This window comes from Paroedura picta, chromosome 6 (genome assembly GCF_049243985.1).
Source record: "Paroedura picta isolate Pp20150507F chromosome 6, Ppicta_v3.0, whole genome shotgun sequence".
In the NCBI taxonomy this organism is placed as follows: domain Eukaryota; kingdom Metazoa; phylum Chordata; class Lepidosauria; order Squamata; family Gekkonidae; genus Paroedura; species Paroedura picta.
The window spans coordinates 118,464,936-118,753,293 of record NC_135374.1 but is presented as its reverse complement, the minus strand read 5'-3'; the positions used below and the strand labels follow the sequence as shown (position 1 = coordinate 118,753,293).

General features: G+C 46.7%; 1 protein-coding gene and 1 long non-coding RNA gene across 2 annotated transcripts; one reads left to right on the top strand and one right to left on the bottom strand.

Annotated features, from left to right (window-relative positions):
• Positions 1-1,984: 1,984 nt before the first annotated feature.
• On the bottom strand, positions 1,985-10,745 carry LOC143840797 (uncharacterized). Its single transcript, XR_013232423.1, has 3 exons — positions 10,717-10,745; positions 10,141-10,210; positions 1,985-2,072 (listed from the first exon to the last, which is right to left on the bottom strand). It is a non-coding gene; the product is annotated as an uncharacterized LOC143840797 (long non-coding RNA).
• A 99,203-nt stretch (positions 10,746-109,948) lies between these two features.
• Positions 109,949-281,841, top strand: LOC143840834 (uncharacterized). The gene is made up of 4 exons (XM_077344306.1): positions 109,949-110,052; positions 281,267-281,353; positions 281,473-281,592; positions 281,726-281,841. Exons 2-4 carry the CDS (start codon positions 281,287-281,289, stop codon positions 281,839-281,841), a joined length of 303 nt encoding a protein of 100 aa, XP_077200421.1. The 5' UTR covers positions 109,949-110,052; positions 281,267-281,286.
• Positions 281,842-288,358: the final 6,517 nt, after the last annotated feature.

Here is a 288,358-nt window from a genome sequence, read left to right as displayed (position 1 = left end):
CTTGGAACCCTATTGTTTGAAGACGCAAGCTGGGACTGGGCTCTGGACTGTTTTCCAGCAGACCCGTAAATAGAATTTTACTTAAACTGAAAAATATTGTGTGGCTTATGGGTCTGAGTGAAAAAGACATTTTCAAGGCAATTTTGCATAGACTTGAAGATATCAAAATGCAAACTTTATGTTCCGCCCCATGGAATACCTGTTCCTCCCAATTCTGGGGCATTTCATCCCACTATGAACTCCTACCTGCTTATCTTTATCAGTTGGACTCTCATTTGGATAGGAGAGCCTTCCTTCTTGCCAGAGTCCACTCCTTTCCCTCAAGCGTGTCCTGGGGAAGATCCTTTCGGATTCCTGCCTTCAAAAGACTCTGTCTACATGTTTGTAAAGTCCCAGACACAGAACCACATATTGTTTTGGAGTGTCATTAAACTTGCCAGGGAAGCTGATGCCCTTGGAAGCATGTTCCAAATAAATTACTTATATTTTTGAGTGTGGGAGCGTAGTCTTGCCTAACCCATTTTGTTTCTTTGGATTGTGTTTGTGCATGCCAATAAAGGTTTTCTGAGTCTGAGTCTGCCACTTCTTGGGAGGGGGAGTAGGAGGTCAATGAGGCATGGCCAACTGACCATTTGTGGTGCTCATCAAGCTTAAAAAATTATTTCAGGGCCTCCCTCACTGTCAAAAGTTTGAAAAAGGCTGATGTAGGGTTTTCAAGGCATGAAAGGAAACAGAGGTGGTTTGCCAGAGCCTTCATTTGTGTAGAAACATGGAACTTCCTTGGTTATCCCCCATCCCAAAACTGACCAAGGGCCAATACCTCTTAGCTTCCGAGGTCTGAGATGAGCAGGCTGGCCTGGGCTATCCAGGTTAGGGTGTGGTTGACTCATCCAAAAATGAAGAATCTTTGGCTATCGCCCACTGCTTCCACTTCCGGCCACACTAAAGTTTTCTACCTGAATCAGGAAGTAAAAGCAAAACCAAAAGCTAAGAAAATACATCTAACAGTGGGCAGAGGTCTTCCTTCCCACTTCCCCACTGCAGTATTTTTTGAATCCATATTATATTATTTGCTCACTAATATCCTGCTACCTCAAGCAAGCCTGATCTTGTCAAATCTCAGAAGCTAAGAACGGTTGATGCTGGATAGCATTTGGATGGGAGACCTCCAAAGAAGACTAGGGTTCTGATGCAGGGGCAGGCAATGGCAAGCCACTTCCAAACATCTCTTGCCTGACTGCCAGATGATCTTAGGATCTCCTGGATATACTGCATATGTCATAGAAAAAGTGCATAAATAAATGCTCAGTAATATACTGTCAATTATTTTAATACCATAATAACAAACGGTCGTTTTTGTCCATTGGTTGGCAGCAGACACGACTTATCAGAAAATACAACTAGGAGTTTCAAAATTGACTCCCAGCATTCAGATGATCATGGGAATGGCAGTGCCAAAGATGGCTCCAATGAGAAACCCACATGACCACACTATTCGCAATGTGAGTAAAAGTAAATAGAGCTAGGCATTTGAAAATTGGCCATCCACTTCAGGATGATCATGGGAGTTGTAGTTCCAACAAAAGATGTACTCATCAGCCTGAATCGGGTTTTCCCAAGGAACTGTCATCCTTGTTATTTGCAATGGGAGTGAAGTTATTCTGCCAGTGGCAGGCATACCACTTCTGGAAATAAAGCTAGCATTTGAAAATGGACAAGAACATTCAGAACTGGAAAGCCGGTCAGAAAGAGCGGCATGTCACTGAACTTGATCGATGGTTCAAAAGCCTTCTGTGTTTACTCGCATAACATTGAGGCGTAATTTTTGATGTATTTGCAAAGATGTCCCTCTGCAAATATTAACTTATACTGCAGCAGCTTAAGTTAAATCCCATACCTGGATTGTGGATTTGGATTTCAACCAATAATTCTGTAAAGGTTACCACTCTACATCTTACTTTGAGCCTCTGCATCTTAAAGGAAGGGCGACTCTTGAGAATGACTGTCGTTGCTTCTCCACCATAATGTGTATTGCAAAGAGCGATTCAATTCCAGCGTATGTTAGAAGAGCACTAGAAGTACATCAGAGCAGACTAATCAGGTCCGTCAGGAGGAAAGAAAGAGAATAGGCACTTGTCAATCTCAGATGCCCTATACCAGAGGTAGGCAAACTGTGACCCTCCAGATGTCCATGGACTACAGTTCCAATGAGCCCCTGCCAATGCTGGAAGGGGCTCATGGGAATTGTAGTCCATGGACATCTGGAGGGCCACAGTTTGCCTACCCCTGCCCTATACTTTGAAACTGTAATGAGACACACTAATGGCCACCATAGAAAACAAAAGCATCACGGATCACATAAGGCAGGGGTAGTCAAACTGCGGCCCTCCAGATGTCCATGGACTACAATTCCCAGAAGCCCCTGCCAGCATTCGCTGGCAGGGGCTTCTGGGAATTGTAGTCCATGGACATCTGGAGGGCCGCAGTTTGACTACCCCTGACATAAGGCATGTCTCAAAAAATAGGGGTCCCGAACATGGTACCCATACACACCTGACTGACAGTCACAGCCCTGTTAGAACTGTTTTCTCAGAGCTCTCTCAGCCCCACCTTCCTCGCAGGATGTCTGTTGTGGGTAGAGGAAGGGAAAGTGATTATAGCCTACTCTGAGAATCCTTCGGGTGGTGAAAAGCGAAGGATAAAAAACAACTCTTCATGTTTTCTGGCACCTGCTGAGTCTTTTTTAGAGAGTGGGCACAATGGCAAGATGGGACCTTTGCCCAGCTAGTCTTCTAATTGGTCACTGGAGGCTTGACTGGCTGTGCAGATTTTGTAAAAGGTTGCTTGGGCAGCAGAAGACAAGGGCGTGTGACTGAAGGGACGCTGCAGCAGCCGCTGTCGTGGCATCTCCACCCCTTGTGGCAGCCATTTTGTGGCGGTGCCCAGAATGCTGTGTCCGAATTCTAAAGAATTCCAGACATGAAAGGCTTGGCTGAGAACATTTCCCCACTTGGGATAGATGATACCGAGAGGTATTGAAACCCTTGATGCCCCAGGGAGGAAAAGCAAATTTACATGATTCCCCTGACTACTGACGTATGAAGATGACAGTTTGCTGGAAGATGAATGAAATGTGATAAGCTTCTCTCAGAAAACTTTCTAGCTATGACAGTGGTGGCTTCTTTCCCCCATAAAACTGTTATCAGAGAACTGGGAGGTGAACTTGTCATTTCTCCAACCTCAGTCTTCACAACTTGTGAATTTTTGAGTGACAAAACCCAGCAGTCAGGGCCTCCCGGAACTCAAATATAATGAGAGCAAATGTTTAAGAGGGGGGGGGGGAATACCCTCCTTTACACTTTAATATGTAGATTATTTGCCCATTCTCACATATGTCTAGTAGACAATTTAGTTGTTTTGTAATCGTACTTCTCTTCCATTCCAAATTGCTCTTTAAGGTTTTACCTTCGAAATATCAACAACTGGCAATAAATATGTGAGTGTTAGTTAAGAGACTGACATTCACTCCTGTGGGTAATTTGATCCTGAATGGGATTGTCAGTTTTTTTGAGTAGTTTACTGAACTCAATAAGCCCATCTGTTGAGTGGAAATTTAACTTGCCTTTCTCATCAGTGGCACATTCTTTGGCTGTGCCTCTCGTCTCGCTGTTATTTAGGAATTCATCAGTGTTACTCAAACCAGGATGTAGCCAGTGAGTTTCTTTTGTGTCATAAGATAGGGCAGCAACCATCAAACATGTATGCCCCCCAGCCAAAGTGACTTTCTATCATCTGTTTTGCTCTCCTTCTCTCTCTTTTTTTGGCCTTTAAAAAAATACTCCATCCTTGATGTGAAAATGTCTTTTGTGGCTCCCTGGGCAATGGAAGACGTGGCGAGAGGACCAGCAGAGATCCACTGTTGCAGCAGGTGGGTGGTGGCTGAGAAGGTTTCTGGTTGCTGGCTTGAGGTGAGAGCGGTGTTAAGGACAGCTAGAGGTGGCCCATCCTTTCCACTCTTAACCACTGCAGAAAACTGGAACTCCAAGAGGCATGCAGTCTGCTTCGGTAACATGCAGGTAAAAGGACAAAGTTGCTGAGCCACTTCAGCGTGTCTTCTGCTGAAAAATGGCACCAGGATGACTTCCACCCCCTAGATTTTGCTTATATTAAGTACTCCCAAGTAGCTAGACAAGAAGAAATCACCCTGGTAGTATGGTCCTGTTGATCCAACCCACTCTTCCTAAAACAGCCATTGATGGGCCTGGAAGGATTGGGAAGGGAAGGGGCCCTGGGAGGGCATGTACACAGCTATGCTTCCCAACCATATTCTGCCTGATTGCACAAGGGGGTTCTCAATGGGGGGAAAAAAGGTGGGAAAGGCTGGTTTGTACAATTGCACAGATCACGACACACCCAATTCTCTTCAGGGTTGCTGGCTCAAACCATCAGTACCCCCATGCAATCTAGATGGGACCATCAGAACATCAGAGAAGCCATGTTGGATCAGGCTAATGGTCCACCCAGGCTAACACTTTACGGCGCCTGTACTCCAGAAGCCCTCCCACAGCACCACAAGTACCCAAAATACATCATTCCCTCATACAGAGTATTCTACCTTGTGGCTAAGTGCTACTGATGGGCCTCTGCTCCATATGTTTATCCAGTCCCCTCTTAAAGCTTTCTATGCTTGTAGCCACCACCACTTCCAAATTCTATGTGCTAATTACTCTGAAATGACCCACCCACTGGTGCAATCTCCTGGGGGTCTAATGGCCTTAAACCCACCTCTGAGTAGCACCATGTCCAGCTCTACAACATGTGTGCAATGATTTCATCATGTACTGCTGTTTCTGAAACTTTGTTGTATGGAATTTCTCCTTCCTAGCCTCCCTTTCTCCCCAACCATCAGCACAGCCTCCAATTAAAGAATGGAATGACATTTTTAAAATCCCTAATTTATATTATTCTCGTCTGAGAGGAAAAGGTAATTCATCAGCCATAGAAGGGATATAAAGCTCTGACATTTTATCCGCCCTTTGTATGAATATTTAAAATGGAGAACAAGGAACATTTGGAGGGCTAGAGGAAAAAGATCAGGAAAGAGACAAAAACAAGAGAAACTGAGAGATAAGCTTATTTAATGAAAGGCCAACAAAGAAGTTCAGGATATTTTTTTTTTCAAAATACACATGTCCCTTTTTGTAAACACATGTTTGGGGTAGAAAACTATTTTCATCCATAATTTAATATCTATTCAGCAAATGGCCCTCCTCTCCAAGAGCTTTCCATGGGACTCAACTTCAACATGAACACATGAACGGCATGAACACAAATCTGATCATTTGCCCATTGAAGTCAGAATTGTGTACTCAGACTGGTAGTGGTTCTCCAGGGAGAGGTCTCGAGTATACATGGTAGTCTGTTTTGTAGTGGTTCTCCAGGGAGAGGTCTTTCACATCACTGTCCACCTGATACTTTTACCTGGAGATCCTGGGGAATGAACCCAGGACCTTTTGCATGCCAAGCAGATATTTTACCAGTGAGCCATAGCTTCTCCCCACGTAAAGCTGCCTTATACTGAATCAGGCCATTGGTCCATCAAGATATCTCCAGGGACTCAGGTAGAGGTCATTTGCATCACCTTTCATTCTACCTGATCCTTTTAGCTGGAGATGCGAAGGACTGGACCTGGGACCTTCTGCATACAAGAAGAAGTTGGTTTTTATACTCCACTTTTCACTACACAAAGGAGTCTCAAAGTGGCTTACAATTGCCTGCCCTTCCTCTCCCCACAACAGAAACCCTGTGAGGTAGGTGGGGCCGAATAAGCTCTTTGACAGGACTGCTCAGTCAGAACAGCACTATCAGGACTCTGGCTAGCCCAAGGTCACTCAGCTGGCTGCATGTAAAGAAGCAGGGAATCAAGTCTGGCTTGCCACTCTTAACCACAATGCAAATTCTATAGGGATTTTCTGGAGCTTATCTGGGCTAGGATGTTCCCTTCATGTTTGGCCCTGCAAGTACCACTATCATCCTGAATCCAGTAGCCAGTTTTATTGTTTGTTTGTTTGTCTGTCTGTCTGTCTATGTATGTATGTATGTATGTATGTATGTATGTATGTATGTATGTATGTATGTATGTATTTATTTATTTATTTATTTATTTATTTATTATTTATATACCGGTCTCCCCGGAGGCTCAGGACGATTTACATAGGAACAAAGAACGATACATAAAACAGTCTATAAACAAGTGAATAACTTACAATAATAATACTTTTAGTTGTAACCATATAACAATATAACAGTATAAACAATATAAACAATACAACAGTGCAACAATGCAAACAGGTCCAGAGCATTGGTGGAATTCTGAGGGGGGCAGGGGGGGAGCAGGGGCCCTTCAATCGTTGTTGAGTGCGTCTGGTCTCAACCAAATGCCTGGCGGAAGAGCTTTTTGCAGGCCCTGCGGAACTGTTTAAGCTCCGTCAGGGCCCTGATCTCCCCTGGGAGCTCGTTCCACCAGGTGGGGGCCAGGACAGAGAATGCTCTGGCCCTGGTCGAGACCAGGTGGACTTCTTTAGGGCCATGAATCCTTAACTGGTTGGTGGCAGTGGAGCACAGAGCTCTTTTGGGGGCATAGGCGGGGAGGCGATCCCTCAAATGCACTGGGCCCTGACTGCGTATGGCCTTGAAGGTAATTACCAGAACCTTTCGTCTGATCCGGAATTCAACTGGCAGCCACTGCAGTTGGTGAAGAATGGGCCAGATGTGAGACCTCCACTGCATTTTGAACCAGCTGTAGTTTCTGGGTCAAGGCTAAGGGCAGGCCTGCGTAGAACGAGTTACAAAAGTCCATTCTAGAGGTGACTGTCGCATGGATCACTGCTGGCTTCAATCTCTGCTGAGCCTTCCCCACCCCAAAGAACTTTGGCTCCTATTGCATGCAAACAGCATCTTGTCATCCCTTAAAGAGTCTGGTTTCATTTAAGTTTGCCACTAAAACTCCCATGAACCTTCTGAAGTAGGATTATCGCATGAACCTACCCTACTGTCCTCCAGTAGAGAAGCTCAGGGTGGCCTAAGCGCTTAATCCAAGCTCCATCATCTCAGGCTCTCTCATCCAGCCTCCCCCCCCCCAACAAATACAGAAAAGTCTAGAGGATTAATAGATGATGGTTTTTGTACCCCACTCTTCACTAACCAAGTGAATCTCAAAGTGGCTTACCTTCCTCTTGTAATGCCAGGCACCCTGAGAGAGCTGCTTTGTGAGAACAGCTCTGGCAGGAGAACCAATCAGTGCCCCCCAGGCCAGCAAGCCAGAGCAGAACAACAATACCTGAAGTTGGCAACCTACTAAAACAAGTACAACAGCTACCAAACTAGGAGAATGGACAACTCTAACAACAGTGCCCACCCCCTGAATACAACACTGAAATAAAGAATTGTAAAACTGAACACTGAAAAAAAACTGTAAAAATCAACTTTTAAAAGGAACGCAACCCCAAACAATGCTGCCCCTCAGATAAAGAAATACTAGGAGAAAGAAACAGTGAATCCTAAAGCAGCCCCAAAACCCACCCCACTCACAGAAACCAAAAGAATAGCTTGGAAGAAGTGAATAAGAAGAGGAAAAAGAAAAGTTCAGACTCCCTCAGTCAAACTATTGATGTCTTCTCCAGCAACGATCCTCCAATGTTCAGCATGCCAGCCATCCAGCAGCACACTCTCTGGGAGTCAGACTAAGAATCTACTAAGCCAGACAGAGCAGCACAGGCCAGAAAGCCAGCAACAGAAGGCAGGTAAGCCTTATATACTTTTCTGGCCAAACACAGAAGATTTTCAAAAAGGAAAAACCTTTTATGCTTGGCCAGGAAATGCTTATTCCCAAAACATGCTTTCCTGTAGGCTAACTTCCTCAGCATTGAAATGATTGGCTGGCCTCCCATAGCCTCAGCAGGCTTTTAAAAAGAATTTATTTCAATTCCCATATATACTCGAGTATAAGCCGAGGGGGACTTTTTCAGTGTAAAAAATGTGCTGAAAAACTTGGCTTATACTCGAGTATATATGGTAGTCGGTTTTGTATTTTTTTTATCCCACCCTTCATTTAAAGAGCTCAGAGAAATGAAGCATATTTTCTATTCCCTCATTTTATTCTGACAACTACCCTGTGAGGTAGGTTGGATTGAGCATGTGTGACTGGCCTACCAGGTCTGGTGGTGACTGTTAGCCAGGATGACTAAAGGGAATCTCCACATTCAGAATTTCAACCTCTGGATCCCATTGTCACGAGGCAACATCAGAGAAAGGCCTCGGTCTCTATGCTCTGTTGTAAGATAGGATGCTAGACTAGGTGGACCAATAGTCTGATCCAGCAGGGCTTTTCTTACAGTATTATGTGTGAGAATCGATGGATGCTCTCAATAATCAGACTTCATTTAGGTAAAGAAAGTATTGAGACATGGATAAGATCATCATGGGGTCCTTTTGAAGCTCTGCGCATGCGCATTTGTGTTGCCGGCGTGCCGGCGGCCACACCTGCCTCTTCCCCTCCCTCTTGTAGTGAGAAGCGGCTCACAAAGTTGCTGCTTTGCTCGTGGCCTGGCGAGCTTCTCGCTGCGGGGGGGAGGCAGGCGCGGCTGCCGGCAGCCCGGTACCGTGGCCTTCGTGGTCCGATACCAGGCCGCAGACCCCCGCTCTAGAGGAACTAATTGGCCACCATGTGAAACAGGATGCTGGACTAGATGGACCACTAGCTTGCTTCAGCAGGGCTTTTCTTATGTTCTTATGGTAGGACTTTCGCTGGTGGAGCCCTCCTTTCCTATCTCCTTCTTCTCCTCTACAACCCCCAAATGCCCCCCCACCCCCGCTGCTGCTGCTGCTGCTTTTCTAACAGACTGAAATGTTTACCTGTGTGTTTTCCTCCCTCCTTTGAAACCCCGGCCAGTTTGGTATAGTGGTTAGGAGTGCGGACTTCTAATCTAGCATGCCGGGTTCAATTCTGCACTCCTCCACATGCAGCCAGCTGGGTGACCTTGGGCTCGCCACGGCACTGATAAAACTGTTCTGATCCAGCAGTGATATCAGGGCTCTCTCAGCCTCACCCACCCCACAGGGTGTCTGTTGTGGGGAGAGGAAGGGAAAGGCGAATGTAAGCCGCTTTGAGCCTCCTTCGGGTAGAGAAAAGGGGCATATAAGAACCAACTCTTCTTCTTCTTTTCTGAGTCTAAATGGACTTTTGGTGTTGGCAATGGATGTAAAGTCGGTGGTTTAACAGACCATCAGTGGCTGCATTCAAGTTTCCTTTCTCTCCCCCTCCTTTTTGTTCTGCCGTTTGGCAAATGCTGCCACCCTCCCACATGTTAGCATTTCAAACTAATAATATAACACCAGAGTGGCAATACTTGAAAAGCTTGTTTCAGGCCAGCTGTAACTCCGCATTGAAGAGAGGAAGTCCCACCGGTGAAATGCTGAGTGTGTTTTGCTGCTCTGTGAAAGAGTAATTGGCAAGAAGGAAGCCCGGCATCTTGGAAGGGCTGCTAAACACCACTCGGTAGCATTTTGGTGTTTGTCAGCGGTGATGGATCTTCATCAGTATAATAAATGGAAGAGGATGGGCGAGCCGAAATAAAAGCATTTGCCTGTCGCCAATCAAGGATCATCCAACAGTTTAGACATAGGGTGGCCAGCTCCAGGTTGGAAAATTGTGAGGGATTTTGAGGGTGGAGCCTGACGAGGTTGGGGTTTGTGGAAGGGAGGGGTAGTTGTAAAAATTGTATTTGGGGTTGGATTTATGATTTAAACAAGTATCCTTGTTCAGGATAAGAACAAATGTGTGTGATGGCTTCAGACCTCGCAGAATCCGAGGCTGAGTAAGTGGGGAAGTCTTGTTTTGAGACAAGGTGTTGTGGTTAAGAGCAATGATTTCTATTCTGGAGAAGCGGGTTTGAGTCCCCACTCATCCAAGTGCAGCCTACTGGGTGACCTTGGGCTAGTCACAGTCCTGTTAGAGCTGTTCTCACAGAGCAGTAGCATCAGGGCTCATGGGAATTGTAGTCCACGGACATCTGGAGGGCCACAGTTTGACTACCCCTGCCTTAGAGCAACTGTTAAAAACGTTTAGGTGCTTATACTCACGGTTAACAAACACGAAGAACATTTCCTGCATGGCTGACAAGCTTTTCTCATTTCTTCTCCATTGATAAAACTGAAATAATAAACATAGATTCCATATCATGCACTCTTACTGAGGTAGTCTTTGCTCATTTAACACTTCTTTTTATTACAGTAACTTACTGGGACCCTGACTCTGTCACAAACACACAAATACACGTAAGCAGAGAAATCGACGGACGGACGGACTGACTCTGACACTAACTTACAAAACAGAACAGAACTTTTCAAGTGTGTCCCACTCCTCTCTCCTCTGCTTCGGTTTGCAAAACATCCAACAAAGGTATAATATCCTGCCATCTACCTACTGAAGTAGCCATTTTCTTACAGGTCAGTTGTAATCCCAGGAGACTTCCAACTACCACTTAGAAGAACTCTAAGGAGTCAATTGCTTTATTACAATGACTAGATTCAAAGCCCTCCCGTGGCCGCCCAGCAGACATTGCCCTTGGGTGTGGCGTTTCTGGGCCCCGTGGGAAGGCCTGCTTCCCCCCTCCCCCTGGCGGTGGCACGGCCTTCCCTTCAGGCCTAGAAGCACACCCTGTCTGTCCTGGTGAGGGGCTCTTCGAGGCCCCAGGTGTGCTTCTAGGCCCGAGGGGAAGTCTTTACTCACGGTGTCCAGTCGCTTCCTGGTGAGGGCCTCGAAGCCTTTCTGGCCTGTGCTGGTGAGGGTCTAGATTGTGCCCTCACCCAATTGGCTAGAACTGCTGTCTGTCCTGGTGAGGGGCCAATCGGAAGGTGTGACCAGCCCCACCCAATCTCCGCCCTTACCCCTTAGTGAAATATGAAGGTGGAAAGATGTTAATGTGGTTTGAAGAATGTTTCACAACTCTAACATATTGTGTGGTTAGACTGCTCTTAATATAAATCATTTGTATTTTCCCAACACTGTGTAGTTGCTTTTTGCTTTTGTGAATGACCACCTGAAGGCAGGCAACCCCAATTTATGTAGGATCCAATGGAATACCTTTGGAGTATCAAGTGAGCACATAGTTTGATGTAACCTAAAAAGTGTTACTGACTGACACCTGAACATGCAGGTGGGCTTTCTCGTTAAGCCAGCATGGTGTTGTGGTTAAGAGCAATGATTTCTATTCTGGAGAAGCGGGTTTGAGTCCCCACTCATCCACGTGCAACCTAGTCACAGTCCTGTTAGAGCTGTTCTTACAGAGCAGTAGCATCAGGGCTCTCTCAGCCCCACCTACCTCATAGGGTGTCTGTTTCGGGGAGAGGAAGGGAAAGGTATAGTGAAAAATAGTACTGTAGTAAAAAAAAAAACATAGACCTTCTCTTAATCAAATATGACAATCTAGAAATTAAGCCCGCTGTAGCTAAAATACAGCGGATGCTAGTAGATTTGGAGGAATAAGGAAGGAAAGGAAGAAGAGGGAAAGAGGGATGGGAGTGAGAAAGGAGGGGAAGTGGTGGGTGAAGGGATGGGTAGAAGGGAGAAAGGAAGGAGGGCGGGGGAATCCGTGGGGGGGAGGGGTGGCAAGTTTTGAGGAAATTGGGGGGAATACGGCGACGGCTGGGTCAGCGGCTGGGGGAGCGTGGCAGCGACTTCTAGGGGTGGGTGGGTTGCTGGGAGGGGGGAAAGCGGCACAGCGTGGCAGTGGTTCAAGGGGGCAAGTTGAGGGGGGAAGAGCAGGGAAGGTGGGGAGTGGGTGTGGGGGGGGTGCGGCGGGGGCACCTGACCTTGTCCGTCGCTGTGGTGGAAGCATCCTAGCTGGCTGGGCAGGAGGCTGGCGATGGCGGGCAGCTGGCCACGGTAGTGGCAGCCAGGGCCGCCATTGTGGCCTGGGGGTAAGGCTGGTTGGGAGTCTCGGGAAGGCCCCCGCCCTTGCAAGGCTCCTGCCTCTGATATCCCCCTCCCCAGGCAAGGTCCCTGCTTCACCGCCAGAAAAGGAGCAGGGCCGCCGCGTTGGCGGCGAACCATCTGTGCGAGCAGTCCAGGGCAAGCCAAGTGGTCAATGGCGCATTGCGCACGCCTCCCCATTGGCCACTTGGCCCCCGAGTGGTACTTGGAGGGGCCAATTTGGAGCCGCTTTGCGGCCAGCTGGGTGACCTGGGACTATTCACTATTCTCTCAGAAGTCTCTCAGCCCCACAAACTGCCTATTGGGGGGAGAAGTAGGAAATGTGATTATAAGCCATTTTGAGATTCCTTAAAGGTATCCCCTGTGCCAGCACCGGGTCATGTCTGACACTTGGGGTGACGCCCTCTAGGGTTTTCATGGCAGACTCAATATGGGATGGCCTTGAGATTCCTTAAGGTAGAGAAAAGTGGGATATAAAATGACTGTTCTTGATAGTGCAGGATGAGTTTCTTTTTTAAAAAAAAGTGCTTTCCACTGAACCAGACTCTGTGATGGTTCTGCCCCGCATTTTGAAAATCACTTTTAAAAAAAAGGCACGGGAGAGTTGCTCTTTGAGAAACATGCGGCAGAAGCTCCCACAGAATACTGAAAACAAGTTGGCATCCTTCTTCGGATCCTGGCCATCAATTTTTGACTGAGTTGAGGTTGTGGTTGGGAAATCAAAGACTATTCCTTCCCCTGAGTTTGTCGAGATACATCTGCGGAAGAGGACCTTTCGAGCCGCGATCACTGACATGAAGGACAACTCAAAGAGAATCGGGTATGCGGCCGACCTGTTTCCCCAGAGACTGGTGCAGTTACAGGTGACAGTTTTGTCATAACAGTTGCTGGAACATTTAACTCAGGTCTTGGCAGGTAAAAAATGCCTTTCAGTTCACCTTTCTGCTTTTAAAAGGAATTTATCTTGAAATATCCTCTCTCCTTTTCTGCCCCCCCCCCCTGTTCTTTTCCAAGTGAAAAGCAGGCGGGTGATAGCCTATTGTTACTTTCCCTTCAATTACTTGACCGGTCTCAGATAATCAGGAGCTCTTTTGAGAAACTTCCCTGCTTTTCCCGGAGTGGCTTGATGCTATCTCTAGCGTATTTTGCTAGCCCCCGTGAAAGGAGCTGCTAGCGAAGAAAACCGTGTGCCAGGAGTGTAAGCGATGGAACATTAAAATTGCCAGGTAAAAGGGACGGAGAAGACTGCGGGATAAGATTTATCATTCCTGCTGTGAAGCAGATGACACGGGCTCTACAAGAATGAAGCCGACAGGGGAAGAGTCAAATTTCATTAGGCTGTCTGCTGGAAGGAGGAAGGCTACAAGGCTGAGGCTGAGGGGGGCAAATAGCTGATTGAAAAGAAATGTGATTTTTTCCTCATTTGTGGCAGACGTCAATAGCAGATAGGAAAGCTTTAAAGAACCGTTTGGCTCTTGATTTCTCTCTCTGTCCAGATAATGGACCACCTTCAGCCCTTTGTGGTGGTGACAGCGATTCTGACTACAGGGAACAGTTTTCAGGATTTAAGCTCCCACAACTTGTGGTCCACCAAGCCAAGGGCATCCTATCAGTTGCATAAAAGTGTAAGGAGAGCCCCACTAGATTTCATGACTAGTCCATCTTGTCCAATATCCTGTATCAATTCAGGGCTAACCCAGAAACACAGGACAGGGCGTAGAAAGGCCGAGGTCTTTCCCTGCCTCCTAGTATTGGATTTAAAGGCTTACTCTCCATGAAGATGAAGGTTCCTTTTACTCACTGTAGACGGTAGCCATTGGTAGACATCTCCATAAAGGTAAAGGTATCCTCTGTGCAAGCACCGAGTCATGTCTGACCCTTGGGGTGATGCACTCTAGCGCTTTCATGGCAGACTCAATACGGGGTGGTTTGCCAGTGCCTTCCCCAGTCATGACCATTTACCCCCCAGCAAGCTGGGTACTCATTTTACCGACCTCGGAAGGATGGAAGGCTGAGTCAACCTTGAGCTGGCTGCTGGGATTGAACTCCCAGACTCATGGGCAGAGCTTTCAGACGGCTGCCTTACCACTCTGCTCCATAAACCTCCCTAAATCCATTTTCAAAGCTTGTTGTATGTTTTTTGCCATCATTACCTACCAGTGAATTCCACAATTCAGTTACCCACTTTTTTTCTGACCTGTCCCTGTTGCTTGGCATTTGTTGGACACCTCCACTCCCATCCCATTCTTCCGACATGCTCCTCCCCTGACCCAGAACATCTTCATCACTCTCCTCTGCACTTTCCCCATTTTGTCCTCATCCTTTTTGAAGTGTGGCTTCCATAATTGCCCACAGCACTCTAGGCACAGTCTGACACAGTGTGGTATGTAGCGGGACTATGACATCTTGTGATTTTGATGTGATGCCTCTGTTGATACAGCCCAGGGCAGCATATACAATACAATGCATATACCATAGACATTCCACTTATAGAACACCTTTAGTGACAGTCCCTATGTGGTCTTTCTTGCTGTAGTATATGAATACAACACAGGAATAGGGACGAGACACTACTGAGCACAAGGGTATCACGAGGGACAGAACTGCTCAAAATTGCCTATTTAGAGCGGCAAAAACCCTGAAGTGAAAAAGGGACAATTGTAATTGTTCTGGAAGGTAGATTTTCAACATAAGAAAATCCAGGTGCATTTGGTCTGCATATGCGTGAGAATACCACACCAAAATTTTAACTTAAAGTTGAAGGCATAATATCATTCAGCTGACTAAAACTCTGAGGGTCATTCCAAAATAGAGAGAAATTTGAAGAAAGGAACTAGAAGAAGAAGAGTTGGTTCTTGTATGCCGCTTTTCTCTACCCGAAGGAGTCTCAAAGCGGCTTACAGTCGCCTTCCCTTTCCTCTCCCCACAACAGACACCCTGTGAGGGAGGTGAGGCTGACAGAGTCCTGACATTACAGCTCGGTCAGAGCAGCTTTATCAGCCCCGTGGCGAGCCCAAGGTCACCCAGCTGGCTGCATGTGGGGGAGTGCAGATTTAAACCCAGCTAGCCAGATTAGAAGTCCGTACGTCCAACCACTGCACCAAACTGCAATTAACTATAGGGCAGCTAACATGGAGATCAGAACTTGGTTAGAGATGTTGTTGAGTTGATTGTGACCCGTGATCATAGAGCTATTTGGCATAAATTCAGCCTGGAGAAAAGGAGGTTGAGAGGGGACATGATAGCCCTCTTTAAGTATTTGAAAGGTTGTCACTTGGAGGAGGACAGGATGCTGTTTCTGCTGGCTGCAGAGGAAAGGACGCGCAGTAATGGGTTTAAACTTCAAGTACAACGATATAGGCTAGATATCAGGAAAACATTTTTTCACAGTCAGAGTAGTTCAACAGTGGAATAGGCTGCCTAAGGAGGTGGTGAGCTCCCCCTCACTGGCAGTCTTCAAGCAAAGGTTGGATACACACTTTTCTTGGATGCTTTAGGACAGTGGTCCCCAACCTGCGGGCTGCGGCCCGGTTCCGGGCCGTGAATGCCATGGCGCCGGGCAGCGGCTCCCTCTCCCCGCTCCCCCGCAGTAAAAAACTTCCCAGGCCGCAAGCTTGCGGCCCGGGAAGCTTCTTACTGCGGGAGGGTGGGGAGAGGGAATCAGGGCCAGGCCGCACATCGCGCATGCGCGGCCCGTGCGGGTGCAGCCCAATGCGCGGGCATGGCCTGCGGGCGTGGCCTGCACGGGCGCGGCCCGATGCCCTGCTGGTCCCCAGCCTCAGAAAGGTTGGGGACCACTGCTTTAGGATGTTTTGGGCTGATCCTGTGTTGAGCAGGGGGTTGGACTAGATGACCTGTATGGCCCCTTCCAACTCTATGATTCTATGATTCTATGAAATGAAATCTTTTCAAGATGCTGCCCAGAAAGTCCAGCATGACAGCTGTTGAGTTCAGAAGAGAAACATCACAAAATTTAAGGGATTTGTCAAAAGGAAATAGAAAGGGATGGTAAAAGACCAGAAAATCCCTTTGGGGTGCTTATTATATTTAAGCCTACAATAAAGATAAGCTGTCAGATAGCAGATACACCACAGATTGGAAGAGATCCCACCAAATCTAACGGAATAATGAACAATATCCATTGACAGATTGTCTGTATTGTTGGCAAATGATTTTTACCATCCTTCTTAAATGTTCTGTGAGAAAGGCACGCTACAATAGAAGTAAATAAATAAACTATAAGAATCAAGGAGGCCGTAGGAGCCAAGATGCCTGGCTCCAAAGAGGCAAACCAAAAGAGGGTTGTAGTGTGGTGGTTTGGGTGGGCAGAGTTAGGATCTGTGGAACCCAGGATCAAATCCCCACTTTGCCATATAAGCTCAGCCCTCAGGCTAGTCACATGATTTCAATCTCACCTTCTGCACAGGGTTGTTGTAAGGATCAAATGTAGGCAAGGAGAACATTATATACCATTTTAGGTGCCCGGTAAGGAGAATGATACAAATGAAGTTAATAAATAAACCTAAGTTCATGGCAAGTGAAATGGCGTTATGAGAAGCATATTGCTAAACAAACAAATTATATAATTTAATTTATCAGAAGTGGGAAACTGGCCAGGGAGGCAGTGGGCCACTGGATTTATTTATTTTATTTATTATTCATTCATTCTTTTATTAAATTTCTATGCCGGCCCGCATGACAAACTGGCCCAGGGTGATTAACAACATAATAACAGTAAAATCAGAGTCCAGTAGCACCTTTAAGACCAACAAAGATTTATTCAGGGCGTGAGCTTTAGAGTGCTTGTTAAGCAGCTTTAAGACTCCTTCAGGTAGTGAATAGCAATGTATAAGAACCAACTCTCTTTCTTCTTCAAACCACCCTATTGAAAAAAGAGGTATTTTTTAGATCCCAATTTTCACTGCCCCCAGCTTACAAACACAAACAAATAGCTCTATCAGGGCTGTGAGGAGCCTGTCACTCAGCTGGCTTCATGTGGAGGAACAGGGAATCAACCCCAGCTCACCAGATTAGAAGTCACCACTCTTAACCACTACACCATGTGATACATTTAACATAGCGCAAACTATCAGTACGGGGGAGGCTTTAGGATGTTTCTACTTGTGCGAAGGCTCTAGCACACATAGAACTCTTCCACTGGATCCATCCAATGATGGTTTGGGTGATCCACCACTGTTCTAGTTCCAGTCTTGTCCATCAAGAATTGTCCATTAGCCAGTCTGCTTGTATCTTTTCAGTATTTAAGATGGATCAAGTCAGTCTCCAAGGAGCGTGTGCCCAGAGCGGCCGCAAGCCTTTTTCTCTCTGTTCTGAAAATCTAAACAGAAAATAAAAAGCATAATAATTCAATTTTACTATCAAGCCAAATGTCACTGATTTATTAATGTCTATTTCTCAGGTGCGTATCGCAGTTTGCCATTCCATTTTAAGTGGCTTGCCAGGCAGCTTAAAAAAATAAGAATAAAAAAGAAAACTCTGTGAATTATGAATTCGGAGCTGCCAAGATGTTTGAGGGGATGTCATCTTGCATCGATGGGCCATTTGCATTTAAAAGAATCTTCCAAGATTATGAAGAGCTCAGCTTGAGGCGCTTCACTCCTACCCAGAGCTTGCCCTTTTCAAACACACACTTGGTCCCCCTTTTAATTAATTATAGGTATTGTGCTGCTGTTCTTAATGTTTATGGATTTACAGCAACCCTGTCCAAATGAAGCAGATGTTTCGGAAGTGGTGGCCACTGATAGAGTTCTGCAGCCTGATCATTAAAAACCCTTGGTTTAAAAAAAAGGGGGGGGGGAGGCTTATAAATTATTTTCGGATTTCCATGAGGTACTTGATGCAGGGAGTTCCATTTGCCAAAGATTTCTCGTTTTAGGGAGGGGAACCTATCAATGATTCATTGTATAATAATCAAACCTTCCCGTGTTAGTTCTATTTAATTTTTCCTGTGGACATGCCCTTTTCAGAAATGTGGAGTACGTCTTATTGGGGTACTTGGGTAGGAAAGCAGGTTTGGCCCAGTCTAAGGAGTGTGAAGAGCCTCTTGTGGCGCAGAGTGGTAAGGCAGCCGTCTGAAAGCTTTGCCCATGAGGCTGGGAGTTCAATCCCAGCAGTCGGCTCAAGGTTGACTCAGCCTTCCATCCTTCCGAGGTCGGTAAAATGAGTACCCAGCTTGCTGGGGGGTAAATGGTAATGACTGGGGAAGGCACTGGCAAACCACCCCACATTGAGTCTGCCATGAAAACGCTAGAGGGCATCACCCCAAGGGTCAGACATGACTCGGTGCTTGCACAGGGGATACCTTTACCTTTACCTTTAAGGAGTGTGATATTTCATGCAGTCAATAAATCTTACATATATTCAGGTCGATTCAGATCACTTGCAGTCGAATGAAGACAGTGAAGGCTCATCTAAAGAGAACCATCCCTATCTCAAGTGGCCGCCTGAATCTGGCATCATGCATGTGAAAGCATGTGGACATTGTTGAGAGAGGGAGCCAGACTGCATCTCTCAGGTTAAGACCAAAAGGAGATTCAAGGAGATAACACCAAAGCACACATTTTTTTCAGTAGGGATGCCAACCTCTAGGTGGGACCTGGGGATCCCCTGGAATTATAGCTCATCTGTAGGCAAAGCAGATTTCCTGGAGAAAACTGAAGCTTTGGAAGGTGGCCTCTATGCCATTGTACTCCACTAAGGCCTTGTCCTCTCCATGCTCCATCCCCAAATCTCCAGAAGTTTTCCAACCTAGGTCTGGTAACCCTATCCTCCTCCCCCCCCCCCGCTGATAGCCGGGGGGGGGGGGAGGATGGACGCTGGCAAACCTAATGCTGAGACACATTCAGCAACCCAAAGCCATTTTCCATATGCCCATCTGTGGGAGAGTAGGTTTTATGTTTCTGAAATCTTCAGGGAGACAAACTTTTAGATGCCATCAGTATGTCAACCTGTTGCCTCTGCTGTTTAAACAGAGTCGTAATTTTCAGTCAGATTTGATGGATATTGTGACTTTTTCAAAAGAGCCTTTAATGCCTCTCTCCATGGGGAGACTAAGGACTGTTTACTTTGAAAGTGAATGTTAGTGCCACCGAAAGCGCAAAGGAGCATGCTGACAACACGCAGCGCCACCACCACTGGTGAGAGGCCACTAGCGAAGAGCATGACAGCAGCGCCAGGTGGCCCACACCTCCAAACAGCTGCCGCCACCAAAGAGGAGGTCATGCTGGTGACAAGGAGGCCACGCTAGCCAGTGGCAGAAGGCGGCAATCCTGCGGCTGTGCCAGGAAGGTGGAGGCCGCCACAGTGAGCCCGCGGCAGTACGGAGGCCCCTGCGCCAGAGAATGCTGCCCGGGCCTGCACTGCCTGACCCCGGTAAGTCCACCCGCTACAGGGCCCCGCCACGCATTAAACCTGCCACCTGGGGAGATGGCCATGGCCAACTGGCCGTGAGCCCTCTCTGAGTCTCCCCAGCCCTGCCTCCCCCCTGCCTCCCGCTAGCACCTGCTGCATTTCTGCATGCAGTGGGCTTTCCAACTAGTTGATTCAATAATGCAGAAGATGTTAAAGGCTAACTGGCAGATGAGAGAAGAAGCCTTTCTTTTGGGACTGATGAACAAACAGTTGGATAATAGTCATGGAAATTTCTTTTTAAAGATGACAATAGACTCCTATATGCTCAGAACTAGAAAAAAAAGTTTAAAGCCAGACTCCTATATGTTCAGAACTAGAAAAAAAGTTGAGCATACAGTATAAGACTGCTTGTAGAAGATGCTCAAATTTACAGAGATGGCTAAACACACTTCTCTAATAAGAGAAAAAACAATAAATGTATTGCTAAGTGGAAACACCTTATTGACTTTCTGCATTTGAGGGAAAAATGAACTGATAAATTGTAGTTCTGAAGATTAAGAAGTAAACTCTTATAGCGAAATTTTAAAAAATGAGCATCAATTTTGTAGTAAATATTGAGTAAGTAATGAGCCTCTTGTGGCGCAGGGTGGAAAGGCAGCCAACATGCTGTCTGAAGCTCTGACCATGAGGCTGGGAGTTCGATCCCAGCAGCTGGCTCAAGGTTGACTCAGCCTTCCATCCTCCCGAGGTCGGTAAAATGAGTACCCAGCTTGCTGGGGGGTAAACGGTATTGACTGGGGAAGGCACTTGCAAACCACCCCGTATTGAGTCTGCCATGAAAACGCTGGAGGGCGCCACCCCAAGGGTCAGACATGACCCAGTGCTTGCACAGACATGACCCAATGCTTTACCTTTTCCTTTATAAAGTAAGTAAATGTATTTGGTATTACTTTTGTTTAATTTGTATGCATGTATTTGTTTTGGTTGCTGAGAAACTTGAAAGATATACTGTTTGTTTTTATGCTTTCCCTACTTTTAAAAATCTCTCTTTTTTGTTTTGTTTGTTTTCGTCTTTATCTTTCATGAACTTATCTAGCTGCATAAAATTTTCTAATAAAAATAAAGCACTACTCTGTACCGAATCACATAATTGGTAGAAGAGAAGAACTTGGATTTTTTTGTACCTACCTGAAGGACTGAGACGGCCCTTGAATAAATGATATAACATAATCAGTAGCTCAATTGTATCATAGACTACTATGATACAAAAGGGAAATCAGATATGCAATAAATAATTCTAGGCCACTGGCATTTATTATTGATGCAAATTATTACTTATTGAGCATATTATGGAGGAATGTATAACTGGTTATTACTTATCTTTATCTTTTATCTACTATCTATTTAACTTCAGTCTATGTAATTATTGTTACTCATTTCTGTGCAGACACTAACTTTTATGTGTCATTAGAGGTTTTAAATGTGAATATACATGGTTTCCTTTGTCTGTATTGTGACTGGATTTGGCCAAAGATTGCAATAAATATTTCTGAGTTTGACTTTGACTGTTTGAAGGAGTCTCAAAATGGCATATAACCACCTACTCTTGCTCTCCTCATAACATACACCCGATGAGGTTGGTGAGGCTGAAAGAGCGAGAGAACTATGACTGGCCCAAGGTCAACCAGCTGACTGCACATGGAGGAGTTGGGTAATCGAACCAATTTCTCCAGATTAAAGGATTTTGCTCTTAACCAGTATACCAAGCTGACACGGTGAGATTAGCATTGGCTATCCAGGGTTTCAGTAGAGGTCTACACTTGATCTTGGCCAAAAGGCCGAGAAGCAATAATACAGGTCTTTCACATCACTTATTACTTGATCCTTTTTGCTGGAGTTGCTAGGGACTGGCCCCACTGCAAGCTACATGTAATCATTGGTAATGAGTGTATCATCTATATATGTGCAACAGAGAGGCCTTACACAAACACACTTTGTGTGTGCATAGACACATAAATGTGTGGTGGAGTCAGCATATTTGTTCCCCTTCTTCCTGTATATCTGTTGAAATCAATGCACATGAGATCTAAAAAACAACACTAAGTACTCAGATATCAGTTGTTGAAAATCAAGGGATATATGCATACATAAGTAAACCAGCCAGTTTTGTTTCTTTAATTCATGGTTTGTAGAATTTATAAGAAAGTTGGAGCTTTCCCTTGGTTTCTTATGACTTTTTTTAAAAAGTTTCAATAGGGTACTTGGAAATGAAAAAGAAAATATATGCATCACAGAACATAGAACAATGCTTTTTTCATTCACTTTCTGATTGTTTCATTTTTTTTCTTGGTTGAGAAACAATTGTGCGGGGACCATGAGACATTGTGAAGCTATTATCCATCTGGTATGCTCAGAATATGGAATTCAGAGAAGCTGCTATTCTACAACTTCCAAGAATGCTGGAGACACAAAATAGTTCAATTGCATGGTATGTCAATTTTTGAAAGCATTTTTAGCAATCCAAAATATTGTAGATATATGGGAACCTCTGATTCACATTCCTAGAGACCTTTGTAACCCAGGCAAATGCAACCACAGATGAAGTAGGATTGATTCAATTAAAATATCCATAGCCTTCCTTTCAGAGCCTCTTGTGGCGCAGAGTGGTAAGGCAGCTGTCTGAAAGCTTTGCCCGTGAGGCTGGGAGTTCGATCCCAGCAGCCGGCTCAAGGTTGACTCAGCCTTCCATCCTTCCGAGGTCGGTAAAATGAGTACCCAGACATGACCCAGTGCTTGCACAGGGGATACCTTTACCTTTACCTTTTTAGCCATCCTTTCCTACCATCCAAAGCAGCTTACAGTGATCTGACCAGCCAGCAGCAGTACATTAAAAAGTAAATCAATTATCTTACCCTCCATATACATGTTACACATAAGTTATCTCCCTAGAATACACCTTAAAAGGTTATAAAGAACTCACCTGAAAAGCCTTACAGTCTCTTCCCAGAGCCTACTATGGAAGTCCTCCCCACATCTTTCCAAAGAGCCAGAATCACCACCAAAAATGAACAGGCCTGCACAGTAGCCAACATAACAACTCAAAGAAGTGATCAGCTAGGAGGACGTTCTGAGATAATCAGATGAGGCACACAAGAAGGTTGGTCAGGCCTATGCCTAGCCATCCAGGAGCTTTTGAGCAGGCTGGAGAGGGGGGGAAACATGATTACTGTGATGCCACTTCTTTGTGTTCACCATACACTTCTTCCTCAGTGTCACTGAGATGCTCTGGTAGTCCCTCTATCTCTATGGTGAAAACATAGAGACTAAGGAAATTCCTAGAATGTCATGAATGTTGTTTTATCATTTCTCGCCCTTTCTCCTGCTGCTCCATTGTTCTGGCATGTGTCTTGGAGGACAGGAGCATGGGAAGGCATCTAGTAATCCTACACCCATTCTCACAGTGTATTAAATGTATTAAGAGCATTGTAAGTAAAATTCAAGACATCTTTGGGATGTAGTACTAACCATCATTTACACCATCAAAACTGCTTTTACCTTCTTAATAGCTATTTTTTAAATGTAGACTGCTAATCTTTATATTAATGTTTATATCTTTATATTAATGTTTGACAGTGTTTTGTGACTGAATTGCCTGATGATTGTTTTTAATTATTTTAATTTTTAAAGAAAAATTACATGGTAAACCAATATCAATAAATGACAAGCTGGATAATTAAAACTAATTTCTAGAGCTAAATCTATATACAGTTACTGGGTGTAAATGCTATTTAAGCAAACTTTCCCCCTTCTAATTCAAAACTCTTTCAGGTTTTACATGTTGCAATTTAATTTTAATTCCCATTGTTTATACCCCACCTTTCTCACCAATGGGAGCCCAAAGCATACATGACAGGTATTAGGGGAGCACACAAAATGACAGCATTAGGGCCAGGTTAGACTTGTGTGAATGCATTATTTCTGTGAATTGCTCCTGCCATGTATGTTTCCACAATTTCTATGGTTGCAAAATTTACTACCAAAGTACTCTGGCTCAGTGGTAGATTGTCTGATGTAAAATAGAGAAGGGCAGAAACAGCAAAAATGCAGTTCAGCTCATGCTTTATTCAGTTCACAAATTTATAAACCATTACAAAATTCTAAGGGCTAAACAAACCAGTCCAGTTCATGAGCTTTTTGATGCACTAGAACACCCACCCCAGCATGCTTGAGATACTAAACTCAGAGGTGATCTCCAACAACTCACATCTACCTGCCCTCCGTGTTTGGTGTCTGAGTTATGCCCCCCCAAAGAAAGTTAACCCATCCTCCATTGTTTCCAATAGAGGGGGGGACAGCAAAAAAAAAAATCAAAAGCAATACAAGCCCAGAAGAATAGATTTAATATTCCAGATAATCTCTGCAGTAGAAATTGAAGGGGGGCATTTTTGCTAGCCTAGTGCAATATATGAGTGCTCAGCAGAACCCAGTGCTACTGCGGCAATGTAAGCAACAGGAGAACTAATGTCAAGCCCAAAAATCTCTGTGGCTGCAATGTGCAGTAGAGCCAGTGTCACAGGTATTGCAAGCTTAAAAGAACTGCTTTGATGTTGCCTAGAGGATGCTGATTTGTGGATCTTTGGGAGGAATGGGAATTGGTGTTTGCCTGAGTTCCTACCCTTGAAGTGCAGATTGAAATCCACACCTGCAAGAAACAATCACATGGCTTTGATGCTCTGGGCCGGGGTTGTCAGAACAGGGTATTGGTTCTGTATTGCAAAATGTTTTCAGATTCGAGAATCGTTCTGTGTTCTTCAGTGTTGTTACTCTTTCTATCAATAAAAACTCTTTTGTTTAAGTCATGAAGTCACACTTATTGGAAATGTACGTAGTATTGTGACACCTTGCTTTGAGATTTGGTAAATGTTTTGATTGAACAGAGAGAGTCTGTCTCGAAATAAATCCATTCACAAACTAGCACATCCCTGCCTGGACCACAGCTATATGGGACAGGGGCTTTCCTAAAGAGGAATATTCCAAGAGAATTAGCAAATGAATGACTGAATATGCTCGCTGTAGCCAATCCTCTCTTTTTCTAGGAATACCATATAAGAAAAGGTGATCCCACTGGATATTATGCTATGGGTCTTTCAAACAAGCTGAGACCAAATCTACAAGAGCATTATTACAGTATATATTCCAAACCACCGTGTTTATATATACTAATCTGTTTATTTTTTCCCCAGCAGGCTTGTTTCCCACCCCCTCCCCACAAGCCCCAAACCATTGGTGATCTTGTTAATCAGTGCCTTCCTGATGATTTCTAATTATTAATTATAAACAGCTACATGCAATTGACTCCCCTTGTTCCCCTCAGATAATTATGAATGCACTGGATCTCACCATGCGGATTCTGTAAATGTGTCGGAACAGACTTGAAGTCCCATTCTGGGTGGAAAATTTCTCTCTCTTTTTAGTGGTAGCAAGAATACTGGGGGGGGGGGGGGGAGAAATCAGTGCATGGGATTCTGATTAAAACGTTTAAATCATTTCTGCTCCACCACCCACAGTAACTAGTTCCCAACTGGAGTGGCTGCCTTGGTTATGTTCCCAGCAGGTTATTAACAATTAATTAGCAATCCTTCTTGAGCACTATTCGTACTGCAGTCGTATACTAATTGCACAGCCATGGAACGAGGGGATGCTTTCCAAACAAACAGCAAGACGTATCAGCAAGGCACTATACATTTTTGGTGCATCATTTTGTAGTGGGTTTTTTGTTTGTTTGTTACTCCCGCCTGTTTGCAGAAATATAAACTATTTCTGGCTTTGCATTATGACACTTGCAGGGCAGCTTTCAGAGGACACATTTCTCATGAAGCTATAAGACTAGAGACAGGGGGCTGGAGGGTAAGGAAACATGGGAAGGGCTGTGGAGCAGAGGAAAAGCCTCTACTTGGCACACAGAAGGTCCCAGATGTTGGCAAGGTTTAAATATGCGAAGGCGGAGCAAAACACTGGCTGCTTAAAGAATAAATAGTTTTATCGAGAAAAGGGACAGCTGTGTGCATGAGAGAGGAGAGAGATAGTTTGGTGTAACTGACTAACTATTGTTTCCGGATGCAGTCAGGGAGGAGTAGGAGGTCTCCAATGGAACCAGTCAGGACACAGGAGGAGATTACAGTCTATGGAAAACACCACAAGTTCCTAATTTAAATATGCCAACTACACATCTCCTCCAGCGCCCTCCAGATCATGCATATTCCAACCCCAGGTTCAATCCCTGGCATCTCCAGTTTAAAAGACCAGGTAGTAGGTGATGTGAAGGAACTCTGCCTGAGACCCTGCACAAGCACTGCCAGTCTGAGTAGACAATATTGACTTTGATAGACCAAGGGTCCAATTCAGTCTAAGGCGGCTTCATATGACGAAGAACCAGGATGGTATAGTGGTTGGAGCGCCAGACTGGGGTTTGGAAGAACCAAGCTCAAACAGGCGGGGGAACACGGCCACATGGGCCCTCTCAACCCAACACAGACTCAAGGATGAAACAGAGGAGGAGAGAATGGTGACCCCCTTCTCACAAGGAACTTCCGGTCAACACTCAACCAGAAGGGAAGATAAGGAAGGAAAGGAAGTTGAGAGAGAGAGAGAGAGAGAGAGAGAGAGAGAGAGAGAGAGAGAGAGATTCTAAGCAAAGGTGTTGAATTTTATCCATAATTAGACTTCTCATTGAAAGAGGAAGAAAGGGAAGATTCAGCAAATGTTTGTGCCACTGAAAGCTCCATGCACTCCATCCCAAATAGATATGATTTTGAAGAGCTGATTGATTGCAGTTGGGGTGGGGGAGTCACTTGTTTATGATGGCAAATGACTCTCCATCTTTCATCCTCCTGCCACAGACACCTTACAACCCACAGCTGGCAAGGATTAGAGATGATTTGAAACCATCCAGCGCGAAGCTGCCTTTTGAAGCAATAGGTCATTATATCTATTTTCGAGATACTTCAGAGTTATAAGATAAATGAAGGAAATGGTCCTTGTGGGTAATGAGTGCTTGTCTTTGAATGAAATTCCCATCTTCTTTGCTGGGCGGGGGAGGGGGCTGTTTATGTCATCTCCTCAAGCCCTGCTATAATGCAAAACCCATGGAAAGGAATGAATGTGAAATTAGGAGGGTTCAAGTAGGCTATGGTTTGGCTGCCTCATCAAGTTAAGGAGATCAGAATAGAAGTGGATCCATGGCAGGTCAGACCAAAGGCCTATCAAATACAGCATTCTGTCCTCATTGTGGTTAACAAACTGCATGTAGGAAGCCTGAAGCTGCATCTTCCACCCATGTTCCCCAGCAACAGATACAGTGAATCATGCAGCCTTTAGTAATGGAGGTGTCAATATCCATCAGAATGAGTACCCGTGGATAACCCCCGTCCTCCACGAATTTGTCCATTCCCCTGATACTAGGCATTCTTAATGGTGAGAACAGCCTTTCTCAATTTTTTTTTTTAGTATTGAGAAACCCCTGGAGTATTCTTCAGGCTTTGAGGAACCCCTGAAGTTGTGTGAGTGTGCAGAATATGATTGGGAAGCATAGTTGAGGACATGCCCAATCCTTAACTTTAAAGGGTTTCTAATTGGGAAAAGGACCCCATAAACATTGGTCAAAATATCCTACAGTCTTGTTAATATATTCAATAAATGTTCCAATTCCCCATAATTTGTCCTCGAGGGGTCCATTCTGGATAACCGCCCTTTTAAAGCCTTCCGTGCTGGCAGCCATCCCCACATCCTAAGGCAGAGAGTTCCAAAATTTAACTATGTTGTGGACCTCATGACCACAGGATGTGCAGATGACCATCGACTTTGAAGGCTTTAACGGTGAAGTCCTGGGAATGATGGCGTGACCCCTTTGGTCTTCCCCCGTAAAGTGTTTTTTCCTGTAAACTTCAGTTTTCTGTCCCTACAGAGAAATAACTTTGTCATTTTGTTTCAGGCTGAGTTAGATATCAGCAGAAGCCTTGGAAGCCTCCCAAGACCTTCATAGAATCATAGAATCATAGAGTTGGAAGGGGCCATTCAGGCCATCTAGTCCAATCCCCTGCTCTACGCAGGATCAGCCCTAAGCATCCTAAACTAGCATCCAAGAAAAGTGTGTATCCAACCTTTGCTTGAAGACTGCCAGTGAGGGGGAGCTCACCACCTCCTTAGGCAGCCTATTCCACTGCTGAACTACTCTGACTGTGAAATTTTTTTCCTGATATCTAGCCTATATCGTTGTACTTGAAGTTTAAACCCATTACTACGTGTCCTTTCCTCTGCAGCCAACGGAAACAGCATCCTGCCTTCCTTTGTGCAGAATGAGATACTGCAGGTGCCTGAAATGGGGGATGAGACTAGAATGACACGATACCTCGAACTAACTGAACAATAGTCATTATTAATTGGCTGATTAGGTTATGACTTCATTTGGGGTGTGTTATTCTGACTGGATAAGAATCCTGTGCAAAGGAGCATTGGGGGCATTTGATCGGGGACCAGAAACTCGATGCCACCTGACAATTGGCTTATATTAACTGTAGCTATTAAAACGATATCTAGGAAGATTTCTCTGGTCTGAATGTAGACCATGTGGATCCCTATCCTGCAGCAGATGTAAATGAACACAGGGTCCCTAATGACTGAGATAACAGGAATACTGTTTGAGGCTGTGGCTCAGAGGCAGAGCATCTTCTTGCCATGTAAAAGAGCCCAGGTTCTATCCCTGGCACCTCCAGTTAAAGGATCTGGCAATAGGTGATGTGAAAGACCTCTGCCTGGACATCGGAGAGCCCCTCAACAGATAATTCTGACTTAGATGGACGGGGGAGTGGGGGTGTTTATGTCATCTCCTCAAGCCCTGCTCAAATGCAAAACCCATGAAAAGGAATGAATTTGAAATTAGGAGGGTTCAAGTAGGCTGATCCACTCTAAGGCGGCCTCATGTATATTGTTGAGGCCATGGGAAATTTCAGCATCTTGTAACAAGCATAAATATGCCATTATATTTACTGCTCTACACTGGAAGTCTAGAGCAGTGGTCCCCAACCTTTTTATCACCGGGGACCACTTAACGCCGGGGACCACTCACTGGGGACCACACAACGCCTTTTACTGAGGCCCGGTGGGGGGGGTAGTTTACTCCTCTACTCTCAACCACTGCCCTAGCGCTTTCTGATCGCTATGGTAATGTTTAAACATCCCTTCAAAATAAGATACAGACACGCCACTACAATGAAGTATGTTGTAAATGGCTGGGGGGGATGAAGTAAAGGGCCGAGGTGGGGGGGGGGAGAAGGCGTCCTTCGGGGCCCACCTCCAATTAGTCGAAGGACCACATGTGGTCCGCAGCCCACAGGTTGGGGATCGCTAGTCTAGAGATATCAGAAAGCTATGGGAAACACTTTCTCCTGTAGTCTGAAGGGCTACAACACAGCCCAGGTTGACTAGGTTCCTCACTCACTCTGTATAGCATCAGATGGTACCCAACAAGTGATTATGTCGATTCTGGGAAAGAAACAAGGAAACAGTTGGCATTTCTGACTAGGGCTGGCAAGCCACAGGATCCAGTCCTGTTCAACCACCTGTCATCCTGTCTCTAACTTCGAAAACATTCAAAATGGGAAAGAGAAACTCTGGATTGTCACATAAGGAGTCACAAAGGATGGAAAGGATGGGATTTGTGAGAAATTCTAGGATTTAATTAAAAGATTTGTTTTTTCCCTCAACTGCCATTCTATTAAAAATGATTGACTCGCAGGTTCTATGAATTACACGATAAATATGTTAAAACATGAGACAAATATTAAAACGGATCCTCTAAAGCAGCAAGTCAACATAAATGTGAGTGAATCGACATTACCGCTCTCCCACAAGCCAGAATAGAGCTCAAATGCAGGCCAAAGTCAAATGCAATTTCGTCCTAGCATCTGACTCATCTTTATACAGACCTCGCAAAGTAGAGCATGCCGTGATTTTAGGAGGGACCATAGCACAGAGGCCCATGAGGGTAGAAGATCTGTCTGCTTCAGCATTGCGGTCTTTGGAGTTGAACACTCAGGTTGTTTCAGCACCTTCCAGTTGAGCCTTGTGCACCGCATCATCCGAAATGGCCGCTCCGGGCCGCCACCAGCCAGCACCTCACCATGGGGGGGGGGGAGGGTGCGCAGTCCTAGGGAGGCCTAGGAATTTCTCTTTCCCCCATCCTCGACCATTTGCCAGGAGGGATCTGGCAATCTTAGCAACTGATCTCTGTAATTCCAGGGGATTCCCAGATCCCACTTGGAGGCTGGCATCTCTAAATGCAACTGAACAAATCCTGCAACATCAGAGTACTCGGAGTAAACTGTGATTTTTATAAAGAATCAATGAAAAGGGCTAATGCATTGATTCCATTTTCTGCAATGAGCCCAGGTAATGTGGCCAGTTTGAATGAGGACAATTTCAAAAGCATCTCTAAGTCCGTAAGAGGCAAGTTCTAACCCAGGGGGACTCCTGGATCAGTCCTTGCTCCTGGCTGGGCAGGTCTGGGCTGAGTCAAGCATCCCTTACCAGTTTAAGTGGATATCACTTCTGAGGCTCTCTTGAGGACAGAGAGAAGGCTGCTCTGACCCTTTTATATAACTGCCAGGACTGTGTACTGCCATGTGCTCTGCTTGGAGATGTGTTTGATACAGATCAGAAGCTTTGCAATTCTGTTGTCTGTCTCCTGAAAGGGATCAGGCATAGGTACCATAGCAACCTATTTGCGCTTTGTTTCACAAGCTGTCAAAATGTTTCCCTGTCTAATTCAAGGTGTGGGTTATTTCCTTTAAAATCATTTCATTTAAAAGGATTGCGGAATGCTTCTTTCATGAACCTCCCTGACATTTGAGATCTGTTTGTGAATTGTTGCTTCTGGATAACATTTAAAAAAAAAGAAGGTTAAGTGTAGTTTAATCTTGGACCAGAACCTTCTCTGTGGTGGTACCAAAGGAAAGCCCACCAGTTTTATTACACTGTTACCCTGCGTTTCTCCAAGCCAGGCATACAGTTTAGCAAACACAATCCCCCCCCCCTTCCCACTTTATCCTCACAACAGCTTCTGGGAGAAAAGATTGCTTGAAAGAAAGCAGCTAGCCCAAAGTCATCCCACACACTCCATGTCAGAGGAGGGATTTGAACTCAGGTCTTCCAAATTGTAGTCTGTTAGTCTGCCATTCAAATCACTGGATCACTTAGATGTATGTTCTTACTTGTTACATTTTCAATTAAGTTCAAAATTGTTATTTAATTCAGTTCACTTTTGCGGATTGTGTGCTTGCCTTGACATTAATTTTGTTTATGTAGGTATCACCTTGAATATTTTAGTACAGAAAGGAGATTGGCCAGTTTAATAAATAACTAAATTCTTAGTGCTGTGCTTCTGACATTCAAAAGTTTAGCATGTATTTCTGGAGAACAAGGTTGTTTTGTCTGGAAATTGGTCACTTGAATGCTAAGAAAATAGTTAATTTAAAAAGTGCTTTAGAATGAGAGATACAAATATCACTCAAATGTAGTCATATGCATTTGGAAATTTGCATAGAAATACAGGTCTGGGAATCAGTTATAATTCCAGGAAGTTTTCAGGCCTAAGGAGCAGATGGACCAGGCAGAAATATTTTAAATGACTGGAAAGTCCAGATATGGAACTCCCAGTGCAAATCTAGATTGACTTAAAGGTATCACCAGAAGTCATGGCAAGTCCTACTTTGACACTATCTGGATTGATCCTTGGGGTCATAAGCTCTCTCATCCCTATTCTCTAGTGTGTGGCTCAAAGTTTCCAGTTGATTTCAAGTCTAGGAGTACATTAGGAATGGGCATTAACTGCATTTTTGTGGTTCAGGTCATGGTTTATGTCTGAACCATGAACTGATATACAAGCTAATATAGATTTGTGAGCCATTTAAATTTCAAATCCTTGCTTTCTGCTCCCTGTGGTAGGAGTGGTAGGAGCAGATCAGGGCTTAAATGGCTGGAATCTGGAAGCCATTTAACTCTCTGGTTTTGCTCCCCATAATTTTGAAGTGCAAAAGAGCAAAAACAGAGGGTTAAATATTATTATTATTATTATTATTATTATTATTATTATTATTATTATTATTATTATTATTATTATTATTATTATTATTATTATTATTTCGATTTATTTCCCGCTACTCCCAAATGGCTCGCGGCGGGTTACAATGTCTTAAAAAACCCATTAAAACTCCCATTAAAAGACTTTAAAATGTCACAACATGGCAGCACAATAATAAGATCCCCTTCCTACCCCCATTCCTAAAAAAAGGGGGGGTGGAGGAGGAGGAGGTCAATGATGTTCAAGAAGCCCGGGGGAGAGCAGTCGATGTACCCTGGCAGCCCCAGCCTCAACCATAGACCTGGCGGAAGAGCTCCGTCTTGCAGGCCCTGCGGAACGTTAAAGGGTCCCGCAGGGCCCGCAGCTCACCCGGGAGCTCATTCCACCAGGTGGGGGCCAGGACCGAAATATGGTGATAAAGTGCCTTCCAGAGGTTGTTTTGCCCCATCCTTTCTACTTGCTGGGAAAAGCTTTAGGCAGCAGAAAGGGGGTTGAAATGTACCTGGGAGGCATTTAACTCCAAGATTTTTGCTGTCTTGGAACCATTTAAGCCCTCTGGATCTGCTTGCCACAACTTCAAGGGGAGAAGGAGCAGAAACCCAAGGTTAATGGAGCCATTTAGACAACTGTTTTCTGCTCTTCATGAACTAGCATGACCTGCATCAAGGTTTGCAGAAGTTCGTGTAGGTTCTCATGTTCATGAACATGGGCTCACAAACCACGAATGTGCCCATGTTTGTCATGTGCTTTAGTTTGTGAGCTTTGTGCCCATCCCTACAGCACATTAACACATTGTTAATCAAAGCAATTCAGAAATTCTTGCCTAGATCAAGGAACAGGCTATCAAAAGGCCCATGGGACACAAGGGAGCCTGTCTTTCTCTGAGAAACTGAGAAGCACCTCCTTTGTTGCAGAAATTACCAGAAACTTCTTTAAAAAGTGCCTATTTTCTGAAATGAAAGGTGCCTCCATTGCAGACAAACAGAAAGTCATGCTGTCTTGTAAAAGAAGAAGTGGCTTAACAGTTTGTGGGAAATAACAGCCTTCCAAAGGGAGCCAATTCCTTCCTGAGCAGAAGGAAAATCTACATATTACAGGAAGTTTAAAGGTGTAGTACATGGGAGCATGCAACAGTGTGGGCATGAGGCCTGGATAAATGACAGTGCATTTCTAAGCAGAGTTCCCCGCTTTTAAATCCATTGAAGCTGGTGGGCTTAGAAGAGAAGAACTCCCTTTAGGAGTTCACTGCTAGGCTGTGAAGAGGCATTTGGCTTATTAGCTGTTTTATGTCTCTGACGTTTGCTTGGTGAGGTTCCGCTAAATCATTTCCCATTTTAATGGGTCCACAGTTGCTAAGAGGAAGGAAGGCATAATAGAATCTGAAAGTGATGTAAACCTTATGAATGTATAATCCGGTGCTCTTAAATTAAATATAAGAGATAGAAGGTCTTGTGGGCCTAGATGTGAGAGAAGGTAGTGTATTTTTATTTAATATTTGCATTTAAGCATGGCAGTCTTCAACATCTAACTCGGCTCCCCGGTGAATAGATCTGTTAAATTTTGTTTTGATGAGCACCAGGATGCCTGCCAACCCACAAGTATACAACATATTTTTAATATTAATTAGAACGAAAAGCAAAACTTTGAATAGCAATCTCTCATCTTGGGGAAAATCATTGGAAGGCATTTCCATTTTTAGAAGGCTACCTTAGAAAGAGCGATACCCTTTTAAAGCCCATTATATTTAATAGGGTGCACATCTGTTTAGGATGGTCCTGTATATTTTAGAAAGAATCATATAGATGTTAAATTGACAGAGCACATTTCATTTTATATAGATGACTGTGGGATTTTTTGGGTGGTGGGACTTTAATGGAGCCTCTGAGGGATGAACATTCCACATTGGGAGATTTAAATGGGTAGCTGTGTTGGTCTGAAGTAGCGCAACAAAATCAGAGTCCAGTAGCATCTTGAAGAAGAAGAGAAGAAGAAGAGTTGGTTCTTATATACCGCTTTCCCCTACCCGAAGGAGCTCAAAGCGGCTTACAGTCGCCTTCCCTTTCCTCTCCCCACAACAGACCAACAAAGATTCCACATTAGGTCAAAGAAAAGCTTGTGGAGAAAATTCTGTGAAATACTCTTTATTAAGGTCAACCAAAATGAATCAAAACAATGTGGAACCTTGGGGTTCTCCGGATCTTCTCTTCAGGCTAGATGCTAAAAAATGGAAAAGAGGAAAAAATAGCTTTAGGTAGAGCTGCCGGGACCTTTCTGGCCACTGGCAAAGGTGGGGGGATAGGGTTGCCAGCTCCATGCTGGGATACTGTTGGAGATTTGTGGTTAGAGATTGGGGAGGACATGAACCTTTGTGGAGTACAATGCCATAAAGTCCACCTCCTAAGCATCCATTTTCTCCAAGGAAACAAGTCCACATAGTCTGGGGATGAGCTGTAATTCCAGGGAATCCCCAGGCCTCTCCTGAATGTTGGCATCCCTAGATTCAAGAGAGGTAAAATAAATATCTCTGTCATGCACCACAACTCCTTGGCAACTTCTTTGCTGGGTTTTATATGCGACACAAGCCAGTTCAGTGTAGGGGTTAGGAGTGCGGACTTCTAATCTGGCATGCCGGGTTCGATTCTGTGCTCCCCCACATGCAGCCAGCTGGGTGACCTTGGGCTTGCCATGGCACTGATAAAGCTGTTCTGATTGAGCAGGAATATCAGGGCTCTCTGAGCCTCACCCACCCCACAGGGTGTCTGTTGTGGGGAGAGGAAAGGGAAGGCGACTGTAAGCCACTTTGAGACTCCTTCAGGTATAGAAAAGCGACATATAAGAACCAACTCTTCTTCTTCTTTTTTTTCTTCTTCTTCTTCAAATGAGCACCATTTTATGACAGGGGCTTTGATGTGAGCAGAATACTTTGCTATGGATATATTACAGGTCATTTATTTAATTCATTTGTACTCTATCTTTCTCCTCAATGGCAGCTTACCTCATTCTCCTCTCCTCCATTTTCTCCTCACAACAACTCTGTAAGATCAACCTGAGAGACTATGACTGGCCCAAGGATACCTCATGGCATGAGTAAAGATTCAAATCCCAAGGGTTGTGTTTTTTTTTAAATGAAACTTGAAGGGACTTAATGATAGGCTGCCTGACACCCTGATGAAGGCAGAGATCCCCCACTGCCAGGTTCTACCCCAAGCCACTGGCCAGCTGTTTTTTTGGGTTTTTTTAAGCAGTCTAGTAGTCCTGCATGGCAGGGATATAATGTTATAACCTACGGCTTTTAAAATTACATTTGGGACAGGCGATCAAGGGCACAGAAGAAGGAGAGGAAGAAGAGTTGGTTCTTATATGCCGCTTTTCCCTACCCGAAGGAGGCTCAAAGCGGCTTACAGTCGCCTTCCCATTCCTCTCCTCACAACAGACATCCTGTGGGGTGAGTGAAGCTGAGAGAGCCCTGATATCACTGCTCGGTCTGAACAGCTTTATCAGTGCCGTGGCAAGCCCAAGGTCACCCAGCTGGTTGCATGTGCAGAATCAAACCTGGCATGCCAGATTAGAAGCACACCTAACCACTACACCAAACTGGTGGGGTTAAGGATCACAATGAAAACAAAGCTGGTGCCATTTTGCAAAATATCCCTTTTTGGAAAAGGGGAAGGGAGCAAAACATGATGGGAGGCTGCTTCCATCAGACTCAGTACAGAAAGCATGTCATGAATTTTGGCCTGGGAAATAGGGGGAGGAAAGGCCACAAGTGGAGAGTCAACACACAGCACCTAAAGGAAATCCAATGCAAGGCTAAAAGAAGAAATCTCTCCATGTGCAGAAATGGTCTGAGTCCATCCGGATCAGCCTGATACAGTTAACAAACAGTGAGGGGAAGTGGCAGAGATTGGTGGGGAAAGGCACGTTTGTCTTTTGGAGAGGCCATCCAAATATCCCATCAAAGATTTGGGATTCTAGTTTGCAACTGGGGGTGGGGGCAGGGTGTGAATCGATCCGTGGGCATCTGTACATCCCTACTCTTCAGTCCCATCATCATCATGCAGCACTATTTCCCTAAGGCTATTTCAAATGTCATTCATCACCATTTCCAATTTGCCGTCTTTTGTTGCTGACCAGCATTTCATTCTCTATGCCGACCAACCACGTGCGCCAACGTTGGTGCATCTCTCAAAGGACTCTGAATGGGACCGTTGAATGCCTGACTTGACAGTTGTTATTATCCCCCTCTGACATTTGCACTGTCTTCTCATGAACACGAAACAGCTTAGGATGAAAAATCATGTTCCACCAATATTTTCCCGGCTTCTGACAAGCAAACCTAATAGATTGCGTTAGTCGCCTGTTCTTTGTAATATTGATTGACATGAATGATTGGCAATCATTCAAAAAAAATCTTTTTAATCTAGCAAATATGTGAAACTCTTAAATAGTGTTTATTCAGGAGAGATACTCTAAGTAATGAGTATTCCTAATGCTTAAATTCACACCATGAGTATCTAAGTGCTCCGCTTTCAATACTAATGTGACACAGTACATGATAGGTAAAGTGGATAGTGAAATCAATTTTAAGCATTTATTTCTGGAACTGTAGCAAGTCTGCAACATGGGGATTTTTAACTATCAGAGCTGGTCCATCAGAAGTCACTGAGTACATGGAAATTGGCCAATGATGGGCTTGGAGGGGGCAGGAAGGGGAAGGCCCCTGGGCATTTAAATATTTGGTGATCAAGGCTCCCCTCACTTCTGGGAGGTGTGGCCAGCTGACATCACTTCCTGGTACCTCAAAGCCAAAAGGCTTGGCTAGAGAATATGAGATCCTAGGAAAGTCGACTGCCCAGAGCCTCAGATTCCCCCTTAAAAATCTCCAAGTCTTTCCCAAGCTACAGGCAACACCCCTAAGAGTGCAGGGAATTTGCAAAGGTTCTCTCCAGGTCTGATTCACTACCAGATGGTCAGACAGCAATTCATGGGAGGTGACATGAGCATGACGGGCATTGGCATCACCATGCAACTTGGTGCTCTCCTCACCAGATCCAAGACAGACAAAGGAAGAGGTTCCTGTCCCCTCCTCCTGAATGTCAGCAGCCTGGGATGAGCTTTAGAGCAGGGGTAGTCAACCTGTGGTCCTCCAGATGTTCATGGACTACAATTCCCATGAATTCGCTGGCTGGGGCTCATGGGAATTGTAGTCCATGCACATCTGGAAGACCAAAGGTTGACTACCCCTGCATTAGAGTACTTTGGCAGCCCACCATGAAGCTGGTTGGCTCCCAAGAGGAGGATACTTGGGTCAGCATATGTACTGAGCAGACCCTGGCCCTCTCTTTTGCTCTTCTTACCACTGGAACGGATCTCTTCTCCTTAGACAGGTAGCTATGGAAACCACTCTCAAAACAGAGGGCAACTTAAGAGTCATAGCTCAGAATCAGAAGGCACAGAGGTGGATAAGCAAGGAGGGCAGAACACTAGAGATGGATGGGCCTGAATAGCATTATTAGGAAACTCTTTGCTATTCAGTGCTTTGAGTTAATTTGCAATACATTCTGTCTTTTCCCATTGTGCGTGCTCTGAGAATTTATGTCTTCATTTCATTCATTGTTTGCGGCTCTGTCCTCTCCACTCATCAGGCGTCGTGCACTGACATGGTGCCTTCCTTGATACATTTCATTCACCATCTGCGGAGTATAGATTATTGTGCTTCAATAAGCCATTTAATTCGTTTGGTTTCTTACTGGTTCCGCGTGGCCGGCTGGGGGAAAAGAAGACCCGGATTTAAACATCTGACAGACAATGGGGAACTATAGAATTCAGGAAGAGGGTTCGTGAGATGTGACTGGTTAGGGGCTTTATTTTTTTTGGGGGGGAGGAGTCTTCCATGACTGTCACAGCCTCTTAAAATCTGGGAGCACCAAGTTTATTCAAAGCTATAAACCTTTCCTTCTATGCAAATGGTGCATAGTAATCAAGGAGCCTAGGTAAGGAGGGGAGGAACTAGAACTCTCATTGGACGATGAAGAAGAAGAGTTAGTTTTTGTACTCCACTTTTCACTGTCTGAAGGAGACTCAAAGCGGCTTGCGATCACCTTTCCTTCCTCTCCCCACAACAGAAACCCTGTGAGGGAGGTGAGTCTGAGAGAGCTCTGAAAGGACAGCACTATCAGGACTGTGATGAGCCCATGGCCGCTCAGCTGGGTACATGTGGAGGAATGGGGAATGAAACCTGGCTTGTCAGATTAGAAGCTGCCGCTCTTAACCCCTACAAACTCTGGCAGGGGGTCATGGGAATTGTAGTCCATGGACATCTGGAGGACTACAGGTTGACTATCCCTGCCCTACACCATGCTGGCTATGTGAGAATCGGCATGTGTGAAATACTGTGAACTGCACTGCATGTGGAAAGTACCAAAATAGGCAAGTTCATTCACACTGCTCACCAACAGCTGAACATGACTGACCAGATTTTGGTCTCTGCTTGTGACAGTGAGTAGAACGTGAGCCAGACTGGTAGGTGGCTGAGCATCCCTAAGGCCCATTATGCACGGCCACCGAAACAGCGATTTCGGGTCACATGGAAAACGCGGAGGGGGAAGACACGAAGCACACCGGTTATGCGCGGGACGGGGCGCGACAGCGGCAAAACCCAGAGTAACCGATTATGCACATGGCGATCCCGGTGCCGCTTCTGGTTGTGCCCCGGACACCCGGAAGCTGCGTTTTCTTCCGCGTTTCGCTAACATGGCTTTTTTGGTGGCATGCACCGAAGCTGTGGCCAGTTGCAGCCGGCACCGTGCGTTACCGGTGATTTTAGTCGCCGCCATTCCACACCAAATGTGCGTTATTCCCCCCGTGCATAATGGGTCTAAAAGATAATGGGCCATCAACCACAGCAGAATTTATTGAGAAATGAATTTTGAGTTCAGTGACGCCTTGGAGACCAAGGGAATTTTATTCTGGACCTGGCAAATATTATGGGAGAATAATATGGGAGAGTGATATGAAGAGTCTTGGAAGCAAGGGACACCAATGTTGTTTGAGACAAGTTAATTGATTCTGGTTTTAATTCAGGTTGGGTTTGGACTGTTGTACACCACTGGACCAAGAGGGGTGGCCCTAAAGAGCAAAGAAGCAGATAAACCAATAAAAGCTTTCATATACGTGCACACTGCTTTTAAATCAGAAGCCGTAGGCATTACAGATAAGGAGTGGGTTCTAGGCTGCTCTTTTCTCTCACAGGGCACTCTGCCATAGAACTTCCACGTAAGTTAGGAATGATGGGCCCTTAATATTATGAGGATACCCCTAATAATAAAACAGCTGGCTCCAAACACTTACCAGAAAGCCAAATAAAAGCCCAGCTAAGCCAGTCCAACGAGGAGGATACTAGCCTTGGGTAACACAGACAGGATCTGTGGAACCCCTGGAATTACAGCTCATCTCCAAGCAACAGAGATGAGTCCCCACAGAGAAAATGGCTACTTTGGAGGATGGACTCTGGGGCATCGTCACCAGCCTGCCATCCAAATCACCCCAAGGTGGGGGGTCACCCCCTCACCCCTTGACAAGTGCCCCAGGGGCCTTGGCCTACCTGATGGGTTCTGGAGCAATGTGACAGCAGCGGGTCCAGGAAGCAGCTGGGCTTCTCCAAGGGCTCCCCAAAGGAGACGGAGAAACGGCTGTCTCAGCAATGCCTGAAATCAGCCCAGCGTCCTGCAACCTGTCCCCAGGGCAGCTGCCCGTGTCCTACCTGGGAGGGCGCTGCCACTGCAGCCGCCTTAAGACAGTGGCTGCCACTCCAGGGTACAGATGCGCCTGCTTCAGGCAGTGGCAGGTTGCCCGGTGAGAGCGGAGCAGCCGCATTGCTCTCTCTCGTGGCATGGGTTTTCCTACCAGCATGAAAAAGGCACTCCAGTTTGGTCAGCGGTGGCTGGGCAGATCAATTGGATTGCCTTCTTCATGTTGGTGAGACGCACCACTACCAAGGTTTTAAGCAGTGAGTTATCAGTCCCACAAACTGGGCTTATTAGAGGGAAAAATATGTCTGCCTGCCTGCCTGCCTGCCTGCCTGCCTGTCTGTCTGTCTGTCAGTACATTTCTAGACTGCCCCTATCAGCACAGCCATCTTGGGGCGGTTTACAACACTGTTAAAAAAATACAGTAACAGTTAAAAGCATTAAATCAATTAAATTAGATTGACAATTCATCTGTCAAATAATTGTTGATATCCGCAATTGGTTTTTATGGTTGGGGCAGGCAGTGAGCTGTTGGGTTGCAAGGCAGAGGCCCCATGGGGGGTCATATTCAGATAGGTGGCCCCTTAGAGGTGCAGGGCTAAGACTGCTGCATATGGCCTTGAGTATAAGAACCAAAACCTTGATGCGAACTCAGAACTCCTCTTGGAGCCAATGCAGCTGCTGCAGTACTGATCTAATATATAGTGTTCTAAGAAGGACCCATGCGGCAGCATTTTGGACCAGTTGTTATTTCCAGGTTAGGATCAAGGGCAGGATCAAGCGAGTTATAATACTCTAGTGTCCAGGAGAGTGTTGCATGGATTACTGCGGTCAGATGTTCTGGGGCCAGAGAGGAGATTGGCCTGGCAAGGATGGGAAAAGACCTGCCTTGCTAATTTTATGACTTGGGCCGCCTTTGACAAGGGGGCATCAAAGATCACACCCAAATTACAGGCCGTATTTTAAAACTGTAACTCTTTCTAAACTGAGAAATTACTATTAATAGTAGTAGGGTAGTAGTAGTATAAAGGAATATAATGGGGAAAAAGTGACATCACTGGCATGGCCTGTTGACACCCCTTCTGGGGTTACTCAAAGGCAGAGTCTGCACTTACTTTCTTTATTCCATTGTCAATCCTGTTGAATTCAGATCGCTTTGAACTCGATTCTTCCTCTCCCCCCCCCCTCCCCATTGAAACAGGAAAGTCTTCTGCACGTGGTTAGGGAGGCTCAGAATGTGTGTGTGGGGGGGGAGCCAAGCCTCTTTCTTTCTTTTCTTGAAGGGGGGGGGAAAGGAGCCAAGCAGGGAGCCGCTTTCTTTTCTTAGAGGGGAGGGGGAGAGGATCAAAAAAGGCAGAGGAGGGAGGAAAAATCCAGGACCGACAGAAATTGAGAGAAATTAGGGGCTTCTCCTTTAAGGCAAGCGTGTCACATGACCTGGTGTAGCCTATCAGAGGTTCTCTACCACGGAGCTTTCTTTCCCAAGCTGGATATTCAGGCTTAAAAGCAGTCTGAGATATCGCACAATAAAGGTAGGGTCACTCCGGATCAATCCTTCTTGCTGCAGAAGGAAAATTAAAATCGCCCAAAATCCAAACGGAAATCGCATTCTGTGTAGAAGGCAGGGACTGAATCGATCTGGGGTTGGAATAAAAGCTCCGTGCAGTTTACACCAAAGCCTGAAGAATATTTCAGGGGTTACTCAATGGTCAAAAGGTTGGAAAAGGCTACAATAGAGGCACACAGAGACCATGTCATTAGTTAGTGAAACAGGCCACTATTCATAGAATCATAGAATCATAGAGTTGGAAGGGGCCATATAGGCCATCTAGTCCAACCCCCTGCTCAATGCAGGATCAGCCCTAAGCATCTTAAAGCATCCAAGAAAAGTGTGTATCCAACCTTTGCTTGAAGACTGCCAGTGAGGGGGAGCTCACCACCTCCTTAGGCAGCCTATTCCACTGCTGAACTACTATGACTATGAAATTTTTTTTCCTGATATCTAGCCTATATCGTTGTACTTGAAACCCATTACTGTGTGTCCTCTCCTCTGCAGCCAACAGAAACAGCATCCTGCCCTCCTCCAAGTGACAACCTTTCAAATACTTAAAGAGGGCTATCATGTCCCCTCTCAACCTCCTTTTCTCCAGGCTGAATATTCCCAAGTCCCTCAACCTATCTTCATAGGGCTTGGTCCCTTGGCCCCAGATCATCTTCGTCGCTCTCCTCTGTACCCTTTCAATTTTATCTACGTCCTTCTTGAAGTGAGGCCTCCAGAACTGCACATAGTACTCCAAGTGTGGTCTGACCAGTGCCGTATACAATGGGACTATGACATCTTGTGATTTTGATGTGATGCCTCTGTTGATACAGCCCAAAATGGCATTTGCCTTTTTTACCGCTGCATCACACTGCCTGCTCATGTTTAGTTTACAATCCACAAGTACCCCAAGGTCTCGTTCACACACAGTGTTACCTAGAAGCGTATCCCCCATCCAGTAGGCATGCTTTTCATTTTTCTGACCCAGATGCAGAACTTTACACATCTTTATTAAATTGCATCTTGTTCTCATTTGCCCATTTTTCCATTGTGTTCAGATTTCGTTGAACTCTGTCTCTATCTTCCGGAGTATTTGCCAGTCCTCCCAATTTAGTGTCATCTGCAAACTTGATGAGTAGTCCCTCCACCCCCTCATCTAGATCATTAATAAATATGTTAAAAAGTACCGGGCCGAGCACCGAGCCCTGAGGTACCCCGTTACTCACCTCTCTCCAGTCTGATGAAACACCATTGACAACAACTCTTTGAGTGCGGTTCTCTAACCAATTCCCTATCCACCTAACTATCTGAAAATCCAGATTGCAGTCCTTCAATTTATCCATCAGAAAATTATTCTATTCTTACATACATGCAACATTTCTCGTAATGGTGGACATTTGACTTGTATAATGAGAATGCAGGTTTTTAGTATCAGTTTTAGGACTGATCCCATGTGACCTAGTGGTGGTGGAGGTGAGTCTTGCAGATGTCAGCAAATCACAGCAAATTTATGTTGACACCGTAGGGTTTTCAAGGTAAGAGACATTCAGAGGTCATTTGCCATAGCCTGAGTCTACATAGCTACCTGGACTTCCTAAGTGGTCTCCCATCTAAGAACTAACCAAGGCTGACCCTGCTTAGCTTCTGAGAGCTGCCTAGATCAAGCTAGCCTGGGCCACCCCGGTCAATTACAACTTAAGAAACACACTAAGATTACTCTTGAAGTAGCCTTTTGAAATCAAATCAACAAAGCCAATATTTCTCACATAAAGAAGATAAATAACCTAGAAGCTGATCATTGCCCAGGCTTTCCAATGAATGTTTTCATGACCTCTCAAAATAGCATCATTTGTTACCATTAAGCAGCCAGCTGAAAAGTTGAGATGGCAGCTTGCATTTTACAGTTCCCAGTGAATGTTTTAGAACGCCGAGTCCACACTCCTTTCCAACTTCACTGACAATTAGTAGGTTAAAGAAGCTCTAACCTTTTCTGGAAACCTAATTTATTAAATAGTGTGACAACAGAGCCCGTTTCATGTGGAATGAAAATGCATTGGAAGGCTTTCGTTGGTTTCTGCTATCCAGCGAATTATGCAAAAGAGCCATTTGGTTTCCACAGGGAGAAAGATGCTATCTTGACATGGCATTTGTCATTGTTTCTAAGAATGACCTTGGGGTACCAATATCACATACAGGCTCAGAGGTGAGGGAAGAAGGCAGGGTGTAAGGAAGGGAGAGGTGCCAGGACAATAATTGAGTTCAGGTGTGTTGCAAAAGGAATTAGATGAAACAAAGGCATGTTCAGCTATCAAGCTTTGTGGAGCACTTTCTTGAAAAGCAAACATTAGGGATCCATCATTAGATGAGGCTTCCCAGTTGCCAGAGCTTTGAGATTGGTTAGATGCCCAAAAGCTCCAGTGACCAACCAAAGGTTTTCAGTTCCAGACCTATTGGACAAAACACTTTCAATGCGTTTGTAATGCTTCCTTCCATGATTCTAACTCATTGGGGCAGGCTGTGCTTCCCTCTCCCCAACTTCTACACCAGGGCAACACACTGGGAAAGGCTATGCTCCCCCCCCCCCAATTTCTACATGAGGGCAACTCACTGGGGCAGAATGTGCTTCCTCCCCCAACTTCTACACCAGGGCAACTCACTGGGGCAGGCTGTCCTTAGCCCCACCACCTTTTATGGCTGAGCTACTCACTGGGTCCAGCTCTTCTGCTGCTTTTGCTGCTGCTTCTCCTCTCCCTCCAAGACTGAGCTACTGTGGGCAGGCTCAGCTCCCTCCCAGGATGTTCTGAGGGTGGCAAGAAGTTGGGGGCCCTCCTAGGGCTCCCTCCCGATAGGGGATCAGCTACAGGGGTGGGCCATTCCTGGCTAAGGGCTAATCAGGCAGCGAGTGAACTGTCATTTCTGAAAATATATGGCTTACTGATGTGCAGAAAGGTTGGGAAAATTGCCTGGCAGAGTAGAATTTGGGGGAGGAAACCAGCTTCCTCTGATTTCTGAGCTGCCTGAATCAAGTTTATTCCCACATCAGTCCCTTTTTAACTGTGTAGTGATTCTTCTTCTCTCCATAAAAGATTTATCCCGCCTTCATTTGACTTGACTTGACAGTCACACCACTACACAAAACACACTGTCAAATAACAATCCTGGTTCTCCCAACTGTGTACAACTCTCAAATTTCAGACTATTCGTTAAGAACATTTTCTCTGACTAAAATTATCCTCAGAGTAGATGTCATATAACTTTGACACACACAGAGGTTATCTAGACAGAGGTTCTGTCAGACCCTCAACCAGACTAATCTTCTTCCAGCACAGTGCTCTAATATCAATTCCCTCACAACTGTTGCTGGCCAATCAGAGCAGTTGCAGCAGCCTGTCACTCAAGTTCCCTGTTTCAGTGAGGAATTGGAAGATCTATTCCATGTGCTCCAGAATGTGCCCTTGGGATCCTGCCCTTCCAGGTCATGGAGTAGCTAGTCACCAGACCATGACTCAGTCCACAAGCCCATCAGAATCTGCTTCTGTCCAGCAGGAACAGCTGGGCTCGCTGCCTGTGCTCTACCTCCTGAGCCAGATCATGGTGGATGTAATCTTTTGCCAGATCATGGTTCTGCCCTCAGTTAAGCCAGGCTAGATATATCCAAGGTGTTGCTTCCAAGGCAGATGAAGCTGCAGTCCTCTTGAGCTGTTTAAGCCTAGGGTTGAGAGGAGAAGCTTGCTGGATCAATTTTCTGCAAGATGTAAGTCTGTGCTGTTCCAGCTCATAAGAAATGTATCAGACCAGTAATCCATCTAGTCCAGCATCACTCAGTGGCCAAACATTTCCTCTGGATGACCAATAACAGGATATAGCGGTCAAGGCCCTCATAAGAACATAAGAAGACCCCTATTGGATCAGACTGGTAGTCCATCGTGTCCAGCATCCTGTCTCACACAGTGGCCAACCAATTCCTCTGGACAACCAACAACAAGCACAGTGACTGAGGTATTCATAAGAACATATGAAAAACCCTGCTAGATCAGACCAGTGATCCATGTAGCCCAGCATTCTGTCTCACACAGTGACCAAGCAGTTCCTTTGGACAGCCAACAAGAGGGCATAGAAGTCTTCATAAGAATATAAGGAGAGCTCTGCTCGATCAGAATAGTAGCGTATATAATCCGATATGTTCCTCTGGAGGGCTGATCCAGAAGGGCTCTTCTTATGTTCTTATGAAGGCCTTGACCTCTATACCCTGTTATTGGTAATCCAGAGGAACTGTTTGGTCACTGTGTAATGCTGGACTAGATGGATTCCTGGTCTGATCCATTTCTTATGAGCTGGAACAGCACTGACTTAGACCTGCTGATGCTCTATGTAAGCCTGAAGGAACTACCACTCAAGGAGACATGATTGGCCGTGGTTGCATAATACAGAACATATCGACTTTAACCTGAAATACGTGTGCATTTCATTGCTCCAGGAGGGAAAACATTTTGTTTTCTACCTATCCTAGAGGAAGACTACAACACCCCTGAGCATTGTCCAATTTGGATGGAAAATCATGCATGTATAGTGAAGGGGAGGGGTCATCCAATGAAACTAATGGGAAAGAATAGAATTATGAAAATGCAACAACAATTATGATGAAAGAAACAACAATGAAACAAAACAACCCAATGACAACCCTGTCTGTTTTGGAATCAATAACAAAAATGAAAAACAACAACAATACAGCTTTTCTCAATACCACCCAGGCACCAGGGCATGCCAGGAGAAACCTGAGAACACAGGGAAAGGATTTATGTTATTTGATCAAGAGACCAGGTTTTTGGTAAAGCAATGGATATGCGCATTTGGGACCTTATGGCTCTAACTGCCAAAGCAGATAAACAGCAGCCACAGCTTTACTCACATTCTTGAAGTTAGCACATTTTATTTTCTCCTGGGCTCCTACTGAAGATGTTTCATATCATAATAGCTTTAGGCTAACAGCAGACTGCTGGGTATCTGCTTTAGACTCAAGTTGTGTTGTTAGGGGGAGTGAGATTTCTTTTTCTGAAATTCACTTTCGTTTTACATGTAGCCATTGATTCTTCTTACCCTCTTTTTTCTTCCTTGAAACGAGAGGCCTTCACTTCCATTCGCCTTAGATACTCTGAAATCAATGCACCCTTTTCTAACTCCAGTCCTTCCAGTTACATGATGTGCTACAAGGAGGAGAGGAAGGTTCAGGTATTGCTCACCTCTGAGCATCTGTAGAGTGAAATTCTGAAATTGCACAGAATGTCTCTTCGTGCTCTTACTCTCTTCAATGTTCTTTTGATCAAAATGGGATTAGAAATTGACTCCAAATGCTGACAAAGAGCAAAAGAGATGGAGTGTTAGATTTTAGAGAGAAGCTGGGTAAAGAGGAATTCAAGGAATTTCCCCGAATTCAGGTGTGGTGTGGGCCAAAATACATATAATGTGTGATACAAGGCAAATCACAGGTACCTAACTGTACCTTTTTGTTGCTTTCTGCAACTCCAAATACTGGAGGGGCGGGGGGGGGGGAAGACTTCCGAATTCAATCCTGTCCTGCTTTTGTCAGTGGAAATAGCCTGATCCTTCTTCTTCAGGGTCCCTGTATCCACAGGTGGCATCCATGAGAAGGGAGAAGCAAAGAAAGAAATCTGATTTTTAATCAATTAATCCAGAATTGATTTGGGAATCTCCAAATCCCTGAATCCTGTTATTGGCATAGGGGATTTGGGTTTTGGCAGTTTAGGTTTACTCAAATCAATTTGGTTCATGAGGCCATTAAAGTCAATGGGAAATGAAGCCTTTTCATCTATCCTGTGGTCTTTGGTGGGTTGAAGTAGAGGCAACAGATTTGCAGTATCACGATGGGAGCCTCTCCTTAAAAGAACCCAAGTTTCAAAAAGATTGGAACAGAGGGTCCAGTTCTATGGGCATCCAAAGAGGGTGCCCTGAGGCTGCTCCATTGTTTCCTACAATGGGAAAAAATCACAACTCCTCCTCCTCCTTCTCATCCTTCTCATCCTTGTCCTCCTCCTCCTCCTCCTCCTCCTCCTCCTCTAGTGGCCTAGAAGCAGGCTCCTGATGGTCTTCTCAGCTTGCACACGGGACAGAAATCAGAAGCCATCCTAATCCAGAGCACAGAGAACGAATCCAGTGTTCTGAACTTTCCACAGTGTAGCCATTTCTTCTCAGCCTGTGCCTTTCTGTGATGCGCTGTGCTGGAGCACATCGATAAGCAAACAGACTGGCAAAACTGAGATCGTTTAAACGTTCTTAAGTGAGTGGTTGGATGATTTTTTCAAGAGAAATCGCAACATCGTGAGAAAGACCAAATGTTCTTTCCTCCCATGTCGCAGATCTGTTGAAGGAATTTGACAAATGTGCCTTGTCTTTATTTCATCAGGACTTTCATCCCCTGTTGCCCTTTTGCTGCCTGTGGTAACAGGGCTAGGCGAAGGGTTGGATGGCTGGGGAAATCCCAGCAGGAGAGATCAATGGTGCACTGACCGTTTGCAGTCAGCGGGATGTCTTAAAGGAGATGACATACTCGTGGCCGCTAGAGCTTCCCTGAGGGAGCTGTAAGCTCTTGTACAGAAACAGCTGTGATTATGGAGCAATAGCCTCCACCCTGATAGCACCGGCTCCCGGGTTTACAAAGTTAACAGAACTAAGATGGAGAGATCAGAGAAGGAACAGGGAGCATTTTGATCCATGAATAATGAAACGGAGAGTCTGCAACTTAAATTGAGGGTCTCCACAAAATGTCTATCACAATGTGGCTTTTGCAGAAGGTGGAGCCAGCCACAAAATGGCTGCCCCGGCTTATTTGCAGTTGGGTCCTGCACAGCCAATCGGAAGCTTTTCTGGAAGTAATCCCTGTCTGGCCTTACTCTCTTTCTAAAAATACTTGGCAGGGCCCATAAAAGGTGTTGGTGGTGTATAAAGCCAAGGTCCAGGCCAGGGCTATTGCAGTGGTGAGACTGTTGTGCAACGGTTGTCAGGTCAGGTGGTGGTGTCTTTTGTAAATGATAATCTCTTTCTGAATGTTTCAACTGATCGGACTTCCATTGGAGCCAAGGAATAGTTTTGTGACAAAAATACACAGGGAGCTCTTCCACCAGGCATTTGGTCAAGAGAAGTGAACTAGCCACCAACCATCACGCAGAAACCCCCATAAAATGCACGGAACCACAGTGCAGACAGACCAAACTGTTGTTGATGCCATTGAGTACTGTTGCTATTTTACACTGTTTGATACAAGTTTTTCACTGTTAAATACGTTTTTTAAATATTTGAATGTTCATTGTACTGTACTGCGTAAGAGAGTTACAATGTAAACTGAGATGAAAGGGAGTGAATGAATGAATGAATGAATGAATTGCCCATTCACAACTGGATCTCGCTCACCTCCAGAGGATGAAGATGGTCCATCAAAATGCTCACGCCTCAGTTGGAAATGCTCAAGTCGAGAGAGATGGCAAACAAAAGAAGAAAAGAGCTCTGCTAATTCGGGTCAGAAATTGGTTCCAGCGTCCTGTCTCACACAGTTCCTCTGGAGGTCCAACAGCAGGGCACAGAGGCTGACATTTCTCCTGATATTGCCTCCTGGCTCTGAGATTCAGAGATTACAACCTCGGAATATAGTCAACATATCTAGTAGTTATCACTATTACTAACCAGAGGATCTGGTCCCTGAAGATCTCTGGGTCCCCACCTGAAGGTTGGCTACTTAGCTTCCAGCACATGGAGGAGGAGTAGAGGATCAGACCCAGCCCTTGAGATTAGAGTTTGCTACTCTTTAACCACTTCTTCATGCTAGATCTCAAGTCTGAGCAGGGAACTGAGAATTGAGTTGGTTTGTTTAAATCAAGTCCTACATTGGATATTATGAAGTTAGCAATGTATTCAGCTTGGGCTGTTATAACTGGGACACAGTGAACATCAACCACATGATTTGAAGCCTACAGATTTATTCATCATTTCTCAGTGCGGGCTCTGCTATGCACATTACACATGATGCATTTCCCTTAGCTAGCGTTTATTTCCTGTTCATATGCAAGAGCAAATTTGCGATCCTCAACTGTCCCTGGTGAGCACCCCGGCTTTAAAGGGATGTTAATGAGCCGTCTCCTGAATCTGTACATTAGATTTCTTAAGCAAATTGATTAATTCGAGGCATTTCCCTTCGTTCGCAGTATGAGCCAGATAGATGCAATGGTGACTGACAATTTTCCCCTGGAAAGAATGGAGTAGATAGTTACTGTATCTAAATGAATAATTGCGGCATGTATTCACTTAGTCAATATTTATTAGAATTTCTATCCTGTCAGTCAAATGTAAAATTAGGAATGTTTGAAAGCGTGACTTCTCTACACTTTTCTCCCCTGAGATTATCTAGTAGGGCTGTTCTATGCCACAGATGTTCAGCAGGTGGCCACAGGAAATTGAACTTGATTTCTGTCCAACAGCAGCCCATCAAAACAAATGTAAAGATCTGCATTTAGGTAGGAAAAACCAAACACACCAATACAAGATGGGGGAGACTTGTCTTGGCAGTAGCATGTGCATAGTAGACCACACATTGAACATGAGTCAGCAGTGTGACTCAGTGGCTAAAAAGGCAAATGGGATTTTGGGCTGTATCAAACGGAGTATCGTGTCCAGATCACGGGAGTTGATGGTGCCACTTTGCTCTGTTCTGATTCGCCATCACTTGGAGTCCGTCCTGTGTTCAGTTTTGGGCGCCACAGTTGAAGAGGGATGTAGACAAACTGGAGCGTGTCCAGAGGAGGGCAACAAAGATGGTGAGGGGTTTGGAGACCAAGACCTATGAAGAAAGGTTGGGGGAGCTTGGCCTGTTTAGCCTAGAGAGGAGACGACTGAGATGCAATTTGATAACCATCTTCAAGTATTTAAAAGGCTGCCATATAGAGGGCGGAGCAGAGTTGTTCTCTCTTGCCCCAGAGGGACAGGCCAGAATGAATGGGATGAAATTAATTCAAAAGAAATTCCATCTAAACATCTGGAAGAAGTTCCTGACAGTTAGAGTGGTTTCTCAGTGGAACAGGCTTCCTTGTGAGGTGGTGGGTTCTCCATCTTTGGAAATTTTAAAACAGAGGCTGGAGAGCCATCTGACGGAGAGGCTGTTTCTGTGAAGGTTCAACGGGGTGGCAGGTGACAGTGGATGAGCAATAGAGTTGTGAGTGTCCTGCATAGTGCAGGGGGTTGGACTAGATGATCCAGGAGGTCCCTTCCAACTCTATTATTCTATGATTCTATGATTCTATAAGCTACAGAGAACAAAAGGACTTGAAGCTTGCCTAGCGGTATCCTAACTATTTGCAAGCTTCTAAATTATCCAAATAGAGCCTCTTGTGGCGCAGAGTGGTAAGGCAGCTGTCTGAAAGCTTTGCCCATGAGGCTGGGAGTTCAATCCCAGCAGCCGGCTCAAGGTTGACTCAGCCTTCCATCCTTCCGAGGTCGGTAAAATGAGTATCCAGCTTGCTGGGGGGTAAACGGTAATGACTGGGGAAGGCACTGGCAAACCACCCCGTATTGAGTCTGCCATGAAAACGCTGGAGGGCGTCACCCCAAGGGTCAGACATGACTCAGTGCTTGCACAGGGGATACCTTTACCTTTACCTAAATTATCCAAAGGATGCTTTATCACAGGTAGGCTGTTTTCTTCATTCAGTGTTATTTCAAGCTATGCTCCAGTTGTCTGGGAACTGGTAGTGCAGGCCTGTGACAGAGTGAAAGAGGACAAGGAGAGGGAATTCATGGGGTTTTGTAAAGATTCACTGACTTTATACAATGGTCTTTCACGTTTGACCCCTGTAAACATCAGTGAGAGCAAAGTTTTAAGGTTGTCAACTCCAGGCTGGAAAATACCTGGAGACTTAAGTACTAGGGGGCAAATCAGGGAAAGGCAGAGTTTGGGATGAAGCTGGATTCTGCTTTCCCCAGACTCTCTTAAGCTGCCTGGGGAACTGTGGTCTGGAGAAGGGGTGGGCATGGACAGGCTGACTTCCTAACATGCATCACAAATTTTGGCTGGTTAATGGTTCACAAAGCAATGTTCATGAACTGAGGGGCTGCCATGAAATTTCATGAACTTTGATGCAGTTTCTGGAGTTTTGCAATGGTCCATGAAAAACATAACTCCCTGCCATTCTGAGTTGCTCCCTGCCACTCAATGATTTGATTTAAATGGACCCCTGCTTTCTGTTCCCCATGTGGGGAGCAGAAAGGAGGGATTTAAAACTCTGGCATTTCAGCTGCAGCAACCTGAAGCACCCACTGGGTGAAGAAAAGGGATGCCAGCCTCCAGGTGCGGGTACAGGACCTCATCTCCTGACCATTGGCATCAGTTCCCATGGAGAAGATTAGTGCCTTGGAAGATGAAATCTGTGGCATTGTAGCCCACTGAAACCCCTGTCCTCTCTGGGTCCCATGCCCAAATATCCAGGAATTTCCCAACCTGATTCTGGCAGCCTTACCCCCCCACCCCCATGTTCTAATTTCCCCTCTCTCATCCTGCTCTAATGTTCTAATTTCCCCTCTCTCATCCTGCTCATAACCCCAGCTGGAAAATGACCGGTATAATCTTCAAATTTGCAATGGGCAGTGGAAGACCCTAATTGCTGCTGAGTGGGGTTCCTACGTCGAAGAGCACTGTTGACCCACACAGTTGAGAAGGAATGCTCCCCTGTTGGGGACTGGGGGGGGGGACCTGGCAACCCTAGGGGGCAGAACTGGGGAAAGCTTTTCAGGCTGCGGTGAGGGGGAGAGGTGAGAAAAATCACACTCCATGGAACCGTCTCACTTGGATCCGAGCCAACGTTTTTTAAGTGTTCCAAAGCACGCAATTTGTGAGTTCCATTCTGCGGAACAGCTGGGCTGGATTCACTCAGCGTTCATCAGACAGATCTTCTTTCCCCACCGAAGTTTGCGCCATGTGCAAAGCGGCACAAGGGACCAATGCCGAGAGTAGTTGAGAAGTTTTAACACGCTGCCACTTTTGACATGGTTGTTTGCTTCTCGGCTGAGCTGGGAATTAAATACCAGTTGTTTATTTGTGTGGGGATGTTGCTAGTAAAGATGTTAGTTCCTTGATTCTCAGCCGGGCCTAGGAGAGGAAATTGATAAATACAGCTCTTCTGCTATTCACAATGTTCCAAGAGGCTTGTTCGTTTCTGCCTAACGGAGAGATTCATAGAAAAATGTCACTATGATGGAACATCTTTTTTTAGCAGACCTCGTGGGAAGCTTTCTGCAAAGTGGAGCATCCAGATTTTGGGTGGAACCAACAGCCTAAGGAGGGGTCAGATGCAGCTGAGAAATTTCTCCACTCAGACAAGAAGAGGTAAGCTCTGTTTTTATACTCTGCTCTTCACTACCCAAAGGGACCCAAAGTGATTTACAAATACTATCCCCTTCCTCTCCCCACAACAGACACCCTATGAGGTAGGTGGGGCTGACAGAACTCTAAGAGAACTGCAGGTGGAGATGTGGGAAATCAAACCCAGTTCTCCAGATAAGAGTCTTCCACTTTTAACCACACACTCTCTCTCAAAGCACTGTTAGCATCCCCTATAATTCCTCACAGTTCACAGATATGATCAGCCATGCTGGTCTGAAGCAACAGAAGAAAGTTTGAGTTCAGTGGCTCCTTTAAGACCAACAAAACTGAATTCGGGGATAAGCTTTTATGTGCATGCAAACTTGTGTCTGAACAGTTAAAGGTATGACAGAGTACCTCATTTACCCATTTGTGTTGGAAAACGATCAGAAAGATATTTGGAAGAGGCCTACCTTGTAGAGCTGGTTGTTGTGAACTGCAAGGTCCTGGCCATGTGCTCAGCAGAGACACCTTGTGGTGATAGATCAGGAATTGCAGTTGTAGCCAAAAGGGATGCCCAGACTTGTTCCTCCTGACTCACCTGAGTCTTTTGGTTCAAATGGGAACACCCATTTCCTCTTGCACAATGAAAGAGCAGGGCTTTGTTCCCAGTCAGTCTGTCTTTGTCTTAGTCTGAGGAAGGCAGTCGCAGAGTCTGGCTGTCTGTGTGTCCTCCTCCATTTTTTTTAGAAGCATATAAGAACTGTTTTCCCCCCCATAACTTGTTTAAGTTTATGGAGTCCTGACTGGCAAGGCTGGCCAATCAGTGAGCATAATATATATGAGCAACTAAACTTTATTGTTCTTAAGCCTCCCTGTTCCTGCGCCTTATTCAAGCTAAAGCATATCCTGCTCTCTCTCTGGGTGTGCAACAAAAGTGGAGCCTTAAGCAGTGAGTAGGGCCACTGCAACTTCTTTTACTCTTTGGCGACTTCTCCAGTGCTTTCAGATGGGTTTGCAACATCTGGACAAGTGCAAAAGGCTTATTGGGACTAAAGCCAGATTCTCAACATTTTTGGCCTTAACCAACCTGGTGTGGGTTTAATTTAATTCCCCCAAACAATGTGATTCATTAGATCAGCAGCAGCAGGGCCCATGGGATTCTTAAATCCAAAAACGAGGCATTGAACTAGACTGATCAATTTGTCTCTTACACTCTTCTTGAGGGCATCCTGTCCACCAGGAACAACACTTGTGGAGACCAGTGGGCTGCAGAGGGAGGGGGAAAGCAGAGATAGAATCATAGAATAACAGAGTTGGAAGGGACCTCCTGGGTCATCTAGTCCAACCCCCTACACTATGCAGGACACTCACATCCCAATCGCTCATCTACTGTATCCTGCCACCCCTTTGTTCTGTTCCACTGAAAAAAGTGCCTTATATAAACGGAAAATTTAGTCTGGATCTATCCCTGTGCCTCCAGGTATCTAATGAGATGCTCCTTTCTTCTCATAGAACAATCTCTATTTTTTTTTCTTTATTAACGGTGGGGTCCTTAACGTAGTGCCAATGGGTGCTCCATGGTGCCTGCCCACACATTTCCTGGCAACCCATCAAACCCCCCAATATTTTTAGCAAGTATGCAGATGGTGCTTTTGCCCAGGAGGGCCATTGAAAATCTAATTGATTGAGCAGGGCTTTTTTAATTAAAATATTTCTTTGGAAGCAAGGTGCCTGTTGTGGGGACAGGAAAGGAAGAAGATTGTAAACCCTTTGAGACTCCATAAGTTAGAGAAAAAGCTAGCTAAAAAAACACCACTCTTCTTGCCAAGGCTGAGACCATTCCTGTCAGTGTCCACTGGGCAGGAAGTGTCTGTTCTGCCTCGGCTAGCTGTGTTTCAGACTACAGTAATGATGTCTGTGCTGCTCTGTAAGCTGCAGGTGCCACAGAGCAGAGAGGCAATCTCCCTCTTGGTGTCTTTTTTTAAAAAATTGTTGCACCTGAACCAAAAGAAAAAAAGAAAGAAAAATCTTTTCCCTAAAAAAAGACAAGAGGCAAATGTAAATGAATAGACAAGAAAGAAAAGTTTTTAAAGAATTCACACACGCTCCTAAATCCCCCTCTGCAGGCAATAAAACTTTATGGCTCTGTGGAACAGGCAGCTGAGGTAACATCACATCCAGTTCAATTATATATGAGTCTTTTTGATAGATTATTTTGGTCTCCTGCAATAATGAGAAGTGTTATCTCGGGGAGAAAAAAAAACACTCCAACAAACACACACCTGTTTTATGCAAAAACAAAAACAAAAACAAAAAAACAGGTTAAATCCCTGGCATCTCTGTAAAGCAAACTTGGAGAATCATAGGTGGCCACAGCCCCTGGCCCCAAGTAAGTACGACTGGGCTTAAACAGGGACTGGGCTTAACCAGGGACAGGATATTTTCTGTCCTGACCCAGTGGAATGAGCTCCGGGAGCACATCCAGGCCCTGCCAGAGTTGGCACGATTCTGCAGGGTCTGTAAGATAGAGCTCTTCCACCAGGTATTTGGCTAAGGCTATTTGGCTAAGGCCAAAATTAACATCTACCAATCTATGACCCCACCCATTCCATGTGTCCATACATCTATTTATGTATCCCTGGACCAACCTGACCTATTTGGAATAACATCAATAGCTTCTGTGGATAAACTGTTGCTGTTAATTTTGAATGCTGGAAGGGAAGGGAGTGTCTGAAGGGTGGGCGCTACTCAAACAAGAGCTATTGCATGCTCAATCCATGACTATCCCAGAAATACGAAAACACTGCAGGAGCTCTAAAAAGCCTATTTGGATGAACAGAGAATTTCAAGAGGAACTAAGAAAGAAAAGGGAAATGTTCAGGAAATGGAGGGAAGGACAGAGCTCTAAAGAAGAGTACCTACAAGTAACTAGGCACTGTGGATCAATCATCAGAAAGGCCAAAGCTGAGAGTGAGCTAAGATTGGCCAGGGAAGCCCATTGTAACAAGAAAAGATTTTTCAGTTATATGAGGAGCAAACGTAAAGTAAAGGAGGCAATAGGCCCACTGATGGGTGCAGATGTACAAACTCTGAGGATGCCGAGAAAGTCTCAGTGCCTATTTTACATCTGTTTTTCCCCACAGGTCAAAGGGTTTAAGCATATCTAGAGTTGGCAGTAGCCAAGGGATAGCATCTGGGTGGCAAGCTGACATGGACAGAGAGGTTGTCGAGAGGCATTCAGCTGCACTGGATGAGTTTAAATCCTCTGGGCCGGATGAAATGCACCCGAGAGTACTCAAAGAACTTTTCGGAGAACTTGCAGAACCCTTGTCCATCATCTTTGGGACCTCTTTAAGGACTGGAGATGTCCCGGAGTACTGCAAGAGAGCAAACGTTATTCCGATCTTCAAAAAAGGGAGGAAGGATGACCCAGGAAACTACAGACCAGTGAGTCTGACCTCTGTTGTGGGGAAGATAATGGAGCAGATATTAAAGGGAGCGATCTGCAAACATCTGGAGGACAATTTGGTGATCCAGGGAAGTGAGCATGGATTTGTCTCCAACAGGTCCTGTTAGACCAACCTAGTTTCCTTTTTTGACCAAGTAACAGGTTTGCTGAATCGTAGAAATTCGGTTGATTTCATTTACTTGGATTTTAGTAAAGCTGTTGATAAGGTTCCTCATGATGTTCTGATAGATAAATTGAAGGACTGCAATCTGGATTTTCAGATAGTTAGGTGGATAGGGAATTAGTTAGAGAACCGCACTCAAAGAGTTATTGTCAATGGTGTTTCATCAGACTGAAGGGAGGTGATTAGCGGGGTACCTTAGGGCTTGGTGCTCGGCCCGGTACTTTTAAACATATCTATTAATGATCTAGATGAGAGGCTGGAGGGACTACTCATCTGCAGATGACACCAAATTGGGAAGGCAAATACTCCAGAAGATAGAGACAGAGTTCAACGAGATCTGAACACAATGGAAAAATGGGCAAATGAGAACAAGATGCAATTTAATAAAGATAAGTGTAAAGTTCTGCATCTGGGTCAGAAAAATGAAAAGCTTGCCTACTGGATGGGGAATACGCTTCTAGGTAACACTGTGTGTGAACGAGACCTTGGGGTACTTGTGGATTGTAAACTAAACATGAGCAGGCAGTGTGATGCAGCGGTAAAAAAGGCAAATGCCATTTTGGGCTGTATCAATAGGGGCATCACATCAAAATCGCAAGATGTCATAGTCCCCTTGTATATGGCAATGGTCAGACCACACCTGGAGTACTGTGTGCAGTTCTGGAGGCCTCACTTCAAGAAGGACATGGATAAAATTGAAAGGGTATAGAGGAGAGCGACGAGGATGATCTGGGGCCAAGGGACCAAGCCCTATGAAGATAGGTTGAGGTACTTGGGAATGTTCAGCCTGGAGAAAAGGAGGTTGAGACGGGACATGATAGCCCTCTTTAAGTATTTGAAAGGTTTTCACTTAGAGGAGGGCAGGATGCTGTTTCTGCTGGCTGCAGAGGAGAGGACACGCAGTAATGGGTTTAAACTTCAAGTACAACGATATAGGCTAGATATCAGGAAAAAGTTTTTCACAGTCAGAGTAGTTCAGCAGTGGAATAGGCTGCCTAAGGAGGTGGTGAGCTCCCCCTTACTGGCAGTCTTCAAGCAAAGGTTGGATGCACACTTTTCTTGGATGCTTTAGGATGCTTTGGGCTGATCCTGCGTTGAGCAGGGGGTTGGACTAGATGGCCTGTATGGCCTCTATGATTCTATGATTCTATGAAATTGATTCCGATCAATTTATCGCATATAGCCAGTGGCTTTGGCAAGTCTTACAATAAGCAACTTGATAACTATATAGACTACATAGATGAAAATCATATAGAATAACAATACCTGAGTAAATCAAAGTAAAATATGTTCCAGAAATCTGTCCCTGCAAAGCGCCTTTCACTTGGGCCCTCACCAGCAACAGCCAGAGCTCTGCCCAGAAGCCAAATAGACCACCATAAGTAGGCAGTCAGTCCGGCTGCTGGACTCACCGCTGGGGAGGGGCCAGGGATGGCTTCTGCGGGGCTTTCTGAGCAGGCCTGCCGCTTTGCAGATGCAGCTGGGCTGCTGGGAGACCCCCCGGGGAAGCCGCGACGTTGGCTGGGAGGGGGCTGGGCGGGGAAGTCTTCCCCTGAGGCCTCCGAGCAGGCCGAACGCATCTCATACGAGGTGGGCCTGCTCGGAGGTTGGGATGGGGCTGGGCTGGGAGGGCTTCCCTAGCCATACCGGCGGCAGGGGCGGGGGGGGGCCCTTCAAAGCCCATCCTTACGGATGGGCTTCGAATCTAGTAAAACAATAAAACAATCCGTATCCATTGTTGTTCCTCTATATATTTGTGAAACAGCCTAGGGGGTGGGATGTGTCTGGCTGTCCAAGTTAGAATAGGGCCAATCAGGGTGCAGCCAGCTTTGCCCTGATTGGCCCTGCCCCTGCAGCTCCCGCCCTCCGTCCCTGGACTCCAGCCTCTTTGCTCTCAGACTCCACAGTGTGGAGCCTCTTTGCTCTCAGACTCCTCCAGAAGCACATAAGGGGAGAGGGCCCTGGGCAAAGGGTCATGGTGGAGGCCTTGCTAACGAGGGCCTCTTGGCCTGCTAAGCAGGGCCTGCTGACTAGGGCCTCCTGGCCTGCTGACTGCTTGCTAAGGAGCTGCCCAGCCCCCGCCTGCCCCACTTGATCTGGCTGCGAGCTGTGGTCCAAGGCCATCTTAAGCTGCCGGGCCAGGGGCCAGGGGAGGGGACCCTTTCAAGGCCCATTCTTAGGAATGGGCTTTGAATCTAGGAAATTAAAAAAACAGGGGTGTGGCACTCATACTCACATTGCAAACCTGTGCTGGGTTTTGGAAAAATCACGGGAATATCAGAAAGATGTCTATATCTGCTTTATTGACTACAAGAAAGTTTTTGATTGTGGGGATCACAACAAATTGTGGGGAGCCCTGCAAAATTTGGGGGTGCCAGTACATTTGATCAAACTGATACAGTCACTCTACACAAAACAAGAAACCACTGTACGTACACCATTTGGTGACACTGACTTGTTTCAAGTGTGCTTAAACTGTATTCTTTGACCCCTGAGGACGCCTTGACTAAATCTTTGTTGGTCTTAAAGTTGCTATTGGACTCTAGTTTTGTTGTTCCCCCTTTCTGTTTAACTGGTATATGCTGAGATCATTATGAGAGAGATTGAACTCAAAGAATCAAACACTGGAATTAAGATGGGAGGAAGGAATATAAATAATCTTTGGCATGCTCCTATCAGAAACTTAGGAAGGCCTAGAACAGCTCATTACAAAAGTCAATGAAGTAAGAAAGAAAGGTGGCCTTTTCTTAAAAACTAAATAGGCAAAAATAATGACCACTGCAAAAAAACAACAAAAACAATCTTGTCACAATAACAATTGATGGTGAAGAGATTGAATGTGTTCAAGAATTCCTTTTTCTTGGGTCACAGAGGGATGTGAGTGGCGATTGCGGTATGGAAATAAAATGTCAAATTGCTCTGGTTCACTCAGCAATGATGATCTTGAACCAAAGATGGAAAAGCAAGGACATTAGCCTGACTACACAATGTAGATCTACTATATTTCAAATAAACACACATGGCTGTGAAAGTTGGGCAAAGAAAAACTCGGAAAAGAGAAGACTCAACGTGTTTGAACTCCGGTGTTGGAGAAGGCTTCTGCAGGCTTCATGGACAGCAAATGTCACAAACAAGGAACTACTACAGAGCATGAAGCCAGATCCCATCACTGGTGGGCAAATCACACAACGCTGTCTCACTTACTTTGGTCCTATCATGCGATCCAACTCAATGGAGAAAGCAATGATGCTAGGACTGATCAGTGGAAAAAAGAAACCAGGACAACAAAGAACACGGTGGTTAGACATGATCTAAATGGACGCTGGCCTGAACATTGTACGGCTGAAGGAAGTAGTGCAGGACTGGAGATTGTGGTGACAGCTGAACCATGGGCTCGTCAAGAGTCAGAGTCAACTGAATGGATGACAACAACAACAACAACAACAACAGATGCCTAGGTATGAATTATAGCAGTAGGGGGTAAATTGGCTAGTGGGGGATTCCCTGTTCTGTCCTCTTGCTTGGTACCACTATCTCTACTGCGGCCTTGAAAGGTGATTGTGTCTTTCCAGCTCAGCCTTTCTCAACTATTTTACCATTGAGAAACCCCTGAAACATTCTTCAGGCTTCAAGAAATCTCAGAAATGGTGCGATCATGTAGAATATGTTTGGGAAGCATAGCTGTGTATGTACCCACTGCCTCCCCTTCCTGCCCCCTCCACTGGCTATTTAGAGAGGGGTTGGATGGGTCGACATGACTACATATGGTCATATCACCCAATAAATATTTAACCATTTAAAAATAATTAATTTACTCCCACCCATTCAAGAAACTCTTCCAGGGCCGTCAAGAAACCCCAGGGTTTCACAAATCTGTGGTTGAAAAAGCCTGCTAACTGGAGGATGGCATCCTGGAATGTTTATGCCCAATTGTACTGGTGGGGGTGCAGAGAGATTTTAAGGTTATGGCAGAGAAACGGACAGCAGAAGTATAGTCTTAGCAAAGCTTCCAGCTAGCTAGCATCATTGTTCCTTTCAATAAAGAGATTTTCCTGCACAAGGAGTTTTCTTAGTGAAGGCAATTGGCTGAAACCTCACAGTCCCCACGGCTGTCCCTGTTTAGCTTCCAATATCTGACAGGATTGGGCTTGCCTGGACAATCCAGGTTGGAATGAAGAGTATAAAATAACCCTTCTCCAAGAGTCAGTTATCAGGTCTAGCTTTCAAGCTTGGGTGGATTTTGAGGGCATAATAAAGTACTATTATTCCATCTCTCCAGCACTTTTGTCTGTATGTGATTAAAGGCTGGCCGTTAACTGCGGAAGACAGCTACTTTATTCTCCTGTGATTATTGTTGCCAAGAGGATTGGTTAGCATTGTTGAAATACACAATCAAAAGCTCTACTGGGAGCAAAGCCAGTCTTAAATACTTAATGCAGGGCATAACCTATGAGGTGAGACTGAAGCAAATGAGTATGTTTAATGTAGAGAAGAGCGACTGAGGAACGAAGGATGATAGAAGAAGCTGCCCTGATAACATGTTTTACATTTTCCCTTTGAGGATTCTTAGTTAATCATCAGCGACATTGTGAGATTGAAATGGCAATGGGGCTGGCCTTCATCTAGTCTGGACACTAAGATAGATATCTGTTCTTTGGTATGTTAAGAAGTCTCAGATAACTAGTCTGTTTTCTGTCGTAATTGAGAGGAGTTAACCATCTAAACGCACACGCACAATTAATGCATCAGCCTTCCCTTTATAAGACCACCGTACTGATATTATGTCAATAAAATCAGAGTCCAGTAGCACCTTTAAGACCAATAAAGCACTCGAAAGCTCACGCCTTGAATAAATCTTTGTTGGTCTTAAAGGTGCTCCTGGACTCTGATTTTATTGTGCTACTTCAGACCAACACGGCGACCCATTTGAATCTGATACTATGTCAGTTTGCTCTGTATTAAGGATGAGCAGAAACTGTTGGCTCTGTTCCAGAAAGATTGGAAAGAATGAAGTTGGAGATCAAAATTCCATTCCAGGTTCTAGTTTTGCTAGAATACCATGATTTTTCCTTGGGGGAAGAAGAAAAAGTAGTAATGTGTCATGAACCCCCCTGCTTCATGCCATCTTGGTCCCTGCCGACCCTGCATATTCTCACACTTCCATGCCTTCTCCGGCCGGTGCTGGCCAAGGCCATAAAGCAATAAACCTGTCTTCTGAGAACTTCACTCCCTTCCTTTCCCAGCGGGTGAGGAGCTCCAGCAAATGTATCAATCTTACTGTAAGTGTCCTTGCGGAGACAGCAAAGTCTCAACAATGTGCCAACCTCCCAATAAGGCTCCTGGCCATCTGGCAGCCTGGGAACAAGATCCCTTTTGTCACCCCTCTCTGCTCTCCCGCCGAAACCCTCTGGGTCCCCCCTCCCCTATTTGGTGAGCCCTATAACTACCCCACTTGTCCCCTATGTACTTTGTTATTATCAAGATCTTTGCTTAGGAAGATCTTGGCCTGCCTTAGCTTTCTGTGGACTTTGCCTAATAAAGCTCTGCTTGGAATTTGCAACCGACTGTTGGATTCTTGATGCGCTTTAACTTGGGACTCCACAAGCTGGGCTCAGCCTGATTCCTGACAAATTGATAATAACCACTTTCTCCCTGTTAATCCATCCATTGGGGTGCCTCGCTACCCATGGCCGCGGCAGCCCCGGAGGACTCAGGGTTAGACATCGTGGAGCAGTCCCTGGACGGGGGCTGCCAGCGCCTGATCATCCACGTCCCCATCGAGGAGCGGGCCGAGGATGGCGCGACCACGGTGACTTTAGACACCCCCCCGGATGCCGGAGACCACCGGACCCCACCATGCCCGAGCCCTGCGAAGGATACTGCGAGTGCAACGGGGAAGTCGCCCCACCCCTCTATCCCGGACGAGGACGAGGGGGCCCCCGAGGACCCGGGAGACGTGGACAGGTTGGTCGAGATGGGCCGTCAGGTGGGAGTCGATTTCACCCGAGACGGACGCCAACACCTCGTCCCAGCCGAAGAACTCGAGGGCCTGATGCTACGCGTGGGGCACCAGCACCGAGAAATCGAAGCCCTTCGCCGGGCCGAGACCGAGGCCCTTCGCCAAGCCGAGACCTATCGCGAACTCTGGAACGCCCACCTCGCCTCTGAGAAGGGGAAGAAGGGCCGATCCTCCTTGCCAGCCTCCCTACCCGGCGATTCTGCTGCCCCGGCCACTCGAGTTGCTATTCGCCCCCCTGTGGGCCCCGTTGCCAGGCCCAAGCATCATAGCACCCCTTCGCTCGGGTACGGGACTCTCGAATCCCTGGGGGGGCCGCGGCCACGGGCCTCCTCTCCACGTTTGCCACCCCCCCAGCGACTGGCCTTTTCACGTCCGGGCGCCACGGCCACCTGGCTGGAGGAGGACGATGCAGACACCGAACCCGAACCCCGGCCGGGGCCCGACCGGATCACGGTCTTTAGCGAGCTGCCCCCGCGCCACGAACCCCGCCGCCCGAGGGGGAGCACCTCACCATCACGTTCCCGGTCGGGGGCCCTGGACCCCGGTACGTTTCTATCGGGCCCATGGGGGGAACCCCCGACGTGGACCCCCACTCCCCCAGAGATGCCCCCGGCGCCCCGGGGAGACCACCGAGCGTGGGAGTGGGAGCGCCCCGCGGCCCCGAGGAGGGGGCCCTATGCCCCCCTCACCATGGACACCCGGCACCCCCCTCTCCAACCCCAACCGCCGGCCGCTCCGCCGCCATCCCCAGCTCGACAGCCCCTCCCCCGGCGGCCGGACGACGGTGCCGCCCGCGGGGAGCGCCACGACCACCTGGGCGGCCGGAAATTCAAGGTGAAGTTTGATGGTTCTTCGGAGAGGCTCACCTATTTTTTGATTATGGTGGATGGTTTCTTGGCGGAGTGGGGGGACTCTTTTCGGGACGAAGCGGACCTGGTCCGCACCCTGGGCTGCAACCTGGAAGGCAAGGCCATGGAGTGGTGGATCACTCAGTACGAGAGGGGGACGGAGGCAGCTACCTCCTTAGAATCCTTCAGAGCCGCCCTCCGGGACGCCTTCAGGGACCCTTTCCGTGAGCAAAAAGCGAGAAAAGCGTTGGCCGAACTTAAACAGCGGGGGAGACCGCTGATGGAATATGTCATCGATTTCCGCGCAATCGCGGCCAGGATCACCACCATGAACGACACCCAGATCATCACCGCCTTCGTAGACGGCCTGGATTGCCCCGTGGCCGACGGGGTCTTCAACCGGGGACCCCCCGAGGACGGGGACCTCCAGCAGTGGATCGACGCCGCCGGGGTGATAGAGGCCAACCTGGCCGATTACAGAGCCTACCACCGCCGCCAGGAGGCTGCCTGCCTGCTGCGAACGTCCCGGGCAGACAAGACCCCCGTGGCCCCCAGGCCAATCGCCGCCCAGCCGGCCACTGCACCAGCCCCCGATCGGGAGAGGCGCAAACAACTAGGACTCTGCCATGAATGTGGGGGTAAAGGGCATTTCGCCTCGGTCTGCCCGACCCGGTTGGCAAAAGCTAAGCCCTCCCCCCAACAGGACAGGAACAAGCCTCGCCCCACCACCGACCGCCAGCGCCCGTCTGACAAGCCGGCCAGTAAGCAAGGGGGGCCCAGGGCGCTCCTCGCCCCGGCCACCTCCTCGTCAAACTCTCCTCTCAGACCAGCCCCGAGTCCTCCCAATCGGACAGCTCGGGAAACGAGGACGGTCTGTCCTGCCGGGCGCCCCTCGGCGGACCCTCCCAGTCGGCACACCGGAGCCCCCAAGACGAGTCCTACCCCCCATCCTCCTCCCGGCGGTACTGATCAATGAGGAGGCCGACACCCGGGTTGAGGTCCAAGTGTGCGTGGAATCCAGATGTTCCACCTCCCTGGTGACTCCTGGAATCGCGCAAGCCCTGGGCGCGCGGTTGGAAGAGATGGCCAAGCTATTCGTCATGCGACAAGTAGACGGGGCCCCGGTGGGCGGGGGGGCCATCCGCCACGCCACCAACGCCCTCGCCCTGAACCTGGGTCCCCACTGAGAGCGCCTCTCGCTCACCTTCGCCCCTGTCGCGGGCTTCTCCATCCTACTCGGCATGGACTGGATGGACCTTCATCGCCCTGAAATCGACTGGGACAAGAAGCGCCTCGTATTCTCCCATCCCAACTGCAGGCTGCATTTTTGGTACCGAGACCAGCCGGAGGCGCCGCCGGTGGCCGTCGCGGGGACGGTAGTTCCGTGGTCCGAAAGCCCCTCCATACTCAACCCCTGGCTGAGGGCGATGGGCCTCTACCACGAAACGGACGAAGGGATCCCCGCCTGCTACCGGGACCTGGCTGAAGCCTTCTCGGAGGAAGAGTGCAACCAGCTCCCTCCCCACCGCCCAACCGACTGCGCCATCAAACTGGTCCCCGGCGCAAAGCTCCCAAAGGCGAAACTCTACAACATGAGCCCGTCTGAGCTCCGAGAGCTACGCACCTTTGTGGACAAGAACCTGGTCCGCGGCTTCATCCGCCCAGCCACCTCGTCCATGGCGGCCCCCGTCCTATTCGCCAAAAAAAAGGACGGCTCCCTCAGACTCTGCACCGACTACCGGGCAATTAACGCCGTTTCCCGAGTCAACGCCCACCCCCTCCCCCTCATCAAGGACTTGCTTAGTCGCCTGGGGGAGGGACGCATTTTCACCAAACTGGACTTACGAGACGCATATTTCCGGGTCCGCATCGCCAAGGGAGACGAATGGAAGACGGCGTTCAACACCCCGCTCGGACAATTTGAATACCTTGCCATGCCGTTCGGCTTAAGCGGCTCTCCGGGCGTGTTCATGAATGTAATTAATGAGGTGTTGCATGACCTTTTGTACCGGGGGGTGGTGGTTTACCTTGACGACGTGCTGATTTATTCCAAAAGGGAGGAGGAGCACACGGCTCTGGTGCGGGAGGTTCTACGCCGCCTCGCCGACCACAAGCTGTACGCCAAACTTCCGAAATGTGAGTTCCACAAACCCCAGGTCGATTTCTTGGGTTACCGGGTTTCCGAGGAGGGAATTGGGATGGACCCAGCCAAGGTCCAGGCGGTCCTTGATTGGGAGGTCCCTCGAACCTGCCGCCAACTCCAATCCTTCCTCGGGTTCGCCAACTTCTATCGAGACTTCCTCCCTGGTTTTTCTAAGGTGACCCTGCCCCTCACCGACCTCCTAAAGACCAAGGGGAAGGGAGCCAGAGACGGCCGCCCGGGGGCTCCCTTACCGGGGACCCTGGACTGTACACAAGCCTTTGAACACCTCAAGCGGTTGTTCACCTCCGAGCCCATCCTAGCCCACCCAGAGATCGACAAGCCCTTCGTGGTGCAAGTCGACGCCTCGGACGAGGCCATCGGGGGGGGTCCTCCTACAAAGGGGGGAGGAGGGACACCTACGGCCCTGCGCTTACCTTTCCCGGAAATTCTCCCCGACCGAGCGGAACTGGCAAATCTGGGAGAAAGAGGCGGTGGTGGTAAAAGCCGCCCTCTCCACATGGCGCCACTTCCTAGAGGGGTCCAACATTCCCTTTGAGGTCTGGACCGATCATAAAAACTGAGGAAACCTGAGGAAACCGCGCACGCTAAATGCTAAGCAAATCCGATGGGCGGACTTTTTCTCCAGATTCGACTTCACCCTGGTTCACATCCCAGGGTGCAAAAATTTCATGGCAGACGCCCTATCCCGCATGCACCCGGGCGAGCACCGCCCCCCCAGGGTGGACACTGTTTTCACCCCAAAGCAACTGGGCCTCCTGGTCCAAACCCGCAGCCAGGTAAAGGCGGCGGGCCAATGAGTCCAAGACTCCCCGCCGGCGCCCCCGGGGTCCCCGCCCCTGGTGCCCCTGTCGGAATTCCGATCGGCCCTAGGGCCAGACCCGCAGCTGGCTGACCTCCGCTCGCAGCTCCGCGCCCACGAGGGGGTCTGGTACAGGGGGGACCGCTTGTATGTCCCCGCCTCTCTCCGTAAACTGATTCTCGAACTGTGCCACGACAGCAAGGCAGTTGGGCACTTTAGGTTCCTGAAGACATGGGGATTGCTGCGGCGCCAGTTTTGGTGGCCGGGGGCCCGCCGCGACGTGGGGAAGTACATCGTGGGCTGCCCAGTCTGCCTCTCGCACAAAAGGGGGGTGGGAAAGCCCCAGGGCCTGTTGAAACCCCTGGAAATCCCGGACCGCCCCTGGGAGATTATCTCCATGGATTTTATCACGGACTTGCCCCTCAGCCAGGGGAAGATGGTGATTTGGGTAGTGGTGGACCAATTCTCGAAGCAGGCCCACTTCGTGCCCTGCCCGGGCCTGCCCACCGCGCAGCGCCTGGCCGAACTGTTCGTTGCCCACGTGGTACGCCTCCACGGGTTCCCCCGCAAAATAAACAGCGACCGGGGGGCACAGTTCGTTGCCAAATTCTGGGGGGCCCTGATGACCCTGGCGGGGGTGTCCCGGGGGCTCAGCTCAGCGTATCACCCCGCCACGAACGGGCAGACGGAGCGAGTAAACCAAGTACTCGAACAGTACCTCCGCTGATTCCTGAACTACCACCAGGACGACTGGGTTTCCCTCTTGCCCCTGGCGGAGTACGCTTACAACAACGCACCGCACTCCAGCATGGGGAAGTCCCCCTTTGAAGTGGTGCATGGCTACGCCTCACCCCCCTTCCCCACACTCGCGAAACCGCCGGGGGATGCCTCCGCGACCCCACCTGGGGTGGACGAGTGGGCGGCCCGGGTACGTGAAGCTTGGGGGGAGGTGACCGAGTCCCTCGGGAAGGCGAAAGCGGACTTCAAACGGTGGGCTGACCGGAAGTGCCAGAGCCCCCCCCCCATACGCGGTAGGGGATGAGGTGTATATTTCCACAAAGCACCTCAAGAACAGGCGACCGTGTAAGAAACTGAGTTACCAATTCGTGGGTCCCTTCAAAGTGGTACAGGTGCTGAACGAAGTCACCATACGGGTGGAGCTTCCCAAAGCGTACTGTAAGGTCCACCCTGTTTTCCATGTAAGCCTGGTCAAAAAAGCCCCCCCGCCGGATGACTGGCACCCACAGTCACGTCCTCCCCCCCCCCCGTCATGGTGGGGGAGGACACCCACTACGAGCTGGCCGACGTGGTCGACTCCCGCTTTTTCCGCAAGCAATTGCAATACTTGGTCTCCAGGAAAGGCTTCCCTGACTCTGATAACGAATGGGTGGACGCGGAGGACGTGGCCACCCCCCTTCTCCTTCGCAAGTTCCATGCCCGCTTCCCCGACAAGCCGGGCCTGGCCCCCGTCGCCGCGGGTGCTTGAGCGGAGGGGAGGGCCTTAAGGGGAGGCGAGTGTCATGAACCCCCCTGCTTCATGCCATCTTGGTCCCTGCTGACCCTGCATATTCTCACACTTCCATGCCTTCTTCGGCCGGTGCTGGCCAAGGCCATAAAGCAATAAACCTGTCTTCTGAGAACTTCACTCCCTTCCTTTCCCAGCGGGTGAGGAGCTCCAGCAAATGTATCAATCTTACTGTAAGTGTCCTTGCGGAGACAGCAAAGTCTCAACAATGTGCCAACCTCCCGATAAGGCTCCTGGCCATCTGGCAGCCTGGGAACAAGATCCCTTTTGTCACCCCTCTCCGCTCTCCTGCCGAAACCCTCTGGGTCCCCCTCCCCTATTTGGTGAGCCCTATAACTACCCCACCTGTCCCCTATGTACTTTGTTATTATCAAGATCTTTGCTTAGGAAGATCTTGGCCTGCCTTAGCTTTCTGTGGACTTTGCCTAATAAAGCTCTGCTTGGAATTTGCAACCGACTGTTGGATTCTTGATGCGCTTTAACTTGGGACTCCACAGGCTGGGCTCAGCCTGATTCCTGACATAATGGAGCTGATTTGTTATACCCCACTTTCACTGCCCAAAGGAGTCTCAAAGTGGCTTACACTCACCTTCCCTTCCACTCCTCATAACAGATACTCTGTGAGGTGAGACGGAGAGAGCTCTATGAGAACTGTGACTGGCCTGAACTGGCTGTATGTGGAGGAGGAGTGGGGACTCAAAGCTGGTTCTCCAGATTATAGGCCGTCCTCTTAACCACTAAACTAAGCTTGCTTTTCAAGCCATTTCTTTTTTTCCCCTTTACCCACTCAAGGTAAATTTCGTGCATCTCAGGACTGGACTCCCAGCTGATCTTCTGGAATTACTGCCTTTCACTAAGGATGAAAACACAAATTGAGAAAGGATAAGATACATTGTTAAATAATTACAATCCCCTACATGGACACATGGCACATCTAATTCTCCTCTTAAATTATATAAAAAATGTCACCTGCACTCAGCAACAGGTTTGGGACCAAACCATTCAGACTGAATTGTTTGCTTGCTTGCTTGGTCAGTTTATATACACCCCTCCAAGCAAGCTACCTCAGGGAAGTGCACAACATTCTTCTTCATAACAATAATATAAATTTAAGACAATTACTAACATTTAAAAAACTCTTTTAATTTTTTTTAAAAAGCATCTTCCTCTAACAGCAACTTCAATTATTACTAGGAGCAAAGCCCGTTATGTCCCGGAATACAACGGGCGCTAGAGCTTGGCAGTGGGAAGAGGAAGGGGAGGAGCTGTCCAGTCTGTAAGGGCATGGGGTTGTCATGTGTGTTGTGTGGGAGGTTGTGGTGGCATGGTGGCAAATGAGGGCGTGGGTATGGAGATATGGATGTCAAGAACCTGTGGTGTGGAATGTTCGTTGAATATGGGAGAGGACTGACCTTTGGGAATTGTGGCATAGTGGTTACAGATGAGCTTTCCGGAGCCATGTCTTCAGGTATGTGAAGGGGAAATCAGACTGGAGACTTTTCTTAAGGGAAGATTACATGGCAACCAATTTCCCCCAGTTCTGTGCCATTTTTCTTCTTGTGGGAATTAGGCCACAGACACGGAAATGCCCTCTGCCCTAATACACATGGGGTAGTCACAGTACACAGGTGTCCACCCTGCTCCTTCTGTTTCCACTTTTTTTTACTGTTGATAAAATGTGATGTGTCCACATGTTTCTTTCATGGTTGCCCCTTAGAAGAAAAACTGGATTTTTATACCCTGCTATTTACTTACTACCCAAAGGAGTCTCAAAGCAGTTTACAAACACCTTTTCCCATAATCTCCCCACAACAGACAACCTGTGAGGGGTGTGGGGCTGTGAGAGGTATGAGAGAACTGGGAATGGGCCACAGTCATCCAGCAGGCCTACGGTTTCTCAAAACACTTTGCAGTCACCTTCCCTTCCTCTTCTTATAGCGGACTCCTCATGAGTAAGGTGGCCAGATTTTAACATTGGTAAAGCAGGACACCATTGACTGGGAAGGTTCTTGATTAAAATTTTGGTCTATATGGAGCAACAAAAATTTTCATAGAACACACAGAATGCAAAAATAGTATTGTAATATATATTTTTTACTTGCAACATAAGTACAATTTGCCAGGTGCCCCCAGGTGTCCCTCCAAAAGTGGGACAATCTGGTCACCTTACTCACAAGGGAGGTGAGGTAGAGAGCCTCAGTCGGGGCAACCCTAAGAGGAGATCTCCCTGTGCACAGCAGTCTTGACCTTAGTCTGGTTTATGCACACCTAGTCAGCGTGGAATTCCAGAACATGAACCTACAGTAATCAGGCAACCTTACCTCCTCTCTGCAATTTTTTCTTGATCTGAAATAGGTCAGGGAGTGCTAGGTGGCTGGTTAGGTGGCTGTGGGGGCATTACACACTTTTGAGGCCCCACTTCCAGACATCAAGGAATGTGTTCAGACCAGGGACAGCCAACCTCCAGGTGGGACCTGGAGATCTCCTGGAATTGCTGCTCATCTCCAGACTATAAAGATCAGTTCCACATACATAAATGGCTGCTTTGGAGAGGTGACTGTGTAGCATTGTATCCCACTGAGGTTTAGGGATGCCAACCTCCAGGAGTGGTCTGAAAACCCCCTGAATGTACAGCTCATTTCCAGGTAGTTAGGTTGAAGGGAAAGATCTCTGCCCTCACATGCATCCCTTCAAAAGTAACACTATCTACTTTCCACTTGAAATTCTGGCCATTTCTGCCTTTGAGTTCACAGGCACTTCCTGGCAAATACTTTTTTTTATTTACCAGGCCAAACTTGAAAAAGTCATTTTGGTTCCCATGTCTCTCCAGTCATTTACTTGTTCATTATCTACCATTTCAGGCTGTAAATATTCGTTATTTATATCTTTCTGCACTTCCCAGACTCGCAGGACCGATGCTGGTCTGTCTGTCTGTCTGTCTGCACCCCAAAATACAAACAGTTGCTGGTAAGGGCAGGCCAAAGCCCAAAGCCCAGGAGGGACACATTGCAATCTGCGAGCCTCTATCATGATCTCTAATTTCGCTGCTCATCTCTAGATTATAATGATCAGCTCTGCAGGCAAAAATGGCTAATTTGGAGGTCAGACTCTGAGGCATTGTACAATTTTGAAGTCCCACCTCCAGGAATATTTCCAACCCAGGAGTTGCCAACCTCCAGGTGTGGCCGGGAGAGCTCCTGGAATTGCAGCTCATTTTGCAGCTCATAAAGATCAGCTCCCCAGGCAGAAAGGGCTGTTTTGGAGTTTGGACAAGGTTGTTGTGGAGAAGAAACATGTATGGCCTCCCAGGCATGTTGCTGTTGAGTTGAAACACTTGAGGCCTACTGTACAGGGTTGTTTTACAGGTGAAACAGGAGACAAAAGATCCTCCTCAACAGCATCCATTTTTTTCTGCCCAACAACCCTGTGCAGTAGGCCTCAAATCTGCAGAGTGTCACAAAGAAGAAATACACATGGCTTGGCTGCTTCTTCCCTCCAGCAGCAAGGCTGGCAAGAACATTATTTTAAGTATAAGAAGGGGCTTTTCTGTGGCCCTCAGCCTTTTGGGAAGTCAGTATCTTTATTTTCCTTATTCACAAGGGGTCCCTGACAAATGGGCAAGATTGAGACGATAGAGAATTGTTACCAGAAGAATTGCACATATGTCCATGACACATGTGTGCAGTTGGGAATTGCTTTGTGAGAGATTGTTAAAATAGCAAATGGATCATTTGCCAATGTTTACAAGGTAATTGAACCCTTTAGAACTCAAGGCAGACAACAGATAGTTACAGTACCGTAACAAGCAGTCTTAATTTGTAAGAAAATAAAAAGAAATAGACAAACATATCAGGCACACTAACAGTCAATCGGATAGGACTTCAAAGAGGGGAAATGGTTGCAGTAGGTATATTTACAAGGCCTGGAGAGCAGAGAGGTAGAGAGGTGACACAGCCAGCCAGGAGTGTGAAGGGTGATCTGAATGTATCCCAGATCAGGAGCACATTTTTATATCTTTTGGGGGTCGTGCTTGGCTTATGATGGGGGCTTGATTGGGGCATGGTAGAGACATGATGGAATTTTCCATGGGTGAGAAGTTGGGAAGTGACCTGGCTGGGTCTGGAGATGGGTGCTGATGAGCTCAAAATGAGCTCAAAAAAAGGGAACCATCATGATTTAATAAGTCTAGCTAGGGAGTGGGGGAGAGATTTCTCCTGGCAGATTGGCTTAAGTTTGAGTCAGAGATATGACGCAAAGGAACTTGCCTAGAAGCCTTTAGGCAAAGTTGACTCTGTGGGCTACTTGATCAGCAATACAATGGGGTGGGTGGGGGAGAGAGGAAGACAGGACCTGTCTCATGCTGCAGCTGTCATGCTGAACCTGTTGCTAAGAATAACTTGGAGAGAAGATGGATTCTGGCCCAGTTGGGTCTTGGCAGACTATGAACATAGTGTCTGGCTTTTCTTAAGCCTAGACGGTCGAGGGGTGCCACTGGTTGTTGGGGACAGTATGCCAGTCTATTGAGTGGGGTCCAGCCATACATATGTTTTTGTACTGCTCCTACTACAACAATGTTTGCTCACAATAGATTATGCCATTTTTAGCAAGATCCCCAGGAAGATCAGTACAGCTCTATATTCCTCCCCTACTCTCTGACATCTTTTTTTCAGAAATAGTGTGTAGCATTGCAAAAATGTTGAATCAGGGCACTCAGTGCATGTAAGCAGATAGTCAAGTCCTAAACAAGGTTGAATGATAAGGACACTGTTCAATTAATTTGCTGATCTGAGCATTGTAAGTGGCAAGGTTTTCAGCTGCTTTGCTCTCAAAACTCAAACAGAATACTTCAAAAACCTCCAAACCCTCTCTGGCTCAAGAGGCCATTACCTCTTTCCCTTCCTCTGCTCCTCCTCCTCTCTTCTCCTTCAAAGGGTTCCCAGGGCCCTGATTGTTCATTGCTGCCATTCCCTTCAAGCCACCAGGAAACAAAAGGAATTGGCAGAAATGAAAAAAGGAGAGAGACTTGGCTTTGCCCATCACATCTTCCTTGCCACTTCTCCTATTTTCCAAAATGTACTCTGTGAGGGACGGAGGTATCAAGCAGCTGGGAAGAGCTGCTTTAGGATGCTTTAGGATGCTTATGGCTGATCCTGCGTTGAGCAGGGGGTTGGACTAGATGGCCTGTATGGCCCCTTCCAACTCTATGATTCTATGATTCTATGATTCTAAGACATCTTCTTCTTTAAGGTTCAGATGCACCATTATGGCAACAGATGTTCCAGATCCCACAGAAATAGTAGAAGTCATGGAACTCTGGATTGCATGCCCAATATTTTACTGGTGTAGCATGCATACTACTGTACACAATAATGTGCCAATTAAAATCTGATTCCCCATATCTAATTAGGAATGTTTTATTTGTCTCTTACTTGAGTAATTAAGTCTGTGACAACACGACTTCACTCAAATTCATTAGGGCATCACAAGTTAATTCCCATTCTATTGCAACAAAAGTTCAGTACTGTCATTTATCACCTGCTACCTTTTTAAAGAATTAATCATCAAGTAATGATTGTTTCATTTTTAAGTCCATTAGAAATGATTAATGAATCCATATTCAGTCCTAGTTCTTCCCTCAAAGTCATGTAGGAACAGCAATTCACAAACTGCTAGCACCTCCAGACTGGTACTTTTTGTTTGCCTACACCAGCATTTCCAAACTTCTGATAGCTGAGGGGCTTTTTCCTACATTAAAATTGGACGCTTGCTTCACCTTGTCCCCCAGAGGTGCATTCTCCTTTTTCTGCACGAGTCAGTGTTCTGGTCAGGCACTGTTTCACGTGGTGGCCAACAGTGGGGGAAAACAGAAATCCAGATCAATGACTCTTACAGAGCTGGGCAATGCAGAGGACTCCTTTGAGGAAAAAGCAGTCAGCAACCTGACCCAGAGCCACAGCCAGTGGCAGAAACATTGAAGGAGGAGGCGGTCTCTGAGGGGCCAGACATAGACGTGCAGCCAAGCACCAGTACGATGGCCCCTCAGCCTTGAAGTGGCTACCGCTGGCTAGTTCACCTCCCCTGTCACCATAACCTTGGGAACAGCGCAGGAGGAAGAGGAGAAGGAAGCTGCACGACAGCAGGTGGAATGCCAGACTGGCAACACAGCTCGAGCCCCACATCAGCAATGAAGATGAGTTTTGGCAGGAGCAGGCCTGAGGTGCCTGGCAGATGCTTAGTGTGAGGTTAAAAGCAGCAAACAAGGGAGTAGATGTATGGAAGCAATATGTTTGATAGTTGTGGACTTTGCAGCCTGAATTTTGGACTAGTTTCCTTGTCTCTGACCCTGGCCTATGCTGGGGAAGTCAACCTGTGGTCCTCCAGATATTCATGGAGTACAATTCCCATGAACATCTGGAGGACCAAAGGTTGACTACCCCTGCACTGCTTTTAGATCCCTCTTGGACTTGAAGCTGTGAGTGTTGTCTAACTGGTATGTGAATGCTGGATGGAGAACCCACCACCTCCTGAGGAAGTCTGTTCCACTGAGAAACTGCTCTAGCTGTCAGGAATTTCTTCTGGATGTTTAGATGGAATTTCTTTTGAATTAATTTCATCCCATTCATTCTGGTCCGTCCCTCTGGGGCAAGAGAGAGCAATTCTGCTCCATCCTCCATATGGCACCCTTTTAAATACTTGGAGATGGTTATCGGATCCCCTCTCAGTCGTCTCCTCTCCAGGCTAAACAGACCAAGCTTCCCCAACCTTTCTTCATTCGGTTGATGTCATTTACTTGGATTTTAGTAAAGCTTTTGACAAGGTTCCCCATGATGTTCTGATGGATAAATTGAAGGACTGCAATCTGGATTTTCAGATAGTCAGGTGGATAGGGAATTGGTTAGAGAACCGCACTCAAAGAGTTGTTGTCAATGGTGTTTCATCAGACTGGAGAGAGGTGAGTAGCGGGGTACCTCAGGGCTCGGTGCTCGGCCCGGTATTTTTTAACATATTTATTAATGATCTAGATGAGGGGGTGGAGGGACTACTCATCAAGTTTGCAGATGACACCAAATTGGGAGGACTGGCAAATACTCCGGAAGATAGAGACAGAGTTCAACGAGATCTGAACACAATGGAAAAAAGGGCAAATGAGAACAAGATGCAATTTAATAATGATAAGTTTAAAGTTCTGCATCTGGGTCAGAAAAATGAAAAGCATGCCTACTGGATGGGGGATACGCTTCTAGGTAACACTGTGTGTGAACGAGACCTTGGGGTACTTGTGGATTGTAAACTAAACATGAGCAGGCAGTGTGATGCAGCGGTAAAAAAGGCAAATGCCATTTTGGGCTGTATCAACAGAGGCATCACATCAAAATCACAAGATGTCATAGTCCCATTGTATACGGCACTGGTCAGACCACACTTGGAGTACTGTGTGCAGTTCTGGAGGCCTCACTTCAAGAAGGACATAGATAAAATTGAAAGGGTACAGAGGAGAGCGACGAAGATGATCTGGGGCCAAGGGACCAAGCCCTATGAAGATAGGTTGGGGGACTTGGGAATGTTTAGCCTGAAGAAAAGGAGGTTGAGAGGGGACATGATAGCCCTCTTTAACTATTTGAAAGGTTGTCACTTGGAGGAGGGCAGGATGCTGTTTCTGTTGGCTGCAGAGGAGAGGACACGCAGTAATGGGTTTAAACTTCAAGTACAACGATATAGGCTAGATATCAGGAAAAAGTTTTTCACAGTCAGAGTAGTTCAGCAGTGGAATAGGCTGCCTAAGGAGGTGGTGAGCTCCCCCTCACTGGCAGTCTTCAAGCAAAGGTTGGATACACACTTTTCTTGGATGCTTTAGGATGCTTAGGGCTAATCCTGCGTTGAGCAGGGGGTTGGACTAGATGGCCTGTATGGCCCCTTCCAACTCTATGATTCTATGATTCTATTATTCTATATGTCTTGGTCTCCAAACCCCTCACCATCTTTGTTGCTCTCCTCTGGACATGCTCCAGTTTGTCAACATCCCTCTCCAACTGGGGTGCCCAATACTGAACACAGTTCTCCAATGGAGGCCGAACCACAGCAGAGTAAAGCGGTACCATCACCTCCCGTGATCTAGACATAATACTCCATTTGATACAGCCCAAAATCCCATTTGCCTTTTTAGCCACTGAGTCACACTGCTGACTCATGTTCAATGTATGGTCTACTAAGACTCCTAGATCCTTCTCGCACATGCTACTGCCAAGACAAGTCTCCCCCATCCTCTATTGGTGTCTATGGTTTTTCTTACCTAAATGCAGAACTTTACATTTGTCCCTATTGAACTTCATTTTATTCAGTTTAGCCCACTTCTCTAGCCTATCAAGATCCTCCATCCTGTATTCAGTTGCTGTCTTCAGTTGTGTTTGCTACCCCTCCCAGTTCCAATCAATATTTATTTACGGTCATTCAGACCAAAATTCAAATACATACAATTAAAAACTAAGACAATTTAAAAAGAGAAAAAACAGTATTGGTATTATAATTTTTTAAAAAAGATCTGGCGATATAAAAACTTTAAGATCCCCTCTTTTAACGTAAGACTGTTGGTAGGGAAGGCAGATAACAGCTGAACCTTGTGGACAGCTGGGCACTTTTACCCCATATTCCCAATGGCGCCTTGGGGAGTCTGCCATGTTCTCCTGCAGCCCCCCAGGTTCCTCGCCATTGGGTGTCCTCACCAGGGAGATGTACCACCTGGGGTGCTGCTGGAGGCGTATACCACATTGGCCCACTCCAGGCCCTCTGGCCTTGTAAACCTTTTGTCTTCCCCAGCCGGGGTCAGCAGTTCACAGCCTGCTACCTTCTGGAGGCCTCTGTGTGGTGGCATCAGGTGCCCCTGACCTGCATTTCATCATCAATGTGGGCTCCTCCCCCTGCCCCTTTCCACCTGCTGTGACATAAAATATAACCTTAACACCATAAACTTAAAAAACAAAATTTCTAACAACGGTAAATGTACAAAAACATACGGTGGGTGGGGGGGAGGGAAACGTCTTTCTGCCATCGGGAGAGGGACAGGCTCTGAGCACGTGGCTCCTTTTATAGCCGCATGCCTGCTCCCTCCCTCCGGTGGGTGTCACGGCAGAACGCCAGTGCCTGCTGCGTCTTCCTCCCGCTGCATCAATAGCGGCCAGCCGCCTTTTGCTGTTGCTTGTGAAATGGGCGACCTATCATTTCATTTTTAAAGAACTGATGCTATTTTAATTTAGAGGCTATGACTTTTATGACTGCTGATTTCCCATGCTTATATTTGTTCTGCATATTTTGACTTTGCTGTTCTAAGACTGTTTTAATAATTGCTGACAGATTAGCCTAGAGCATCAGATGATACAAATATACTTTTCATCTTTAAAAAAAAAAGAAACCTTTTCAGATTCCTGTGACAACTATTTTGTACTGATTACAAATCCCATTACCCATTTCCAAAGGCCAGTGTCTCAAGGACTTCTTTATGGGTCTCACTTTTCCCAAGGCATCTCCCCTCTCCACTAAGGTGAGTAGCGGGGTACCTCAGGGTTCGGTGCTCGGCCCGGTACTTTTTAACATATTTATTAATGATCTAGATGAGGGGGTGGAGGGACTACTCATCAGGTTTGCAGATGACACCAAATTGGGAGGACTGGCAAATACTCCGGAAGATAGAGACAGAGTTCAACGAGATCTGAACACAATGGAAAAATGGGCAAATGAGAACAAGATGCAATTTAATAAAGATAAGTGTAAAGTTCTGCATCTGGGTCAGAAAAATGAAAAGCATGCCTACTGGATGGGGGATACGCTTCTAGGTAGCACTGTGTGTGAACGAGACCTTGGGGTACTTGTGGATTGTAAACTAAACATGAGCAGGCAGTGTGATGCAGCGGTAAAAAAGGCAAATGCCATTTTGGGCTGTATCAACAGAGGCATCACATCAAAATCACAAGATGTCATAGTCCCATTGTATACGGCACTGGTCAGACCACACCTGGAGTACTGTGTGCAGTTCTGGAGGCCTCACTTCAAGAAGGACATCGATAAAATTGAAAGGGTACAGAGGAGAGCGACGAAGATGATCTGGGGCCAAGGGACCAAGCCCTATGAAGATAGGTTGAGGGACTTGGGAATGTTCAGCCTGGAGAAAAGGAGGTTGAGAGGGGACATGATAGCCCTCTTTAAGTATTTGAAAGGTTGTCACTTGGAGGAGGGCAGGATGCTGTTTCTGCTGGCTGCAGAGGAAAGGACACGCAGTAATGGGTTTAAACTTCAAGTACAACGATATAGGCTAGATATCAGGAAAAAGTTTTTCTCAGTCAGAGTCGTTCAGCAGTGGAATAGGCTGCCTAAGGAGGTGGTGAGTGCCCCCTCACTGGAAGTCTTCAAGCAAAGGTTGGATACACACTTTTCTTGGATGCTTTAGGATGCTTAGGGCTAATCCTGCGTTGAGCAGGGGGTTGGACTAGATGGCCTGTATGGCCCCTTCCAACTCTATGATTCTATGATTCTATGATTCTATGATTCTATGATTCCACACCCCAGCATGCCTAGGAGTTTCACCATTTAACACAACCCCCACCGTCTTGTGGCATCTGTCTCTTTCCCGTCTGATAAGGGAGTACCATCATGAGGCAACCTCTCCTCCTCCTTTCTTCCTCTGTATTGTTTCTTTGGCATTGTTGAAAAGTTTCTTGGGATTTCTAGCTGCCTTCTGCAATCTATAACAGAAACAGAAGATTTAGTCTGGTGTGCCATTTCTCCTTGCTCAGCTTGTTGCACTGCCGGTCTCTCTGATTTGTGTAGGGGGCCTTTAACCATCCGGAAATATTGATCCCTCATTAGTTCATAGAAACAGCCTAAAAAGTTTTATTGTGTTGATTATTTTTTTCTCGGAGTCTGTCTCAGATCTGATGTAATCCATATCCTCATAGCCAATTTAGGACGTTATCTCTGGGCACCAAATTAAGATACTTAAATGGATAGCATTGAGTGTAGATTCAGAAAGTAAGAATTGAGGCCACAGCCTGGAAAAGGTCTACCATTTCCCCTTAAGGGCAAATAACTCATAGGCTGCCAGTTATGGGATGATTTCTGCTGCTTGTATTGTTTTCATAATGGGTATTTTAATGGAAGTTTAATATAGCTGATATTTATTACGTCAATAATTCTCTGGAAGCTGCCCCACCTTCGCTGCTGACATTTTAAATAAATATGTACATGAATAAAGTCTTTATAGTTGGAAAAGGAAACATCTGGTATACAAAGAAGAGAAGAGCCCCACAGGAGGCAGCAAGAAGGCAAGGAGAAAAGTTGGTTTTTACACACAGCTTTTCACTACCTGAAGGAGCCTCAAAGTGGCTTACAATCTGCTTCCTACCCTTCCTCTCCCCACAACAGACTCCCTGTGAGGGAGGTGAGGCTGAGAGAACTGGGACTGGCCCAAGGTCACCCTGGTGGCTGCATGTGGAAGAAGTGTGGAGAATCAAACCTGGTTCTCCAGATAAGAGGCTGCTGCTCCTAACCGCCACACCATGCTGGCTTTCTTAGGAGAATGAGGATAACACATTCTCTCTCCTGTTCAGTGTCATTCCTTGGCAGTCTGCACTTACTTTCTTTATTCCATTGTCAATCCTGTTGAATTCAGATCACTTTGAACTTGGGTCTTCCTCTCTCCCCCCCCTCCCCATTGAAACAGGAAAGTCTTCTGCACGTGGTTATGGTAGTTCAGAAGGGGGGGGGGAGCCAAGCCTCTTTCTTTCTTTTCTTGGGAATGGGGGAGAGAGGAGCCAAGCAGGGAGCCTTTTTCTTTCCTTGGAGGGGTGGGGGAGAAGATCGAAAAAGGCAGAGGAGGGAGAAAAATCCAGGACCGACAGAAGTTGAGAGAAATTAGTGGCTTCTCCTTTAAGGCAAGTTTGTCACATGACCAGGTGTGGCCTATCAGAGGTTCTCTACCACGGAGCATGGTTTCCCAATCCGGATATTGAGCATTAAAAGAACTCTAAGATATCGCACAATAAAGGTAGGGTCAATCCGGATCAATCCTTCTTGCTGCAGAAGGAAAATTTAAATGGCCCAAAATCCAAACAGAAATCGCATTCTGTGTAGAGGGCAGGGACTGAATCGATCTGGGGTTGGAATAAAAGCTCCGTGCAGTTTACACCCTTGTCTTTCTCCAGATTGCTACTCTTAGGGCAATTTCCTCCTTTCTCAGAAGTATCTGACTCAGTCTTAACCTTTGTCTCAGCTGGAAATGTAGGTAGAAACCTGTCTTTGTCTCTTCTTTCCTATCAAGTATATTAGTTCCTATATAAACCTTTATCTACTCTTCCATCAGGTTATGCACCATCAACATCTATTTCATCTTCTTGACCTTACCTAGGTGTTGAGACCATGCAGGCAGGGAGGCCTTATTTTGCTCCCAGAACTCCCTTATGGAAGTGCTTTCTCAGCTACTCCCCATGTTTGGTTGGTCACCTGTTTCCCAGCAATTGGTCCCACATGGCTCTGCCTCAGATGGTGCCATTGTTGAGACCATTCTCTGATCCAGCCTCTGTGAGTTTCTGTTGATTACTCCCGATAAGCAGGCTTCATTGAATGAAAATCTCTTTATTGAAAGAATAGTGGACTGGTCATCATGGGGCTCTTGCTAAAACTAAAGATCCTACCTCTACAGCCCCCTTATTTACCCTTCACATAATGGTTTTGGTGCAAAAGCATTTTCCTGACCAAGTGTCCAGGACAGATGCAGGCATCAGCAAAGCCCCAAAGAAAGTGAGAAAGATCGCCATTCCCACAGCTTCAAACAAGGGACTTCTCCAGAAAACCCCAGACTGGCTATTTATTTTCACACCTATGTTAATCAATCAACACTGGATCAAATGGTCATACAGCGTCAAAGACCACAGTGATATTCAGATAGGACAGGAATCAACCTGCGGCAAGGCAGGTCAAAGCAATACAAGCAATAAAAGGCAAGAGTATAAAATATGGCTATGACATAAGAACCATCCATGGCAAGGCAGGTCAAACATTACATGGCCAAAACACAATATATGGGTCCATTCCGCACAACTTCAATGTTGCCAAAGGCTTGCAAATTGTAAACACTACTAGTTTGCAGTTTCGCATGACATCACACACAATATGGTTTTGACAGCCTCTGGGACCACCAGTGTGCCACAGTGACCCAGACTGGCATGATCCTGTCAGATCTCAGAAGCTAAGCAGGGTTGGCCCTGGTTTGTACTTGGGTGGGAAAGGTGCTACACAGAATCAGGCAATGCCAAACCAACTTTGTTGTCCTCTTACCTTGAAAACCCTATATGGTTGCTATATGTTGGTGGCAACCTGACAGCACTTTGCCCACACTAACACCTAAACTATGGTGTGTCCCCCCCCTCTTGTCTACATCATACAATTAGACAAAAATAGAAACCTGGAAATCTCCAGATGGCACTGGGGAATCCTCCAAGCAACTGCCAGAAAAGCAGCACTCTTTGCAACTTGCTAAGAGTTATGCAGGTCTGCTCACAGGTGATTAGAAGGTAGCCGCCAATCATAAGCTCTGCTGGTCAGCAGAAGCCAGGAACGGTGACGGACAATCCTACCAACAGCTTGGGCACACAAAACTCTGAAAAGGAAGTGAAGATTTAGAAAGGGGGCAAGGAGTTGTGCTAATTATAGCAGAGCCTGGCAACCTGCTGCCCTCTTTAAAACCATCCAATGTGTGTGCCTTCTGGGCATAAAGAGGTTTGCAGTTCCCATTAATCAGCCATCCCAGCTTCTGTGCTATTTAGGCCTTGAGGTGGTCCAGAATGCTCTGTTTTTTTCCAGGATCTTCATAGCAACTTTTAAATACTTTGCAAGTGTACCCGTGTAGCTCATAGCCCTTGTATAGGATTTCCAGTACCATGCTGAGAAAAATCCCTCTTACTTCCTCTTTACCCAATTTCTCCTTGAAAGCCAACAATCCTCTTATTCCCCTATTTTAATGAATTTTGAATTTGTTTTTTGTTGGAATTAAAATTTTGCAAACCTGTGTCCTGAAAGTTTCAGAGTTTACTAAAGGAAGGTATGAATATTGAAACATAATTTTTTTTTGAAATGTGAGAACTGGATTGTTGCAGAAGATGTATGTGGAAACATCAAGCATTGCAGCGAGACTACTGAAATATGAGCTCATCTATTGCAAGAAATTCCTTTTGTGGGTTGGGTTGGGGTGGGAGGTGTATGTGTAAAAATTCTTATCTTGAGGTGCTTTATCAGCTTCATTTTCTCACTTGCATCACTTAAGGTAATTCTAAGAATGTAGTATATGCCAATGGTCCCCAACCTGTGGTCTGCGGCCCGGTGCCGGGCCGCGAAGGCCTTGGCGCCGGGCTGCGGCTTCTTCCCTCCCCCGCCCGAAGCGAGAAGCTCTCCAGGCTGCGAGCAAATCGGCCGTCGAAGCGGCTGATTAGCTTGCGGCCCGGCAAGCTTCTTGTTTTGGGCGGGGGAGGGAAGAGAAGCTTGCCGAGCCGCAAGCTAATCGGCTGCTTTGGCGGCCGATTTGCTGGCGGCCCGGAGGGGCTGGGAGGTGAAGCCGCGGCTGCCGGCATGGCGGCGGCGCAAATGCCGGGCGCAAACGCGCGTGCGAAGCAGTCCGCGCATGCTCGTTTGCGCTGGGGCTGCCGCACGTGCGCGGGCCCCCGGGCCGCCCTCTCCCCACTCTCCGGAGCAGCGGTCCGTGGCAGCTGAAAGGTTGCGGACCACTGGTCTACGCAATAATTTGTGCTTGTAAAAAAGTATATATAGGAACCAGTACACACTCTATTAAGATTGTATTTTAGAGCAGGGGTAGTCAACCTGTGGTCTTCCAAATGTCCGTGGAATACAATTCCCATGAGCAAATGCTCATAGTCCATGGACATCTGGAGGACCACAGGTTGACTACCCCTGTTTTAGCGCACAAGTCTAGAATAAAAAGTAACGTCAGAGAGGTGCCAGTGGTGGACCATTTCTTAACCATTTTTTTCATGCTGAGAACAGGAATTTCCCTGCAAACTTCCTTATCTTCCTGCCAAAGCACTTCTTAGTAGTGATTGATATAAAACAGGTTGCATTCATTTCTATACAAAGAGGAAAGAAAGAATAATCCCTTTTTGAAAGGAGAACAGAGGGAAAGTGGAATCATGGATTTCAAATGAAAAATTTCAAATGAAAAAAATGAATTTGGGGAAAAGCAGCTCAGTTTACCAAACCAACCTTAGTTTCCAGGCTTGATGATCATCATAGCAGGGAAAGGAGAAGACTGCATCCTAACAAAGAACTGTCAATAGTTCTGGGAAATGTTCTAGGAATCCCCCATAATCTTTAAGGTAAACACTATAGAGATTAGGTGGGGATTCCTTGAGTTTTGCCTGTCAATTCCAACTTTGGTCATGAATTATACCCCCTCTGATTTTCTCCTTCCATGATGATCAGTATCAGTGGACAAGTGAGTGGGCAAATGGCAAAGCTACCTTTGCCCATCAATGGGAAGTTTGCTATTCCATATCTATGGGATTTCAGCACATTTGCTTTATTTTATTTAACTCCACCACCTACTCTAAGGGCTGCAGACAGGAGCTGTGCAGGCTACTCAGTGGCAGGGGTATGAGCTTTTGTGAGTCACTATTCACTTCTTCATGAGCCTCTTGTGGCGCAGAATGGTAAGGCAGCAGACATGCAGTCTGAAAACTCTGCCCATGGGGCTGGGAGTTCAATCCCAGCAGCCGGCTCAAGGTTGACTCAGCCTTCCATCCTTCCGAGGTCGGTAAAATGAGTACCCAGCTTGCTGGGGGGGGGGGTAAACGGTAATGACTGGGGAAGGCACTGGCAAACCACCCCGTATTGAGTCTGCCAGGAAAACACTAGAGGGCGTCACCCCAAGGGTCAGACAAGACCCGGTGCTTGCACAGGAGATACCTTTACCTTTAACTTACTCACTTCTTCAGATACAGCTGGAATGTGAACCCATCTGTTCTTCTAACTTGGAGAGTCCAGTGATTTCACATACCAAATTACTATAGCAGGCAACTGACAATAGCAGCTATGATTGGATTAGGTGTAGTATGCAGAGGCTGACCTGAAGAAAGCAGTATTGGTAATGAGACAGGAAACCTAAGTCTCAATTAAGTCCAGGTGGATGCATTGTCTTGAGCTTCATTATCAGTTGTAATGCACAATTTGAGGTTGCATTGTTTTTTATTTGAACCCTTGCTCAGAATTGCTGTCTAAATAGGCATGTGTACACTTTAGTATACCCTTTTAAAAAGAAGAATAAAAGTTGTTTTTATATGCCTCTTTTCTCTGCCAGGAGTCTCAAAGCGGCTTCCAATCACCTTCCTTTCCCTCTCCCCACAACAGACAGCCTGTGACCTAGGTGGAACTGAGAGAGCCCTGAGATTACTGCTCAGTCAGAAAAAACTTTTTAAGTGCTGTGATGAGCCCAGAGTCACCCAGCTGGCTGCATGTGGGGAAGTGCAGAATCAAACCCGGCTTGCCAGATTAGAAGCCGCAGTTCTAATCCAGGCTGCTGGACTAATCTCTGTAATCATTCCTCACTCAATTCAGGCACACTGAGGATAAGCAAGGAGGGGAGAGGGTGATGCCCCATCTGAGAGCGCATAAGAACATTTGCTAGTCCCAACAGTGGCTGGGCAGAGACCCAAGCGGCAGCTGCAATCACAGACCAGAGCCTTGTAAAAATGCTAAAGCCCTTTAGTAGGAACAAAACTGGCAGAGTGGTGTTTAAGGAAATGATTACAGTTATTGGAAATTGGCTTTGGTCTGATCTCTCTTTTTGTATTCGAGGCCATTGGCTCTACCTGGAAGGCACTTCATAAACCATCTCATTGTAGGTAAAAAGTTAAATGCTTTCTAAAGTGCCTTCCAGATATGCTAAGGAATTATGCTTTGATTCAGATTCTAGGTCACTGTAACGTTAAATCCTAGATAACTCTGGTAGATTGGTCCAAGTGGCTGCCAGGAGTTTAGGATTGCTTAGCAAATTTTCTTTTATTTATTAGAAGGTTGAACTGCTAAGTGCTGAACCAGTGACCTCACGCCATGTCAGGGACTCCAGAGCTGGTCTTGGGGACGGTCCTCAAGATGACTCTGAAGGAGTGGCATTATTGTATTGGTCCAGACCTCTAAGCCAGCCATATGCGGTAGATATGAGGTAGATATATAAAACCCTATTCTTTGCACAGGTTTTTGATGAACAAGAGTTCCCCTGTGACGTCATGTTTTTGCTGCAGCAAAAATTAAAATCATATAAAGCAGGGGTAGTCAAACTGGGGTCCTCCAGATGTCCATGGACTACAATTCCCATGAGTCCCTGCCAGCGAACTCCAGTGAATTGTAGACCATGAACATCTGGAAGACCACAGGTTGACTACCCCTGCTCTATAGGGCTTCCAAGTCCTTCCTGGCAAAATTTAGGGGATGGGAGGCTTATGAGAAAAGAACCTCACTGATGGTATCACACAGGACAGGATGTCCTTAAACCAGGGATGTCCAAGCCATGCTCCGATCTGGACAAAATGGTAAAACCATCTTCTCGCTGGATAGGTTGTTGCCCAAATACTAGAAGATTACCAGGATGTTGCTGGCATGATGATGTCACTTCCTGTGTGATTCTGTTGATGAGGCCTAGGCTGTCTTCTTTCCTCTGATAAAGGTGGGGGCTAGGGCCTAGCAGGGTCGGACAACCTTAGCCCTCTCGTCTTTAGCATCTGTGGCAAATTTCCTCTGGTCTTAGTTCAGCATACATAGAGCTGAAGAGGGTCCACTGAAATCCATGCAATAGATTATGGCTGTTTTAGATGAATGCTCAACTGGGCCAAAATTCCTGTTTTCCTTGAGCTGCACTGGATCCACCAAGCTTTGCATTTAATCAGACAAGACTCACCCATTACAATGGAACTTCTTCAGGTGTTTGTCTATCTGCTGAGTTATGAATGATTTTTACATTTGCAGCAGGGCAATTTTCTTACGAAAGGAATTTTTATCTTTGCTCAGTGAGCTGCGAATCAGCGAAATTGTGCTTTGCTTTTGCAATGCCGTGTGGGCATCCGAAAACGGCGTTCCTCCCAAGGACCATGAGCCTTGATATTCTAAGAAATTGCCTGCACATTTAGCTTAAATTAGCTGTCGTTATTATTTGCAAAATAATGAGACGGAGCACAGACCGTGCCGTTAGAAACAGAGTTTGCATCGGGATCATATTTTATCCTCTGTTTACTGCTAAATGTGCATTTCACCTAAAGAGAAGGGAGCGGAAAGAAAAAGAAGAGAAGGAATATGATAAAGGAATCAGGAGCGACGTTACTTTGTCATATCTTGCAAAAGTGCGAGGCTGGTAAGTGTAAGCAACACTCTCTGGAATGTAACCTCTTTTATGTAAAGTTTAATCACGCACAGCTTGCAAGCAGACCTGATTTTGCTAAGGGAACAACAGTTATTTGCTGTCTAAGCTTGCGCCAAATCACTTGATAACAGACCTAGCATGTCGCGTTGTCAGTTCTTCTGTTTCTACCGCGTATAGATCTCGGATAAAAAAATGCAGGCAGGAACTGGAGGCAGCATTCAATAGAAAGCAAACCACAGGGGTAATTTCCAGCCCCTATCTTCTCCAGGCAGGAGCTTCAGGTAATCACAAAGATGGAGCTCAGACTTTGGCTGCCCTGTTAATGGAGAAATGAGCCGAACAAGGAAGGACATGTACCCAGTGAGGGTCCGGGAGCACCACTTAAAGAGTCTTCCTACCCCCACAAAACACAGGCTTTTATATCTGTGACATGAGAGCTGGCATTAAATCAGAGGTAGTCAAACTGATGTCCATGGACTACTATTCTCATGAGCCCCTGCCAGCGTTTGCTGGCAGGGGCTCGTGGGAATTGTAGTCCATGGACATCTGGAGGGCCGCAGTTTGACTACCCCTGCATGGAGAGCTCACAATAAGAATACTGAAAATATCTGTTTAGAAATGTTTGTGCTTGCGGCTGGTAGGTTCACATACCTCCATTCGTGGCCACAGCTCTGGCCACTGGTCATCGGCCACAGGATAGATTTTTGTCAAGATCATGGCCATTGTTACCATCTTAAGCCTTCCAGGAGGGTAGCTGAGCCTCTCCTAGTGAAGCCAATTTTGAATTAGGACATTTCTGAACATTTGGGTGGGGGATAGAGGGGATAGAACATTTGAGATGGGGACGGAACATTTGGGTGTGAAGATAAAATGGAAGAGAGGGCCAAGTAGGATTCTGCACTCCTTAACAAGCCAGCTGGGTGACCTTGCGCCATCACAGTTCTCTCAGAGCTTTCCAGCCTCACCTACCTCACAAGGCATCTGTTGTGGGGAGAGGAAGGGAAGGTGACTGTAAGCCGCTTTGAGACACACAAGGCCTTGGGTCAGTTACAATCCTCAGAGCTCTGTCATCCCCACCTATCTCACAGAGTGTCTTTTGGAGGGGGGGGGGGCAGAGGAAGATAAGTGCTTTGAGAGTCCTTCAGGCAGTGAAAAGCAGGATGTAAAAATGAACTCTTCTTCTTCTACATATGAAGTACAAATGAAGAGCCAGTTTGGTGTAGCGGTTAGGAGTGCGGACTTCTAATCTGGCATGCCAGGTTCGATTCTGCGCTCCCCCACATGCAGCCAGCTGGGTGATCTTGGGCTCACCACAGCGCTGATAAAACTGTTGTGACCGAGCAGGAATATCAGGGCTCTCTCAGCCTCACCTACCCCACAGGGTGTCTGTTGTGGGGAGAGGAAAGGGAAGGCGACTGTAAGCTGCTTTGAGCCTCCTTCGGGTAGGGAAAAGTGGCATATAAGAACCAACTCTTCTTCTTCTTCTTCTTCTTCTTCTTCTTCTTCTTCTTCTTCTTCTTCTTCTTCTTCTTCTTCTTCTTCTTCTTCTTCTAAATTACTAATAATCATAACTTGCAATTCAGGGAGATCTCCAGGCTGCCCCTTGTGGCTGACAATCCTAGCCTCTCCTGAGCCCAGGCATATCATTTTCCTACACACAGTTGTGAAGCCCCAATCCCCTTCTGCTGAGACATTTGTGGACGTTCCTTGAGCATCCCCTGGAAATGGCATCACATCATCCCCAGCCTCTACCCTTCCCTGGCAACGTCCTTGGATTCCGACAATGGGCCAAGGAAGAACTGGCAACCTTGCCTGGATGACTGAAGCCTGCCTTCCATTTGGAGGGCCACAACTGGGGCTGGCCCCTGCAAGAGATTTCCAAGGATTTCACCCACTAGAAGAGTATATCAGCAAAGGAGAGCATGTTTGAATTTCATCTTTTCTCCCACTGGATCTCGATGATTAATGTGAATCCAGTGAATACGACGGAAGTCAATAATGTTGATGAAACAGATCCAGCACTTTGTGAAACCACCCAGGGTTGCCCCTTCCCCGCTTCTTTTTTAAGTCTTCCGTGGAACTTGGCCTGGATAGCCCAGGGAAGCCTGATGCCATCAGATCTTAGGAGCGTTAAAGGGTCAGCCCTGGCTAGCACTTGAAAGGGACACCTCCAAGAAATGCCAGGCTTGTGACATGATGGGCAAGCAATGGCAAACCACCTCCAAATCTCTTGCCTGAAGGGTTGCCAAATCCAGGCTGGGAAACTCTCCAAATTCTTGGGATGGAGCTTGGGAAAGACAGAAATCTCAGTGGGATACAATGCCATAAAGTCCACCTTCCAAAACAGCCATATACTCCATATACGTCTGGAGAGGAAGTGTAATTCAGGGGGGTTCCCAGGTTCCAACTGGAGGTTGGCACCCCAACTTGCCTGGCTGCCAGTCAGCCGAAGGCCTTCCTGGTTGTATTACTACACACATGCCATACAATAAATAATCTTTAGTGAAAACTTGGACTTGTCTTAGTCCAAACCAGCCTTTTTCAACTTCTTTACTGTTGAGAAATATTCTTCAGGTTTCGAGAAACCCCAGAAGAGTGTGATCCTGCTGAATATGGTTGAACATAGCTGTGTACATGTCCACCCTGGGCCCTTTCCCTTCCCTTCCCCCCACCCCAGGCCCATCATTAGCTTTGGGGGAGGGGAGGATTTGACATGCCCATATATGGTCTTATCACCTGATAAAAATTTATGGGGAGAGGAATGGGAAGGCGACTGTAAGCCGCTTTGAGCCTCCTTCGGGTAGGGAAAAGCGGCATATAAGAACCGATTCTTCTTCTTCTTCTTCTTCTTCTTCTTCTTCTTCTTCTTCTTCTTCTTCTTCTTCTGTCATATTAAAAAAAATAGATACAAAAATAATTAGTTCCCACCCACTCAGAAAACCCTTCCAGGGCTGTCAAAAAAACTGCAGGGTTTTACAAAACCTTGGTGGAGAAAGCCTTGCCTAAACTTCCCTTTGAGTTGCCCCAATTAAATAACCTTCACAAAAAGGATCTTTGTTTGGCTGACTGATATTTTTACAGGCATCTTTTTTTTTCCTTGTGAAGGAGCAGAAAGCGTGAGAACAGATGAGCAGGCAGCCACTAAATAAATCACAGTCATTCCTCATTCCTGGCTTTCAAAAAAGAGATACAAAGGAGACCGACAGGAAAGATACAAGGACTCTCTACGTACCACTAATAACATGGAAAACGCTGACAGTCACTTTTCAGTTCGGAGATGAAAAGCAGATGATCTGTTATCTGCCCTAGATGAATATCCATTTTTAAAGCCTTCACTTGCAAGATATTTGCTAAAATTAGGTGATGGTTGGCATTGCTCTACCCACGTGACAGTCATTTCTTTTGCTATCCAGTCTTCCTGGGGAAGAAATCCTTGTTCTAGGCAGCCCCGGAATGAAATATGAAATATTTACCTATAAATTTTTTCCCATTACTCTTGACACAGCGGCATGATGGGAAAAAACTTAACTACCATAAACAGTTGGCAAGGTATAAAAATGATCTGGGAGGGGAATGTCTCTGCAGGAAACCACTTAACACCAAATGGATGAACAACACTCTCTCCTGCACTCAGATTCCTAAGGAACAATCCATACTCATATGAGCGAAAATTTGCTTTGATTTGAGAGAGTCATTGCCTGGATCCTCTTAGCGAGAGGCAACGAGAGACAAAATTGGGTACAGTTTAAGTTTGCTGTTTTCGTTCCTGTCCCCCCCCCCCCACACACACACACAAATTACCTTCAATGGTCTGAAGTTGCACCATATAGTTGAAATATCATTGGGTTGATTGCTCTAAATCAGTCTCCAGACGTTCAGATTTTTGCAGACACTGTTTATTTAGGGTTAAGTTGACATTGCTTGGAGGAGGTTGCGTCAGAGAGGAGGAATAAAAAGGGTGTTTGTGCTCACTCATGTAGCAGCTGGAGGAGAACCAGGATTCACACTCCTTGCTAGAGCGTTCTCATACCAACTTCCTTTGGCCACCCTTATTTATGAAGACAGTAACAGGTTTCAGATACTGTACACAGCAAAGGGAGGTGTCTTATGGAGTAGGAATCCCGAGCCAGCTTGATGTAGGGGTTAAGAACGGTGGCTTCTAATCTGGTGAGCCAGGTTTGATTCCCCACTCCCCCACATGCAGCCAGCTGGGTGACCTTGGGCTTGTCATGGCGCTGATAAAGCTGGTCAGGAAAGCAGTGATATCAGGGCTCTCTCAGCCTCACCTACCTCACAGGGTGTCTGTTGTGGGGAGAGGAAAGGGAAGATGATGGCAAACCGCTTTGAGACTGTGAGAAAACTGTCGCAGGTGGAGATGGTATCAGAGGAGCCATTGTGGTGTACTGGTTAGGAGTCATGGGCTCTAATGAAGTCCCCCCCCCCACTCCTCCGCCACATGGAGCTCTCTGGGTGATCTTGGACCCGTACCAGTTCTTCCAGAACTCTCTCAGCCTCACCGACTTCACAAAGTTCCAGTTGGGGGAGGGGCGGAGAGAAAGAAAAGGCAATTGTAAACCACTTTGAAGCCAGCTGGGTGATCTTAGGCTGGTTTCAGTTCTCTCAGAGCTCTCTCAGCCTCACCTTCCTCACAAGGTGTCTGTTGTGGAGAAAGGGAAAGAAGGCCATTGGAAGCCAATATGCGAAACCTTTGGCCAGTCCCAGTTCTCTCAGAGCTCTCTCGGCCTTATCTACTTCACAGGGTGTCTGTTGTGGGGAGAGAGGGAAGGTGATTGTATGCCACATTGAGACACCTGAGGTTAGAGAAAAGCAGAGTATAAAAAAAAAAAAAACTTATATCCACTATGTTCCATGACTTTTTCTTAGAATCGCCTAAAATTAGGGGGAAAGGAGAGGCAGCTTTTTTTTTTTCTTCCAAAATATGGCTACTTCCCTATTGTTGTTGTGGGAGGAAACATGACATGGTAGTGCTTCTCATGATGATACTTATCATGAATGCTTTAGGTTGATCCTGCATTGGCCAGATGCCCTGGATGGCCCCTTCCACCTCTATGATTCCATATGATTTGTTGGATTTTGTGGCTGTACTGTTCTCTACGTTCAGAGTTCGATTCTGTAAGTTCTCTGACAAACTCTTCTACACAGAAAAATTACTCTAGGACCCAAAAGCCAATTACAGAAAGGTAAAGCTATCTAATCCACACTTAATCTGCAGCAAACACAATGCTAATTTCAAACTGGCAATTATTCTTAATTATTCTGAACTGTCTTGGGAGAACAGGGGGGGGGGGATTGTTGAGGTTCCTTTGCCTAGTCCTTTGCCTTCTCCTTGGGTCTGTTGTCATTCTGCACTTATCTTTGCCCCCTATCAAGGAGACAGAGGTTCTGCAAGGCTGCTACAGCAATTGTTGACCGGATTGGCTTGTTTCCCTGCCTTCCAAATAAAGAGGAGATCGGCTCTGCGGGGTGCCTGCCCTTTCCTGCTTCTTCGCCTTCTCCACTTTTCTTTTCTTTTTTCTAATGGGCTGGCAGCAGCAAAAACGACAGCAGCTAATAAAGTTGAGTGGCAAAGCTCAAAGTCGCATGGGGCAGAGTTGCAGACTTCACAGCAGTCCTCTGTGGCTCTTGCTTTGCCCTTTCAAAAGCTGAGGAACTGCAGAGAGAGAGAGAGAGAGAGAGAGAGAGAGAGAGAGAGAGAGAGAGAGAGAGCATGCAACTTTCTACCTCATACTCAGTCTACAATCACTCAGGCCATTTATGTCTCTGACTCCTTGAAAGGATGCCCCATGTTAGGAAAGAAGTTTAAAGGACATCAGAGCTCTCGCAGGTCCCACAGGTCCATTCCACTAACCATGGTGCCCTCCCCAGATACAAGAGCCTCTTCCATTATCTGGAGGACCCACCCCTATTTAAGCAGCACAACACTGTGTGAGAGGAACAAGCAGACAGTCAAATCCAGGGGTAGTCAAACTGCGGCCCTCCAGATGCATTCGCTGGCAGGGGCTTCTGGGAATTGTAGTCCATGGACATCTGGAGGGGCGCAGTTTGACTACCCCTGGTCAAATCACTGTGGTGTGGTGAGAGTGTCCAACTAGGATCAAGGAGCTCCAAGTTCTGGTGATCACGGTGCCAGGATACTTTACTGGGTGACTTGCAGTCTTCCCTCTAAGTTGAGCATGTGAGCAGCCATTCTTTAAGAAGAGTTGGGTTTTATACCCTGCTGGTCACTGCCTGAAGGAGTCTCAAAGTGTCTTCCAATCGCCTTCCCTTCCTCTCCCCACAACAGACACCCTAGTGGGGCTGAGAGAGCTCTGAGAGAAACTGTCCTGCGAGAACAGCTCTCTAACAGGACTGTGACTTGCCCTAGGTCACCCAGCTAGCTGCATGTGGAGGAGCTGCAGATTAGAAGCTGCCACTGCTCTTAAACATGACACCAATGTGCAAACTCTTTATTTTGTTTCCCTCAAGACCCTCCAGATTTTTTTTTTTTTGGCCTAACCTGTAGATTCCAAATGCACTTCAAGTGCAGGGAAACAAAATCCCATTTAGGGCTTTAAAGATGAGCACGCATTTTCTTCACTTCCAGAAAAATCATGCATGCGCATCACTTCTAGAGCATGAGTCACGCATCTCGTCTTGACAGATGTGTCCCTGGCAGCTGTCAAGTACCTGCTGCACCGGCTTGCTCTTGTGCTTGCTAACTTTCCTGAGTTATTGTCTTTCTTTTCCCAGGCCACCATCTGGTAGATGCTAAAATTACTTGTCCTTAAGATTATGTTACCACTTCCAATGGAAACAGCCCTGTTGCTAACGGCTTGGATAAAAGCTAAACTGCAAATGAATCGTGACAGAGCAGTCCAAGTTGTACTTGGGCATTTGCTGTAATAAGCAGGCAAGTCTATGACTTCAGACAGAGGATGGCAATATAGTGTCCTCGGCAAGTCAGTAAAATCTGAGCAGTTGCATATTCCCCACTTCTGTTCTATTCACCTTTATGGCTCCAAGCCAACAGCAACAAAAGCAAACCGTATACATCTAAATATTGTTTGTGAATACGCTTTGCAATTCCCCATCTGGGATGGGGGATTACCAGCCACCAATCCCTATTTCCCACCCTCAAGATATCAACACTCTGGGAATTTCCCCTAGTCTCTATGGAAAAGAACACTGAGATTAGACCAGGCAGCCTAGAGCATCATCCAGAAGTGAGAGCTGCCCCTGCCGGTGAGTTCCCTCCCTAGGGGCCTGCAGCCTGCAAATTTTCCAGGTCCTGGAGGGAGAAGCTATCTGCAGAGTTCTTCCACCCCACCCACCCACCCCCAATCTAGCACCCGTTGTATTCCTGAATGCAACGGGCTTTGTCCCTAGTGAGAAAATAAATTGTGGAATTCATTACCAATTGCTTTAGTAATGGCTAGGAGCATAGATGGCTTTCAAGGGGAATTAGTCATAGTGAGTAAAATCTATATAGACACCCTTTACTATGGATGGACACAAACCAGGTCACAAGATAAAATTCAAGGTGAATTTGGCCTGGTCGATGCCTCTCAAATTGATGTTCAGGAGAGGTGCCTCCCCAAAACTTTCCCCAGGCTTTTATCCAGATCAGGGAGGGGTGGGCCATTTAAACATAGCAGCTGAACAGGGAGGTCTGCCCGTAAGCTAATAAGTTTAAATGGCTGTGAGCCATTTAAACCATTCATTTCACCCCCCCCCCTCCAAACAGGGAATAGCAAAACAGACGTTTAAACCTAAAAGCTGGTGAGCAGACCCACCAAGTTGTTAAGTTTAAATGGCTGACAGACATTTCAGGAGTCCACTTTGCTTCCCCCTGCTTCTAAGAAGGGAGAAGGGAAATGAACTTGCCCTCATTGACTGGTTCATTACTTTTCTTTCAATTCAGGGTTTTTTTTGTTTGGGAACATCCCCAGTCTGTGCAGTCTCCAGTAACAGACTGAAACAGAAAAATTTAGAGACCAATTCTAGGAGGGAACATCAAAGGGAGACTTTGGTCTTCATTCTATATTTGTTGGCCCTGCAGGGCAAGCAGTTGACCATTGGGTGAAACAGAATGCAGGACGAGATGGACCGCTAATGTGTTCCTGCAGAACTCTTCTACTGTTCTTATTCTTACCTGGTCAAACTCAAATCATCAGCAGTAAGTGGCCACTGGCAAATTATTTGGGACCTCTAACATTTCCTGCTATTTGCTGACTTTCTGGCATTGTAGAAACAGGGTGATTAAAAAAAAAAAAGAACCAGGTAGATTCAAGTCCAGTAGCACTTTAGAAATCAATTTGACTCTGGAAAGCTCATGCCCCAAACACATGCCTGCAGCGCCACAAGCTAAGTTTAGCTATTGTCTGACCTTATACTCTATCAAGAGATTCCTTAATAAGTTGAAGTTGGTCCTTAAATATAAAAACCGTCCCTTGAAAAAGCTTTAAGGCGAAAAGCGTCGGGACTTGTGTGAAATAAGAATTAAAGAATTACTGAAGAGAGACGACTCTATATAAGTCCAATTTGGATATTTGATTGCCATATTGGTTTCCCAGTGTGTCTGTATTTTTCTATATTTGTTTCTTCACTGGGACCCGCCCCTCCCAGTTCATTATTTTTATTTCCAATTTTGGAGGGATATCTGGGGGCACCTGGTAAATAGTACTTATGTTGAAATTAAATATATATATATATATTACAATACTATTTTTGGATTTGATGCATTCTATGTAACCTTTTGTTGCTCCATATAGACCAAATTTTAAATCAAGAACCCCCCTCCCCCCGTCAATGGTGTTCCACTTTACCAATGTTAAAATCTGGTCACCTTATATTACATGGCTGAAGGGTTCGGTAGGTCATCACTTGTGCTAGCCTACAATGGAGGGACTTCATTGAAATAAAGTTTTTCTTTTCCTAGAGGAGGTTTACAGAAATTAATATTTAATATCACTGGAGGGCTGATAACTAAGGTCATTTTCTGCATATCATATTAGGATGCGACCAGAAAGACCACAGTTCAGATCCATACTTTGACTTGAAGTGAACCTTGAATGGGTGGTCCCAACAAGTTACTACCCATCATCTAGTGAAGCAAAGAAGGAAAACAAAACACTTGGTGCTTGTACAGAAAGATCCTTTAATATTTATGAAACCCCATTTCGTGTCAAGCGGGTATCCCTTCAGATTCAAAGTAGAATATTACTTTCCCTGCTGTAAGAATTGCATTACACTGGTTTTAATATTACATAAAGGATTCTACTTAGAATCTGAAATGGTATCCCCCTGAAGAAGCTTGGTGAATAAAGATTAAGAAGCTTGCAGAATGATGAAGAAAGTAGCATTCTGCTAAAAATCTGAAGTTTGACACAAAATGCATTGGGGTTTTAAAAATAGGGAATTGTTTCCCCTATTTTCTTCACTGGACTTGGTGCAGCCCTTTCATTAGCTTTCATCCAAAGCTGAGAACTTTGACAAAAGCATGATTCCCATGAATTTTACTTGATTCCTTGTCCATATGCAAATTCCACCTCTTCTCTGAGTTGCCTAAGTGTTGCAATATTGACATTTTCTTCAGGCACCTTGTGAAGAAGAGCTGGAAGAAGGGGCAGTTGAACATTCCTAATCTTAATCTAGCTCAGAATGGTTTACAAAGAAGAGTAGCATAACTGCTCTATCCATAGATTCAAGTGGGTAGCTGTCCTTATTCAGGGTGTGAGCTTTCGAGTGCAAGCACTCTTCCGCAGACTATTATGACAGTGCGAATATATTAGCAAAAGGTCTGTCATCAAAAACCAGGACATAGGTTTTTTATCTCCCTATGCATGCTAACCTTGTTTTACTCGTCTATCCACATTCCTCACAATTTATTTTAATTGGGACTATGTGACTGTTAGTAATATATAATGTAACTAGAAATTAAGCCCGCAGTAGAAAAAATACAGCGGGTGCTAGGTCATTGGGAGGAAGAATAAAGGAAAGGAAGGTATAAGAGGAAAGGAGGGATGGGAGGGAGGGAGGGAGGGAGGGAGGGAGAAAGGAGGGCAAGGGGTGGGTGAAGGGATGGATAGAAGGGAGAAAGAAAGGAAGAGAGAAAGGCGACTTGAGGTGGAGGAGGGGGTAGCCGTGGGAAGCGTGCGTTGGGGGGGGTGGCTGGGCATGTGGGGGCTGGGGGGAAGCGGTGGCGGTTAGCAGAGGCAACTTGGGGGGGGGGCCGCGGTGGAAGAGCTTACCCGGCGTGTAGGATGCTTCCTGGCCGGGGCTCGTCTGGCTCGTCGCGGGGCTGGATCGCGCTGGCCTCATGGGCGGCAAAGGGATAGGGCCGGCGCATCAGTGACGCGGCAGGGCTGTCCCTTTGCTGGGGACGAAGGCTTCCGGGGCCAGGCCAGAGCCAGGTGGGTGTGGCGGCTCGGGAGGGGCGCGAGGGCCTCCCCTGGGTGCCGCCTCCACCAGCTGCTTGGCCGACCATGCCGCCCATGGCGGTCAGCTGGCTGTGGGAGCGGCGGGTTGGCTGGTAATGGCGGCATGGGGGGAAGGCAGCTCGGGAGGCGCTGTGCGCCTCCTGAGTCGTCAGCATGGGGGCAAGGGATGGCCAGTGGCCACCTCCAGGCCAGGTTCCGGCTTCGGCGGCAGGAAAGGAGCAGGGCCACCGTGTCTTTGACGTGGTGGCACTACTCCTTTCCTGGCGGAGAAGCATCTTCTGGCAGCTCCCTCACCATCCAGTGGACGATGGGGCAAGTGGGCAAGCAGCCAAGCAGGTGCTGCGCTGTGCACGGCTCCTGCTTGGCCGCTTGGCCGCAGAGTGAGTGACACTCGGAAGGGCCAATTGGGATCTGCTTTGCGGCTCCCAAATGGGCCCTCCGAGTTTTTATCACGGACTCACCCCACCCCTTTCTCCGCCCACACTGGCCTTACAGCTTTATTTCTACTGCTCTACAGGAGCAGTTTACAGATTTTGAATTCCACTCTCTGGTCCCAGGACAAGATAGCTGCCTGCTCAGCTCCAACTTGTAGGAATGTTTCACACTTGTATGGTGACAGATGGGGCCAGCAGCAAATGGTGGGGTGGGAGCCATTGATCACTGACATAGACAGTTTTATTTTTCCTATGTTTTTGTGAACTACAACTGAATTCAAGGGGACTGATTGGCTGTTTTAGCAAAGAATTATCATATGGCTGTATTTGAATGTTGTGACACAGTTTACTAATTTAACAGGATTAACTTTTGCTTATATATCCCACTGTCATGAGTGTCGAGAGCCAGTTTGGTGTAGTGGTTAGGAGTGCGGACTTCTAATCTGGCATGCCAGGTTCGATTCTGCACTCTCCCACATGCAGCCAGCTGGGTGACCTTGGGCTCGCCATGGCACTGATAAAACTGTCCTGACCGGGCAGTGATATCAGCACTCTCTCAGCCTCACCCACCTCACAGGGTGTCTGTTGTGGGGAGAGGAAAGGGAAGGCGACTGTAAGCCGCTTTGAGCCTCCATCTGGTAGGGAAAAGCGGCATATAAGAACCAACTCTTCTTCTTCTTCTTCTTCTTTCATAGTCTGAGTAAGTGTGCTTGCACTTGAAAGCTCACATCTTGAATAAATCTTTGTTGGTCTTAAAGGTGCCACTGGACTCTGATTTGTTGTGCTGCTCTATCCGTGTCACTCTGGGCTCTTTGGGCAAAAAGAAAGGGTACCTGGATAGCTCAGGCTATACTAGTTATCAGATATCAGAAGCAGGATCAACCCTGGTTAGTAACTGGATGGGAGGAATTCCAGGGTCACTATGAAGAAGCAAGCAAGAGCAAATCACCTGTTTGTCTCTTGCTTGGAAAACTTTACAGGATTGCCAGAGTCACTATGGAGAGGTGCAAAGCAGGAACAGTAGCTGGGAAGCATCAGAGGCCTGTCAATATCAGACAGCTCTGATAATCAATCACAATCAATATGACATAATTCCCAGGATTCTGACACCCTCCAGAGAAACTTTTGTGATTTTTTGGACTGGATCCTGAGTCCCTCCAGAGAAATTAGTGCTGTAGAACAGAGCTGTTTGAAAATATGGTTACCTTTATGGATGAGGCACTGATCCAAACTCACAGCACTTTGAGGTTTAAAAAAGAGTAATCTTTACTGGAAAGATTATTTACAAATATATATTCAGAGTACAGAAACTTAAAGAATAGTTAAAAAATAGCACATTGCAAGCCTCTATGGCTAGGCTGTATGTCCCATGCATCAACAGATGGAGAGAGTGGAGCCTTAATGGTGGCTGCTTGCTTCAGCAAATCACATGGAGCTTCTCTTCCTGAAGAAGCAGGGAGTGGATGGGAGCCCAGCTTAAACAAAAGAATCCCAGAGCATGTGTTCAGAGTTTTTCTACTGCAATCTCACCAGTGACCACTTGAGGCCACTAGTGAACACACAGGTGCAGTTTAGCTGCTTAACAACAGCCCTTCAGGGCTGACTTCACCAAATTACTTTCTGATTGCAATTCCAACAGAAGCCGAGGATCACTATGTAGAAGCAAACCACCTCTGTTTGTCTCTTACTGTGAAAACTTTACAGGATCGCTATGAGATAAGGCACTAAGGAAATCCACAGTCTCTATGCAGAGGCGGGCAAGATCGCTAGAATGACAAGGAAATCCAGAGGCAGGCCATGGCCACCCACCTCTGTTCCTCTCTTGCCTCGAAAACCCTGTGGGGTCTTCATAAGTCACCAGTGACTCAGCAGCAATGAAATAACTATGAATTAACAATGATCTACCTTGCAGTTCCATGCAGAGTTACTCCAGTCAGTTCAATGCAATTGCTGGGCTTAGGCTTACTCTTCACAGACTCACAGTTAAACTCCTCACTTCCCCAGCGCTCCTACTGAGTGACTTCAGCTTCAAGAAAGCAAAATATTGCTGGCAAAAAGGATCTAAAACAGATACACACCACTGGTGACTCACCGAGTCAAACGCAGCCCATCAGGGGATCAATAATCCTGTTTTAGTTGCTTGCGGGGGACAACCAAAGTTCAGGAGGAGAGTAGTCAAGCCCCTGGCAGGCCGCAACAAGGAGCTGGAGAGGTCAGGTTTAATTATTGTAGAGGGCATTTTTCTGGCTAGACCCCTGTCTGGAGTATTTAGACTAGTTTGATGCTTGCAAGTGAAAGACCCAGTGGGGGACAAGGATGAGTTAGACTCTTCTAAAACGTTAATTGTTAGGAAGAAATGCACCTCCTTTCTTCCCCGTGATCCTTGACCAATACTGCTAGAATGGGCAGCTGAGCTTCAAATGATTAGTAGGTGGTACTGGCAGTGAAAAGGAATATGTTGTCATCTTTCTTTTTTGCCAAAGGCAAGGAATCCTTTCGGAAGCCTTGAACAATGGTAGGCAGATCCAAAGAATAGCAATTGCTGTCCTGAGTAGAAAGCCTGCAGCATTTCAGGGTGCCAATGTGTTTGATCAAACAGATGCAGTTGCTCTAGATCAGGGGTAGTCAAACTGCGGCCCTCCAGATGTCCATGGACTACAATTCCCAGGAGCCCCTGCCAGCAAATGCTGGCAGGGGCTCGTGGGAATTGTAGTCCATGGACATCTGGAGGGCCGCAGTTTGACTACCCCTGCTCTAGATAAACCAAGAAGCCACTGTACGCACACCATTTGGCGACACTGACTCGTTCAGAATAGAGAAAGGAGTGGCCAAAGTTGCATTCTTTCCCCTTCCTGCTTCACTTGTATGCTGAGAACATTATGACAAAGAGTGGGATCAGAGAATCAAACATTGAAATTAAAATTGGAGGAAAGAATATAAATAATCTCCTGTATGCTGATGACACCACCCTCCTGTCAGAAACTAAGGAAGGCGTAGAACAGCTGATTACAAAGGTCAATGAAGTAAACAAGAAATTTGGCCTTTTCATAAACACTAAAAAGGCCACTGCAAAAAGCAGTCATGTCACAAGGGCAATTGATGGTGAAGAGATCGAATGCATTCCAGAATTCATTTTTCTTGGATCACAAATTGATCAGAGTGGTGACTGCAGTATGGAAATTAAGCATCAAATTACTCTGGGCCACTCAGTAATAATGAGGTTGAACCAAACATAGAAAAGCAAAGACATAAGCCTGATTACCAAGTCTTGATTAGTTCGATCTATCATATTTCCAATAGCCATTTATGGCTGTGAAAGTTGGATGATAGGAAAAAATGGACAAGAGGAGAATCGATTTGTTTGTACTCTGGTATTTCAGAAGGCTTCTGCGGATTCCATGGACAGCAAAAGTCACAAACAAGGAAATACTATAGCACATAAAGCCAAATATATCACAGGTAGGCAAAATCATGAATCTCTGGCACACTTATTTTGGCCATGTGATCCAACTCAATGGAGAGGGCAATAATTGTAGGAAGAAAGTGGTAAGAAGAAGAGGAAGAAGAAGAGTTGGATCTTATATGCCACTGTTCTCTACCTGAAAGAGTTTCAAAGCAGCTTACAATCAGCATCCCTTTCCTCTCCCCACAACAGACATCCTGTGAGGTAGGTAAGACTGAGAGAGCCTCAATATTACTGCTCAGTCAGAACAATTTTATCAGTTCTGTGGCCAGCCCAAGTTCACCCAGCTGGCTGCATGTGGGGGAGTGGGGAACTGAACCATGCTTATAAAGAGCATCATCATCCTGAGGTGGTGAAATCTAACTGTTCCTGGGTTGGAACCCAATTTTCAACCCCTACCCAGCAGGCCACAGCCATGATTTGGGACTCCCAGAACTCAGTATTTCTTTATTCTGTTTCCTCTTTGGACCTGCAACAACAAGAGGAATTCAGTGAGGCACAAGAAGCATGGAGGATGGTTCTATCAGTGGCCACCAGTCATGGTGACTAAAGGGAGAGGCAATAAAACTTAGAATGCCAGTGCCAAGGGGGCAACACCAGGGGAAGCCTCGGCCTCTCTGCCCTGTTGTTGGACCTAACGAAGAACTGGTTGGCCACTGTATGAGATAGGATGCTAGACTAGATGGGTCAGAGGTCTGATCCAGAAGGACCTTTCTGATTTTCTAAATATATGGCTCCTAGCTTGTATTTGGGTCAGAAGTTGTGGAGGTTTGAAGGGAAAATGGTTCAGAAAATAACCCCAGTGTCCTTGCCCAGGACAAAACTCTTAGATTTCTCTAGAGATATCTTCCTCCTTGGGATGGGGTTGATTTCTTACTTTCGTTAAACATGGCATCATTAAGCATTGCTCATGGCAAAAGATGGTTGCTTATTTCCCTTCTTTTGGGCTTCTGCTATCTTGGCAATTTTGTTCAGCAGCCAATACTTGGAGGGCAATCTTGCAGAATCATTCTAACCACAAATATAACAGATGCCTCATCAAATTAACTTCAATTGCTTCTCTCTGACCTCTGTCAAGGGAGTTGGGCTCAAATTTGACTCAGTGCGAACGATGGCAGACGCTGCTGTTTGATAACAGTGACCTTCTGCTCCCGAGGGGGCTGCCCAAGAACAAGAGAATGGGAGTTTGGCACATAGTGAATGTGATTAATGCCAAAATAACTCAGGAAGCATTGCTTCAGCCTCACTGTGAGGAGACACCCTAGGACGGGGAAGAAAAGAAAGCTGCTTTTCCTTCGGTGAACAATTAAAGGAGCTATTAGGGAGGGATGATTAAACTCCCTCTTCTCATTCTGGGCTGGCATTGTTTGGTGGCTTCATTGCTTCCTACATTTCCTTCCACCTGCCTTCCGTGTCAACTTGGGAGAATTTCACAAATTAATAGTGGAATGGGAGCATGCCAGGGAAAGGGGGAGGGGCACCAGTCCAGGAAGGGGGGGGGGGAAACTCAATACAGATGTTCGGATCTGCAATTTGAGTCCCAGTACATTTTTGAGGGAAACATGTTCATCGAGTTAAAAATGCTTGTGATAGGACATTCTTTTTTTTTAATGAAGATGCTTAAATCCGCAGATTCAGTCCCAGTACATTTTGACGGAAACACTGCTTTGAACAAGTTAAAATGCCTTGTGACAATTTTTTTAATGTTACTCATATCTGCAGATTGAGTCCCAGTGCATTTTTGAGGCAAACATTCTCGTTGTCAGGAGTAAAACTTCTTATGATAGGGGATGCTTAAAAGCTTTCAAGCCTTCCATCCTTCCGAGGTCGGTAAAATGAGTACCCAGCTTGCTGGGGGGTAAACGGTAATGACTGGGGAAGGCACTGGCAAACCACCCCGTATTGAGTCTGCCAAGAAAACAATAGAGTGCATCACCCCAAGGGTCAGACATGACTTGGCGCTTGCACAGGGGATACCTTTACCTTTATATTAAAGCACATTGGGGTCAGGAGTTGCCTGCTATGGTGGACAAACCTCTGGTCCTGGGCATTAGAGCAACAGGAGGTAAAAGAAGGGAGGGGTAACTGGCATTGCACAGTGCTATGATGTCACCTCCTAGTATGTAACTGGAGGTTACATCATGTTGTCACATGATTCTGCTTTCTGCAGTCCCCACTCATACAATAAAGGTAAAGGTAAAGGTATCCCCTGTGCAAGCACCGGGTCATGTCTGACCCTTGGGGTGACGCCCTCTAGCGTTTTCATGGCAGACTCAATACGGGGTGGTTTGCCAGTGCCTTCCCCAGTCATGACCGTTTACCCCCCAGCAAGCTGGGTACTCATTTTACCGACCTCGGAAGGATGGAAGGCTGAGTCAACCTTGAGCCGGCTGCTGGGATTGAACTCCCAGCCTCATGGGCAGAGCTTTCAGACTGCATGTCTGCTGCCTTACCACTCTGCGCCACAAGAGGCTCTTACTCATACATCTGGGCTAAAATTGGGGATGTACAACTTGTTCAGTGTATCTTCAGCAATCAAACTGAGCACCACAAATATACATAAAAATATTTTCTGAATGCTCTTGTTTTATTTGTGCAAGTAGACATCAAACATTAGCTCAGTGCAAGGGGGGGGGACATTCATTTTTCTATTAGGGTTGAAATGTTTTAAATTTAAAACAGGTGAAGTAGCAAGTCTAACTCCAAAGCTGAGCATGTTTTTTTGGGGCATTTTGTTATAAAGCAGAGTTTCCCAGTCATAGAGGCATTATACTGAATGGAGAAAATATATCTCCCAAGAAATATATTGCAACAATAAGGTAAACTTACATTTATTCAAGTCGATCCAGTTTACATTCAGGTTACAATCAAAGGAAGAGGAAGAAGCCTAACCTGAAGAATACTTACCCTATCACAAATGGCCATCTTAATGTGTGTGAGAGTATGAGGGCATTATCTCTACAGGAGAGGTCTGCAGAGACATGTGTCTTCACTGAAGGCCATGCAGAGAAAATGAGAGGACAAATGAAAACAAATACAGAGGGGTCCCAGGTTAAGAAAAAGAAGCATCCTAGTCAAGGACATAACATCTATATACAGAGAGAGCCCCTCCACCCCCAATGCCCTGGCATGCTGGGTCACTCCGTCCAGCATGTTTTACTGTGTCTGTACAATACTGCTCTGTCAATAGATGTTGGAATACAATCAGCAAGCAATTTGGAACAGGCCTACCTTGTAGGACTGTTTGTTGTAATCTACAAGGTCTGCTCATATGTTCAGCAGAGACACCTGGTGGCTGCAGAAGGAGAACTGCAGCTGATATCAAAAGGCATGTCTGGACTTGTTCTTCCTGACTCCACCCGAGTCTTTTGTTTCAGATGGAGCCTGATGGATTCCTGAATGCTCTGCGGGATCCGATGCCCTCTGGTGACTCATTGGCAGCCTTGGTGGCAGATTGGCAGTCCCACCTTATGGCCGCCATTGACAAGGTCATTGCTTGGCACCCTCTCCCCCCCCCCTTGCCTCCTGCGGGCTCTATGGTATACCCAGGAGCACCATGAGAGGGAGAGGGAAGTGAGACGGCTAGAGCCAGTGTGGCGGAAAACTCATGACAAAGTGGCAAGAATATCATACTGTACTCTTATGAACATATATGAGATGTTGGTGAAGGAGGCGTAATGTACGTTTTATGCCGCTGAAATTACGTCCGCAAGCTCTCTCCCAGCACAATTATTTACGTTAGTTCAGACCCATACCACTCTCGTGGATTTGAGCTGCGAGGCATTTGCGAACTTTTTGGCAGATCAAGTCTTGTCACTCCTCCGCTTCATTGTTAACCGCAACAAGCTAGCAGAGTCCGGGTGTGGCGGTTAATAAATCCAAACCTAAATAAATAAAAATGCCCATTTCCTCCCGAACAGGAAAAGAGGCACTGTGTTCCCATTCATTTCCTTCTTTCATTGCCCATCTCGCTGTGTGGTTGCTGTGAAGTGGGTGAGGCTGAGGGAGCTCTGTCAGGACTACTCAGTCAGAACAGAACTATCAGGGCTGTGACTGGCTGAGACACCTTCCCTCTCACCTGAAAAACACGCAGCCCAATTGAAGGATTCATTTAATTGCTCCCCCCTCTGCCCCCCCTGCCCCCCCTCAGAATTCCACCAATGCTCTGGACCTGTTTGCATTGTTGCACTGTTGTATTGTTTATATTGTTTATACAGTTATATTGTTATGTGGTTACAACTTTCAGTATTATTATTGTAAGGTATTCACTTTTTATAGACTGTTCTATGTATTGTTCTTTGTTCCTATGTAAACAGCCCTGAGCCTTCGGGGAAGGCAGCATATTAATTAATTAATTAATTTAAAAAACTTTGCTTTTTGTACAGCTTTCTCATTGACTCCAAAAACCTTCCCTTCCCCCACAAACTAAGTGTTGGGATAGCCTAAAACAAGTAACAGTAATGATGTTGGTGATTCCTGGACCCCAGGAGGCACGCCTGGCCTCGACCAGGGCCAGGGCCCTTTTGGTCCTGGCCCCAGCCTGGTGGAATGAGCTCCCGGGAGAGCTGCGGGCCCTGCGGGATATACCAACTTTCTGCAGGGCCTGCAAGACGGAGCTCTTCCGCCAGGCCGTTGGTTGAGACTGGCGCCTCCTTTAGAAGATCGGGCCCCCTTTCCCCTCCCTTCTCAGGGATGTATTGGAGTGTTCCCTGGTCTCCTTCCTGGGGATGCCGCTGCTATCATGTACTGGGTTAGATGATGCTTGTAGTAGGATGTTTTTATGTATTGCCTTGCAGGGTGGGAGCCCTGGGCTCAATAAATACGCTCACATATATTGGCATGAAAAGGCCACAACTTTATTCACCGCCACCCCAGCGAGGGTTGGCATGGCAGAGGATTAGGGGCCGGAGCAGTCAGCCGACTGCCTCTTTTTCCTGGCAATGGCTTCACCCTTCCCGCTCGTTCCCGTCCGGGAACGCGGGTTCCCCAGCCATTGCCCCCACTATCCGGGAAGTGTGCCACCCTGGACGCCGGAGGAGGCGCAAACCTCTTCAGCGTCCGTCCAGGGCCACTTGGCTCTGTGAAAATCTGTGCCAAGCCCAGCCGGGCTTGGCACCCGCTCACATCCTGCCACCCCATTAGAGGGGTCCCTTTCCTGGGGAGTGGGCCACGCAGGGCGCACTTCCCCCAAAACCGGCTCTGTCCTCTGCCACCCTGCGACCAGAATGATGAAAGCCTCCATCGTTCCCGCCAACCCTCTCACCTTTTAACCAAACTCCCAACGTTGCCCTCAAATCCCCCAGCCAGACATCCATGCCCTGGCTTGACAAGTTGATGCCATCCGCCCTATAAAGGGCCGCCTGGCAACATACCAAGGCCTGGTGCTCAACCACTAGCCCTCCAAGCCCCATAACATAACGTGCAATAACTTTGTTAACTTTTCTAACTGTTAAATTAACACGTTTTGGTACCCTGGCCTGCCTCCACATTCGCCGCTCCACCAGGTTGGACCATATCAGCACAGTTTGGGGTAACTGGTGAGCCAGGAGGGACAGGTCCTGCTTCATCCAGTTGGCCACTCTACACCCAGGTGGATAACCACAGCATCCGGGGAGCCCCATTGCCACACAGCATCGGCAATCGTGTCCACCAGCTCTCTCCAACGCATGCCACGTCGCCCCACATCGCCCCAACCATTGTAGCCGGACTTGATCTCGTAGGCCCAGATGCCTCCCCCAGCCGGATCCAGCCGCATATCGTTCTCCCCAGAACACGTAGCTGTGCCCACACACCAGCACCGAACGTGGCGTAAAGGTGGATCCTGAAACAAGTCAAATGTTAGGCACCATACTAGGCCGCACGTACCCTTTGTACGCCCCAGACTTCCACCGACCCAACCACATGATCCCCTGAGGCAAAACCCCATCACAGAAAGCCTGAGTCGCTGCCCCGATCCGGAAAGAATGTGTGCCATAATGCCGGGGATCCAGTCCCGCTCCATGCAGGCACAGCCTCAATATTGCGCCAAACTGGTATCTGGAGAGACTGGTGCCATTCTGGTGCATGAACAGGCAACCTGGCACCCTGGGCCTGATCTCCAAGTGCTTCTACAGTGCTTCCACAGGGCATATAACACTATCCGTGGCCCGGGTTAAGTGCACTAATTGGCGCTTGCCCTTTTGATCCGTTTTTGTTCTGGGCACCCAAATCTTGAGATTATCCCCCTCCAAGGATATATCCCCCATGTCCAGCGGCTACTATATCGCTATATCGCTGATATCGCGAAGCGGCTACTACCTCCGATGCCCTGAACGCCCCTGCATAAGCCAATGTGAAGGCGGCCCTTGCCATGACCCCTTCGTAACTGTTGTGGCACGCCTTCAAAGTCTGCCCTACAATGGCCTTTAGTGCCTCCCTGGTGATAGGATGCCTAGCGTCCTTGCTCCTGTTTGCCATCCTGCCCCAACCTGTGACAGCTTTCCGTGCCAGAAATGAGGTGCCCGGGTCCCAGCCCCCCGCAGCTTGCTCCAGAATGCAAGTCCTGCCAAATGCAGCCGCATAGTTCTGACTGAGTACCCGGCCGTACGCATGCCAGCCAGGTATCTCAGGACTAAGTCCTCTTCCATGGGCCAGGAATCCCGGCGACCGGCTCCCCTGGCGAACTCCAAGTGGCTCCGTGCTGCTCCCTCATATGTTCTCTGCGTGGCAGGTGCCAATGAAGCCAATGCCTCTCGGACGATCAATCGTCTCCAAGCCGCCACAGGCCCTCCGGGAACCTCTCCGGCGCGAGGCGTGCCTGAAGAGCCAAATGACGAAACCTGTCTCCCTGGTCCCTGGAAAGCGCATCAGCTATCTCATTCTGTGCGCCTGCCACGTGCTTGGCCCTGAAGGAAATATTATTCTGCAAGCATGTGAGGCCCATGAACTTTACCAGCCTCATCACCCTTTCCAATTTGGAGGTTTGCCTGTTCACGATAGCAACGACCGCGTGGTTGTCGCACCAAAAGAGCACCTTTCGGTTGGCAAATTTATCCCTCCAGATGACCAAGGCCACTACTATGGGAAACAGTTCTAGGAATGTTAAGTCCCTCCGGAATTCTTCTCCCCAGTCATCAGGCCAACGCCGGGCGGACCATTGGTTGTCATAGAAAACCCCGAATCCTGTGCCTCCAGCTGCATCTGACTGAACCTGCAATTCACCCCCCACCTCCAGGGTGGACTGTCACAGGGAGACCCCATTGTACTGTTCCAGAAACGATCTCCAGACCCTGAGGTCCTCCTTGATGCCCGTAGTGATGCTAATACGGTGATGAGGCCCCCTTGCCCCGGCCATGGCCCTGGCCAGCCTGGCGCAGAAGGCCCTGCCCGGTACCACCACTTTACAGGTGAAATTTAAGTGCCTGTGGATGACTTGCAAGTCCCTCAATGTGCACTTAGGTCTCCCCAGGACCCCATCTATGAGGCCCCTGAGAGTAACCAGTTTCTCCACCAGGAGCCTGGAAACCCCGCGCACTGTCCAGGGAAATCCCCAAAAATGTGATCTGATTAGCGGGGCCTTCGGTTTTGGCAGGGGACCCCCAACTCCTCGGCCAATTGCTGAAAGGCCCGCAGCCTGTTCCCGCATTCTGCGGAGCCTTTTGCGCCCGACACCAAGAAATCTCCAGGTAGTGTGTGATTTGCGTAAAATGCAGCCTGTCCCTTATGGCCTACTCTAAAAATGCGCTGAAGTGCTCGAATGCTGCACATGCCACCGAGCACCCCATGGGCATGGCCTTGTCCACAAACCAGTGGCCCTGAAACGTGAAACCCAGCAGGCAGAAGTCTCCTGGGAAAACCGGCAAGAGACGAAATGCCGACTGGATGTCACATTTTGCCATGAGGGCACCCCGCCCGCATGAGCGCACGATCCGCACTGCCTGATCAAAAGAGGTATACCTGACTGTGCAGAGCCCAGGATCAATGCCGTCATTCACCGAACCTCCTTTCGGGTAGGACAGGTGGTGAATAAGGCGGAATTCCCATGGCGCTTTTTTTGGGTACCACCCCCAATGGGGAGACCCTCAAATTCGCCAGCGGCGGGGCCGTGAACTACCCGCCCGGCAGCGCATTCCCTCTGGATCTTATCCTGTACCACATCTGGCATGTCCCTGGCTGATTTGAGGTTCCGGCTGACCGTGGCCACCCTGTCCCCGGAATAAGGGATCCTGAAACCTACCTCAAACCCTGCCAGCAAGTACTCCGTCGCCTCCTTGTCCAGGTACCTCTCCAGCAAGGGCCGCAAGGCTGCCAGTTTCACAGGCGTTGGCGCCATGCCCAGGCTGGGCTCTGGGGAACCCTCAGGCGGATTTGCTGGCGGAAGGACCATTGGCCCCCGATCCTCCTTCCTTCCGTCCCGAGGATCGGGCCCCATGAAAGGGCTGCTGTGCCTCATTAGCTCTCTGACAGCTAGACCCCGGGTGGCCACCTCCGCACCCTTCGCAGGTGTGACTGAACCTGCACTGCTTCCTCTTGCAGGGACACCTATTGTAGTCCCAGCAGGGAAGAGACACCTCTCGCCTCCCCCCACCCCTACGTTCCTTCTCCCGCTGAGCCTTAACACTGGGGCCCACCTTCACCAACCAGGTATCATGGTGCTTCGTGTCCCAGAGAGCCAAGGCATTGTGGGAAGCGAGCTCCCTGAAACACTTATCGTATTCCAGGGCCGCCTCCTCCCCCGCCAACTTCCTGGCCTCCAGGACATGGCCCAGGTACCTGTTAAGGTGCCAACCCCTCTCGGGGTAGGCAGCCGTGATCAGGGCTGCATATTCAGTGAAGCCTCTCAGCCAGTTGCTGAAGGATCGCTCTCCCTTGAACGGCTCCATCCTCTTTCTGTCCTGTTTCCTGCCCGTATCCCCTTTTTTGTTGCCCGTTCGCACAAACGCAAACAAGTCAACGTAATACCCTTCAAGAGCCCTCTCTTGGAGCCTCTTGGGTAAGTGGATGCCTGGAGGGGACTCAGCATCTGTATAGCTGCCCGGAGGAGCCTTTTCCACACCTTCCCATTCCACGGATGCCAGCAAGGCACTGGCGGCCTCCCTACGTCTCCTTAACCATGAAGGAAGGCCAGGCACGAAGGCCGCCTCTAGCCAATACTTCCCTTCCTCGTGAATGTCATCACCATCATCCTTGGACAAAGTCTCACCCGAGGATGACTTGCTGAGTCGGGAGCCCCTTCGTCTCAGGCCGGAACCCCTCTTGTGCCTCCGGTGCCTGTCTCTCTTTGCTCCCTGTATTCCTCCACATCTGCTTGGGAGCTGCTGGAGCTGGCTCGGCTTTGCGACCGTGATCTGGAGGTTGAAGATCGGCTCCCTGCTGCACCTGCCCGAGACATTTCAGCCACAGTCCGAGAGTAACCTCTCCAAAAAAGCACAGAGTCAGAATCGGAGGCATCTCTGGCCTGTGATGGGTCCACTCCCCCTGAGCCACGGCCTCTGCCTCACCTGCTGGCCCGGACCCCTTTTCGGCCAGAGCCTGGGATGACCTGCTTCTTTTTTGGTGGGGGGGTGATCCCTTCCCTTTCTGAAGACGAGGCCTTCCCGAGCCCCAAGCCCCTGGAATCAGGAGCCCTCCGCTGCCGCCCCTGCCGCCTGATGGTGGCCAGGCGGGGCTCGTCCAGCGTTGGGGTGCCCTCCGAGCTGGAGCTCCTGAGCTGCTGGGCCCTCGTCCTGCCGCCGCTGGCCCTGCGGGTGCCCCCTGCCTTGCTGCGCCTGTCCCGTTGACTGTGTGCCATGTCCCCTCCTGCCACCAGAGTCCTCGATGGGGCCCACTCCCTTGCGCACCTGCAGGGTACTGGGTTCACCCCCCCGGGTGCCTGAGGACCCGCTCCGGCCCCTCCAAGCCGGCACCGCCCCAGCCCAGGTCTCGCGAGCCCACAGGGCGCTCGCCCGTTGCCCCACCCGCCTGCCGTGGCCGATGCAGCCAACCCCGGCTGCTCCCCCACTCCTTGCCTCCCGCAGCTCTCCGCCCTTTTCGGCCCCATCCTGCCGCTGTTCTCGTGAGTTGGGGGGAGTAATTTAAGCCTGGGTGCTCTCCGACTGGGCTGTGCCCGGTCGCCCTCAGCCTTGCCACGTGCGCCGCCTAACGGAGGGGAACCCCCCCCCGGAGTCTCACGGAGCCGGCAGACCCCGATGCCCTGGTAAGCGTCTGCTAAGCTCCGGCCTCCGCCTCGGCTCCTGCCGCCGCTCCGCCGCTTTTTTTTTTTCTTAATTGAGCGGAGCTCCGCGGGACGCGTCTGATCCCGTTCGCGACCCAGCCGAAGAGGGCCAGAACAGCACGAGGCACTCTCCTGCGCCTGCGCTGACCCTCCTCAGCCTATCACAGCGCACCACGCCGCCTTTGGCAGCACGTGCGCTCGCTCCCTCTCCCTCCTGAGCGTTTTTTCCCGCCCGCCCCACCCGCCGCGACCATGGCGGCCTCGGCTTAAGCCGAGCCGCTAATTATGGGTTTTATGGATTTTTATGTGTTGTTACCTGCCACGAGCCTGAGGGGAATGGTGGGCTATAAATCGAAATAGCAATAGCTATAGTAATAGAAATAGCAATAACAATAATGTTTGAATTGGGAGGAGTTCTAAATCTCAAGTCCTTCTATGATAACTTAGACCAGGGGTAGTCAAACTGCGGCCCTCCAGATGTCCATGGACTACAATTAGCTGGCAGGGGCTCCTGGGAATTGTAGTCCATGGACATCTGGAGGACCAGTTTGACTACCCCTAACTTAGATAATAGGTCCTCAACCTATCTGAGCCTCAGACACCTCTGACAGGGCAGGATGGGCTGCCACAAGGGGAGGAGCCAGCTGCAGCTTAAGCTTCAGTAAAACAGTCCGTATCGTTATGTGGCTGCCAAAGTTCCATTTCTTAAACAAAATCTGCACAGCCTATTGAATCCAATAGTCAACTGAAAGCCTTGCTGGGCAAAAACCCGGTCACTTCCTTAAAAAAACCTTAGTGGGCACCAGAAAAGACATTGACGGTTGCCATGGCACCCTCATTCATCACAGAAACCATGCAAGACATATTGGGGGTTCATGGATTAGAGAGAGGATGATGTTCTGTACAAATTTGGTACCATAATCTTTAAAACCCGGTTGAATTGTGGATCAGGTTTAAGGTGATTTGTGGTCTTTGGTCCAGCATACTGGAGGGACTGCTGCTCTGCCTATCCCCCCTGCAAAACACTCCCCTCTACCAACACCAAATGACTGGTAGTACCTAGCCCCAAGGAAGCCCCAAGAATTGTGCTAGCTCCATCAGGGTCCGGATCTCCTCTGGGAGCTCATTCCACCAAGTGGAAGCCTGGACTGAAAACATCCTGGCCATTTGGCTTCAACCAGGGCCAGGATGTTTTCAGTCCAGGCTTCCACTTGGTGGAATGAAAGGAGATCTGGGCCCTGATGGAGCTAGCACAATTCTGCAGTGCCTGCAAGACAGAGCTCATCCACCAAGCTTTTGGTTCGGATATGCGGTCCTATAACATCTGATGGGTCCCTCCATGAACCACCCCCCCCCCACGCACACACACAACATCTTAGACTGGAATTAGATCCATAAAATGGATTGTAGTATAATCAACCCTATGACTGATGCTGAAGCTAACTATAGGTTTTAATGGTATACATTGTTTTAAATTGTTGCTAACTTTTAATTTGTAGTGTTGTGTTATTTAAGGTGAGCTGGGTTCACTGGAAGGATGGCATATAAAGGTAAAGGTAAAGGTATCCCCTGTGCAAGCACCAGATCATGTCTAACCCTTGCGGGTGACGCCCTCTAGCGTTTTCATGGCAGACTCAGTACGGGGTGGTTTGCCAGTGCCTTCCCCAGTCATTACCGTTTATCCCCCAGCAAGCTGGGTACTCCTTTTACCGACCTCGGAAGGAGGGAAGGCTGAGTCAACCTTGAGCCGCCTGCTGGGATCGAACTCCCAGCCTCATGGTCAGAGCTTCAGATAGCATGTCGCTGCCTTACTACTCTGAGCCACAAGAGGCTCATTGGGTGGCAAATAGATAAAATAAATAAAAACAGTGCTGACACACAGATGGAAAATATTGGTCCTGAAAACCTGGGACCTAGAACCACGAAGCAAAACAAAACCCAAAATATGATGGATTTGAATGTCCTGCTTGAAAACCAGCAATCACAGTAAAGATACCCCCCCCCCCCACGGACATCCCAGATCCAAGATTATAATGAAAAATTTATCCACGCACATCCGTAGCTTTAGTGCACTGCAAAGGCTCTCTTGCTCTCTCTCTGTCTCTCTCAAAAAAGGACTTCACAATTTTAAAAAAGAGAAGATTACAGATAATATTTGCAAAAGAGGAAGCAAAAATCAAAGTGAGACGAAGAGAGTTTGTTCATCATTAGTCAGAACAGCCACCAAATTACTTCAGTGCTGGGAATTCAGTAAAAGTAGGGGATTTTTTTAGCAATAGTTTGTGGAAATCTCCAAGACGTCTCTGAATGACTGCAGAGAATTATGATAATGCATTCAGACCAGCTTTTCAAGGCTGATTTTTTTTTTAATGGAACAACCAGCCCAGTGTTTCAAATTACTCAGGTGACATTTAAAGGTGCCCATCCCTTCTCCGTGCATCTCAATGTTGTCGCCAGTTATCGGTATATCCTCTGGCACTGAAAATTAGCATTTTGCCCAATATAATGAATCATTTCTGAAAAGTAATTACTTTATTGCTATAAAAAGTGATACGCAGCATGCAGCATTTGCATCTGTGAGGACATAAAAGCACAAAGGCACCCTTAGAGAACCATCAAAACTCCACTCGAGAATTAACCTTGACGATCACCCTGAATGGAAGCCAGGGACAATTTTGGCCAACTCTCCCCTAACATGGGGGGATAACTCATGTCCCTCGGACCCCTTCATGCCCCTTGATAATGGAGAGATGGTATTTAAGGCAGCCCTCTTTTCATTGGCCAAACTTAGCCACACTCCCACGAGAGAGAGCCAGACTGGCCCCTGCTTATAGCTACTACACCAAGCTGGCTCTCCTCTGAGGCGTCTAAGAATAAAGGGTGTTCACCCAATCCAGTCAGTTATTGGCCTGAGTGAGTAGGGATAGTCTTTCTTTGGTGCTGAACCTAGGGTTGCTAACCTCCAGCCAGTGCCTGGAGATCTCCTGCTCTTACAATCGATCTCCAAACAACCCAGTTCTGTTCTCCTAGCTGTGTCACAGGGCAAGTGGGCACTTGAGACACAGCTTAGTGTAGTGGTTAAGAGGAGTGGCCAGGTCTGGAGAACCAGGTTTGATTCCTGTTGGAATTGCAGTCAGCAAGTAATTTGATGAAGTCAGCTCTGTGGTGCTAAAGCTGTTTTGCTGCTAGGTTGTACCCATGTGCTCTCTAGTGGTTTGGTGTAGTGGTTTGGTGTATTGGTTAGGAGTGTGGACTTCTAATCTGGCATGCCAGGTTCGATTCTGCGCTCCCCCACATGCAGCCAGCTGAGTGACCTTGGGCTCGCCACGGCACTGATAAAACTGTTCTGACCGGGCAGTGATATCAGGGCTCTCACAGCCTTACCCATCCCATAGGGTGTCTGTCGTGGGGAGAGGAATGGGAAGGTGACTGTAAGCCGCCTTGAGCCTCCTTTGGGTAGGGAAAAGCGGCATATAAGAACTAACTCTTCTTCTTCTAGTGACACTGGATGGTCACAGCTGGGATTGCGGTGAAAAAATATCAAGAACATGGCTGGGATTCCATTTGTTTAAGCGGGGCCACCATGTACTTTCTCCTTCTTCAGGAAGAGAAAGGTCTTCTGCTAGTGAGGAGGAAGCAGTTCTCCATTAAGCTCTTAGATCTCTCCATCTGCTGATGTGTGGGCATGTAGTCCTGATTGCAAAACCAGCCACAGGAGATTGCAATGTGTTTTCTTTGTAACTACTGTCTAAGCTTCGGTGCACTGCTTCAGTAAGGAGGCTGAAGCAGATGAAAATGAAATATATCCATTTATGATCTTTCCAGTAAAGATTATTCCTTTTAAACCTCAAAGTGCTGTGAGTCTGGATCTGTATCTCATCCACAAGAAGGTAACCATTAACTTCAAATGCAGCTCTATTTTTTCTGTAGGACCAAGTCTAGTCCCAAAGTCCCAACAATTCCCCATTCCTTGTCCACATGCAGCCAACAGGGTGACCTTGGGCTAGTTACATTGTCCCAGAACTCAATCCATCTTATCTACCTCATAGGGTGTCTGTTGTGGGGAGAAGAAGGCAAAGTGATTATAAGCTGCATTTGGCTGAGAACAGCCTCACCCCTAGCTAGGGATGCCATCTCTGAATTTGCAAATTCCTGGATATTTGGTGGTAGAGTCTGGGGAGGAAAGAATGCAGGGATTGAGCATGGTTATGATGCTCTACAGAGGAACTGCCATAGTTTCCAGGGGAACTGATCCCTGAAGTCTGGCCATATAAGGCCTTTATGGAGGTTTCTAACCCTGCCCCAGCTGTTTCCACTTCTGAAATGCAGAAGAGTTTTCACTTTCCCAACTCTCAATGGCTTTAAATAGTTTGGAACAGTGTAATGTGTAGTCACTGGAGAAGGAAATGGCAAACCACTCCAGTATCTTTGTCATGAAAACCCAATGGACAAGTTCAAAAGGCAAAATGATATGAGATAGTGACAGATTTTATTTTCCTGGGCTCCAAGATCACTGTAGATGGGGACTGCAGCAAAGAAATTAAAAGACGCTTGCTCCTGGGGAGGAAAGCTATGGCAAATCTAGACAGCATCCTAAAAAGCAGAGACATCACCCTGCCGACAAAAGTGCGTTTAGTCATGGCTATGGTATTCCCAGTTGAAATGTAGGGCTGCGAAAGTTGGACCATAAGGAAGGCTGAGCGTCAAAGAATTGAGGTTTTTGAACTCTGGTGCTGGAGAAGACTCTTGTGAGTCCCTTGGACTGCAAGGTGAACAAACCGGTCAGTCCTAGAGGAGATCAGCCCTGACTGCTCTTTAGAAGGCCAGATCCTGAAGATGAAACTCAAATACTTTGGCCACCTCATGAGAAGGAAGGACTCCCTGGAGAAGAGCCTAATGCTGGGAACGATCGAGGGCAAAAGAAGAAGGGGACGACAGAGAATGAGGTGGCTGGATGGAGTCACTGAAGCAATAGGTGCAAACTTAAATGGACTCAGACAACTGGCAGCCCAACCGGCAAGGCCAGCTCATAGGGAACCAAAAGTAAAAGGATTCAGATGTCTTTATACTAACGCCCGAAGCATGGGCAATAAAAAGGAAGAGCTGGAACTTCTCATGCTGATGGAAAGGTATGATCTAGTAGGCATCACAGAAACTTGGTGGAATGATTCTCATGACTGGAATGTAATGGTGGATGGATATGAACTGTTCAGAAAAAACAGAATAGATCGAAGAGGTGGAGGAGTGGCACTGTATGTGAGGAAAGGGCTTACCTGTCAGGAAATTCTAGTGGAGGAGAGCATATCTACAGTGGAAAGCATCTGGATGAAAATAAGCGAGGGGAAAACAAACAGTGTGGTGGTTTGTGTCTGCTACCGACCGCCTGACCAACGAGAGGATGTGGATGCTGCACTTTGTGAGCAGCTTGAGAAAATATCCAAGCGGCAGGACCTTGTCATCATAGGTGACATCAATTTCCCAGATGTGTGCTGGGAAACAAACTCTGCGAAGCGTCCTTAGTCATGCAACTTTCTGACCTGCCTGGCTGACAATTTCATTTATCAAATGGTAGATGAACCCACAAGAGGTTCAGCCATACTGGACTTAATACTGACCAACAGGCAAGAGTTGGTGGATGAGGTGAAGGAGGTGGGGACCCTAGGGGGAAGTGACCATGTCCTCATAGAATTCCTTTTGAGATGGGGAGCCAAGGAAGCTTGTAGCCAGACGCGGATGTTGGATTTTCGTAGGGCAAACTTTAATAAACTCAGAGACATGATAAGTGTCATACCATGGACGAGAATGCTGGAAGGGAAGGGAGCATGTGAAGGGTGGGCGCTACTCAAACAGGAGCTATTGCATGCTCAATCAATGACTATCCCAGAAAGACGAAAACACTGCAGGAGCTCTAAGAAGCCTATTTGGATGAACAGAGAACTTCAAGAGGAACTAAGAAAGAAAATGAAAATGTTCAGGAAATGGAGGGAAGGACAGAGCTCTAAAGAAGAGTACCTACAGGTTACTAGGCATTGTAGATCAATCATCAGAAAGGCCAAAGCTGAGAGTGAGCTAAGATTAGCCAGGGAAGCCCATTGTAACAAGAAAAGATTTTTCAGTTATGTGAGGAGCAAATGTAAAGTAAAGGAGGCAATAGGCCCACTGTTGGGTGCGGATGGACAAACTCTAACGGAAGATGCAGAGAAAGCAGAAAGGCTTAGTGCCTATTTTACATCTGTTTTTTCCCACAGGTCAAAGTGTTTAGGCACATCTAGAGATGGCCATAGCCAAAGGACAGTGTCTGGGTGGCAGGTTAACATGGATAGAGAGGTTGTCGAGAGGCATTTAGCTGTACTGGATGAGTTCAAATCCCCTGGTCCGGATGAAATGCACCCGAGAGTACTCAAAGAACTTTCCAGAGAACTTGCACAGCCCTTGTCCATCATCTTCGGAACCTCTTTAAGGACTGGAGATGTCCCGGAGGACTGGAAGGGAGCAAATGTTATTCCGATCTTCAAAAAAGGGAGGAAGGATGACCCGGGAAACTACAGACCAGTGAGTCTGACCTCTGTTGTGGGGAAGATAATGGAGCAGATATTAAAGGGAGCGATCTGCAAACATCTGGAGGACAATTTGGTGATCCAAGGAAGTCAGCATGGATTTGTCTCCAACAGGTCCTGCCAGACCAACCTGGTTTCCTTTTTTGACCAAGTAACAGGTTTGCTGGATCGGGGAAATTCAGTTGATGTCATTTACTTGGATTTTAGTAAAGCTTTTGACAAGGTTTCCCATGATGTTCTGATGGATAAATTGAAGGACTGCAATCTGGATTTTCAGATAGTCAGGTGGATAGGGAATTGGTTAGAGAACCGCACTCAAAGAGTTGTTGTCAATGGTGTTTCATCAGACTGGAGAGAGGTGGGTAGCGGGGTACCTCAGGGCTCAGTGCTTGGCCCGGTACTTTTTAACATATTTATTAATGATCTAGATGAGGGGGTGGAGGGACTACTCATCAAGTTTGCAGATGACACCAAATTGGGAGGACTGGCAAATACTCCGGAAGATAGAGACAGAGTTCAACGAGATCTGAACACAATGGAAAAATGGGCAAATGAGAACAAGATGCAATTTAATAAAGATAAGTGTAAAGTTCTGCATCTGGGTCAGAAAAATGAAAAGCATGCCTACTGGATGGGGGATATGCTTCTAGGTAACACTGTGTGTGAACGAGACCTTGGGGTACTTGTGGATTGTAAACTAAACATGAGCAGGCAGTGTGATGCAGCGGTAAAAAAGGCAAATGCCGTTTTGGGCTGTATCAACAGAGGCATCACATCAAAATCACAAGATGTCATAGTCCCATTGTATACGGCACTGGTCAGACCACACTTGGAGTACTGTGTGCAGTTCTGGAGGCCTCACTTCAAGAAGGACGTAGATAAAATTGAAAGGGTACAGAGGAGAGCGACGAAGATGATCTGGGGCCAAGGGACCAAGCCCTATGAAGATAGGTTGAGGGACTTGGGAATGTTCAGCTTGGAGAAAAGGAGGTTGAGAGGGGACATGATAGCCCTCTTTAAGTATTTGAAAGGTTGTCACTTGGAGGAGGGCAGGATGCTGTTTCTGTTGGCTGCAGAGGAGAGGACACGCAGTAATGGGTTTAAACTTCAAGTACAACGATATAGGCTAGATATCAGGAAAAAGTTTTTCACAGTCAGAGTAGTTCAGCAGTGGAATAGGCTGCCTAAGGAGGTGGTGAGCTCCCCCTCACTGGCAGTCTTCAAGCAAAGGTTGGATACACACTTTTCTTGGATGCTTTAGGATGCTTAGGGCTGATCCTGCGTTGAGCAGGGGGTTGGACTAGATGGCCTGTATGGCCCCTTCCAACTCTATGATTCTATGATATTCTATGATATCTATGATATTCTATGACTCCAGGGAATGTTAGAGGACAGGAAGGCCTGGAGGATCATTGTCCATGGGGTCGCGATGGGTCGGATATGACTTCGCACCTAACAACAATGTGTAGTTAAGTCTCTCTGAGACATTTAAACCCTTGTCTTCTCAGAAGAAGGAGCCTCTTGTGGCGCAGAGTGGTAAGGCAGCCGTCTGAAAGCTTTGCCCATAAGGCTGGGAGTTCATTCCCAGCAGCCGGCTCAAGGTTGACTCAGCCTTCCATCCTTCCGAGGTCGGTAAAATGAGTACCCAGCTTGCTGGGGGGTAAACGGTAATGACTGGGGAAGGCACTGGCAAACCACCCCGTATTGAGTCTGCCATGAAAACGCTGGAGGGCGTCACCCCAAGGGTCAGACATGACTCGGTGCTTGCACAGGGAATACCTTTACCTTTACCTTTACCTTCTCAGAAGAAGTTCACTACACCATTGTGGGATCCTTTGGTCTACTTCTTGCCCTGACCTAAGTGCCCCAAGCTTGACTGATCTTGTCAGATGTTGGAAGGGAAGCTAGGCCAGCTCTGGTTAGTACTGGGCTGGGAGACCAACAAGGATGTCCATGCTTGTTTTGCAGAGGTAGACTCTGAAGGTCTCTTGCAAGGGTAGTCATGAGAATTGTAGTCCATGGACATCTGGAGGGCCGCAGTTTGACTACCCCTGGTCTCTTGCCTTGAACCCTATGGTGTCACCATACATTGGCTGCAACTTATGGGCACTTTCGGCCATCAATGAGTTACCCCATCCAAATCTCCTCCTACATCAACTCTGGACACAAGCTAGCTGAACTCTTCTAACAATCAGGCCAGAAAACTGATGTAGTATAATTAGAAAAGTGGTGAAATAACTTTTGGGATCCTTTTGGGGAAACTCCTCTCCCTGCTGGTACATACTACCAACCTTGCAGGACAGATGGAAGATAGTTGATAATTGTTAATAAACAATTGTTAATTTTAGTACTTGTTTTGTTTTATTGATTGTTTTACCTACCTATCTACTGTTGTGAAACCCATAATAATAATAACAACAACAACAACAACAGCAACCACCACCACCACCACCACCCAGAAGAAGTCCATGGACAGGAGAAAACATTTTGGAACAAACAGGATAAACCCTTTTTTGTTCTTGATTAAATGAATTCTTGATGATATCTGTTCATTAAGGGCGCTGCGAAAAGTATGGATGAAATTGCATCATAACAGCTGGGTAGCCTGGAGTGGAAGATTTTCAAGTGCAGCTTCGTTGTGAGTGGTTAGTTAGCAAGGTATTATTGTTGCATAAACAAGGTACACTTATTTTGACAATGAATATTAAGCAGTAGCTGATACTTTAACAAGTTATTTCTTAAGGGAATTCCAGAGTGGCTACAATAATTTATTATCGCCTTCTTCTGTCTCCACCCCACTGCTCAGATGATGAATGCATTTTTTGTATCAGGTACATTAGGTTAGTCAAAGGATCAATTTATACATTGGTAAATTGGTCGACTATTAGTATGTCAGCTGTTTACTGCATTTTCTTTGACAATGTGCAATATAGATGCCATTTAAAATGTATACATCTAAATCAAACTGCCCTGACCTGAATAGCTCAGGCTAACTTGATCTCATCAGATCACAGGAGAAAAATAGCAGTGAGGATTTTTAATACTTGGGTGGGAGACCACTAAGCAGGCAAGGGTTGCTACAAAGAGGCAAGCAATGGCAAACACCTCAGTTCGTCTTTTGCCTTGCAAGCCCTATGGGCCATCTCCCTGGGAGGATGTCAAGCGCTGAGTGGTGCTTTAGCCATGAAACATGCTCCTTTTCCAAGGCCTTACCACAAACATGTTACGTGGAACAGATATAGAAAATGCATGTCTTGCCTTTCTACCCTCACAAGGGCCACCAGTGTGGCTAGCAAACTTAAAGGTACATACTAACAACATATTTTAAAACCATGTTAATTACCACTTTCAGCATGTATGCGAAGGCATAAAAACCCTTGCCCACACAGGAAGGGAGGTATGCAGTTTCATAAATAAATAAATCAACTACCATTATAACACTGGCCAAGTATAAAGATCCAGCACCATGTTTCCATGGGGGAAGGAGTTCTGTGCACTGCAATGTCGTTGTGGTTGTGGTTCCAAAGGAAGAGATAAACTAAACCCAATGGGGCCTGTACACAAAACACTTCATTTCTCTGGCAATTTATAACACTGACTGAAATACGTTTTGCAGGACAGAAGTACAGTGTTTTCTCCTCCATGATGGTGGTGGGGTGTGCCAACGTCACAGACAATTCAGGGAGACCCTGAAGGGTTTTCTAAACAAGAGACATTCGGAGGTGGTTTGCCTTCACCTGCCTCTTCAGAATGACCCTGGTCTTCCTTGGTGGTTTCCCATCCACTTACTAACCAGGGCTGACCCTGCTTAGCATCTGAGATCTGACAAGATTGGGCTAGCCTAGGCCATCCAGGTTAGGACGGTGATCCATATAGCTCACTTTCTTAGTCAATCTATACCCTTAAAAAACAATAAGCTTCAGAATAGTCAAGAATTCACCAAGAAAAGACATCCAGATCTTCATGTTCATATTCAGCTGACCCATTCTTCTTTCTTCAATTGGATACAGGCATCTTTTCCTCCCTCTTCTCACAGCTATGCTTCCTAACCATGTAGCATGATTGTGCCAATTCTGGGGTTTCTTGAAGCCTGAAGAATGTTTCAGGGGCTTCTCAATGGTTAAAAGGTTGAGAACAACTGACCTAGGGCCTCAGGCACAGGACTTTCGTACCACCTACTGCTTGGTCCTTCCAAATGTAGATGCTGGGGATTGAACTTGGGGCTTTCTGCATTCCAAGCAGATGCTCTAAGATCATAAGAAGTGACCAAAAGTCTATCTTGTCCGACCTCCTCTCTCTAGCCAGTTCCTCTGGATGGCTGACAACAGGGCACGGAGGTTGAGGCCTTTCCTGATAGAATCGTAGAATCATAGAGTTGGAAGGGGCCACACAGGCCATCTAGTCCAACCCCCTGCTCAACGCAGGATCAGCCCACAGCATCCTAAAGCATCCTAAAGATGTTTGTTGCCTCCTAGCTGTCATGTAGTCCCTGGCTCCTTTCCATTTTGTGTTCTGCTTGACCGAAGTCCCAGAATTCTCTGTGGAGAATTCTTAGTCCTCGCCCGCCCCCTCCCCCATATGTCCCCATGCTAAAGAGCCAGATGGCCTACCAGACCATTATTTTGTACGTAGAGGTGATCTGTGTTTCCCTTTGACAATATGACCTGTTCTTTGTAAACTAATAATGTATCGTTGGGCAAGAATTTCTCTCTCTAATGTGTAGTTTGAATCCCAAAGTTTTTGTCTAAAGCATTGCAGGGCTCTTCTGTGATGCTGTGTCTCTGTAAGTTCTTTCCTTAAATAAACTACTGAAACTTTTTGCATACAGTTCAGAGTTTGCCAATTTTGGGGAACTTTACTATAATACATGACATTGGATCCAGAATTCAGAGGTTTAGTTCCTCGGAATGTGGAGGTTCCCCTCAGTCACCATGGCTAATCACCATTGATAGATTTCTTCTCCATGAACCAATTGCATCCCCTTTTCAAGCTGTTTATCCCTGTGGCCAACGCTACCTTCTCTGGCAGTGAATTCCACATTTTAATTGCTCTCTGTGTAAAGTAATATTATTATTATTATTATTTATTTATTTATTTATTAGATTTATTTCCCGCCACTCCCTATAGGCTCGTGGCAGGTCACAATAGTCCTATCCCCATTAAAATACCCATTAAAAGACTTTAAAAACAATCCCAACATGGCGGAAGCTCTCATTATTCCCACCCCTGCTATCAGAGCGGCAGGGAGGGTGGGGAGGAGATCTAGGTCCGGGGGGGGGGGGAATGCTGGCACTCATTTGCTGACCCCGGCCTCAACCATAGGCCTGGCGGAAGAGCTGCGTCTTGCAGGCCTTGCGGAAAGCTGGTGAATCCCGCAGGGCCCGCAGCTCACCCGGGAGCTCAGTATTGCCATTGAGTGCTGGAGAAGCTGTTGCTTCTCCATTCCTGTCCCAAAAATCCATTTTGTTTCATTGGGTTAATTCCAGGTGAGTGTCATGAGATTGCAAAATACCAGGCAAGCAACTGTACATATATCTATGTTCAATTTTTTTTAAAAAAATCTCGCATTGCTTAACCATACCAATAATTGATGCTAACTGGAAAAAACACACCCTAAGGGAACCTCTCAGATGTTTACAGGTTTAGCTCTGAAAGCTGTAATTTCTTTCGCTGTAATTTTGAGAAACCAGTATTTTATTCTCATCCCATGCTGGCAAGTTTCATTAATGGAATGCGTTGAGGAAGTGGATTAAGTCTGAAATGTATGACCTGCCTCATATCTCACCATCGGAGCTCTGGGTTTATGTGTTTCTTTGATTAGGTGCTCTTCCCGAAGAATGAATAACTTCTGATTCTAATTTCTGGCAATTAAATGCACATTTCCTAGGATGGATTATAGGCTTCACTCCGTCTAAGACTCCAAAGCCCTACTTCAAGCATTATTTTAATTGTGGCATGTCAGAAGGGCTGGATTTCTGACAGCTCTCAATCAAAGTAGTAGATGAATTGTTGCTTCACATCAGTGGTTGCTGAGAACGGGGTTCCTTGGCCATCAGCACGTTAGTTCCATAATATTTCCAGACGAAACAGCAAAGCAAGGGCAGAAATATGCATTCTGAAATCTAATGCTATAAATATGACCCAGTGCACCAAGCAGTCATTCTTCTTCATCTTATGGTTAGGCACACTCCTGTTAACCAAAGCAACATAGCCAGTGTATCAGGCTCAGCTGTGTATGTGTGGGTGAAGTGCCTTTAAGTTGCAGCCAACCTTTTCTTCTTCTACCAAACTACTAGAACCTGAGGGCATCCAATGAACCTGATGGGCAGTAAGTTCAGGATGGACAAAAGGAAACATCACCTTACACAGAGAGATATCACGTGTGGAATTTGCTGCCAGAGGATGCAGTGATGGATACATAAATAAACAGCTTGAAAAAGGTCTACCAATGGCTACTAGCCATGGTGAATACAGACAAACAAGGCCAAGGATATCTCTAGCCACCACCTGAAGGTTGGCAATCCTACCTAGGATTTCTTTCTTTATCTGAAGGGTCTGGTGGACGGAGGCATTTAAAGAACCCCCAACCAGCTTATCTGCCAGGATCAGCTGTTTGGCGGCCCTTCCCTCATCCCCCACAAACCTATCCCAGGCAGCAGACACTGAGCCTCTTAAATACACATCGAGACTTTTAAATAGCCTCCAAACAGCTGGACTTCAGGGTCAGCTGTTTGGTAGGCCCTTGGCAATTCCAAATCGATTCATACAAATCAATGCTGCATTGATTTAGGCTTCTTGTTTAAACAATGGGACTTTTGATTTGGCTCAAATAAGTCCCAAAAGTACTCAAATCAGCATTTATTTGGTTACTTTTCAGTTTATCCTAGCCAAATCACCCATGCCCAGTCTCCATACCCATAGGCTCCCACAAACCATTTTTTTCTGCTCCTGATTGAAGAATTTAGCAAACCAGTTAGGCAGATTAAAGTTTCTTGAAGTAGTAATCCTCAATAAGAGGCACATAACCAATGACATTTTGGCAACCATCACAGTCAGTAGCATAGCAGGCTTTGCATATCGTGTTTAAGAATTATCCTAAGCCTCAACTTCAGACAATGTAATTTTACCTGACTTCTTTTTATTGACACTCTGAATAAGCCCTCCGAGTTTGTACTGTGACCTTTCTCTTTTTTTCATGCAACTACTCGTGTGTGTGTGTGTGTGTGGTTTTTTCTCATTTGTTCCTGGAACATGATCCAGATGAGATGCCATTTGTCCAAGAACGGAGCCTTGCTAATAAGAGCTTTCATTAAATTGTGTTGCACGATTTCTGTATTTTTAAAAATTCTTTTTGTCCCTGATTCTTTCCTAACATGCATTTTAAGGGCTTGTGCTGTATGCAATATCTTGTTTGTCTCCAGAATATTATTATTATTTTTTAAAAAATGGTGGCAAAGGGAATAATTAACACTCCATTGTAGACCTTCATTGTGCTTCTTGCTTTTCAAGTCATGAAGTCCCTTCATCTTTTATTATGTTTTCAAACATTTGTTCAGCTCATTAAAAAAGGGGAAGACAAAAAGAATGCCATTGCATTCATTTTTCCCCCTTGGGAAAAAAGACTTGAATAACTAAGTGCTGGAGTTCATTTCCCCCAACCCCCATGTAAAGGTAGGAACGCCATCCTGCAACTACTCTGGGCTGACAGAGGCTCAGTTCTCACATTTAGGGTTCTCAGTTCTAGGTTGGGGGATTCCTGGAGATTTAGAGAGCCAGGATGGGAACAGGGATTTGGGAAGGTAGGAACCTGAGAGGAGTATATTACCATCAAATCTACCCTCTAAACTTCCCATTTTGTTTATCTGTTCTCTGATTGCTGCAGTCTGGAAAGCAGCTGTAATTCTGGGAGGTCACCAGGCTCCATCTGGAAGTTGGCAACACTACTCACAGTGTGTGTTTGTTGTGATAGGAAGCTCCCCTCCTTTCAATTTACGGATGTGTGGATCCAGGCTGTCACAAACAGTTTGCATGGGAAACACAATGGGCTTGAGATTAACCTTCTCAAGGGTGAATGAGAAAAGAAGATCTAACCACAGGCCATTGACAGGTTTCTAGAGGATGGTCATGGTAGGATTGGCCATGGCAACTAGAGGAGACCTCATTCAGACTCGGTGAACTTCTAAAATTAGGGGTGGACACGAACTGGCAAAACATGGTTTGTGGCTTGTGGGATTACAAAAAGCCAGGAAAACAGTTGGGTGGTGGTAAATCCCTGTTGTGACAAGCTCATCAGTGGCTGGGGAAAGGGGGTCTGGTAGCAGGGGACACCCAACTCCCATGGGGTAATCCTATTCTATAGGTCAAGATGCTCCTTACTATGGTCCATTGTACACATATTCACAAATGTAGAATCTTTCTCTGCAAGCAGAAAGTGGAAAGTGCAATCAAGTTGCAGCCAATTTATGGCAAATCCTTGTAGGGTTTTCAAGGGCAGAGCTTTTCAGAGGTGATTTGCCTACCTCTGTCATGATCCTGGACTTGTGTCTCACATCCATGTAAAATTCAGCAACACCTTTAAAAGTAGTCAATTTCCCTGCTTTGTTCAAGACTCTGCTATTATTGTTATTGTTGCTGTTATTATTTCAATTTCTGTGGCACCCTTCCCAGAAGGGCCCAGGGTGGGTTACAACTAAAACTCTAAATATAAATGACCATTCATAAAATTCTTTAAAAGGCTGATCACTAAGTACTAACACAGCCATTTGCTGCATACTTCATCCCTATGCATTATTCCAGCAGTGTTCTGATTGGGTGGATTGTTAGTTAGGTTTTGGGAGATCAGCAATTTTTATGAATCCTGTCTGCCTCAACCATAGGTCTGGTGGAACAGCTCTGTCTTGAAAGCCCTGCAAAAATTAAAACAACAACAATAACAACAACAACAACAACAACAACCACCTAGCATGGTAGTTGAATATGTAGGATAGATCTTTTGTTCCTGATTTGTTGTTTTAGTTTTTCAAGACATGGGGAGAATCATCCAAAAATATGAGAATAAGAGCAAGTTTGGGCTTTTGACAATGTTGGACCTCATCAAGAAAAGCAAGATGATTCTCACAGCTTGCCCTTCCAGATCATTGTGCTCTATTGCACAAAAACTCCTCAGCCAAAGCAAGTGGGGGGGGGGGATGGAGCATGAAGTTGTTTGCTTATTTTTCTTTTCCTGAACAAGTGGGAGGTGGGAGAAAAAGGGGGGGAAAGACAATTCAAAAGGCAAATCGGCACATAGAAGTGTGGGCTTGGAGCACAGTCACTTTAGAAGTGATGGCAAAAATAAGTCTTGTGAATGAATGACAACTGGGAATGAGGCAGCCTTTGAACTGATGCCTTGACCAATCAGTGAAAGACTGCTTCACTACGTCAGCATTGGAAGTACAGGGGAGGGAGTTAATCTGGCAAAACAGACACCTGCACTTGAAATACTAGGGCTTTTGGAGCAGTTTTCTCAAATGTAGTGAGCTATATCCGCTCCTGAATATCGCGGGGCAAAGGTGGTATCACCGTAGATCAATCATAGATGTTACAGAAGGAAAATTGAAAGCACTAAATATCAAAATGGAAATCAAATAATGTGTAGATGACTTTTTAAAATTCGAGGTCACCGGGGATAAAAAGCTCAGTGCAGATTCAGCCCTGGTCCCCTGTCTCCCAGGAGTACTAATTAGAACTACCGTGGAGGGATAGAGGAGAGCAACTCTTGTTCCATTGATGGGATTGCCTTCCATTAGTGGACAAGATAAAAACCACCAACCACTTTCTCTGGAGGGCTACCAATGGGGAAGAGAGCCTGAGGCCATCTCCTGTTGTCTCCTAGCACTAGGGTTCAGAGGTTACTTTTGGTCAACCTGAAGTAACCACAGATAGACCTGTCTTCAATGCATTTCCATAATCCCTTTTTAAAGCTTTTTAAAGTTTTTAAAGATTCAGATAATAATAAGTAATGACGAAATTTTGTCTTCAGCCCACCCTTCCTTGAAGGACCTGGGCAGGTTACAACATATGTAAAAAACAGTATACAATAATTGATATTTAAAACATTCTGAAGTCAAATCAGTTTAAAATCACCTCTAATTTCCCAGTGGGGGCTTTACAGATGCCACATACAATAAAAGCTTGGCTGATATTTTGGACTGGGAGACCAGAATTTCAATGTCATTTCTAGCCTCAACCATAGGCCTGGCAGAACAGCTCTGTTTCATCTGCCCTGTAGAACTGTTTCTAATCCCACTGGGTCCTGATTTCTCCAGGAAGAGTGTTCCACCCGGCCAGGGCCAGAGCTGAAAAGGTCCAGGTCCAGTTTGATATCCTTGGGGCCAGGGATCTTGAGCAGGTTCTGATGACTTGATCTTAAAGGATATTTACCATGCAATCCAAACATATTTTTCCTGGTCTCCTGTACCTCAGAGGAGTATTGTGTGGATAAAATGGGAAAGGTAGAATCATGTTTTCTATCCTGAACTCCTTGGGGCAAAGACAGTACTAGACAGAATATGGATTTCACCTGCTTTTTCTACAAGGTAGTTAAGAGAGTATGGATCAGGAAGCCCCTTGTCTGAATATTACTGGTGCCAAGGACCCATTAAGGAACCAGAGATGCTATTCTCTTTCAGCATCTGCCCCATAAATAATAGTTAGAAAACTGGTATGTCCACAAAGGGATTTGAACATTGTCACGTGTGCGTTCATTCAGGCTGCTAACTCTGGCATGGGGCATTCCTGAGATTTGGGGAAAGTGCTGGAATTTGGAGAGGGAGTTAAATAGGGACATGATACCATAGAGCCCACCCTCTGAATCTACCATTTCTCCAGGGGAACCATTATCTGTAGCATTCTATTCCAGGCCCAACTGCTGGCAGTCCACCCTAAAAACTATACAATTGAACCATTTGATAATTGCATTTTTAAGTGGGTATTATAGATTGGATCTTGTGCCTTCCTGCTGCTAAACTGGATCCTATCATTCTCTTGCCCTCGTGTTTTCCATCAGGAGACAAAGCTGTCCTTCAACTAAGAAAGACTTTTCTCCATTGGAGAAAAAGCCATCATCTCATGGAGAAAGTCTTTTATTCGTTTTCTTTTCCTCATGGCTTTAGTGAAAGCGACAAGTTGTCAAGCTCTGGGGAGAAAAACAACAGTCTCCTCTCCCAGAAAGCCTGTAAGCCTGACCTAAAGGTTGATTTATGTGTGTTCTCCATGGCTTGATTAGAAACAAAGTGTATGAGGGAGACCCTCTGACAGGGAAGTTAATGGGAGTGCTTCCTCCATCGTAATTGTTTCCAGAATTATCCCAATTTGGATAACCAGAAGATGAAATGCTGGCCAACGTTATTACTGAGATTTCGCAGCACATGGCACTAGTCTAAGGCAAATTAGGATAGGTCAAAGGGACAGTCTGTGAAGCTCAAATGAGAACTGACAGTCTTTTGTTTCTTCGAATCGGGAAGCCGTCAGTCGGGTCCCCTGCTCCTTGTTACATCCAGAAGACAGCCGGAGAAGAAGTGATTGTGGATAATTCTAAAGCATATAAACAGAGGCTGTCATTAGGAACACACTGGCTTTTCTTGCCTTGCATGGTGCGGGAGCACTACATCACATTCACTTTAAAGAGGCCCGGGTTTTAGCAAGGGAGCACTGAAATATAAAGAGATAACAAAAGAGGCTGGCAGTTATATTTTAATACTCCGATATTTTGTAGGGCTGTTTAGAAAGAAAAGGGAAAGCATCTCAGTTGCAGGGGGGGAAATGATTGTTTTTACCCACATTTCAGGCCCTCCGCAAGGTGGATATATCTGGTTACAAATCAGCGGCTGTAATTGTGTAAGGATATTGAAGGCCACCAAAAGGGACTCTTTGCGATTAATCCAATTAATGTGATGTTCATAATGCACTTGCTTACCACCATTCATGATATCCTTGCCAGCTTTTAATCACCTCTTTGCCTAACTTCCTCCAAAACGATGCTGAACAAAACAATCCTTCTGAGCTAAAAAGCCTAATTAATAGAGCTGTAATAATCAAAACTTTTACAAATACCATGAATTGCCATGCACTCTAGCTGAAATAGCTACAGAGAGTGACTTCTATGACCCCTCCACTCTTATCTGAGGGACCTTTCTGAGGGACCGCCTGCCTCATTATGCTTCCCAAAGGGCACTCTGTGGGTGCAAATTTGCTCTAGATACCTGGCCCAAGGGAGGATCACCTGGCCTCAGCCTGGGCCAGGGCCCTTTCGGTCCTGGCCCCAAGCTGGTGGAATGACCTCCCAGGAGAGCTGAGGGTCCTGACGGAGCTCAAGCAGTTCTGCAGGGCATGTAGGATGTCGCTCTTCTGCCAGGTCTTTGGTTGAGGCTAGGGTAGTGAAGATCTGGATCCCCCCCCCCCAAGACAACGAGATAATGGGGTCAACATGTTGTTTCCTATTAAAGCCTCTGTTGAGTGGGGGTGGGGAGGGCGTTTTATTCCACTGTCAGGTGCATGGGGTTTTATGGACTATGTTTTTATGGGGAGGGATTTTATGGTGGGGTTTATAACTTTGTTACCTGCCACCAGCTGGTTATGGGAGTGGTGAGATATAAATCCAGTTATTGTAATCCGCCCTATGTTTCCAAAGAGAAGGGATAAAGTGAAGAATATTGAAAGAAATCCTCATTAGAAGGTTAAAAGCCATGGAGAAAAACCTGACATTTGTAAATTAATGACTACGAACGAATATACTGAAACATTTCCTTCTCAAAACACGGTCGGCCCCCGTGTCACTGTCGTCTTTTAAATGGTTTCAAATCCAATGCAAATGTGATTCCTTCTGCAAAAGGAATACATCTCCCTTCCTTTTTTATTATTTTGGCTCTCAGCTGAAGTGGAGACTGAGGGCCGTAATGATATCTGAATGAAAGGCATTCCTATAACTCAGCCCGTAATAGCGCTCTGCAAGTAGCAATGTTCCTCAATGGCACACTTTATTTCTCCGCATTCACATCTGAAATACATTATCCCCTTGGGGTGCTTAACACCTGCATTAGGTCTAAGGTTTACTTAAAAGTAAATGGAAAATGTGATAGGCATGATCATATAAAGAAAGTCTTGCAGAGACTCGCAGCCAATACATAACAAGCATGCTTTACTGCATTGCATTACTTCCCTGGACCGGCTGGAAAGGAATCCTTTGTAACTTTATGATACAAATAACGCTCGGGAAAGGTTCAAGTGTATCGGTTCGCAGAGTTATTTGATAAATAAAACGAAGGCATTTCCCTCCATGTTTCACCGGTAATTGGACATCAACACACACAACACTGCGCAAAGTGGGTCGGAGTGCTGTTCTGAAGCCTCGTCTGGTGCGGAAGCTGTCGTCCTTCCATGGCGAGGCCAATGTCATCCCTGCTGCGGGAAAGAGTCCTGCTGTTAGCTCTTCCTCTATGAAGAGGAGCACTGAGAATGGCAAAAATGATTCCGGAAGTACATGAAAAACAGAACAACTGCAACGTCACCACAGACCCAAGGGTTTGGATGTCCAGTGGGTGGAAGGAAAGGGGAATTGTCAAAGATGCCTCTCAGGTAGAGATACCCACCTCCAGGTAGGACCTGGAGAACTTCTGGAATTACTGCTCAACTCCTGACAGAGCGGTTTCTCAGTGGAACAGGATTCCATGGGAGGTGGTAGATTCTCCATCTTTGGAAATTTTTAAACAGAGGCTGGATAGCCATCTGACGGAGCAGCTGATTCTGTGAAGGCTCAAGGGGGTGGCAGGTTACAATGTCAGCGATAGGGTTGTGGGTGTCCTGCATAGTGCAGGGGGTTGGACTAGATGAGCCAAGAGGTCCCTTTCAACTCTATGATTCTATGATTCTATGAATTTGCATCCTGGAGAGCAAAATGTTCAAAAGAAGTCAAAAAGCCTGTAGCTATCAATACATTCCTTTAAAAAACAGAACCCTTTTGATCAAACTCTCTGTCTGCTAATTTTCTGAACATTTAAAACAAAAGAAGGACAATGATTGTAAAAATATATTTCTTTCCAGGGACTTAAAAAATACCTGCAGTATGAATGAGAAATAGAATTATAATTAAAATTTTCTATAAGGCATTGCCATTAGTTATAGTCTGTCTGACACTATTTGCGTTTTTATTTCATCATGGAAGGGTTTTTTTTAAGTCACCTTACCATTTGAATTAGTACAACCCTCAAGGGCACATAAATTGGACAATATTCCAAGGAAATACAAGTCAACCCTTGTTCAGGCATTCACGTGAGATGTTTCTCTTTTACAAAGCACTTCCAAACCCTGAGCGCAGTGCTCTTGACTCCTGCAGTTTCAAAAAATTCCTTTTCAATGAATGCCAAAGGTGTGACCCCCCCCTCAAATGACAGATGTTGCCTCAGATATGCAGAGCTCTGATAAGTTTCCCAGTATGCACCACTCATCATGGCTGGTCCAGACTATCATACCATACTGACGGTTTACTTTTGCACTGTTTCGGGAAGCTGTTGCTGGGGTAAGGGCTAGCCTATCAAATGGAGATGGTGGATTTCCTAAACCAAACTGGGAGGCTATGCCAATCTAGGATTTCGGTCTCTGTCATTGTTCTTTCATTGTGCTTCCAAACCCTGCCCTGAATTTCAGTGCTTTCTCTGATTTGTGGAAGCCAAGCCAGTAGGCATGAGTTACAGTCTCTAGCCGGGTGCCTTTTGAAGTGGGAGAATTGGGGTACAGAGACTGTGGAAACAGAGATCATCAGCACAGTTATGTCTCCTCTGAGGTCATACCCAGAAGTGACATGATATCATGGTTTCATATAGCACTCTAGGAATTCAACAATTCTCTATAGCAAAAACCATAGAAATGTGAATAATTCTTAGTGCATTTGGCAACACTGTGTCACTAATAAGTAAGGATTTTTTTAGAACACCCCCTTCTTTGTTCTTGTAGTTAGCATGTATTAAAAGCCCTGAACTAGCCAGCCTAATCCAATCAAATCTCAGAAGTTTAGCAAGGTCTGTCCTGGTCAATACTTGGATGGAAGTCCACCAAGAAATGCAGGGTCATGACACAGAGGCAAGCAATGGCAAACCACTTCTCTTGGATTGGAAGTCCTTTACACTGCAGCCCCAGCTAGGATCGGGCCCTCACAGCAGTTTAAAATGACTTTAAAATAGCAGTGGCATCCATAACTTGAGTCCATGGGCATATCTGATGTGGCCCTCAGTTGGCAACTCTGGTGCCTAAAGTCCAGAAGACATGGTCAGCAACATAATGGAGCCCAAAGAAAAAGAATTACGGATGACCGTGGGAATAAACTGAGTTGCTTGTTGTAAAAGATGCCCATTTTAACCTGTTATGTAAATAATTAAATGAAGCCTGGCCTATCAGTTGGAAGTCCTGTTTGCACAGAGAGTCTGAACCTTGTTTTATTTTTTTCTCCATTTATTTATTGATCTGCTGCAATTTCTCTGGGCTGCTGCTGAGATGATGTTATAGGTTAACGAGTAAGGTGGCCTGAATTTCCACTTCGACAAAGTTTTCAGTACGCCTATTATCTTCGCTGGATCTTCTCCTCCAGAAGATTGTGCCTCGTGCCACAGTGCTAATGGTGAAATCTTAAAGAGAGTTATAGTTCTCTAAGCCTTCAAACTTAGAAAGGTGTAACTCTACCTAGGCTTGCACTATTGTGGAACAATCCTTAGCAGGTCTACTCAGAAATTAGTCCCATGTTTTTTTCAGTGAGGGTTACTCCCCGAAAGTGTCCTTTTTATGGCAACCTCAGTGTAAAGTGGAAGTAAATTCCAATAATTTCTATGGAGGGTGGGTTTATGTAAAGTGTTGCCAAGTTATAGCCAAATTTTGGTGACCACAGCAAGGAGCTTTCAAGGCAAGTTATTAAGCAGAAGTGGTATGCCTTTGCCTTCCCCTGCATCAGTCACCTTCCCAGCCCAACAGCAGCTGCAGGAAGTGTATGTGTGTGTGTGTGTGTGTGTGTGTGTGAGGGGGGGGTGTCTTCCCTTTCCAGTTTGGGCCGGGAATCCCCCATGGCACCTTGTAGAAGCAGGATGAGGGCTTACCGTACCAACGGCAGCTGTGTGTGTGGGGTTTCCTTTCCTGCTTGGGCCAGGAAGCTCTCATACCACTTCTGCGAGGTGGCATGAGGGATTCCCGGCCCAATGGGAGCCGTGGGGGGGGGCATCCATGTCGCCCTTGGGCCAGGAAGCCCTCATGTAGCATCCCAACAGCAGCCTTCCGGGGGAGGGTCTTCCCTTTCTCTTTCTTCCTTGTTTTTTTTCCTCACTTCCTTCTCTTCCTTTCTCCCTTTTCCCCTCCTTTCTCCTCTTCCTTCCTTCCTTCCTTCCTTCCTTCCTTCCTCCCTCCCTCCCTCCCTCCCTCCCTCCCTCCCTCCCTCCCTCTCTTCCATTTTATATATATCTTTCAGCCACTTTTGTAGAGGGCACTATGGGCAGCCCAGGGGAGGGGAGGGGGGGGAGCCTTCCCTTCAACCCAGTCAGGCAGAAGATGTTTGGAATGTGGCCATGAAGGAGACAGAATCCTCCCAACGGTTTCATTTATCCACTTTTGTGAAGATTTCCGAGACATGATCTTTAGCTTACTGAGAAATCTAGCTCCAGCTGCATTGCGTTCGGAGAAGTTTCTCCACGCCTAGAGTGATGCGGGAACCTGAAAGGCACTTTGAACTAAACGCAGCCCAGTCCTTGTGCTGCGCATGATTAAAAGGATCAGCAGAGTCATTAACAAAACTGACTAATGAATGGCTGGCTTCTCAAACTCCCAACTGCCATTGTGATAAAATGAAGGCATTTACTTATTAATTTTCATGCATAGATCTTCAGAGCTTCGCCTACAGTGTCTTTACTCTGAAACGATGCAGGTGGGGGAGCCACAGTCCATGCAGTATGCAACCCCCCCCCCTTTAATTCACAATGAAAACTTCCTTGTGCATCACAGCTAGACCTGATGTGATATATTGTACCCAATTTTATTGCTTCTCATGTGTTCATATTTTCACAGAAAATTCAACTGCAAATGCCTGCTGTGCGGGGTTGTGTGCAGATGAAACAGGAGGCAAAAAGACCCCCCCCAGCAGCACCCATTTTCAGATGCACAGTGGCCTTGCGCAGTAGGCCTCAAATGTGGAGAGAGTGGGGGGCAAGAGACACACATGGTTGGCTGTGCAGTCCTTCCAGCTGTGAGGCCGGCCACAGCAGTATTGTAAGTGAGAAGGGGCTTTTCTTTGGCCTCTTTGTCAGCCAGCTGTTTGGCAGAAGGGGAAAGCTCCCCCCTCCCCCTCAAAAGGGCATGCCCACAGACTCCCCTGCGTAAAAACAAACAAACAAAAACCTGCAAATGCACATATGATATTTGTGTTGAAGATCTTAACATGTCAAACTTAAACCCTACGACAGATGCAAAAAACGTAATATTCTTTGAAACCCTCAGACTAGACACATTTCAAGGTTATTAATTATTGTGGGTTTTTTCCCTCCAGAAAATGGGGTGCTTTGTGGATAGGCCATGTCTTGAGCTCTTTCGGGTCAGATTATCAGCTTTGGAAATCTCAAAAAACACCTCAACACTGTAAAAACACAGCAAATATTATGATTAGTATGTGGTACAAGACCTGTGGAATTAGACCTTTGCCAGGGATGGTGGGAATTCTCTGGTTTATATATCTTTTTGGCTTTACTCTACCCTGGAACTTTTGGGGAAGGTGTAGAATCTTCTTTTCTGAAATCCATTGTCAGAATGGCACAAACAGTTTTTTCCTCCCAACCAACAAACAAAAGATTTTATTTTACCCTGAGGGTGACAGCAGTTGGAATGAAGAATTCAATTTTTTTACAGTTCCGGGTTATTTACAAGTTTTTAAGATATGAATAGGCTTTTCTTTCAGATTTTAAACTTTTAAACTGAGAGGTTCTAGTCACTGTGTTTATCTCCAGACACTTCTGTTTTACTTTTGTCTTTGTGAATCCACTAAACTCCCCCAGAATAGATGGGGTGCTTATTAAATTGTCAGATGATACTAAACTGGGAGGGGCAGCAAACACAGCAGAAAACAGAATCAGAATACAAGATGATCTTGATAGGCTCGAGAAGTGGGCTAAATTGAATTACAATGGTGTTAAGTGTAAAGTTCTGTATTTAGGTAGGAAAATCAAATGCATAATCATAGGATGTGGGATAATTGTCTTGGCAGTAGTATATATGAAAAGGATCTGGGGATCTTAGTAGAAAATACACTGAACATGAGTCAGCAGTGTGATTTGGTGCCTAAAAAGGCAAATGGGATTTGGGGCTGTTTCAAAAGAAGAATAGTGTCTGGATCGCAGTGGGTGATGGGACTGCTTTACTCTGTTCTACTTAGACCTCACATGGTCACATGGTCAAATTGGTACATGTCCAGAGGAGAACAACAAAGTTGATAAGGGATTTGGAGACCGTCAGATGAGGAAAGGTTGAGGGAACTTGGTCTATTTAGCCTGGAGAAAAGACAACTAAGTGGTGATATGGTAGCCATTGTGAAGTACTTGAAAGGCTGTCATATGGGGGATGGAGCAGAGTTGTTTTCTGTTGCCCCAGAGGGTTGGGCCAAAACCAATTGATTCAAAAGAATTTTCAGTGAGACATAGAATCATAGAATCATAGAGTTGGAAGGGACCTCAAGGGTCATCTAGTCCAACCCTCTGCACTATGCAGGACACTCACATCCCAATTGCTCATCCACTGTCACCTGCCACCCCCTTGAGCCTTCACAGAATCAGCCTCTCCGTCAGATGGCTATCTAGCCTCTGATTAAAAATCTCCAAAGATGGAGAACCCACCACCTCCCGAGGAAGCCTGTTCCATTGAGAAATCGCTCTAACTGTCACGAACTTCATCCGGATGTTTAGATGGAATTTATTTAGCATTCATATCATCCTATTGATTCATCCCTCCAGGGCAAGAGAGAACAACTCTGCTCCATCCTCTATATGGCACTCTTTTAAACACTTGAACATCCAGAAGTTGCTGCTGGTTAAAGCAGTTCCTCAGCGGAACTGGTTTTCTCAGGAAGTGGTGAATTCTCATTCCTTAGAAGTTTTTAAGCAGAGGCTAGGGTAGGCATCTGATAGAAATACTAATTCTGTAAACTTAGGCAGATTGTGAGGGGTTGGGCAGGAAGGGTTGTGTCCGTGCTTTACTCTAGAGCAGGGGTAGTCAAACTGCGGCCCTCCAGATGTCCATGGACTACAATTCCCAGGAGCCCCCTGCCAGCATTCGCTGGCAGGGGGCTCCTGGGAATTGTAGTCCATGGACATCTGGAGGGCCGCAGTTTGACTACCCCTGCTCTAGAGGCCTTTTCTTGCAAGATCAGAAAAATGCCAATCGCCATGTTAGCATCAGGAGATGGATTTCCTCCAGGCCAGACTGGCCAGGGATTCTGGTTTTCTTGTGGGGGGGAGGCATCATCTGGGCAATTAAATGAGGTCACTGGAGGTGGGCAAGCAGTTGTGAGTTTCCTGCATTGTGCAGGGCATTGGACTAGATGACGCTGATGGTACCTTCTAACTCTATGATTCAATGATTCTAGATTATATCAGAGAGCTTTTTGAACCAGCATCAGAACCCTCCAGCACACAGCTTCTATTACAATTTTCAGTTGGCCATTGCTGACTAATAAGAGGGCTGTGAGCAGCCTGTCACTGAAGCTCTCTCAGTCTGGTGAAGATTTTTAACCCTTAACTTACTGTTGCTCTTACTCCAGCAGTTGGAATCTGATTTTCCAAGTGCTGGCTGTCATGTGGGTCTTACCAAAAAGCTGGGGTGCGTGTTGCTAACCCCAGCCAGCATGGTGTAGTGGTTAAGAGCAGCAGCTTCTAATCTGGTGAGCCAGGTTTCATTCCCCGTTCCTCCACATGCAGCCAGCTGGGTGACTTCGGGCTCATCACAGCACTGATAAAGCTGTTCTGACTGAACACTGTCAGGGCTCTTTCAGCCTCACCTCCCTCACAGGGTGTCTGTTGTGCGGAGAGGAAAGGGAAGGAGATTGTAAGCTGCTTTGAGACTCCTTCGGGTAGAGAAAAGCAGCATATAAGAACCAGCATATAAGAACTAATATAAGAACTAAACATGGCTCTGCCACAATTCTCTTCTTCTTCAGTAATCTCAGGGCACTCTCAGCCTCATCTACCTCACAGGGTATCTGTTGTGGGGAGAGGAAAGGTTTTGTTAGATGTTTTCTTTATTAAATATTAAAAGTTATTTGATGAACAGGATGGGGGGAAAAGTGGGAGAGGAGTGTGAGGTTCTGTTAGTTACTCTCAATAAGACTTCATTGAATGAATAGTGAACTGATCACCATGGGGCTCTTGCCAAGACTAAAGATTCTACCTCTACAGCCCCCTTATCTACCCTCCAACCCACGGTTTGGGTGCAAAGGCATTTTCCTGGCCAATTGGCCTAGACCGATGGCAGCTATAGTCTCTCACACCAACTGTTTTTGGCCCTGAGCAAAAAGGCTATAGATCTTCTCAAGACAAGGGTGATGGAAGTAGAGAGGCAACATTATCTCAATAAAATCCAGGATCCTCTCTTTAGTAAAGATTAATTAATTAGGAACACACTAGTGCCATACCTAATTAATGTTGCAAATTCCAAACACAGGAGATCTTTTACTCTCACTCGTTATAGTGCTCTGCAGATCTGAATGGTAAATTTAACAAAGTCCCACTTATGGATCACCTTTACATCTGCAGTGACATCATTGACACCCTTGAGCATGTCTTATTTGACTGTAAATTACATAATCATATGCATACAGGAGTATTAGTACCATTGCTTAAATATTTTATATCGTGGCCTGAGAAACCAACGGCTGCAACTATTGCTATCAGATTCAAACAGTGAATTAACAAATAAAGTAGCTAGATTTGGTTGGCTAGCTGCTAGAATTAGAAATAACTGTTAACATAGCTAACATGGTTAATGTTGACTGTTCACTACTAATCTTTGTACTTAGGTTACCAGTTTTGGTGTACTGTTTTAACTTTTGACTTTATTTAGCCCATATACCTGGTTTGTTATTATTGCTGCCATGTTTTATCTGTTACTTATTTTTGTATTCTGTTGGTCTATGACTGTGAATAAACTATTGATTGATATATTGATTGATGTTAGTGGGTTTTTTTGGGGGAGGGAAATCAGGTTCAGAAATAATGTGGTACCATATACAATAATTAGTTCAATTTTTTTTTTTTTTTTTGCAATGGTAAAGAGGTCTCTCAGACCTCTCATAGCCCCACAGCCTTCACAGGGTGTCTGTTATGGGGAGAGGAAGGAAAGGCGATTTTAAACTGCTTAGAGACACCTGAGGCCTGCTGGGTGACTGTGACAACCCCATGTGTATTAGGACAGGGGGACATTTTGGTGCCTGTGGCCTAATTCACACAAGGAGGGAAATGAGGTTGAAAGCAGAACTGGTAGGAACAGGTTGCCATGTAATCTCCCCCTAAGAAGAGTCTCCAGTCTGATTTTTCCCTTCACATATCTGAAGACATGGCTCTGCCACAATTCCCAAAGGTCAGTCCTCTCCCACACTCAATTAACATTCCAAACCACAGTTTCTTGATACCCATCTCTCCACACCCACACCCTCATTTGTCACCACGCTACCACAACCTCCTACACAACACACATACTCAACCTCATGCCCTTACAAACTGGAAAAACCCCTCCCCTTCCTCTTCCCAAGCCAAGCTCTCTCTACCTTAATCACTCTCTTCCTTTCTACCTCCCTCTCTCTTTGCTATTTCCCCCCCTCCATCCCCACTAGCACCTATTGTATCGGCTACAATGGGCTTTAATTCTAGTGCAAATCAGTGCCAACCCGGTTTCTGAGTTCTGACAAGATTGAGATGGCCTGGGCCATCCAGGCTTAGCAGAAATGAAACTTTGGCTCTTCCCTTCAACAGGGGACTTTCAGTTCAGAATGGCACAAGAACTTCAACTAATGTGTAAAATAACAATTTAGGTAGGTAGGTAGGTAGGTAGGTAGGTAGGTAGATAGGTAGATAGATAGATAGATAGATAGATAGATAGATAGATAGATAGATAGATAGATAGATAGATAGATAGATAGATAGATAGATGTTCTGCAAATATTACCTTGCAGTGGTATTTTATAGAAATAATAGGTTAGATCTCACACCTTCCTAGAAAGGCAATAAATGAGTTTTGATGCCTCTGTCAGTTTTAAGTTCATTAACTTTGGTGGCCTCAAAGAGAACTTGTAAAATCTGCCTGGAAACAAATATTTATCATTGCTCTGAAGGTTTAAAGGGATAAAAGGAAAAATTAACTGTCATGTCTGTCCGTATTGCCCTCCACCATCCTCGGGCCTCACTGTCAATGTGATGTGTCTTTGACCTTGTGAAATCTGTCAGATAGGATGCTAATGAATAAAATATTTACCTTGTTAATGAGCTTAATCAGAAATGTAAGCCCAGATTTAAGCTAGTTTATCATTGAACCATTTTGTTCGCCTACTGGGGTTCAGTCGCTTACAGTCTCTCTAATTAGCAGAAGCCGGGTGAGGTTTTCTTGGTCAACATTGTCTAGAACTAACCATTCCTGGACCTCCCAGAAGACTGTTAATGGCATTTAAACTGTAATTTTAACCAAGGTCACAATGTGCACATTACGATAATTAAGAATCCTGAAAAATCTTCAAAATGATTTTAGCTTATTTAACGGTCCGTTGATTTCAGAGTTTCTCCTCCCGTTTACATTTCATCTGAAGATAAAAATCTAAGTTATAAAAATGCACATCTATGTAGATGAAACAGAAACTTCTGATTCCTGTATGTAATATATTTCACATATCACGGCTTGTCTTTCTGGTAATACAATTCAGAACAGGTTTGTAACATAACTCCCTGAAAAGAAATGAAGGGAATCTACTTAATTGGGGGGAGGAATCAACCACCCTGAGCAATTCAAAAAGAAACTTGAGTTTCACCTCAATGATGCATTTATATTCAAATGTATTAAATAAAGGAGGGCAAATGGATTTTTTTCTAATGATCAAAGAGATGGAGCAACTATTGTCTGTAATTGCAAAAAAAATAGATCGTTGAGAAGAGGCCTCATATAAAAATTGAATTTCTATAGACTGAAAACGACAATAAAATTTTATGCATCAATCAAAGTAGTATAAAAGTGCCTTTTAAAGTTTTCTTTTAAAATGGTGCAAAGAAATTTGGGCTGGAGAGTAGCAACTGTCTCATTCTTGACAAGCATTTAAATGTAGCTTATTAACTTTCCCCTCTTACTGCCAGGAAGGCTGGGAAGTTCTTAGTCCATGTCTTTGTGCAGAAGAGTGGACATGGAGATAGTTCTATTCTTCTCCTAGAACTTGTATCGGCTTCAGTCCCCCGTAGCCCTCTGGGTTGTCCTGGAGAACTTCCAATTGCTGTTTCCAAGTCACGCCTGGGATTTTGCCCACACATCTGCTAGATTCTGGCTTGGCGGTGGTTTCCAGGTTCTTGTCAACCTAATTTCTTCTCTCCTGTTTCTCTTCTTGCCCATTAATGCCCCCAGTCTGGTCCTCACCTGTTACCCAACTGGCATTCTTATTCTAGCCCTACTTGGAATGAGGTCAGAATTCAGCTGAGCTGTCACCTCGATGGGTTTTTCCCCATTCAACTTCTTGTGTAGCTTGTAGCTCAAGGCTGAGGGCCATTCCGCACTCGTCCAAAATGGCACAATGGTTACAAATTGAAATCACTACAGTTTTGCTGTTATGCACAACATCGTTAACAATCTGCAACACTCCTGAAACCGATCCGCAAAAAGCGCTTCGTTGTAGCGCTTTCAGGGAAATCCCAAAAAGTTGATTCACCTTCCGGAAAGCGCTACACTCTCGCAACCAATCTGCAACACTAGTGGGAAAGTTCTGTGCGTTATCATTGTTGCGGTTTCTGCAAAGTCCCTCCCCCTAGTTCTCTGCTCTGATCTTCCGGCTAAGCGATCGCCATTTTTTTTTCCTCCGAGCGAGCGGAGATCAACGCACCGGCGAGCCTTCGTTCACCCAGTGAGGCTTCCCTGGCTGCAGAGCTGTTTTAAGTCACCAAGCACGAAACAACACACAGCCCCATTTGCTGGCTTATTTTTCCTTCATTTTTCACTGTATTTTCGGCCGAAAATCGCGCCCGTGCCGGGGTGGGGGTTAATTTTTTTTTTCGCTTGGGGAGAGCGTGGCAACGATGAAACGGCAGCTCAAACACCACCTGCTAACTAGATGGGTCTCTCCGTTGCAACGAATCAATGCAGATTCGTTGCAACGTGTGTGTGTGTTTTTTTTAACTTCCTTAAAGGGAAAGGGGCTTTTGGGGATCATGATAACGGCCGCCCATTGGCTGCTTGACGGCCAGAGGTGGGACGAGCTCGGCAATACCGCTTCCTGGCTAGCGATTTTTGCCGAGACTGGAAACCTGTGGGAAATGATAGAAACGCAACAGGATTCCACTACAAAGCCAGGTATGCATAATGATGAATTCCACTATTTAAAATGCCGTTTTTTCATCCCGCAACCAATTTGCCACATAGATCCTGGTGCGGAATGGCCCTGACTCATGGCATAAGTCTTGTTCGGTGACTTTTATCCTCTTCTGATCGCAGTCAATTTCAAAAAAGCAAGGGTTTGACAATGAAGCCCAAATATGTCAACCGCCCAAGAGAAAAATCTGTTGAGAATGTTAAAGTTCCACATTCTGAAGTGAAGCCACTCTAAATTTTGGAAACCTCCAGTTGAACCTCAGAAGGGCTTAAATGACATGTTTCTATTATTTCGGTATAATATATGTGAATTCTGCAACAATGCTAGAACCAGTAACAAAACAATAAGTAACATCTACAGCAGGGGTTTTCAAACTGCGTCCCTCCAGATGCCCATGGACTACAATTTCCATGAACAGGGGCTCATAGGAATTGTAGTCCATGGACATCTGGAGGGTTGCAGTTTGACTACCCCTGAGCTACAGTGTGTCATCAAAATCAGTTCTGGTGGTTTGGCCATCCTTCATTTTCTTTTTGGATAAGCACCCCCCCTTTTCCCTCTGGCTGTTCTGTCCAATTCTTTTAAGGTACATAGGTATAAGCTGGTCCAACCTAGGTCATTACAGTAATTCATAGGGTGGTCATATGTGAAATGACTTGACAGTACTTCACATACATATGAGTGTTAGGGAGAGGATTTTTTTCATGGATTCCAGCAAGAAGGTCACTCCCAGTCTCATAGAGAGCACTGGTCCCTATGAGATCTATGTCACAGGTGATGAAGGCCATGAAATTAAGAACATCCCTATGATCTGAGCCTCAAAGCAGCTTTGTAATACTGGCATAACATATGCTTAGCAACTAGCCAGAATCATTCTGAGTGTCTCCTCAGGCGGCCCTGCATACAGATGTTGCAGTAGTCCAGATGCAAACTTTTAAAAAGCATGAATAAATGTGGGCAATATTAGATGACTTCAGGGAAGAGAAGGCAGTTTTTTGTTTTTTTTTACAAATAAGAAAACGGAGGGGGAAAGAATCCCATTATGATCAGGAAAAATTATTTCTTTCATTTGCTTTTTTTTTTAGTTTGTCATTGGAGATCTGTTTTATGCCCAATATGAGTTGTTCCAGATGGTGACTGAAACACTATCTAATCACTAATGAGATGCAAGCTACGTCAGGAAACCACATTTCTTTCAAAAAGTTTAACTTTTTAGATAAAATAGTGAAAATATGGGACTTTCACTTGACAGTATTTTACAATGCTTTTGCTCCATCCACAGATGCTCTCTTTTGGGGCTTTGCTAGGAGGTGGGGGAATCATCTCCCCATGCAATCAGTGGCAAAGCCGTATAATAAATGAATCTATGGCTCACATTTGACAACTTCACGTGTTCTCTATCCACTAATCCAACTCTCCAAAGAATTAATATAATGTTCTAGACCACTGAGCAGCTTCATAAAAGTGCCTTTAAAAATACATTTGTCAGAAAAAAATATTTCTTCCCTTATCTCTCCATGGGTATATTCTGATGACACCAGAGCAGATGGTAACGGTTGCCCCTGCTTTCTTGGCTGTCGATATTTTGCTTCCTGCTGATGTCATCCAATTAAACTTGTGGAGCTCCTGCTGACAATGAGTGGCAGTGTGAAAATGATGTGGATGGTTCAAGGGGAGAGGAGATAGATGGAGAAGGCTTCAGAAATGGCCAGCCACGGCTGATTCAGTAGCGAGTGATTAATGACCGGACAGCATATGATGGTTCCTAGGAGGATGATATTAGAAAGGGAGCTTCCTGTGACAGGTGATCTTCATCCGGCTGGGAACATTTGGAAGTGCTCACCATCTGATTGGCCCTCTTCATGCTGTGAACACTCCAAGGCACGGAGATGGACAGGCAGATGGTGAGCACTTCCAAACATTACAAGCCAGGTGAAGAAGATCACCTGCCATAGGGAAGCACCCTTTTCTTCTGGTGGGAGATATACCACACGACCCGATGAAGATAGATCCAATGGGAAGTACTCACAACTGCGTGATCCACGTCAGTTGTCACAGTGAATTTTTTTCGTGACCCATCACACCTATGGGTATCCCATAGAAGGTCCAAGCCAATCTTATGTTACCTGAGTGCTATTATTTAGTGGTGGTGGAAAGCGTTGTCAAAGTCCCAGCCAACTTATAGAAACCCTGTTGAGTTTTCCAGGCAAGAAACATTCAAAGGTTGGATTTCCTGACTGCTTAACTTCTGAGAGTTCTTCAGATCCAGGGAGCCTGGGCTTCCCAGGTCAGATCTGTTTTTTTAAAAAAATCCATGAGAAAAAGCAGTGATGTGCGGTGACTCCTTGTTCATTATGAGAAATTGTGCTTCTGTGAAGTTTGTAAATATTGTGACCAGATGGGCAGGGGAAATTTCACAGTTTCCCCACATATACTGTCCTTTGGTTAAAGAAAGACTAGCAACTGTGGTTTGTCTTTGAAAGGCTTGGAACAGATGGCATTCCGGATCTCCACTTCAAAAACAAAGGCTTTATTTGTAAACAGCAGGGAAATTAGGTAAAATGTTTTCTGAGACGATGGAGACATTAAGGTAAGCATCGTGGGACAGCTATCTGCTTTTAGGGAATGTCATTGCACAGGGTTAGAAAGCTGACAAAGGTTTAAACACTGTGGTGCCCCTCCTGGCTATTCATGTGCCCCTCTGCCACCTTCTGTTGGCACCCCTGTGAGCCCTAGGAGTAGCTAAAGGATTGGGAGAAGGGCTAAGGCACCACCATTCTCCTCCTCCTCCCTGCTGGGACACCACCAATGTAGCTTTGAGCGGCCAGGTTGCTTCCTCCCCACCACTGCCTGATCGCTCCCTTTCATCCCTGCATCCATTTCTAAGCTCCACCACCGATCTTCTCTCTCAGTTGCTTGACCCTGTCCATCAGGGCTGGCCCAGCCTCCCATTGCCAGGGGTAGCTGGGCCTGACCTCTTGACCCCCCCTCCTTTCTATCCTCGGTGGAAAGTGGGCCTGCAGCCAGAGTCCTGGGATGGAGGATGGCCTCGTCTGCACTGGACTACTCTCCAAGCCCTGCACTGCAGTGTCTGCTGGCAGACCTCAGGGACTGTGCTTTGCTGCCAGCCATGCTGGAGTTCCAGTCCCTGAAGCAGTCAGACCCCACCCTGCTAGGCTGAGTGCCCACCACCCCTTTTGTACCGGGCCACTGCTGACGCCTTCATTCTCCTCTCTGCTGCCCACCCCCAGACAGGTAAGCAGCCCAGAAGCTTATGAAAGAGTTATGAAACATTTTAAAGGGTTTGCTTCTATATCAGTGGTCATTCATCAGATTACAGTCATGTTTCAGTACTAGAAATCAGTACTTTAAAAAGGAAGGGAACAAAAACTGAAGCGAAGGTAGGTTAGGCTCTTTTTATATAATACCTTCCACATGCAGTCAGAAAGAGCCTGGTCCAGGGTGACAATGAGCAACAGGAAGGGAACGCAGAGGGGCACTAGGGGCAAGGCCATGGAGAAGGCTAGAAGGCAGGAGGGGATGGCTATGGTCAGCATGGTCTAGTGGCTAAGAGCAATGGAGAGCCAGAGCTGATTCCCTACTCTTCCATTTGGAGTCTGCAGGGTGGCTTGGGCTAGTCACAGTTCTCTTAAAGCTCTCTCAGCCTTTTCACCTCACAGGGTGTTTGTTGTGGGGAGAGGAAGGGAAAGGTGTTTGGGACTCCTTCAGGTAGTGAAATGATGATGATGATGATGATGATGATGATGATGATGATGATGATGATGATGATGATGATGATGATGCTAGCCATTCAGTTGAATCTGGCTCTTGGCGATCCTAGAGCAAATCTGCCGTCACGATTTCCGATCTTTGCACCGCTTCTTTTACTTGTGTAATGTTCTTGCTGGTGTCCATTTTGAATGTATCTAAACACCATGTTCTTTGTCGGCCTGGTTTCTTATTCTCACTGACCAGCCCTAGCATTGGATCACATGATATGGCCAAAACAAGTGAGCTGTGATTTTGTGATTTCCTCACCCAGTGATAGATCAGGCTTCATACCCTCTAGAATGTCCTTGTTTGTGACGTTTGCTGTCCATGGAACCCACAGAAGCCTTATCCAACACCAGTTTTCAAAGCCTGGCATAAAAACACAGCTCATCTTCTTCTTTCCCCCAGCCTGTGCAGAAGACTGTTCCACAGCCACCTTCTACCACTCTGACCTCTGGCTGTAATGGTGCAAAAAAGAGTCCATGCAAGAGTCCAGTCTCTCTTAATGAGACTGCTGCTGGGGTATGCCCTTCAAAGGTGCAAATAGGTCCTGTAATTGAGCAGGGGTCTGCTGCATAGGTAGCCCCTCCTCCAGCTCTTGTTGCTGAGACTCAGCTGTCTGAGCTATCTTTGGGGGTGAGCTTTGAGGGCGAGAGAGCTTTGGCTCTGGAGCCCACCCCAGGAACCAAGAGGCTTTTGGAGGAACTGGAGAAGAGGCTGGATGCCCTGCCTACTTCTCTGGTTCCATCAGGGTCCAATAGGCCTTCTGAGGAAGTACAGGAGGGGAGACCAGGGGTGGCACAGAAGGAAGAGTTGGGGATGCACCCCAAGGTGCGGCTGCCATGTAGTCATCAGCTCCAGCCATGATTTGCTTGATCAAAATCTCTGAACTCCCCATGGGGAACCGACCTGAAGTTACTTTGCTCACCTTTTGTTCCCATTGTCTGGCTCTTCCCACTCGGAAGTGTCAATTATAAATTGGACTACCCTTTGTGAGGGGGATTATACTTCTATAATTGCTCAACATTTTCACTTGCCTTTGTCTTTGGTAGCACAGGAGTCCCGTGAAGCTCTTTGTATTCTCCTGAATAAACTTCTGAGTCTGTAATCAGTACTTTGAGTTTTCCTTCCTCTGGGAGATTTGCCAAGGAACATAACAGTTACCATCACAACCATTCCCTCTCAGGAATCCCTTTCTGTCTTCCCCCCAGATACACGGTGTGCCTCAATCTCCTCCTCTAAGGCAGCATCAGAGGTGCCTCCAAAGTCTGGAAGCACTTCCAGCTGGTAGAGGATCTCAGAGGACCAGGTCAATCAAGGAAGAGAACAGCATCATCTCACAACTATTGGATGTGATGGCCCATCCCTGGCTGGGCTGAAGTCATCCTGTCTCTCGGGCTTGGCTGAAAGTGCTTGCTTGGCTTGTTCCATCTCGACCTTGGAACTGATTGAGTTCTCAGCTGTGCTGCTATCAGTCCTGGACAGAGGCAAATAGTAGAGTGGATATATGTGGGCAAAGCTTTAACCAGCACCTGAAAATGCATACAGAATCAAAAGCTTTCTTTTAACACTTAGTGGGTAGCCAGGCAGGGGTCAGACAGGTAGTGTAGATTTATGTGGATCAGAGGCCGAGTACAGGCAGCAGTCATCAAAGTCAATCTGGGTAAAGAATCAGGCAGGAACTCAGGCTGGGCAAGATTCTAGGTGTGCAGACATGGAGGTGGCAGCAGTGTCACTTGTTGCATGCAGACTGAGCACTCAGTGTCTCAGCCTCAGGCATGGCCAGAGAACAGGCAGGGAATCTAGGCCTTTGTCTTCATTCTGTGAGGATTCAGGTGTGTTCTCTAGCCATTGGTAGTAACAAGCAGCTATCCAGGCACGTCTTCTGAGACTTTGCTGATTCTGTACTTACTTTGTTTTTTTTTTCCCTTTGTGATCCTGCTGAATTCAGATCAATTTGAACTCAGGTCTTCCTCTATCTACCCCCCCCCCAAAAAAAAAATTGAAACAGAAAAGTGATCTGCACTCAATTGGGGAAGCTCAGCAGGGAGGGGAGCCAAGCGCAGCAGGAGTCTCTTTTCTTAAATGGGGGGGGGAAGGGGGGAAGGATTGGAGACAGCAGAGGTAAGGTAAAGGTAAAGGTATCCCCTGTGCAAGCACCGAGTCATGTCTGACCCTTGGGGTGACGCCCTCTAGCGTTTTCATGGCAGACTCAATACGGGGTGGTTTGCCAGTGCCTTCCACAGCAGAGGAGGGGGAAATAAAACAAATATTTGTTGAGAGAAGTTAGGGCTTCTGGAGCACAGTCACTTTAAGACAGGCCTTGTAACCGGGAACCAGGATCCAGGAAGTCTTTGAACTGACGCCCTGGCCAATCAGGGAAGACAATTTTGCTACAAGGCATGGAGAAGGGAGTATATTCACACAAAGCAGGAATCTGCATACTTCCTAATGCTGATTTTTCAAATATTGAGAGTTATATACACTTCTGGATATTGTGGGTAAAAGGTAGGGTCACTCAGGATCAATCAGACATGTTGCAGAGGGAAAATTTAAAGTGGCCAAAATCAAAATTGAAATCGAATTCAGTGTAGATGGCAGGAATTTATTTGGACTGTGAGTGGGTAAAAAGCCCCGTGCAGACTACACCTTCGCCTCTGCCTTTGCCACCATTGCTGCTCATGGCTCCTTGTCTGGTACTTGGGTATGACCTCTTCCTTCTCCTCTGCCTCATCACCAGCCTTCACAAGCTGACTCCTCCTGACACTGGACTTCTGTACCATCTGAAGAGGCACCACCAGCCAGCCGTGGGGGCAGTGGGGGCGGGGGAGTGAGTCATGCTGTGACCTCCTCCAGAGCTGTCCCTGAATGCTCAGCTGTAGGGCAAAGATGGCAAGCATCTCTGAACTAGCATGACAAGAAGTTAGTGGCGAGCAGCATGTCCTCCTTTGGACTGCCCTCCTAGCCCTGTGCTGTGGTGGTGTCGGGGACCCGCTTGCTAACTGAAAAACCAGGGTGCCCCTTTGAAGAAAACGTCACGCCAGGCCTGGTGAATGATACAACAGGAACAAGCTTTATTTCAGCAACGTGGAGTCCGCTGGTATGGAGTAAGAGCTTCCACCGAACTCCAGGTGGAAGCTCCCTTTTATACAAAACCCACCTCCTTAGGCTGTATTGCCCCACCCAGTACTTGCGGAGGGAACATGCTGATACAATCATGACTCATGCACATATGCGAGGTTTTCCGGGGTTCCTGATGGCCCATTTTCCTGGAACAAAGGGCCATCTCCGGGCCCTTGTCAAAAGGTGGAGGGGGACATTGAGGTTCTTTAGCGGCCATTGCCACCTCAACGATCGGGTGGGGCGCCCAGCTGCCGGCTTGCCTATGATCACCATGCCCTACCTCCGTGATCGCGGGCGCCTCTGATGGCGGGGTTCGGTCCGGTTCCCCAGCCACCAAGGACCGAACCACGACATTCTGCCCCCCCAAAGGTCCATTCTCCAACCCCCCGGGACGGCCAGGATACCGCTTGTGGAAACGTTCAGTGAGTCGGGGCGCAAGGACGTCCGCTGCCCAGACCCATTCCCGGTCCCCCAAAGCGAAGTCCTTCCATTCCACGAGGTACTGCAACTTCCCCCTGTGGAGTCTAGAGTCCAGGATATCCGCCACCTCGTGGTGCTCCCCCCCCGGCAGGACCTCGGGCGCTGGCGGGGAAAACACGGGGTGCCAAACGTCACCGTCCGGAGTTTTTTTTAGAAGGCTCACGTGAAAGACGGGATGGATGTGCCGGAGGTTCTTGGGGAGCTTGAGCTTGACCGAAACTTCGTTGATCGGGGCCAAGACCTCGAAAGGCCCCAAAAACCGAGGGCCTAGCTTCTTGCTGGGCAAATTCAACCGTAGGTTCCGGGTGGAAAGGTAAACTCGATCCCCCGGTCGGATCTCTTCAGCTGGTCGTCTCTTCCGGTCGGCGTCCTCTTTCTGCGCTGCCTTGACTTTGTGGAGCTGCTCCTGCAGCGACTTCCAGCAGCTCCCGGCACGCTCCCCCCACTCGCGAAGGTCGGCCGATTCCCGGGCGGGGACCTCTCCAAGCTCCGGGAAGTGTCTCAGGTCTGTCCCGTAGACGACGGCTAAAGGCGACATCTCCGTGCTGCTGTGGTCTGCGTTGTTGTACGCGAACTCGGCCAGGGGGAGCAGGGGCACCCAGGTGTCTTGATGATAGGAACCGAAACACCGCAAGTACTGCTCCAGTACTTGATTAACCCGCTCGGTCTGCCCGTCCGTCTGGGGGTGGTAAGCGGAGCTCAGCCCTTGCTCGATGTCTAACAGGCGCAGGAAAGCTTGCCAAAACCGGGACACGAATTGTGAGCCCCGATCGGAAATCACCTTGTCCGGCAGCCCGTGCAGTCGGAACACGTGATCCAGGAACATCCGAGCCAACTGTGAAGCACTGGGGACACTGGCGCAAGGAATGAAATGGGCCTGTTTGGAAAATAGATCTACCACCACCCAGATCACCGTTTTCCCCTTGCTGGGAGGCAAGTCTGTTATAAAGTCCATGGAGATCACTGACCACGGCCGGGTCGGGACCTCGAGCGGGTGCAGCAGACCTTTCGGCTTGCCAACCCCCGGCTTGCAGGTCAGGCAGACAGGACAACCACTGACGTAAGCTTTTGTGTCCCGCCGCAGACTGGGCCACCAAAACCGCCGCCGGGCCAACTTCCAGGATTTTACGAAACCGAAGTGCCCGGCGGTCTTAGCATCGTGGCAGAGGCTGAGGGCTTCCCGTCGTAGCCCTTCCGGGACGTAGACAGCCTCCCCCCTCCGCCAGAGACCGGAGTCCAAAATCAAAGAGTCCCGGAGCTCAGCCAGCTCCTCGTCTGTCCCGTAGGCTACCACTAGGCAGTCTCGGAGCGGGGCGGTCGCCGGGTCGGGCTCCCATTCCTCCCTGGCCCGACGCCTAGTGACGACCCCCCGTCCCAGCTGCTCCTCACCAAACACGGACCTGGTGCAGGGAGCGTACCCCTCCCCATAATGCGGCAGACGGGAGAGGGCGTCCGCGAGGAAATTCTCTTTGCCGGGGATGTGACCAAGCTTGAAATTGTACCGCGAAAAGAACTCCGCCCACCTCATCTGTTTGGCGTTCAGGGATCGCGGTTGCCGGAGCGCCTCCAGATTCTTGTGATCTGTCCAGACCTCGAACGGCTCCTCTGTTTCCTCCAGCCAATGCCGCCATTCGGTGAGGGCGAACTTAATCGCAAACGCCTCCTTCTCCCAGGTAGACCAGTTCCGCTCCGTTTCGGCGAATTTTCGTGAGAGGTAGGCCGCCGGCCTCAGCTGTCCCGCCTTGTCTCGCTGCAGGAGAACCGCCCCGGCTGCTGCGTCGCTGGCGTCGACTTGTACCACCATCGGCTGGGTTGGGTCGACGTGCAGTAGCGTGGGCTCAGACGCGAAAGCTTGCTTGAGGGCCAGGAACGCTGCCTCCGATTTCTCATTCCAGCCGAGCGCTGCGCTGGGCCGCGTGGCGCGAGGACCTCTCCCCTTGGTACCTAGCAAGTCCGTGAGGGGAGCCACTACGGAGGAGTATCTGGGGATGAAGCCTCTAAAAAAGTTAGCAAACCCCAGGAAGCTTTGTAGCTGTTTCCGGGTGCGGGGCCTTTCCCAGGCCAGCACCGCCTGCACCTTCTCGGGGTCCATAGCTATGCCCTGGGCTGAGATGCGGTAGCCCAAATAGTCCAGGGAGGGACGGTGGAATTCGCACTTAGCCAGCTTCACGTATAGGTGGTTTGCCAGCAGGCGCTTTAACACCTCCCTCACCAGGGTCACGTGCTCTTGGGGATCTTGGCTGTAGATCAGGACGTCATCCAAATAAACAACCACCCCCTGAAACAGAAGGTCCTGCAACACCTCATTAATTAGACTCATGAAAACCCCAGGTGCCCCGCTTAAACCGAACGGCATCACTTTAAATTCGAATTGTCCCAATTGACAGTTAAACGCTGTTTTCCACTCATCCCCCTCCCGGATGCGTACCCGGTAGTACGCCTCCCTTAGGTCCAGCTTAGTGAACAGAGTCCCTTTGCCCAGCCGGGCCAGCAAATCCGGGATCAGCGGGAGGGGGTAAGCGTTCCCCGCTGCGATGGCGTTGAGGCCCCGGTAGTCCTGGCACAGCCGTCGGGACCCATCCTTTTTCCGGACGAACAAGACTGGAGCTCCCATGGGACTGGAAGCGGGCCGGATGAAACCTCGGGCCAGATTTTTACCCAAAAACTCCTGGAGGTCCTTGAGCTCACCCTCACTCATCTTGTAGATGCGCCCTTTGGGTAGTACCGCCCCCTCTGGGATGTTGATAGCGCAGTCCGTGCGGCGGTGTGGGGGTAGCTCGTCCGCTTCCCGCTCGCTGAAAACGGCTGCGAGGTCTCGGTACTCTGGCGGGACCTCGGGCTCTGGTATCTCCTGCTGCGCCGCCGCCGCTCCCCTGGGACGCGCCGCCGTCCTCTTGTGGCTGGAATTCTCGTGGGGGACCCGATGCCGTGCACCCACCGTCAAGTCGAACTTCAGGGTCCCCGCCCGCCAGTCCACCACGGGGTTGTGTTCCTTCAGCCAATCCAGGCCCAACACCGCCCGATATCCCGCTACGGGGACCTGGATCAGCCACCGCAGCTCTTGGTGGTCCCCTATGTGGATGGCGATAGGACCCACCTCCTCCCCGAAAGGTCCCCCCTGAATCGGGCTGCCGTCCATCTGGACGAAAACCAGGGGAACCTTCCGAATGCGCTTCGGTAGCCCCAAAGCCCGGGCTATCTGGGGGTGGACCATGCTGTGGTCGCATCCAGAGTCCAAAAGAGCCTCCCCCACCCAACTTAGTCCGTTCTCCGGGTTCCGGAGCTCTAAAATTACCACGCTCTTACGATGTCGGGGACCCGCTTGCTAACTGAAAAACCAGGGTGCCCCTTTGAAGAAAACGTCACGCCAGGCCTGGTGAACGATACAACAGGAACAAGCTTTATTTCAGCAACGTGGAGTCCGCTGGTATGGAGTAAGAGCTTCCACCGAACTCCAGGTGGAAGCTCCCTTTTATACAAAACCCACCTCCTTAGGCTGTATTGCCCCACCCAGTACTTGCGGAGGGAACATGCTGATACAATCATGACTCATGCACATATGCGAGGTTTTCCGGGGTTCCTGATGGCCCATTTTCCTGGAACAAAGGGCCATCTCCGGGCCCTTGTCAAAAGGTGGAGGGGGACATTGAGGTTCTTTAGCGGCCATTGCCACCTCAACGATCGGGTGGGGCGCCCAGCTGCCGGCTTGCCTATGATCACCATGCCCTACCTCCGTGATCGCGGGCGCCTCTGATGGCGGGGTTCGGTCCGGTTCCCCAGCCACCAAGGACCGAACCACGACAGGTGGCTGCTGTCTGTCCTCAGGAGCCCTGTCTTGAAGCCAGTCACACAAGAGTTCTTTCTACCTTAAGTTCTTTTCCATTCCTGGCCCCCAGACAGATAAGTAGCCAACAGGGTCTCGGTTGAGCATTGCTGCAGCCACACCAGCTCCCTCCTGCTTGTTGAGAGGGGCAGGCAGCCCCAGGCCTGGATAAACGCAAGCACAAAATCAAACAGAAAGGACACTGCATTTGCATAACTCTTTGCTACATTGGGCACAGTTGTCTCCATCAAGAGGTAAATTTGCTTACTTTCCACTTCATTACCAGCCACCAGCCAGACAACAAAGGATGATGTAAAACGGTTCAAGATTATTTCCCAACTGTTATTTGCCAAGACATTCTGAAAACATACACAAACACAGGGAGACATTATTTCCTTGGCGGTGTTTGATAGTTTTGTCTTGGTCCGTTCTTTCCCTGGGCTGTGGGGGTCATAAATCATTGGGGGAAGTTGGCTGTGCCATTTGTTTCCCACCTTTCAACTGCAGAGCAATTGTTTGTGATCAATGAGAAATATCCCTGGCTAAATCTGTTTGGTGCTTTCTGACAAATCCAGGTAACCCTGAAAAGTGGCTCAGGAAGGATTGCTCATGGCAGTACAGATTTCTGGACTGAGATGGCCTTCAGAAACATGACATGATGGGCTGTACCAAACCACTGAAGAAAGCAGAAAGCATGCTCTGTTTAGACCACCCAAAGGATATTGTGATGGGGACAAAAACCACGTGGAATGGAAGCTTCTGGGAAGAGGGGGATATAATTCAGTAGAAAAAGGAGATACAATGCCATGCTAAAGATTCAGTTCCAGCTTGAGTCTTTTCTGCATGGCCAAGAGGTTGTCCATTGGCTCTTAGAGGCTGTCCATAGGCCCTCAGTTCGTCTTATAGGACCAGTGCCCTCGTAGCATGGCTCCTGACACAACGAAAGGATCATGATCATGGGTTATATGAGTTAGTTTCCAATTTTACAGCTAATTTTACTCAGCTAATTTTACTCAGAAAATAGTGTTTCTCTCTGAATCCTAGTTCTGGCTTTCATCTTCTTGTAACATTTTCATGGTGCTTTCTTGAACCCTTCAGCCCTCCTATTGCATTGAATCATAGAATCATAGAGTTGGAAGGGACCTCATGGGTCATCTAGTCCAACCCACTGCACTATGCAGGACACTCAATCCCAATCATCTACTGTAACCTGCCACCCCTTTGCCTTCACAGAACCAGCCTCTCCATCAGATGGCTATCTAGCCTCTGTTTAAAAATTTCCATTGCTTTGACAACAGAGAAGCTGCTTATAGATTACCTTCTAACGGCACTTTTGGGTACGGATGTCAACTGCCAAGTGGGACCTGAAAATACCCTGGAATTACAGTTTATCTCCAGACCGCAGAGAGAAGGAGGAAGAGGAGCGGGAGGAGAAGCAGGAGGAGAAAGAGGAGTTGATTTTTATACCCCACTTTTCCACTACCTGAAGGAGTCTCCAAGCAGCTTACAAACACCTTTCTCTTCCCACAACAGATACCCTGTGAGGTAAGTAGGGCTGAGAGACCTCTGGGAGGAACTTTGATTGGCCCAAAGTCACTTACCTGGTTGCATGTGGAGGAGTGGTCAAACCCAGTTCTCCAGATTAGAGTCTGCTGCTCTTAATCACTGCACCAAGATGGTTTCCTCGATAAAAATGATGCTTTATAAGGTGGACTCTATAACATTGTGCCATACTGAGGTCCCTCCCCAGGCTCCAACCCTAAATTTCCCATCCTGGATTTGGCAACCCTACACCCCATTTCCTGTTAATGGCCAGGGGGGATCAAGCACCCCTACTCTTGGGATAAGACAAAAAATTCTGGACCATATAGGAAAACTACGATATAGCTACAAGGTTGTTCCCAGCAACTATGCTCCACTACAGACTTGATGGTATCTCCCTGGCTTGCCTCCCATTTTGTTTGTTTTCTCTTTCAAAGTCTATTCTAACTTTGTGTATCTCAATAGTCTCTCATTTCATGGGAAGATCTTTCTTGTAGAATCTATGAGCTCACCTATGCACCGGGCACCTTGTGCCACTTCCAACCCTATGACCCCAATTCTCTCCCTGAGGAATCCACTTTGTTGGGAGAGAGGAGTCATGCCTTCTTCACTTACAAAAGAAGGCGCTTTAACAAAACTCTGTGGCCTTCAACCAGCGCTCATCACTTGCTGCATGAAAGGCTAATGGCTACTTATCTATTTTTCCCTCCAACTACGATCCCCTTCTTCTGTGTAGGAAGCCTTTGTTCATGCTTCTCTGTCATTCCGAGCATCTGCAGCATGCCAGTAAGGCTGTGGGATGTTTCCAAAGCTCCTTGAAGTGAAAATATTCAACGAAGAACTAGAATACAGCACAGAACGCAGAGGGTGGGAGGAAGCTTACCTCCCTTTTGAGCATTGTCCCATCAATGATTGTGTAGACCAGGGGTAGTCAAACTGCGGCCCTCCAGATGTCCATGGACTACAATTCCCAGGAGCCCCCTGCCAGCATTCGCTGGCAGGGGGCTTCTGGGAATTGTAGTCCATGGACATCTGGAGGGCCGCAGTTTGACTACCCCTGGTGTAGAGTAATTAGAAAAAGGAATGACTCAGGTAACCGTCACATCTATCTTCTTAGTATATTGAAGAAGATTGCTACTGAAAGCAGCATTCATCCATGGGTGAAGGAGAGCTGTGTTTTATACTCTGCTTTTCACTGTCCAAAGGAGTCTCAAGGTGGCTTCCCACCGCCTTCACTTTCTCTCTCCAAAACAGACACCCTGTGAGGTGGGTGAGGCTGAGAGAGCTCTGACAGGACTGGTCTGTGAGAATAGCTCTAATAAAACAGTGACTGGCCCAGGGTCACCCAGCTGAGGAAGACTGAGGAATCAAATCCAGCTCTCCTTATTAGAGGCTGCAACTTTTACCACAACACCATGCTGGCGGTGGGGGGAGGGAACAAGAAGAACAGACCCCCAACCCAAAAATACATCTAGAGTTTGAACTTAATGGTCTTAGTGATCATCATTCATATCAGTTAGTGGGACCTGAGGATCTTCTAGAATTACAACTGGTCTACAGAATAAAGATAAGGAAAAAAGTCAGGTTCGAAGGACAGATTCTATGGCAGGGATGGCTATATTATGGCTCTCCAGATATCCTGTGGGAGCTCATGGGAATTGTAGTCCGTGGACATGTGGAGAGACACAAAAGCTGCCTCCCACCCCCAAATTCTTCCCTTCACAGGCCTCTCCCCCAATTATCCAGGAATTTCAAAAAACATACTTATAAACGTTTAATACCAGTCCATCCGGGAATCAGAATTCCCAGAATGCACTGGTGGGAAGAAAGGAGAGGGATAAAGATAGAGGCTTGTCAACAACACTTGCATAAAAATAAAAACAGAATCCTAAAAGCAAAACAATAAAAAAAACCCAAATCAATGAGGAGGGAGGGGAGATAATTTTATCTTTTCTCAAAGGCAGTGATGAAGACAAAGATTTCAACTGTTTCCAGAAGGTATAAGGATATTTTTTAACAGGATGATATTCTAGAACCTAGGGACCAGCACAATAAAAGCCCATATCCTTTCATCATCTGCAGAGCTAACTTTTGGAATGAGCTAATTCTACCGCAACATGTCCTAACTCCACAGTTAGGTGTAAACTTTCTGAGAATTTCCTCTAATATCTCTCAAACTCTGCTGGTTTCTTTCACAATGATTTGGACATTGTGGCCTGAGCAGGAACTACCATAGTTAAGGTCAGTTCTACCATTGACAGCGTGGTATAGTGATTAAGAACTTCGACCTCTGACCCGGAGTGCCAGGTTTGATTCCCTACTCCTCCACGTGCAGCCTGCTGGGTGACCTTGGGCCAGTCACCTTGGGGCCTCAGCCCAGTTTACCCCACAGGGTGTCCATTGTGCAGAGCGGAAGGGAAAGAGATTGCAAAGCATTCTGAGATTCTGTCAGGTAAAGAAAAGCAGGGTAGAAAAATCAACACTTTGTCATTGTGTGCATATTAGTTGTATTCAATGGTGGCCCATGAAATTCCCTGATCACTAGGTATCCATGTGAGGTGGAGTAATATCTCAATGCCTGGATGGTGCAACTCAGTAAAGTCTCAGAACATTTTTCCTTTTCCTCCACATGCAGTTGAGACATTTTATTCCCAAGTGCTTAAAAGTTCAACCAGCAGGGTCAAGAATAGGGATGTGCAATTTCCCCTTGATATTTTTTGGTTTGCATCTATTGGATCTTGGGGGGGGGGATGGAACTCCTGGGAAAACCCAGAACCCAACACTGATAAAGTATTTGAATCCTAGATCAGTGGTCCCCAACCTTTTTATCACCGGGGACCACTCAACGCTCAACAATTATACTGAGGCCCACTGCCCTAACGCTCTCTGACTCTGCCTGCTAAGGAGGCTATGGTAATGTTTAAACATCCCTTCAAAATTAGATACAGACACGCCACAACAATGAAGATAAGGAACATTTTATTTTAATGGAAATTTAAACTCATGACAATGACAAATCAATGGGAACCCTGAGCTTGTTTCTCTGCAACGAGATAGACCCATCTGGGAGTAATGGGAGACAATAACACCCGAAGTGTGTTGTAAAGGGCCGGGGGGGGGGAGATGAAGTAAAGGGCCGGGGGGGGGGAGAAGGCGTCCTTCGTGGCCCACCTCCAATTAGTCAACAGACCACATGTCCATAGCCCACAGGTTAGAGATCGCTATCCTAGATTGTTTTTAGACTTGAATCCAAAAACACCAAGGAAGAGAAAAAATCAGGAGCAAAGATGCTAAAAACAGAGGAGAAGTGGTTCTGTTGGGGCTTTTGGGGGGTCCCTTTAAACCAGACTGTCCCCAAAGAGCTCACCAATCAGTTGATCCTACAGGGGGGATTATCCCTGCAGCCTCTACTGGGCAGCCTGGTTTTGTTGGTAATTCACAAATATATATATACTAGTAATCAAGCCCGCTGCAGCTAAATGCAGCGGGCGCTAGACCACGGAGCCCCCGGCATTCGCGTGAAGCGCGGCTGCCGGGGCTCCGTTTGTCAGGGGGCTGATGATGTGAGAGGCGCAAAGCGCCTCTCGCCGCGTCAGCCCGCTGGGCAGGGAGCCCCCGGCAGCCACACTCCGCGCGGCTGCCGGGGGCTCCCTTGCCAGCAGCCTGACGCGTCGGAGGCGCTTCGCGCCTCCCGACGCATCAGGCCGTCCTCAAGGAAGCAACTGCGAGCCACGCTCTGCGCGGCTCGCAGTTGCTTCCTTCAGCAGGCTAGGAATCGGCCGGGCCAATCGGCAGGCGCTTTGCGCCTGCCGATTGGCCTGGCCGATGGTCTGTCAGGAGGAAGGGGCCAATCAGGCCCCTTCCTCATCACGGACAAAGCCTGAGGGCTTAGCAAATTATTTAGTCCGCGGCACCCGTGTTAAGGATAGGATTATCTGAGGGATTCTTTTCTTTTCTTTTTGGTTCTCCTGAAAAATCTCTGATACATTTGGGAATCTGAAACAGAACTCAGAAATACTGTTAAGGTATCAGGTATGTTTTGGGACACCCCAAGTCAAGACTATGCCACAATTCCCAAAGGTCAGTCCTCTCCCACACACCATAAACATTCCACGCCACAGGTTCTTGACACCCATCTCTCCACACCCATGGCCTCATTTGCCATCATGCCACCACAACCTCCCACACAACACACACATTCAACCCACTGCCCTTACAGACTAGACGACCCCTCCCCTTCCTCTTCCCAATGCCAAGCTCTAGCACCCATTGTATTCCTGGATACAATGGCTTTTACCCCTAATTATTAACATATCTAGCTTCAAAGCCCATTCCTAAGAACGGGCCTCGAAAGGATCCCCTGTCCTGGCACCCTGGGCAGGCAGCTTAAGGTGGCTTTGGGCCGCAGCTTGGAGCCAGATCAAGTGGGGTGGGTGGGAGCTGGCCAGCTTCTTAGCAGGCCCAGTACAGAGCTCCTTAGCAGGCAGGCAGCAGGCCAGGAAGCCTTCGTTAGCAGGCCAGGCCTAACAGGCTGGGAGGCCCTCATTAGAAGGCCCTCCACTACGACCCTTTGCCCAGGGCCCTCTTCCCTTACCTGCTGCTGGCTCCAGGCACTGAGGCGCGTCTGAGAGCAAAGAGGCTAGAGTCCAGGGACAGAGGGCTGGAGCTGCAGTGCCAGGGCCAATAAGAGCGCAGCTAGCTTTGTTGGCTGCACCCTGATTGGCCCTATTCCAACTTGGACAGCCAGACATGTTCCACCCCCCAGGCCGTTTCACAAATATATAGAGGAACCATGGATAAGGATGAAGCTATACCACAAAGGAAAGACCAACTATGAAAGTAATTGGCATGAATCTTTAAAATTCATTTGCTTACTTCATCCAGTTCTGTATTTATATTCAACAAATTTTGAATGAGCCCTGCATAAATAATCAGCTTAAGACTAAATAATTGAACACTCTCATACAGTGAAATCCTTACTAAAGACACCCCCCCCTTTAAAATCCTTTGATGTTAATGGACTTAGAAGAGTATAATTCAGTTTACAATTGGATAGTGGACATATTGGTGGTTTCTTAGTGAATGTGACATTAGTTTTAGCGTGAAAAACCAGCACAGGTCAAAATCCCTTTTGAAAATATATATTAAGCAAAGGTATTTGTGTTGTTGAAATACATACTTAGTATGTTGGCCAGAGATGGAAAAGACTCTGTGGATCCTGATGGGGATTCTTCCATATGTGGGTGCTATGAAGCTACAGAGAAAGATTGCCCACTCAATATTCAGAGTATTCTGAATTTGATCTAGATTGGCCTTTTGAACTGCAGAAGAGCTCCTGAAATAATTTTTCAGACTTTGAGGAGCCCCAGAAGTTATGTCATCTGGCCCATGCTTTGGAAGTGGCATCACTACTTGTACCACTCACACCCTTCTGCTTCCCCTTCCCCTTTACTACTCATGGATCGTTTACACACTAGGAACTTCACTGCCCCAGCTCCAATGCAGGAGCACAAATCGGGGGTGGATGAGGTGCACCAGGCCAAATGCTCCCCTGTGTGGGTGCAGGAAGAGGTGGGGCAAGCTGCCACGACTAAAACTACAGCCTGCAGCCTGGCACGAAACCTCCAATGCATAAGCTGTCATAAAGTCATGGAATCATAGAATCATAGAGTTGTAAGGGACCTCCAGGGTCATCTAGTCCAACCCCCTGCACAATGCAGGAACTCACAACTACCTTCCTACCCATAGTAACTCCCGCCACCAAAAATCTCCAGAATCCAACCTGGTCTGGAGGAAATTCACCTACCATCCCACAGTGGCAATCAGCAGTTCCCTGGGTCTGCAAGGAAGGAGCACAAGAGACAAATACTGTACATCCCTTCCTGACCACCCACTCACAATCTGCCTAAATTCATAAAATCAGGATTTCTGACAGATGACTATCTAGACTCTGCTTAAAAACTTCCAAAGAAGGAAAATCCACCACCTTCTGAGGAAGCCTGTTCCATTGAGGAACTGCTCTGCCAGGAAAATTCTTCTGAATATTTAGCCAAAAGTTCTTTTGAATTAATTTCAACCCATTGGTTCTAGATGACAGCCCTTCAAGTATCTGAAGTTGGTTATCATACTCGTATGACAGCTCTGCCTCGTGTTGGCTAGAAAGAAGAGTAGGAGCTGAGAAGACAGCCTGGACCCCCTCTACCATGTCACTTCAGAGTTCCTACAGACCACCTTCAGAGCTCCACAGATGCTGGATGGAAAATGAATCCGAGACCCACCCCCGTTTTCCCAATCCTAGCCTGGACATCTAACCAGTATACCACAGGTAATCATTGTCATTAGGCAATCCATGATTAAAAGCCACATGGGAAGGGACAAGACAGCAGGCAGGATAGATCAGTAAGTCCAATTACCAGTTATTAGATGTCCAGAGAGCAAACACTTGCTCTCATCAAACACACGAGTACCAAAGAATAAATACAATAAGAGAACATTCCACTCACATGGTGATTTAGTATTCTATATTTATTTTCAGACCCAATGTCCTTTTTTATTATCTCTATAACTTGCCTGTTTCCCAGTGCCATAATTATGAGACTTTTTTTCCTCTTTTGTAATTAATGAGTTTTCTCAAGGTCAGTTCAAGGGAGCATTCATTCATTAATTTCCTCTGGCAGTTCAAAGCTTCTCTCCTGCTCTGCACCTCTTTTCTGTTTGTGATGAAGGGGAAGAGTCAGCAGGTCCTTTTTAATAATTGTTCTATTGCCAGAGGATGCAAAGTAGGAAAAGCACTGAAGATTAGTTGAATTGCTCAGACTCTTCAGTTAAACCAGCCTTTCTCAACCTTTTGACTCATGAAAGATTTTTTAGACTTTGAGAAGTCCCAGAACCAGAATGGATGTCAGCTGGCCATGCCTCCATGCCATACCCAAGGAAGACTGTGTAGGGGAGAGAAAATGAAGTGGTCTGAAGCAAATGTGTTAATGCCAACTCAATCACAATCCAAGCAAGGAAGGACATTTTTCAAAACCCATGGAAAGAATGCAAAGTACAGACTGCTTAGTAGTATCAGTGCAACCATAGAGTATCCATCAGAACCCAGTGCTGATGTGATGTTGTCAGCTCAACACAACTGATGTCAAGCACAGTGTTTTCTTCAGCAGCACATATACTAAAATTGTAATGATACAGGACTGATGTCAAGCACAGAACCACAATCCACGCCAGGGAGGGATGTTGGAATTCCAGCCAAACCAGTGCAATGGACAGTAGTTAGCCCACCCAGAGCTAACGTGTTGATGCCAGTTTAATCACAATTCAAGCAAGGGGGAATATTTTTGCAAGCTCAGCAGAACCAGTAGAATGTACAGAGTGCCCAGCAGAACCTAGTGCCACTGTCATCAAAAGTTTAAAAGGACTGATCTCAAAGCAAAGAGTCACATATCCAAGTAAGGGTGTGTGATTTTGTAAGCTCTGTGCAGGAAAGGAAAATTGACAAGGGGGGGGGGGTCCATGTAATTGATGTGAGTAATTTCACACTAGGGATGTGCATTAAAAAAATAACTAACCTTCAGATTTGGACTGAATTTCTTTAGGGATACCCGAATCACCGTATTTTCAATCTATGGATTCAGATTCAGGTGATTCAGGTGCAGCTAAAATGGTTTAACTCCATTAAAGTCAATAGGAAATTTTGTCTGTTGATTCAGTGGTCTGGAGGAGAAGTTAGCTATAGAGGCATCAAATTTGCAACATAGCTGCTGGAGCCTCTCCTCAAGAAAACCCCAAGTTTTAAAAAAAAGATTGGACTGGGGTGGGGGATCCAATTCTACAGGGATGCAAAGAAGTTGCCTCCATCTAACCTCCATTGTTTCCCATGGTGGGGACAAAGGCTAGGCAACACAAGCCAAGATAATCTCTGTAATGAAACTGAAGGGAGGATTTATCAAATCTACCATAGCAGAAGAACCAATGTAATATTACCCAGCAGAACCAGTAACACCGTGACAGAGTCAACAGAACCAAGTTCACATGAGAGAATCTCTGGAGTTAGCAAAAGGTGGCATTTCTGCAGGAACTACAGAACCAGTGCACTGTACTAGAGCCCAGCAGCACAATTCAGAGCCACACCCACTGAGCAGCTGAAGTAGACAGACACAGGGCTATTTCAGACCTGAAAACTATAGTGAAAGGATCACCTTTTGCAGATACCGTATTTTTGCCAGATACCGTATTTTTACCTTTTGCAGATACTGTATTTTTGCCATTTCTCACAATGTTGTCAACATCCAGCATCCCAGCAGCGAACTGGTAGCTACATCCTCCATTTTAAAGTGCTAGTTGGGGAATTGCAAAAAGTAGATTCCCCAAAATATTCAGTATGAGCAGAAGAGAGCAACCAGCAAGCCACATGCTAAGGAAATGAGTGGAGCTGAAGTAGTGCTACCTCTGCCTCCAGTGCCCACCCTCGCAGCCACCTCCCTCTCCTGGGAGAAATTTGCTTAATTTTTTAAGCAAACTGCCTGGAGCAATGAATTAGGCTTTACATCATCCAGGCAAAGCAAAAAAAAAAAAAAATCCCCACCAGTTAACACACTAAGCATGCCTCTGTAAGTATAGAAATCAATCAATCAAATAAATAAATAAATGATTAGATGCATCAGCGTCTCAATGGAGAAGTTTTACTTTAAAAAAAATTAGCTGGCATTGTGGGCTCTTTAAAATATGGAGAAAGGTGATTGGCTGACAGGTGGAGGAGAGACACAGGTAAAGCATGTTGCTCTCTTCTGCCATTTCAAGCAGGTGTGCTAAGTACCAAGAAGCACGAGACAGTGGCAGAAGAAAGGGCAAGAGCCAGAAGGTGAGGAATGGCCGGAGGCATGTTATTTTTTAGCATTACGCCATTTTGTTGGCATAACGCTATTTTTTAAAATGTGCGGAATTGCCCACAGTGCCCCATCATGGTGAATTCCAGAATACAGGGCTGCAGCACAGAATGACAAACTCAGCAATGGGGAGGGGGGTCAGCTTATCTGAACCAAATCACCCATCCCTATTTTAAACTGACACTAATTTTCCAAGGCTGCAAAGTCCCCACCTCCCCAATTGCTCTGATGTTTGGGAATCATTTTGTTTGAGCGGAAAGAGTCACCAATCTGTACAAACCTCCATGAGCAGCTTGGAAATCCGTGCAAAGTTTATGCTGATTGCCCCACCACAAACTTTGTTTCACGAATCACAACCCAGCCAGCATGCATCACCAAATTGAGTTTGTGACCCAGTTTGTACTCACCCCTACATACCACCCACAGTTTTGACTGGAAAAATGGAATTCTTTTTAGACCTAATTCCTTCCCTTTCCAGAGGCTGGCATTAAGTAAAGTCAAGCTTCAGTCTGAAGCATGGAAGTCACATTGAACTTCTGAGGACACATTCTTAGGACTGCACTATGATTTTCAACAAGTCTTCCTTTATGGAAAACAGTTTTCAGAACTCTGGGTCACAAAGGTTGCATTGAAAAGAATAGAGAAAGCACTAATAATTCTCCTGCTGCATATATTAATGCTCGTCTGCAGATTCCGACCCTGCCCTTCCACATGACAGGATCTCCTTCCTTTGTTCTTCCGCATGGCATTCCTCAGGGGGGGGAATGAGCCATTCATCAAGCTCAGTGCTGTTTTGCTAGCAACACTCGCCTACCCCAGGCCAACATGGTTTTTTAAAAATGCAAATAAAGGTCGAATCATTTCCTGAAAAGTCTTCTCAGACAACCGCTTGGGCACACGTCGTTGTCCTCAGCATCAAGTGTTTCACAAGGAGAGTCCTCTTTCAGTGCTTGCCATGACTTTGGTCTCCATTAAGTTTGGGGGGGACCAGGGGGGTTCGGCTGTGGAGGAGCGGTGTATGTGTGTGTGTGCCTGGGTGCGGGGAAGCCGTGGTGGCACGGTGGGCATTGGGAGGGGACCCCGGGTGGGAAAGGAGCAGGGACGCGGTGTCTTCGACGCGGTGTCCCTGCTCCTTTCGCGAGGGTGAGGGGAAACCGGTGGGAGGACTCACCGCCAGGGAAGGCTGCCTCTCCTTGTATGTGGCGAGTCCCCGCGCGGGCGAGGCAAGGCTGGGCCAAGCAGCCAATGGGGAGCCGCGTGTATTTGGCCGCTTGGCCCTGGAGTGAGACTCAGAGGGCCCAATCAGGAGCCGCTGATTGGGCCCTCCGAATTTTTAACATGGACAGGGGCCGCCCTTTCTCCTCCCCCTTAGAGCTTACCGTTTTATTTATTCCACTCCGCAGGAGCGATTAAAGACTAGCAAGAAAGCCCATTTCAAGCAGGAATGCAATGGGCGCTAGGACCCATGGAACACTGGGAGGTGCATCTCTCTCTCTCTGTGTTTGTCTCTCTCCCACTCCCTCTCCTTTTCCCTCTCACTGCGTGTCTTGGTGTGCCTTGCAGCAGGAGGTATAGCAGGTATTTAGGGCTGGTTTGTAGAATGGAAGGAAGGCTGGTGTGCAGTTTGGGGCAGTTCTCTCTGTCTTTCTCTCCCTCGTCACAGCAGGGGCAGCTCTCTCTGTGTCTCTGTCAGCAGTTCTGTCAGCAGCTTGGTGCAGCTCTCTCTGTGTCTCTCTGTGCCTCCCTCACAGCAGGAGCGATAGGAGGGAATGAGGGCTCATGTTGTGTCTGGCAGGGCTCTGTATGTCTCTCTCTGTCTCTGGCATGTCTGAGAGGAACAGGGCTAGCATCCAGGGAGGGAGGGCAGAAGCTGTAGGGAATGGCCCTATTCCAACTCAGGCAGCCGGACACGTTCCACCCCCCAGGCTGTTTCACAAATGTACAGAGGAACCATGAATAAGGATTTATATTCTATGTATTTAAATTATAATTAAAATTCAATTTCAACTTTATTTTATATCTGTCTATCAAGGAAAAGAATTTACAGGACAAGACTGGACGTACACATATGTTAGACATTTATATGTTCAAATATTTTATACTCTGATCCTGGAAACTACAGGTTTAACATTAAAATTGAAAGCCTATCCATATTTCAAATGGGAAGCAAGCTACATGCAGAACCATGTGAGATACTGTGTAGCCCAATAGTTCCATTTGCAGCTTGCTTCAAAACTTTTTTGTGTGTATCAATACACACACACACACACCAGGAGATGAGGTTTATATCCACCCCTTAATAACCTGGTTTTGTTTGGTGGCAGGAAGTCCTGCAAAATCAACCCTGCTCAGGAGGAACTCTTGATGATTTGCCAAGGCAGTGGATTTCCAAAGGTATTTTTCATATCCCTTTTATCCAAGTCCACACAGAGACAGTCCCAGTATTTCTGGACTTCAATAAAAGGTAACACTTCCCTTTTCTGTTCCCAGCAAAGCGTCAGATGTGTTTCAGCTCTCTTTTGAATCAATTGACCTTTCCCTGTGGGAGCCCTGTGGGAAGGTAAGGAGCTGAACTCCCTCTCACTCTCTGTGCTTCAGGTAGTTCCATTTTTCATTCTTTTGGGGCGCTTTTCTTTTTTTTATTATTACCCTTTAAAAAAAATCAGATCCCTGGCATTTATTATATGCCCAATTTCCCAATGAAAAATTCACTGAAGATGCACTTCTATATAAAGAGCCTACAAGTGTGACTCAAAGACTAGTCCTTATCAAGGCATCAGATGTATGAAAAGGAACCCGATTTAAATGGTAAAGACAACATAATGGAGCAACCCTATTCCTGAGAAGCAAAACCTTCCCCAGAGATAGGTTTTTATTTATTTATTTTGTTTTGTTTTTCTAGGCTGCCCCTCTTCAAATGGTCTCATGATCAATATGATTGCACACCCCTCATGGACTTGGGCCAACATATCTGCAAGACTGCCTGCCCCCCTATGATTTGCCACAACCGCCTTGTTCATTGGAGCAGAGTCTTCTACAGGTGCCAACCTGCCAATTGGGAAAATCAATGACTATCTATACACTTTTGCCTTCATGGCAACTCTCATCATATGGAACAGTCTTCCCGAGAAGTTCAGGAAGGCTCTGGGTTTTCTAGCTTTCCACAAACGATTCAGAACCGAAGAACAACGCTTGAGTCCAGTGTGACATTCATAGAATCATAGAATCATAGAATCATAGAGTTGGAAGGGGCCATACAGGCCATCTAGTCCAACCCCCTGCTCAACGCAGGATTAGCCCTAAGCATCCTAAAGCATCCAAGAAAAGTGTGTATCCAACCTTTGCTTGAAGACTGCCAGTGAGGGGAGAATTAGAGAGAGAGAATTCTCTCTAATTTCCCTCCCTCTACTGGCCAGAGCCGTTCATATCCTGAGCAGAAAGGCCTGATATAGTCTTCAAGTGGACAATGGGCAGTGCAAGATTCCAGATTGCTGCTGAGCGGGGCTTCCTGTGTCCATGAGCAGCTCCTCAAATGTTCAGCTGATAGGCAACACTAGTCCAGGGGTATTTTTTAAGTCCAACAAAGTTTTATTCTAGGTCTAAGCTTCCGTGTGCTGCACATACTCAGATGGAATTCCATTCTATGTGGCTTAATGTGATGGTGCTTCCCATGAGGGCTACCCACCCGAATGTATGCAAAACTGAATTATTCAAGAGAACCTTTCTATGCAGACAATAGAGTCACATTGGACCACAATAAATGAGCCACAGAGTTACTTGGATGAATCATTAAGGACTGTGGTTTATGCTACTGTGTGCAACTTGCTGAATTAGGATCCCAATGTTATTTAATGTGTTATGCTAATCCTTATGCTTTGCCTCCATTTTGATTTTAAACTTCTGTTTTGTTCTCTAAACTTTATTCTGTTTCATTGTTTAATGAATGCCAGTTGTATTGACTTTCTCTGTAGATTCTGCCTTGAGTCCCAATGAGAAAGGTGAGTCATGAATGAATGAATGAATGAATGAATGAATTAATTTTAAAAGTGAGTGGGCCAGGTACACTTCCTGTGGAGGTTGTTTCATAATTATGGATAATTTCCCTTCAGTGACATCATCTCTGATAGGTTATGCCAATTGTGGTTAAATATGGCCAGTAAGTTGTATTAGTATTAATCAATGTGCTGTGAGAAAACATTTAGGGGCATAAGAGAAGGCATGTTGGATCAAGCCAATGACTCATCCAGTCCAACACTCTTTGTCACACAATGGCCAAACCCGAGGTGCCATCAGGAGGTCCTCCAGTAGGGCCAGAACTCCAGAAGCCCTCCCAACTGTTGCCCCCAAGCACCAATAATTCAGAGGAGCCCTGGCCCATACAGAGTGTTCCATCAATACCGTAGCTCATAACCATGGGGTGGCCAAACCGTGGCTCTCCAGATGTCCATGGACTACATTATCCATACTGGCAGGGGCTCATGGGAATTGTAGTCCATGGACATCTAGAAAGCCAGTTTGGCCACCCCATGGACCTATCATAACCACTGATGGACCTCTGGTCCATTTGTTTATCCACCCCCCTCTTGAAGCTGCCACCATTTTCTGTGGTGGTGAATTCCATACCATATTTTTGAGACATGGAATGAGCATGTGGCAGTCTAGCATTTCCTTGCCTACATCCAGCATATTTATGGGTGAGATGGAGAAAGTGTCTTCTGTGGTTTCCAGACACAAATGAGAATTTTAAGAGCCATTCAATGAATGTTTTCTATCAGCTTGCAGATTGGTAGGCACAATCCCAAGGGTGAAAGTTGCCGTCCCTGAACATTCAAATTCAATTCTTATCAACTGAGCAGGCAAAAAACCCCTGTCCTTCCCAATAGAAATGAAGAGTATAACTTTTATAAATAGGCATGGTAAGTATAATGAAAAAATTTACAGAGCAGAATAAACCAGTGTTGAAAAACCAACAAAATGCTGGTGAACATCCCTGTCTGTGATTTTCTGTGCCGACATCTGGGGATGCCTCCATGTGAGACACCACTCCCTTTCACTCACCACAAGGTTGGTGATCGGTTTGATTCTCTGAATGGATTCAGGAAGAAGCACCAACTGCGAGAGAGGGAGAGGGGTTATAGCGATGAACAGCCTAAGCGGGATATTGCACATTCACAAGTCAAGTGGTCTCTTGACTCGGCAAAGTCTATCCAAACAAATCACTATTTTGAAACCCAACATTGAAAATGGTAAGCATTCTGTCCAGCCCTGAGTTCAGCTTGCTTATGCACAGTGTGATTATGACCAAAAACCCACACTTATTTCAACTTCTTCGTTGACAAATGTCTCCATCCTACCCATTCCTACTTTATTACTTAATCTGCTGGCGTGAAAAAGGCAAAGACGTTCTCTTATAGAACAAGCGATATTATTCTCTTGGGGAAAAAAATATATTTACTTTTCCTACATTTCAGTGATGACAACTTCTCACTCTTTTTCTCCTGCCTCCATCCAACCCCTGTCAAAGGAAGCAGGAAGAAACATATTCATGTCTTTTTTGTGACCTTGACCATTTCCACACTAGCGATATCATTTGGAGTTGCCTTTTTAAAGGGTAAATTCTTGGTGCCATTTTAGACACTTAAATTCACCTTTCCAGGCACAGCCCCAATATGTCCTTTCACTTAAATCACATGGTTAAGGAATTCCTGGTTACAGCCATTTCATTTTTCAAGGTGAAATATAATTTGGGAGTCTGTCATTTTGAGTCATTTTTGCATACTCCATATGCAAAAGCTCCATGCAGTTTACACCCAGATTGAACACACCCCTTTGAATACTTCTCATGTATAGCAACAATCTGGTTGTTTTCCCTGCCCCCATTGATGCCTGTAAGTATTTAAGAGATCTTCCAGAGGGCAAGTCAACAAATGAGAAAACCTTGAGTGGATCTGGTATCTGTGTACTAATCAAAATCACAGCACATGTAAATAAGATTGCAGAAAGGACCTTCACTGAAGCCTTGACTAGAGAGCAACAGAAGGCGAAACACTGAAATTTATGCATGGGAAAACCCTGTGCCCAAAAACACGTAAACAATACTTGTTTCTGGCTATGGCTTGAGAGAAGTTTATGCGAATTGTAAAAAGTGATGCTGCTTTCCCCCACACTCCTGAAATTGTACTGTGCCTTCACGCTCTGCTTGTGATCTTCCAAGGATACCTGGCTATATAAAATATCCGCGTAAAGGACCTGCACTCAAATCCAGTGAACCATTCCTATTTTTAAAATATATAATCCTAAGGCCCTTGCAATATACAAACACTATACAAACAGCCATAAAAAGGAAAGGGGGAACCATAAAATACCACAAAAAACAAGCATATATGTTAAAACAAAACTCTACCCATTTTTCCCAAGCTCAGACACACAAATAGAACTCTACCCATCACAAAAATTTAAGGGGGTGTTCGATAATTTGATATTTTTCAAGAAACTTGGATGCAGGAGCCAGCATCCTTTTCTCTCCAAAGGTTGAGGACATACAGATCCCCAGCAATTCAAGCCATTTCAAAAGCTGGGGCAGTGGGAACTTTGTTGTTGTTGTTATGTGCGAAGTCGTGTCCGACCCATCGCGACCCCATGGACAATGATCCTCCAGGCCTTCCTGTCCTCTACCATTCCCTGGAGTCCTTTTAAGTTTGCACCTACTGCTTCAGTGACTCCATCCATCCACCTCATTCTCTGTCGTCCCCTTCTTCTTTTGCCCTCGATCACTCCCAGCATTAGGCTCTTCTCCAGGGAGTCCTTCCTTCTCATGAGGTGGCCAAAGTATTTGAGTTTCATCTTCAGGATCTGGCCTTCTAAAGAGCAGTCAGGGCTGATCTCCTCTAGGACTGACCGGTTTGTTCGCCTTGCAGTCCAAGGGACTCGCAAGAGTCTTCTCCAGCACCAGAGTTCAAAAGCCTCAATTCTTTGACGCTCGGCCTTCCTTATGGTCCAACTTTCGCAGCCATACATTGCAACTGGGAATACCATAGCCTTGACTAAACGCACTTTTGTTGGTAGGGTGATGTCTCTGCTTTTTAGGATGCTGTCTAGATTTGCCATAGCTTTCCTCCCTAGGAGCAAGCGTCTTTTAATTTCTTTGCTGCAGTCCCCATCTGCAGTGATCTTGGAGCCGAGGAAAATAAAATCTGTCACTATCTCCATTTCTTCCCCATCTATTTGCCAGGAATTGAGAGGGCCGGCTGCCATGATCTTTGTTTTCTTGATGTTGAGTTTCAAGCCAACTTTTGCACTCTCCTCCTTCACCCGCATCAACAGGCTCTTTAGTTCCTCTTCACTTTCTGCCATTAGAGTGGTATCATCTGCATATCTGAGGTTGTTGATATTTCTCCCTGCAATCTTAATCCCAATTTGTGACTCCTCTAATCCCGCCTTTCTCATGATGTGCTCCGCATACAAGTTAAATAGGCAAGGCGACAGTATACAGCCTTGCCGAACTCCTTTCTCAATTTTGAACCAATCCGTGATTCCATGTTCAGTTCTCACTGTTGCTTCTTGACCTGCATATAAATTTCTCAAGAGACAAATAAGATGCTCTGGTATTCCCATCTCTTTAAGAACTTGCCACAATTTGTTGTGCTCCACACAATCAAAGGCTTTAGCATAGTCAATGAAGCAGAAGTAGATGTTCTTCTGGAACTCCCTAGCTTTTCCCATGATCCAGCGTATGTTGGCAATTTGATCTCTAGTTCCTCTACCTCTTCGAAATCCTGCCTGTACTTCTGGAAGTTCTCGGTCCACATATTGCTGGAGCCTAGCTTGTAGGATTTTGAGCATAACTTTGCTAGCATGAGAAATGAGTGCAATGGTGCGGTAGTTTGAACATTCTTTGGCATTGCCCTTCTTTGGGATTGGAATGTAAACTGACCTTTTCCAATCCTGTGGCCATTGCTGAGTTTTCCAAATTTGCTGGCATATTGAGTGTAGCACTTTTACTGCATCGTCCTTTAAGATTTTGAATAGTTCAACTGGAATGCTGTCACCACCACTAGCTTTATTGTTGCTCAGACTTCCTAAGGCCCATTTGACTTCACATTCCAGGATGTCTGGCTCCAGGTCAGTAACTACCCCACTGTGGTCATCAGGGATGTTAAGCTCGCTCTTGTATAGATCTTCTGTATAATTTTGCCACCTTTGCTTAATCTCTTCTGCTTCTGTGAGGTCCCTACCATTTTGGTCCCTTATCATACCCATCTTTGCATGAAACGTTCTCTTCATATCTCCAATTTTCTTGAAAAGATCTCTGGTCCTCCCCATTCTATTGTTTTCTTCTATTTGTTTGCACTTTTCATTTAAGAAGGCATTCTTATCTCTTCTAGCTTTTCTCTGGAATTCTGCATTCAATTGGGTGTATCTTTCTCTTTCTCCCTTGCCTTTCACTTCCCTTCTCTCCTTAGCTATTTGTAAAGCTTCCTCAGACAGCCATTTTGATTTCTTGCATTTCTTTTTCTTTGGGATGGTTTTAGTTGCTACCTCTTGTACAATGTCGCGAACCTCCGTCCATAGTTCTTCAGGCACTCTGTCTATCAGATCTAATTCCTTAAATCTATTTGTCACCTCTACTGTATATTCGTCGGGGATATGATTTAGTTCGTACCTGAGTGGCCTAGTGCTTTTCCCTACTTTCTTCAATTTAAGCCTAAATTTTGCAACAAGAAGCTCATGATCTGAACCACAATCAGCTCCTGGTCTTGTTTTTATTGCCTGTATAGAACTTTTCCATCTTTGGCTGCAGAGTACATAGTCAATCTGATTTCTGTGTTGACCGTCTGGTGATGTCCATGTGTAGAGTCGTCTCTTGGGTTGTTGGAAAAGAGTGTTTGCTATGACCATTGTATTCTCTTGACAAAATTCTACCAGCCTGTGCCCTGCTTCATTTTGTACTCCAAGGCCAAACTTGCCTGTTATCCCAGTTATCTTTTGGCTTCCTACTTTAGCATTCCAATCCCCCATGATGATAAGCACATCATTTTTTGGCGTTGCTTCTATAAGGTGTTGTAGGGCTTCATAGAACTGATCAACTTCATCCTCTTCAGCAGCAGTGGTTGGGGCATAGACCTGGATCACTGTGATGTTGAATGGTTTGCCTTGGATTCGAACTGAGATCATTCTGTCATTTTGGGGATTGTATCCCAAGACTGCTTTTCCTAATCTCTTATTGATTATGAAGGCTACTCCATTTCTTCTGCGAGATTCTTGTCCACAGTAGTATACCTGATGGTCATCTGAATTAAATTCACCCATTCCTGTCCATTTTAGTTCACTGATTCCTAAAATGTCGATGTTCAGTCTTCTCATTTCTTGTTTAACCACGTCCAGCTTGCCTTGATTCATGGATCTGACGTTCCAGGTTCCTATGGAATAAAAATCTTTACAGCATCGGACTGTCTTTTCGCCACCAGTTACTTCCACAACTGAGCGTCCTTTCGGCTTTGGCCCAGCCGCTTCATTCATTCTGGCGCTACTCGTACTAGCCGTCTGCTCATCCCCAGTAGCATATTGGACACCTTCCGACCTGAGGGGCTCATCTTCCGGCGTCATATCGTTATGCCTATTGGAACTGTCCATAGAGTTTTCATGGCAAAGATACTGGAGTGGTTTGCCATTGCCTTCTCCAGTGGATCACCTTTTGTCAGAGCTCTCAGCTATGACCTGTCCGTCTTGGGTGGCCCTGCACGGCATAGCTCATAGCTTCACTGAGCTACGCAAGCCCCCTTGCCACAACAAGGCAGCGATCCTTGAAGGGGGAGTGGGAACTTTGCAGTATATATAATGGTAGATCTTTTCATTGAAATTGTAGCAATCATAGAATCATAGAATCATAGAATCATAGAGTTGGAAGAGGCCATACAGGCCATCTAGTCCAACCCCCTGCTCAACACAGGATCAGCCCAAAGCATCCTAAAGCATGCAAGAAAAGTGTGTATCCAACCTTTGCTTGAAGACTGCCAGTGAGGGGGAGCTCACCACCTCCTTAGGCAGCCTATTCCACTGCTGAACTACTCTGACTGTGAAATTTTTTCCCCTGATATCTAGTCTATATTGTTGTACTTGTAGTTTAAACCCATTACTGCGTGTCCTCTCCTCTGCAGCCAACAGAACTAGCATCCTGCCCTCCTCCAAGTGACAACCTTTCAAATACTTAAAGAGGGCTATCCTGTCCCCTCTCAACCTCCTTTTCTCCAGGCTGAACATTTCCAAGTCCCTCAACCTATCTTCATAGGGCTTGGTCCCGCGGCCCCAGATCATCTTCGTCGCTCTCCTCTGTACCCTTTCAATTTTATCGACGTCCTTCTTGAAGTGAGGCCTCCAGAACTGCACACAGTACTCCAGGTGTGGTCTGACCAGTGCCGTATACAATGGGACTATGACATCTTGTGATTTTGATGTGATGCCCCTGTTGATACAGCCCAAAATGGCATTTGCCTTTTTTACCGCTGCATTACAATGTCTGCTCATGTTTAGCTTACAATCCACAAGTACCCCAAGGTCTCGTTCACACACATTGCTACCTAGAAGCGTATCCCCCATCCAGTAGGTATGCTTTCATTTTTCTGACCCAGATGCAGAACTTTACACTTATCTTTATTAAATTGCATCTTTTTCTCATTTGCCCATTTTTCCATTGTGTTCAGATCTCGTTGAACTCTGTCTCTATCTTCTGGAGTATTTGCCAGTCCTCCCAGTTTGGTTACATCTGCAAACTTGATGAGTAGTCCCTCCACCCCCTCATCTAAATCATTAATAAATATGTTAAAAACTACCTGACCGAGCACCGAGCCCTGAGGTACCCCACTACTCACCTCCCTCCAGTCTGATGAAACACCATTGACAACAACTCTTTGAGTGTGGTTCTCTAACCAATTCCCTATCCACCTATCTGAAAATCCAGATTGCAGTCCTTCAATTTATCCATCAGAACATCATGGGGAACCTTATCAAAAGCTTTACTAAAATCCAAGTAAACAACATCAACCGAATTTCCCCGATCCAGCAAACCTGTTACTTGGTCAAAAAAGGAAACCAGGTTGGTCTGACAGGACCTGTTGGAGACAAATCCATGCTGACTTCCTTGGATCACCAAATTGTCCTCCAGATGTTTGCAGATCGCTCCCTTTAATATCTGCTCCATTATCTTCCCCACAACAGAGGTCAGACTCACTGGTCTGTAGTTTCCTGGGTCATCCTTCCTCCCTTTTTTGAAGATTGGAATAACGTTTGCTCTCTTCCAGTCCTCCGGGACATCTCCAGTCCTTAAAGAGGTCCCGAATTTGATGGACAAGGGTTGTGTAAGTTCTCCGGAAATTACTCACAATCACTCAGAACTGCTCAGATTATGTACACGTGTTATTTATTGTTTAAGGGTAAGTAGATCCTATGCCTGTGGAAAGAGTCCATAATCCCCTTAAAGACTAACACAATTTGTGGCAGGATGGGAGCTTTTATGAGTCACTGTTCACATCTTAATTTTAAATCTAAAACTGGATTTGGGTGTTGGGTCTCTGAAGAGAACACAACATTGTTTGCATCAAAATGAATAATGATTACATATCACATTGACCACAACATAAAACTTAGAAACCTGTCTAACCCATCTCTCTCTCTCTCTCTCTCTCTCTCTCTCTCTCTCTCTCTCTCTCTCTCTCTCTCTCTCTCTCTCTCTCTCTCTCCCTCCTTTGGTTTACATTAGCATTTCTCCATTATTTCCCTTGAGGAAGAATTTAGGGATACCAATACAGTTCAGTCATTGGTGTGCTATGGCAGTGTGCTATGGCAGAAGGATCTTCAAGTTCACTGTCAGTAGCAACATTAATTGGTTGACCTTGAGCCAATCCCTCTTCACACATTTCATGAGGATAAAAATTGTTTGGGGGAGAAGCAAATATATTGCCTTGAACTATTTGCTTGGCGTGAATTAAATATTACATATATAAAGATGCAACTTCAAAGCTTCAATTTAACAGACATCATTGGCTCTTTCCACTGCATGTGGAAGAATGTTAAGAGCATAAGGAGATCAGACCAATTGTACATCTCATTCAGCATCCGGTTTCACACGGTGACCTACCACTTCCACTGGACAGCAAACAACAGGGCATAGGGTCAAGGCCTTTCCCTGATGTTGCCTCCTGGCTCAGAGATTCAAAGACTTCACCTGAATGTGAAGGTTCCCCTGAGTCTCCAAAGCTAAAAAAGGTAAAGGTATCCCCTGTGCAAGCACCGGGTCATGTCTGACCCTTGGGGTGACGCCCTCTAGCTTTTTCATGGCAGACTCAATATGGGGTGGTTTGCCAGTGCCTTCCCCAGTCATTACCGTTTACTCCCCAGCTCATTTTATCGACCTCGAAAGGATGGAAAGCTGAGTCAACCTTGAGCCGGCTGCTGGGATCAAACTTCCAGCCTCATGGCAGAGGTTCAGACTGCATGTCTGCTGCCTTACCACTCTGTGCCACAAGAGGTTCTTCTCCAAGGCTAGTAGTCACTAATAGACCATGAATCTGCCTGATCCTCTTTTAAAACCACCTAGGCTTGTGGCCATCGCTACAGCATCTGGCGGTGAATTCCACATTTTAATTCCACAATTTTAATTGCTGCATAAAGATGTGTTTACTTTTGTCAGTCTTGAATCTACTGCCCTTCAGCTTCATTAGATACCCTTGAGTTCTAGCATGTTGGGGGTGGGGGAGGGAGTGGGGAGAGAGAGAGCTCTTTGTAAGCTCTCTCCACCCTAAGGATGGAACACTGGTTTGGAATCCCTGGAGTAGACCATACTGATTTTGATGAACAAAAGGTTTGATTCAATTTAAGGCAGCTTCAAGTGCTTATGTAAAACAGGCTCCAGAGATAAAGACCACAATCCAACAATCCACATACAAAACCAGGAGCTTGTGTAATTACGGTTATTTTTGTACAGATGTCACATGTTGCTTAGCTACATCTTCTCTAGGTACGTATACCAGTGGGTGACATCAGACACCTTTTGCTTTTATAAGCACAGAGATACGTTATGATCTGGGCATGTACCGTTACTCAAACGGAATGTCTCCTCCTATCCGTCAGCCTATTTATGAGCGTTAATAAATGGCGGCTCACAGCTCTGTTTGGCAACAAAATACGCCGGAGACAGACTACACAAATAAATTTGACTAGAGGCACAGGATATTTTGGGGAAAACATCTGCTAATTGCATTAATGAGATGGTTGGGGAGCCCAGCCAGATGGATCCCAACAGGATCCTTTTGTGCAGCAGAGAAGCTCAGGACGGGATTACACAAATATTTCTTTAATTTATTTTCCCTCTTTGCAAATCCCCCAGCTCCAAATTAATCTTCCCATGCAAGCAGAATACCATCGTGGTGTTGTTGTTTTGTTTTTTCCAAGGGAGTCTGACACAAAGAGGGAAATGAAGTTATAACAAAGTGGCATTTCTCAGCTTTAGAACCTGGGCCAAAAAAACGTAAATGCTGCTAGATACTATGTTATTACTGACTAGGGGCAAAGCCCGTTGTCTCCAAGAATACAACGGGCGCTAGAGCTTGGCAGTGGGAAGAGGAAGGGGAGGAGTTGTCCAGTCTGTAAGGGCATGGGGTTGTCATGTGTGTTGTGTGGGAGGTTGTGGTGGCATGGTGGCAAATGAGGCCATGGGTGTGGAGATATGGGTGTCAAGAACCTGTGGTGTGGAATGTTCGTTGATTGTGGGAGAGGACTGACCTTTGGGAATTGTGGCATAGTGGTTACAGATGAGCTTTCCAGAGCCATGTCCTCAGATATGTGAAGGGAAAATCAGACTGGAGACTCTTCTTAGGGGAAGATTACATGGCAACCAATTCCCCCCAGTTCTGTGTCATTTCCCTTCTTGTGTGAATTAGGCCACATTCACCGAAATGCCCCTCTGCCCTAATACACATAGGGTAGTCACAGTACACAGGTGTTCCTTCTGTCTCCCATATTTTCACTGTTGGTAAAATGTTATGTGCCCATGCTTCTTTCATGGTTGCTCCTTAGAAGAACGGATTTTTGTACCCTATTGCTTACTACCCAAAGGAGTCTCAAAGTGGTTTATAAACACCTTTTCCATTTGTCTCTCCACAATAGTCAACCTGTGAGGTATCTAGGGTTGTGAGAGATCTCAGGGAACTGGGAATGGGCCGCAGTGACCCAGCAGGCCTCAGGTGTCTCAAAGCATTTTCCAATCGTCTTCCCTTTCTCTCCCCATAGCAGACTCCCCATGAGGGAGGTGGGGTAGCAAGACTCACAGGGAAGCTGGCAACCCTAAGAGGAAGACTGTCTGTGCACAGCAGTCTTGACCTTAGTAAGGTTTTTGATACTGTTTTTTTATTTGCCAGGCCAAGGTTATTTGCCAGTTACTATTTCAGTGACGATGTTTCTCCAGCAATTGACCTGTTCACTATTTACAGTTTCAGGCTGTAAATATTTATTTAGATCTTCCTGCACTTTCCAGACTCACAGGATTGATGCTGGTCTGCCTGTCTGCGCCCCAGAATACAAACAGTTGCTGGTAAGGGCTGGCCATAGCCCATAGCCCAGGAGGGATACACCTGCACCACTCCCTCCCAACTGCAGGCAAAAATGGCTCATTTGAAGGCTGGACTCTGAGGCATTGTACGATTTTGAAGTCCTACTTCCAAACCTCCAGGAATATTTCCAGCTCAGGAGTAGCCAACCTCCAGGTGGGGCCTGGAGAGCTCCTGGAATTACAGCTCACCTGCAGAGTATAAAGATCAGCTCCCCAGCCAGAAAGGGCTACTTTGGACAGGGTTGTGATAGAGAAGAAACATTTAAGGCTTCCCACACAGGTTGTTGTTGAATTGAAAGACATGAGGCCTACTCCATAGGGTTGTAGTGCCGATGAAACAGGAGACAAAAGAAGCCGTTTCATCTGCAGAATAACGCTGTGCAGTGGCCTCAAATCTGCAGAGAGTTGCAAAGAAGAAAGACACATGGCTTGGCTGTGTCTAACCCCCGGCCAGAGCAGTATTTTAAGTGAGAAGGGGCTTTTCTGTCAGGCAACTGTTTGGCAGAAGGGGAAAGGCCCCCCCGCTCAAAAGGAAGGCCCTCCGGCTCCCCTGCGTTGCTCTTGAAAAGGCCTCCCTCCCCTCAGTCAGGGCCTGTCAGAGGCTCCTTCACAGCAGGCCTGAAGGGGGGGAGGGGGAGCACTCTGCAGCCTCCTGCCAGCTCTGTCAGGGTTCTGAGGCAATTCACAGTTGGACTTGACAGTTAGGACAGCCTTGGGGCGAAAAGGGCTGGCACAGCCTGTCCAAGCCCCCTTGGCAGCCCTACTGACCTCCTCTCCCTTTGGTGGTCAGGAGCAGACTGGCAGCCAGACTGGGCTGGGTGAATGGAATTTTGGTCTGTCCTGGTGAGGGGCCAATAGGAAGGCACTTTGCGCGCCTCCCCATTGGCTGCTTGGCCCTGGATGGACACTTTGCGGCTCCTGATTGGGCCCTCTGAGTTTTTATCCTGGACAGGGCCCGCCCTAACTCCTCCCCAGGTGGCCTTACTCTTTTATTTAATAGGATGATTTTTTGTTCATGTGATGCTATGTCATGGGGTGGCCAAACTGTGGCTCTCCAGAGGGGCATGAACTACCATTCCCAGGAGCCCCTGCCAGCATGTGCTGGCAAAGGCTCATGGGGCCTGCAGTCCATGGACCTCTGGAGAGCCACAGTTGGACCACTGCTAGAGCTTTGGCAGGCCCTAAGCTCCTGGTAAACCTGCAATCCCATAACTGGCTATGTTGATGTAGTTGAGAGTCATGCCCTGTACCGTGTTCAAGAATTCACTGAACTGGGTTTTCCTTTTATTTTTCAAAACAGGCAAAACAATCAATCTGAAAAAATGGAAACAAAACCTGTTCTTATGAGACCAGCACAGGACCTACAGAGGTGTTGGGAGAAGAAGAAGGAGAGGAGCGGGGAATCAAACCCAGCTCTCCAAATTAGAGGCTTCCACTCTTAATCACTACACCAAGCTGACTCCTCAGAATTGCAGTAATCTTATGAAACGTTCGTTTTCAGGTGTGTGTGTGTGGGGGGGGGGGGGGCTCATTCAGATTTCTTCAAATGTTTTCTCCAAATCCACTTAGGGTCAACTAGGGTCCAAACAAGGGTATCCAACATGCAAATGGTGACTGGAGATCTCCTGAGCTTACAACTGATATCCAGGCAACAGAGATAATTTGTTTATAAAGTGTTTAGGCACATCTAGAGATGGACATAGCCAAAGGACAGTGTCTGGGTGGCAGGTTAACATGGATAGAGAGGTTGTCGAGAGGCATTTAGCTGCACTGGATGAGTTCAAATCCCCAGGTCCGGATGAAGTGCACCCGAGAGTACTCAAAGAACTTTCCAGAGAACTTGCACAGCCCTTGTCCATCATCTTCGGAACCTCTTTAAGGACTGGCGATGTCCCGGAGGACTGGAAGAGAGCAAATGTTATTCCGATCTTCAAAAAAGGGAGGAAGGATGACCCAGGAAAATACAGACCAGTGAGTCTGACCTCTGTTGTGGGGAAGATAATGGAGCAGATAAAGTTCTGCATCTGGGTCAGAAAAATGAAAAGCATGCCTACTGGATGGGGGATATGCTTCTAGGTAACACTGTGTGAACGAGACCTTGGGGTACTTGTGGATTGTAAACTAAACATGAGCAGGCAGTGTGATGCAGCGGTAAAAAAGGCAAATGCCATTTTGGGCTGTATCAACAGAGGCATCACATCAAAATCACAAGATGTCATAGTCCCATTGTCTACGGCACTGGTCAGACCACACTTGGAGTACTGTGTGCAGTTCTGGAGGCCTCACTTCAAGAAGGACGTAGATAAAATTGAAAGGGTACAGAGGAGAGCGACGAGGATGATCTGGGGCCAAGGGACCAAGCCCTATGAAGATAGGTTGAGGGACTTGGGAATGTTCAGCCTGAAGAAAAGGACGTTGAGAGGGGACATGATAGCCCTCTTTAAGTATTTGAAAGGTTGTCACTTGGAGGAGGGCAGGATGCTGTTTCTGTTGGCTGCAGAGGAGAGGACACGCAGTAATGGGTTTAAACTTCAAGTACAACGATATAGGCTAGATATCAGGAAAAATATTTTCACAGTCAGAGTAGTTCAGCAGTGGAATAGGCTGCCTAAGGAAGTGGTGAGCTCCCCTCACTGGCAGTCTTAAAGCAAAGGTTGGATACACACTTTTCTTGGATGCTTTAGGATGCTTAGGGCTAATCCTGCGTTGAGCAGGGGGTTGGACTAGATGGCCTGTATGGCCCCTTCCAACTCTATGATTCTATGATTCTATGATTTCCCCTGCATAAAATAGCTCCTTTCCTAGGGGACTCTATAGCATTATACTCCATTGAAGTCCTTGAACCAGAACCTTGATGGAATTTTTGTTCTTTTGATTGGCCATTGGAGGTGTGTTTGTGAAGATTCATGAACACAAAAAATTGTTTTAGTAGTTGCATGTTCTGGTCAAGTTTCCCCAATAAGCAGACTTTTGATTGCATTAAGATTCCAATTTGATTCCATTCAGCATGGTGTCATCTTTAAGAGCGGTGGCTTCTAATCTGGCAAGCCACGTTTGATTCCACTCTCCTCCACCACAAGCAGCCAGCTGGGTGACCTTGGACTTCTCACACCCATGATAGTGCTGCTCTCAGCAGTTCTGTCAGGGCTCTCTCAGCTCCTCCTACCTCACAGGGTGACTGTTATGAGGAGAGGAAGTTAAGCCCCTTTGAGGCTCCTTCTGGTAGAGAAAAGTGGGGTACAAAAACCAATTCTTCTTCTTAAAGCCTGAAACTTTGCTGAATCTGAGTTGGTCTTCCAACAGTTATCTGAGTAATTGAAGTCACCCATGACCACTGTTTTCCCCCTCTTACTAACTTACAAGAAAATTCAGAACCCAAAACCATGGGGCACACAAAGGATGGATTACGATGTCTCTACACTAATACACAGAGTATGGGAAACAAGCAGGAGGAACTAGTAGTCCTAATAGAGGAAGGGGGCTATGACCTAATAGGAATCACAGAAACTTGGTGGGATAATAAAATTGTAATACTAGAATTGAGGGGTACAATCTATTCAACAGGGACAGACAAGTAAAGAAGGGGGAAGGTGTAGCAACATATGTTAAGAATCTTTATACTTATGAAGAAATATGGGTACTTGAGCATGAAAGTTCAGTTGAGTTTATTTGGGTAAATATAAAAGGAGTAGGAAATGAGAGTGGTATTAATGTGGGGGTCTGCTGTAGACCAACAAGCCAGTCAGAGGACTTGGATGAGATACTCCATGACCAAATTACACAATTCTCAAAGAGAGGGGAAACAGTGGTCATGGGTGACTTCAATTATCCGGATATCTGTTGGAAGACCAATTCTGCTAAAAATACAAACTCCACTAATTTCTTAATGTCTTCCCAACAGCTTCATTTCCCAAACAGTAGAGAGGGGAATCTGGGGGGGGGGGTCTGCTATTTCATAGAATCATAGAATCATAGAGTTGGAAGGGGCCATACAGGCCATCTAGTCCAACCTCCTGCTCAACGCAGGATTAGCCCTAAGCATCCTAAAGCATATTTTTAGACTTGACTTTCACCAATAGGGAAGAACTAGTAGATGAGGTGGAAGTAGTGGGCACACTTCGTAGTAGTTACCATGTGATTCTGGAATTTACAATTGTGGGAAAGAGAAAACCTTTACATAGTCGGACGGATAGACTAAGAAATTCCATCTAAACATCCGGAATAAGTTCTTGACAGCTAGAGCAATTTCTCAGTGGAACAGGCTTCCTAGGGAGGTGGTGGGCTCTCCATCTTTGGAAATTTTAAAACAGAGGCTGGATAGCCATCTGATGGAGAGGCTGATTCTGTAAAGGTTCAAGGAGGTGGGCAGGTTACAGTGGATGAGCAATAGGGTTGTGAGTGTCCTGCATGTTACAGGGGGTTGGACTAGATGACCTAGGAGGTCCCTTCCAAATCTATTATTTTATGATTCTATGATTCTGTGAGGGCTACATGCAATAACCCAGGTTTAATATGTTACCCAAATTGCTGGGGATAGCAAGAGGCTGGGTAACACAGGATCTTTACTACCAATTTTTACGGGGTCCTTTCCCTGGAAGAAACCCTTTTTAAATGAAGAAGACAAAAGCTTACACTCATGGGATTTATTTGGGGAAAATATTGGGATACACTCAAAACACACACAGAGCAAAAACATACATACACTAAGTTCTACAGGGGGACAAGTTACACTAAGTTCTACAGGGGACAAGTTCACTAAGTTCTACAGGGGGACAAGTTCAAGATACTGCACCTTTCTTGGATCCAAGCAGCCCAGACACAGGGTTGACGACATCAGGGGATGGACAGGATGCCGGGTGTGGACAATAACACACACACACACACAGGGTGTGCGCAAGGCTTGATATAGTGTTTGAAATTCCCGGGTCAGCCCCAGAGACTGCCCATTGGGAGGTTCGTGATTGTTGATTGGTCTCTGATATTATGTGTACCTGATAGGTCAGTTTGAACTGTGATGTCACTAGAGTGGGAGGTGTGGAGTAATCTCATCAAGTAGAATAATACCTTGGCTAGGTGTAATGTGTGGCTAATGGCCTTGTCTTTGTTTTATCAGGAAGGACTGGGGGAAGACATTTGGGGATAAGAGATGGTGCTAGACAGAAATTACACTGGACAAGAGAGACAAAAGAAGTTGCAGTTAGTACCTTGAAGGGATATTCCTTTCCTGTAGATAGTCTAATGGTCTTTGGCTGGGGGGGGGGGATTTAGATAACATGCACATTTAGCTCAGTCAGTTGGGCAAGGAGGAAATGTAAGAAATCTAGTGAAGCCCAAACAAGATGGAGACTTAGCCTGGCTTCCTAGGTCTCTTAAGGGGCCCTACTGACTCCATAGTCAGTCTCTGCCAGGCTGGTTTCTGTGTGTGCCAACCTGCTCAGAGTCCAGTCATGGGCTTATGTGCATGAAGGTATCTCTGTGTGAGGCACCCTTCCATTATGGGCTACCTCTAGGGTAACATTTCCCCCCCTTGAAGGCTTGTGTCAGCCGACACATGGCTTCACCCATTAACCAAATAGAAATCAAGGATTGGTCACCCATTCTGTGTCAGAAATGTTAGTAAAGAGATTGGAAGAGGGTTCAGGTACAATGGATCAAGGGACTATGGGCCATTCTATAAAACTGTGAATCCAATCAAAAATAAAACAAAATTTAGGGTATGTGATGTAGGTGTCATGTTACCTGGAAAGTCTTTGGCTTCTTGGATCCACCTTACTGTAGAGAGGAGATTTCTATTATCTAAAGCTAATACAAACTAAGTATGGGGAGAATGGGAAGGGTGCATAAACATGGGGAGGAACATAGGGAAGGATAAATAAATACAATGAAATTAACTACAATGAAAGGGACTGAAGAACATGGAGGACTGCTAAAGGCACAATGCAATAGACAATATTGGATATATGTGGCACAATGCAATTTGAAATACAGACAATTAATTGAAATAAGTGACTGGCATGGCATAGTACAACTGAGAAACAATAGCTTGAAAAACTTCCTCCCCCCCTTGTTCCATTGGTGAAGGTGGGAGAGTAGTCCAGTAGTTGAAGGTTGATGAAGATGGGTGACTAGTCCAGTGTTGCTATATATATGCATATATATACTTGGTTGATCTTATAGGACATTGCTGGGTGAAGGTTGCAAAGAGGTTCCTCCATGTGGGTGAAAAAGCAGCTTTGGCGAGGATCCATTTTATGAGAGAGCCACTGGCAAGAGGTTGTGGCAACAAGCAAATAGCTGGAGATGTGTACAGGTCTGTGTTAGCTTGCAAGTTGATCTTCTTCCCCCCCTCGTGACTAAAATGGCAGGGGAAGAGGCAGTAAAGGCACTTATCCAGGGCATCTGAGGGTATGCAGGGTCAGAGGTAGCACATAGAAGAAGCAGCAGGCAGGGCAGTGAATATTCATAGAGCAGGAACAGCAAGCATCAGTAGTTCACCAGCATGTAGGCTGGGGCAGAAAGCGCAGAGCAGCAGGTCATGACCACAGGAACACATCCACAGGAAATGCAGGCAGAGGGTTGCTGTCATCTTGACCAGGTCAGGTCTGGAGGTTGGCAAGCAGGATACCGGTGAATCGCATGCAGGCAGGACCATTGGTTGTGTGATGCACAAGCCTGGTACCTCCTTAGGGCAGACTTGGCAGACGTGGGTTGCAAGAATATTTGAGCGACCCAGAGCGTCAACAGCACAGAGGAGCTGAAGATCTCAAGGGGGAGACACCCAATTGAGAGAGAAGGATGAAGCTAGACAAAAGTTTAATGGAGAAGTGTGTGCAGCTGCAAAGAGTGATGCTGCAAAGTCTGCTGAGGCTGGGCTCAAGTAGGCACCCAACCTGATGGATATACAGATTAGGAAAAATACTCAAAATTTAGAGCTTTGAAGACAATGAACTCAAATGAAAGATTGAGGCAGAGGGGTGCCCCCATAAGTGACTGTACTGAAAATAGAATTTCAGAGGAGCTAGATGCCATCTCCAGGGAGAGAGATGGAGATTAGAGCGAAAGTATAAAACAGGGGAAGGAGGATGCCAAACTCCTGGTGATTTGGGGAATTTGAGAAAAAAACTGGAAGATTACTACTGCTTTGTAGAAATACACAAGAGAGAAAGTCCTGTAAGTCCTGTAAGAAGAAGGTTTTGGAGGCTAGGTCTACGGGACCTAGGTCTACTGCTGCACTGTTGTGTAAAAGGAGGCACTCGGAAAAAGATTCAAAAAGCCAAAGTTAATAGTTCCTGCAAACATGTAGCAAATAGTTTGTGAATGAATAGATTAGCAGCTCATATACAAATATATATGGGGAATAAAAAGAAGAATTGCTAGATAGAATCTGGTCAATTGCTTTCCAGTTAATAAGCACAAAGAGAAATAGAAGCTCTGATATGCAGTAGATTAAACACATAAGCAGAAACCATAAGATAAATCAGAACCCAAAAAGAAAGCTTCAAAAACCAAAACTTGGATTGTGATCTCTTCCTTGCTATAAAGAGCAGAAGAGAGGATTCCTAATTAAAAGAGGACTCAAAACATGGCAAAAGAATTTTTCAAAATATTGCGGATTGACATTAAAAGAATTTGGAAATAAACATAAACAATCTAAAAAGTTAGAGCACATAAGCACAAACAAATAACCTTAAAGAAAATTCAAGGGTTAAGGAAAGAAACTTGTTTTTCAGACTGAGATCTGCCTGCTTGTAGGCCAGGCTGATGGGATGCCAATTGCTTCTTATAAAAGATACATCTCTTGGAGTACTGCTGAGGATATGAGTGGGAAAGAATGAATGAGGAGAACATGAAGAGTCACACTACACAATACTGTGTCAAAAGAATTGTGTTCTTAAGGAGGAAAGACTGTTCCTCTGTACATACACAGAGTGCCTTTTTGTAGAAGTCAGGCTGAATGGAAATCTGAGTACCCAAATGAAAGATCTGTATAAGGCTGTTTAAACATATTCAAAACAAAACAAAATTGCAAAAACAGATTTTTAAACAAAATGGTTTTATGAAAAAAAAAGTTTTAACTGCCAATTAAAATTTGAAATAGGAAGTAAAATGTCAGAGGGAAGGAAAAGCTATGGAGGGAATGCTTTTTCTCAAAGAGAAAATATTTCAAATCTTAAAATAAAAACTAAAACAAAATATATCTTAAAACAGAACAATTTTACTGTACTCTACCCCCTTAGATTCTGTCTGAAATAGGAGTCAGTCTTTAAAGAAACAAAACCTCTTCCCTTCCTGATTTGGGAAGAAAGAATACTTTCTGTGCTGTTAAAGTTCCTTACTTATGTAGATTAGTTGCTGGGATGGGGGAGAGCAAGGCATGAGTCATGGGGCTTAGTGCCTAGGAAGGCAGTTAGGCAAAGAGTCTGTTTTAAGAATGCAAAATAGTGGCTGTCAGTGTGACTGCAACTATCAGTGGAGGCTCTACCAATTGCAGCCAAATTTAAGATTTGAAAATTTATAAAGTAAAAATGGAAGCACACATGTTGAACAATCATTTTTCATGTGTAAATCAGTTCAGTGGCCCTGGAACTATTTGTGGAAGTTGAGAAAATAAGCTGATTATATCATTGAATTGGAAATCTGTTAACTTTGCTTGCAACATTAAATGGGAGGAGAGAAGCTAAGAGAAAATTGAAAACGAATGTTGTCCTTGCAACAAATTCTTCCCTGTTAAAAGAATTGTTGTGAACTTGAATTTTGGAACTTTGTACAGGTTCAGAAGCAGGGTTTCCTTCCTGAATCTGAGATGGGGGAACTGAGAATATTTCCTCTTCTTTAAAGACAAGAGGTGAAGCTCGGTTATTGGGTCTACTGTATTTTCTTTTCAATTTATTATCTGTGTGGCTTTGGAAATCCAGGACATTTTGCAAATGGGTTTTTACATTTAAAAGTTCACCCTGGAATTCTTTGTTTTTCTTATCAAGATCCTTAATTTCCAAATCTTGTTTCTGGGTAAGAGTTTTAAATTTCTCTATTTCCTTCTGCCAGTCCTTAGGGGGTTGAGAAGGAATTTCTATGGGGCTAGTTTTCTGTAGCTCACATCTAAGTATGTCTCTGTTCCTCTTCTCTCTAATGATCTTTACAAAGGCACACATGAGTACAGATGTTGGTTGGTCATGATACTGGGACATGTCTGCTCCAGTATTTCTAAGTTCCTGCCATAGAAAAGTCCTGTTACTGATTCTTTTATTGCGCTGCTGATGGGCAGAATTTCTAGTCTGGAAGTATTTAGGTTTGAGATTATTTGGGGGAAAATTATTTGAAGGGAAACCATTTTGTGGCTTATTCCTTTCTCCTGGCTTTTGTTTGCTCCAGCCATTAGGTGGCTGCAGGGAACGATTGTCTCTATTCCTATTAAAATTGGGGTGATTCTGATTAAAGTAGTTCTCCCTCTTGATCCTGTACTGAGAGTGGAGACCACTGTTTGCCTGAATGTTTAAATTTTTGGAGTCCTGGTTAGTGGGAAATTCAAGAGTACCTGATTCTCTAAGCTGGCCTGCAATGGGGTGCTGTTTCTGGATTTCTTGCCTCTCAGTTCTATCTGCAGGGGTTGTAACTAGAACTGGGTGTAAGGGAGCTGAATTTTCCCCTTGGGGTTCTATGAACATTTTGGGGGTTATTTCTTCTGGCAGAGGCTCAGAAGGTAGAAGGGGAAGAGTCTCTGGATGAATTGTGGCAACTAGAGCCCTCTGGAGCTCTAACTGCTTTTCAAGTTGCTGCATTTTTCTATGGCATGCCTCATGGCTTACTTGAGCATACTGAACCTTAGTTTGGGAATGTAAATATTGGGCAGCATGTTGAGTTTGGGTGAGCTGGTGACTTAGGTCTCCAACCTTTTCTTCTGCCACATGAGCTCTGTAAGTGGCAGTTTCTAATTGTTCTAGGGTTTTTTGGAGCTCTGATGCAAGTCTGACCTTGTCAGCCCAGATATCTTCTTTCGCACCTTGGAGCAGGGTTATCTGTGTTTGGAACTGGGCATTTTCAGCCTTTAAGGCTTTTAATTGATCAGCAGCCCCAGTCAGAGCTACGAATAGACCCCAACTGGCATATACATTTTTCTTGGAACTCCCCAGTTTCTTTACACTGCATACAGCAGTAAAAGTTTCTTTTAGCATTGCCAATGGGTCAGAACCCGAAAAGGAATCTTGCTTCCATGGGTTTTCCCCTTGTTTAATAATCCATTTTGTTAATTTGTCCAGGTGATCATTGGACTTAAGTTTCTTTGAGAGGTCTACCTTTTCCATTTTTGAGGTACTGCACAAACACTTGAGAATTCTGAAAAGCTCTTCTTTAACGAACAGGTCTGAGCTTTTCTTAATGAGCACTGAGATCTTTTAGTGAGCACACAAACATGGACTAGAGAATCTGGCTAGCCTTTCGGGGCGTAACCTATAAGAACCTTAGAACATAATATGGCCTGCCTTTTCGAGACAAAGCCTAAGAGAGGAGTGCCTGCTTGATCAGGGCAGCACTTCCAAGCCAGCCTTTCGGGGTCCTAGCCTGGTTGGAATCTAGCCTTTCGGGGTCTAGTTCCTATATGAGAAAGTGTAGGGAATGAGGCCAGCCTTTCGGGGTCCTAGCCTGTGAGGAAAGGAATTTAGCCTTTCGGGGTCTTATTCCTACAGTAACACACAAAAGTCAAGAGCAGGGATCCTAACTTTTCAAGCTAAAGTCCCTCCCAAGAAAGTAAAGTTCAGTAACACCCTGAAAGGATTGCTATCAAACACATGCACACATTACTCTCATCAAATTCCAAAAACACAGGGTATCTTCACAGGAAAAATTCCCTACGTCTGCACTCTGAGGACAAACACATGCATTCACTCTTGCTTTCAGACATACAGGGTAGTGCCCAAGCTTTTCCCACCAAAATATGTTATCAGAGATACAGGGTAGTGCCCACACATTCATCAGTATCTGTTCTCAGAGATACAGGGTAGTGCCCGCACATTCTCCACCAAAATCTGTTACCCAAATTGCTGGGGATAGCAAGAGGCTGGGTAACACAGGATCTTTACTACCAATTTTTACGGGGTCCTTTCCCTGGAAGAAACCCTTTTTAAATGAAGAAGACAAAAGCTTACACTCATGGGATTTATTTGGGGAAAATATTGGGATACACTCAAAACACACACAGAGCAAAAACATACATACACTAAGTTCTACAGGGGGACAAGTTACACTAAGTTCTACAGGGGACAAGTTCACTAAGTTCTACAGGGGGACAAGTTCAAGATACTGCACCTTTCTTGGATCCAAGCAGCCCAGACACAGGGTTGACGACATCAGGGGATGGACAGGATGCCGGGTGTGGACAATAACACACACACACACACAGGGTGTGCGCAAGGCTTGATATAGTGTTTGAAATTCCCAGGTCAGCCCCAGAGACTGCCCATTGGGAGGTTCGTGATTGTTGATTGGTCTCTGATATTATGTGTACCTGATAGGTCAGTTTGAACTGTGATGTCACTAGAGTGGGAGGTGTGGAGTAATCTCATCAAGTAGAATAATACCTTGGCTAGGTGTAATGTGTGGCTAATGGCCTTGTCTTTGTTTTATCAGGAAGGACTGGGGGAAGACATTTGGGGATAAGAGATGGTGCTAGACAGAAATTACACTGGACAAGAGAGACAAAAGAAGTTGCAGTTAGTACCTTGAAGGGATATTCCTTTCCTGTAGATAGTCTAATGGTCTTTGGCTGGGGGGGGGGGATTTAGATAACATGCACATTTAGCTCAGTCAGTTGGGCAAGGAGGAAATGTAAGAAATCTAGTGAAGCCCAAACAAGATGGAGACTTAGCCTGGCTTCCTAGGTCTCTTAAGGGGCCCTACTGACTCCATAGTCAGTCTCTGCCAGGCTGGTTTCTGTGTGTGCCAACCTGCTCAGAGTCCAGTCATGGGCTTATGTGCATGAAGGTATCTCTGTGTGAGGCACCCTTCCATTATGGGCTACCTCTAGGGTAACAAATATGCTTTCATCCCGCTCTCTCAGCACCCCTTGACACCAAAACCTTGGTGCATTCCCAATATCTAGTCCATGAAAATAAAAGTCTAGTATTCAAGGTCAGAGAAGATAACCAAAAAGGACCAGAAAAGACCTATGGAATGTAACTGCCAGCCTCACCTGGGGTTACAACGTTAAAACAACATGGTTTACACTAACCAGCCACCCCTGGGACTCTGACCAGTCCCAGCTAGCAGAAGCTACTTTTAAACAGAATAAATTCCTCACAAGCAACAATAGTTCAGATTGGCTGGACACAAGCTTCTCCTGGATGCTTTAGGTTGTTTCTGCATTGAGCAGGGGGTTGGACTAGATGGCCTTGATGGGTCCTTCCCACTCTATGACCCCATGATTCTAATGTCTTCCCAACAGCTTCATTTCCCAAACAGTAGAGAGGGGAATCAGGGGGGGTGGGGGTCTGCTATTTTAGACTTAATTTTCACCAATAGGGAAGAACTAGTAGATGAGGTGGAAGTAGTGGGCACACTTCGTAGTAGTTACCATGTGATTCTGGAATTTACACATAGTGTCACATAGATAGGGTGCAGATTTGGAACACCACATCCAGATGATCTGAACACGTGACAACATGCCTCCTAAGCAGCGGCTACCACCACAGCAGAAGAATCTTTGCTGCAGGCGGGTTGTGAGCAAGAAAAAGTTTTAAGCAACATGCTATTTTTGCAAAGCATTCTGCCAAGCATTGCTTCTGCCTGAAATGTTGACAAATGACTAATTTGAGTTATACCAAATCCCATCTAGGTCTTAAAGTCAATAGGCTGTTCGACCAGAAAAAGACAGCAATATAGCAAAAAGTTATTGCTGTTCAATGTTCATTAAAAACAAGTGACGTTTAATTGCAGTGGCTAAATATTTGCACACATTTAATGTTATATTAAAAACCGGGTCTGCTAACAGAGTCATTAAGTGATAGTTAGAAGAGCGAGCGAGTTTCTTCTTCAGACGAGGAGCCCGAAGTTTTCTTTGCAGGTCCAGATAAATCACACGGAAATTGAAGAAAAGTTCAATCATTTCTACCAAAGACCTATCACAGATACAAAATCTAGATCCCTTTTCTTGGCCTGTAAATTGTCCGCAGAAGACAGCAAGGGAGAATGAATTCATTTAGAGTTATACATAATCTTGCTGCCTGACATTTTATGGTTGGCTTAAAAGAATAAAGCAGTTTTATTCTGAAGAGACACAAACTTTGTATAGAAAGAGGATAGGAGAAAGAGACTTAGCAATCTAATGTTCATTTGTGTTGCATTCATTCTGTCTGTTGGGGAGGCAAGCAAGGAGGAAGTGAGCTCCAAAGGCAAGGAAGTCTCCAGGAAGCCAATCAGGATGCTGGAGGATTGTTAGAACTCCCAGGTTCTCTGCCATGATTCTATTATGTTTCCATGATTTGATTCTGTTGCTTGTTGAAATGTGATTGACCTGTCTTGATTGACCTGTCTTGCCCGGATGTAACACAGATGCTTTGGTTTGACACCCCAAGGTCGTTTGCGGATGATACTAAACTGGGAGAGATAGCAAACACAACAGAAGACAGAATCAATACAGGATGATCTTGATAGGGTCGAGAAGTGGGTTAAATTGAATAAAATGAAGTTCGATAGGGACAAATATAAAGGTCGGCATTTAGGTAGGAAAAACCATCTACACCAATTCAGGATGGGGGAGACTTGTCTTGGCAGTAGCATGTGCGAAAAGGATCTAGGAGTCTTAGTAGACCATACATTGAACATGTTAGAGCGGTTTCTCAGTGGAACAGGCTTCCTTAGGAGGTGGTGGGTTCTCCATCTTTGGAAAATTTTAAACAGAGTCTGGATAGCCATCTGACGGAGAGGCTGATTCTGTGAAGGCTCAAGGAGTTGGTAGGTTACAGTGGATGAGTGATAGAGTTGTGAGTGTCCTGCATAGTGCAGGGGGTTGAACTAGATGACCCATGAGGTCCCTTCCAACTCTATGATTCTATGTTTCCTGCCACTATGATTTATGCTTCCCTCCAAATTCCATCTCCTCCCTTTTGTTAGTATACCATACTTTCCAGACCTGTTGTTCCGGATAGCCAGTGGTTATCAGTATATTTTTACTCCTTTGAACTGTGCCTGGTTCAAATTCTCAGGGCTTTTAGAAACACTGAAATGTCTTCAGTTATACAGATTCAGGATTCAATGGCAGATTGTACCAATGTTTATAAAAAATAGTTTTAGTGCATAGAATATGCACGCAAACTAGGGTTGTGCGCTTTGGCTTGGTTTGGCTGTCTCGGCAATCACCTAATCCCGAGCCCAAAGCGGCGTGTAGGAAGCCAGCATCCTGGTACACAGAGGAGGAGTGGCGGCAATGTGCCAGCTGGTGGCTGCACACAGGCACAGAGCTCTGTGGCTGCTTGTGGCCACCAGCTGGCATGCTACCACCACCCCTCCTCTCTGCGCTGCTGGCTGTCTCAGGCTGTGGTGATTGCCAAGGAGGCCGAACTGCACTGAAGCACACAACCCTAATGCAAACATCTGAGAGTTTGCAAATGGCAAACTGAAAGGGTACACCCATTGGTAAGTCGAATTGGAGCAGGGTTTCCCAACCACAGTCCTGAGGTACCAAACAGTACCACAAAGGCTCCTCAATGGTACCACAGGGGGGGGGGTTCAAAATGGCAGCTGGGGAGGGGAGAACAATCTCACCCCATGAAAGCAAAAAGGTTTTAATTTTTTTTTAATCTGTCCTTATTTGAGCAGATAGACCTGCCCCATCCCAAAGTGTCCAATGATGGCCTTGGAGGGAGTGGGAACAGGAGGGGACCCATCAAATTAAAACTTTGCCTCCCAAAGCTGATCTCACTTCTGGGGGGGGGGGAAATGTGACCATCTGACATCACTTCTTGGTAACCTCATAGCCTGAAAAAATATTTCAATTGTACCTCCAAGGTCAATAGGATGAAAAAAGGCTGAATTAAGGTGTGATTCAATCAGGAATGGAAAATCAGTGGCCAAATCCTCTCCCTTTTTGTAGTCTCACATGAGTTTTCTTTGAACATCTACTGATTTCACACCCTTCCCAAGAAACTTTTATGGGCTGTATATTGGAAGGGTTGTATGTTTGATGGGCTGTAAATTGTTATATTTTGCTCTCTTCTCCTCCTAAGCCAATGGCAATTTGAGTGATGAAATGGGGTCGAAAGCATGGGAAAAAAGGCAGCAACATGGAGCAGCTCATGAGTTTTCCAAAACTCCACGAGTAAATCCTCCACGAGTAAATCCAACAAGCCTCTATAGGTGAGAGAGAACCGTAACTAAGGGGGGGTCCTTAGAACAAAGTTTGCATCCAGTGGTACTTTTAACCTTCATGTGCACTTCTTCAGATACCTTAAAACAGACTTCGCAGAGCATTACTTATAGCTAGAGAGAGGGTTGGTGGTCTGTTTCCATGTATCTGAAGAAGTGTGCATGCACACGCATGCTTAAACCCAGAAGAACTGATTGGTACTACTGGACTCAGAGTTCATTCTGTTGCTTCAGCCAACATGGCTACCCACCTGAATCTATAATAGAATAATAGAATAGAATCATGGAGTTGGAAGGGGCCATACAGGCCATCTAGTCCAACCCCCTAAAAGGAAGCTTTGAACTCATAATCTGGTTGGATGGTTTCTAAGGTGCTGCTGACTCAAATATAAGTGTTCTACTGAAGACTAAGACTACTCCACCCTTATACCGTCTTTCATGAATATTACATTACCTGAATGAATTTGGTCCGCTTTAAAAAACACCCTTAAACTCTCTCTCTCTCTCTCTCTCTCTCTCTCTCTCACACACACACACACACACACACACACACACACACACCTTTTGCTAGTCCATTCTATAAGGTCATGCATAGACAGACTCTCCCAAGGTACCACTGTCATTTATAGTTTTATTTATAGCTTATTGGATATTTTACTCCTCTTTGCCCAGAGGCATTTGCCTTTATTTAGTGGCAGAAATCTATTTTATTAGCAGGGGTTAATTCATCTCCTTCCTCCTGGGGATGCTTCCTTTGGGGTTTATTGTCCCGCTGTAGTTTTGAAGCCTTTGAGCCAGGCTCCCCACCACTCCAGTGTTTTATCCTTCTCCGCTTTAATTATCAGTTGAGACTGCAACATAAATCTCTAGAAACGGAAAAGTTTTTAAAAAGATCCAATAAACATATTTTAACGGCTGTCCATTGGCAAACCTTTCTTGCAAGGGACTTTTTCAGACCTCAGCAAGTGAAACAGCACAAACTTTGGAGACAGATGTTTAAAACTGTTTCCAAAATTACTTTTGCCTACTTCATGATACACCCTGACCCTTCATTGTCTTCAGATGCCATCGCTGGCTCTTTTTGATGTAGGACACATCTTCTGGCGTTCGTCCTCAAACAGATATGAATACAGATAGTTCCGCCCCAGGGAGCGCTCCGGAAGAGGCCAAGGGAGCCGAGGAGGCCGAGGCCGAGACTGCAGCTCCCATGGGGACCCAGCCAGTGCCTGCGACACCAGGGAGTCTGAGTTTGAGGCACAGGCCACAGCACTCCACAGGGGCCCAGCCAGCACCTGTGAAGTTAGTAGGGGGGTAAGGAAGCAGCCATGCTGCCTCTGAGACAGAGGCAGAGGCCTCAGCAACCCTTGGGCGCCCAGCCAGCACCTACTATGTCAGTAGGGGGCAATGCAGCAATTGAGGTGGCCCAAGGGTAAAAAGGTAAATGGGAAGGGAGTCTGTGTGTGAATGTTTGTTAGGGAGGGAGGGAGAGGAGGAGGTTGGGAAACCAACAGGTCCGGGGGAGGAGTCAGCTAGGAGGGAGGGAGGAAGAGCAGAGGCTGTGCTGGGTCCCATGGGGATGGTGGGCAGCCTTTATTCCTTCTCCCCACCCAACCCAGACTCTTGAATCCCCTCCTCCAAACTTCATGGAACATTCCTAACCCAGAGGTCACCAGCCTCCAGATGCAGCCTCCAGATGTCCAGGAGCTGGAGTTCATCTACAGAATATAGAGGTCAGCTTGATGTAGTGGTGTTGAGCCAGTTTGGTGTAGTGCGGATTTCTAATCTGGCATGCTGGGTTCGATTCTGCACTCCCCCACATGCAGCCAGCTGGGTGACCTTGCCTCACCACAGCACTGATAAAGCTGTTCTGTCCGAGCAGTAATATCAGGGCTCTCTCAGCCTCACCCACCTCACAGGGTGTCTGTTGTGGGGAGAGGAAAGGGAAAGCAACTGTAAGCCACTTTGAGCCTCCTTCAGGTAGAGAAAAGTGGCATATAAGAACCAACTCTTCTTCTTCTTCTTCTTCTTCTTCTTCTTCTTCTTCTTCTTCTTCTTCTTCTTCTTCTTCTTCTTCTTCTTCTTCTGCTGCTGCTGCTGCTGCTGCTGCTGCTGCTGCTGCTGCTGCTGCTGCTGCTGCTGCTTTTTCTCCTCTCCTGAGGGCAGCAGGAAATTTGGGGCGGACAGCTGACTCTTTATCAGCCCTTCCTGGCTGAGGGCTCCCTCCCAATAAGGGCTCAGCTACAGGGGAGGGCTATTGCTGTCCAAGGGCCCGTCAGGTAGTGAATGATCAGTTGTTTTTGAAAATATATGGTTTACTGATTCCAGGAGATTTCCAGGCCTGATCTGTAGTATGGCAACCCTATCCTAGTAACTGACCATATCTTGGACAGATGTGTACAAAGAAAGTTACTCTTGATGTAGAAAGTCCTCGCCCCCCCCCCCAACAACCCCCCCCCAACAACACATGATAGAGATGTTTGGGTTGATCAGAAGCAAAATCTCTCACAGGGCTCCAAGCCTCAAGCCATTTCAGCGTCTCCCTTGATAGCATTCCTTCACATTTTCCTTTTCACTCATAGTTCCACAGCAGTCTGCCAAGAAAGCCTTTCTCCCCTCAAATCCTCTTGCATCATCAAATAAATAAATAAAAATATCCGTTTTACTCAATGTGATTTTTTCCTCCTCCTCCCTGACACAAGCTCCAATACCCAGAACCCCCAAAGACATGAATATGAGAGCTGTCTGACACGGATCTGCTTAAGAGCTGGAAACAGATTTTAAAAGCCTCTACATCTTCTTGTCTGCTTTGTAGAACCGTTGTTATTGTTAAGCATCAAATCTGTGCTCAGGGGGAGACCAACGAAAGGATGCAGAAATGTTGTCTTCCCCTTTTTCCTGGGTGACCCGTTTATTCCCGTCTTTGTTTAGTTCTTTTAAAACCGTCTTTCTCCCCAATGGTGACCTGAATAAGTTTCCATCAATCTTGTCTCCTCTATTTTACCCCAACCAGGGCTGACTGATCCTTCCAGCACAGTGCCTAGGCCCGACAATACTTCTAGGAACCCATGGAAGTGTTTTAATTTATTTTAAAATCAGAAGGGGAAAAATTAATGTTTAGGGTTGAAGAAAACGCCCCCCCCCCAGAAACAATAATATCTTTAGAAGTTTTATTTACATGGTAGTAGTCTCCTCAAATGAAGCAATACATCAACATTATAGCCCTCATATGACTGGTTCTCCATTTAATTCAAAAGAGGCTGTTGGCACACCAGTGCTTTTCTTCTGCAAACACTTTTATGGCTGAAGTAACCAGATAAAGGATAGAGTAATTATGACTTCTAAGGGTTCTCTGTAGGCTGGTATTCTCCTGCTTCTAGTTTAGCTTTATATTTTACATACTCTCTTCTTCTGTTCAAGTATTCATCCCAATGCTATGGACATAAGTTTTCAGAAGATATCTTAGAGTTGTCACACTTGGTTGTATGCACCCCCATCTGCCCCATTACAAACAATGGGACCGAATCTCCATTATATTCCATTGGATATAATGGGTCGGATGGGGGCACCTTCCTTGGAAGCCCCTAGGATTGGACCCCTTGGTCCCATGTTCTTGAAAATTGGAGGGGAATCAGGGAAGACCCTCTCTGAGCTACCCTGGAAGTTTGAGGGGTGTAATTTACACCTACTTCCCCCCAGCTCCCAGGAAAGGCAGGGAAGCAAGGGAGGGACTCTCACTCAGGTGTAGGATGCAGATGCCACCCTCCAGGCAGGATATTATGGAAAAAAACAGGAATTGCTGCTTATCTCCACACAGAGAGCAGTTCTTCCCATTCCCATCACCTCCCCTGGGGTCACTGCATGCCACATCTGCAGGGAACACCTGTGGCTGGCTGCCCAAGCAATGCTTGGGTGTCAGCCTTCAGGTCAGAACTGGAGACCCACTGAGGTTCACTCAGAGCTCACTTGGGTTCACCTGGAGAGAAAAGGGGGGCCCTTTTGAAGGGATGCATGCAAGGAGAAAGAGCTTTCCCTTCAGTCTAACTTCCTGGAGATGAGCTGTACTTCCAAGGGATTCTCAGACCCCAACTGGAGGCAGGGCCTCTTCTGCATGATGGGTAAGCTGATGAAAATTCACTAAATACACTGTTGTTTTTCTGATCTCTGCACAGAAGAGTGAATTTACTCTGCAAAACTGATTTTGCTCTGCATGGTGAACTGCCTCTTTGGTGCTTTAAGCGTCTTTTAAGCGTTGTTTCTGAAAGATGCTTTTCACTGATTCCGTTTCTCTCCTGCCTGCCTGTTTGAGACATACTATTAGCCATGCAGAGAAGATCTTTAGTTATGCAGATTAGTTACTGCATTCGAGAACAAAGCGGAGTTGGCAAAACTACAGGGGGCAGGGCTATGAATTGTTTCATGTAGAGAGCATTGCAACGTAGTTTTTCAACAGATTATATTCAATGCAGGACAACGATTGTAATATAATAAAGCAGTCTAAACTGGTTGTTTTTAAAACTTTTTTATTTGGCTCCATGCAGAATACCTCCTGGCCTCCCTAAACCTCAGTGGGGTACAATGCTACACAGTCACACCTCCAAAGCAGCCATTTTTTTCCTGGGGACCTGATCTTTATAGTCTCTTGATGAGCAGCAATTCCAGGAGATCTACAGGCCCCACCTAGAGATTGGCTGTCCCTGGTCTGAACATATTCCTTGAAGTCTGGAAGTGGGGCCTCAAAAGTGTGTAATATCCCTGCAGCCACCTAACACCCCCTGGCCTATGTTAGGTCAAGAAAACAATGCAGAGAGGAGATAAGGTTGCCAGATTGGTGTAAATTCATATTCTGGAATTCCATACTACTTAGGTGTGCATAAACCTGACTAAGGTTAAGACTGCTGTGCACAGAGAGTCTTCCTCTTAGGGTTGCAGTCTTCCATGTGAGGCTCTCTACCCCACCACCCTCACGGAGAGTCTGCTATGGGGAGAGGAAGGAAAGGTGATTGGAAACTGCTTTGAGACACCTGAAGCCTGCTGGGTCACTGCGGCCCATTCCCAGTTCTCTCAGACCTCTTTCAGCCCCACATTCCTCAAAGGTTTTCTGTTGTGGGGAGATGAAGGGAAAAGGTGTTTGTAATCCGTTTTGAGACTCCTTTGGGTAGTAAACAGCAGGGTACATATATCCAGTTCTTCTTCTAAGTAGCAACTGTGAAAGAAGCATGTGGTCACACAACATTTTATCAACAGTAAAAAAAAAAATGGAGACAGAAGGAGCAGGGTGGACATCTGTGTACTGTGACTACCCCGTGTGTATTAGGGCAGGGGGACATTTCGGTGTCTGTGGCCTAATTCACACAAGAAGGGAAATGACACAGAACTGGGGGGAATTGGTTGCCATGTAATCTTCCCCTAAGAAGAGTCTCCAGTCTGATTTCCCCTTCACATATCTGAGGACATGGCTCTGGAAAGCTCATCTTTAACCACTATGCCACAATTCCCAAAGGGCAGTCCACTCCCACACTCCTCGAATATTCCAAACCACAGGTTCTTGACACCCATATCTCCACACCCACGCCCTCATTTGTCACAACATTTGTTAATTCAACTAGTGACAAAGCCCGTTCGTAAGAACGGGCTTTGAAAGGGTCACACCCAGGGCAGCAGCGAGGTCACAACATCACCACAACCTCCCACACAACACACACATTCAGCCCCGCGCCCTTACAGACTGGGCAACTCCTCCCCTTCCCCTTCCTACCACCCGTTGTATTCCTGGATACAATGGGCTTTGCCCCTAGTAACATCATAAAATGCTAAGCATTATTTTGAACAACTGGCTAATTTATCATCTTATCAATTTGGTGCCTCTTAATAATTGTGAAATAGCCTTGGGGGACAGACTGTCCGGCCTCTCCAGAGCCAATCAGGGTGCAGCCAGCTGCACCCTGATTGGCCTGTCCCTACACCTCCCGCCCTCCCTGGCCGAGTTGGAATAGGGCCAATCAGGGTGGAGCCAGCTGCACCCTGATTGGCCCTGCCCCTACAGCTCCCGCCCTCCCTCACCAAGCCCTCACCCCTTGCCTCAGAGACATGCCTGGCTGCTACAGCCAGTCAGTCAGTGACTCCTCTGCTCCACTTGCAGGGCCCCAGGTAAGAGGCCCAGCGGGGGGGGGGGAGCACTTCCCCAAGGCCTGCAAAGGCCTCGCAGAGGGCCCAGGTGTGCTTTCAAGTCCATTGGGAAGCCATCCGGCTGAGGGGGGGAGAGGGAGCGCTTCCCAAAGGCCTGCAAAGGCCTTGCTGCCGCCCTGGGTGTGACCCTTTCAAAGCCCATTCTTACGAACAGGCTTTGCCACTAGTTGAATTAACAAAAAACAAGACAGCTGGCTCTTGGTTTTTCCTTTATGCAGCCCAGCTTTCAGTCCTAAAAGAACATTTCCCTGAGAATAAGCCATATTGCAAAAAATGGGACTTTGTTCTAACCAGTTATACTGCGGATTGTTCCCATGGTATGTCTGATTTAGTAAATCATTCAGCTCTTAGAAATTCATGCAGCATGGATATGCCACCCAAGTGAAATAGTGGTTGTAAAACCAGTGGATGTTGTAAGTGATTTGCACCTGTATGGCATCTTTTACCATCTTGGCAAGCCACCGATACGGTCAATAAAACCCGTGAACCACCTGCCATATTGGTTTTGGCCTGCCAAAATGACAGCTCCTGGGATTTACACTCCATTATAAAAAGCAAAACAGGAAGTCTGTGGAGCTCATGGCATGTTCAGTAAGTCGCAAATTTGTTGGACAATATAGTTTAATTGGTTTCAAAGTATGCCACATAGTCAGCTAGCTGGCCCCTTCTCACTTTGCAAAAGGCAGGTTGAATAAGATTCCTGTTTCCCAAGGGCTGTGCCTGCATAGCCATCCCACTCAGATACACTGGATCATTTCATCTGAGACAGTCCTCATTTTGAGAGTTGTCGCCCAGTTTTGAGAGTTTCCTTATGCAAGGCTAATATAATCCATCTAGATGGGAGACACTACATTGGGATTGCCCTGAATGAGAAGGACCCTATCAAGATGTGTGGATTGCACTGATCTGAGTTCAGATTTTAGCAGCCAACTTGAAACGGATAAACGCTGCCACTGCTGTAACCATACCTGTTTGTCTGCAACTGTTTTGTTTTGTTTGGCACCGTGACTGTGTTTTATTCTTGTTTTATTCTTCATTTCTGTTACTGCAATATTTGTATTTGTATTTGCTGTACACTGGGACCTCCCGCAGTCAAAGAGGGGTCTTTACCAACTCACAGGACTACTCAGGTATGCTGAGAAAATAAGCTGATTAACAACAACAACAAAAAAGAAAACGAACCCTTCAAACTGGGGGAAGGAGAATGAGAAATGTTCCAGGAGAGATTGCTGAGAACATCTGAGTGTGAGTTCACGGGAAATGGTTCTTCTCAAGCCCCCGAATGGTTAGAAGTAATTTAGGTGGTGGACATTTGGAGATGGGATTTTCACCCTACCATAGTTCCTGGCAGGCCAACAGTAGCCCTGTTCACTTTACAACTTGCAAATCTTGTGGTGATATGAGAAGATATGAGAAGGATCCTGCTATGCAATCCCTGCCTTGCTTCATGGGTCATGCCAGGTGTCGGGTATCAGCTCTCAGTTTCATATTTTCATATTTCAGTTTCATATTTTTGCCATCCAAGTCTTGTTGCATTGTTTATTGCAGTGGTCCCCCCACCTTTTTATCACCGGGGACCACTCAACGCCGGGGGCCACTCACGGGGGACCACTAAGCGCCTTTTACTGAGGCCTAGGGGGGTAGTTTACTCCTCTACTCTCAACCACTGCCCTAACGCCCTCTGATCGCTATGGTAATGTTTAAACTTCCCTTCAAAATAAGATACAGACACGCCACAATAATGAACATAATGAAGATTTTATTTTCATGGAAATTTTAACTCATGACAATGACAAATCAATGGGAACCCTGAGCTTGTTTCTCTGCAACGAGATAGTCCCATCAGGGAGTGATGGGAGACAATGACACCCAAAGTGTGTTGTAAGGGGCCGGGGGGGTTGAAGTAAAGGGCCGGGGGGGGAGAGAAGGCGTCCTTCGGGGCCCACCTCCAATTACTCTAAGGACCACATGTGGTCCGTGGCCCACAGGTTGGGGATCGCTAGTTTATTGGACATCCTGTCCTGTTGATTACATTGACTGAAATGGTATAAACAGCCCTCAATCAGACTCTAAATACTGGGTGATGTGACCATATATGGTTATGCTGACCCACCTTCCCCTCTCCTAATGGCCTATGGTGCGTCTGGAGAGGGTGGGAAGGGGAGGGGCCCCTGGTCGGCATGTGCACAGTGATGTTTCCCAGCCATGTTCGACATGATCACACTACTTCTGTGGTTTTTCGAAGCCTGAAGAATGTTTCAGGGGTTTCTCAACAGATAAAAAAAATTGAGAAAGGCTGGTGTAATCAGTGGAAAAGACAGACTTTCAAAAATATAAAGTCACGTGGAAGTCCATGTTCAGTAAGTCTCAAATTTGTTGGACAGTATAGTATAATCGGTTTCAAAGTATAGCACATACTCAGCTAGCTGGCTACAGTGTAGACCAGGGGTAGTCAAACTGCGGCCCTCCAGATGTCCATGGACTACAATTCCCAGAAGCCCCTGCCAGCACTCGCTGGCAGGGGCTTCTGGGAATTGTAGTCCATGGACATCTGGAGGGCCGCAGTTTGACTACCCCCAATGTAGACAGTGAAAGCTGTACATCCCTATCTTTTCACATTAGACAATTCACTTTCACAAAGAGCATTTTTGCTAGCCAGAATGAACATCTTTTAATTCTGGGTAGAATGAAATATTTTTGAACTTGAAGGTACGACTGGATTCAAACTTAGCTCTATCATAATTAAAATAAAACAATTCTGTAAGAAAGTAGAACAAATTTAGAGTCCAGGCGCAGCTTTAAGACCAACCAATAAAATTTTACTCAAGATATTTGTGTGCATGCATGCTTCTTCAGATACTACATCATCTCGGCACTCGATCCATATCAGTCTGGCTTTCGACCTGGCCACGGGATGGAGACGGTGTTGGTCGCCCTGTTGGATGACCTCCGTCGCCAGCTGGATAGGGATGGGTTGGCAGTGCTGGTTCTTCTGGACCTGTCGGCCGCTTTCAACATCGTGGACCACGAGCTGTTGGTCCACCGCCTCGCCGGCACGGGGATACGGGGCACAGCGTTACGCTGGATACGCTCCTTATTCCAGGACCAGACCCAGAGGGTTGCAGTGGGGGATGAGTTCTCGAGCTCCTATAGACTCCCTTGCGGGGACCCCCAGGGCGCAGTCCTCTCCCCCACATTGTTCAACATCTTTATGCACCCTCTGGCCCAGCTGGTACAGAGTTTTGGGCTGGGTTGCCACCAGTACGCTGATGACACCCAGCTCTATCTCCTCATGGACGGCCACCCGGACTCCCCCCCAGAACCATTCGCCAGATGTTTGGAAGCAGTGACAGAATGGTTCAAGCAGAGTTGCCTGAAACTCAACCCCACCAAGACGGATGTCCTGTGGCTGGGATGTAGGGGGCGGGATCAGGAAGCGCACTTACCCACCCTGGCAGGGACGCAACTCACCCTCACGTCCCAGGCCAGGAATTTGGATGTGACCATTGACGCCTCCCTGACCTTGGAGACGCAGGTCAAAAAAGTAGCAGGCCAGGCGTTTTTCCACCTTCGCCAGGCCCAACTACTAGCGCCCTACCTGTCCCCTCAACACTTAGCTACAGTGATCCATGCAACGGTCACCTCCAGAATAGATTTCTGTAACTCGCTCTATGCGGGCCATCCCTTGTCCTTGATCCGGAAACTTCAGCTAATGGAAAACGCAGCTGCTAGGGTCCTCACTGGCACACCTTGGAGGGCCCACATCCAGCCAGTGCTGAGGCAGCTGCACTAGTTGCCAATTGTTGCCCGGATCTGGTTCAAGGTTCTGGTTTTAACCTTCAAGGCTTTACGCGAGAAGAATTGGTTTTGATACTCTGCTTTTCACTACTAGATGGAGTCTCAAAGCAGCTTACAATCGCCTTTCCTTCCTTCCTCTCCACACAACAGCTCCCCCATGAGGCAGGTGGCTCTGAGAGAGTCCTGGTATTATTGCTGTATCAGAACAGCAGTAATAGGGCTGTGACTAGTTCAAGGCCACCCACTCAGCTGCATGTGGGGGAGCCAGGACTAAAACCCATTAGAAGCTGCTGCTCTTAACCACTACACCGGGCTGGTGAACGAGTGTATATCTCTATACAACAGAGCCACTCCCACCCCAAACAAACAGGAGTTAGTAACTGCCACCAGATATGCAGGATAATATGGTTTTGTGCATTAGCCAAAACAGAAAAGAACTCTTTAAAGAAATGGATGGAAAGCTAAAGGGAAAACAAGGCAGCAGAGAAATCAGCTTGCTCAGGCCCCCGAGAACTTAGAAAACCCTGTTGTGGTTCCTCGTGAGCTTGTTGCACATAATCCCGAACATTTCCAAAGTGTCCCGAATGTCCCTTTGTGTTACTTCCATTTAATTGCCATTTCCTTCATGTATTAAAACGAAAACCCAAGCAGAATGCGGAACGAATTATTTCGGACTGCTGTGTCCATATGGCCGCTCCACGTTTACCTTCATTGTGAATTTCCATCATGGTTTTCTACAGCAAGCCGGGGGTCCCTCACTGAAAGCATGCCTAATTCATTGCCACCCACCGTGGCCTGATGAAATAATCATGACGAGGATTTGCTCTGCAACATTCCCGGGCCCCGCACGCCATGGCTGCAGACACTGCCACGCTCGACATGCCCTCCATTATTCATGCCGTCAGCTGCTGCTCTGGCGGGCCAGCGCATTTCTTGTCTGAGGTTGACATATTTTGACATCGGAGTAGCTAACCTGGGTTTGGGCCTAAGGAAGAGAACGCGCACACTTGTCCTTTGGAAACAGAAAGCCCAGGCCAGGCAAGGAATTCAACAAAAATGGACAGCATAAACTCTTAATCCCTGCCAGGAGCCGGCCCATGGAGGCTGGAGTTAAGGAGCACCAGCTGGGAAGTCTTGAGCAGAAGGGAGCCTCTAGAGCACGGTTAGTCAACTTGTGGTCCTCCAGATGTCCATGGACTACAATTCCCATGAACCCCTGCCAGCAATTGCTCATGGGAATTGTAGTCCATGGACATCTGAAGGACCACAGGTTGACTAACCCTGCTCTAGAGCAAGCTTTCTCAACCAGGGTTTTATGAAACCCTGGCGCTTCTTCATAGATCTGGAGGGCTTTCCTGAATGGGTAGGAGTTGATTAATTTTTATATATTCTTAAAATGTGTTAAACATTTATCAGGTGATATTACCATACATGAGTATGTTGACCTGCACCCTTTCCAAAATGGCTGAAGAAGGGCCTGGAGGGGTGGGAAGCTGAGGGGCCCCAGATGGGCATGTACATAGCTCTGCTTCTCAACCACATTCTGCATGATGGCATCACTTCTGGGGGTCCTAGAGTCTGAAGAATGTTTCAGGGGTTTCTCAATGGTCAGAAAGTTGAGAAAGGCTGCTCTAGAGCAATGAAGGCAAAATCAGAGACAAGACCTAAGTTGCCAGAGGAGGAGTGCACCAGCAGCTAGAGGACATATCTAATTCTTGACAGGTTGAGGGTTGAAAGACCTGCACACCCTGTGTGAGTGTTTGCAGGAGCTCTCCTTATCCCCTGGCCATGCCTATGCAACAAGTGGAATTGTTGCCTTATCCATACTTATGCACCCAAGTTCCTGCCCAGCCTGATCCCTTGACTGTGCCTGACTATGGATTGAATGTGACCTTGACTCCTTGTTCCATGCCTTGACCTCTTGTCCGATTCTGTATTGCCACCTGCCTTTGGACTTCTGGATAAGGTGACCAGATTGTCTCACTTTTGAAGGGACATCTGGGGGTACATGGCAAATTGTACTTATGTTGAAATTAAAAAATATATATATATTACAATACTATTTTTGTGTTCGATGGGTTCTAGGAAACTTTTTGTTGCTCCATATAAACCCATTTTTTAATCAAGACCCCACCCCAGTCAATGGTGTCCCGCTTTACCAATGTTAAAATCTGGTCACCTTACTTCTGGACCCTATACTGACCCACCTATGATTGGCTTCTTGGACTCTGGTAACAGACTGCTTGTGTTGTTGATGCTCCCAGCAAGCTGGCTTCCTGCCAGGCCTGATAACTACAGCTGGGAATACTGCCAGCTCCAAGGTTGGCACAGCTGAATACAGACAGCATCTCCCGGTTCCATTAGGAGACAGGCTGAACTTTTAGACCAACCAGGGACAGGTCACTGGAAATAACTGGGTTGGATCTTTTGGAGGGTATCCTCCCCCCTTCAATCTCTTCCTTTTTAAATATATGTGCATATACATGTAGCTGCTTTACACTAAATCAGACCACTGGTCCCTCAAGGTCAGTTAGAGTTGCTAATTTCTGTATGGAGTCTGGAGATATCCTGTAGAATAGCGATCCCAAACCTGTGGGCTGCGGACCACATGTGTTGCTTTGACTAATTGGAGGTGGGCCCCGAAGGACGCCTTCTCTCCCCCACCCAGCTCTTTACTTCATCCCCCCCCCCCCCCAGCCCTTTACCACAAACTTTGGTTGTTATTGTCTCCCATCACTCCCAGATGGGACTATCTCGTTGCAGAGAAACAAGCTCAGGGTTCCCATTGATTTGTCATTGTCATGAGTTAAAATTTCCATGAAAATAAAATGTTCCTTATAGAATAGAATAGAATAGAATAGAATAGAATAGAATAGAATAGAATAGAATAGAATAGAATCATAGAGTTGGAAGGGGCCATACAGGCCATCTAGTCCAACCCCCTGCTCAACGCAGGATTAGCCCTAAGCATCCTAAAGCATCCAAGAAAAGTGTGTATCCAACCTTTGCTTGAAGACTTCCAGTGAGGGGGCACTCACCACCTCCTTAGGCAGCCTATTCCACTGCTGAACGACTCTGACTGAGAAAAACTTTTTCCTGATATCTAGCCTATATCGTTGTACTTGAAGTTTAAACCCATTACTGCGTGTCCTTTCCTCTGCAGCCAGCAGAAACAGCATCCTGCCCTCCTCCAAGTGACAACCTTTCAAATACTTAAAGAGGGCTATCATGTCCCTTCTCAACCTCCTTTTCTCCAGGCTGAACATTCCCAAGTCCCTCAACCTATCTTCATAGGGCTTGGTCCCTTGGCCCCAGATCATCTTCGTCGCTCTCCTCTGTACCCTTTCAATTTTATCGATGTCCTTCTTGAAGTGAGGCCTCCAGAACTGCACACAGTACTCCAGGTGTGGTCTGACCAGTGCCGTATACAATGGGACTATGACATCTTGTGATTTTGATGTGATGCCTCTGTTGATACAGCCCAAAATGGCATTTGCCTTTTTTACCGCTGCATCACACTGCCTGCTCATGTTTAGTCTACAATCCACAAGTACCCCAAGGTCTCGTTCACACACAGTGCTACCTAGAAGCGTATCCCCCATCCAGTAGGCATGCTTTTCATTTTTCTGACCCAGATGCAGAACTTTACACTTATCTTTATTAAATTGCATCTTGTTCTCATTTGCCCATTTTTCCATTGTGTTCAGATCTTGTTGAACGCTGTCTCTATCTTCCGGAGTATTTGCCAGTCCTCCCAATTTGGTGTCATCTGCAAACTTGATGAGTAGTCCCTCCACCCCCTCATCTAGATCATTAATAAATATGTTAAAAAGTACCGGGCCGAGCACCGAACCCTGAGGTACTCCGCTACTCACCTCTCTCCAGTCTGATGAAACACCATTGACAACAACTCTTTGAGTGCGGTTCTCTAACCAATTCCCTATCCACCTAACGATCTGAAAATCCAGATTGCAGTCCTTCAACTTATCCATCAGAACATCATGGGGAACCTTGTCAAAAGCTTTACTAAAATCCAAGTAAATGACATCAACCAAATTTCCCCGATCCAGCAAACCTGTTACTTGGTCAAAAAAGGAAACTAGGTTGGTCTGGCAGGACCTGTTGGAGACAAATCCATGCTGACTTCCTTGGATCACCAAATTGTCCTCCAGATGTTTGCAGATCGCTCCCTTTAATATCTGCTCCATTATCTTCCCCACAACAGAGGTCAGACTCACTGGTCTGTAGTTTCCCGGGTCATCCTTCCTCCCTTTTTTGAAGATCGGAATAACGTTTGCTCTTTTCCAGTCCTCCGGGACATCTCCAGTCCTTAAAGAGGTTCCGAAGATGATGGACAAGGGCTGTGCAAGTTCTCTGGAAAGTTCTTTGAGTACTCTCGGGTGCATTTCATCTGGACCAGGGGATTTGAACTCATCCAGTGCAGCTAAATGCCTCTCGACCACCTCTCTATCCATGTTAACCTGCCACCCAGACACTATCCTTTGGCTACAGCCATCTCTAGATGTGCCTAAACACTTTGACCTGTGGGAAAAAACAGATGTAAAATAGGCACTAAGCCTTTCTGCTTTCTCTGCATCTTCCGTTAGAGTTTGTCCATCCGCACCCAACAGTGGGCCTATTGCCTCCTTTACTTTACGTTTGCTCCTCACGTAACTGAAAAATCTTTTCTTGTTACAATGGGCTTCCCTGGCCAATCTTAGCTCACTCTCAGCTTTGGCCTTTCTGATGATTGATCTACAGTGCCTAGTAACCTGTAGGTACTCTTCTTTAGAGCTCTGTCCTTCCCTCCATTTCCTGAACATTTTCCTTTTCTTTCTTAGTTCCTCTTGAAGTTCTCTGTTCATCCAAATAGGCTTCTTAGAGCTCCTGCAGTGTTTTCGTATTTCTGGAATAGTCATTGATTGAGCATGCAATAGCTCTTGTTTGAGTAGCGCCCACCCTTCACATGCTCCCTTCCCTTCCAGCATTCTCGTCCATGGTATGACACTCATCATGTCTCTGAGTTTATTAAAGTTTGCCCTACGAAAATCCAACATCCGCGTCTGGCTACAAGCTTCCTTGGCTCCCCATCTCAAAAGGAATTCTATGAGGACATGGTCACTTCCCCCTAGGGTCCCCACCTCCTTCACCTCATCCACCAACTCTTGCCTGTTGGTCAGTATTAAGTCCAGTATGGCTGAACCTCTTGTGGGTTCATCTACCATTTGATAAATGAAATTGTCAGCCAGGCAGGTCAGAAACTTGCATGACTGAGGACGCTTCGCAGAGTTTGTTTCCCAGCACACATCTGGGAAATTGAAGTCACCCATGATGACAAGGTCCTGCCGTTTGGATATTTTCTCAAGCTGCTCACAAAGTGCAGCATCCACATCCTCTCGTTGGTCAGGCGGTCGGTAGCAGACACCAACCACCACACTGTTTGTTTTCCCCTCGCTTATTTTCACCCAGATGCTTTCCACTGTAGATATGCTCTCCTTCACTAGAATTTCCTGACAGGTAAGCCCTTTCCTCACATACAGTGCCACTCCTCCACCTCTTCGATCTATTCTGTTTTTTCTGAACAGTTCATATCCATCCACCATTACATTCCAGTCATGAGAATCATTCCACCAAGTTTCTGTGATGCCTACTAGATCATACCTTTCCATCAGCATGAGAAGTTCCAGCTCTTCCTTTTTATTGCCCATGCTTCGGGCGTTAGTATAAAGACATCTGAATCCTTTTACTTTTGGTTCCCTATGTGCTGGCCTTGCCGGTTGGGCTGCCTCCGATCGTTTTCCTTCCATACACTCCCTATGTTGATCGTCTCCTTCCCCTAGTGGCTTTAGTTTAAAGCTCTCCTGATGAATCTCCCCAGGTTCCTGCCAAACACATTCTTCCCCAGTTTCGATAAGTGCAGTCCATCAGGTGCTAGTAGGCCTTCCTCAAGAAAGCCTATCCCATGGTCCCAGAAACCAAATCTTTCCTGCCGGCACCAACTACGCAGCCAGTGATTCACCTCCATTATCTTCCTCTCCCGACGCATTCCTCTTCCCTTGACAGGCAAGATTGAAGAGAATACCACTTGTGCCCCCATTTGCTTGAGCTTCCTCCCCAGATCTTGATAGTCTTTTTTAATAGGAGCGATGGTATTCAGGGACATGTCATTCGTTCCCACATGGACCATCACAAATGGGTAGCGATCCATAGATTTGAGGAGTTTGGGCAGCCTTTCTGAAACATCTTTAATTTTCGCCCCTGGCAAGCAACACACCTCTCGGGTTAGGGGGTCGGGCCCAGCCACATGGCGATCCATTCCTCTTAGCAGGGAGTCTCCAATTACCAGTACTCTCCTTTTTTTTTCTTCTCAACTCCATTTCCTTCTGTCCCCGTGGCCTCTTCCCTTTGTCTTGGACTTTGTTTTGGCACATCTTCCCTCGTTGACCCTTGCACCTCCTCTGCAAGGGCCTGAAATCTATTCTGGAGCTCCAAAGGCCCCGAGAACTGTCTCGCCCTTCGCCGTTCAGTCTTTTTCCGAACTGCCTGCAGAGGCTCCCTAATGTGGTCAATCTCCTTGTCCTCTTCAGGACTGGTTGTATTCTCTTTATTCTCTTTATTCCATGTTGCAGTGCTCTGGACTACGAACTCCTCCCCTTTCTTACTTTGGGTCAGAGTAATAATTCTGTTTTCTAGTGCCCTAATCTTTTCCTCCAAAAGTCTTACCAGCTTACACTTGGGGCAGCTGTAGTGGATCTTGTCTTCTGGGAGGAAGGCAATCATGTCACACTCACTGCAGATGATGGGATGAGTGTCCTGGAGGTCCATTGTAATGTCTAGGCAGTGCAAGTACTAGGGAAATATAATCTACTGATATAATCTACTGATTCTAATTGCTCGGCCAAGAACCCCAGGCTAAGAGCCACAGGCCAAGAGCCCTTTGTCTCTCGCGCCTCTGGTGAGGAGTAGCCCTTTTTAATCCTCCCAACAATTACCCAGCAATCACCTCACCCAGGCAGAACAATAGCCTCACCTGGTCAGCAGCAACTCTCCCCAGTAGCTCTCTCCACGTGCTCTCAGTTGTCTGTTGTTATGTTCATTGTTGTGGTGTGTCTGTATCTTATTTGAAGGGATGTTTAAACATTACCATAGCGATCAGAGAGTGCTAGGGCAGTGGTTGAGAGTAGAGGAGTAAACTACCCCCCCACGGGCCTCAGTAAAAGGCATTGAGTGGTCCCCGGTGAGTGGTCCCTGGTGTTGAGTGGTCCCCGGTGATAAAAATGTTGGGGACCACTGCTGTAGAAGATAGTTCCCTTGAAGAATATGGCTGCTTTGAAGGGTAGACTTGGTGGAACTGTACTCTGCTGAGGTCCCTCCCCAAACCTCGCTGTCTTCAGGCTCAACCCCCAGAAAGGCCAGGAGTCTCTCAACCCAGAGCCGGCAACCCTCAGAACTGCAGTGTCTACTCAGAGTGGCAGTAGCTCTCCTTTTCACTTGATATGCAAAGGATTGAACCTGGGATCTTCTGAATGCCAAGCTGAGGCTCTACCAGAGCCAAGCCCCTCCCCTAGATTTCTAACTGCAGCCATCCATTCCCAGATGGGTTTTGTCCATAAAAATCTCATGAATCTCACAGCTGTCAAAAGAGACTCCTCTTCTCTTTTATACCAGCCTAAAAACTGACTGGATTTGTCTAACTCCTGCCAGAGCTGTTTTCACAGAGCAGTTTTGTCATAGCTCTCTCAGGGTGTCTGGCATGAGGAGAGGAAGGAAAAGGTGATTGTAAGCTGCTTTGAGTCTCCTTTGGGTAATGAAAAGCAGGTCTTCCTCTTGACTTTTCTGTATTTGTTGGGGGGGGGGGAGGCTGGATGGGAGAGTCTGTGAGGATTAGAGCATGGATAAAGCACTCAGGTTACCCTGAGCTCCTCCGTTTGCTCTCTGAGGATTCCATGGGGCTAATGCGATTGTCTGTAGGAGTGGATTCCCCCCATTGTATTGTTTGTGGGTCTCCAAGTCCCCTGGAGGCTGGTATCCCAACACCAATAATGGTATTAGTGGTGCAGGTTGATTTCCCACCCACCTTGGCGGGCACTCCCCTTGCTCTCCAGGGGAACCCAAGTGAACTCTGAGTGGACCTCAGTGGTTCTCCAGTTCTCACCTGGAGGTGGACACCCAAGCATTGCTTGGGCAGCCAGCCACAGCTATCCCCTGCAGCTCTGACATGCAGTGTCTCTTTTCCCGAGGGGAGCCGATGGGGATGAACTGCTCTCTGAGACTGATTATGCACGGGCTGGAACACTCCCGCTGGCGGTGGCAGGGCATCAGGGGAAATCCCCGATTATGCACGCCACTGCCAACCGGGGCCCAGCCCAGGCCCTTGGAAGACCCGCATTAATGGAACCTGGGTTCTTTCGGAGTCCTGGGACTCCCAAGGGCACAGGTGAGAGCCAGGCCGCCCAAGCCCCATGCATAAACAGAGGAGGCTTTTGGCCCGGCTCCTCCCCCGACCTATGGCGTCCCTGCAGGGATGCCTCTCGCCCCTGCCAGCTCTGTGGAGGTGACAGGCGCGACCCCCCACCCCCACCATAGTGGGAGATCAGCATGCTACTCCCTACCACTCTGCATTGGAGCACCCTGCCCCTGCCCCCCTCCAGCCGCTGCCGCAGGTTGCAGCCTCCAAACCTTTTGGGTAGCTCCAGGAGGCTCTTCCATAACTCCTAGGGGCTCCCAAAAAGGGTGCCCCCATATCTCCATTAATTCCAATGGAGGGTCTGTCCCATAGGATATAATGGAGCAGATGGGGGTATCCTCTTTGGGAGCCCCTAAAACTGGACCCCTTGGTCCAATATTTTTAAGATCTGGAGGGGAGTCTGGTAAGAGCATCCTTACACTGAAGGTTTGTTGGCTATGACTTAAATCCCACCCCCCAGGCCCTGGAAAGGTGGAAAAGCCAAAATTCCCATTAAAGACAATGGCACCATTGAATTTATATTTATATTTATATTTATATTTATATTTATATTTATATTTATATTTATATTTATATTTATATTTATATTTATATACCGTCACTCTCCAAAGTCTCGCAGCAGTTTACAGAAATTCATAAAAACAATAAAATCCCGTGAAAATGGTACCAAAGAAAATCCCATAATGGGTACCAAAGAACTTTGGACACTTCCCAAGTAGCCTGACCCAGTCCGAAGGGGCTTTGGCCGGAGCTGGATAAGTCTGGATGGGACCCTTAGTGCACAAGCCTAGATCCGACCCGTTGGTTTCAGTAGAGAATGAAAGGACAGGATCCCAGGCAATATACTAAAGCCTGCTTTTTATAATTATTCAAAATTAAATTGCCAATGCAGTATAGTTTAAGAATACTATTAACTGTGTTCAAGTGTTTGTAAGAATGCGCCAACAGGATTATGAATGGAACTCAGGATCGGTATCTGGATAAGTGGAAACATTTTAACTGGTGGATTTATATTCCAGTCCCCTGAACATAAGAGCCTCTTGTGGCGCAGAGTGGTAAGGCAGCAGACATGCTGTCTGAAGCTCTGCCCATGAGGCTGGGAGTTCAATCCCAGCAGCCGGCTCAAGGTCGACTCAGCCTTCCAGCCTTCCGAGGTCGGTAAAATGAGTACCCAGCTTGCTGGGGGGTAAACGGTAATGACTGGGGAAGGCACTGGCAAACCACCCCGTATTGAGTCTGCCATGAAAACGCTAGAAGGGCGTCACCCCAAGGGTCAGACATGACTCGGTGCTTGCACAGGGGATATCTTTACCTTTACCTTTTTACCCCTGAACATACATGTTACATATCTATTCATAGCCTACAGATCTGGCATCATGCCTGCTGGCTCTGTGACCTATATACATTCAATATGATTTCTGAAAGAACTGACACTTGCAAACTTTAAATTTCATATATGTGCAGGCTCTTTCAGAAGTAGGCCTGCCACTTATCTGGTGGTGATGGTAGTAGCCATTCTCCCACATTTGCTGTAGTGTTCCTAATGCTTTCCTACAGAGAGTAGGAGGAAACGGGAAAGTGAGGACGGTACCATATGTTTTGTAACATCACCTCCAACAAAAACAGAAAGTGATGTCACAGCTCCCCATGTCATTCTAGGAATTTCCCAACTCTCTATTATTATTATTATTATTATTATTATTATTATTATTATTATTATTATTATTATTATTATTATTATTATAATATTTATAGCCCGCCACTCCCTTGCGGCTCTTTGTTATAGTTCTCTTTGTTATAGTTCTCTTTGTTATAGTTCTCTTTGTTATAGTTATTCAGGAATTCCTAGAGTATCTTGGGGTGGTTGTTTTATATATATATATATATATATATATATATATATATATATATCTTTAACACTTTGCTCTATTATATAATTGTGAAAAGCCCTCCTGGGCGGAGACTGGGCCCTGTCCAGGCCCTGCATGCATCCGGATTTGCCTGGCCCCACTGGCACCCATCCCCAACAGCCTAACCAGCCCAATCAGGCTGCATCTCCCACCCCTGCTGCAAGTAATGTCTTAATGCACATAGTGATGTCCTTATTTCCAAGACCTGTCCAAAGCTCCTGACATGGGGATAGCACCCCGTCCAGGGATCATGTTGAATGTTCAAAAGGAGGAGGACTGGACCCCACTCACCCCACACGTTTGGTCAACACTGAAAGTAACTTCAGACAGGACGCTAGCCACCCAATTCACTTGCACTTTTAGTCAACACACAGGGGAAGAAAAAGAATGAAAGAAGGAAGAGAAAGGTAGTGAGAAAGAGAATATATTAATAAAAACTGGTGAACACTGTCTAGATCAGATAATTTTGTGCACAGATTTTTACAGGGGGTGGAACAGAGAAAATGAATCAGTCTTTTTTTTAATGGAGGGGTCAAGTAAGTTACAACTATAAATAAATGGAATAAATAACAAAGCTCTTAATGGTTCACATGGCACATTTACCTATTAAAAACAAGATTTATTCCGAAAGCAAATGTGCCATCAACAAGAATGGAAGACACGTTCAAAACAGGTAAGAAGCTAAACAAAGCTGAGTGTCATTCAAAACTAGTGCTCTGGCTGATTCTTGACTGCAGCCACCATCCTCAGTGATTTGCAGTTCGCGCATTAAATATGAGGCTGAGCTGTAATCTGGCAAGAGGGTTGTGCCTGGACTTGGTTGCATTCCCAGTGATCTTATTTGTAGGACGTCAGCATCCAATTTGGATTATCATTCAGCTTGGTGTAGTAGTTAAGAACAATGACTTTTAACCTGGCAATCCAGGTTTGAGTTCCTGCTCCTCCATATGCAGCCAGCTGGGAGACCTTGGGCTAGTCACAGTCCTGTTGGAGTTGTTCTCACAGAACAGTTTATCTCAGAGCTCTCTCAGCCTCATCTTCCTCATAGGGTTCTTTTGTGGGGAGAGGAAGGGAAGGCAATTTGAGGCTCCTGTGGGTAGTGAAAAGTGGGGGGGGTATAAAAACCAAATTTTCTTCTTCATTATGAATGAATCCAACTTTTATTTCCCCCTGTTTTGAGAAAATAGTTCAGTTTGTTCGCCCTCAATTATGAATTGAATGGGGGAAGTGGCTTCTGTCATTAATGCTAGGAATATGCAGATCTTTCCCTTTCCTCACTTAAAGATATTTTCCCTAGTTATTTGAATCCTCCACCCTCTCCCAATTTATTGGCTTTTCTACATGAGCCCCCCCCCCAGAAAATGCACCTCAGATTTCACTAGGTGACGTGCCAAATATCCAGAGATATTTTATGAGTTAAATGATGCTTCTCATAGCCTTATTTGCTGTGTGTTATATTGAAGCCACTTTTTCAAGGTATTGTAAGATCGCACAATATTCAGAAGCAGCCCTGATTGTTTTTTTAAAGGGGTGTGATTGACCTGGCAGTATTTATTCTTGACAAAACCATGCTGTTTGTACTGATTGTACTAATGGGATCATTCCAGTCTCTGAATAGCTGCTGTGGTGCACAAATTGAAATGAACTCCTGGAAAGACAGGGGGTACTGCTGGGTGGGAAGATAGAGATCATGAAGGGCTTTCCGTGGGGTTCCATTGACTCATGCTGACTCACGTGAGAGCCCCGGAGTCAGACTAAAGGCAACCATACTGGTGAAGAAGCGAGTTCACTTAGATTGAAAAGGCACTTTCTTCCAACTCAGCCTAGCCTGTGAGAGGCCCCTTAGCTTGATAGGGCTGATCTGGCCACCTGGATCCTACACATAGCCTGTTCCTAGGAGAGTAAAGTGTCCTGCATGATGTTATCTGCAATTGGCATGTTTTGTCCTTAATGCTGGGGCCTGAGTGCCTTTTGGCCACTAGGTGTGAAAACTGGAACTCTTGAAGATAAAAATCTTTGAAGATAAAAATCTTTCCTCTGTGGGAAGTGTAAATGGTAGGAATTTGAAATGCAGTTGTGGGCTGGAGAAATGCCTATATTTAGCCTAGTACTGGAGTCGGACTGGCTAGCTGTTCTTAGGAATATATTTTTCCTATCATGAAGTTTCCAGATGAACCCTCTTGGACTTAGGATCCTTTCCCTATGAAGTACATCTCCATTGTTCTTGTCCACCCAAGACAGGAACCTTGGTTTGTGACACCCTTGTTCTTGCTGCATTCAGGATACAGAAAAACAATTACTGATGAGGTGTGAAGCTCTTTTCAGACCATAGTTTTGGGGCAACATTCAATGGGAGTCACAAGTCCTGTGTACCTCTTTGACACATTCAGTTTTGAAGGTGGTGTACATCCCATTGATTGATTTCTTATAACATCTTCCCTCTTTTTCTCTTTGGTTTATGGTGGGTTACAAGTAATAATTAAACAGTACAAATTAAAACCAAGAGGAAAACCAAATTCCTCCCTTCCGCCCTCAAAGATGGATCATTAGATTAGATTATTTATTTACCAGCATCAAAGTATAAATAAAACCACAAACATTGTTACAGCATTTTAACAGCCAGGATGCTTTTTCATACCCTACCAAAATCCTGGCAAACAAGCCCTGCAGTGCCTCATGAAGATCTCTCAAGAGGAAGCTCCCTTACCTCTTTGGGAGCCTATTCCACATAATAAGAACCATGATAGCAGAGGACTGAGATATGATGGCCTGCCGAAAGTGTGGGATCCATTAGCAGGTAACAGCCAAAAGGATATAGTTAACATGTGGATGCACAGAGGAAAATAGGATTCTTTCAGATATGTGGGCCCCAGGCCATGAAGGGTTTTGAAGGCTGCAACCGGCACGTTGAATTGAACTCTGGAACTAACTAATGCCCAATATAACTGCTTTAAAGTGGGCAACAAATATTTGCAGTGGCTCGTCTCCATAAGAACTGCACTGCCACATTCTGGACCAGCTGCAGTTTCTGGGTTGTCTTCAAGGGCAGCCCAATGTACAGTCCTTTCCGGTCATCCAGCTGCAGGGCTGCAAAAGCATGGATCAGAGGGGCCAGACAGGCTGCATCTAAATGAGGAGAGAGTTGGCCAAATGGATGCGGATGGTAGAAGGCACTCTTGGTAGGGTTATGCTTTTGCATTGTAATACTGGTGCTATGCTTGTGCTTTCATCATGCTACTTTTTCCATGCTACATGCTATGACAGTTTGCTTTGCATATTCCTGCTCTGTGATTTGATTTGTGTATTTCTGCTCTGTAATTTGATTCTTATCTGTGATCGTGCTTGAGGCATCACCTTTGCATACATGCCATCGGGGTGCCATGGGGCCTTTTGATCTGCAGCCTTGCTGCCTCTGTTTTTGATATTTTGTTATTGGCTGGAGGAGATGTGAATGTAGCTAACTCCAGACCTCAAGCTTCCTGCTTCCCTACTGTGATGGACCTGAGAACTGTCATCTTTTCTGTGACTCTGAATCTCAGCAGGTATCTTCATGCAAGGACTGCCTTCATACCCAAACCGTTTGGTGCAGGGAGGGGCCAGGGGCAAAGAGCAGATAAAGGAGTCTTGTGATTAGGATCTTTAGTCTCAGCAAAATTTCTGTGATGGCAAGTTTGTTATCTGTACACCGCCCGTGGCGCCACGGGCGCCACGGACTAAACAAAGCAGTAAGCCCTCCTGGGGCGGGATGTGTCCGGGATGAGGAAGGGTCCGGATTGGACCCTTCCTCATGACAGACAACCGGAGGGACTGCCGATTGGTCCCTCTGATTGGTCCCTTCGCGCCTGCCGATTGGTCCCTCTGATTCCCAGCAACTGCGAGCCGCGCGCAGCGCGGCTCACAGTTGCTCCCGGCCTGACGCGGCGAGAGGCGCAAAACGCCTCTCGCCGCGCCAGGCCGCCGCCCAAGGAAGTCCCTGCCAGTTGCTCCCGGCTTGACACGGTGAGAGGCGCAAAGCGCCTCTCGCCCGCGTCAGGCTGCTGCCCGAGGGAGCCCCCGGCAGTCGCGCGGAGCGCTGCTGCCGGGGGTTCCCTGCCCGGCGGCCTGACGCGACGAGAGGCGCAAAGCGCCTGACGCAGCGAGAGGCGCAAAGCGCCTCTCGCCGCGTCAGGCCGCCGCCACAGAACAACACAGCTGACCAACCCAGCTGACCTGTGGGCACCAGAAGCAGTGGCAACACCATCGACACCAGAGCCGTGATTGGGGGCACTGGAAGAGCCTCCATTACTCGAGGAAGCGGCGACGCGATCGCCGGCGCCGCCCGCCCAGCGAACGGCCGTGCCTGGCCCGCGATCGTCGGGGGGACCTTTGCCGCGACGTCGAGGCCTTGCTCTGCCGCGGCAGCAACTCGCCTGCCAGCGCCACGCCCCGCCGAGAAGGAGCTATGACGACGAGCAGTCTTCAAGAACCGTGGAGCTGCCGCTGACGAGCCGCCGCAGCCCAGCGCACCTAGGAGCCCAACCCGCTGAGGAGCCGCCGAGGAGCCGCCGCCCGCCTCTTCTTTAAGGTCGCCTTCCGTCCCTCGCTCTGGCCCCCGGCTCCTAGCGCCCATTGTATCCTTTGTACAATGGCCTTTTTTTACTAGTTCTTTCAATAAACAGCATAAACAAAGTTTAATTATTGGGATCTTAGATCCTCATAGTTACCCCTCTCCAGGCGGTGGCTAAGACCCCCCAGAATTACAATTAGTCTCCATGTAAAAGAGATCAGTTTCCCTGGAGAAAATTGCTCCTTTGGAAAGTAGACTCTATGATTTTATACCCCACTGAGGTCTTTCCCTTCCCCAAGCCCCTCCTGCCCTTGGCTCCATCCCTAACCTCCAGGACTTTCCCAATCCAGAGTTGGAAACCCCTATTCTTGTCCACTGCACCAGTCTGCTCTTCAAACAGGAAGTCCATGAGTTCCCCCAAACTGTTAACCTGATTTTAACATATATTCCTATTGCCTTTCTTTTGCTTGTATTAACTGGAGAGGAAAACAAATATTTTAAATGAACAAACTGACACTACTCACCCCAAAAAAGATTTACTATGAACAGTGCCTTAAGGGGGTTTAAAATGATGAAAGCCCTTCACATTATAGGTTAGCTTCAGTCTCCTAACATGAATTCTAGTTTCAAAGATTGAACATCTCCCCAAAGTCTGGAGCACCTAAATAATTTAGATTGAGTTTAAATTGTGCTACACTTTACAAGCCCAAAACCACAGTCACATCTTCACTGGAAAGCTTATAAAAATTTGAAATGCTCCAATAAGTTTAAATCTTGTAGAAGCCCAGGACCTTCCAAATGAAAGCACTATTAAAAAATTAGTGCTGAAATTTAAATCAGAGAAGTACCAGATGATTTAAAATTGTCAGCTTTTCCATCTTTTATGAACTCTGCATGCAGGAGAGCAAGGCTCTCCTTTAGCACAATGAAAGGAATTAAAATAATAATACAGACTAAAGCCAGAGCAATTAAAAAAAAAAGCCTTTTGAACTGAAGAACATAAGAAGAACCCTGCTGGATCACACCAATGGCCCATCTAGTCCAGCATCCTGTCTTGCACAGTGGCCAACCAAAGAGAGCCAACAACAGGCTGTCGAAGCCAGGGCCTTCCCCTGAGGTTGCTTCCTGGTTCTGGTAGTCAGAAGATTTTAATTTTTTAAGCATAATTTAGAAGAACAGAGAAATAGATGTGACACAGTGAATTAATATTGATGTGTATGTGACTTTTGTCTCTGGTGGTCTTTTGTTGTGGTTGTCTTGGGCATTTTGGAGGGGGGGTTAAATGCCGTTCAGTTGCTTCAAACTACTGGTGACCCTATGTATTAATGACTTCCAAATCATCCTATCATTAGGTCTTGGTCAGATCTTGGTCTTGTCTTGCAAATCCATGGGCCATGGCTTCCTTTATAGAAGAAATCCATCTCATGTTGGACCTTCCTCTTTTCCACTGTTCCTATCATCTTTCACTGAGAAAGATTGATTTCCAAGCCTTGCACTTTGTGTTAAATCATTTTTATGAACAAGGAGGCGAAAAAAAAAAAAAAGCTTCCAGTCATTTAGATTAAATCGGTTGATTGAAGGCCTTTGGACTTTTAAAACTAGTCATGAAATATGTGGATGCCTGCACTCAGTTCAATGAGGCTGTGCTTGGTGCATTAAGGAGAAAGGTGGTTTTCATGTTTCCATCCTAAACCTATTGTGATGTTGGGTGAGACATTGCTGTACCAATACAATGTAGCACTAGAGCTGCCAGGTTCCCCTGTGGCCACGAGCAAGGGATGGGGGGAATAGGCTGTAAGATCCAGGTTAGGAAACTCTTCGCTATTTGGGGATGGATCCTGGAGGGGACAAGGTTCAAAGCATCTATTTTCTCCAGAGGAAATGATATCCGTGGTCAGAAGATAAGCTGAATTCTGGGGCGTCCCCAAGTCCCACCTGGGGGTTGGCATCCCTCTGTGGCATAGTCACTGTCTCACCTTAGCACTTTGCTGTGAAACTTCAGTTGTGGGTCCACATCTACTGCAAACATATAAAACCCCATTCCCAGATATCCCATGCAACCACTTCACACATCCCTGTGATTTTTTCATCTGCTTTTTCTTCCAATTCAAAATTGGATATGTAAATAGACAGTAAAGAAAGGTTTCATGTTCAAAATATGGCAGTTCTGTTGCAAAGCCTTCTGTGATAAATGTGATGTCACAAAAATATGTTTAGCCTAAGACAGGGGTAGTCAACCTGTGGTCCTCCAGATGTTCATGGAATACAATTCCCATGAGCCCCTGCCAGCGTTTGGGGGCAAGGGATCATGGGAATTGTAGTCCATTAACATCTGGAGGACCACAGGTTGACTACCCCTGGCCTAAGCTATAAGCTAAGAAAGAGGCTCCCTAATTTCTAGGTCAGACTTTCCCAACTTTTTGACCACTGAGAAACCCCTGAAACATTCTTCAGGCTTTGAGAAACCCCAGAAGTGGCACCATCTTGCAGAATATGACTGAGAAACAGAGCTGTGCCGACACCCATCTGGGACCCCTACCCTTCCCACCATCATTGGCCATTTTGGGAGGGGGGGGTCCAACATGACCATATATGTTCATATCACTGGTAAATGTTTAACACATTTAAATAAATATTTTAAAAATGATGAACTTTCACTCATTCAGGAAGCCCTTCCAGAGCTGTCAAGATATCCCAGGGTTTCACAAAAGCCTGTTCTAGATGGTGGCTGGAAATCTTGTTCGCAGAGTTTAAAAAGGCAAAGGCAGAACGGCAAGCTGCTTAAAAGAATACAAGAGTTTTATTAAGAAGAGAAACAAACTTTGTCTAGAAAGAGGAAAGTCCTAAGTGACTAACTGTTCTCTTGTCTTCATTCAGTCTGTTCTAGAAGCAAACGGGGAGGAAATATGCTCAAAGAAGCAGGAAATCTCCAACTGAGCCAATCAGGATGCTGGAGACTATTTGAAAAGTACCTGGGAGTTCCTAATTGGTGCTAAATATACATCTCCTCCAATGCCCTCGTTGGATATTCTTCATAAGCTTTTGAATCATGCACACTACAGATAGTGCATATTCTAACACCCCTGCTCCAGACTTACTGTGCCTAGTACTTCAGAATCATCTTCTTCTGTAAAGTCTTCCCAAATTCATCTTAGAAAACTGCCTGAATCCTGCTGCTCTCTTCCCTGGAGGCAGATCTGTGAATGGCCACGTTTGGTCCTCAATCAAAGCTTCAGTTTGCTCTTTTGCAGGCTTCTAGCTTTCTGCTTGACGATTGGCCATCTTTTCTAGGTCTCCCCGTGTGGAAGGTTCCGTCTCTGATTTAATAAAATAGGAGAGTCTTTCTGGTGTTACTTCCTTATTTGCTCTAGTTCAGGGGTAGTCAACCTGTGGTCCTCCAGATGTTCATGGACTACAATTCCCAAGAGCATTTGCTGGCAGGGGCTCATGGGAATTGTAGTCCATGAACATCTGGAGGACCACAGGTTGACTACCCCTGCCTGACCGCAGGTTCTGCATTACCTTCTAGTTCTTGGGGTTTTGCTGTTGCTTCATCTGCAAAGTTCATGGTGCTCACCTCTCTGCTTCCAGCTGGTGTACTTCCATTTTATTCCATTGGTGTGGATTCTTTGATGTTTTACTGTATTTGTAGATAGTGTTACAGATTCTCATAGCTTCAGTCCATACATTAAGGAGCCCATCATTTTTACATAGAATCATAGAATCATAGAGTTGGAAGGGGCCATACAGGCCATCTAGTCCAACCCCCTGCTCTACGCAGAATCAGCCCTAAGTATCCTAAAACATCCTAAGGCATATACTACAAAATGCCATGCTTAGTTCTCATGTCCACCTTGATTCATTTCCCCTTGGGAATGCAGGCCAAGTATTTTGACCCAAATACCTCCAGGTGGTTTATGCTTGGTTTGTGTCCATTCTACAGTTCACATGGTGCCCTTATGGCGCTTTTGGTGGCTAGAACCAAAAAGGTTAGAGATGAAATCAGTTTTTTTTTTTAAATACAGTTTATTAGAGCTCAAATATTTAAAAACACCAGTACTGCCAAATTATTAGGGCCAAGACCTAACACGTTTCACTTTAACAGATCTTCAACACAGGTCAATTATACAAAGGAACACACATGTAAATAACATATTTATTAAATTTTCAACAGAGAATGAAAAAACCCGTGGGTACAGAACTCCTGTAATGCTTAAGAGAAAAGGTGTGGCATTCAAAAACACTCTACAAGGCTATATCCCTGCCCCCTACAGATTGGTGTAGTGGTTAACTGAGGCAGCTGTTAACTTGGAGAGGTGGGCTTGATTCCCCACTCCTCCGCATGCTACAGACTGGGCGAAGCTGGCCGGGTCACAGTCCTGCTTGAGCTGATCTCACAGAGCAGTTCTGTCAGAGCTTTCTCAGCCCCACCCCACCTCACAGGGTGTCTATTGTGGGGAGAAGAAGGGAAGGCCACTGTAAGTTGCTTTGAGAGCTGGCATGGTGTAGTGATTAAAAGTGGCAGCTTCTAATCTGATGAGCCGAGTTTGATTCTCAGCTTCTTCACATGCAGCCAGCTGAGTGACCGTGGGCTTGTCACAGCCCTGATAGTGCTGTTCTGACTGAGCAATAATATCAGGGCTCTCTTAGCCTCATCCACCTCACAGGGTGCCTGTTGTGAGGAGAGGAAGGGAAGCTGCTTCGAGACTCCTTCGGGCAGTGAAAAGCGGAATATAAAAACCACCTCTTCTTTTTCTTCTTCTGCAGTGCACCATTCGAGTTCACACAGAACAGTTCTTACCTTTGAGGGAAAATGCAGCTTGCATCTCCTGCTTCTGGTCCCAAAACATCCTCAGCTGTAATAAAGGCCATCTGGCCCAGACATGGGAACAGAAAGGATGGGGGGGGGGGTGATGTGGGAATTCTGCGCTGAGGGTTCTGGGACTCCGATCAAGCTTAAGCATGACACGGAAGGGAGCCGGGGGGTTGCCTAACAGGCAGGCAGCATAGTCCAGCCCAGGGGTAGTCAAACTGCGGCCCTCCAGATGTCCATGGACTACAATTCCCAGGAGCCCCTGCCAGCGAATGCTTGACTACCCCTGGTCTAGCCTGATCTCATCACACCTCAGAAACTAAGGTACCTCTGCTTTTCACAGCCCATTGCTGGGGTCACCATAAGTTGGCTGCAACTTGTGGGCTCTTTACATCCCCACACGTACCTGGATGAATGTGGTCCACCTCAGCTAGCACTCTTCCCACCATCCAAAACCCACAACAACTTGCCTCTTCAAGTTGGCCTTGCTGCTACATAGAAAAGCAGATTGAAAACAAACAAAAACCAAACAAACCAAGCACACAAAGCGTAATATCTCTTTTCTGTTTGAGACCGGACGTAGATAAAATTGAAAGGGTACAGAGGAGAGCGACGAAGATGATCTGGGGCCAAGGGACCAAGCCCTATGAAGATAGGTTGAGGGACTTGGGAATGTTCAGCCTGGAGAAAAGGAGGTTGAGAGGGGACAGGATAGCCCTCTTTAAGTATTTGAAAGGTTGTCACTTGGAGGAGGGCAGGATGCTGTTTCTGCTGGCTGCAGAGGAGAGGGCACGCAGTAATGGGTTTAAACTTCAAGTACAACGATATAGGCTAGATATCAGGAAAAAGTTTTTCACAGTCAGAGTAGTTCAGCAGTGGAATAGGCTGCTTAAGGAGGTGGTGAGCTCCCCCTCACTGGCAGTCTTCAAGCAAAGGTTGGATACGCACTTTTCTTGGATGCTTTAGGATGCTTAGGGCTAGTCCTGCGTTGAGCAGGGGGTTGGACTAGATGGCCTGTATGGCCCCTTCCAACTCTATGATTCTATGATTCTATGACCCACATTTACTAGAGCAGGGGTCGTCAACCTGTGGTCCTCCAGATGTTAATGAACTACAATTCCCATGAGCCCCTGCCAGCAAACGCTGGCCGGGGCTCATGGGAATTGTAGTTCATTAACATCTGGAGGACCACAAGTTGACTACCCCTTTACTAGAGCATACCATTGGCTGCCACTTCTATGTTTTTCTCCCACCTGGCCAGCAGCAGTATTTGTTCTGTTCTGTCCTTTATACTGCCCTTAAAATGGAAGACTCTCCCTGCCTCTGCAGAGAGAAAGAGAGAGAGAGAGAGAGAGAATCACTCTCAACACAGACCCAAATGTTAGATGTCAGATATGGGGGGTGGGGGGCTATTAGAAGAATCCTTGTAGGATTCCTTCTTACAATGCATTTTATAGTGCTTTGTTCAATCTGTTTTTTATGTCTCTCAGATAACACTTCCTTCGGCTGTTAAGAAAGAAAGGGCCAAAACCTCATGATGCTCCATCGTAAATGATTTTCCCATTCTGTGGAAAGCTCACCCCGGTCCCATTCCCTTGAAACTCCCTTGAAGTTCTTTGACTGACACCAAAAAAATTGGTAGAGATTACAGTTGGATTCTACAGTCTCATAACAAGTTTGCAAATAGATACATCAGCAGCAGCATCGTATTTAGTATTTAATCACCACCCTTCCCCATATGGGTTTGAGGCTGCAAAAATTGCAATCAAATACAATGTAAAACCCCATCCCCGCCCCCTTCATGCCCTCTGCCAGCTGGAGATGATCTCAGAATATGGGGAGCCAAGAAGGAGGAAGCTACCCTGGCCTCAATCGTAGGCCTGGTGGAAGAGGGCCATCTTGCATGCCCTGCGGAACTCCGTTAGGGCCCCAATCCCAATAGGCAGCTCATTCCACCAGGTTGTGATCTGACTGCCCAACTCTGCTAGAGGCACTTCCACTCACTGTCCAGAGTCCTTTACATCGACCTTTCCTAAGGATACATCTGCATTGCACTTTGTTGAGTCACCCACAGGCACTATAGTTCTGTCCACGAGGCTAAGAGGCCTCTTAGTGTCATCATGAAACTACAAATCCCAGGATTCTTTAAAGGAGTCCGTGGCAATTCAATTGATGTCACTCACACGACACTTTGAGGTAGATCCCCAATGCTTTGAATCAAACTCTGACTGCAAAGCCTAAACACCCACAACTGATAATATTCTATTGTAATTAGACATTCATTGTTGATTGTGTGTGTAAAGTACCCATCAAGTCACAGCTGACTTATGGAGATCCCATAGAGTTTATATACAGCCCCTCTTGGACTTGCCATCTTGGGACACTGAACCATAGTCAACTTACAGTTAATGGCATAATAAGATGATTAGTATAATGCAGGTCTACCCTTATCCCTGACCTGGAAATTGCAACTGGTACACAAAGTGGCTGCATGGATCTTCACTAGGTCATCTTGGAGGGCCCACGTCCAGCCGCTGCTCAGGCAGCTTCATTGCTTGCTGGTTTGCTTCCGGATCAAGTTTAAGGTGCTGGTTTTAACCTTTAAGGCTGTACACGGCCTGGGTCCTACCTATCTGCGAGACCACTTGCTTCCTTATGCTCCCCACAGAGCGCTCTGTGGATATGAATTTGCTGCCAGTCACAGGCTCCCAGGAAGTGCCCCTAGCCTCAACTATGGCCAGGGTGGAATGAGCTCTTGGAAGAGCTGTAGGCCCTGATGGAGCTTACTGGTTTCCGCAAGGTCTGTAAGAGGGAGCTCTTCCTCCAGGCTTATGGTTGAGGCTGAGCTAAAGTCCGGGGAAATACGATTGGGTCCTCCCCCATATCCCCTCCCCTTCGGAGGCCGATCATCACCTCGGGGGTCCGTACATTGCCATTTCGGCTAACATCGCCCAGTGATATGAGCGAGTTCACACCTGGGAATAGAAGTGTTGAGGTGTCCACGGTTCTATTAGAGATGAGAGTGGTTGCCGCCATCTGTGAGGCAGTTGGGATATGTATTGGTATTTTATGGTATTCTGTGTTTTTATTGCAAAGGTGTTGTGAAGCACCTGGAACCAGCTGGTCCAGGAGGGATGGTATACAATGTTTATAAATAAATAAAATTGACATCAAATTATAATTAAAAGTTATTTGCTCTATAGTTAAAAGCAGCTATCAGCATGGTAGCATGGTAAATCATTGCTAAAAGATAAGAAGGTGAAAACCCAGAGGGGGGAGACCCAGTTAGTTGTTATGATGTAGTTTCATCTGACTGGACTCTATAAAAAGCCCAGTGGAAGAGCTTCACCTTGCAGGCCCTGTGGAACTGGTCAAGTTGCATCAAGGCCCTGATCTTGCCAGGAAGCTCTTGTTGAGGCCAGGCGTATTTCTTTAGCGCCAGCGGATCTTCAAGACAGTTCATATTGCTTGACTGTAGTGCTCTCTGGGGGATGTGTTCAATGCAAGAGACAACATAGATGGTTGGCCATTGATTGCCTCTGTGCAGTGACCCTGGGCTACCTCGGTGGCCTACCAACCAAATGCTAACCAGGGCCGACCCTGCTCAGCTTCCAAGAAATAACAAGATCGGGCAAGCCTGGGTCATCTAGGTCAGTGTGCTTGATCTCATGGATGTTTTTCCTGATTAATCCTCTTTCTCTGAGAAATTCTGTCCGTGTGGAACTAGACAACTTGAAACCGTAGAACATGTTTTATTGTGCTGTTCTTTTTACAATGATATGGATTTTAAATTGATAACTCTTGTGCTAAAAAGGTTTCCTGGCTGTTCTGACTCTGTGCTGGTAAAATTGTTATTGAAGGATGAGAACTCTGAGTTGTCAGCTGTTAAAGGGAAGTTTTGTGCTGCCGCCTGTAAAAATTGTCATCTGAGGGTAGGGTGACATTTCTGTGAAAATGTGTCCCTATTATATTGGGATTGTCCTATTTTATTCGAGTTTTATGGATAAGGGATTGTTTCTGTTTCCTGTTTTATTATATCTGTTTCTATATTTGTGTTTTATTATTGTTCTGGTCTAAGACCATTTAAATCAGTAATTCTCAACCATCCTAATGCCGTAACCCTCTAATACAGTTCTTCATGTTGTGGTGACCCTCAACCATAAAATTAGGCAAGTGTTCTTTCACAGAAAAGAAACCGAAACTGACCAATGGTGTGAAGATCCATTGTTCATGATTATATATAAACTAGAAATAAAGCCCGCTGTCCTTAGAATACAGCGGGCTCTAACACCTGTAGGCCGGAGGTGCGGGCACAGGCCGGAGGATTGGGCCGTGCGGCGGGGTGACAGCGGCAGGAAGAAGGCGACAGAGGATTGGGCCGTGCGGCGGGGTGGCGGTGGCAGTGCGGCTCTGCGGCGTTCGCGGCCGCGGCCCCGCCCTGTAGCCATCGATGTGGCCAGGGCCCAGGGACGATGGCAGTGAGACGTGGCGGCGGCAGCAGACTGGCTCTGTGACAGTCGTGGCCGCAGCCACAGCCTGTAACCATCGGCGCGGGCAGGGCCCGGTGGAGACAGCAGCGAGGCGTAGGGGTGGTGGCGGCCCGGCTCTGCATGGTCGTGGGCACGGACGGGCCCTGTAGCCATCAGCACAGCTCAGGCCGGGGGTGACAGTAGCAAGGTGAAGCCCAGTTCTGCGCCGTTCATGGGTGTGGCCCCGACTTGTGGCTGTCGGCGCAGCCAGGGCTCGAGGGTGACAGCGCTGGCAGCGGGACGGCATAGGGAACAGCTGTGGCACGTGGGCAGGCGGCCCTGGTGGCATGGCGGCAGCGGTTGGGAGGCGATGGAAGCGACGGGGAAATGGCCGAAGGCGCAAATGGCAAGTGGCGGCCAGGAGAAGGCTTGCGGGTCTGGGAAGGGACCTGCAGGCTCGGGGTGGGAAGGGTTTGTTGGCGGGGTGTGGAGAGCCATTTGGGGAGGTGCAGCGGGGATAGCGGCGAGCTTGGAGGGCGGGGAAGGGGTGTCGCCGGGCAGAGGGAAAGCAGGTTTCCCTAAGCCCAGCGGCGTGGGGCGAGGCTCCTCTGCGGCAGCCATGTCGGTGTCCGTGGCCGACTTACCATGCCGCGGGCGCAGAGGCGACAATGGTGGCCTCAGTGGAGTGGAGAGTCAGCGGTGTGGGCCAAGTAGCCAATGGGGCCACCTGGCCCTGGAGTGGATCAACGCACCGGCGAGCCTTCGTTTACCCAGCGAGGCTTCCCTGGCTGCAGTCCCTCCCCAGAGCTGTTTTAAGTCACCAAGCATGAAGCAACACACAGCTCTGTTTGCTGGTTTATTTTCCCTTTATTTTTCACTCTATTTTCGGCTGAAAATCGCGCCCGTGCGGGGGGGGGGGTTCACTCAGGGGGAGCGTAGCAACAATGAAATGGCAGCTCAAACACCACCTGCTAGCTAGATGGGTCTCTCCGTTGCAACGAATCAACGCAGATTCGTTGCAACGTGTGTGTGTGTGTGTTTTTAAAACCTTCATTAAAGGGAAAGGGGCTTTTTGGGAGCATGATAACGGCCGCCCATTGGCTGCTTGATGGCCAGGGGCGGGACAAAGCTCGGCAATATCGCTTCCTGGCTAGCGATTTTTGCCGAGACCGGAAACCTCTGGGAAACGATAGAAACGCAACTGGATTCCACTACAAAGGCAGGTATGTATAACGACGAATTCCACTATTTAAAATGGCGTTTTTTCGTTCCGCAAACAATTTGCTACATAGATCCTGGTGCGGAATGGCCCTGGGTTTTGCTTTCCTGTGTGCTAATCAGGGACATTGCTTTAGTACGTGGCTATGAGGAGGCCATGGGCTACAGACTAATGTAGCTCTCCTAAGCAGACCTGCACCATTCGAAAGCCAAGGCTTTGTGAGAATGTAACTCTGCTTAGAGCAGCAAACCTGCCCCACATTTTGACACGCAGTGAACAGAACTCTTTGAAAGTTCTGTGTGAGAATGAAGAACCTTGCCCTTGGGACTTCTAAGTCTTTCTCGTGTGTAAGGTATTCCTTTTCTTCTTTTCTTCTTATTTTTCCCCTCAATTTCATCTTGCCTCGAAGACATTATGTAGAGTTCAAAGACCCTGAGCTGCATGTCAATTGGATATTTGTGGGTTTGGAAAAAAGCTTTCTGCAGGAAACATTTAAGCGAAAATAGTATGTCATTTCTTATAAGCATTAGGTAGGTATTATGCCGGTGGTAAACAGGTTTAGAATTACTTCGGAAGGTGCCTGAGTGAATGCCGGCGCACAATTTAAATTATTTAGCAACTTTAAATCATATGTATGAGAGAGACTAGCAAATGACTAACAAATCAATAACAAAGCCTGTAATAAATTTCGTTGGGAGCACCAAACACAGCAGCCTCAAATGTATAAATGGGAGGTCTGGGCCATAAACATTCGACTCAAATAACCAGAACTAATCATGTTGCGAAAAGTTATTGTGATGGGCTTTTGATCAAAATGCAACGAGTCTCATTAGATCCGATAATTTGTGGGACGCAGGCCTTGTTGTGGCCCAGCCGCAGTTCCCCAAAATGGGTCCAGGAGTGTCTTTCAATAGGAGGTTTGCATTTTTCAGGCTTGTTGCCCCCCACAACCCACTATCCTGATTCTGTGGTGATTGCTCAGACCTGAATTTGCAGACACCCGTTGGACTGCCAGTATTTCAGGTGGGGCCTGGATATCTGCTGAAGTTGCTGCAGGATACCTGGATAATACAAATTGGATCCCATGGAGAAAATAGCTGGTAAAGATTAAGAGGAGTTGATTTTAATACCCTACTTTCTACTGCCCGAAGAACTCTCTAAGTGACTTACAATTGCTTTCCTTTCTCCGCAGTTTCTGGGGCTAAGAGACCTCTGACATCCCTGCAAAAATAGTTCTAACAGGACTGTGACTAGCCCAAGGTCACCTAGCTGGCTGCATGTGGAGGACCAAGGAATCAAATTAGAGATGAGAGGCCACCATTCTTGACCATGACACCAAGCTGACTTTAGAGGGTGGATTTTATGGCATTATATTCAATGGAGGTTCCCTTCACTCCTCAAACCCCCACCCATCCCAGACACTGGGAAATGTGGGGATATACACCTCTTCATATCTTATAAGGAGATCTGTGTCCTGCTGGAGTAGTACAGTTCTTCAGGGCCTGTGAAATGGAGCTTCTCTGCCAAGCTTTATTATTTTATATACTAGCAAATAAGCCCGCTGCATCCGAAATACAGCAGGCGCTAGTGGGGTTCTGGAGGTTGGTGGGGTGGCATTGGGCTGCTTGTCCTTGCCCCCCCCCCAGACTGCGGCTTAACTGTGAGGCGGCGAGGGAGTAAATGGCAGCGAGCTGGAGGGAACGGAGACAGTCAGCAGGCCAGGTGTTCAGGAGCAGGCAGGGCCAGCGTCGCAATGGCCGTGGGCGCTTGTGGCGCCTCTTCCACCGGCTCCGAAGGCTCATTGCTGCGGCCGCCGCTCCCATCCTGTGTTCACAGTGTGGGCCGGCAGGTGAAGCATCCTGTGTGCAGCCAGGGTGTTCCACCGCCGGCGCGTCTGCAGCTCCATGTGGATCCGGTGCCTCGAGGTTGGCCACGGGCAGCTCCGGCGTGTGCAGCCATGCGGCGAGGTGTCCTGATGGTGGTAGTGCCTTGTGGGCGGCAGGCGAGGCGTCCTGTGTGCGGCCATGCTGGGCCGCGGCACCAGCGCCACGTCTGCTGGCTTGAGGTTGGTCTGCGGGCCGCTCCGGTGTGTGCAGCCATGCGGCAAGGCGTCCTGCTGACGGTGGCAGCTGTTGGGGGGGCGGCGCCGCGGCCTCCACCGCTGGAGTATCCTGGGTGGCCGGGAAGGCGGTGACCTGCTGCCTCCCAACCAAGGCAGATAATGGCGGCGTTTGGCCGCAGACGGGCGAACTCGTGAGGGGGCAGATCAGGAGGCGTGAAGCGCCTCCTGAATGTCAAGTGCAGCAAGAACTCACAACAAGCTTCTATGTAAAGAAAGTGTTTTATTGAAAAGTTACTTCTGGCATCTAAACTAGCAAAGTCTATTCTGCCTACCGTTACATTTGCAGACCCTTTTCAAGAGGATTCTCCCGCCCAAAATTTGAAGGTTCCCTAGGGGGGAGAGGAGCACCAGGTGCAATACCCAGGGAGTGTTACTTCTCGCACGTCCTTGGGCTGCCCGGCGCCCCCTGACAAGATAACTACTTTTGTTACACAGAGCACAGCAGACAAGTTTCGATATCAGGCAGACAGCTAAAAATATAGAGGGTCGAGGTTACATAGAGACCCAAAAGCGAAAGGTAAAATGTAGGCTAAGGAAACATGGAGAAACCCAGGCCAATATAGAGATTCATGGCAGCGAGCAGGCACTGATCCTGACACCGATTCATCAGTCTGGTGGCCAGGGACCAATTGCGAGCCGCACAGTGTGGCTCGCAATTGGTCCCTGGCCACCGGACTGACAATCGGAGGGCCCAATCGGCAGGCGCAAAGCGCCTGCCGATTGGGCCCTCCGATTGTCAGTCCGGGGGAAGGGTCCTATCAGCACCCTTCCTCATCCAGGACAGGGCTCGCCTTCATTGCTCTTACTGTTTTATTTCTTCCGCTCCGCGAGGAGCGGTTAAAGATTTACTAGAAACTAAGCCTGTTGTATGGCGAATAGTCTGGCATCAGACTGGCGGCAAGGGACCAATCGCGAGCTGTGCTGTGGCCAAGTGTTCCAAGGACAGGTAGGGTGCTAGTAGCCATGCTTGGCGAAGATGGAAGAAAGCCATCCGGGCTACTTTAGTGACCTGAGCCTCCATGGAAAGGGAGGCATCAAGTGTCTCCCCCAGATTTCTAGCGGCTGGTGCAGGCACGGGAGGCATGCTTCCTGATCCTCCCCTCTTCTACCCAGCCACAGGACCCCCATCTTGGGGTGGTTGAGTTTCTGGTTACTCTGCCTGAACCATCCAGCCACTGCTTCCAATCAACTGGCAAATGTATACGGGGGGAGTCCGTCCATCCATTAGAAGTAGAGCTGGGTGTCATCCACATATTGGTGACATCCCAGCCCATAGCCCTGGACCAGCTGGGCTAGAGGGCACATATAGATGTTAAAAAGTGTAGGGGAGAGTATTGCCCCTTGCAGAACTCCACATGGGAGTTCGCAAGGGTTCGACATATCCTCCCCCACAGGAAGCCTCAGCATCTGGTTTTGGAGAAAGGAGACTAGCCATTGAAGCGAAGTCCCCCTTATTCCAGCTCTGGCAAGGCAGTGTAACAATAGCTCATGGTTGACCACATCAAATGCAGCCGACAGGTCTAAAAGTATGAGAATGGTGGAACCACCCTGATCCATCAGGGTGACTACCCCATGGCCAGGGCGGAAACCAGACTGGTATGGATCAAGGGCTGAAGTTTCCTCCAAGAACACTAGGAGTTGGTCCACCGCTCTGGTTAGTCCACCTTAGCTAGAAACGACAGATGCAAGACTGGGCGGTAACTGGCAGGGTCCCGCGGATCCAACTATGGCTTTTTCAGTAAAGGGCATACCACTGCTTCATTGAGCTACTCGGAAAACTCTCCAGATGTTAAGGAGAATTTGACAATCTCCCTCTAGGGGCCTCCCTCATCTCCAGGGCAATTTAGGCAAGCGCTTTGTGATGTCATGTGAGTAGGTCTCCAGTTTCTAGCTGGAGGTTGGCTTCCCCTCTGACTCCTAGTGTGTTGTGATATCCCCCCTACCACTAGCAGGCACCCCCTCATCTCCTGGCCAACTAAGGTGAGCGCTTTGTGATGTCATTTCAGTTGGTCTCCAGTTTCTAATCTCGTCTCCTGGCCAACTTAGGCGAGTGCTTTGTAATGTCATGTCAGTAGGTCTCCAGTTTCTAGCTGTAGGTTGGCTTCCCCTCTGACTCCTAGGGCCATTCTGCACTCGTCCAAAATAGCACAATGGTTACAAATTACAAATCGCTACAGTTTTGCCATTATGCACAACGTCGTTGACAATCTGCAACACTCCTGAAACCGATCTGCAAAAAGCGCTTCATTGTAGCGCTTTCAGGGAAATCCCAAAAAGTGGATTCACCCTCTGGAAAGTGCTACATTCTTGCAACCAATCAGCAACACTAGCGAAAAAGTTCTGTGCTTTACCATTGTTGCGGTTTCTGCAACGTCCCGCCCCCTAGCTCTCTCCTCTGATCTTCCGGTGAAGCGATTGCCATCTTTTTTCCCCCAAGCGAGCGGAGATAAACGCACCGGTGAGCCTTCGTTTACCCAGTGAGGCTTCCCTGGCTGCAGAGCTGTTTTAAGTCACTAAGCACGAAACAACACACAGCCCCGTTTGCTGGTTTATTTTCCCTTTATTTTTTACTGTATTTTTCAGCCGAAAATTGCGCCCGTGCCGGGGGGGCGTATTTTTTTTCTCACTCGGGGGGGAGCGTGGCAATGATGAAACGGCAGCTCAAACACTACCTGCTACCTAGCTGGGTCTCTCCGTTGCAACGAATCAACGCAGATTCGTTGCAACGTGTGTTTTTTTTTAAAAACTTCCTTAAAGGGAAACGGGCTTTTTGGGATCATGATAACGGCTGCCCATTGGCTGCTTGACGGCCAGGGGCAGGACGAGCTCGGCAATATCGCTTCCTGGCTAGCGATTTTTGCAGAGACCGGAAACCTGTGAGAACGATAGAAACACAACTGGATTCCACTACAAAGCCAGGTATGCATAACGACGAATTCCACTATTTAAAATGGCGTTTTTTCGTCCCACAACCAATTTGCCACATAGAACCTGGTGCGGAATGGCCCCTAGTGTGTTCTGATATCCCCCTTACAGTAGCAGGAAACGTCGAGGGAGTTAGTGTTTGATGGCTTCAGGCGACTCTCTGTAACCCAAGTGGACAAGTTACTGGGTTCAGTGAGGGTGACCACGTGCCCCTTGGATCCCTGTCCATCTTGGCTGCCCACATCACAAAGCGCTCGCCTAAGTTCCCCTGGAGATGAAGGGATGCCTGCTAGTGGCAGAGGGTATATTACAACACACTAGGAGTCAGAGGGTAAGCCAACCTCCAGCTAGAAAATGGTGACCTGCTGAAATTACATCACAAAGCGCTCGCCTAAGTTCCCCTGGAGATGAAGGGATGCCTGCTAGTGGCAGAGGGGAATATTACAACACACTAGGAGTCAGAGGGCAAGCCAACCTCCAGCTAGAAACTGGAGACCTACTGAAATGACATCACAAAGTGCTTGCCTAAGTTGGCCTGGAGATGAGGGCATGCTTGCTACTGGCAGGGGGGATATCACAACAGAGTCGTAGGGGAAACCAACCTACAGCTAGAAAATGGTGACCTGCTGAAATGACATCACAAAGCACTTGCCTCAGTTCCCCTGGAGATGAGGGGATGTCTACTACTGGCAGGGGGGATATCACAACCTCCAGCTAGAAACATGGGACCTACGGATATGACATCACAAAGTGTGCCCCTATGTTGCCCTGGATATGAGGGGATGACTGATACTGGCAGGGGGAATATCACAACACACTAGGTGTCAGAGGGGGAACCAACCTCCAGTTAGAAACTCGAGACCTACTGTAATGACATCACAAAGCGCATGCCTAAGTTGCCCTCGAGATGAGGGCATGCCAACTACTGGCAGGGGGGATATCAGAATACACTAGGAATCATAGGGGAAGCCAACCTCCAGCTAGAAAATGGTGACCTACTGAAATTACATCACAAAGCGCTCCCCTCAGTTCCCCTGGAGATGAAGGGATGCCTGCTACTGGCAGAGGGGATATCAACACACACTAGAAATTAGAGGGGATATTACAACACACTATGAGTTAGAAGGGAAGCCAAACTCCAGCTAGAAACTGGAGACCCTCTGAAATGACATCACAAAGCGCTCGCCTAACTCCCCCTGGAGACGAGGGGGTGCCTACTACTGGTAAGGGTGATATCCAAACACACCAGGAGACAGAGGGGAAGCCAACATCCAGCTAATATTCCTTATCTGTTAGGAGACAGTGATTCAAACGAACCTATCGGGTCGTCACATTTCTGTCCATCAAGTTTCTCTTTAGTGCCCACAACATGGGAGTCAAAATTCCAAAGGTGCCCACAGGGTCAAAAATGCTTACAACCCCTGCTTCAATCCATGTCGTGTCATTTCAGCTTTTCTCTGACATTTATTCCTAGTGAGGATTGATTCATATTCTCATTGTAGAAGCCTTCTGCCTGAGGGTTCTGAATTAGACTCTGTGAGATATCCCGGCAGTTATTCTTATAATTTATTAAAGCATTCCTACCCCTCCTTTTTGCTGTCTGCGGTAATTCAAGAGGGCTTCCTTGCCAAGGTCTGAACTTCTTTAAGCAAACCGAAAGTTGTCACTTCTAATAATGGTCCTTTTGCAGCCCAGGAAGGTTAGAGGGTAGTGTGAAACAAGAGCTACGCTACCATTAGCACCACAGATCTGGCATGATGACAAAGATAGCTGGAACAGTGTACCAATTTTGGAAGGTAATATCAACTCGAACACCTGCCTAGGGATTTAAGATGACTATAAGCTGAACAGTTTTGTATAATTATGCCTCAGCAACAGGAGACATCCGTGATAGTATCCCACCAACAAGGAAACACTGAAATGACAAGATTGCTGCTGCTTCTTTTTTTTGCAAGCCACATTACTAGAAAGGCTTGCTGCTCAGCCTCACAGAATTGAATTTTCCATGGGTGAAGAGGTGTCTGAAGCACACCGAACCTGTAGAAGAAGCTTTCACCTCAATGTCCTCTAAAACAGAGAACTCTCAACTGCCAAAAACTGCTTTGAAGACAGGTTCCCTAATCAGATTTCTCCTCCCTCCAACAATATAAAAGAGGGAGAGATCTTTTATCACTCAGGTGCATGGGGCAGCGGAATGCCAATTGGTAATGGAGGCCTCGGAAGAAAAATGAAATATCAATCACAACCTCAGCCTCAAAGAAAACAAAAGTATACAAATGAATCTAGTTTTGTTCTGAGCTGAAGTTTTTTTTTTTTTTTTTTGGAAGGCCTGAAATACTGATTTATGCAACCGTCAGGTTTGAATGCATGCAACACAACTTTCTGAGATTGAATCCCATTGATTTTCTATAACCGTGTCAAGCCGTCACTGCCTCACAGAGGTTGTGGGGACTGTAATAAATAATCCCTTTGGAAAGAAAGTGATTCTTCTCTTCTTAAATACATAGGTGAACATCTTGTTCTCTTACTCTTTTGCATCTGTCACAGTTTAAACTGTTGGTTTGTGTGAGTGTGTTTAAAAGGAGAAATTCCTTTGCCCCTTCTTTTTACTTTCATTTAGGCTGAATCCTTTGTAGTCTTCTTCTTCTTCTTCTTCTTCTTCTTCTGACCTTCTTGGGCCTGTGCCTCCAGGGATATCCTATTAGATGCAGATATTCTATTTCGTTTAATTTATTTTATTTACTACATTTTTATAGCACCCTCCCTTGGGGCTCAGGGCAGTTCACAACATAGTCCAACGTACCTGCTCCAATATAATATAAGTACAATATGCTCCAAAAAATTAGCCGCTGTTAATTGTAACAATGCTACTGAACGTTTAAACCAGTGGTCCCCTACCTTTTTATCACCGGGGACCGGTCAATGCTTGACAATTTTACTGAGGCCTGGGGGGGATAGTCTTTTGCTGAGGGACATCGCCGCCACCAGCCGAGCCTCTGCTCCACTTGCTTTCCTGCCGGTGCCCCTGACTTCTCGCCGCCCACTGGAGGGCGCTGTCAGCAGCAGCTGTGCCAAGGGGGAGCCTCAGCCATGGTGGCCGCTGGAAAGCACCAAAGGTGAATCAGTGGCAGAGTGACAGGGCAGCCCCTGAGGCAGCAGCCAGGAAGGAGGATGAGAAGGAGCCACGGCCCGGTACCAACTGATCAACGGACCAGTCCCGGTCCCCGGACCGGGGGTTGGGAACCACTGGTTTAAACCATTAAAATGCTAATCATAACATTTGCTGGACTGTAGATTGCATCATGGTATATCCAGTGGGCATTTTTGATGGGAGGGGGTTCTGGAGGGTCCAGTGGAGGTTATCTCACTAACCTCAACCCAAAGACTTAGGGATTCTGAGAGATTCCTGAATGCTCTGTGGGACCCAATGCCCTCTAGCTCCTAGTATGTTGTGATATCCCCCCTGCCACTAGCAAGTATCCCATTGCCTCCAGGGGAACTTAGGCGAGTAATTATGATGTCATTTCAGTAGGTCTCCAGTTTCTAGCGGGAGGTTGGCTTCCCCTCTGACTCCTAGTGTGTTGTAATATCCCCCCAGCCAGTAGCAGGCACCTCCTCATCTCTTGGCCAACAAAGGCGAGCGCTTTGTGATGTTATTTCAGTAGGTCTCCAGTTTCAACCTGGAGGTTGGCTTACTGTCAGGATGACAGACCAGACTCAAAACCCTTCGCTGAATCAAGAAAGAGTTTATTTTCTAGCAGATCAATCCAAGACGAAAACAAAGCTCAGAAATGAAAACAGGTTCAAAAGGACAGTTCTTTTACCCTCACTCTTCCTGCCCAAATCCATTCCCACAGTCTTGCCCCAAACTGAAAGTACCAACAAGATAACACGGTCAGCTCTGGCCTTGGAGAGGCCAGGGTGCTTCTTCTAGATAGAGCTAGTTACAAACTATAATACAGCAGACAGTTCAAGGATGAAATACAGACAGACAAAATGGCTACAGACAGGCTAAGCAAGAGTTCAGACAGAATAATGGTTACATGGCTAATATAAATCATGGCAGTAATTGACAGATTCTGACATCCCGCTCCTGCAAAATATTTCAACACAAATCACCCCCCACACACCGGGGAGGGCTTGTGGGGAAAAGACATATGGAATTTTTGAACCAGCTAAGGCGCTCTTACATTCTCTGCATCTACCCACTCTTTTTTGCCCACAGGAAACGCCTTCCAGTCCACTAAATACTGTAACTTGCCACAATGCCATTTAGAATCCAAGCTTTGTTTAACTTCATAATGAGTGTCTTTGTCCACAAAGACAGGAATAGGAGTTGCAGAAGCTGGGTGCCAGTCATCCGGAGGAGGGGCTTTCTTGAGCAAGCTAGAATGAAACACAGGGTGAACACATTTAGAAGTTTTTGGCAATTGTAGTTCTACAGTCACAGCATTTATGACCCGAGTCACTTTAAAGGGTCCCAGAAATTTGGGACCAAGTTTTTTTCAACTGTTGCTGGCACCTCAAATTCTTGGTGGAGAGATATGTTTGGTCTCCCACTTTCCAAGCAGGAGCCTCAGTAAGTTTCTTATTTGCCTGGTGCTTATAATGTCTTTTTGCTGCCTCCAAAGTATCCACAATCAAGGGCCATGCAGTGGCAATGTGATTGGCCCATTCCTGTAAATCCTTGGGGCTCTCTTCTTTTGGCATCCAGGTGGGAACTGCCTGTAAGTCTATGATATATACCACCTTAAAAGGATATAGCCCCATGGACGAATGTACACCATTACTATAAGCAAATTCAGCCAAAGGTAACACAGACACCCAATCAGACTGCTGATAGTTCATAAAGCAACGTAAGTATTGCTCCAAAATTTGCTTTACTCATTCAGTCTGGCCATTTGACTCTGGATGATAGCCAGACGTTAATGCCTGCTCAACCCCCAATGTTTTGAGAAATACCCTCCAAAATTTGTCAGTGAACTGTGTCCCATGATCCGTCAGACCCCTGTCAGGTAAACCATGTAGTTTCTACATGTGGTTCAGGAATAGGGATGCCATTTTAGATGCGGAGGGCAGCCCCACACATGGAATAAAATGGGCTTGTTTGAGAAGGCATCCACAACCACCCAATCAGGCAAATCAGTTATAAAGTCCATAGTGATTTACTTCCACGGAGCAGAAGGGTTAGGAAACAGTTGCAACAATCCCTTCTTTTTGCCCATGGAGCGCTTTGCAGTTAAACACACTGGACAACCCTTGTTGTATTCTTCCACATCTTTTCTCAGGGTTGGCCACCAATAGTGTCTGCGCACCAAATGCAGGGATTTTACAAAACCAAAGTGGCCTGTTGTCTTAGAATCATGGCACAGCTTCAGAACCTCTTTTCTTGTGGCAGCAAGCACATAGAGTCTGTCTCCCTTGCAAAACAACCCCTCCCACTCCTCCAAAGTTTCATGTAGGCATGAGAACTCAGAATCCTGGAGGATGTCTCTCTGAATCCAGCCTCCTGGTGTGGGCGGCTCCATTTCCGCCTTGCTACGTGTCACTGCGGCCAAACCCAACTGGGCGGGACTGAAGACAGTATCGACCAATGGATGTTTCTTACAGTCATACTCGGGCAGGCGCGACAATGCATCTGCCAAAAAGTTCAGTTTGCCTGGGAGATGCTGAAGCTTAAAGGTGAAATGGGAGAAAAACTTGCCCAGTGCATCTGTTTAGCTGAGGGAGATCGGGGTTGGCGCAAGGCTTCTAGATTCTTATGATCAGTCCAAACCTCAAAGGGAATCAGAGAGCCTTACAACCAATGACGCCATATAGTTAGTGCCTGCTTTACTGAAGCGGCTTCCTTTCCCCAGATGGGCCAATTCTTCTCTGCCCCTGAGAACTTTTTCGAAATATTAGCCAACGGATATAAACAGCGATCTTCCCCCTCTTGGAGGATCACAGCCCCCATAGCCACATCTCTAGAATCTACTTGGAGCACGAATTTCTTTTGAGGGTCTGCATGCTGAAGGATCGGCTCCATGGTAAACAGCGGCTTAAGAGTCTCAAAAGCTGCTTGACACTTAGCGTTCCACAGAAGCGTGGCACTGGGCTTCAGCACCTTCAACCCCCCCTTTGGTTTTCAACAAGTCCATTAGGGGTAGGACCAACTTTGCAAAATTAAGAATAAACAAACAATAGAAATTGGCAAACCCCAGGAAACTTTGCAACTGGTGATGTGTCTTGGGGGGTTCCCAACTCAACAGATTCTTTACTTTATGGGGATCCATTTCTATTCCCCACGCAGACACGCGGTACCCCAGAAAGTCCACACATTCTTGGTGAAATTCACATTTTGACAGTTTGGCATAAAGCTGGTGGGCTTTTAGTCTTTTTAACACCTCCCGCACCAATAGTACAGGTTTCTCCAGATTCTCTGAGTATAACAAAATATCATCCAAAAAGACCAGGGCTCCTTTATACAACAAATCATGCATAATTTCGTTAATTAAGTTCATGAACACAGTGGAAAAATGGGCAAATGAGAATAAGATACAATTTAATAAAGGTAAGTGTAAAGTTCTGCATCTGGGTCAGAAAAATGAAAAATGAGCCTTCGGGGAGGGCGGTATATAAATCTAAATAAATAAATAAATAAATAAAAATAAAAGCATGCCTACTGGATGGGGGATACGCTTCTAGGTAACACTGTGTGTAAACGAGACCTTGGGATACTTGTGGATTGTAAACTAAACATGAGCAGGCAGTGTGATGCAGCGGTAAAAAAGGCAAATGCCATTTTGGGCTGTATCAACAGGGGCATCACATCAAAATCACAAGATGTCATAGTCCCATTGTATACGGCACTGGTCAGACCACACCTGGAGTACTGTGTGCAGTTCTGGAGGCCTCACTTCAAGAAGGACGTTGATAAAATTGAAAGGGTACAGAGGAGAGCGACGAAGATGATCTGGGGCCAAGGGACCAAGCCCTATGAAGATAGGTTGAGGGACTTGGGAATGTTCAGCCTGGAGAAAAGGAGGTTGAGAGGGGACATGATAGCCCTCTTTAAGTATTTGAAAGGTTGTCACTTGGAGGAGGGCAGGATGCTGTTTCTGCTGGCTGCAGAGGAGAGGACACGCAGTAATGGGTTTAAACTTCAAGTACAACGATATAGGCTAGATATCAGGAAAAAGTTTTTCACAGTCAGAGTAGTTCAGCAGTGGAATAGGCTGCCTAAGGAGGTGGTGAGCTCCCCCTCACTGGCAGTCTTCAAGCAAAGGTTGGATACACACTTTTCCTGGATGCTTTAGGATGCTTAGGGCTGATCCTGCGTTGAGCAGGGGGTTGGACTAGATGGCCTGTACGGCCCCTTCCAACTCTATGATTCTGTCATTCTGTGATTCTATGAACACTCCCGGTTTGCTGACAAACTGAACAGCATCACGCAGTACTCAAAACTGCCCCAAAGGGGTGTTAAATGCCATCAAGTATTCACGTCCCTTCTTAATTCGCACCCGGTAATAGGCTTCCCTCAAGTCCAACTTGGTAAATATCTTCCCCTGCCCCAAATGCCCTAACAAGTCTTTAATTAGTAGCAGAGGGTAAGCATTTCAGTTGGACACTGCATTCAGTCCTCTATAGTCTGTGCACAGCCGCAGGGTGCCGTCTTTCTTCTTTACAAATAATACCGGCGCTGCCATGGGGGAGGTGGCTGGTCAGATGAATCCACAGGCCAAGTTCTTATCCAAGAACACCCGCAATTCAGTCATTTCCCAAGGAATGGTAGAGGACAGGAAGGCCTGGAGGTTGTGATGGGGTTGTGATGGGTCGGTCATGACTTTGCACCTAACAACAACAACTGCCAGTAGCAGGCATCCCCTCATCCCCAGGGCAACGTAGGTGAGCACTTTCTGATGTCATGTCCATAGGTCTCCAGTTTCTAGCTGGAGGTTCGCTTCTCCTCTGACTGCTACAGTGTTCTGATATCCCTCCTGCCAGTAGCAGGCATCCCCTCATCTCCCGGGGAAATGTGGCTAGCGCTTTGTGATGTCATGACAGTAGGTCTCCAGTTTCTAGGGGGAGTTTGGTTTCCCATCTGACACCTAGTGTGTTGTGATATCCTGCCTCCCAATAGAAGGCATCCCCTCGTCTCAAGGGCAATTCAGGTGAGTGCTTTGTGAAGTCATTTCAGTAGGTCTCCAGTTTCTAGCTGGAGGTAGGCTTCCCCTGTTACTCCTAGTGTGTTGTGATAGCCCCCCCTGCTACTAGCAGGCATCCCCTCGTCTCCAGAGCAACTGAGGCGAGTGCTTTGTGATGTCATATTTGTAGGTCTCCAGTTTCTAGCTGGAGGTTGGCTTCCCCTCAGTAGGACCTAGTGTGTTGTGATAGCCCCCCCTGCTACTAGCAGGCATCCCTTCGTCTCCAGGGGAACATAGGCGAGTGCTTTGTGATGTCTTTTCAGTAGGTCTCCAGTTTCTAGCTGGAGGTTCGCTTTTCCTCTGACTCCTACTGTGTTCTGATATCCTCCTTGCAAGTAACAGGCATCCCCTCGTCTGCAGGGGAACTGAGGCGAGCAATTTGTGATGTCATTTCTGTAGGTCTCCAGTTTATTAAAATAAGAGCATGTTAAAAGCAGTGAGGTCCAATGGTTCATAAAAACATTCCAATATTCTGCTTTCTAAAAACACTTGTCAGGTACCAGGAAGGGTGCCCATGAGCACTGTGGCTCCGGGGGCGGGGGTGGGGAGAAGTGGGGTGTACCTGGAATAGATCATTACCCATTTCAGTCATCCAGTCTGTGAGTATTAAACCACATGATGATGAGAGGGTATATCGGGATCAGGCCATTTAAATGAAATGTTCCAGTGGCTAAACTCCAGCACCTCTGCCAGCACCTCAGGGGCTTCGTGGCTTCCTTCGTAATCAGGATCAGCTCACTAGTTCTCTTCCTGATAGGATAACCGAGATGGTTGTCTCAAAATGACTTTCATGGACTCTTCCATGTGCACACGTATGCACCCAAAATATTTTTGTTATATACCTGTAAATTAAGTAGATGCACAAGCATAGGTCTCTTTTATGACCGTAATTGGAAACAGACCCTCTCTGAATATAAGGCTGAAGAACCAACCGAATTCATATGCAGCCGTATTTCATTAACCAAGGTCTGTTTTTCACGGAGAGGGTAAACATGTTCGGATTGAAGATGAGATTTCACATAAGGGAATGGCTGCCATTAAAAAAAAAAAAAGAAAGTGAAATCTACAGGGAGAAGGCTTGTAGCCTTGCCTGAAACAGTCTCTCAAGTATGGCTCCCATCTGCAGATACTGAAATCTGAAGATCAGGGCCTCACATAACCAAAACAGACACTTCTGCAAGCTGATATCTTAAATCTAACACTGGGGGAGGGGGTCAAATTCCCTCCAAATCATTCTCTGCACCAACCTCCTGTGACCACTGGTAGCAGTGGGGTAGCCTGGGTGCCACACTGGGCCTGCCAGGGGCATTGCCACCCTGAATGCATCCAGAAATGGAGGGGGGATAAAGTCCTCCCATGACTCTTACCTCTCCCTCCTTGTGTGTCCTCGGGGCCCAAGCTTGTACTTTTCTGTAAGCCAGGAATTTTTGTACGGAATTTTTGTATTCTCACCTACAGTCCAAAGTGGGGTAACTAGACACTGGGTCTTGGACTACAGATGAGTGAAATTTTAGACCCTTCCCCATTAAGAGGAGAACCAGTGCGTCACAGTGGTTAAACAAGAACTGGAGAAACCCGGGTGCAAATTTCCATCCTGAAATGAATTTACTAGGACTTGTTGAGCTAGTCACATTCATCCTCACATACCTCACAGGTATGCCAGGAGGACACAGACCTGTCGGAGGTGGAATAAAAATACAGACAAATGTTGTTATTATTATTGATGTGGGACACATCTTCTGCTGCACCTTGTCAAATAGAAATGTAAATGGACATGGTGTCCATTATCCCACCCATGAAGCATGCCAGAAGATGGAGAGCCCAGCCAGTGGCTGCACTAGCCCCTGGAGCCTGGGCAGCTGCTGTGCAACCTGCAGGGGCTGAGGTAGTAGTGGAGGAGCAGGTAAGCAGGAGGGGGGAAGGGAAGGGAGTGAGTGAGTGCATGTATGTGCCAGTTCGCTTGACTGGAGAGAGGGAGGTTAGGAAGCCCATAGGTAAAGTGGGAAATGAGAGGGTGGAAGCGGGGAGTCTCTCCCTCTGTCTTTGCGAGTGAGGGAGGGGAGAGGAAGCAGGGAGGCGGTTGGGAAACCAACAGGTAAGGGGGAATCCAGGGCGGGAGGAAAGGGAGTCTCTGTATGTCTGTGTGAGTTTGGGAGGGGTCCCTGACAAAGTAACTCTAGAGCAGGTATGAGTCCCACATAACCTCTGAGAGTCAGAATGTCAGGACAAAATTTTTGTTATCATATTATTAGTACAGGAGCACATTAAAATTATGCACAACAGGGGGAGAAACAGTCCATGTGCAGCCAATATCTATTTATACATATATGCAATAAAGCATACATTTAAAAGAATTGTTTATTTCCTGTTTAAATCTTGATGTCTTAATATGCAATGTAAGTAATCCAGAGGAAACTATTTAGAGAAAAAAATATCCTTTCCACAAGCAATGCTGCACAAATAAATCAAGCCAACAATGCTGGACAAGGTTCTACTACTCCCTTTTTTCCTCAGACGTTTTCTCAGCAGCAAGGCTATCTCTCCCAGGGTTGCTGAAGGAGATTATAGTTCTCAGGGAACTCTTCTCAAGCAACCCTGAGAGAGAGATTAATCATCTTTCTCAGGGGACCTCTAGCCACTTCCCGGGAACCTCCAGCCAGGATTTAACCAGCCATGAGGAATCATAGAGTTGGAAGGGACCTCCTGGGTCATCTAGTCCAACCCCTTGCACTGTGCAGGACACACAAAACCCTATCGCTCATCCACTTGTCTCTCTTCTCCAAGAGGATGCTGAACCATTAACAAGGCCCCTTTGGGTACGATCTGTCAACCAGTTATTGATTCACCTGACAGAATTTATTATTGATTTATTTATTAAAATTTATATATGAGGATCCATACTGCATTTTACCAACTTGTCAACAAGAATATCACGTGGAACCTTATCGAAAGCCTTACTGAAATCCAGATAAACTACTTTCCCCCCCTAAGACTACTTTCCCCCCCTGAAAAATATGCCTCCAAGTGGGGGGGTCGTCCTATACGCCGGGAGCACTTCAGTTGGGATAGACATAGCTGCCCATAGTGGCCCATAGTACTATAATGTAATGTAACAAACTCTATATTTTGAGTGGAAATGTTGGGGGGTCGTCTTATACGCCCAGTCGTCTTATATGCCGGCAAATACGGTATGTCCACGGCATTCCCTTGATCCAGCAACGATTTTCATTTTTATAAGAACATCATGATACTGGGCTCCATCCCCCTGAAATCCAAACACAACAGCACAAGTTCTAATTACTTAAACTGCTGGTTTCATCCATTTTAATGTTTTAAGTTTTAACATATTAAGGAAAAATATGTCCTTTATGTTATGTAGATTTTTAAAATGTTGGAAACCATACCAAGCTGACTCACTGGGAAGGGCGGTGCCCGTTGAAACCATCCCCGAGGAGGAGGCCATTCGTGGTTGTTGGGCATCCACCTCATACAACCATCCCTACCTCCTGGCTCTGAGCCCCTGGCCATCTCAGCAGGGCAAGGCTGTACTCGGTTTCAGCCGATCTCTTATTGAGACCCCCACCTCAGAGCCAGTACACAAACTGGTCCCTGACTGAATACTCTACCTTGTGCCTCCTATTCCGCTGCTGTGATGAATTAATACACAAGAACTATTCATAACAAGGGACGAGGAGGCGGGATTGTCCTCTGGCTCTTCAGACAGCAAAGAAAGCACTTCTATAGCGCCCTGTCCCTGCCCCATCAGCATCGCAATGACACCACTGGCAGTGCAACGCTGCTGCCGGGTAACACCGTCGCGTCTTCCTGTTCTCCCCCGCCGCTTCAACTGTGGCCCTGTCCAGCCGCGGTCGCTATTTGTTGTTGTTGTTGTTACCCGAAGGAGTCTCAAAGCAGTTCTCCCCACAGCAACACCCTGTGAGGTAGGTAAGGCTGAGAGAGCTCTGAGACAACTATGAATGAATCACAGAATCATAGAATCATAGAGTTGGAAGGGGCCATGCAGGCCATGTAGTCCAACCTCCTGCTCAACGCAAGATTAGCCCAAAGCATCCTAAAGCATCCAAGAAAAGTGTGTATCCAACCTTTGCTTGAAGACTTCCAGTGAGGGGGAGCTCACCACCTCCTTCGGCAGCCTATTCCACTGCTGAACTACTCTGACTGTGAAATTTTTTTCCTGATATCTAGGCTATATCGTTGTACTTGTAGTTTAAACCCATTACTGCACGTCCAAGGTCACCCAGCCAATTTCATGTGGAGGAGGAGGAGGAGGAGGAGGGAATTATACCCAGTTCTGCAGATTAGAGGTTGCTACTCTTAACCAGTACACCAAACTGTCTCTGTAATGAAACACAGAAACAAAAGTCATTTAAAAAAATCCATCTACAGCGCCACCTGTGAGCATTGGCTGTGAATTTATAACAATAGAGCATCATTCAATTAAATTATATGACTGAAGGTTATTTTTATGGACACTATCAATTGAGTGCCTTTACTTTCCATCAGTGTGTCATGGAAGGAAGGAAGGAAGGAAGGAAGGAAGGAAGGAAGGAAGGAAGGAAGGAAGGAAGGAAGGAAGGAAGGAAGGAAGGAAGGAAGGAAGGAAGGAAATCTAGGTACATGTGACCAAACTCATCATCCCCATGTGTGAAGCTGCCACCAAGCTTTTGTTGTCCATATGAGTAGCGGCCTTCTGGAAATTGATTTACAGCTGCCCACACTTTCATTGCTTAATATTGTATTGATTAAAAACAGACCAATTGATTTTCTCCAAATGTAGCCAAGATATTATGAACTGTCTTTATTCTAAAGGAATGCCTTCAGAGAAATTTAAAACCTTAGCTCCTGGCCTTTGCAAGATAGATAACCAAGCAGGGAGGACAGAGGGATACATGAAGTATGTCGTTCATCTGAAAATTCAATATTTCAGCAGAGATAATAGACCCTCTTTCACTAATTCTCCTTCAGTGCAAATTAAAATGCCTCCATGCCGAAGATTTATATACTGACTAAGCCTACAATGAACACTGTCAGAGTTGCTAGAAAGAGGGCCAAGGCATAGGTCATGGAATTTAAAAGGGACTCTTTACTTTATCAAAGGTAGTAATTGAAGGGGCATATATAGCTTGAAATGTATTCACTGCATTTCTCCCGATTATTGTTATGACGATAACTCACCTGTGTACATTTTTCTCCAGCACTTCTGGCTCTTCCTCAGCCTCAAGAGAGTGGATGGAGCTTAGTAGATAACCGCTCCTGTGACACACGGGGAGCCTCCAGTTCAAATGGCAGCTCAGCTGTGAACTCTGTGTGTGGCCTCAGGCAAGCTACTATCTCTTAGCCTCTGAACCTTCCCAGGAAGATGGAGATAATAACTGCAAAAGGGAAAATGCTGACTGTTTTAGATAAAGTTTTGGAAAGTGATGAGTGGGGTAGAGAAGGTGTAGACGTGGAAATGGGCCTAGAATCAACAATACTGAAAATCAAGAAGAAGGTTGGATACAGTGGTAGATTTCCATACTTTGAGATAATAATCCAAAATTTACATTGGCTGTGGCTAAATATGTGTCGGTCCTTCTAACCTTTGGTTCAAAACAGGATATCTAGACATTTTCCTCTGCTCAGGATCTATGCGCTTCTAGCGCTGAAAATGAAAGGATGGATGTGCATGGATGGCAAGCAGGGGTTTCTCCATTCCGCTGCCAATTTCTACATCCCCCGAGGCAGCAGTCAAAGGGAGAAAGATGAGAAATTTCAATTCTGCCAACAGAAATCCAACATCAGTAGAACTTACTAAAAGCCATATTTATGAACTCCACCAGAGCACTCTGGACCTGTTTGCACTGTTGCATTGTTTACATTGTTTATAACCACTATCAGTTATTAGTATTATTGTTGTTATGGTTATTCATATGTTATGGATTGTTTCATGTATTGTTCATATGTTCCATGTAAACCGCCTTGAGCCTCCAGAGAGGGCAGTATATAAATATAATAAATCTGTAAACCGCTCTGGGAGCGGTAAAAATAAAAGAGTAAAGGGTAGATGGGAGGAGAAAGGGGCAGGGCGAGTCCAGGATAAAAAGGTGACAATTGGGAGGTGCCAATCGGGAGGTGCAAAGTACCTCCCGATTGGCACCGCTGTCAGTCTGGGGCCAAGGGACCAATTGGGAGCCGCCCACTGCATGGCTCCGGATTGGCCCCGGGGGGAAGGGGGCGGGGGAAGCTTCATTGCGGCCAAAGCACCAGGCCTGCTCCTTGGGCCGCGCCGAAGCCAGGAACTCGTGGGGGAGGGGGGGAGGAGGGAGGCTTTGGCACAGCCAAAGCAGCAATCCTGCCATATTGGAGAAGCGCCAGGCCTGCTCCTTGGGCCGTGCCGAAGCCAGGGAGTCAGGGGGGAGGGGGTGGATGGGGGAGGTTTCGCCGTTGGGCTCAAAACAGCCCCACCGCATCCCAGACACACCAGCCCTGCTTGGAACCCCGTGCTGAAGCCGGGGGGGGGAGGGGGTGGCTGGGGGAGCCTTCTGTTCTCGGCATGCCTCCTTTCTGCCAGAAGAAGCAACAAGCTCATACAGAACGTCAGCAGGTAGGCTTCAATGAAAGCAGCTAATTTTTTATTTGTGCACATTCAACAAATGTAACCCTTTCCAGAAGAGCTTTACTGAGTGTATTTTTGGGGGTAGATGGGTGGGAGGGGAAAGGAAAAGTATGCCTTAGCTATCCAGCATTTAGTAAGTACTGCCTTAATACTGTCCAGTAGTTTCTTAGTTTTCCTGATTCAAGGCATAGGCTTAGATAGCTTGCTGCCCTCATCGAGAGCCAGCATGGTGTAGTGGTCAAGAATGGTGGCTTCTATTCTGCAGAATCGGGTTTCAATTCCCCACTCCTTCTCCATCTCCTGCAGCCTGCTGGAGTCACAGTTCTCAGAGTTCTCTCAGACCCACCTCCCTTACACAGTGTCTGCTGTGGCGACTGGGAGCTAGGCGATTGTAAGATGCTTTGCGATTCCTTCGGGTGGTGAAAAGTGGGATACAAAAAGCCAGTTCTCCTTCTCCTTCTCAGGTTGTAAAGACCAAAAGTCGACATTTCCAGGGGTCACTGAGGGCTTCAGGAATGGCATCGAGGATGCAAGATGCAGCAAGATCTGAAAGCTTATTTGAGGGAAATGCACACGGCTTATTTTTTAGCCAGTGCATAGGCTAGGACCCCATGTTGTTATGGGTCCTTGGCCTGGGCCTTCAGTGAGAAGATCAGAGAATGCTCTCAGGGGGTCAGAATGTGGCCTGCTATCCAGGCAGGGGAGGGAGAGAATGCTTGCACCCTTCATGGCTCCTCTAATGCAAGTTCAGGGGGGAGGGGGGCACCCAGGCCGGGGGGGAGGGGAGCAGCCAGGGGGGAGGGCGGGCTGCCTCAGATCCTTCAAAGCCCGTCCTTAATATATCGTTACTTTCCTTAACCTCTCCCATCCATTCTGTCCAAACAACTACAATACCAGTTCCACAAACACTCTACCACCAGGGACACTCTCTAATCCACCCTTTCTAGCGCCCGTTGTATTTATATGTACAACGGGCTTAAAATCTAGTAAGTAAGTAAGTAAGTAAGTAAGTAAGTAAGTAAGTAAGTAAGTAAGTAAGTAAGTATTCTTTTCCAAGAAGGCAGTTCTTAGTGGAGGGAAGAGAATCTAGAAGCTACAGGGTGGGTCAGGTTTGCCAATGGAATGGAGTCCCTTTTTAGCCTTTATATTTATTTTATATAATACCTGAATATAATACCTGAATATAATATAATACCTGAATACCATCGCTCCTATTAAAAAAGACTATCAAGATCTGGGGAGGAAGCTCAAGCAAATGGGGGCACAAGTGGTATTCTCTTCAATCTTGCCTGTCAAGGGAAGAGGAATGCGTCGGGAGAGGAAGATAATGGAGGTGAATCACTGGCTGCGTAGTTGGTGCCGGCAGGAGAGATTTGGTTTCTGGGACCATGGGATAGGCTTTCTTGAGGAAGGCCTACTAGCACCTGATGGACTGCACTTATCGAAACTGGGGAAGAATGTGTTTGGCAGGAACCTGGGGAGATTCATCAGGAGAGCTTTAAACTAAAGCCACTAGGGGAAGGAGATGATCAACATAGGGAGTTTATGGAAGGAAAACGATCGGAGGCAGCCCAACCGGCAAGGCCAGCTCATAGGGAACCAAAAGTAAAAGGATTCAGATGTCTTTATACTAACGCCCGAAGCATGGGCAATAAAAAGGAAGAGCTGGAACTTCTCATGCTGATGGATAGGTATGATCTAGTAGGCATCACAGAAACTTGGTGGAATGATTCTCATGACTGGAATGTAATGGTGGAGGGATATGAACTGTTCAGAAAAAAACAGAATAGATTGAGCATATCTACAGTGGAAAGCATCTGGGTGAAAATAAGCGAGGGGAAAACAAACAGTGTGGTGGTTGGTGTCTGCTACCGACCGCCTGTCCAACGAGAGGATGTGGATGCTGCACTTTGTGAGCAGCTTGAGAAAATATCCAAGCGGCAGGACCTTGTCATCATGGGTGACTTCAATTTCCCAGATGTGTGCTGGGAAACAAACTCTGCGAACCATCCTAAGTCATGCAACTTTCTGACCTGCCTGGCTGACAATTTCATTTATCAAATGGTAGATAAACCCACAAGAGGTTCAGCCATCCTGGACTTAATACTGACCAACAGGCAAGAGTTGGTGGATGAGGTGAAGGAGGTGGGGACCTTAGGGGGAAGTGACCATGTCCTCATAGAATTCCTTTTGAGATGGGGAGCCAAGGAAGCTTGTAGCCAGACGCAGATGTTGGATTTTCGTAGGGCAAACTTTAATAAACTCAGAGACATGATGAGTATCATACCATGGACGAGAATGCTGGAAGGAAAGGAAGCATGTAAAGGGTGGGCGCTACTCAAACAAGAGCTATTGCATGCTCAATCAATGACTATCCCAGAAAGACGAAAACACTGCAGGAGCTCTAAGAAGCCTATTTGGATGAACAGAGAACTTCAAGAGGAACTAAGAAAGAAAAGGGAAATGTTCAGGAAATGGAGGGAAGGACAGAGCTCTAAAGAAGAGTACCTACAGGTTACTAGGCACTGTAGATCAATCATCAGAAAGGCCAAAGCTGAGAGTGAGCTAAGATTGGCCAGGGAAGCCCATTGTAACAAGAAAAGATTTTTCAGTTATGTGAGGAGCAAATGTAAAGTAAAGGAGGCAATAGGCCCACTGTTGGGTGCGGATAGACAAACTCTAACGGAAGATGCAGAGAAAGCAGAAAGGCTTAGTGCCTATTTTACATCTGTTTTTTTCCCACAGGTCAAAGTGTTTAGACACATCTAGAGATGGCCGTAGCCAAAGGATAGTCTGGGTGGCAGGTTAACATGGATAGAGAGGTTGTCGAGAGGCATTTAGCTGCACTGGATGAGTTCAAATCCCCTGGTCCAGATGAAATGCACCCGAGAGTACTCAAATAACTTTCCAGGGAACTTGCACAGCCCTTGTCCATCATCTTCGGAACCTCTTTAAGGACTGGAGATGTCCCGGAGGACTGGAAGAGAGCAAACGTTATTCCGATCTTCAAAAAAGGGAGGAAGGATGACCCGGGAAACTACAGACCAGTGAGTCTGATCTCTGTTGTGGGGAAGATAATGGAGCAGATATTAAAGGGAGCGACCTGCAGACATCTGGAGGACAATTTGGTGATCCAAGGAAGTCAGCATGGATTTGTCTCCAACAGGTCCTGCCAGACCAACCTGGTTTCCTTTTTTGACCAAGTAATAGGTTTGCTGGATCGGGGAAATTCGGTTGATGTCGTTTACTTGGATTTTAGTAAAGCTTTTGACAAGGTTCCCCATGATGTTCTGATGGATAAGTTGAAGGACTGCAATCTGGATTTTCAGATAGTTAAGTGGATAGGGCATTGGTTAGAGAAACACACTCAAAGAGTGGTTCTCAATGGTGTTTCATCAGACAGGAGAGAGGTGAGTAGCGGGGTACCTCAGGGCTTGGTGTTCGGCCCGGTACTTTTTAACATATTTATTAATGATCTAGATAAGGGGGTGGAGGGACTACTCATAAAGTTTGCAAATGACACCAAATTGGGAGGACTGGCAAATACTCCGGAAGATAGACAGAGTTCAACAAGATCTGAACACGATGGAAAAATGGGCAAATAAGAACAAGATGCAATTTAATAAAGATAAATGTAAAGTTCTGCATCTGGGTCAGAAAAATGAAAAGCATGCCTACTGGATGGGGGATACGCTTCTAGGTAACACTGTGTGAACGAGACCTTGGGGTACTTGTGGATTGTAAACTAAACATTGGCAGGCAGTGTGATGCAGCGGTAAAAAAGGTGAATGCCATTTTGGGCTGTATCAACAGGGGCATCACACCATAATCACAAGATGTCATAGTCCCATTGTATACGGCACTGGTCAGACCACACCTGGAGTACTGTGTGCAGTTCTGGACGCCTCACTTCAAGAAGGACGTAGATAAAATTGAAAGGGTACAGAGGAGAACGATGAAGATGATCTGGGGCCAAGGGACCAAGCCCTATGAAGATAGGTTGAGGGACTTGGGAATGTTCAGCCTGGAGAAAAGGAGGTTGAGAGGGGACATGATAGCCCTCTTTAAGTATTTGAAAGGTTGTCACTTGGAGGAGGGCAGGATGCTGTTTCTGTTGGCTGCTGAGGAGAGGACACGTAGTAATGGGTTTAAACTTCAAGTACGATGATATAGGCTAGATATCAGGAAAAAGTTTCGCAGTCAGAGTAGTTCAGCAGTGGAATAGGCTGCCTAAGGAGGTGGTGAACTCCCCCTCACTGGCAGTCTTCAAGCAAATGTTGGATACACACTTTTCTTGGATGCTTTAGGATGCTTAGGGCTAATCCTGCGTTGAGCAGGGGGTTGGACTAGATGACCTGTATGGCCCCTTCCAACTCTATGATTCTATGATTCCATATTTATTTATTTATTTATTTATTTATTTATTTATTTATTTATTTGTTTGTTTGTTTGTTTGTTTGTTTGTTTATTTATTTATTATTAGATTTCTATACCACCTTTCCATCTAGACAGACATTTCCACTGACGAGGGAGAAGCAAGACTCTGTAATCCACGTTTAAAAATAAGCTTTGTATTACCTATTACTGTATCAAAGCATGATTAATATTCTAAGTTCAAACTTATGTCGGCTGATTAGCGCGCATAGTCTCAGTTCACCTACAGAAATCCATACTGCCTAAATTTCTACTCTTCATTCCTGTATAGCCTTCGTTTTGTTACCTTGCTCGGATGGATGATAAATCTAGTGTGAAAATCCACCCCCTGCTGAGTTATTAGGGTAAAGCGGTAGCTGGACTTATCTATTAGGAAAAAAAACAGGAATGTTGACTTTGTATCTTGCAGATTTACATCCCATTTCCCTCCCCACCTTCTTCAAATACATATTATTAGTATAGTTAGGTCAGAGAATGAAAATTGAATCCATACTACATAAAGGGGGGGGGGAATTAAAGGGTGAGAATGAGAGACGCTAAGCCTTCTGTACTTGCAAATAACATGATATGTGCTTCAACTGTGGTCTCTTCGCACGCTCACAGAACTTGATAAACTGTGGGCAAATGGGGATTCCTTGAGAAAGGAATTTTCATATGAGGATCTTTAATAAAATCCAAATGTCCGTGTAAAACACCCTGTTCCAAATGCCATGTAAATAACTCCTCCAAACCAGTAATATTTATTTATATTTTGATTTCTAGGCTGTCCCTCCCCTCTGTTGGGCTTGGGGTGGCTCACAACATATAAAGCCATTTTTTTAAACATTTTAAATAGTTTGCCTATGGGCACCCTTCCTCATCACGGACAGGGCCCACCGCCATGGCCCTTAACGAATTATTTAATCCGCTCTGTGGATTAAAGATATATATATATATATATATATATAAAGATACTTATATATATATATATATAATTTCAACATAAGTACAATTTGTCAGGTACCCTCAGATGTCCTTCCAAAAGTGGGACAATCTGGTCACCTTACTCTAAATGCTATACCTCACTGGTTGGTGGGGATCAGTCAGGCTGCATCAATAAGAAGAGGCAGGGGCTAGTGTAGTTAACCCAGAGGCAGCAGAAGCTGACAGAAGGGGAGAGTAGTTGCAGGGAAATCAAAATTTACAACTGAGAGCTTGTACAGTCATCTCCACACACACAGCTCTGAGCCAGTTGATGAAGACCAGCTGGTCACTCTCACTAATACAGAAGCTTCGGGATAGCTATGCTGAGAGCAGAACTCCAGATTAAAAGGCAAAGCGTTAGGCTCATGGCTCAGTGGCATTTACCAGCTGAAAGTGATGCCGAGTTATCACAGGATTGAGGTCCCAAGGTGGCTGGTTACTATATAGCAGCTTGCAAATTGCTAGGGAAGCGTGGAAGCAAATGTAACTAGAGGCTGACCCTGCCTTGCCATGAAATATAATGCAAGGTAGCAATATCTAAGGGACCCAAAGAAACAAGGAAGGGCTATATATGATTTTAAACTATCAAATACAGAGCAGGAAGGAAGTTTTATCCCCAGCATCCCCTTCATTAATATCCCTAAAACATTCTCAACAAAATACAGTCTTTTTCATTCCAGCCATTCTAAATTTCAAAATTAAATTTCTGATTTAATAACCAATATGTTTTACAGCTATATTATTTATTTCATAGCCCATATTTCTTTTTTCTCCACATTTGCCACAACTTTCAATATCCTTTTTTTTTAAGAATCTATTATTTCTCTCAAGGAGCCTCTTGTGGCGCAGAGTGGTAAGGCAGCCGTCTGAAAGCTTTGCCTATGAGGCTGGGAGTTCAATCCCAGCAGCCGGCTCAAGGTCGACTCAGCCTTCCATCCTTCCGAGGTCGGTAAAATGAGTACCCAGCTTGCTGGGGGGTAAACGGTAATGACTGGGGAAGGCACTGGCAAACCACCCCGTATTGAGTCTGCCATGAAAACGCTAGAGAGCGTCACCCCAAGGGTCAGACATGACTCGGTGCTTGCACAGGGGATATCTTTACCTTTATTATTTCTCTCACATTGAAAATAAGGACATTTTAATTCAAAAACTATTCTTATACCTTAATATTCAAAACTTGTTCTTATTCTCCTTCTACAATATAATACATTTGTGTGTTACATTTATACCAGTGTGTTTTGATTGGGGTTCATGTTGGCAAATTGCCCTCAACCTTCCATCCCATGAGCATCATTGATTCGGATTGTCAGCATCTGACGATCATTCTCTGCATTCTTCAAATTATTTCTGCTGCATTTGAACAAAGCATTGTGTGAGCTCAGCGGCTGTACTTTGTTCCCTATTCTTGCAGTGGAATTAATTAAATGTGAGGAGCGGGTTGTATATACATTTTAAATATCTCTTTTCTTTGTTGGTCTTGATTTCTTCATGTAAACTTCACATAGTTTCATCTCCAGAATGTTTATAAGCAGATGGCAAGTCCTTGATGTACCAGGTACATATGAGTCTTACACCTGTTCATACGTTCCTGTATGTGTTTGTATTTCCATTGCTAAATGTACATATAAAGGTTTATTGAAACCGCAGGGCAATACGGCAAGCCAGCCATATGCCAAAATGAATGTTTCCTCACAATGGAAAAAGAACATTCTAGTCACCATCTGATTTGCTTTTGTTGTAAGATCTACATACAATGGTGCATTTAAAAGTGTTTGAAGTGTGAGATTTTTATTCTATGATAGATTTTTAAAAAAATGTGTGCAGAGGGAATTCATATATCCTTTTATCAAAACTGGAGAGATACCTGGAAAGGGAACATTGCAAACATTGATGAATCCCAGTGTCTAGGCCATTGTGTCAAAAATTAGTAGACAGAAGTCAAGATGGTAACTTGATATTGAGAACAAAGAAGGGGTCATCTTGTCCAGAAGACCCTGTGACCCAAAGTTAACTTTCAAAAAATCGGTACAGCCCTCTGCCTATACCTGGATGGGATAGCCTGACCAGATATTGAAAGCTAAGCAGTGTTTGGCATGTTTAGCATGGATGGAAGCAGAAGCATACCTAGCCTGTTGGGTGCCAGAGGCGGGGGGGGGGGGGGGGACAGGGCTTGGTAATTTGGAGACAGGGGGATGGGCAGATGGCATGCCTGGGTGGCAGCTGCAGCAGGGGGGCTGGATGGTGATTCCAGTGCCCCCCAGGCCCAGTCTCCTGCCCTACACGTCATGCTGCGGATACACTACCTCTCTGTGCTCTCTCTCTCCAGGCTCTGAAAGATAAATTGGTATTGAAGGGCAGAATTATAGTTTTGTACCTTAAATATTTTTATCATGTTGCGTGGTTTGATGAAACCCATCGTGAGTCTGGAGAGAAAGGGTGGGTAACTCATAATAGCATCGGATGGGAGACCACCCATAGTGCTCCAGGTTTGCTATGCAGAGGCCAGTAATGACAAGCCACCTCTGGCCCTCTCTTGTCTTGAAAACTCCCCAGGGTCACCGTAAGTTGGCTCCAAACTGAGGGCACTTTCTACCTCTACTCTGTACTGTGTGTTACGGCTCCTGGGGCAAGTCTTTTAAGATAACTTTACCTCACTGCTTACCACTCCATGTTGGCCACAGTCTCAGCTTCCCTCCCTGCTCTGGGATGCCAGCAGGAATAGAGCTCCAGGATACCGTTGGCCAATAGCTGTGGTGTGAGGGAGGCTGGACAGAGACATGAACTGTGTGTGGCTGTTTTTAACTGTTAAAGAGTAACAGAAACAATGATGATTTGCTATAAAACAAACTGAGGTATATATTCACATATAACGTGAAATATGAGGATTGCATCTTTTAAACCATATATACTGAGGAAGTGGCAGGGGAACACTTTCTGTCAGGCTTTAAGACTCTTGATCAAACCCTTACAACCTGGTAAAACAGAATCCAGTAGGAGGGCACATTTGATAAAGGTAAATGCTAAAATTTTAACTGCCAGCTCTCTTTCCCCTCCACCATCATAGTTCATACTTTGAGAGATATTTTGCTATCTTTCTGACATATAGTTAATTTTGAACCTAGTCCATAGAGTACAGATCAAAGGACTATGCTAATTAAAGGTTTCCTGTTCAGAGGAAAAGGGAAGTGTTGTGGTTACATCCTGCTGCTTTCAAGCTTTTTAAAACCACAACAAGTGGATCACACTCCAAAAATGAATACCTGCTGTAAAGCGAGAGATGGTAGCCAAGCAGTTTGCAAACACTGACCCAAATGTGACTCTTGCAGTGGCAAAAATTTTGACTATAGTATTACCTTTTAAAGAAAACTTCCACCTAAAATCTAGCAATTTTGTATTTCTCAACATTTGCTTGCATATTATTATTATTATTATTATTATTATTATTATTATTATTATTATTATTATTATTATTATTATTATTATTATTATTTCTGCTTTCTGTTCTGCTAATGACTTGTCAGTTTATGACAGCCTTTCTCAACTTTTTTACCACTGAGAAACCCCTGAAACATTCTTCAGGCTTCGAGAAACCCCAGAAGTGGCGGAATGATGCAGAATATGTTTGGGAAGCATGGCTGTGTGGCCTGTCTTCTTCTCACCCCCTCCAAACCCATCATTGGCCAGTTTGGGTGGGGTGGGGGAGTTAACATGACTATATATGGTCATATCATCCAAACCCCAGGGTTTCACAAAACCTTGTTTGAGAAAGCTTGGTCTTTGAGCATTCATAAAAGAATAGAATAGAATTAAGTGCAGTTTTTTAAAAGAAAATTCAGCACAGGAACCCCCAGGTTTGCAGAGAAACCCCCTGCGAACATCTTTTTTAAAAGAGGGATAAGGGTGACAAGAACTCCCAAAACTGGAGAGAACATAAAAGACCTCGTCCAGTAAGGATGGGAGTGAAGATGGCAGCGGGGGGGGGGGGGGGTGACATGAAGGCTCAGAAAAGGATGGGCAGGCAAAAATACAGGATGGGCAAGAGGGGACCAACTGAAGAGGAAGAAAGTAGCTACTTCAAGAGAGGAAAGAAGCCAGGCAGGGGACAAGATGGCAGCAACCAAAAGAAAGAAGTGGCAGGGCTGGTCTTTCTTTCTTTCTTTCTTTCTTTCTTTCTTTCTTTCTTTCTTTCTTTCTTTCTTTCTTTCTTTCTTTCTTTCTTTCTTTCTTTCTTTCTTTCTTTCTTTCTTTCTTTCTTTCTTTCTTTCCCCAGTGCATGTTCCCAACTCCCTACTAGTTATTGTACATCCTACTTCCTTGCTGTACACACTACTCCTTTACTGGAGACCCTCAAGGACTGCTCAAGTCACATGGAAGGGTTATCAACCTTCAGATAGCACCTGAGCATCTGCCATCATTACAGTTGATCTCTAGATCTGCTCTTGTGTAGAAAATGGCCGCCTTGTAAGATGGTTTCTATGGGATTAGAACCCGCTGAGATCCCTCCCCTTTCTCAAGCTCTTTTCCCCAGGTTCCACCCAAAGAATCTCCAAGGGCAATTCCGCACAACGGGCAATGTTGCTAAATCTGTGCACTATTGAAAAGCGCTGCAATCAAAAGTGGCAGGTCTTGGTAACGCACATAGCCGGTTCTATAAAAAAAAAGGCTCTCCCACTAGCACTGTTCTCGTAACGCACAAGTTTCCGGTCTTGCTGAAATCGCAACAAAGGAGGTGATATTTTTTCGCGCTTCCTCCTGCCCCTGGCCGTCAATCAAACAGAACAGCCAATTAACTGTTGTGTTCATGCTTCCCTGTTTTTTAAAAACCCGAAAACACCTGTAGCAACGCATATTTGTTCATTTGATGTATCAGAAAGACCTTTTTTGCTGGTGTACGAGCTGGCACTTAATCATTTACACTCTCTTAAAGTTTTTTTTAAAAATCCCCCCCTGCTGTGCAATTTCTGGCCGAAATTATGGGCAGTGTCGAACAGGGGGCAGTATTGTGCTTGGAAACTTTACAGACAATTGGTTGTGGAGGGATTTCAGCCAAAGAAGCATTGCTTATTCGTTGCTTTTGCTGGTTTAAGGGGGGAAAATGGTGATCGTGATGCCAGAAGTTCAGTGCGAGAGTTCAGGGAGGGACATTCTTGCTACCGCTATACTGAGAATGCACATGTCTTTTTTGGATGTGTTGCAGGTTGTTCTCAAGAGTCTAGCGGTCTCAAGAGTCTAGCCCAAAAAGTGCTACAACAAAGCAATTTTTGCAGGAGTGTTGCAGGAGTGTTGCAGATTGTGTACGATGTCATGCATAATGTTAAAAAAATAGCGTTACACAGTGGTAACACTTCAGCAACATTAACGCTGTGTGGAAACAACAAATCCCATGATTTGCCCACATGTATGGAACTACAGCAGCCTTTTTCAAACTTTCCACCATGGAGGAACTCCTAAACAATTTAGGTTTCGAGCATCCCCAGAGGTTATGTCAGCTGGCCATGCCTCCCAGCCAGAAGTGACATAACTCTGGCAATGATGTCACCCAGAAATTCCCACCACATGTAACCAGCCCTACTGCAACATCACATGAACTCGCCCTCTCCTCCTGAGTCGCCAGAACTGATATGTCTAATCCCAACATCCTGACCTACATTTATTGTTGCTTATTAATGCAATAACTGCATTGAAAGAGTTGGCAACCTCCAGGCTGCAGAACTCCAGAGGAGCTTCATGTTCTATGGCAAAGGAGCTCAGAATGTTGTTTCTAGGTCATCCCTCCCGACAGCAGCCATGGACTTTCCCTCTCTCTCCTAAAGAGAGGCAGGCCTCTGATGAAGGAACAAGGGACAGTTGGTTCAAATAGGTCAATGGAAATCACTTTGGTGCCTCTTATAGGCTCGCCAAGCTCCAGATGAAAACAGGTGATCAACCAGAATTGCAAGTGAAAGAGAGAGAGAGAAAATCTGTTCCCCTGGGGGAGAAAAAGCTGCTTGAGAAGTTGGATTTTATGGTATTATAATGTCCCTTCCCAAACCCATCTTCCCCATGCTCTACCTGCCATGTCTCCAAAGATTTCCCAACCCAGAGTACTCAATCTCACATTCCAGTCAAGATTTTAAAAAGACGAGTGATTGTACCTTGTTTTTCTCTACCATAAGGATAAGGAGTCTCAAAGCATAAGGAGTCTCGAAGTCAACTTTTCCCTTCCTCTCCCCACAACGGGTACCTTGTGAGGTAGGTGAGGCTGAGAAAGTTCTCATAGAACCATGACTGGCCTAAGGTCACTCAGCAGGCTTCATGTGGAAGAAGAGGGGAGGCAAATCCAGTTCTCCAGATTAGAGTCTGTTGTTCTTAAATGCTACACTGTGCTGCCATAGTCAGCAAACAGGATCTTTGTGTCATGATAGGTTTTGTAGGGAGTTAGTGGTCTCTAAGGCAGGGGTAGTCAAACTGCGGCCCTCCAGATGTCCCTGCGAATGCTGGCAGGGACTCATGGGAATTGTAGTCCATGGACATCTGGAGGGACACAGTTTGACTACCCCTGCTCTAAGGTATCTTGTCTCCAAATATTTAATACTTCACAGAATAAAACCAGCAGATTGTATTATGCCTAGCAGGAAAAATCAACCAGAGAAGTTGTTTTCAGCTATCAAAATGTGGTCTTCATCCAAATGAAAATGAAGAGTAGGTTTTTATATCCCACTTTTTTCTATCTTAAGGAGTCTCAGAGCAGCTTACAATCACATACCCTTCCTCTCCCTACAACAGGCACCTTGTGGGGCAGGTGAGGCTGAGAGAGCTCTGAGAAAACTGCAACTGGGCCAGGATCACCCAGCTGGCTTCAGATGGAGGAGCGGGAAACCATCCTGGTTCTCCAGATTAGAGTCCATCACTCTAAACCATGATATCATGCTAGTTCTCACAACTTTTCCTGAGATCCATTATGAAAAGGTTGACAATCCCTAATATACCGCAATAGGAATCTATTCCTTGACTTCTGTTGGCATCCTTTTTCCGTTCTTGTTCTTCATTAGGAGTAATCTAATCGGGGCTCAGGAGTAATTGTGCTTAAAATGTGTAGATTCTGGTCTCTGTTTGGAGAAGATCTGAGAGAAGGCTTATTTGTTCTGTTCTCTGTAACTACTGCTCAGCAAAATCGCCTCCAGCTTCGAAGGCACCAATTACTTCCTGTGTCGGGTCTAAATTGTTTGCATTTCTCATTTTAAACAGCAGGATCAGAGCACTGCTCATTTAATACCTTTTTGGGTTCTGCAATGCCTAACTGTTAATGCTTAGCTCCAGAGTTTAGTTCTGTTCTGCAATATGTTGCTGTATCACTTTGGGCCTGAAATGAAGAAATCCACCTTGACTTTCTATAGTCAACTGTGCCCTGCTTTGAAATATGATCTGTTTCAAAGGGACAAAAGGTTCCTAGCACTGTCACTTTTCTATTGATTTTCTTTCTCGGCTCCTTGAGTGTTCTTTCCAGTTTTTAAACAGCTTTTTGTTTCACATGATAGATATGCGGCATTCGGTATTCGAGAGGAGAGTTAGGCAACAGCCACTGAGTTTGGAGAGTTAAATAAGTTTTGCATCACAATTAGGACTTAGCATTGGGAAGTCTCACAACATAATCTCTTGCTTCTGAGCTAGGCTTGCCAAGCTCCAGGTGGCAGCTGGAGATATCTTGGGAGTACAACTGACCTCCAGGCAACACAAATCAGTTCATTTGGAGAAAATGGCCACTTTGAAAGGTGGACTATATGGCATTATACCCATTAAAATCCCTCCCCACCTCAAACCCCACCCTGCTGAGGCTCTATGCCCTACATCTCCAGGAATTCCTAGACCTGGAACTGGCAACTCCACTCTTCCCCAACAGGATCAATGATTTTCCCATGGCTGGTCTGAGAGCTAAGGGAATATATGGGGTCCTTACGTCAGAAGAATGTGGGGGTTTGAGTTGAGGTGGGGATTGGACTGGGGCCCTTTCACCTCTCCTGTAAAACCAGTTCCTGGCTAGGCCCTTGAGTATATCACAGCCCTTTAAAAAAATACTTACTTCAATGAGGAACCAGGACAATATGTTGTATGTCTAGTGAATGCAGTCCTGCCGAGGACCAAGTTTGAGGTCCGAGGCTGAGTCGAGATTCTGGCTGTCTGGTTTCCCTGTGGGAATTAATCCGTTCATATCTGATAGCCACACCCTGACTGGTCAGCTCAAAGTGAGATCCTCTGTGGATCCAATCAGTTTAAACTACCATATGTCCAATCACTCACAGCCACAAATGGATCTACTGTCATTTCTCTATATATTGGGGATTTGTTCGGGGGGGGGGGGTTCCACTGTAGTCTGGTACTGTCTCTGTACTATGTACTACCACCAATAAAGAGGTGAATAATTCCAGTGCCTCCATGTTCCTTGACCCACAGACCTAACATCTGACATACTTTACTCTGCTCTGGTTCGGCTCACTTGGAGTACTGTGTTCAATTTTGGGCACCCCAATTGAAGAGGGATGTTGACAAAGTAGAACATGTCCAGAGGAGGGCAACAAAGATGGTGAGGGGTTTGGAGACGAAAGGTTGGGGGAGCTTGGTCTGTTTAGCCTAGAAAGGAGACAACTGAGACAGGATCTGATAACCATCTTCAAGTATTTAAAAGGGTGCCATATGGAGGATGGAGCAGAATTCTTCTCTCTTGCCCCGGAGGGACGGACCAGAACCAAAGGGATGAAATTAATGCAAAAGAAACTCTGTCTAAACATCTGGAAGAAGTTCCTGACAGTCAGAGCAGTTTCTCAGTGGAACAGGCTTACTCGGGAGGTGGTGGGTTCTCCATCTTTGGAAATTTTTAAACAGAGGCTGGATAGCCATCTGTATTGTTCTGTACGTGGCCTGAGATGCAAAGCTTAGAGCCCAGGACTGGAATTGCAGGCTGTGAATGGTGATATACCTGGACCCACTGGACATTGCTATGGACCTATCTGAGGCATCTGTGAAGGACCAATCATGGGTTTTGGTGGGATGCCTTCAACAGTATATAAGTTCTTGGTGATTGTTGTTCTGTGTTCAATGTTTTCTGGTTACTGATTCAAAAAAGCTGCCTTTGTGTTTTACTGAACCCATGGTGTTGCATGCCCCCCCCCTCCAACATCCTGACTATTTTTCTTCCATAATATTGAGGCCTTTTCCCTTTGTTTCCCCTAACAGGCTATACCTTTTGATTAATATTCTGGACTCCCATATTTCTTTCTTTGTCTAGAAATGTGCCTTTCACAATCTGAATAGACAAAACACAAATGGATTATGGACCCCCCCCCATAAAAAAAAATCCGGATTTCTCACCCATTTTGTCACCTTCGTATTTGGTCAAGGCCCTTTTAAACATCTCCATGCCTTGCTTTCTTGACATTACAACATTTGGGATTCCCCCTTTAAACATGTACTAGTAGACACAGCAAATTCCACTGTATTCTCGTTCAGCAAATCCCAAGAGAGGCTCCTTTTTTAAAAATAATAGGAACTCATTAGATGGAAATTCTTTGTGCTAGACTCCAGTATTACTCGTGTATGTCTAAAAAGAGATATACAGAAATATGACTCTCAATACATCTAGGAGAGAAATGGTGATTCTAACAGAGAAATCAATAAAGATAACGTTTCCTTTCTTTTTTTTGGGGGGGGGACTCCCTGAACCACTGTTTCTATATTCTTTCTGACAAACTCCCTATAGGATACACTATTTCGCAGTGCATCCTGGAATGATATTTCTCCCTGTATATTCTCGGTGTCAGGAGGAACAAAATCCTCTCTTTTCCCTGAAGGGTCACTGGAGCTTGTGATACCTTAAAGAGTGACAACATTTTATTCCCGCAAAAACTTTCATGGACTACAGCCAGCTTCTTCAGAGGCAGCAAATATAGTCTGAGGATCCGCTTGTTAGAGTTGAAGATGCTGGCTTGTAGCCCATGAAAATTTATGCTGGGATAAAATTTTGTTAGTCCTTAAGGTGTCACAATAAGGCTCCTGGTTACCTCCCCCCACCACCACTCCAGCAGGTTTGCAGTACATCTCAGAAAGACCTGAATTGTATACCAGTGCTTCTGAGAAAGACATGCACTGGCAGAGAACACCTCTGTTACAAAGTAGATCATTATAAGTCCAAGTGAAGTAATCCCTGTAATTTGGGTTGAAAACAACCACACGCACCTCTAGGGTTGACAGGTTCCTCCCCCCACCACAGCTACTGTTGGGGGATCAGGGGATACAAATGCTAGGAGATACAAACTGCTGGATATTTGGGGATGGGGCCTGGGGAGGATAGGGACCACAGTGAGATACAAGGTCACAGAGTCTATCTTCAAAGCTTCCATTTTCTCTAGAGCTGGTTTCTTTGTCTGGAGATGAACTGTAATTTTGAGGATCTTCAGGTCCCACCTGGAAGCTGGCATCCCCACACATGGTAATTCTGAGGGTGGTTTCCAGACTGCAGGGTGAAATGAAATTCCAGGTGATCTTCCTGTCATATCCTGGCTTGAATTCATCATGTGCATCCATACATTTTCCAAATTTATGCCCTCCCCTCTCCCGTAGAGAACTCTGCTGTGCAGGTATGAATTTACTGGCAATCCCTGGCCCAAGGCAGGTTTGCCTGGCCCCGACCTGGACCACGGCCTTTTCGGTCCTGGCCCCCGCCTGGTGGAATGAGCTCCCAGAAGAGCTGCAGGCCCTGTGGGAGCTTGCCCAGTTTGCAGGGCCTGCAAGACGGAGTTCTTCTGCCAGGTCTATGATTGAGGCCAGGGCTATTAAGATCTGGGCCCCTCCTTCTGAACAAATAAGACCTTGCGACTCCCTATTAACCCCCCAGGCATTTTGTGTTCTCCTGTGTGTGGGGATGGAATGGGGTTTTAGGTCTGTTGCCTATCTTTCAGTTCTGATTTTTTCTTGACATTTGATGGGGGTTGATGGGGATTTTATCATGGGATTGTATTTATTGTTACCCACTATGAGCCGGTCATAGGAGTGGCAGGATGTAAATTAAATTATAAATAAAGTAAAGTTTTTTTTAAATTATATTTTATTTTTTACATTGTTTATTTTGAATGTCCGTTAAAAAAAAGATACCAATCCATTCTAAATTTCTTATTTTTCCCTGGGTGCGGCAAAGGGGTTGACTAAACGGTGCCAGCTAGTCGTGGCTACACCCTCTATTACTTTTGAGAACAAGATGCTTTCTCCTCCCTGACAAGAACCTGAAAAGGTCAACACAAGGGAAATGTTACTCCAGCATACTTCCCTTGCAGCATAGTCTCGATGAAGGTTGTCTCCTGATTGACTTGCAGGAGGGCATTATGTGCTGAAATAAGACACGACACCAATGCTGGGATGAAGAAGGCCACAGCTTTATTACCTCCCCACGGGAGGGTTGGCACAGCATGGGAGAGGGAGCCTGAACTAGCAGTCAGCAGACTGCACCAACAACCCGCGGAGTCCAGAGGCGCCCTGGGGACCCGCACCATTCCCCACCGGGAGAGCAGATCCCCTTGCCTACTGAAGTCCGCCACTAAGGGAAGCGACCTATGCGGGGGAGCCACCTGGCGTCATGATTTCAGAACAAGGAAATTGGCAATTTACTTGCTGAAATCATTTTTTTGTCACGCTTTTGGGAGCCCATGATGGGACCCCTTGGTCCAATCTTCATGAAAATTGCAGGGGAGCTCTGGGGGGGGTCTTCCCTCCATCCCCTGCAAGATTCAAGAAGATTGCACCAGGGGGTCCCATCCTGGGGCCCCCAAGGAACATTCCCCATAGAAGTCTATGGAGAAATATGTTCAGCCTAAAGAATCTGACACTCCATTGTAACCAATGGAGTGGATAGGGGCACCCTCTTTGGGAGCTCCTAGGATTGGACCCCTTGATCCAATCTTCTTGAAACTTTCAGGGGACTCAGGGAAGACCCTCCCTGAGCTCTCCGAGAAGTTTCAGGGGTGCAACTTGCACCCCCTCCCTCCCAGCCCCCGGGGAAGGCGGGGGAAGGCTTTCCAATGCAAGTCAGTGGAGATATTGACTTGCATTGGCTCCAAACAGAGCAGGCCAGGAAGGGACTCTCTCTCCCAGGTGCAGGGGAACCTGTGTCTGGCAGCCTAAGCAGCCTCCAGGTGAGAACTGCAGAACCAATAAGGTCCACTGAGTTCTCACCTGGGTTCCCCTGCAGAGGAGAGGGGGGCCCTGCACTAGCCTGTCCCTGCACCACTAGGAACACTAGTGGATCAGGGATGTCAACCTTCAGGGGAGACCTGGAGATCCCCCCAGAAACCCCCAGTGAAGCTGTAAAGCTTCACGGCGCCTACGCACTAACCCAGGAGAGCCTCAGAAAGCAAATGGAGGAGCTCAGAGGCGAATCTGGATGCTCCATCCATGCTGTGGACTCATCACTGGCTCTCCCATCCAGCCTCCCCCCTCTAACAAATACAAATCAAGAGGAAGACTTGCTTTTCACAACCCAAAAGTGTATCAAAGCAGCTTCCAGTCACCTTTCCCTTCCTACGCTTGGGCCACCGCCCTCAAACACCACAAATCCAACTGCTCTACTCAGGCCACATCCTGAGAGAGCCCTGACAGAGCTGTTCTGGGAGAACAGCCCTGGCAGCAGCAAAAAGACACATCCCCCCCCAGAAGTCCACACACGGCGCAGTGGACACTGGTGGGGAATCCAACAACCTAACAGGCCACCACCTCAAACCACCTCTAACCCAACTGCTCTACTCAGGCCACATCCTGAGAGAGCCCTGGCAGAGCTGTTCTGGGAGAACAGCCCTGGCAGCAGCAAAAAGACAAATCGGTGCGTGCACAACAACAAACTCCTCCTGGGCACCCACTGAGAAATGCTCAGTTACTTCTTGGGTTTAACATGAGCTCTAAGGCTCACTTTGGGACTGGGAAAAGTTTTCCAAATGGGTGGCATGACTGAGGGACCCAGATTTAATCTCTGGCCCTCTGGTGATTGCAGAATTTCTGTTTGTGTGGTTGGGGGGGGGGCAATTTAGATTGGCCAGGGCACTAGTCCTGTCTGAATTTTTACCTTGGGCGAGCGTTTTTCATCCCCGCCACCCAGAACAGACTCAGAGAGGATGCAGTCACAGCAATTCTGTGCTCACCTCAGTCCTCCTCCAAGAATAGTTCTGGATGGCCAAGAGCCGGCAAGTTGACCTTGAGGAAGACCAATTGCTGGACTCTTTCGGGCGCCAGGTGGGTAGACAAGGGCCAGGCGGGAGAGGGCCGGCAAGACCGCCTCCATCCTGGCCCAGTATCTCAAGGGACAGGCATTCTCAGACTCCTGGGGCTCACCGAGGTAAGCCCTCACCATCCCAGACGCACTGTCCTCCCTCGGGCACCCGCTGCCCTCAAGAGAAGGAGTGGGCTGGAGGAACCCCAGCAAGAAGTTGCCCTGCTCAGCCTTCTCGCTAGGGTGGCCCGCAGTGGCTGATGTGCCAGCAGAGGCTGGGGGGGAAGGAGCAGCGGACGTGCTGGCTCCTTCCTCCCCTGCCTGGCCTGACACCTCAGCCTCCTTGGACTTCCACCAGGCAAGCCTCTGAATGAGCAGCTCGCGCCATTCAGGAAGGCTCCTCTCCCTCTCTGCTAAGCTGCCCTTGATGCGCGGATCACACATGGCAGCGAGCCTGTATGTCACAGACTTGCAGAGGGGTTCAAAGTGGCTCTCAAGCCCTCTCAGAAGCCTCCTTGCAAGCGTGCGCACGGCTGGAACAGCTTCTGCACGTCCTCGAGCCGGGTCCAGGAAGGGGGCCAGCACCACACGGGCCTTGTCAGACGAGAGCATCTCCGTGAAAGTCTTGAAGGGCGCAAGCACTTCCACGGTCTGAGAAATGATCTCCCACTCTTGGTGGGTGAGCCACTCCCCAGGCATAAACATCCTCGTTTCGTGGACAAGGACGTCTAAGGCTCTCCTCTGCTCCACCAAGCGCTCAAGCATGGCGCGGGTGGAGTTCCAGCGCATGCTGACGTCTCTGATAAGGCAGTGCTGCGGCACGCCCATCAGGACCTGCTTTCTCTCCAGCCTCGAGACGTCGTACGAGCTGTGAGAGAAATGCACCACGATCTTCCGGCACTTCTCGATGAGATGCCGGAAGTCAATGGCTTCGGCGGATGAACCAGTTCCCTTGGAGCCGATCCCACGGGCATCCTTAACCACGAGGTGGAGAAGGTGGGCCGCATAGGAGATGTGCTTCAGGCCCATGCCCTTGACCGCCTTGGTCATGTTGAGGGCACCATCTGTCACCAAGAAGCCCTTGGTGACCCCCGTCCCACTGCCTACCCACCCATCTACCATTCTACGAATGGTGCCCTCGATGTTGTCTGCCGTGTGCCGCACATCGAAGGGTTCAATGTGCAGCAAGGCATGGCGATAGCCTGCCCGGCAGCCCTCACTCTGCCTAACAGGCTCAACCCCACCCAGCACCTCCCATACGTCCCACCAATGCGCAGTCAGCGAGATGTACGCATCCTGCACATGACATGACGTCCATATGTCCGACGTGAAGTGTACGATCCCTGAAGCTCGGGACATCCCTATCTCCACGCAGCACCTGGCTGCCCTATAAAGAGAGGGCAACACTGTCCTGCTAATCGTGGTACGACTAGGAGGCATGTACCAGGTTAATATGTGACAGCATAGTGAGTGGAAGTACATGTCGTCGGCCAGACGAAAGGGGTACCCACCCACGGCCATGAGCGCAGCTAGGTCATGGTTCGCAGCCCTACACCCTGCCTCAAACCTCCCTTTTGGCATGCCACTGCCAGCCCGGGCAAGCATCTCCACCATGGTCGCTTGCCTCCCTCTAACTCCACCCGCCCCCTGAGCAGAACTCTTAGGGAGAGCTCTCGAGGTGGAGGTCCCAGGGAGACTCTCCAGCCCCGTGCTGGTAGGTTGTGCCTGCGCAGGCACCCCACTGCCGGCCTGTCTCTCCCCCTGAAGCAGGACAGCCTGGTGGTGCCTCTTCAGGTGTTTCATGAGGCCGCTAGTCATGTAGTGGCGCTCCTGCCTTCCACGACTAACCCTCTGCCTACAGAGCTGGCACTCTGCTAGGTGGGTTCCCTCCACTGTCTGGAAGTAATTCCAGACTTTGGAGCCTTTGGACGACGCAGGCTGGCTTGCAGCCTGCGAAGTCCTCTGAGCTGCCTCCTGTGAGGAGCTTGGGCCGGACACACCGTATCCTGAGGTGGGGACAGAAAGAGGTGAGAGAGGGGGAAGGGGTCGAGATGGCGGGGCAGGGGGTGCCACCTCCATCTCTCCCTCTTGCACCACCTCAACCATCTGCTCCTGTCCCCCCCCCCAATTGAAGCCTGCTGGATCCTGGAGGAGAAAGGGGAGTAGACTGGCAGGCCAGTCCCTCACCTATCTCCTCCAGGGCTCTCTGCACCCCCGAGGTGATGCCTGGGGACATGAAGGACAAGCCACTCATGTCCCCAAGGCTCACCCCGAGGGAGAGATCAGGCCACTCCTCCTGACGCCCCCATGCCTCGCTAGCAAAAGGAGCGGCATGAAGGGCTGCCTGATCAGCCGGCCCCGCAGAAGTGCCAGCGAAGACCCCTGCCTGACGCACCTTAGAAGGGGGCGCCCCGGCAGCTGCCTCAATAAAGAGACCCTTGCGGACACTCTTTATTGCACCACTCTGGCCAGAGGTCAGAGTGGTGGAAGGTCGACCCAAGACAGGCCTCTTCTCAGGTGGGGGGAAGGACGCTTCCTTCCCCCTCTCACTCCCCTCCACCCCTCTAGTTTTCTGTAGGGCCTTTCCCCCAGGGTCCCTAGCCTGACCTTCCTTCTTCCCACTCATGTTCCCTTGGACAAACTTTTCCTACTGTCTGTAATCTAAGAGACAAGGAAATTTGAGGCCCTACCACTAACTGCCCTAACACCTGTTTCTAAGGAAACCTTGAAACTTATAAAACTCTCCCACCAGCTACCTGTTTAGTTTTTTTAGACCCTAAGCTGACCTAACTTCTACAGAGTTTTCCTGTTCTCTCTCTCTCTCTCTCTCTCTCTCTTTTTGTTGTTGTTAAACTAAAGGAATCTGTCTGGTCCTAGCTAAGTTTAACAGGCCCTACCTAACCTACAACAGGGAAAAATTATATTAAAAAAAACCTTTTTAGACTTTTAAAGTGCTTTAAACTACTTGAGTGTTACTAGCTAGAAGGAAGGCTGGAGCAGATTTGTGCACCAAGCCCCCACCTGATCTGCTAAGAAGAACCCCTAAACCTGTTGGCCTCTAAATCAATTCCTGTCTCTACCAGGAAAGCTGGCCTTCAATAAGGCACCGCCCCTGCTGGTTTAAATTTTTTTTAACCTAAAACCCAAATCACTGTTCTCTTATAAAAATCCTATCTGGCTACTTAGGAAAGAAACTATCTATTCTAAAAAATTATTTGCACTTTATAATTTCTCCTAACACTATGGATTTTACTGCCTATTTAAAGGGTCACTAATTGGACACCCCAAGAAGAACGCAGCAATTCCCCCCAGGAAGGAAACAAACAATCTCTAAAACACCAACCAGCTGCCAGCCACCCAGGGCACTCTCCCAAAGGTGGCAACCAAGCAAAAGTGGCCCTGCAAGGCCAAAACTGCCAAATCAAACCAAGCCTAGCCTAGGCCAACCAAACAGCTTCTACAAACAAACAACCAGCAGCCACCCAGGGTACTCCCCCAAAGGTGGCTACCAAGAAAAACTTGCCCCGCAGGGCCCTAACCAAACAAGCTAACTCTACCAAAGAAACAGCTTCCAACAAACAAGCAGCAGCCACCCAGGGCACTCCCCCAAAGGTGGCTGGCAAAAACTGGCCCTGCAAGGCCCTAAGCTAAACCAACCTAAGAACAAACACAACCCCAAACTAAAACTAGCCCCCCACCAAAAAACACCTACAACTATCAAACAACCAGCTGCCACCCAGGGCATGAAGCCCAAAGGTGGCAACTAAGGAAACCTGTGGAAAAAACCCCAAAACAACCAACCCCCTCAAAAAAAACCAACCAGAAACAATGCAACTTTACAATACAAGCCCCAACCCCAAAATACTTTTACAAAAAACAAAACAGCAAACAGTTAACACAATAAAAACAGCAAATACAATTCCCCAACACCCCCCAGGCCCCCACCCACAGAAACCCAAAGGCAAAAAACTTTTGAAAAGAGGAGAGAGAGAGGGAGAAGAGGGAGGGAAAAAAAGAGAAAAATAGAAAAGGAGAAGAAAAAAACCCCCTAAAACAAACTATTGATGTCTTCTCCAGCGCAGTCCACAGGCCAGGTCCAGAGAGGTCCACCAGAAGTCCAGGTCAGGAGGCAGGCAGGCAGGTAGGCTGCTCTACCAAGCAGGAGCTTAGGAGCAGCACAGCCAGCCAGCGAGCCAGAGCTCAAAGTGAGCTCCAGCAAGCAGCTCCTTGCTTTAAGTAGCCTCCTCCTGGGCAGGCTACAAAGCAAGGGGATTTAAAAAATAAAAACCCTTCTGTGAGTGGCCAGAATACCTGAGCTGAAAAGCTACAGGCATTCTGGTTGGCCACTCACTCCCCCCTCCCCCCGCCGCAATTTTAGGCGTCAAAAAATAAAGTAAAAAAAAAAAAGACAGCCAGAGAGGCTTCAGGCAACGGTTGCCTGAAGCCTCCGACTCAGCCGAATCGAATCTCAGCGATTCAGACCGAATCGAATCTCAGCGATTCAGACCGCTAGGGGGAGCCAGAGGGCCGATTCGGACTGCTTCTGGCTCGGAAATGCCCGAATCGGCCCCGATTCAGGCGATTCAGGCATTTCCGAACCCGAATCGCCCATCCCTAGATCGGACCTCTGAGCCCTCTCCTTAACTCTGCCGCTGCAGGGGCCTGCCATAATGCTTACACTGATCCCCGCCCGCATGAGCGGAGGAGGGGTGGGCCCACGGTCTTCTTCGACTGCAGCCCTGGGACATGAGACGTGCGAGGCAAGAGCAGCTGGCAGCCTCCCCATCCCAACCCCCTGCGCAAGTGAGAAAGGACTGGACTGATGTAAGACGGTGTCCGCTACACTTGCGAGCCTCTCCTGGCTGCAGGGCCCAACGAGCCCCGCCCCGCCAGCATGGGTGGCGATGCGCGCACAAGCCGCGGGTCTGCCCGGCCCCTCTCCCGCCGTGGCGTGATATCAGGCTGGTGGTGAGAGAGAGCCGCCGGGCCCACAGCCCTCCCAGCTCGCCTCTTGCCGCTCAACTTCGCATCGGGCAGCCTCCCAGTCCACAGCCCACTGGGTAAGCAGCGGGAAGGGCCAGGCTGCTTAGAAGCAGTAAGCTGCTGCACCCGGTGAGCCGCTCCTGACTTAATGAGATGAGTGTTGGACCTCTACTCAGAGCTGCGTGAGTCCCGGCCAGCGGGGCCCCACCCCAGGTCCTCAGCCTGTGCACCCGCTCTCCCGCACCTGCCCCAAATCCCGCACCTGCCCAAAATCGGGCGGTGCTGAGAGCCGCTGAGCCCACGGCCCTCCTGGCTCGCCTCGTGAGATTCTGTTCAGATCAGCGTCGGGCAGCCTCCCAGTCCCCAGCCCACTGTGTGAGCAGTGGAAAGGGACCACATGGCTTTGAAGCAGGCGGACGCCTCGCCCGGCGAGATGCTCCTGCTCGGCAAGCCCGACTTACTGGGGCAAGCGTCGGCCTCTTCGCTAAGAGCTGCATGTGTTGCGCCCGTGGCCAGGCGGGTACGGCATCCACGAGGCACCCGCCTCAAATCAGGCTGCCGCCACGAGGCCCAAGTCCCTGCTAGCTTGCCTTATGCAGCTCCGGAACACCGCCAGGAACAAGCAGCTCCCGCAGCATTCCTGGCGAAGAGGACAAGACCCATGCACGTGGTGACTTAAATAGCCGCCACGGGTCCTGCCTTGCCGTTGACACTGTGCGTGCTGCATTTCGACAGCACGCACGCTAGAGGGCCACTGGGTAGTCGCCTCCTTCTCCCAGCAAGCCCTCCGCTTCATCAATGTTCGGCCGAGGTAAGTCTCAGCCGGGTTTTTACTTCTGGTCACTGAAAGTGCTTGCCTTGACCTCTGAAATATTAGAGCAGGGTAAGCAAACTGTGGCCCTCCAGATGTCCATGGACTACAATTCCCATGAGCCCCTGCCAGTGAATGCTAGCAGGGGCTCATGGGGATTGTAGTCCATGGACATATGGAGGGCCACAGTTTGCCTACCCCTGTATTAGAGGCCTCAATTAGTTTCATCGGGCCTTCTGGTCTGCAGAATTGACTATATGTCCGTAGTGTCCTGAATATATCTTTTAATGTAAAGGAGCCAATTGGCTGTAACAATTATTGTATTTATTGTGTATTTTATCTATGCTGGTTTCATTTGATCCCTGACCCTAGATAAAGTTGGTAACTCTCAAACACGTCTGCTCACTGGAAGAATTAGTATGCATGGATGTACTGATTTTTATAAAGGCTATGCTAAAAGCCTTGGGTTTTTAACTTGATGAATACATACTGGTACTATATTTTTAAAATTGTGTTCTACCCTGTATAGGCTTAAGTTCATTTCCCCCATGATGGCCTTGGTCTGGATATTTTCTCTTCCCTGGCTACATTTTGAGATAGAAGAATCCTTGGGTGAACGGTGCAGTTGCTAAGAGTTATAGAATAAGTGACTATAATAACAAACAGGACAGGAAAAAGTGTAATATATCTTCCCAAACTGAACAAAATTTAATCCCCCCTCCCTCTCACACACATTATTAGCATAAAGAAAAACATCATTTCATATTTTCCTATATACAAATAATGTTACCATGGTTTTGGGTTTTTTTTAAAATATAAGTTTAAGTGGGATGCGGGAGGAAAAAAGACTTGGGAATACAAAGTCTATTTTAAAAACCTTTTGGAAGAAATTATGCAGCAAGGATTTACATAGACTGAACATGGAAATGTGTTCCCACCTCCAGGAGAATCAGAAACTAACGCAGTATTGTTAGCTAGACTTTCTCAATCTTGAATTAAACAAAACAACAACAACAAAAAACTGTTGCTAAGTTTTGGCTCCAAATGTTAATTTTACCCTAGCATTTTTTTAAAAGCTAACCTCATTACCTCATACTGTGTGTTTGTCTCAGCCCCACCTGACTCTTCTGTTTTTCAGTTTGCCCTTCTCATTCATTCCGCTGTTCCTCCCAATTAAACATCATGGACATCCTACTAAAATATACATAGAAACACCATCCAAACACTGCGCGATTCTTCCCCTCCTCCCCCCCCCCCAAGTAAAACCAAAGAATTCTTATCGGCTGCATCTGAAGCATTAAAAAAATAAAAGGCCAGACACCACATAACTTCCATGTGCTCCTAATCTACTTTGTGCAAATTACACACTCAGACTTTTCTAAATTTATTGTAATTAGGCCTATATGTTACAAAGAGGCTGTTCGCCCAGCTCCTACCTAATCTCTCATTTATATGCAGAATAGCAGAGCTAAAGAGTTTAGGATTTTCACATGTAATGCTCTTTTTACCTAATCAAGTTATGCAGCTTAGTCACTTGCTTCCCTGTGGTTCATGCACATTTTTAAAAAATAAATCAGCATAGTCCTAGCTAGGCATTAATGCTACTTTCGGGGGTGTTGGGGGCTTTCTCTATTCACTGATTGTTCACCGGGGACACAGTAATTCATCACTCAGAAGTAAATGGTGCATGGGTAACCCATTTTAAATAATCAGTTTATAAGAGGAGCACTACAGAATCCCGATTAAGTTTAAATGAAGTTATATATTTCTCCATTTTCTCCTTTGAAACCACATGGCTAGGCTTGCCAACTTTCAAGTGGCGCCTTTAGGCCTCCTGCTATTAGGTATGATCTCCAGATGACCAAGATCTGTTCCCCTGTAGAAAATGGCTACTTTTGACAGTGTGTTGGATCATACAAGATCTGTAGTGTGCATGATTCAAAGACATACGAAAAATATCCTATAGAAGGTGTTGGAGGAGATGTGTGTTTACTTTTCAAGCCACCTCCTGTGTCTTGATTGGCTCATTTTGAGACTTCCTGCTCCTTTGACCACACTTCCCCCCCACCCCGCTTGAACACAGAACAGTTAGACAGTTATAAATCTCTTTCTCCTCTTCTTATACAAAGTTCTAAGACCAAGACCAATGTTTACTGACAGTCATTTAGACCAGTATAAACAACATTATCACAGTTCAAACAATGTAAATCAAAGTTAGTTTCTATTCTTAATTGAAACTATTGTTTTAAGCAGCTTAGCGCTTTATGTTCTTTGCATATTTAAACTCTGCCAAGCATGATCATTCAGGCTGCAAAGTAATAGTTTTTGAAAGGCAAAGAACAAAAGAAAAAGAAAATTGCAGTTTCCTGCAATATTCAGCATAAATACTTACAGGATAGGCTTACTGAGGGCAACTACCTGATCTGGAAGGAGAAGATGAAGAAGAGTCACTTGCTAGAGGTGAGAATGTGGGACACCATTAGAGAACCAGGACAGGAAGATGACCGGGACCTGGAATTCTGGAAATGAGAAGGCATGAGGAGCCCTGATGATAGGCTTGACCGACAGAGATTGATTGATTGTTTTTATTATATTTCTATACTGCCCTTCCTTCAGGCTCAGGGTGGTTTACAGAGAACAATGAGGAAGTACATATAACCAGAAGTACAGCGTACTTGGGTAAACAATAGTGACAGTGGTTTTAACTGGTGATAAGAGTGTGTATGACATCTAGTTAACTTGTAACTATGCAACAATGATTCCATGGGTACACTGGTGCAGGATTCAGTGTATGGATAGGGGTTTCCTGGAAGCCCTGTAGATACCGTTGTTTCATTCGGCTTCAGCCCAGTGCCTGGTAGAAGAACTCCATTTCTCAGGCCCTACAGAACTGTGGAAGTTCAAGCAGAGCTCTGATCTCTTCGGGGAGCTCGTTCTACATTGTGGGGGCCAGGACAGAGAAAGCTCTGGCTGTGGTTGAGGTCCAACATGCTTCTTTGGGGCCAGGGATCACCAGCCAGTTGGAGGTGGCAGAGCATAGGGGCCTTGGGGAGGGGGGGTATAGGCAGTGAGGCTTTTGCTGGCAGGGGCTCATGGGAATTGTAGTCCATGGACATCTGGTAATCTGGAGTGCCGCAGTTTGACCACCCCTGGCCTACTGCCTGATCCTTACAACTGGAGATGCCAGTGATTGAACTTCGGACTTCTGTGTGCCAAGCAGATGCACTTCCACTGAGCGCCATCTTAAAACTGAACAGTGGAAGAGTTTGGAATACTTAATTGGCTAAGCCTGTGCCCTGTGGAACCCAGTTTGCAGTGACAGGGAAGGAATTATTTTAATCACTTTAAAAGCATAATTCAAAACATGGGAGCCCTTTGTCACTTGGCAGTTATACTTTTGTGGTATTTAGCATTATTTTGCAATGGCTTTATGCAACATGTATTCATTCACGTTAACTGGATGGATAGGTATAGACTAAATCATTTTCAAATGCATCAAAAATGCTAAAAGTAACAGAAGAAGGACCTGTTTTTACCTGATACCCAGGTTAGCCCAGTCTCATCAGATCTGAAAAAGCTAAGCAGGATCAATCCTGATTAATACATAGATGGGAGACCACCAAGGAAGTCCAGGGTCACTATGAGAGAAGGAGAGGTGGGTTTCTTTGTGTGTGTGTCCTGCTTTATACTACCTGAAGAAGTCTCAAAGTGGCTTACAATCGCCTTCCCTTCCTCTCCCCATAACAGACAGCCTGTGACTGGCCCAAGATTGCCCAGCTGGCTGCATGTGGAGGAGCAGGGAATCAAACCCGGTTCTCCAAATTAGAGCCACCACTCTTCACCATTACACCACCCTGGCTCTCTGAATGTTTCTTGCCTTCAAAACCCTATGAGGTTCCCATAACTTGGATAATAATCTTCGGCCATCTAGAGATCAATTGTACTAGCTGGAGATCTCTGGGAACCACCTGGAAGTTGGCAATCCAATTTCTTCCCTGTGCTTCTCTACTAAGAAAAAACCCTGCTTCTGAACAGACATTTCCAGGCATGCTTGCCTTTTGCAGCATGACATATTCCAAACACCTGCTTCTAAAAGTGGTGCAGTTTCTTGGTTGTGGGGGGTGGGGGGGGGGATTCAAGTATTAAGGGCATTATCTTGCATGTTCCCTAGAGATAAGGAGATCAGAATGCAGGGAGTGTGCAGAAGTTACCCAGCTCATTGGCTGCTTATCATTTTCCTGGATGTTCTTGCCAAAGAAGGAATACATAACAGCACAGGAGCGAAAGTAGGAAACAAAGGAATTGAATACCTCATTGGAGAAGGCATTGAAGAAATGGGAAATTCAGGAAGGGTCAGCAAAGACACTCGAGTGGAACTGGAATCTAAGCCAAAGAATGTATAAATCTATTAGCTCTTCTGTTCAAAGTCTCCAATATTTCAAAGGGCATATACCTAAACAGCCATATATTTAGGAATAAATAATTTGCCCCAGTGTTGGTACTTAATGTTTGAATCTTTGTCATCAGTCATCAACTTAGATACTAAACATGTGTGTCTGTGTCTGTGACATTTTTGTTACAGCTCTGGCAAATTGTACTTTACTCTTTTCTAGCCCCTCCTTCAATCATGTGTCGAAAGAATGGGATGAGCTTAAATGGTCCTTTTATTCTGCTGAGCTGATTCCACAGTTCCCATCTATCTGAAACTTTTCAATGCTAAACAAAATTTTCCCGTTCAAAGTTCTCTCCAGAATCTAGAGCTCTAACAGGGTAATCTGAAATGTAGTTACATCTAGGATTTCTAGCTGCCCCGTGAGGCTGGGAATTCTCTTGGAATTTCAGTGCAGGGGCTCTTTATAATTAGGGCTGCTAGGTGGGAGATAAGAGGGACTGGCATCTGGTGGGAGGTGAGAGGGACTGGCCAGGAGCAAGAGGGAGGTCCAGGCTACTTCACAACATCATTTCTGGTGATGCACCACTGTGGCAAAAAACGACTTCAACCATAGAGCTGTTTGCCCAAACATCAGAGTGTCACTGTGACATCACTGATGTGATGATGTCCCTTCTGGTAAATGCTGGAGGCATGTTGCCCTGGTGATGTAGCCTTGGCCTCCATCCTGCTCTTGGTTCGTCCTCCTGGCAGATAGTTGACTAGCGAGGGGGCGGGGCCTAGGGGCAGGGGATCTTCTACTTCCTGGAGGAGGGCTGGCAACCATATTTATCAGTGATCAGTGATTTGACCACTTAAACTTATTGGAGAATGGCAGTTCAAACCAGATTCAGTCAATTTGTGCCCAGATCAAGGGTGATTCGGTTACTTTTCAGCCAGATTGAATCGCTAGTAGGATGCATTTGTTTTGCCTTGAGGAGAAGGAGGAGGAGAAGCAGGACAAATAGTTTTGTTCTTTATACCCTGTGTGTATTTTCCCTAAGGAGTTCCAAAGTAACTTACAATCACCTTCCATTCTTCTCCCCACAACATTACCTTGTGAGGTAGGTGGCGGTCTGAAAGAGTTCTGAGAGAACTGCAGCATGTGGCTGAGAAGAGAATCAAACCTGGCTCTCCAGATATGAGTCCTTCCTTGCTCTCCAGAAGGAACAAGTTTGCATGGCAACCTGAGCTTCTTGTTGCATACCTAGAGATGATCATGAGCCCTTTGAATGACAATAGAAACTTCCAGCCCTGCAGGATTTGCTATTCTGGCTAAACTGTACTCAGCAGCTGTGGTGGTTGTCAGAGGAGGATGTAAGCATAGAATAGATTTCTCTTCTTTCTTTCCTGGAGTCCCCACAGTCCACAAAGCCTCTACAGCCAAGCTTTTCTTTAAATATTTTTCTGCTGAATAAGAGAGACTGTTCCAAAAAAATTTAGAGATTTCTACATATTAACACATCAGGACAAACTACAGGACCATTTCGCACAAAGCTCAAAGTTGCTATTTGGTTGCTGTTTGCGAAATCGCTACTTCAACTAGCGAAATGTAACTAGCTGTGCCCGTAACGCACAGCTGCGGTTTTTGCGGAATTTAGCACTTTCACTTCTCGTCACTTTCGTAACCCACAGGCTTCCGGTTCTCCGTCTTTTCGCTACAAAGGAGGTCCCTTTTTAGCGCTTCTGGCCTCCCGTGCCCGTCAATCAAACTGCGGGCACACCTTTGACCTCGACCCTAAAGCCGGACTTGTCGGGGTTCCCTTTTTTTAAAAAAAACCCAGGAAAACCCGTAGCAACGCGTTATCGTCAAATCATTGGCGCCCTTGGAACGTGTTTTCTATTGTTTTCTATGAACCAGAGGTTGATGCATTGATATGTTTGATAGGTTAATCCCCGCCCACAGTACACGCCCACAGGTTACCTGCTTATATGCACCTGGGCAGACACGCGGTCGGCCTCTCTTTGTTTGCGTAGCCTACTGCCCGCAGCACAGGTTAACGTTGAAATGGAGAGGATTATTGTTCAATTGTTGGCTCAGATGCTTGCGGTGGTCCAGCGTATCCGCACCACTGTGCAGCATAGGAGGGCTGCTTCAGAGGAATACCGAGAACGTATTGCCAGAGCGATGACCAGCAGCACAAGACGTTCTCTACGGGCAACCATGGCGGCAAAGAGGCACTGGCAAGCTCTGGCAGAGGTCCGGTTCCCCCCCCGGTTCTGGGCGGACGAAAGATCCTCTGACTGGTGGGAAAATTTTGTGTGGGCTCGCTGGGATGATGACCACTGGATTGCCAACTTTAGAATGTCTAGGGGGACATTTTTTGAACTCGTGGAGGCTCTACGTGGACGCATGGAGAGGCAAGTCACTGGCATGCGGCGCCCCGTGCCAGTGGAAAAAAGGGTGGCGGTCGCATTGTGGTACTTGGCCACCCCTCAGTACTTCCGGACAGTAGCCCAGCAATTCGGACTCGGAGTCACTACGGTTGGCGATATCCTTAAGGAGTTCTGCCTCGCCATGGAGGCGGAATTGTTCAGCAAAGTCGTGTGCCTCGGAGACCGGCTTGGAGCGGTGAGTGTCATTCTATCCCCTTTGCCCTTTAAATTTTTTTTCTTGTTTGACAGGTCAGCAACGAAGACGCGATACACCCTACGCTGACATGCCATGGCTTATATTCTTTTCTTTCCCTTATTCCAGAGTATGGACGGGTTTGCCAGGCTTGGATTCCCGCATTGTTTTGCGGCCGTCGATGGAAGCCACATCCCTATCCGTGCCCCCGGGGGAAGCATAAAGGAGTACGGGAACAGGAAGGACTTTTGTTCTGTTCTCCTGCAAGGAACTGTGGACTTCTCCGGCCGGTTTATCGATGCCGAGGTGGGGTGGAGTGGCAGGAGGCATGATGCCCTTGTTTTCAGGGAATCTAACCTCAGGAAAGCCATGGACGAAGGGGTCTTTGTTCCAGGAAACGCCACCGCCACCATTGAGGGCGTGCGTGTGCCGGCGTTGGTGCTCGGTGACGGAGCCTACCCATTACGACGCTGGCTCATGACTCCCTACAAGCGGCCAAGGACAGACGTGCAGAGCCACTACAACCTGTCACTCCCGGGCAAGGAATGTAGTGGAGCGTGCCTTTGGACGTCTGAAGTCCCGGTTCCGTTGCCTGATGTCCCGACTCCATGTGCATATAGACAATGTGACTCCGCTGATCATCGCGTGTGTCATTTTGCACAACATATGCGAGGACAAGGGACATAACATCCCCTTCCCTGTGGATGAACCTGATCCTGTAGTCCTTGAGGACACTCAAGACATCCCTGAAGCAAGGAGAAAAAGGATCTATGCTGAGGGGTGCAAGGTTCGGGACGCCATAGCCACCCACATCTACAGAAACAGGAGGCGTGTTTAATTGTTTTTCCCACTCTGTTGTTGAATAAAGTTTTGTGTTCTTTGTTTAACCTTGTCTTGTGCGGTTTGTGTACTTTGCCAGCAAAAAAACGGGGATTCTCTGGTCCAAAAGCACTTTGACAGCCCTAAATGCTAACTCCCCACTGAAATTGACACACACAATACGGAAGCGCTGAACGGGGAAAGTTCGGGGAGGCGGGTAGCCAGGAAGTATTGGCGACCCCTGTCAAACCGGAGGATCAATCCACTTATGTTCCAAGGAATAATTTTATTGGTGGGCAGCTTTGATACATTTAAAATAGGGGTGGTCGATCGGAGCAACGCACGTTCGTTCCCTAACCGTCATTCCGAAGATGCCGAAGCCACGGAAGGGCTCCTTCTGGCAGCGCGCCGAGGCTGAGGCACTTCTGGAGCTGGTGCTCCAATCGAAAAGTGTTGGCCGCCTTATGGCCAGCACCCACTGCCACACCAAGGGTGCTTACCTGGTGTTGGCATCAAAGCTGAGGGAGAGGGGCTATGTCCGGACCTGGGAGCAGGTCCGGACAAAATTTAAGCGAGTGAAGCTGGACTTCCTCAACAGTCTGGAACAGTGGGGGGGGGGTCCCGCAGCCAAGTGGGAGGACGGTCTTCCACGACCAGATGATGAAAATATGGGAGAAGGCTGGGAAGCCCCCCCTGGAAATGAGGAGGCATATGGGTGAGTGCTGCCCTCGTTGTGTTTTGCCCTTAAACATGCATGGCATGACTAGCTGCCTCTTTCCCCTACTGTCCCCAATGAAATTCGAGAAAGTATTTAGATGCTGTCAACCCCCTCTGACTTAGCCCGCCAGTACTGTGTAGAACCACTTTGGTTATGCGCTTTGACTCTAACTGTGGTGTGTCTACCAGCTGTGTTTCATCTCTGGTTTGTGTGCTTTTAATTATGATTTCTCTTTTTCTTTGCCCAGCCACACAATCACCATCCAAGATGGCAAAAGCACCTGAGCGTGAGGAGGGGGAGGAAGAGGGACCTTCCACCTCAGGACAGGCTGCAGGTGAGAGTTTTATGTCTGTGCGGGAGACCCATGTGTGTGTACCCCCATGGAGCCATATGGGAGCCTGCTGTGATGCTTCCATTTGAAGTGTGATTAAATTCTTTGTTTGATTTCTATAGCAGAAACTATGGAGGCAAGGATGCGTGCCATGGAGGCCAGGGTGACTGCCTTAGAGGCTGAAGTGGCAGACCTGAAAGGGGAGTTAGAGCAGCAAAGGCAGCAGAGGGAGGCGGAAGAACGTAGGTTATGTTCCCCACTGCCCAACTCTTCTCACACTGTGGCTAAGGCCACCAAAAAGTGTATGCATGTAAACTAAAAAAATTGGAAAATATGTGTGGCACTAATGTGTACTTTTTCTCCCTCCCCACACAGTTAAGAAGAAGGAGGACGAAGACCTCTTCCGCCGCAAAGTTAGGGGGACCATGGGACGGTTGTGCAGGAGAGTGAGGGAGATGGAAGGGGCTGGGGAGGGGAGCAGTGGGACCTAAGTTTTGTTTTCTTTTTGTGTTTTGGGGTGGGGGGGGGTTCCCAGTTACTTTGCCCATTTTTCTATCCCTGTTAAATATTTGAATTTGTTAAAAAACAGTTGGCTTTCTTGGAGGGTGGGGGTGGTGGTGGGGGGGTCCAAGTTACATTCCCTTGTTTTTTTCCCCTGTTGAACTGTTTCTGAAAATAAAATGTTATTGTAAATTTCCTGAAAAAGACTCCAGTGTGACTCCTTGCACACCTTTCACCCCAAACTCCTAAAACACCTTTAACCTTTAAAACACCCTCCAACCTCCAACCCACACAACGGTGCCAGAATAGGCACAATCACTAGAGAGGGTACACAGAGACAGAGTCAAAAACATAAACTTTATTGAACAGACAACAGCAAACACAGATAACCAGACAAACTGGCCCAAACTAGGAGGGGGAGAACTTGTCCGCGGGTTTAACGACTCTCTTCCCGAGAACAGTCCTCCTTCTCGTTTGGGTCGCGGCATTCTGAGAGGGGGTGGGTGGGGTGGGTGCTGGAGGTGGGGGGGGTGTGGGTGGTGGGGGGGGGACGTGCACTGTAATCTGAGGAGGGGTGGCCGCCTCCATAACCGCGACCGCCCTCTCCATCAGCCTCCTTATCATTCGAACCTCCTCCACGCTTTCGCGTAGTGAGTTGTTCGAGTCTCTAAGGATGGCACGGAATTTTTTGCCCTCCTGGGCCACGAGGGAGAGCATCGCCTGGTCTGCGGCAGCGGCACGCCTGGACTCCTCCTGGCAGTGCTCCAGGATCCTTTCTCCCACACTAGTCAGGACGGAGACGCGCCGCAGCCTGCCGCGTTCCCTGGCCAGCCTCTCCTCAGCCTGGAGAGCACCCCTGGGTGGTGAGCCGGCTGGCTCGTCGTCTTCTGAAAGGACCTCTGTTGGCAAAAAAAGAGAAACAGAACTGTTAGTAACATCGAGACAGTCAAAACCCACCCTAGTGCACATGGTGGCTTTTCTTGGTTACATATTGTTAAACCAAGACTCAGAACAATGCCAGGGGAGCACAAAAATGAAAAGGAAGCACACAGTTATTGCACACAGACATTGCCCTGCAGCCATGGCTCGAAAGGAACAGTTCATGCACGCTCACCATCTTGTATCTGTATACGCCTGCGCACGGCAGGAGGTCCAGCCACCCCACGCTCCTCCTCCTCCTGTGTTCCGGGTATGAAATCTGAAAAAAGGGAAAAAAGAACATGATTTAGGACCAAAGTGTGGCAAAGCAAGCTTCAAACCCTAAAGCAGCAACGTTGAGGGACTCTCTTCTGTCTCTTGGCAGTGCTGCTGCCCTGCACAAACAGAAAAGCACAAAGCAGTTAAACCCCCCCCTTATTGCAACTGATACTTACCAACATTTGTGGACGCCCCAGAATCACTGTCCTCTGCCACCGCTGCAGGGGACTCGAGGACCACCATCCCAGGCATCTGTGTCTCTGTGGACAAGAGCAGAAAATAGTGAAAAAGGAGCAAGCATACAACCTGAACCACACAGCAAGCTCCCAAAGTAGTGGCTAGAGCGCTGCAGAAGGCCTATGGCTGAGGCATGCAGCAAAACTGTTTGGGTTGTTGTTTAAACACAACCGTTTTAAAAAGCCACCCAAAGCAATCCACAAACATCCAAGCATAGCATGCGTTGCAACGAACACAAGGCATACAATAGTGAAAAAGGAGCAAGCATACAACCTGAACCACACATCAAGGTCCCAAAGTAGTGGCTAGAGCGCTGCAGAAGGCCTATGGCTGAGGCATGCTGCAAAACTGTTTGGGTTGTTGGTTAAACACAACCGTTTTAAAAAGCCACCCAAAGCAATCCACAAACATCCTAGCATATTATGCGTTGCAACGAACACACGAGAAAACGATTCCCAAACGTCAGAACACACATTTGCTCAAAATGAAATATAAAATAAAAAGAAAATTACTTACCGGAGGCAAGGGGCGTTTGCTCAGGAACCTCCTCTGGCTCCCCAGGAGCGATGGCCATCAGGTCCACCGTGACCAATTCCGCTGGTCGTTGCTGGACGGGGGGTGGAGGCCGAAAGCTGGACGAGGTGCCCTCGCCGGGATCCTCCTCAGCGGGTGGTTCCTCGACCGGGGCAGCCGGCTTCCGAACCACCTTAAGGCTCCTCCCGACGCGCTTCGGCCTGCCGGCTCCTTCCCCGTCTCCGTACAGCTGGCGCTGCTCCTCGAAGTAGGGGCAGGTCACCTTTTCGTTGCCGGAACCCTTGTTATGGTTCACGGCTCTCATGTACTCCGCCCGCATCGTTTTGGTTTTCGACCGGCATTCCAGGCCGGTCCTGTTGTGGCCCAGGGCACGCATCTTTATGGCCACTTGCTCGAAGACCTCCCTATTCCTGTGAGAGGACTGGAAGGCGTCCTGGATTTTCTCTTCCGAGAAAATCGCGATCAGGTCCCTGATCTCCGCGTCCCTCCAAGTTGGGCCACGGCCGGTTGCAGGGACGGACGAGGCTTGCGAAGAGGATTCCATGGTGCTTTCGCTAGTAGCTGAGCAAAATGGAGGTGCGAGGTGCAGGGTGCAACGGATCATATACCTTCCCACACACAAAGACAAAGGGACTAGCCGGCTCCTGATTGGTAGAGGGCAGTAGGGGACACGCGCATTGGCCACATTAGGTCACATGTCACGTTCAAAACTCCTCGCGCGGGAACAGGATCTGCTCCTAATGGCCAGATTGGCGCCTTTTGTTTGACTTCTCGCATGCGCTGATTCGTCCACACGCGGGAAGAGCAGTTTGAACATGCAGCGGAAGCCATTTTAGTGAAATGTCCGCCATTACAAATGCCGGTGTAAAACCGAGAGCAATTGCAGCGGTACGCGACAGTTCCCCAATAATATTCACCAACCAAAGCATAAATCAATGACATGTAACTGGCGAACGTTCGTTGTCACGCTCAGCGGACAGTTTTTTAAAATGAACGGCGGACGGCGACTCCGCTTGCCGGAGGTCTAGCCGCCGATGGAAGGGGTTGTCCGCACCCAAGCACAACCACGCACCCGGAACCACCCACTACACATAAACCGCCCCTCATGCTAGAATCATATCTATTGAACCCCTCTAAGCTAAACTGGAGACTGCGAGCGGTGAACGTTCGTTGGCACGCTCAGCGGAAAGTTTTTTAAAATGAACGGCGGACGGCGACTCCGCTTGCCGGAGGTCTAGCCGCCGATGGAAGGGGTTGTCCGCACCCAAGCACAACCACGCACCCGGAACCACACAAAGACCCACTACACATAAACCGCCCCTCATGAAATCACCTCGAATCATATCTATTGAACCCCAGTAATCTAAACAGGAGACTGCGAGCGGCGAACGTTCGTTGGCACGCTCAGAGGAAAGTTTTTAAAAATGATCCCCGTACGTTGACTCCGCTAGTACTGGCCTAAGGTAGACGGGGTTTTAAGCTTTGGGCAAATGTTTGGAACGTGACGGTGTGTGCCACTGTGCTTTTGAAAAAGTATTGTGGTGTCCGGGCAGAATTTCCAAAAGTGATCGTGCTTGAAAGCCAGTCGCTGTCTCGTTGCCTCGTAGATCCCCGCTCGCTCGGAGAAAAAAAATGGCGGACAGTTCGCCGGAAGTTAGGAGGAAAGGCTCGGGAGGAGGGACTTTGAAGAAACCGCAACAATGGTAACGCACAAGTCTGTGGCGCTATTGTCGCAGATTGGTTGCAGGAGTGTATCGCTATCCGGAGTGTGAATCCACTTTTCTGGATTCCCCTAGAAGCGCTACAACGAAGCGCTTTTTGCGGGTCGGTTGCAGGACTGTTGCAGATTGTGTACGACGTCGTGGGTTATGGCAAATTTGTAGCGTTTCCAATTGGCAACCATCCTGCTACTTTGAAGCCGTGCGAAATGGCCCACAGAGTGTAAGAATGATTGAGTAGACTCTTTCAAAATGGTGTGTGTCCTGCACCTAAAAGAAAGGCTTGTTGATGGAACAATTTACACAGGAAGATGCTTTTTAATGTAAATTACACAGACCCAAGCAGAGTTGTAATCCTCAATTGCTATAGTTAGTTAATGTTACAGACTTTTCCACTGTACTTCACACCCTGATCTCTCTCTCTCTCGCTCTCTCTCTCTCTCAAATTCACAGGCACATGTATGCACCAAAATGTTCCAGTATTCAAAACTACACAAATTTCACAGTCAAACCAGAATACTTTGTGGTCTTTTCTTATAAAGACCACTTCACACCTTACATTTTAAGGGATTATAATACCTCACAGCCTTTATCCATGTGATAAGCTGGATCCAAATTCCCATGGAGGAACTATCATAAGCAGCCCTTCCCTACCTTTCCTTTGACCAATGACCCCCAATGTTGAATGGACTCAGTGGCTTGATGTAAATATCACACAACATAGCCACAAAAATGGTATGCTGAAAACAAGGAACTAGGCAACTGATTCCACATCACCAATGGGAAATTTTGGTGTTGTATTCCCTTGCAAAATGCCATCACCACTGCAGCTGCAATACTCTGATCCCATGGCCATCAATACGTCTGCTTTATCAACTCATGTCCTGGATAGCCCAGCCTAGCCTGATCTCAACAGATCTTAGGAACTAAGCAGGGTCATCCCTGGTTAGTACTTGAATGGGAATTATAGAATCCAACCCCCTGCTCAACGCAGGACACTCACATCCCTATTGCTCATCCACTGTAACCTGCCACCCCCTTGAACCTTCAGAGAATCAGCCTCTCCATCCTTCCATTTTCTAAATGACACTTTTTTATTCCTCAAATCATGATACATTTTAAATAAATATTTAAATATATATAAAAATAACTCCCATCCATTTAGGAAACACATCCAGGGCCATCAAGAAATCCTGGGGTTTCATGAAGCCCTGGCTGAGAAAGGCTGGACTAGACAGGAGTTTCCACCATCAATCAGCTCATAAGATGCAGAAAAGTAAGTCATGTGCCTGTCCTTTCCTTTGTGCTCGACGAATGTGAACTTGCCTAATACCAAGTGGCACGAATGATGAAATCATTGAGGACTCTTCTCCTCAACACCACATTGGAGGCTATTTCTGCCAGAATAGTTTGGGAGGTTGGGGACCACTGCCATAGAGTTTTGCCCAAAAGCCAGAGTGTCACTCACAAAAGCATCTATCCAAGTATTTGCCATTTTTTAAATCTGCCTTTCATTCCGTATGATCAATTTTTTAGGTGAGAATATAGCTGGTTCAGGGCAATGTAGTTTGCACCAACCAGGGATTCTGGCTATAAATTGTTTGATGTGTGGGAAGGTGTTAGCTCTCTCTTCATCCTTATGCCAGAGGCACCAGCTGTGTCTTCCTGGCCCTGGCTATGACAGATGGCATCTGGAGTATTTTCATGCTCAAAAAGTGAAGGGGAGCTGAGGGACTGGAGGCTAAGAAGGGGCTACAGTCCCTTGTAGTCTTAGCAAAGGTACACAAATTTTATCATCATTATATCCTCAATAAAGAGATTTTCTTCAACAAAATGTTCTTGTTGGAAGCAATCGTCTGAATTCTCATAATCACCCCTGGCATTGGCAGTGTGTCGACCTCACTTCCAGTTAATATCAATATGTTGCATTAATTTTCATCCCTCTTCTCCACTCCTGGAATGCAAGGCAAATGGCAACCTTGACAGGATGGGATGTTCAATAAACAATGCAATAGGATATTAGAAGATTGGAAAGAACAGAAACACCACAACACTGGTAATATGACATAAATTAGCAGTACATAAATTACATAAAAGGATTCCCTTTATAATAAGCAGTATGTAGCAGAACAGACCACAAGTCCTGCTCATTTAGCCAAGTAGATTTGTGAACCCATTTTGTGCTGTGAAATCTTATTAATTGTCCTTAAAAACCCTCTAATAGTTCATTTTTGTAAAATTTGTGGCAGGCCAAGAGACTGGGAGAGTTCCAGACCTCCTCAGATAGTCCATTCCACATGGTGGGGGGCACAGTGGAGAAAGCGTGAATACAGGAAGTCATTGACTTTGCCCATTTGGAGGTTGGCCCCTGCAGAAAGAAGTACATCTGGCCTTGACCAGGGCCAGGGCCTTTTCTATCCAGGCCCTGAACTGGTTAAATGAGCTCCCAGAAGAGGTAAAGGCCCTGGCAGAACTGGATCAGTTCCGCAGGGCCTGTAAGATGGGGCTCTTCCACCAGAATTTGGTTGGGGCCAATGAACATTGAGGTGACTGATCAAACATCAGCTAGGTTCCCTCTGCATGGATCCCCCTGAATCTGAATTTGAGATTTCTAAGTGTGCTGTAACAAATGAACTGGCAAAATAGCTGCTATGATTGATTTTTACATTGTACAATTTTATTATTACATAATTTAAATTATCATTTAATGTAATTTTATTATTTTGTTGATTTTACCATGTTTTTTTTTAATGATTTTGAATGTTGAAAACCACCCAGAGGGTAGCTTGCTGGGAGTGGTGGGTTATAAACTGAAAGATAA

What these genes read in the sequence shown, in the direction of transcription:
- LOC143840834 (XM_077344306.1), top strand. Translation starts at nt 281,287, where the DNA reads ATGGCAAAAGCACCTGAGCGTGAGGAGGGGGAGGAAGAGGGACCTTCC. An exon ending in CACCTCAGGACAGGCTGCAG is followed by an intron (nt 281,354 to 281,472) that starts GTGAGAGTTTTA and finishes TGATTTCTATAG; the next exon opens with CAGAAACTATGGAGGCAAGG. An exon ending in GCAGAGGGAGGCGGAAGAAC is followed by an intron (nt 281,593 to 281,725) that starts GTAGGTTATGTT and finishes CTCCCCACACAG; the next exon opens with TTAAGAAGAAGGAGGACGAA.